This window comes from Mauremys mutica, chromosome 3, assembly GCF_020497125.1.
Source record: "Mauremys mutica isolate MM-2020 ecotype Southern chromosome 3, ASM2049712v1, whole genome shotgun sequence".
Lineage (NCBI taxonomy): Eukaryota > Metazoa > Chordata > Testudines > Geoemydidae > Mauremys > Mauremys mutica.
In genome coordinates, this window is record NC_059074.1 from 171,207,113 (window position 1) to 171,495,470 (window position 288,358).

At 43.0% G+C, this 288,358-nt stretch overlaps 2 long non-coding RNA genes and 2 other non-coding genes across 5 annotated transcripts; 3 read left to right on the forward strand and 1 right to left on the reverse strand.

The window, feature by feature from the left end:
* Positions 1-24,001: 24,001 nt before the first annotated feature.
* Positions 24,002-24,095, forward strand: TRNAI-UAU. The gene is made up of 2 exons: positions 24,002-24,039; positions 24,060-24,095. It is a non-coding gene; the product is annotated as a tRNA-Ile (tRNA).
* A 1,235-nt stretch (positions 24,096-25,330) lies between these two features.
* LOC123367580 lies at positions 25,331-159,966 on the forward strand. Of its 2 annotated transcripts, none has more exons than XR_006578540.1 (5): positions 25,331-25,444; positions 34,956-35,058; positions 111,979-112,083; positions 120,243-120,365; positions 159,926-159,966. It is a non-coding gene; the product is annotated as an uncharacterized LOC123367580 (long non-coding RNA). The 2 variants fall into 2 exon arrangements; XR_006578539.1 differs by lacking the exon at positions 159,926-159,966 and adding an exon at positions 122,335-122,857.
* LOC123367721 lies at positions 42,148-42,259 on the reverse strand. Its single transcript, XR_006578606.1, has one exon. It is a non-coding gene; the product is annotated as a U6 spliceosomal RNA (small nuclear RNA).
* An 85,472-nt stretch (positions 159,967-245,438) lies between the features above and the next one.
* Positions 245,439-256,558, forward strand: LOC123366411. The gene is made up of 3 exons (XR_006578065.1): positions 245,439-245,472; positions 255,121-255,232; positions 256,447-256,558. It is a non-coding gene; the product is annotated as an uncharacterized LOC123366411 (long non-coding RNA).
* The last annotated feature ends 31,800 nt before the right edge of the window (positions 256,559-288,358 follow it).

Here is a 288,358-nt window from a genome sequence, read left to right on the forward strand (position 1 = left end):
CGCATGTACCTCCCCTTGGACTAACCCCCCCCCAGCAAGCCCCTAGCTTTGCCCCTTGCTATTTGCCCCTTACAGCCTTTTGCCCCTCCCCTTTGCCCCAGCTCACCTCGCTAGCTTCAGTTTGTCTGTCCTGCCCATTTCCATCTGCAGCTTTTGTGTGTTTGCCCTGCCCCAGCCTTGAAGCTAGCCCCTGGGTTCTTCTGCCCCACTCCTAGCCTGGTTGTTCCCCTCCCCCTGTGGCCCCCCTTGCCCTGATTAGCCCCTCCCCTCATGTGCCCATGCCCCCTCCTGTGTGCTTGTGCCCCTCCCCTGTTTGAGTTTGTCCCTGTTTCACTGCACCCCCCCATGCTGTTTTATCCCCCATTCTCCTAGTGCAACTAGAGGAGCCGGAATTCCATCCTGAGTTGGTGACTGATCCGCCCCCCCAGCACCTCCTGATAGCCCCCTCCCATTCAGCCCTCCCCATCTGGCGCCCTCCTCCCGTGCCTACAGCCTAGCAGGGAGGAGTGGTTGCCGCCTTTCCCCTCCTCCCTCTGGTGTTTGTCCTCCCCCCGCTCTCATTATGGCAGGGGACAAGGCAGGTGGGACCCCTCAGGCAGACCCCGCTGCCCCTCCTCCGCCTGCCCCCCCCCATCGACCGCTCAGGCTTCCACCTCGACCCCAGCTGCCGAACCACCTGCTACCGCCCCTGCTGGGGTGCTGACAGCAGTGGGCACCGGGTAATCTCCGCTGCTGCCACGTCCCTCGCCCCCTCCAACTCTGGGGGAGCCCCCCCCAGTCGGTGGGAAGGGCCAGGGCAAAAAGAAGGGTAAGGGCCCCGCCTAAAAGACTGGGCCCTCTATGGCAGGGGCTGCCCCCACTGCCGTGGCTCTGCCACCAGCCATGGTGTCCCTCCCTGTTGCTCCCAGGGCCGGCTTTATGACCTGCGGGGCCCGATTTGAATACCTGGCAGCAGTCCAGGGCTTCAGCGGCACTTTGGCAGTGGGGGGGTCTGCTCCAGGCCTTTTGCGGCACCGAAGGACCTCCCGCTACCGAAATGCTGCTGAAGACCCCGGAGCGGGGCCCTCTTAGGCGCGGTGCCCTGTTCCAGGGAATTGGCCTAAAGCCGGCCCTGGTTGCTCCCTCCCCTAGCTCTACGGGTACCCCTCCCCCCGCCTCCAGGGCATACGCCCAGGTGGCGGCAGCCCCCCTGCCTGCTGCTACATCATCTCTTCCAAACACCACCTCTGCTACCATCTATAGCAGGGGTAGGCAACCTATGGCATGGGTGCCAAAGGCGGCACACAAGCTGATTTTCAGTGGCACTCACACTGCCTGGGTCCTGGCCACTGGTCTGAGGGTTCTGCATTTTAATTTAATTTTAAATGAAGCTTCTTAAACTTTTTAAAAACCTTATTTACTTTACATACAACAATAGTTTAGTTATATATTATAGACTTTCTATAAAGAGACCGTCTAAAATGGTTAAAATGTATTACTGGCCCGCAAAACCTTAAATCAGAGTGAATAAATGAAGACTCGGCACAGCACTTCTGAAAGGTTGCTGACCCCTGATCTATATCGTCCGGGGCCCCTTCCCCACCTTGACCAGGAAGCACAGCATCCGTTGCCTCCTGGTGCCCGCCTCGCCCCACATAGAAGCCTACATGCGGGTGTTGGAGAGGGTGGTGGGACCCACGGCCATCGTAGCAGCATCCAAAATGTACGGCAAGGTCATCTTCTTCCTAGCATTGGAGGCCGCCACCCAGGAGGTGATGGAGAAGGGCCTGGTGGTTGCGGGGTGTTCATCCCCCTGGAGCCGCTAGAGGACCTGGGTGTCCGTGTGATCCTAACCTCCTTTCCTCCCCAATGCTGCCCTGCTGCCTGCCCTCTCTACCCTAGGGAAACCCATCTCCATTGTTAGCCCTGTCCTGCTGGGCTGCAAAGACCCCGCCCTCTGTCACATCCTCTCATTTTGTCAGCAGGTGGCGTGTGATGAAGAGGCACTCGAGGGGTCTCTCCTGGTCCCCTACCAGGAGGCCCGCGACTGGGTGCATTATTCAACAGGGGATGCCCGGTGCTACCTCGGCCGGGCGATGGGGCACGTATGGAGGGCCTGTCCCTTGGGCCAGCATGGAGGTGCGTCTGGGACCCCCAAGCCTTGACAGGGCGCTGGCTTTGTCATTGCCGGCGCCCCTGGCTGCCCACCACCCAGAACTGCCCTTCCTCCTTCTCAAACCACCACTGCTCCCGCTCGGGCCCAAGGGATACCTCCCCCAGCGTGCCCAGATGAGTGGGAGAGGCCCTGCCTCCATTGCTTGCAATCTGGCGGGGCCTGTGGAGGTGGGTGCAGCGAGGGTACCACCGGGCATGGGAGAGGGCCCGCCCCAGGGGGACTCTTCCCTCCTTCATGCCACCCCAATGTTACCTCCCTGAGTCATCGCCCCTGCCCCCCGACCTGACCCCTGCTAGCCAGCCCCCAGATGATACCATGGAAGGTTGGGCTTTGTTGCATTGCAGAGGAGCAGGGACAGAGTCTGACAACCCATGTGATCATAAGCAGAGAGTTCTTTATTTATTTTTAGCATGCTTTTATATCCCATTATGGCAAGCAATTAAACAGTTGCTAATTGGTTAATTAAATATACACAGCCGCAGCTGTAACCCCATCCTAATTAACATCCTACACACCTGTTTAACTTATCATCCTATTTACAGTTAGCTGGCCGATAAAAGCGCACCCAAGGTTAGCCCTTTATACACAATTTCCAGCGTTATCGGCTCGTCCCAGAAGCCTAAACAATCTCAGCATTTCACATTCTATTCCCAACAGGGCCCTAGTGCAGGGGAAGCAGGGCAAGCAAAAGGCTCGAGCTCCGCTCCTTCCAGCTGATGCGGCGGCCCCCTGGAAGACCAGGAAGAGGGGCACCGATGCCGAGCCTTCTGCCTTGCCCATGGATGTATTCCATCCACCAGTGCCGGCTGGGAAAGACGTGGCAGCACCAGAGAGAAGCACCGCGCCTCCACTGGAGTCCCTTCCCACGGAGGCCCCCAATGGAGCCCCTCCTGCCCCCTTACCATCTGAAGCCCCTGTGAGCCCCAAGGCGAGCATCGCTTTGGGTGCTAGCGGGGAGAACCTCGGGGTGGGGGAAGGCAATCTCCCTTCCATCTATGAGGAGATCGAGGCCCTGGCTCGACCCCAGTCACCCAGGGGGAGGACGACCCTCTGCCAGCAGGCCTCGATCTGGGCGACCTCATCCTTGCCCCCCTTTCCCGTGCTCCGTCCCCCAAACCACTGCTTCTGTTCCCACCTCCAAGGAGCCCCTGGACTCTTCCACCAACCTGGCTGCAGATGGCACCCTGCCAGCGGCTACCGAGCCTCTTGAGGCAACGGCCAGTGCCATGCAGCTGGGACCCAAGTCACCAGAGGACTCCCTTGTAGCTGTGGGGCAATCAACCTCCTTCCCGAATGGGGGGTCATATCGCTGATACCTCACCTAGGGATGCCATGGCCATACCACCTACCTTAGAGCATGAGCCTGGCATCACGGAGGGCCCCCCTCCCATCCTACAGACTCCTGAGCCCAACTGTGTGGTCCCACCACCCAGTAGCCTGGCCACTGAGGTTCCCAGTTCCACTAGCACCCCTTTCTCTGCCTCTACTCCTGACTCCGGCCTTGCCCCTATTTCTGATTCTGGCCCTGCCCCTGAAGTCAGGCCCGTCCCTGTCCCCTCCAGCTCCTGTGATGTTATTGCCACCCCAGGGGCCATCTCCACCCCCTTCCCCTTTCCGGAGGATGACCCCAAAGGGAGCAGCCTTTATGTTCCCCTGTCCCGACCCACTAGGGTCTGCTATCTTCCCTCCACCGCCCCCCATTGACCCGGAGTCTGAGGCGGGCCATGTGGTGCCAGCCCATTGGGTGCCACGTTGGGGGTCCACCCCCTGCCTGCCCATCTTGATAGGCCACGGGGCTCGGACAGGGGCCCCACTGGAGGCAAGCCAGAGTCCAGTGGACCCCCCCCAGCCATACGCTGTGAGAGGAGCTGCGAGAGTCTCTAGAAGACATCCGTGGCTCCCGCAATAAGGTGCAGCTTACTCTCCAGTGATGGGGGGGATTTCCATCAAATCCTCTGGGCCATGAGGGCCCTTATGGGGGAGGGTAAGAGGACTGGGAAGCAGGCTGCCACAGCCTACCAGCAGGTCTGCAGCTTCTGTGACTCCCTCCTCACCCACGGAATAGGTCACAGTTTGCTGCGCAGCCCAATAGGGGCTGTGAGCATCTCTGCCGGTGAGGTCCCCGCCAGCTCTCCTCATGGCACCCATCCACTTTGCAACATTGAACACCTGGGGCTGTAGGATGGGGCTCTGCAGGTGCTGGAGGGACCAAGCAGTGTCCGGCAGCCACGGACGTCCTCCGGGAGATCACCGACCATCACTACCTGGTGGACGTCTGGCATGACCACCATTCAGACGATGTCTCGATGTTCACCTTTGTCCAGGTGTAGGCCCATCGGTTGGACCGCACATATCTGTCATGCTTCCACCTTTCATGGGTCCACTCCTCCAGCATCTGACAGGCCCTGTTTTCTGATCACCATCTAGCCACTGTGACAGTCTCTCTCTGCGCGGAGAGGCCAGGGCTGGTCTACTGGCATTTCAACAACAGCTTGTTGGAGGATGTGGGCTTTGTGGCATCCTTCCAGGAGTTCTGGCTGACCTGGCGAGGGCAGAGGCACGCCTTTCCCTCGGTGCAGTGATGGTAGGACATGGGGAAGGTAGGCGCCTGGCTCTTCTGCCGTGACTACACCTGGGGAGCTAGCCGACAGAGGGATGCGGTGATAGAGCAGTTGAAATGGGAGGTCTTAGAGCTGGAGAGGCGTCTGGCCACCAGCCCCAAGGATCCATCCCTCTGTGGAATGTGCCAGGAGAAGCGGGAGGAGCTCCGGGCCCTCGAGGACCACCGGGCCTGGGGTGCTTTTGTTCGATCCCGCATCCGCCTCCTTCAGGAGATGGATTGCGGCTCCCACTTCTTCTACGCCCTGGAGAAAAAGAGGGGGCCCAAGAAGCATGTTACCTGCCTCCTGGCGGAGGACGCCACCCCCCTCACGGATCCAGCGGAGCTGTGTGGGAGGTCCCGGGCCTTCTATACAGGCTTTTTCTCCCCGGATCTGACCGATCCTAACACTTGCAAAGTGTTCTGGGACAGACTCCCAACTGTCAGTATGGGTGACCGAGACTGGCTAGAGCTGCCTCTCACTCTGGCCAAGTTCTCAGAAGCCTTCTGCCACATGCCCACCAATAAATCTCCGGGCATGGACGGGCTGACCGTGGAGTTCTACCGTGTGTTCTGGAATGTCCTCAGCCCAGACCTAGTCACTGTATGGGCCGAGTCCTTGCAGATCGGGGTCCTCCCTCTTTCGTGCAGGCGAGCTATGCTCGCCTTATTGCCAAAGAAGGAAGACCTCCACGACTTACGGAATTGGCATCCTGTCTCGCTCCTCAGCATGGACTACAAACTCATAGCAAAGGCCATCTTGCTGCATCTAGGGTCCCTGCTGGCAGACGTGGTCCACGCAGACCTATACTGTCCCGGGCCGCACTATATTTGATAACTTGTATCTGGTCCGGGACCTCCTGGAGCTTGGGTGTAAGGATGGTCTGTCATTTGCCCTCCTGTCCCTGGATCAGGAGAAGGCATTTGACAGGGTGGACCACGGGTATCTTCTGAGCACTCTGCAAGCGTTTGGCTTCGGACCCCAGTTTGTGGGCTTTCTCCAGGTGCTGTACGCTTCTGCAGAGTGTCTGGTCAGGCTCAACTGGATGCTGACCGAACCGGTCAGCTTCGGGCGGGGAGTACGGCAGGGGTGCCCCCTCTTGGACCAGCTGTATGCTCTGGCAATCGAGCCCTTCCTCTGTCTCCTCTGTCAGAGGCTGACGGGGTTGGTGCTGCAAGAGCCGGAGCTGCGGCTAGTCCTGTCAGCGTACACCGACGACATGCTCCTCCTGCTCCAGGACCCGGGTGACTTGGTGCAGGTGGAGGCTTGTCAGGCCGTCTACTCGGCAGCCTCCTCCGCCTGAGTCAACTGGGTCAAGAGCTCTGGCCTGGTGGTCAGGGGCGGGTAGCAGGCGAGTTCCCTCCCACCTGCGCTTCAGGCCATCTGGTGGAGGGTGGGTCTGCTGCTCTATCTTGGCGTTTACCTTTCTGCCACGCATCCGTCTCCTCCGGAGAACTGGTACGGTTTAGAGGGCAGGGTGACTGAGTGGCTCTGGAAATGGACAGGACTACTCCGGTGCCTCTGCCTCCGAGGGAGGACACTGGTGCTCAATCAACTAGTCCTGTCCATGCTCTGTTACTGGCTCAGCACCCTGGTCCCAGCCCCGGGTTTCCTGGCCAACCTCTGGGTGGTGATTCTGGAGTTTTTTTGGCCAGGACTGCACTGGGTCTCTGCAGGGGTCCTCCACCTGCCCCTGGAGGAGGGAGGGCAGGGCCTGAAGTGTCTACACACTCAGGTCCACGTCTTCCACCTCCAGGCCCTGCAGAGGCTCCTTTATGGTGCAGGTAGTCCAGCATGGAGTGTCTTGGCGCACGCCTTCCTGCGCTGATTCTGAGGACTCCGATACGACCGGCAGCTCCTTTATCTCCATCCGAGAGGTCTTCTGCAAGACCTCTCCGGGCTGCCGGTCTTCTACCAAGACCTCCTCTGGACCTGGAAACTGTTCTCAGCGACCAGGTCCGTGCTGGCCACTGTGGGGGCTGATTTCCTCATGGAGCCCCTGCTACACAATCCCCAGCTCTGTGTGCAGGTGGCGGAGTCTCCTGCGGTGTGCCAGAGGTTGGTCCTGGCAGAAGTCACCAGAGTCGGAGGCCTCCTGGACTATGACCGGGGAGATTGGCTGGATCCCCTGATGCTCGCTCAGCACATGGGGCTCTCCAGGCCTCGTACTCCTCAGCACGTACTTCAGGAGGTGAGGGCCACTTTGCCGCCCACTGCTCAGGCCTACCTCGACCAGGTCCTGCTAGAGGGCATGCCCCGCCCACCCTCCACCCCGGGCCCTCCGGACCTTGTCATTGGGCCCCTGCCCGGTGGACCCAGCTAGCCCCCCCCCCCCTTCACCGTGAGCTGGCAGCACAACTTGCAGCTGGTTTGTTTCCAGACCGTGCCAAGGAAACATCTATACACTCTTGTGCTCCACACCCTTCACTTCCTCACCCTCGTGTCTCGCCCCGACACAAAGTGGTGGGACCTCCTGCCACCTCTAGAGGGTGAGACGCCCTGGTGGGCCAGCCTATACTCCACCCTGCCCACCGGGGATATCAGTTGGTGGCTTCTTCATGGGGCAGTGAGCACGGGCATGTACTTGGTGCAGTTCACCCCCGTCCCGGACACCTGCCCCTTTTGTGGCATGAGGGAGACCCTGGCGCATGTTTACTTGGAGTGTGCCAGGTTGTAGCCCCTATTCCCGCTCCTCTTAGATATCCTGTTACATTTTTAGTTGCATTTTTCCTCTCACCTTCTTATCTATCCACTCCCCATCCGCAGCCCCACAAAGTCACAGGACCTCCTGGTCAACCTCCTCCTAGCCCTGGCCAAAATGGCCATCTATAAAACCAGGGAGAGGAGGTTGGCTGACGGGGTCTCCTGTGACTGTGGGGTCTATTTCCAATCCTCCGTCCGCTAACGCATCTGGGCGCAGTTCCTCTGGGAGGCATCTGCTGGCTCCCTTGATGCCTCTGAGGAGCAGTGGGCGTTGTCCGGGGTTCTCTGCTCGGTGTCCTTGTCAGGTTCCCTTCTTTTGACCCTTTGACCTCTCTCCCATCCCTGTTATCTCATTAGTTGTCCCCCAGAATCATTTGGTTTCCAGGCCCTGTGGATACTCCACTTAGGATGGGGGGGAAGTCATTTAGCAGTGGGCGGGCTTCCACCCACCCACTTCCTGGTTCCCAATAGAATCACTATTCTGTAGCCATCTGGCCTGTCTGTCTGTCTGTCTGTCTGTCTCTCTCACACACACACACACGGTTCCCCCCCCCCCCCGAAGCACTTAAGAGTGGAATAATGCACTGATTTGTTCGTGACATTTCGTTCTTATAATTTGTCACAAGTGCAAGTAGAGAATTTAGGTTAGATGTCAACAGGTTAGTATTGTAAGAAAACCACAGCTCCCTGGGAACTACACAGTTGCTACTATGTCAACTCAAAATGTTAGGAACCTCCTGCTACCAAAGCACAGAGCTGAAGGAGAATCCCCATTAACTGTTAACAGTACAGGGCCCTGATACTGTAGATCAGTTCTGAATCCACCCAGCAGAAGGCATTGCTACATATTGCAGTATTGCCTTTGAAACCTAAAACATCAGGAATGGGGATGTACATTTTTGAACTCTCAGATGGTGCATGACTAAGCAAAATGGGGGTAATTTTTTCTTAGAGTCAAATTTTCAGAAGGTGATATCTATTGCTGAATTATCCAAAGTCAGTAATACAGGTATTTGTCTTGGGCACTATCATTAGCTTGTATATTTACTAGAATTTATATATATGAATAGACAGATTCTGATTGGGGTATATCAGTGTAAATCTGGAGTAACTCTATTGAAGTCAATTGAATCCTGCCTACAAATTCCATTTGTGCATATAAACAGAGTTCATACTGAGTACCAGGGGTTTTTGTGTGTATCAGTGTGCTAAACTGTGTGTACGTAGAATTTCATGTGAACAAATGGAGGCAGGGGCGGCTCTACGCACCAGCAAACTTGAGGCAGCCCATTTGCAGGGGCGGCAGGGATCCAGCATGAGAGCTGAGAACCAACAGGGGTCTCTGGGAGCTTTAGTTCCTTGGTTAGCTCCCTGCCTATAGAGCCAGCCCTGGAGCAGGGAAAGAATTACATTTCCCAGCATTCCCTTGGCCACTACCAACTGGAAAGGAAGGAGGGGAACCTCATGGGGCAGCGTGCTGTGAGTGGAGAGCTGCACTGTGGATGGTAGGGAGACCATATTTTAACATTCAAAAAACAGGACACTCCAGGGGGAGGCTAGCACCACCCTGCCACCATCCACTCCCTCTGACTGCCCCCCACAGAAACCCCAACCCATCCAACCCCCGCCCCCGCTCCCTGTCCCCTGATCACCCCCTCCCGGGACCCCTGCCCCTAACTGCCCCCCAGGACCCCACCCCCTATCTAAGCACCACTGGTCCTTGTCCCCTGATTGCCCCCTCCCGGGACCCCTGCCCCTAACTGCCCCTTGGAACCCCATCCCCTATCTAAGCCTCCCTTCTCCTTGCCCCCAACTGCCCCCTCCTGAGACCCCCCAACTTCCCCTCTAGGACCCCACCCCCTACCTGTCCCCTGACAAACCCCTGGGACTCCCATGCCTATCCAACCGCTGCCTGTCCCCTGACTGCCCCCTCTGAACCCCTGACCCATCTAACCCCCCCTTCTCCCTGCCCCTGACTGCCCCCCCAAACCTCCACCCCATCCAACCCCCCCTGCTCCCTGTACCTTGACTGCCCCCCCGGAATCCCCTACTCCTTCTCCAACCCCCCAGCCCCCTTACCGTGCCACTCAGACCGGCGTATCTAGCTCCGCGCAGTGCCAGACACGCTGCTGCATACATGCTGCCGTGCCCCCCCGCGGAGCCCCCAGCTCCCCCTCCCCCCCCACACACACCCAGCACCTGCCTTCCAGATTTGAACACCTCAAAATTCAGGAGTGCTCAAGCTCAGTTTGAGCAGCTGTTACTTCATTTCTCCCAAATCAAATATACTGAGCCACTGTAATTTGCTGTAGAAAAAGTAGGATAAAATTGAGCAAGAAATGCTTCCCAGTGTTTTTTAGGACTGGAATTGCTATTTTCAACAGCCATTGCCTTTTTTTTTTTAATTAGTTTTATTTGTTTAAAAGGAAGACAGTGATATTGCATTGGCAAATTCCCCATAGAAAGAAAGAGTGGAACAAAAGAATAATAAAGGCACCTCAACTTTTCCTCATTTATGGAGGACAGTCTTATAATATGCATCCAGATATCCTCCAAGCACACAAGCTGAAAATTGTTCCACTTTACTGCAGCTCTGTAACCATATGGGAACCAATCCCGTCTGTGTTCTGTGCACATCCAAAATTCCTGCTGAATGACGCGCCCTGGGAGTAGGTTACCAGTGACCCCGGGCTGTGGCGGAAGGAGGGTGCAGGTGGTGGTGGTGGGGGGAAGAGCCCAGGGCTGGGGCAGCAGGAGGTGTGTGTGTGGTGGGGGCACTGGTGGGGGGGGGAAGCCCAGTGCTGGGGCGGCAGGGGATTGTTGGGGGGGGAGCCCAGGGCTGGGGCAGCAGGGGGATGTGGGGGGGAGCCCAGGGCTGGGACGGGGGGCAGCCAAAATTTATTTTGCTTGGGGCAGCAAAAAACCTAGAGCCGGCCCTGAATGGAGGCTGGGCTGAGGCCTTTGAAAATATAACCCTTAAAGGAGAACTGTGAAAAGTGGGAGCAGTCATACTTGCAAAACATCCTCTCTTGAAGCAGGAATGTCCTTCCCTAGATGGGCAGACCTAGTGGACTTCACTATGTTATGTGTACATTAGAGTTCTTTTTACAAAAAATTCCCACAGTTGCTAATGCTGATGCAAGCTCCACCAGTGGCAGCAATACATGGGTCCTTAGCATTTTAGCCTCCATGTGGACTCACTTCTGAATTTATCCCCTTCTGTTTATGATTCTGCGTAAATTTGATGACAGAACGTGGGGCTGTGACTGGACTATCATGAAATTCTTATGGGGGAGTGCAGTCTGTTATCATCAGCTTGTTGGGCAAACAAGAAGTGATAAACTGGTTGTGAATTATTAGGCATTGCTGTGGTCTCATTAGTAAGTACAGATCTATTTGTCATTCTCTGAACACCTGGGGTAGTTTCTGTTCTGTTTTCACTCTCAGTTCCTTGGGGATTTCCCACTGACTTTTTATAAAGAAACAAACATATAGATGTGGTTTTTTTACCAGTTTTAAATTTTTTTTTTTGCATTGATGACAAAAATAACAGTACAAAATTTACAAGGACTTGTTACTTGTCATAGCTTAGTCTTCCTAATATTTTATATAATATGTATATGAATTAAAGGGTGGCAACATGGTATCTGCTTAAAGCTGAATTTTACATCTTCACTGAAACATACATATGTGGCCAGATTGGCTTGAAAACTGATATATTCAAGGGCAAAGTGCAAATCTGAGGTAATTTGATCCAGGTGTTCCTTAGGGCTTGTCTACACAGGAAAGCCATACTGATATAAACTAAGGTGTGACTTTAAACCAATACAGTTACACCAGAATAACTCCCTGTGTGGACACTCTTATTCCAGTATGAGAGTGTATTTTTCCAGTTTAGCTTATGTCTCTTTAAGTGGTTTAGTCTATACCAAAACAAAACAAAAACAAAAAAAAAGGCCACCCAAAATAAGAATGTCTGCACAAGGAGTTATACTGGTACACTATCAGTTTAATTATACTGGTATTACTGGTAAAACTTTCACGTTTTTTAAAAAAAAGTTGACTAATTTTTCACATGAAACGTCTGTTGCTGGAATGCCCCTAGAGAGGTGTCGTGCATGGGACCAAAAAAGAAGGTTGAGCATTTGAAATAGTAAAACTCGGCCTTCTGGCTGAGGGGTGAAAACATTATCTAAAGTTGTATCTGTTCTGTTGCAAACTTCTGGCATGTTGTAGGATGAGAAAGAGACAGATCTTCCATTCAAACTACACTTTAACTCAGGGAAGGCGCACTGGGCTAGGAAATAGGCCAGCATTTTTACAGTAATCTCTTTTGTGACAATGTTTTTGTGTACTTTATACAGTACAGTACAGTGGTCTAGCTATACCATTATATTATTGGCCAAAATCTAATCTCTCTCCTTGAGGGCAGGCAACTATCATTCCTTCCACTTGCAGATACAAAAACTGAGAGGTTGCAAATGGTCACTTCCAACACAGCTGGAATCAGAACTTAGGTCTCTAATGTGACAGAGGCAAATCTCTTTCAATTAGTCACATATCTTTTCAAAATAAATAGGCTAGATCTATGTGTGAGGGTTAGATCACAGAAACCCGCTTGGGAGCTGCCAACTGATGTGCCAAGACTACTTCTACCCCTGCTTTCCTGTCCTGGCAGCTTAGGACTTCATTGCTCTGCCTGGTTTGAGCCAGACTTGCTAGCCTGCTACAAACCCAGACCCAGGTCTGAACCGCCTCCCCTAAGAGCTGTAGGCTTGACTGAAAGTAGCTTACAGAAGTGTTCTTATTTTTAACACTCAGATGCCCAACTCCCAGTGGGGTCTAAACCCAAATAAATCAATTTTATCCTGTATAATGTTTATACAGGGTAAACTCATAAATTGTTGACCCTCTATGACACTGTTAGAGAGAGATGCGCAGCTGTTCCCTCCCGCCTCCCAGGTATTAATACATACTCTGGGTTAATTAATAAGTAAAAAGTGATTTTATTAAATACAGAAAGTAGGATTTAAGTGATTCCAAGTAGTAACAGACAGAACAAAGTGAATTACCAAGTAAAATGAAATAAAACACACCTAAGTCTAATACAGTAATACAACCGAGTACAGATAAAAACCTCACCAGTAAGCTTCCTTTTACAGGCTAGTCTCCTTCTAGTCTGGGTCCAGCAATCACTCACACCCCCTGTGGTTATTATCCTTTGTTCCAGTTTCTTTCAGATGGCCTCTCCACCCCCAAGGATATCTCTTTAGCCAGCTGAAGACAAAATGGAGGGGTCTCCCACGGGTTTAAATAGACTTTCTTTTGTGGGTGGAGACCCTCTCCTCTGTCTCATGCAAAATCCAGCTCCAAGATGGTGGAGTTTTGGAGTCACACGGGCAAGCCACATGTCCACGCATGACTCAGAACCACAGGTAGCAGCCATTGTTCACATGTTAGCTTGAATGTCCTCAAGTAGACTTCTTAAGTGGATTGGAGCATTCCAAGATCCATTGTTCCTTAAATGCTTCTTGACTGGGCACTTAACTTTGCAAATTCCTTTCTAAAGAAGCTGACCAAATGCCTTACAAAGCTTACTTAGAAATCAAGCAAGTATACAGCCAATGTTCATAACTTCAAATACAAAAATTGTGTGTACAAATAGGATGAATGTATTCAGTAGACCATAATCTTTACAGAGATATGTTATATGGCACATGTAGCATAAAAAGTATTCCAGTTATGTCATATTCCCATAAAGCATTATGGGATACATTGTCACACTATGATTTTGGCTATGCTGTCTGTAGCCATTGTTCTAGTCATACTAGTCCACATTTCTTTCACCGAGCCAGGACACCCTAGCTACAAGAGAATATACCCATCTTTTTGTGAGAGCTATCAGAAGCCTCAACAACCTTACTCATTCAAATGTTTATAGAAAACAGAGGAAATTCACTTACAAAAATCTTCATTGACAAGGACTTAAGGCTGCTATTGCACAACAGTGCTTTCTGTCAGCTTCTGGAATGGTGGGATTTTTCAATCCCCAATCAAACATTAGAAAATCAGGAAATGTTCAGTTAAGGTCTCCCCACCTTTTCCGTGAAATGAATGTTAGCATTACAAGAAAAAACAAATCACAAACTTAGGGAAAACCAGGAAACGCACAGTTAAGATGCTGCTTTACACACCTATTAACAGGCTCTAGGCATCAGCAAACCAAGCACATGCTAGGGGTGGCACAATTCCAGGGGTGGCATTCCAGGAGGTTGGTTTTTTTGGTTTTTTTTTTGTCGCTTTGGCATTGCTTGGGGCAGCAAAAAACCTAGAGCAGGCCCTGCCTATTAAGAACTGGGAACATCACAGTACCTAACCCTTCCTAACAAGAAGTGCCATTTTTCCTGTGTCCAACATAACTCCAGGCCAGGACTCCCTGATGGGTATGTCTGGACTAGAGTTTGTGGGCCTGCTTTAGTTTGAGTTAATTGATTGCCAATTAACTTGATAATATGTGTACCATATGTGTAAAGTCTAGTCTAGATGCTCCACAAACATTTGGTCCAGGACACAATGCTATGTCAACATTGTGAATAGTGTAATCACTGATCAGCACAACTGTACTGGCAAAGCCCCTACTGTAGATGCAGTTATACTGGAAAAACTGTACTTTTGCTGGTATCGTGTGTTTCTCTTGGGAGTGGAAGGAGGGAGGAGGGGAGAGAAGGGGGTAAGGGTGAAAGAGTAGCCTGGAGGGGGCTGAAATAAGCTATACCAGCAAAATCAGTTTTGCCAGTATAAGCTGCATCTGCACTAGGCATGCTTTGCTAGTATAGTACAGTGGTATAGCTATACCAGCAAAGCACTCCTATTGTAGACATGGCCTAGGACTCAGCCTAGGGTAAGCCAACAGTCTTAGTATCCCGGAACAAATGTTTGTTATACCCGTGCATACATGTTGATGTCATGGCAACCAACAAACATTTCATTCAGCCTGAAGTAACACACCAACAAATATCTGTGGAGTGTTTGGACTAGCATTTACAATTACTAACTAACTAACTTAGGTTAATTTGGAATCAGTTAACATGGGTTAAAACAGAATCACAAACTCTAGTCTAGACAGCCCCACTGTGGCCTGTTATCGGCCTTCATATAAGGAGAAATTGCAACAGAGATTACACTGAATGCATGGAACTGCCTCTCTGCCTATTTTTCAGCTGCACAATAACAATTAAAGAGGCTAAAAATGCGTTAGGCAATTTCCTGCAGGTCAGGCAAATATTCCCCAATCCCAGAAGAATGATAGAAGAAGGCTCTAGCTTTCCAAAACCACTTTTAGTGGAAATTTGTTAGTCGGCAGTGGCCACTTAGAAAAGCAATGTTTATCTTTAAGAGGATTTAAATTTGTCAGGAAATTTTTCTGCTCAATCTACTGTACTACAAAGAGGAATGGAAAAACCGGCCACTTATCAACAGAAAAGTAGTATAACAGTAGATTACTATCTTTATAGTATAAATATTACTAATTTAATGATGTGGGCTTTTTTCCCCCTAAATTTTGAAATATAACAGCAGTCACTTTACCACTGTCTGTGATATATTCATGTGGGAGGCACTGAAACCATCCAGTCCTATTTGTGCACCTAGAAGTTGGCCACATAGAATAATGATTTTATGGCCGCTCTATAGTAGCGACAAGCACCAAAAGGTCCTGTTTTTATGCTTTGATGCAACTCATCATGTACTCACTTTATCAAGAGTACAAAGTCTTCAGCATAAGGTGTTCAGAGTATTGTACATACAAAAATGGATTAAATTAACTGCTTGCTATAATAGCTTCCGTTTTTGGCTTCTTGTTCTGTAAAACTCAACAGTGGCTGCAAAGGAGCACTGATGTGAAAATGGTTAATAACTTTGTAAATTAGGTCACATATAATAATTAGCCAAACTGGGAGAAATAGAAACAATATCAAGGAACAAAATGGACACCATGTAGAATCAAGCACGTGGGTTTATTATGCACAGCACTGGCGGAGAGGTACTTTGCTTATTAGGCTCAGAGACACTACCAAATAATTAATTACAATGAATTATATGGAATTTTTATGGGCAGAGGGAAATGACGGAGTAGGAGAGCCCAAGCCCCTGGATAGGCCTAGCAGCAAGACAAGCACAGTAGCCAATAGTCTAAAAATTACATGTCTCTGCCCATGGTTTCAGGGCTGGCTCTAGGTTTTTTGCCACACCAGGCAAAAAAAAATTTGGCTGCCCCTACCCCAGCCCTGGGCTTCTTCCCCCCCCCCCCACACCACTGCTGCCCCATCCCTGGGCTCCCCCCCCATCTGCACCCCCTGCTGCCCCAGCTCTGGGCCTCTCCCCACACGCACCCCCCTGCTATCCCAGCCCTGGGCTCTCCCCCCCACACACACCCTGTGCAGCCCCAGCCCTGGGCGCTGCCCCCTCACCCACCTGCACCTTCCTTCCATCCCAGCCCTGGGTCACTGGTAACTTCCTCCCAGGGCGGGTCATTCAGCAGGAATTTTGGATGTGCACAGAACACAGACAGGATTGGTTCCCATATGGTTATAGAACTGCAGTAAAGTGGAACAATGTTCAGCTTGTGTGATTGGAGGATATCTGGCTGCATATTATAAAACTGTCCTCCATAAATGAGGAAAAGTTGAGGTGCCTTTATTATTCTTTTGTTCCTCTCTTTCTTTCTATGGGGAATTTGCCAATGCAATATCACTGTCTTCCTTTTAAACAAATAAGACTAATAATAATAAAAAAAGGCAATGGCTGTTGAAAATAGCAATTCCAGTCCTAAAAAACACTGGGAAGCATTTCTTGCTCAATTTTATCCTACTTTTTCTACAGCAAATTACAGTGTATTTGATTTGGGAGAAATGAAGTAACAGCTGCCCAAATTGAGCTTGAGCACTCCTGAATTTTGAGGTGTTCAGATCTGGAAGGCAGGTGCTAGATTCCCTTTCTGAATATTAGCTACATCTGGAAAGGAAAAGTCAATTTCTGCTTCCATGGCTCAGAAGTGGAAATCCTCCTAAGTGCCTGGTACTGTATCTAAAGCTGCCCAAGTCCAGAGCCTCCCCTCCCCTACTTTTCATTTTAAATTCTAGTGGGATCCACATACCTCCCTTGCTAGGCTTCAGATAAAGAGGGGCACTGTCCATTTAGTCCACCCAATTCCTTCTTTGGGGGCTGCAAGGTGAGGTCACACCAGTATTCCTAATCCAGTCTGGGGATGTCTTCTGAAGGGGATATCTGGGCCAAAGCCTTCAAATGCTTGGGCACACTTGTTCCTCATTCACAGTGACACCCCGCTCTAGCAGTGAGCTCTCCATTCACAGCAAGCTGCAGCATGAGGTTTCAGCTACCATACTCCTTCCCCCTCCCTTTCCTGTTGATAGTGGCCAAGGGAATGCTGGGAAATGTAGTTCTTTCCCTGCTCCAGGGCTGGCTCTATAGGCAGGGAGCTAACCAAGGAACTACAGCTCCCAGGGCCCCCTGTTGGTTCTCATCTCCCAGGCTGGATCCCTGCCAGCTGCCGCCTCTGCAAATGGGCTGCCCCATGCAGGTGCTTGCTTTGCTGGTGCCAGGGGCGGCTCTAGGAATTTCGCCGCCCCAAGCATGGCGGCACGCCGCGGGGGGCGTTCTGGCAGTTGCCGGTCCCGCGGCTCCGGTGGATCTCCTGTAGATGTGCCTGCGGAGGGTCCGCTGGTCCCGCGGCTCTGGTGGAGCATCCGCAGGCACGCCTGCGGGAGGTCCACCGGAGCTGCGGGACCAGCGGACCCTCCACAGGCATGCCTGCAGGACGTCCACCGGAGCCACCTGCCGCCCTCCCGGCGACAGGCAGAGCGCCCCCTGCAGCATACCGCCCCAAGCGCGTGCTTGGCGTGCTGGGGTCTGGAGCTGGCCCTCACTGGTGCCTAGAGCCGCCCCTGCATATTTTTAGTACACCGGTGTTTTCTTTTAAACAACATATAAGTGTATTAGTATAAAATATATATGTTGAATTCTAATTTGGGATGAGGTAGCCCTTCTGATTGTTCAACAGGTACATTCCTGGGGGTTAAAGCAAAAAGATATTTAAAAGTACATGGCAATAGAAACTGTCTTTCAAGTTGTCCATTATGCTTCTAAAGGCAGTCACTGGTATCTGGGAAGGAAAAGGAAGGATGTCATATTTTATACTGACATGCTTGAACCTCTTCCATGAACTCAAGGTTGGTATGTGGCGAGAGCATGGTTATCTTTTTTTGCAGAGGAGTGGACACAGACAGACACAGGGCCCCTTTCAATCCTTTGGTCTGTTTGCAGCTTCAAATAAGAGTGCCAGTTACTGCTCCCCATCTGGCATTTTGCTAACCACGCTTATCTTAGTATAAAGCAAGGTTGTCTCTTGTTTGTTCTGCTTCTCTTAGGTAATATTGTTCACTATTTGCTAAGCTTCTCGGCCTCTTCACCAAACTCTGGACTTTGGGCAAGTAAAAAGTTGCTGACATAGCCTGTATCAGGATTTTACATACACAGGTCATGGATTTTGGCCCTTCAAATATATGCTGACATGTTGCTTTATTTACTTGTTTGGAAACATGGGTATTTAAAAAGAGCAACACTCAACCTTCTGCACACCCATTTCTTGTTACAGAAGATTGCTAACATCATACTGAGGCATGTGGAATTATTCAGAGATCAATTGCTCAGCAGCTATGAAAATGTCAATTTCATTATCTTTATATGACAGACATAGGCTAAGTTTAATTGCATCAGCAGATATTTGCCTGTTAGTGATGCTTCAGTACTGTTATAGGAAGAGACAAATAAGAATAGTTAACTTTTTTCATCAACCATTAAACATTGCCAGCTTACTGCTCTGTTAGAGCTGAGACAGTTCTATTGGCTTTGCCAGTTATATTATTAGAAAGTGCCTTCCTCATTACTGCTGTTGACAGGAGGGAGGGGTGGGGGAGAGAAATGAAGAATTTTGACATGTCACACCAACCACTATTGCTACCACTAAGGAACAACAAGCAGGCAAACTCCATTTGCCTGGGAACCAATGAAGTATTTACACCTTAGCAAGTGGCAGACGTCAATTTAAAATAAAATAAAATAGATCTCCAACCAGTTTGACATACTGACTCAGAGTGACAGTTTGATATGACTTTCTCCAAGCAGTTGCCTCCTCTGCAACTTCTGATTCATTAGAGAGCTGAGGCCTTTTGAGCAGTGGCGTATTATTGCCTAGGCTGACAAGGCCTAGGCCTAGGGAGGCAAATTTGCAGGGGCAGCAAATTTATAATAGCAGCATTTTTGTAATCGCGGCATCAGTGACGCTGCGATTCTACCAATCATAGCATGTATTGAAACCACCAACGATGGTGCGAAGCCATTTACTAAACATACTCAGGAGAATCCTAAATATTAATAATATAACCGGAAGGAAGAAATTAAGCAGTTCTCAGTTTTGGATCCATGCGCAGTCCCGCGCTATAAGCAAAATTGCGCTATACAGACATGCGTTCAAGCGAGGGTCCTCTGTACTTGTAATTTTATTTATAATAAAACTTGTAAATGTTCAATTATTTTAATGATATTTAGAGTCATTTTAGTTGAAATGAATTTGTAAAATAACTAAAACAAATTCATATGGGACTGGGGGCGGCAACTATTTCATTAATCCACCATTGCTTTTGAGACTTGTTTTCATGTAGGCAAGATTTCTTCTCATTTGTGCACAGTACAGCTGTTTTGCTGTCAATAATATGAGCATTACTAAAAATATATTCCAGCTGTGTTCCCTCTCATTTTTTCCATCCATATGCGGAATGAAATTTGTTATGTGCACCAGTATGGAGGTGATGTGTGGCAGGGGTGGGGCCGAAAAGTTCGGAGTGTGGGAGGGGGCTTTGGGCTGGGGCAGAGGATTGGAGTGCAGGGGGGTTGAGGGCTCTGGCTGGGGGTGCAGGCTCTGAGGTGGGGCCAAGGAGGAGGGGTTTGGGGTACAGGCTGCCCTGGGGCTGTGTCGGGGAGAGAGAACTCTCCCCAGCCCTCTCTCACCGCAGCAGCCCAGGGCTGGGTGAGAGGCACCTCTCCCTGGTGGTGGCAGCTCCTGTAGGGCTGGGCTGAGAGAACCTCTCCCCACCTGTGTGGCCCTTGATAGCCTGCTGCGCACCTGTGCAGCTTAGAGGGAATTTAGGTGTACTCTATTGGCAACAGAGAAAATAAGCAATTACTGCAACTGACCTCTCGCTGGTGGTGGGTGGGAATAGGATACAGAGCTTTTTGGCAAAGTTGTGATCAATACATCTTAAGTCAGATCTATGCTACCAATTTACATCAGTATAATTACATTGCTCGGGGGTGTGAAAAGTCCACACCTCTGAGTGACACAATTATACCAATCAAATCCCAAATATAAACAGTGCTATGTTAATGGTCGACATAGGTATCACCTTTCACAAAGGTGGATTAACTGAGCCAACGGGAGAAGCTCTCCTGTCAGTGTAGTAGTGTCTTCACTGCACAGCTGCAGCCTTTTAAGTGTAGCCTAGGGATGTAAATAATGTGTAAAAACAATAACCATATAACTAATTACAATTCTATGGGTTACTCGGTTAAACATTTATGTTTTATGTGGGGCTCCGCTGCTGCCCCCGCACCTGGGGATTCCCACTGCTGCCCCCGCACCTGGGGATCCCTGCTGCTGCCGCCTGCGCCAGCATCCCGGCTGCCGGCCCCATGCCCGGGGCCTTGCTGCTGCCTGGCATCTCGGCGTGCTGGGGTCCCAGCTGCTGGGATGGACCGTGGGTGCAGGGCCGACATCCTGGAGGAACTCTGGGCACGCTGGGATGCCAGGCAGCAGCAGGTGGCAGCCAGGACCCTTGGCATGGGGCCAACAACTGGGATGGACCCTGGCAGCCGGGAAAGACCCCAGCCACAGGACTGGCAACCAGGAGGGACCCTGGCTGTGGAACTGGGGCAGCAGAGCCCCAGCATGGTGTGACAGCAGGGATGCCAGGTGCGCAGGGATGCCAGGAGGCAGCAAAGCCCGAGGCATGGGGGCTGGCAGCTGGGAGGGACTCTGAGCAAGCGGGGTGGCAGCTGGGACTCTGGGTGCAGGGCAGCAGCTGGGACCCTGGGCGGAGTTTAACTGTTAACAGAAACCGATAAACATCAAGCTTATCAGTTAAACTCTTAGGGCTGGTCCACACTAAGAAGCGGGGTCGAACTAGGGTACGCAAATTCAGCTACGTGAATAGCGTAGCTGAATTCGAAGTACCCTAGTTCGAACTACTCACCCGTCCAGACGCCGCGGAATCGAAGTCCGCGGCTCCAAGGTCGACTCCGCCACCGCCTTTTGCAGTGGTGGAGTACCGGAGTCGACCGCGGCGCTTCCGGAGTTCGAACTATCGCGTCCAGATTAGACGCGATAGTTCGAACTCCGAGAAGTCGAACTCACCGCGTCGACCCGGCTGGTAAGTGTAGACTAGCCCTTACATCCTTAGTGCAGACTTGTCCTTAGTCTCAGCCAACAGGAGATGCTCAGAAGGAAATAGTTATTTAGCTTACAATTTTATTCTGCCACCCATCACTGCCACATATTTGAGTGCCTTCCCCATAAAATAATTAGCAGCAGTGAAGTACCTAATGGACTTCACAGTGTTTCTGGTCCTTTTGGGGGTAAAAACTCTGCTTGGGGTATTTTGTTTGTTTTTGTTGGTTGTTCCTTTCCTATGTCACCTGCTTTCTCAAAGACTAAGGGTATTGGAGTAGCACAGGTGTAACAGTGGGTAGAATTTAGCCCTATGGGCTTTAAACTATCAGCATGTATCCTGGAAGCGTAATTTAAGAGCCTATTCTAGCTCTCAATGTAGTCAAGAAGAGCTCTTTGTAGCTCAAAAGATTGGTTCTTTCACCAAGTGGGTGCAATAACAGATATTCACCCATCTTGTCTCTCTCATATCTTGGGGCTAACATGGCTACATCAGTACTGCAAACAACAATGGGAAGTTTGTCATTGACTTGAAGGTGGGCAGGATTAGGCATATTTTCTTATTTTATACAACTCCAGTAACTTCTGAGCGTCTGTCTTGGAAGTTATTTGAAAATGTTTTCTTTTTTTCCAAAAAGGTGAAGTATCTCATTATTTCTGGTCACGCAAAAGTTTATGGGGGACAGAAAAGGAACATGACATGGCAAGGGGTGTAAATGGACATTATGAACTAGTTAATCATATCCTTCTCATTGTCTGCCTTTCCTCACCCCACAAACAAGAGAAGCATAAATTAAAGCTGCCTTTGGGGAGTTGGGAGGTTCACCTGGTAACAGTGACTTCTTCATAAATGACAATTTTTGCAGAGAATCCAAGAATTCAATGAACAAGATGACTGGGTTGCTTTCTCGCCCTCTGAGACTTTGTCTACACACATACATTCTTACACCTAGTGGCAGTGTAGCTTTGGCAATTCTAACAATGGTGGATGTGCTAGTGTAGACAAGTTAGTGTCTCTGAGGAAGTTTAGATGACACAACACAGTGATAAAAATGCCAAAGGCTACTTCATCCCAGTGACAGAGCAATAATGGGAGAATTTCCTCAAATCCTTGGTGTAGATGATGAACCTGTGAGATATGGACAAACTTGCCCTGCTGCTGTACCTGTATATCTCACAAATCTCATTAGCACTGAATTCACTAAAAATGTTAACTTGCTCTAGGAGTGCCTCAGACTACAAGATTCTTCCAATTCTCAGTGTAATTCATGCTTTCAGGACTGTAATAGGCAGCGCGAACCAGGAAGTGATTGTGGAGAGAACCACCATCTTTGGTTTTGAGGTTTGTTTTGTTTTCTAAATAAGGTTGCTCTGGACTGTGTGGTTAATTTAGTCTGTTTCATCATTTGTTTTGGTAAGAAAAACTAAATTCAGGATTAAGGAGAATAATGTCCAGTTACATAGGCCACTTCAATGCTGCCCAAATGTTGGGCCAATAAACCTTAAACCAGCAATGAAATATTTTATTTGCATATGTAGCAAAGAAATTCTTTGTTCAGAGTCCAATTCTCTCTATTCTAGTTAATGGGAGCAGTAACAGGTGCTTAGTCCCTTATGCTGTTAAAAGACTGTGCAAAGAGAAAATAAAGTTAAAAAAACAACCAACAGCCCCTCTAAAATATCCCATCCCATGCAAAAAAAATCCACAACCAACCATCCAAGCAAACAGCAAGGCTATGGAAAGGACATGGTCCAGGAGTGGTCCTCAGAAGTAATGCCTAACTCACAGTGCCTACCTGCACCAGGACACAAGTTTCCAAAGTTGTTTAAGGTGAAGAAGGGGGTGGGGGAACCCCCAAAGTATAAAAAGTGATTCTCTCTGACTGGGCCTGGGATATATTTAGCTCCTGCCCTAACAGGCTGCTGCTGGGAGTAGGGAGACCAGATGTCGCCATTTTATAGGGACACTCCCAATTTGGGATCTTTTTCTTATACAGGCTCCTATTATACCCACCCTGATTTTTCACATTTGCTGTCTGGTCACCCTAGCTGGGATGGAGACGTGGGAAATTTCAGATGATTTCCTCTCAGGAAAAGAAAGTCACCCAAAGCCTGGTGTGCAAGAGCAGCCGTCAGTGGCACTGAAGGGGCTGAGCGCCTGCCTCACCCCTGGGGGCTGCAGGCTGGCGGCAGCGACCATCCGATGGGGAACTAGCTGAGGGGAGCAGGGCGCTGCAGCGCACAGCGAGCTGCCCCGGGCAGGGGGCCACTAGCCGGCTCTAGGTCCCGGCTCGTTCCACAGTGGAGCCGGAACGATGTCACAGCGGGCTCGCGGCTCTGCACCACGCCAGGCCCCGCGCGGCACGGGAGCTTAGCCGGGGCCGCTACGGCGGGGTGCAGAGCTGCCAGGTGCCGGCACCCGCGGCTAAAGGGGGCAGCCGGGCACCGCGCTGCACTAGCCCCCTCGCAGAGCCCCCCCCCCAGTGCACCCGCCCCCGTTGCGATGCAGCGCCCCGCAGCCGGGCACGGCGCTGTACCAGCCCCCCCCCCTGCCTTGAAGCGCCCCGCAGCCGGGCACCCCTTGCAGCGCCCCGCAGCCGGGCACCCCGCTGCAGCGCCCCGCAGCCGGGCACGGCGCTGTACCAGCCCCCCCTTGCAGCGCCCCGCAGCCGGGCACGGCGCTGTACCAGCCCCCCCGTTGCAGCGCCCCGCAGCCGGGCACGGCGCTGCACCAGCCCCCCCGGTGCAGCGCCCCGCAGCCGGGCACGGCGCTGTACCAGCCCCCCCGTTGCAGCGCCCCGCAGCGGAGCACCGGGGGGAACCGACACGGTGCTGCACCGAGCCCATTGCTTGGCTCAGCCGCCAGGCGCTGCCCCCAGCACAGGGCCGGGCCCGCCTCTGCACCGCGCCTCCTCCCCCCAGCAGTGTCCGCGCGGCGGCTCGGGGCTCGGAGCAGGAGGCTGACGCCGCTCCCCGCCCCCGGGTGCACCATTGATAAAGCGTTCGTAAAGACATGGTGTCAGGGCTCCAGTGGCGCAATCGGTTAGCGCGCGGTACTTATACAGCAGTACAGAGCAGAGCGATGCCGAGGTTGTGAGTTCGAGCCTCACCTGGAGCACATGTTCTTTTGGGACACGCACGGCACATTTTTCGTGTTTGGTGTTAAAGCAGCTTTCGACTACAGCTTGCACTAGGAATCATAGCTGAGTCAGGCCACGGCTAAATTGTGCAGCCATTTTCTGTGTGTGTAACACTGCATAATAGCATTAATCTGTATACTGCATTATATAATGAACACGTATAAACACACGGCATGATAAAACTGCTTCTCTCTCTGTAGATATTTATATATATACAATTTTATGTGTGTAGCTATACAGATACACATTTCTATGTATTACATGTATGTGTATACATATACATACATGCAGATGATTTTTGTATGTCTCTGTGTATATTTCATGTATGCTTCTGCCTTTATTGATTCATCCAAACTACCGGTAGTTTTTGGAATGATGTAATTCATACATTTTCTTGGGAACAGATGCATATATGATCTTTGTGGAAAACGACTTTTAAAAAACATTCATATGATTTAATATATATATTAAAGGGGTAGCTGTGTTAGTCTGAAGCTCTCCCACCGACATAGCGCTGCGTGCACAAATGCTTATGTGGAATAATCACATCCCTGTGTGACATATGGTAAATATTGCTGACATAGGCTGCAGTGTAGACAAAGGCTAATTCTGTTTCTGAGATGCTGAAATTATCTTTGTTTTGCATCTGAACAAGGCTACTCAGCAGTGTTGTATCATGTCATTCTTGTGGCAGAGCTGACTTTATGGATGAAATTTAAGGCCCCAATCTTGCAAACACTTATGCAGGTGTCAACATAGTGGTAGGACTACTTATGGTAAGGAAATTAAGCATGTGTATGCAGATTTGCAGGATAGGGAGATTTATAATGGAAATAATGCTAAATCATAGCAATTACTGGTGATGCAATAGGTCATTAATCCACACTGATGTATAAATGTATACTCACAAAATAAAGTCAATGAAATTACTACAGATTTAATTAATAATTTGAATAGATTTGTGACTATATTCTGTTGTGAGCAGGGCTGTTTAGAACCGTGCCTGGCCATTGCTTTTCATGTTGTGCAGTCATTTGCACCTGTGCAGAGTGGGGGTGGGGGTTTACACTCACTTAGCACAGGTGTAAATGACTAGATGAGGCACAAGGTAGTGAAAAAAGCAGTCTATGGTTTAGCTGGGGTTCAAAAATGTAAATAGCAGGGAAGCAGCATAATGGTAGAGTACTGTGAGTTTTGTTTTGTTTTTTCTCCACTGAGTACTTCTTTCATTAGGTAGCAGTGCAGGTCTCTCTACTAATGCCTCTCAATGAGTGTAGGAATTTTGGGCCAGTAAAACACTGCACTACTCCCCAGAAGACTAATTAAGGTAAGGAGTGTTTTGGGGCTTGTGGTGAGGTAGCAAAGGGGATGGGGAGCCTTGTTCAATAGCATGTGATGGAAAAATGTGTGTGTCAGAGTGAAGTATGTGGGAGAAGAGGAACAGTGGGGCTTAACCTGACTCTCACATTTAAGGTATCTCTAATTTATGGGGACTGCAGTGGCCCAGCTCTGGTGCTGTGGTTATGCCAGCATAACTTGATACTATAGATACATTTTACAGTGACAGAAGAGGGCTTTCTGTTGCTATAAGAATGTCACCTACCTTAGTGATGGTAGCTAGCTGTGCCTACACCAAGTGTTAGAGCAGCATAGCTACTGTGCTCCAGAGTGGCTTTTTCACACCCTGGTGTGCTGTAACTGTGCTGATATCAACTTTTAATGGAAACCAGGCTTTGTTTGCACTGTCACTTTATTTGTATAGCACTAGTATAGTTGCACTGGTACAAATCCTTAACCTGCTGCTAAATCACCAGTGCGGAGAGAGTCTTGGAGCTATAGAGCACCCCTCTGTGTACAGATAGGCTATGCTGTAGTTGAAGTTTGTGGGAGGAATATCAGCAGCACACACTACTATGGCAGCTGCACTATTCTGGTTAAGGGCATGGCATACACTTCTTGCTTTGGCTAGCTTCAAGAGACTGAGAACAAAACAAAGTTGTATTCTATTTATATCCATGCTAATTACTATTTCTGTTGACACAGGTGTCAGTCATTTGTGTTGATAAAGTAAAAGCTCAGCTCTGAGGTATATGTGTGTATGACTTGATTTAAACCACACCCCTCCCGCAGAAAACAGATGCTAAGTCTTGCATATGTACTGTCATCTTGGCCTAAGAAGGCTTGAACATGAATTCTTATGTGATTTTAATGTAACATGCAAAACATTAGTAGCAATCTATTAATATTCTCTAAATGGATTAATAGACTCAACTTTTCCTAGCTGATAGGAAGAGGAAATGACAAATAAGTGCATTGTCACCTCCATTTTCTATGAAAGTGTATGATGAAGTCAGTTATTTCTATGAGGAAGATTATTGTTGCTAGAAACTGACATTGGTAGTGATTAAAGTACTCTTAAAAAGGCAGATCAGGGAAGACTTTTGCAAATCACTTAACATGAGTTAGGCTGGGACTAGTAACAGTGACTTGAGTGCACAAGATTTACTAAAAGTCAGAATTTGTGCTCCTTAAGTCACTTGGGCATGCTTGAAAAAATCTTACCCCTAGTTCTTGTCAGTGATTACTTATATTTGCAACTCTTTCTAAAGCAAATAGGAATCTCTTATTTTGTAAACTTTTTGGGAACTTCAGTATCTTTAAGGGTTCCTAGGTGGGAAACTGCTGTCCTGTTACAGGTGTGGGAAATATTTTTAGTGCAATAATCAAAAGAGGAAAACAATGCAGCAGAAATGGGCTTGACAGATTAGCACATGAGGAGTGCAAGCCTGGAATGGATTCTATTCCTGGCTATAGCATTGGACTATTTTTATGACTTTGAGGAAAATGTCCCTGTAGTTCTGTTTTCTCCTCTGTAAAATGAGAGTAAATGGGATAAACTCTTAAATCCAGGCAGCCCAACATCCAATTGAGAGTTTTGGGTATCACTTCAGTAATATTTGTATTACTGTAGGGCCTAGGAACCCTAGTCATGGACTAAGGCCCCATTGCGCAAAGTTCTGTAGAGACACAACAAAGAGCTCCCAGTCTAAACTCACCCTTCCAAAGCACTCTGGGATCATTTCCTGAAAAATACCATATAAGGGGGTGAGGGGTGGGGGAGGAAGAGAGTTTTTAAAAAGCAATTTTAAGCTTGTTTAGCAATAGAGTTGCATGAAGAAACATAACTAATTAAAAACAGGCTGGCCAAAATGTTCACACTTAAGTTCCTGAAATGTTAGGTGTCTAAGGCCAGGTGTCTAAGGCCAGGTTACGAACGTACATGGGTATAACTACATCGCTCAGGGCTGTGAAACCCACACCCCAAGTGACCGTTATACCAACATAACCTTGGTGCAGACAGTGCTATGTTGACAGGAGGAGACGCAGCTCCTGTTGCAATAAACACCCTGACTTTCAGTGAACAGGTATCAAGCACTTAAAGAAATGGTGTAAGGCAGCTAGACATACGTTGCATTAACTCTAACTCTCGAGTAGTGGTCAAAAGTAGCTCTGGATAGGTTGGACTAGTGAAATGTATTTTATCACTCATAAAGGCATGGACCACTATGCAATAACATCTCTTGGATATGGATCTTGCCAAATACCCATACTTATGCTGCTCCAGTCAATTCTTGTACATAAGTGTCATGAGTTTTGGAGAAGGACATTATATTTGCTTTAAATTGAAATACAAGTCAGTAATTGCCATTGCTTTGCTAATTCAATTAGCACAGTTGTACTGAGGCATCTTTCTAGGGCAGGATTATTTGGAGAGTGGGGGGAGGGCTTTACTCTTAGATGCCTTAATCAGAAACCTTTCTCGATGAGTGGCTAAATAATCCAACCTCCCCTCCCCCCAAACAAACCCCAAATTCTACTATGGTGAAGACTGGCACTGTTGTCAAAAGTGACCTGTTGTAAGGCTTTGAGTGCTTAGGAGAGGTGGACTGGGTCAGTTTAAATAACAGCATGGCACGCCCCAAGTACTCCAATCATAGGTCAGGCCCCCAAAATCCAGAAACTAAAATATAAACTCCGATTTATTTGCCTTCTGGGTTTTGAGCCTTTGGGGGCACTCTTTCAAGCTTTGACCTGCAATCATGAAGAAACATGTAATTAAACCTGATCTTCTGTATGTAATTCTAAACTGATACAGCAAATACCACAGCTGTTGAGAGAGGGCCTGGCAAGTTTGTCATCTTCAACATTTAAAAGTGAAGTTTTCTGAAGACATCAGGGGTTGCTGGCTCTTCCAATTGCTTTGAAACTCTTCCTGTTTGGCTGTTTTTAAGGGGATCTCAACCTCTACAATGAGTTTTGTGACATCTTGTCATCTAAAATGGCCTCTCCAGTTACTGCCAATAAGAATGAAACCACAGGGGCTGAAGCCATACTGCCCTCAGGGAAGATAGTGATCCCTTGGGCAGAGGAAGGAATAGATGGAAGTGCTGAAAATTGGACTGTGGGGGGCATGTGAAAGGGAAAGTACAAAGTTAGAAGAATATTCAGGGGGTACGATGCAGACTTAGGGTTGAGGAAGAAGGGGTCAGGGCAATGTTATAGCAGAGAGAACGCAAATGGAGGGAAATGTGGGGAAAGAAGCGAAAATGCGGGGCTGGCCATGCTGGGCACTTGCCAAAGTGCTCAGTCATGAATTGGGTTCTAAAAATTGTATATATAAAAATAATACATAACAGATCCTGTTAATTTGACTTCTGCTTCTTAAGCTGGGCAGGGTTAACCCTGAAGGTGCATCTCCATAACCATGAGGGCTAGAATTTTTTTTGTTTTTAAATCAAAAGCTGAGATTTGGGTGTAGTCACAGGACCTCGGTGTTTAGGACTTTAAGGAAAAACATCAACTCTTGATACTTATGGGGAGTCTTGCAATACTTGGCAACACTTGCTACCTCTCCTGCCTAGCTAGGGAGAACAAATGTGGCTGGACAGAAGACAACTCCCCTGATGTTAGGGAATAGGAGAGGGTAAGTAAGGGGAATCCTCTATTTGTGAATAGATACACAGGGAAATGCATTTTATCTAAGGTTGTGTGTGTGTTTTGTTTTGTTTTTCCCCTGAGAGGATCCCCCCACAAGCTGGAAGAGCTATTCCTCCCTCCCTCCCCCCACTGAAAATATTAAAAGTGAGTGAGAAACAATGTAACTTCTTTAAATCAGTCTATTTTGAGTCTGCAATCAGACTTTTTGAATGTCTGAAATTAAACTAGCAATATGTAATCCAATATGCTTCTGCTTATTTCTGTGCTAAAATTTTGCAAGGCAGTTTAGTGATCAAGTACTCTTTTATATTTTAAAATGAAGTTTGAAAATCTGATACCCTAAACTACCTCTGCTGGTTATCTTACACTCTGGCTTGCACTCATCTTGGGAATGATAACCTTTGTCCAGTCCAGTAAACACTTTTTTGCACATGAGTGAAATTCACCCTGACCAGAGCCCGAACAAGACTTAAGCATCGCTAGAGTCCTGTCCCCGTCCCTGCCCCCACACTTTTTTTTTTTAAAAAAAAGACTCAAATGGGACTAACTGGCTTTAGTTATTTGTGTGTTTAACCCATGAGTGACTTGCCTAAGTAGTCCCACTGAAGTGGAGGGCATGGGATGGAAGAAGAGTAAAGAAACTTCCCTCCCTTTCCTTCTCAAGTGTTGGCAGAACAGGCCCTTAGTAATCTTATTTCTAGTCAATCTCCTGTTTCTCATCCTTTTTGTACAAGCTGGAAATGTTTGGGTTGCGAACACCTTGGGAAGTGCTTAGATTTAAACAGGTTTTTATTGTCTTTAAATTTAATCACGTCTAGCAATATTGGGTATTGTAAAAAATTAACACATCCCCTACAAATTTCAGATTAAACTGCTGTCTGTGACCCTTTGGCTGTCCTGAAGCCATAGTATCCAATATCACGAATCTTACACTTTATGCAGAGGCCTCTGCGTAATGGCTTATGCAATGAAGCACTATTTCCAGTCAGGCCGTGCTTTCTATCGTTTTCCAACAGATGGAGCTATGATCACACACAAACACGAAGTGGAGGGGGAGGAGACAGCGGTTCCAGGCTTCCTAAAAATAATAGTCACTTGCCATTGTGCCAAACACTTATTTTGTGTGTTCCGCATGGCAGAAAACAATAGGCATGCATTCCAGTGGTTAGATGGAAGGCCAAGTTAATAACTGGAGGGATAGATGGGTTTCTGTGTGTGCCATCCCTGCCTGCTCATCTCTCAAGTTACACGTATCATTTGGTGCCACTTAAAGTGGTGAGTGATATGGATAGAATCTAAATGAGATCATTACATGATTTCATAGCAGTTTGTGACTTCCGTGCTGGTGGACGGTGTCAGACTAACAGCCCTACAGACTGCATTCTGTCCACACATCAGATCCAGAGCAGTTGGCATTAGTGGAAACTCCCCCTAAATTGTGCTGCCAAAGGGCCAAGCTGCTCTCCATGCTATTGCTTAGTTCTATAGTATTATTGACTAGGAGAGGGTAATCAACGGGGAAGGAAGAGGAAAAGCCTCTGTGCAGAGGACAGGAACAGCGTGTGGAGATGCAGGCAAACTTCTGGAGTCTCCTTGTTGGTAGTGCCCTAACGCGACTACAGCATTATCCATGGGGGACAAGGGCAGTGGGAGGAGCGTGACTGGGGCAAAAGGACATGAGTGGTGAGGAGGCAGTGTGCATTTCATTGGGGGCTAAAAGCATGTAGTAGAGGGATAGGAGCCTGAGTGAAGGGTGAGATGAGTAAAGGGATGCTGCAGATGGTGTAAGTAAGTGGGAGGAATTAATAAGAAAAGATAGGAATAGCCTGGTGACGGTGGAAGAGAGCACCACACAGGAGACTGAGAAGAAATCCACTGAAAAGATATAGCAAGAAAATGACAGGGGAAAATGGAGTGAAAGAGGAGAAGGAAGTACAAACACAAGAGGAAAGCACAGTAGCTTTAAAAAGACTCATTTATAGAAAAATGGACTCTGGGGTGTGAACACACATATTTTGCCCAAAGCAAAGTAATGATAAGAGCCAACTGTGTTCACCTACAGAAACTTGTGATGGTGACTGCAGAATATAGTCTGGGTCATCAGCCTGTTGACTTCCCCACTAAGGGACAGGAGTAGCAATAGCAACCTAGACTGAGGCCCAAGATTCCCCTTGCTACTCCTACAGTGTGAAGACAGGGGCTTCTCTTTCCCCCTTCCTTCTACCTTGTGTGGTCACCTATATCTGTGCAGCAGTGTGAGAGCATCTCCATTGCTGTAAACGCTAAGGCTGGTGCTGGGAATGGCTGCAGAATTGAGCACACAGTTGTAGGAGGGAAAGGGAAATGTGAAAAATACTGACCAGTCATTGGCTTTCCAGCTTGTTCCTTCATGGTGCTTAGCTCTACTTCTGAGGTGCAAAAAGGCTTTTGGCTTCATCAAGAAGTCTCAGTGCAGCCTAGAAACTGGAAGCCTTGGGACAGCCTCAGAGCAAAGCAAACTAGAGCAGACAACAAAGGTAAATCAGAGGAAAGTACTACAAATTCTTATGGGGATGTTGGGTTGGGTGACAAAGTTGAGTCAGTCCTGCACATTGCAGGTGAGAGGCTCTATTCATGAGCTAACCAACTTATGATCTTACTCAGCACCAATCTTAAGTGTTTAACTGCAAAATTAGATCTACAAAGACTAGTGGAAGACTAAAAATATTCTGTAAACTCTTATCCAGAGGAAGTATTTTATATAACTGGAATTCAGTTGCCTGCCACTCAGTGTAGAACTTTCTGAACATTTTAAGATGGGTCCCTTAGCAAAAATGGAATGTGAAAAAGGTGAAGTAGGCTATGAAGCCTTGTAAATGTACAGCACAGAAGTGAAATCCAATTCTGAAGCCCACTTAAGCATTATCAGTAGAAACAATGGGCCTAGCTATCTTCTGGCTTACATCTGTATAATCTGTCATAATTGACTGCAGCTGAGTTTTACACCAATACAAGTGAGAGGAAGTTCATTGGGTGGAAAAATGGGAGACCTGGGGCCAAATTCTGCTTAGTTATTGTGGAGTAACTCAGTTAGTTAGTTTGGATCTACACCACAGAAATGGAGGGCCTGCCTACATTAAGGAAGTGTTCCTGGGTGAAGCTCTATGTAGTAAGTCAGTGGCAGAACTGGGAACAAAATCCAGGAGCTAGTCTAGTCTCAGACCGTGGCTAAATTTAAATTCCTAGCCGTGTAACATGGATGTAACCACACTGGAGTGAGCTCTGCTTTGTGCCAGTACAGAGCATCTACATTGATGCAGCTGCGCTAGTGCAGCCTCCTAATGTTGCGCTGCTATGAATGTCTTTAATGCAGACAGGGTCTGAGAATAGAACTTGAGAACAAATCAAGGAACCAACTCTGCCACCGATTAGCCCTAAGTGACACAATCAAACTTTCAAAGTGTGCACTGATTCTCAAACAGCTGTTGTCTTTCAGACCTTCTGAGACCTACAACTCCAACTGAAGTTGGTGATGAAAATGGACTTGCTCAATACATCTAAAAAATCAGGACTGAGACCAGGGGCCAGATTTTTTTTCAAATATATTTAGGTGTTTAGTGGGATTTTCAGAAGCACCTAACTCGCTTAGGCATCCAGAAGGCTCTACAGAACTGCCTAGTTGTATCTTTAGGGGCCTAAATACCTCAGGATATCTGGGCCCTGGTTCTTAAAATATTTTGCATTTTATGTAGTGAGCTACACCAATGCAAAAAGCGTTTAAAAAGCTACTCCCAGTAAATGACAGATGAGTTTGATTTAGTAGAACTAGTTTATGCTGCTGCTTAATCTGTAGTCTAATCAATCCTGAAACATATTGGCTCTTGAGCCATGGATGTGGTTGCTGTAACAAGCATGTTTTTATTTTAAATGTTATGAAAGGTAAAGTAACTAGATGTCTGAACTTAAGTCAGTTATGTTTTTGCCATTGATTTCTCTAGGATCAGGATTGGGCTCATTAACATGGCTTGTGGTTAAGGATAAAACTTGCCTCAGAGACTTCAGTGCCTAATCTGATTGGGTGCTTTTCGAAAATTCCTTTGGAAAATCTAGCCCTTTCTAAGAATTGTGAGGTAGACAGAGGTATTTGCTTCATTGCTTAAAAGCAACACCAACTCATCTCATTACACCTAGCTGTGAAGCTGACAGAGAGAAGTCATTGCTAATATACATGGGTGAAAATCCACTGAAGTCAATGATAGAATTTGGCCCCAAAGTGGTGGGAAGCTTCCATCTGACTGCAAGGAAACCAGGAGCTGCATAGGGTAAAAGTATAGCTTTTAAGTATGATCTACTGCAGTATTCAGCAGTAAGTATTTGATCTGTCAGGATTCACCAGAAAATATTGGTTGACAATAGAAGCCCAAATTAGAGGAAATAATATAGGCCAACTTGAGTCGTCCTTTCTTTCTTTCTTTCTTTCTTTCTTTCTTTCTTTCTTTGGAACAATTCCATCTCGTGGTTCTGGTCCTTCTTGCTCTTGGCACTCCCAAAATGCAAACTTTTTTTTTTTTTGCAGCTAAAACTGGAGTGATCATCCTAGGCCAGCATTTAGGACCCGGAGCCATGGTCGGGCACTTCAAATGCATACGTACCTTGGTGACACATCCTACACAGTGCACAGATTACTGCTATCTTTGGCAGGCATCTGTGTGGGGGACTTTGTGCAGTGCCATAGCTGGGTTGGGATACATACAGGCTAGTGTTAATGTTACTCTGGTAGATACCTAATACAATCTTTCTGTTGTTAACTTCTATTTCCTTAAATGTTTCACTGTCTAGGATACATTCAAACAGTTGGCAGTAAGACTGGATGCATCATACCCCCCTTAGCTTATTTAAAAAATAAATAAATAAATATTGAAACATCTACTGTCCTCTTGCATTCCTTCTGCTTTCAATGTGCCACCTAGTAGTTTTGATCTTGGCTGCTAACACCGAAGGCAAGGAGTGGTTGGATAGCTTCCTAACGGTGGAGACCTAGTTACTGATTCAAAATACCTTGAAATGATCAAACTATAGGAAATGTTTTTTTGTTTTGTTTGTTTTTTGGGGGGTGGGTGGGGATCAGAACTAAGGCACCCCAAAACTTGTGCTTGACTGAAAATGGAGCATGCACTAACTGCACCTGGGCACATTCCGCCACCCTTATGCATGCTGAGTAGTATCTTTTTTTAGCAGTTAATAAGACTATTCAAGAAGCAAGGTATAAGCACAAGTGAAGTTGGCAGAATCTGGACTATTACCACACAATGGTAACCTCCAAAGGTGGCCTGGGTCCTTCACTTAGCAGGAATGCACTCATTATTTTTAGATTAATAGCCCAAGTAAAGGTGTTTCAAATGTGTATTTTAAAAAATGTACAGCATACACCAGGACTTCACCTGTGTGAGCATCACAAGGGAAGATGAAGGCATGGCAGATCTATAGGACACAATATTTGTGGAGTTAAGGTACAAAGAGTAACTTTGTTTTCCTAGGAAGTAAATAATAATCTGGGTGTATGATCCCCATCATACCGTGTTGCCTACAGTGTGGGTTCCTTGTATAATGCAACACAGTAGTCCAGGAGGCTAGTTTCCTAGCTTGCTATATTGCATAATGTGTTTTCTTCATTGGTTTGACTATAATGTTTTCTTAGGGTTTCGTGTATACCAAATTCTAGTGTGTATACATAACTCATCATAGTTGGCTGTAATGCAAGGAACCTACAGGCCTGTATGACTAAGCTAGAGCAAGTTAGCATAAGTGTTTGTAATCTTTGGCATAGATAAATGACCTATTGGTAACCCCTTTGTCTTTAGGGAATGGAATGGAGAATCAAACAGAGAACTGAATGTTTACCATGAGTCTGGAACAGCCCACAAGGTCCACAACAGAACATGGAAGTCATGATTTAGGCCAAAGGTAATGGTTTCAGGGATGAGACAACATATGTAATAATGTTAGGCTATAGAATAAGTGATACCTGAAGATTTATCTGGGTGAGGAAATAAGATTTGGGTATGGTAGGTTGGGCACTGATATGAATATCCAGGGCATTGCCAGGACCTTATAAAAGGGCAAACAACCATGTAGAGGGGTCACTCTTTCTATCTTCTGCTACACTGTTAGCTCAGCTTTGATATAGCTGAGCTACTTGAAGTTGATCTCTACCAACTTGGGGAACCTGGGCCATCGAGTTCATTGGGCATGCCAGAGACAAGGCTGGTCCTCTGTCACCCACTACCAGGTCTACAGGGAAGGGTGAGAGTATGCTAGTTTTCTAGTCTAAAAGATTATTTGTGTTACCACCCCGGACCCTGGAGTTGTATTACTACTTTGCGACTCTGTGTTTTATAGCTTTGATTATCCTTTCATTTGTTTTAATAAAGATCTTGAAATTCTGGTATTGTCCTCAGTATAAGTTTCCTTGCCACAGCCCCCCAAGAGTCCATTGGAGTTGGCTTCCAGTGGAATATCTTAAGAACCAGCTTGTTTCCTCTGTGTTAACGTGTGTGGGGGGGGAAAAAAACTTACAAAATACTGGAGTATGTAGATGCTGAATAATACAAGAAAATAAATAGTTCAAAGGTTTACATGGAAAGTAAAGTAGGCCAAGACTTTCCAATAACATTGTGGTTTGGATGAGGCTGAAATAAAACAGCAACATCTGACTTGTACTTGCTTCAGTTTCATAAGCCTTTTTAGTAACAATGTTCATATTCATTAGATGTTTCTTTTCCAAACTTAAAGAAATGTTAGTAGGCTGCAAGATGGGGAGCATGTTGCATATAGTTCTCTATCAAATGTTGTTCAATAAATTCTGTTGTATGCCTAGTAACAGCATTTTAAATGGCATTAACTGATGATGATGTAAATAGGGAAAACACCACTGATGTCAATAGAGTTGCCCCCTCTCAAACAAGCATAAAACTTGGCTTTATGTTTACATGCTGGCAGTGCAGTCTCTAAAAACCTTTCAGTGAGTTAAGAATAACCACATCTAATTACATTGCCTCAAGCATCACAAGCTCAGCTGCAGCTACTGCAAGACATTTGTCTTGCAAGTGACAGGTAAAAGTTGCACCTGTCTCTTGCATAGTCAAATCTAGTCTTTGAATGATCCTAAATTCCAAAAATGGAAAGGCATGAGTTTCTCACACTGGTGTTATGTACCCTAGTGCCTTTTGCACTTGTAGTAAAGAACCTGCTTCTGTGAACTAAACTTCATAACGTGAGTCAAGTTCTAGCTATAGCTTAATAGCACTATTGACCACAGTTCACATGAATGGATTTTGCGGGTGTTGCTTTATTGATAAACTTCAGCTTCCTTCTACACTATCTTAATGAACACGAAGTTGTATTTACATAAAGTTTTCATTATAGTACAAAATGTTAGCTTCACATAGTCACAGATGCAGTTAACTGAATAAATGGCTTTTTAACTAGGGCTGTCAAATGATTTAAAAAAAACTAATTGCAGTTTTAATCACACTGTTATCGAGGAATACCATTTATTATAAATATTTTTGTATGTTCAACATTTCAAATTGATTTCAGTTACAACGCAGAATACAAAGTGTACAGTGATCACTTTATATTTGATTATAAATTTGCACTGTTTAAAAAAAAGAAATAGTATTTTTCAATTCACCTCATACAAGTACTGTAGTGCAATCTCTTTATCATGAAAGTACAATTTACAAATGCAGAATTAGTTTGAGTGCAGTTATGTTAATTTAAAAAAAAAACCCTAAAATTTAGGGCCTGCAAGTCCACTGAGTCCTACTTCTTGCTCAGCCAGTCACTAGGACACACATTTGTTTACATTTATGGGAGATAATGCTTTCTGCTTCTTATTTAGAATGTCATCTGTTGTAGCCAGCGTTGCAAGGTATTTACATGTCATTCCAGATGATATGCTTCCAGGTTTATGATGGGTTCTGTTCAGTAATGATCCAAAGCAGTGCAGACTGAAGCATATTCATTTTCTTCATCTGAGTCGGATGCCACCAGCTGACGGTTGATTTTCTTTTTTGGTGGTTTGTGTTCTGTAATTTCCAAATTGGAGTGTTGTTCTTAAGACTTCTGGCAGCATGTTCCACACCTTATTACTCTCAGATTTTGAAGGCACTTCAGATTCGTAAACCTTGGGTCAAGTGCTGTAGCTAGCTTTAGAAAGCTCGCATTGGTACCTTCTTTTTGTTTTGTCAAATCTGCAAAGAGAGGTGGTGTGTGGGTTTTTTTTTTTAATTGAACAACATAGGATGAGTCATCATCTGAGACTGTCATAACACATAATATATGGTAGAATGTTGGTAAAAGCATGGAGCAGGAGACCTACAACTCTCCCCCAAGGAATTCAGGCTTAAATTTAATGCATTTTTTAAAATGAGTATCATCAGCATGTCCTCTGGAATGCTGGCCAAATCATGAAGGGGCATATGAATGTTTAGCGCATCTTGCATGTAAAGTATCTTGCAACACCTGCTAAAAAAAAGTACCATGTAAATGCCTGTTCTCGGTTTCTGGTGATATTGTAAATAAAAAGCAGGCAGCATTATCTCCCGTATATGTAGACAAACAAGTTTGTCTTAGCAATCGGCTGAACAAGTAGGACTGAGTGAGTCTCAAGTTTTACATTGTTTTGTTTGAGTGCAGTTATGGAAAAAATAATTCTACATTTGTAAGTTGCATTTTCACCATAAAGAGATTACACTACAGTACTTGTCTGAGGTGAATTGAAAAATACTTTTTCTACACTGAAAATATTTGTAAAAATAAAAATAGAGTGAGGATTGTACACCTTGTATTCTGTTGTAATTGAAATCAATATAACTTTAAATTGGTGTTCTGTTAGTGCAATTAAAACTGCAATTACAATATTAATAGTTAATTTGTTTTAAGTTAATGGTGATTAATCAACAGTCCTATTGTAACACTTTAAACTCTGTTTTAGAGGAAAAAATGGAAATTAAGGGCTAATGTGTTTACCAAGACCTTGCTTGGTGGCTTGAAAATACAGATAAGGTGATTTATGCATAATGCCATATGTATAAGCATGCTTTACTCTAGAAATCCACTGATTCTAGTGGAGTTGTTGTTGCACCCGAAATTAGGTACATAGTTCATAAAGCATTATGGAAACCTTCTGATAAATAGGCATAATCAATGTAAATCATGCAACATGAATCCAGAATAACTCATTTGGAGTTACTCTGGATTAACAGTAGCATAATATATATTTAATCTGGCCCCAGGATAGTTAGTAAAATGTTTGCCTTCATATGTCTAGATACAAGCAGCTATTCAGCCCATGTGCCTCTGTGGCATTCCTAATTTGGTGTACAAGTATATGGAAGCGACCAGATTCTCCACTGGCTTGTTTAGGCACTTGCACCTATGTAAAGTAAGTGCAAACTGCTACTCTTCCAGTAACATTTTACACCCACCCTGTGCTTGTTTTGTTTTGTTACACCAGTGTTGCATGCAAAGTGCTGGAAAATAAGGTCCATGATGCCTGGCACTTCATCTGGTAAAGCATCAGAGTGATTTTTGTATAGTAAGTCAAACATGGCAAACTGACTCAGATCCTGACATCCTTGCATTGGTGTAAATCTGGGAGTAACTCCACCGAAGCTAATGGAGGAAAATTAGATCAATGCCTGGTCCCCTTGCTTTCATAGAATCATAGAATAGAATATCAGGGTTGGAAGAGACCTCAGGAGGTCATCTAGTCCAACCCCCTGCTCAAAGCAGGACCAATTCCTTTAAAGCTTTAAAACTTTTCTATTCAAATACACCCTCCCCCAAAAAAGAGAGCTCCACTGCAACGTTGCTGATTCTCCTCATTCTAAAGACCCAGTGCTATGTAGGCTCTCGTTTTATCTTGACCACATGGAGGCTTCCTAACTTTTATGAAGCTGTCGTGTTCTTTGTACTGGTCTGAACTTTTGATATCATGGCTGGCTGCCATTACAGATAAAGAATTGTGCAGCACTGGCACATTGCTTTCTTTATAGTCAAGGAATTGCTTTATATACCACTGACTTAGTTGAAGAGGAGAATTTTATACAGATGAATAATGTATATTAATGCAGCTCATATTCAAAACATCTTGTGGTCTAGTATGAGTGAGAAGAAGGCTGTAATCTCTATTATAACAGGAACACTGATCTCCAGAATTAGATGGGATTCCAAGTCAAAACTTGGAATCTAGATCCAGAATTTGGGGTTGGGAACATAATTTAAGCCCATCTCTGTATTAACAGAATTGCCTAAAAATGACATGTAGCATGTTATGGAGTAGGCAATTTGAGTGGACCGAATACTTGTGTTAATCTGGAAAAGGAGCAAGGACAGGAATAGCTGGGCTACTTAGGTCACTGACTTAACTTTCCTTAAGTGAATCTGTGTGTTTTTTTTTTTTTTTTTTTTTAATATTGGAAAGAGTTGGCTTAATTATTTGAATAATGCTGTATAAAATCTCCAAATGCTCCACCAATGCTATCTTGACACTCGCTCATCTGTATTAGGCTGCATTATCTGTCCTATTAAAACTTAAGGAGGGGCCCAGTGAAAGCATGTGCCAGGGAACATGGGCAGGGGGCAGTGTCCAGAGCTACCTACCCTATTATGATGAAACCTCACAAATCCTGGGATCCTGAGGCCCACTCCTGCAGATATTCCTGGCAGAAGGAATGTTTTGAGCCACGTTTTCCTGAGAATGTTTAATATTTAGACATGCATTGTTCTAAATAAATCTCTAAATGTAAAATCCTAACCAATACTGACTTCACAACAACTTAAACATTCATGTGTCAGAATTACTGCATATGATTGTGGTTTGTCCTTTGCATGAGGCTGTGATTCCAAAAATCATCACTCCTTTAAAATTTAGTTTCTGCAAGATCAAAATTGAAGCCAATAAATACCTCCAATGACAGATCAGTCAAACAGCAAAACTCCAGTAGATGGCAGCATTGTACTCTGTATCTTGTATTTGGTAAATCTGTTGCCGTGGCTAGTTCCTCTTAACTTTTTGTTTGTTACCCTTCCTATGGTGATAGCAGGCTGATGAGAAGTAAACCAGAATACAAGCTTTTAAGACCTGTATATCAAATATTTTAGACGATTATATATTGTTCCAGACTTGTGGCTTTCCTATGGAAAATACCACTCCTCTAAATACGAAAATATTACACTAAAAATTGGGTCTAAAACTAACTTCCAGGATTTGTTTAACTCTGAGCAATTCCTTGGCTGCAGAGAGGAAGGCTGTCTGCTGATAGAAATATTCATCTTAATACTTCAAGAGATTTCTTATAATGCGAGTCTTCAAAATAAAATGGTGTGTGTCGAGCTCTAAGTTACCCCCTGCATGTTGTGTCCTCTGCAACATTCTCTCCAACTTTCCAAGCACTCTTGGAGAATGGGATCATGGGCTGCTTTCTTTAAGATCAAAGGGAGCCATGTGCCCAAATACAATGTATAGTAGGGACACTAACTCCTTGCTCAGGGTTTCAGTTAGGGTAACCAGACAGCAAGTGCAAAAAATCGGGGGACGGGTAGGAGGTAATAGGAGTCTACATAAGAAAAAGACCCAAAAATCAGGGACATCTGGTCACCCTAGTTTCAGTACAATGATTATAGAAAGTACCTCCATGTATTTAGACAAATTATATAATGCATTTTTCAAACTGAGGTGCTACATGTATGCTGAGTAATATCAGAGACCTGTTCAGGGGATTGTTAATGAATTACAGCTCTCTCACTTCCAAATTGCTGGCTTAAATCTAGCCTGTATGAGTTGTATGGTGACAGCTTTCAGTTATGACTGACTTCAGTGGCCTATGAAATGAGTTGCTAGTGTCAGATCAGTTGTTAGTGGCTAGGTGCCTACAAGCCCCACCAGAACTGGCAGAAAACTCTCAGCAGAGACCAAATTTGCTCATAAAGATACTTTCAGACTTAAATGGCTTTTAGTTTACATTAAGAAAATACAAGTAAAATCAGCATATCTCCTTTGTAATAGTCTGTCCTGAACAAGGTAGCTGCTAGGCTTGCAGACAGCATAATCTTTAGACATTTAAAAACATGGTGCATACTGACAAGTCTAGCTACATACCAAGGACTGAGTGGGTGCGCAACAGCCATATTTAGCAGTGACATAAGCAATGTTCTGATTTGATGGTGTTACAGGCCCACAGCACTAACATATGACTACAGCAGGGGGCAGGGCAATAGTGAATCAGGCCAAATGTCTTCCTAAATACTCTCTCAAAAGCAATGTGAAAATAGAGCCTGATTCTCCCTGCTTAGTATTGTAAATCAGAGGTTTACAGAAGTCAATAGAATTACACTGGTTTAAAACGGGCACAACTTGAACATTAATCTTCCCAACAGCGGAATCTTGCAGTGCAAGGCCCTTTTAAAAAGTGTCCTCCTTTCCTTCCCCCCTCACCTCCCAGTTCCTTGATTCTTTTGGGGGAGGATCGGGGAGAGAGGGGAAGTGCAACCCTGTAAATAAAATCAAGCTCTAAGTACCATTTGGGTTACACTTTGGGCCCGATCCTGCTCTTGGTTACCAGCTAGATTAGCTGCATTAAAATCAGCATAATTCTGGCTTTGGCCACAGAGCTATCTTTTAAACATAATGCCAACTCATTCCTCCTTAAATGAGAGGAATCAATTTATGCAGCTATGTTAAGTCAGGTGGTGATCACATCAATGCTCATGAGTTCAGCAGGGATGGGCCTGGTCACCCCTTGAATGGGAGACCTCACACCAAAAAAATCAGGTGGCCTAGAAAAGGGTGGTTGAATTACCAGTTCTCTGAAGGTGTTGGGTCATATGAGATGTGGAACTGAAATCACCTGTGGTCACTTAACAAAATCACCTGGCACTCTTGTTCAGAGTGTTATTTTGGTCTCACGGTAGAACTGTATTGTGGATAATTATATTCTGCCTACCTGAAATTCCTGCAGCTGGAACTGAATAAATACTAGACTGAACTCTTCCTTTCCTAGGTTCACGAATTTGCATGTCATCCTTGCGCAGGGGCCATGCTAATCTTCTCTGCATCATTCCAATTTTAGTATATGTGCTAGTTACTTTCTTGGAGAACTAGACACAGAAATCACTATAGAGCAACTTTCTATATTGCTTGAGGATGATGTAAGTTAATGCAAAGGATTGTTCAAGAAAGTACCAAGTTGTGCTGGTCTCTTATTCTCTTCATGAGCAGGAGAACTGGATGCAATGCCATGTAGAATGACACACACTGCAAACTCCTATAACCTACCTTTTCTTCTCTTAGCCACAACTTAAACCAAATCCTAGTCCCAGCCCACAGTTTGAGCAGCCAGGAGGGAAGGTATCCTTCCCCCTCATGCCACATAGCAATAGCAGAGTAATTTTGCATCCCTTGATGCTACCATCTGGGGGGATACAGTAGACACTATTCCTCTTGCATGCTCTCCTTCCATGGTGGAATATGACCAGTGAGACTCAGTCACCATACTATATGGCCTTCACTCCTTTTCCCAAAGCTCTCATCAGTACTCAGATTTACTGACTTCCTGTAGATCTGTGCTGCTTGGTTTGCAAGGTCCTGGATCTCCTGCATGGATGCATGCCATCCTTCCCCTTTGCAGTGATACCAAAACTTCTCCACTGTGAGCAGAGCTCTTTGCACCAAAGTGAAGGAAAAGACCACTTGTTATAAGAGGCACACTCATCATTCCTGTTTTGTGTAGCAAAACTCGCCGACCAATATCTAAGGTATAGCTTACACCACCTGCATCAGGTTTCTCAAGACTTCACAGGTAGGTGGACTAATTCTGCATTTGGATCTATTTTCGGTAGCTGTTTATCTTGTCCACCTGGGTAACATTTTCCTTGAATATCTCGCTAGTTCCAAGAGAGATGGATTCTATGAAGGTAGCTCATGATTAAGGTTAAGATAATTCATAATTTTTAGTAAGTCGCGGGCAATAAACACAAATTTGCATTACCCTGTGACCTGTCTGAATGGTTGGGAGGAGGTGGGCACTCGGGAGGACAACTGTAGGCCAAGTCTTGGGATGAGAGCCCTAGCCGTGCTGCAGAGGGGAATGGGGGGCAGCAGCCGACAAGGAAAATGTCACGGAGGTCTCTGAAAGTCACAATCTGTGACCACCATGATATAATCTTATCCTTACTCACAATGCTTGTATTTATCACCCCCTCTTTCACCCCCCCAAAATAATTTTTCCAAAAATCCGTTTCGGCATTCAGACTTTCTAGCTCAGCTGCTTTCTTATATGTAGGCTATCCCTTCTCCATGAGCCAATTTTTTGTGGGCAGATGGCTATTTTAAATTCATTTCTATAACTGGTGCTTGTTTCAGATTCCAGTGAAGAATGTCTGCAAAGAAGGAGAATTTTACATCCAAAAAGTCACTGCTTAATACCAGAGCTGCTAGAATGTGGATTTTTAGTGTGAAGCATCAGTTTTAAAATGAGCATTTAATGAAATTGTATTTAATGTTGTGACTACAATGGAATTATACACTCTTTGAATTTGGCCCAGTAACTTCTCATCTATATTCTGTACATAGGCAAGAGAGCCACTGAATTGCTTATTTGGATAAGATCTTCAAAACTAAGGTCCTGTGTGCTCTACATGGACACTGTAGCTATGATCTTTCTCAAAAGATGTGGGATTTGCCCTGGAGTCTCTTGCCTAGTTTCCTTTTAATCTACTCCTCTGCAGTTGTACCATGTAGAGGGGTGCTGTTTGGAAATATGTTTATTGAAAGATGGTATATAAATCTAAAACATCATCTACTTTGTTGCAGAGAGAGTGTTATACATGCAACAGGAATTCCATATGCAGAATGTGCAATAGAGATAGAAACCATGGATTTCTACCAATTTCAGCAGAGTTACTACAGACTTGCACAGCAGAACTTTACCCAATAGACCTAAAATATTGACCAAAGGGGAGAACTTTTGCTGTTAGTTTTTGGTTTTGAATCTACTATTACAGCCAAATAATATAAAAGAAATTCTGGCCTTTCCAACTATCATCTTTAGATCTTAGAGGTTCCTTTGCAGCCTGACAGACTCTGACACTAAAGCATGAACAGATAGAGATCCATTTTTTTCTAAGCTTGAGCCTAGAAATCTGTTAACATGGCCTATTCTAAAGGTCACTGTTAATCTAGTGATCAGAAATAGTTTAGCTCACCACATTGTGAGCTAACGTTCCTGCTCTTGCTGTTCTAAATCCAGAAGAACATCAGTGAACTCAATGGTGTTGGAGTCTGTGACCAGGGTCCTTGTGGGGAGCCAGCTGTGGTCACTCAATTAGGGTGAACTGCAAAGAATGGGGCAGACAATCCCCAAAGCTGGTGGCTGTTGCAATACTTAGATTCACCAAACCAGCACAAAACAGCTTCTTTATTACCTTACTAGTTACTCAGAAGTCCAAACAACACAGTTCCCTTAAAATGATCTAGACTCAGGCCCCCATCCAGGTACCCACATCAAGTATGATAAAAATTTCTGTAAATCTTCTTTTATCATATAAAAGAAAAGGTTCTATCACTCCCAAACGATCAGACACATTACCTCCCAGGTTATTGAATATTCCAGATCTTACCCAAATACACGCTACAGCCAATTCTTATTAACTAAACTAAAATGTATTAAACGAGAGTATGGTTAAAAGATCAATATACATACAGACATGAGTTCAGTTCATTTAGGTGCAGATTCAGAGCAGAGATGGTGATCCTTGTAGTTGCAAAGAGTTCTTTTAGAAATATCATATTCAGGGCATACCAGCATAACTGTGACCTCAATCTTGCAACTCAAACTTCCCCTGATGAAGCCTAAGCAGAGCTGAGATGACAGAATCTGGACCAAAGGATCTTTTATACAATTTCATGTCTTTTGATAAGATGGAGTTCCTCAGGGAACAAAAGGTAATTAGGATGACTTTGAAGGAGGTCCATCACTGGTACTTAATTAATATAGCTAACATAAGGGCATCTGCTTGTTCCTCCACCATTCACAGTACACTTCAAAGAGATGAATACCGAGATATCCCGTGTTCACAATTCATTTAAATGATAGGATGTTCATTTGATCTCTGTATTTCAGAATACAGCACTGACAGGGACTGTTGATTACATTGTCGACCCTACTCATACATATGTAAATACACAAACATTATCTCTCCACATGTCTTTTGAGGGTTATTTATTTTGCAGGATGTTTAACCCTTTCTAGCCGTGTGAGACTGTTGTGGAAGGGCAAAATTAGAGCTTCTGGATACCTCTTAAGGACCTTTCAACATTGATATGAGCTGTGTTTACATTGAATTCTGTGTAATGCCAAATTATTGATGCATGCTTTGGCCCAAGTTAAAAACTTAGTCCATACTTTGTGAAACACTTTAGTGATTCCAGAGTTTGATCTGTGTGTTGACTTAACATAGCTATTAATGTTCTTCAGAGAGCACTTACTCTGGCATTCAGACATAAAGGCTGTGAGGTGTTGTACCTCAGTTTCCTTTTGTGCACGGTAGTTCAAGCTTGTAGTGTTTTTTTTCCACTGTGGAAAGTTTTAGAAATGTGTCAACATTATTAGGCTTTTTAACTGCGTGTTCTTGTTGAACCAAACCACATAATCATAAGGGTTTCTCTTAACATGTTCAAGGGCTTTTCCAAAAGACCATGCACATTAAACAAGCTGACCTAAAGAATGATTAGTCTAAACAAGACTTGGCATGACGAAAATAATTGTAAATGTACACTTGTGATAAAACTGTTATTGCTAATGATTGTAACTTGTTGCTGATACCAAGAACTGTAAAAATGTACAATGTCCCTTTTGAATCTTTGTAGCTTTTTCTTGACCTCAGTGTCTTACTTAACATAAACTTTCAGTTTAACCATTTCCTTGGGGTTTTGGTATTTTAGGGTTAACTCGTGGCTTCCATTAATATAAAACTTTTTTTCCTCTTCCCTGTTCTGTAGGGTCAAAATCTGAGCTCTTTTGCTTAACTGAATCCATTGGCTGTCTGGGTGTGTCCTTGTTGCTAACAGCTACCGGCAAGTCTTTCTTCCCCCAGTCAGTCAGGTAACTTGCATCAACACGGACACAAGCCTGTTTACCAGTTTTCAAATCCCCAACCTTTATCAATTCCAAGACTGGACTCTGTCTTAAAGAGATACCATCTATTTTCACTAGCATATTAGACTCAAGGTTCTTTTTGTCCTTCCATTATCAACGTCTGCTTCCAATGGAATTAGAAGTCAAGTCCACTACGACTACAAGTCATATCCAAAATATCTAGAGATGAGAGTTTCCCTGCTATCCCCTGCATCCTTGTGGGTTCAGTTATAAGGCTGTTCTGTTCTGAAAAACCAGTAACCTGATCTTTCCTCAGCACCTGAGTCAGACTTCTTAGTTAAAGAATTAACATGGAGCCATTCATGTTCCAACAACATTGTCTCCCCAACAAGCTGGTTAAACTTATAGGGCTGTTTAAACTGCCCAACAATTTTTATTTTATCTGAAATCTTTTCAAAGCTATCCATACTGGGTCTTTCTGAAGCAAGGCTAGTGGATTCATACACATTTAAAAGACTTTGGTCATTAGGCAACAACACAGTTGCCTCAGAAGAGAGACTGTTTATGATCAACAGTGGCCTATTAAGAGTCAATAGAAACAATTCCTTTTCACAGACTTTCAAGACTTCACCAAGAAATTCCGTTCCTTCTGCAATATTCTGCACTGCAACAGATTCTACCCTGCACCACAACAGATTCTTTCTGAGCCTTATTTATGTCCAGAACCAACTTTGGCACAGCAGACAAATCATCAAATGTCTTCTCAGTTTCACTTGCATCCAGAATCACCTCTGGTCCATCAGGAAGATTTTTACACAACCCCCTTTCAGGTAAACTGCTTGACTTCATAATCAAAAGATAAGAAGCATTTTCTTCCTTGTTACAAGTTTCTACACTGTCAGCGAGTAACATAGTCAATCACCTTCATGCTTTCCTTGTGCAAGGAGAGCATGAAGACAAGGTTGTCATAGCTTTACCCAGCAACAGGCAAAATAAAAGCACCAGAATCTTCTGGTCTCTGGGACCTAGTTATGACACCACCTGGATGCAACTTAGTTACAATGTCGTCATCCCTAGCAGACACAAATTTAGGACCACTTCCTTCTTGGGCTTTAATTGTATCCAGAATCAATTCTTGATCAACCAATACATTTTCAACCATTGTAGGCTGACAGGCTTTTTTTTTTTTTTTTTTTTTTAAATTGGAGATATACCAATCTCCTAGAACTGGAAGGGACCTTCAAAGGTCATCTAGTCCAGCCCCCTGCCTTCACTAGTAAGACCAATTTTTGCCCCAGATCCCTAAGTGGCCTCCTCAAGGATTGAACTCACAACTCTGGGTTTAGCAGGCCAATGCTCAAACCACTGAGCTGTTCCTCTCCCCTCTTTTTACAGACAGAAAAGAGCTGAAGAAACATTCACCTTTAACAGATATACAGCTTGGGATATCCTTTCCTTTATCCTTAGGTACTCCAAGACAACTGCTTGGAGATTGGGGTAGCCCCCTTCATGGGCAAGTCATTATCCCTAACAGACACAGGAACATTTTTTTCACTGTCACAATTCTCCACACTGGTAACAGGTAAGGTATAGGGATACTCATGTTACACTAACCTTGCTAACACTCCATCACTTACCAAGACTATACCCTTTCTTTCCTCAATTAGGGCTTTAACCTGATCACCAACTTTAATTTGCTCTAGAGAAACATTTCCCTGAGACCCAGCTAATGCCAGATTTACTTCTGAGATACCAGACAGACACTCAGAAATTTCTTCCACATAAGCACTGCTTCTTGGCACAGATAACCAGCCATCTTCCTCAGACAAACATTTGGAAATACCCTCCATAGTCAAATCCTTGCCCCTAGTAGACACAGATTCAGGATTACTTCTTTCCTGTGACTGGTTAACCTGACTGAACAAAGCTTTAACATCCTCCCCAATCAAAAGATCCTTAGGCAATAACTTTCTTACACCAGCTATAACTTCATGTTTAACACCATTCCATTCAAGATGGATTCTGGCTAAAGGCATGCTTCCAGTAAACTGCTAGAGGATTACATATTCACACTCTGATTTGGTAAATCTTCCTCTTTGACAAAATCTGCTTTAACAAGAGTGATGTTAGAAGCTGTAATTTTCCCTAAAGAAGCTCTTACTATTGACTTTTACATTCTCTGCACAAGTTATGGGGTTACCTTTTACATGAGCTTACAGTAAAAGCATTTACATAAAAGGTGGCAGTGTTGGGGTAAATTTGGTTACACACACACACACAACTGCTTAGTCAAACATACCAACATTGTTACAAACTGGATAGATTCTATCCCCATCTTTGCTGTTGAGAGGAGCTGGCTCTTCAGGATGATACAGTTCCTGTTGTTCCTTTATTCTTTTGAGTTGAAGCTTAAGTCTGTCCACTTCTGCCTTAGCTTTTAGTTTCTGCAATTGAAGATATGCCATTCTTTGTTCATGTTCAAATTGCTGCTGGTTTCTTACTGCAAGCATTTTTTTTTGGTGGATCTGCTTCCTTATTATTGGCAATTAGCAGATATTTCAGTTCCTGCTCTGGGACCAAGACCTGAGAGACCTAAAGCAGAAGTCAATAGGGTTCCTTGTGGGCACAAATGTGTTACTTTAGGTTAGGGTAGGGTGTGAATTTAAAGCACTAGTTATATTGGTATAACTCCTGTATGGACACACTTCTTCTCCGCTATATTTTGTACTGGCATAACTTCCTCATATAGACCAGCGAGAAGCCCTTCCTATCTAACAGGCAGCTGAAGTTGTACCAATAATGACTGCATGGGCTCTGTACAAACCTTAGTGACAGTCAGTCCATGTCTGACACTACCAACACTGCCACCCACAATGACAGTCTTGGTAGAGAAGCTAAGGAGTAGGCGTTTAACTCTGCTAGATGGCGAGGTCCCTCCACCTCCATAAAGTGCATAAAAATGTGGAGACGGGAGCACTTGCACGTAAAGCTGTGAAGCCTTTTAAAACATCCAAATCACTTCCTTGATACTGGCAGTGGTGCAACATGGACACATCTGCTCTGAGGCCTGAGCTCCCTGAGCAATGGCCGGGTTAACTCCCCTGATCTCAAGCTAGAGGCGTCATTTTCCCTGTGGCTCACTGCTGTCTCTGTCCTCTCTCTCCCCCAGTTAATGGCCAGAAGGCAATCTGCTCTTCCAAATCCCAACTGACTGGTCTTCCATAATTTACAGCCATCACTGTGGTGGTGCTGGTGTGCAGTATGTTTCTCTACTCTGAGCTTCCATGTTGTGCCTGGGGAAGGACTACAGGGGGTTATGGAGTGGAAGGCGTGGGGAAAAGGAGGCTACACTATAGTTCCCTTTCTTCTTTGTGTGCCTACCCCATCTGCCCCAGGGCTTCAGCCGTTTTTGTTCTGTCCCTTGCAGAAGGGAGCAAATATGCTGTTCGACGTGAATGTTGCAGATATTTTGCAATACTGTGCATGGAGGACATCCTACATCTTTTGACTTAACCAAATGGGTTTGGGAGGAATTAGACTTAATTGCTTTGTCTTTTACATTTTTTCAAATAATTCTGACTAGTTTTAACTACATCATTCTCTCACTTCCACAGTACCCTATTCTACCACCCTTACAAGAACATAATAAATTGCTTTACTATTTATAAAACAGGAGAATGATGGCACACTATCAAGTCTGGCACAGTATGCTTAGGCACAATGTGAGTTTCCCCACATATACTGTTATCTGCCAAGGCATCTTCTCTGACCCATAATGACCTTGCATTCCAGACCTGGGTACCTCTTGAGCAAAGCTTGCCAAGCATGTCAACCAGTTTGGAAAATGCTGTGATATTGTTACATGAAGAGGTTTCTATGGGAGATAAAGTTCTAAACCAACAAATGTAACCTGTGCTTGGTTTGAACTGAGAGTTGTAGTGGTGAAATACTTTGCATTGATTCAGTGAGCTAGTTAAGGTCCAAGGTTCTGGTAACCTCCCACTCTTGTTGAGCTCAATGATGGTTGAAGGTGATTAGCAAGAAGCACCCAGGATTATGCCATAGCAAAACCCGAACAATCGCTCATCTAAATATTTAATCATCTGTTCTGTGAACAGTGACCTTCAATACAACATGACTTAGGCCTGGTCTACACTAGGACTTTAATTTGAATTTAGCAGCGTTAATTCGAATTAACCGCACACCCGTCCACACCAGGAAGCCATTTAATTCGACCTAGAGGGCTCTTTAGTTCGAATTCGGTACTCCACCCCGACGAGGGGAGTAGCGCTAAATTCGACATGGCTATGTCGAATTAGGCTAGGTGTGGATGCAAATCGAACTTAGTAGCTCCGGGAGCTATCCCACACTGCACCACTCTGTTGACGCTCTGGACAGCAGTCCGAGCTTGGATTCTCTGACCAGCCACACAGGAAATGACGCGGGAAAATTTGAATTCCTTTTCCTGTCTGGACAGTTAGAATCTCATTTCGTGGTTGGACATCGGGGCGAGCTCAGCAGCACCGGCAGCAATGCAGAGCTCTCCAGCAGAGGAGTTCATGTAATCTCTGAATAGAAAGAGGGACCCAGCATAGACTGACTGGGAAGTCTTGGTTCTGATCGGTGTGTGGGGCGAGGAGTCTGTGCTTTCGGAGCTGCGCTCCAAAAAACGGAATGGAAAGACCTACGAGAAGGTCTCCAAAGCCATGAGAGACAGAGGATACAGGCGGGATGCAACGCAGCGCCGTGTGAAAATCAAGGACCCCAGACAAGGCTACCAAAAAATCAAAGTGGCAAACGGACGCTACGGAGCCTGCCACCACTGCTCCACCAGTGACCATGGACTCTGACGATGGGACAGTGTCGACGGCCAGTTCCTCAGCGATGTTCGCGGACGGGGAAGATGAGGAAGGGTTTGTGGAGGACGAGGCAGGCGGGAGCGCTTACAACGCTGGTTTCCCCGACAGCCAGGATCTCTTCATCACCGTCACTGAGATCCCCTACCAACCCTCCCCGGCCATTAACCCGGATCCTGAATCAGGGGAAGGAGCAGTCGGTAAGTGCTTTAACCATGTAAACTTTTATTCTTAATATAACAGGAATCTGAAGTATGTGAAAAGGAGGTCTCTCTATATATGGGGATAGAACAGAAATCCTCCTGGGAGATCTCCACGAAGCTCTCCTGGAGGTAATCGAAAAGCATCAGCAGGAGGTTCCTGGGGAGAGCTGCCTTATTGGGTGCTCCGTGGTAGCACACTTTTCCGCGCGAGGCTTTCATGAGGTACTCAGGGAGCATTGCCTCCCCGAGCACGGCTGCATAGGGCCCTGGTTTGTGCTGGCTTTCACGCAGCATGCGCTCTCTATCTCCTTCAGTGACCGTCCTCAGGGTGATCTCGCTCGGAGACTCCTGCATCTAATTAGGGGAATTACTGTAATGTTACGCCTGGTCCAAAGTATTTTTAAAAAATCTCCGGACAGACAGCATAGCAGAGACTCAGCACGCTGCTGCGTGACGAGCGTAACGGAAAGCCAAAGAATCAAATGGACGCTCATGGAGGGAGGGGGGACTGAGGACGCAAGGTATCCCACAGTTCCTGCTGTCTCCGAAAAGCATTTGCATTCTTGGCTGAGCTCCAAATGCTTCTTGGGTCAAACACAGTGTCCGCGGTGGGTCAGGGCATAGCTCGGCAATTTACGCACTCCCCCCCACCCCCAGAAGTGAAAGGGAAAACAATCCTCTGTTGACTTTTACATGTCACCGTATCTTTACTGAATGCTGCAGATAGATGCGATGCTGCAGCACTCAACACCAATATCCTTGCTCCCCCCCCCCGCCATGGGTGGCTGACGGTACAATATGACTGATATCCATCGTCATCATCAGCCTATTGGCACATGGGGCAGTGCAAAAGGACTGGTAACCATGCCGACTAGCATCTGTCAGGTCCCCCAATGTCAGGTGCACCTAATTTTTCATGGTAGATGGTGCAGTATGGTTGATAACCGTCTTCATCATAGCAACAGGGGGCTGAGCTTCATCAGCCCCCACCCTTCATGTGTAAAGAAAAGATTCAATTGCCCCTGGACTAGCAGCAGGATGCTGGGCTCCTCTCCTCCACACTCCTTAATGTCCTATCTGGACTATCATAGCAACTGGAGGCTGCCTTCCACTCATTTCTCAATAACAAGTCACTGTGTCTTATTCCTGCATTCTTTATTACTTCATCACACAAGTGGGGGGACAATGCTATGGTAGCCCAGGAAGGCTGGGGGAAGAATGGAATGAACAGGTGGGGTTGTTGCAGGAGCACCCCCTGTGAATAGCGTACAGCTCATAATCTATGCAGGATCTGACACAGAGCAGCTGTGCTCTCTGGTTCTCTGATACAGTGGTTATCTAGTACACTTGCCCATATTCTAGGCAGGACTGATTCTATTTTTAGATACCAAGAAGGAGGGATTGACTCAGGGAGTCATTCCCAATTTTGGCTTTTGCGCCCCTGGCTAAGAGCAGCCAGGGGCACTTATGACAGCAGCAAATGGTGCAGTGCAAAAGGACTGGTAACCATGCCCATCTTATTACCAATTTATGGTATGGTAGATGGTACAGTATGGCTGGTAACCATCTCTGCTGTCATGCAAAAGCAAAAGCATGCTGCTGTGTAGCGCTGCTGGACCGCCTCTGTCAGCGGCATCTAGTACACATACGGTGACAGGCACAAAAGGCAAAACAGGCTCCATGGTTTCCACGCTATGGCGTCTGCCAGGGCAATCCAGGGAAAACGGGCTTGAAATGATTGTCTGCTGTAGCTTTCCCGGAGGAAGGGATGACTGATGACATTTACCCAGAACCACCCGCGAAAATGGTTTTTGCCCCATCAGGCACTGGGATCTCAACCCAGAATTCACAGAGACAGACTAGACTGTGTTCATTGTTCGCAAAAATGTATCTTTGCAAGGAATTCACTCCCTTTTTCCCATCACACAGCTTCGACTGTCTCCAGACCTGCCACAGCATCCCCCTCACAGAGGCTGGCAAAGATTAGGCTGCGAAAGAAAAAGACACGGGACGAGATGTTCGCTGAACTTATGGGGTGCTCCCGAGACGAGACGGACCAGCAGAGCCAGTGGAGGGAGACCCTGTCTCTGTACCAGCGCTCACACAGCGAACGGGAGGAGAGGTGGCGTGAGGAAGACAAGCAGGCGACTCAAACGCTGCTTGGACTAATGAGGGAGCAAACGGACATGCTCCGGCGCCTTGTGCATGTTCTGCAGGACCTCAGGCAGGAGGACAGAGCCCCCCTGCAGTGTATCTGCAACCGCCCTCCCCCGCCACAAAGTCCCATACCCCCCTCACCCAAAATAACCAGAAGGAGGGGCTCCAGAGGCCGTGAAAACTGTCACTGCACCCCAGCAGAGTGCTCAAGTACCCAAAAGCTCTCATACCCTAAATTTTGAGAAGTCCTTTCCTTCCCGCCTCACCCAAGCCCCCATCCCAGTTTCATCCCCTAACTGTCTAGTTGATAATAAAAAATACTTTTCTGTTAATTACTGTTTCCGTCATGTTCTTTTAGAGGAGACTGTGTTTGAAGGGGGGGAAGGGGGTTGGTAATTGGACAGGACAATCACCTTTACCAGGGTACAGACATGGGGGCAGGATCAGCAGCAGGTCACACACACACTGCAGTCAGTACGCACCCTGGTCAGTATGGGAGGTGGTTTGCAGGTTCTGTGTGGGTGGGGGGGTACGTGACTTTGTAGCGGGGGAAGGGGGTTACAGATCTCATGCAACGGTCCCTGTCCTGGACCACAGAGCCACGCAGCAGAGGAATCTGTATCCGTCCTCCCCCGCCAAAAGGCCACATAGTCCCCGCACACAGAGTCCCAAAAAGGAGGGATGGCAGGCTCTGTTGAAACATCCAGTCCGGCACTGCAGACCGCTCTGGGAGCAGGAGCCTGTCATTCCTCGAGTTTACAGGCGGTCTTTACATCACTGCACACCCTACCCAGCACAGTCCATGTCCCAGTTTCAACCCTGTAACGCAAAGTCATCAATAAAGAAACCTTTGTAAAGTTACAGTGGAACATGTATTTTATTTTTAAACGTGTGTTGGAAGTTGGGGAAGCGGGGTGGGCGGGGTATGTAACTGCAGATGCTAGTCAACAGTAACTTGGTAAAGAAACAGGGGCAGGTTCAGCTTCTCTGTAAAGAAACTGAACAGTCACAGGTCACGCTGCTCACTGCTCGCTGGTACTTGAAGAGTTCCTTGTCGCTGTGCAAGGCGCCTGCACAGAGCTTCACGAGCCAGGGCATTAGCGGGTAGGCTGGGTCCCCGACGATCACTATAGGCATCTGCACATCCCCAAGACTTATTTTGTGTTCCGGGAAGAAACTACCTTCCTGCAGGCGTCTAAACAGACCAGAGTTCCTGAAAACACGCACGTCATGAACTTTGCCTGGCCACCCGACGTTGATGTTGGTAAAACGTCCCCCATGGTCCACCAGTGCTCGCAGCACCATTGAAAAGTAGCCCTATTTCTCAGCAGGTGACTGTGGAAGAGGTGGACGATAAGGTGCGAGGAGTTGACAACGGCCATAACTGCAGCGGGATCCGTGCTCAAAGTGCTGTGGCGCCCGCGCTGTCACTGAGCAGAAAAGTGCACGAACAGATTGCCCGCAGGCACTTTCAGGGAGGGAGGGAGGGAGGGCGTGATTGACGGTTCAATTATGACAGTTACCCAAAACCACCCTCGACACACTTTTCCCCCCAGCATGCATTGGGGGGAAATCCCAGAATTCCAATGGGCAGCGGGGAGTGCGGGAACTGTGGGATAGCTTCCCACAGTGCACCGCTTCCAAAGTCGACACTGGCCCCGTTACTGTGGACTCACACAGTCGAACTAGTGTATTTAGTGTGGATACACAACTTCGACTTCATAAGGTCGATTCCACAAATTCGAATTAAGTTGATTCGAAATAGTCTTGTAGTGTAGACATACCCTTAGTCACGTTGGCAGTGATGAAACCTAATATTAAAAAGTTAACATAGCTTGCAGTAATGAACCTGCCAAATAATTGGAAATTCAGCTGTGGGTTCCCCCCACCCCCAAACTCACTTGGAATCTGATAGCTCTTACACTGTGTGGGTTTTTTTTGTTTGTTTGGTTTTTTTTTGTAGCAAATAGAAATTATTTGAAATGGTTGACTGTTACCCTCCGTGGCATGAGATAGGGAAGATGTTCTAGCAGGGTCAGCATAAGCCAGAGTTGGCAATAACATAGAATGCTTGTGGTAGGTAATATTTACATGACATCACAAATGTCTAAACACCATTGCCAACTTTATTACTTAACCTTTCAGTCATTAACAAACAGCTTTAATTTTCTCAGTGTTCTGGAATATATGGCCTATGCACAATGTGTTTGTTTTTACAAAAATCAATGTCTCCAGATTCTCTGAGAAAATGACTGTCAGGATCAGTCTGTCTTTCAGCTGTGTTTCCTTCCCTAAACCTTCAATTTGCAATACAGAATGTTCTGAGGTGGATTTTTTTTCTCCTGATCACTTCAAGCAAAACTTGCTTTGCCATAGAAGATCATGGATGCAAATGTTAGTACTACATAGTCTGGTCTACAGCTTTTAGCTGTAGCCAGGCTTTCATTTGAGCCTAATTATTTCTAAGGTCTCTATTCGTCAGAAATTTTTTCCATGGAAACCTAAAAGATTACAGCTCTGGTTTCTGTACTACTAGGAAGTCATCTGGGCTATATAACCATATACTTTTGCTAAGAGTAAGCCTCTCTGGTGGGGAACTAACGGGGATGTAGGCCTCATTAATAATCTGTAATGTCTTGGGGAAGAAAGTATCTAATATAGATTCCTTAATTTTGCAAAGTTATTCATACTGCTGTGCGTGACTGCCATGTGATCATTCACAAAAAGATTCTGGGTCCTAATTCTCCATGTTGATCAACAATCTGATCTTCGGGCAAAGTCACATATGACTGGGGTTGCAGTCAGGTTGCCAACCAAAACTACTTCTTTAGAAAGGCAGCCTGAAGAATTGTTTGCCATGGTCTTGTAGCTGTGTTGGTCCCAGGATATGAGACGCAAGGTGGGTAAAGTAATATTTCTCATTGGACCAACTTCTTGGAAGGGACAAGCTTTCAAACTTCACAGAACTCTTCCATGGGGCTTGTCTGCGCTTGTGCAGCTGAGCTGCTGTAGTGCTTTAGTGAAGATGCTACTACACCGATGGGAGAGCTTCTCCCATTAGTGTAGTTAATCGACCTCTGGGGTATACCTCGGTTACTCGGGGTGTGGCTCTTTCACATTCCTGAATGAAGTAGTTATGCCAATGTAAGTTCGTAGTGTAGACCTGGCCTCAATCTCATTACAACATTATACCCTCTCTGCTGCCTAGTAACCCTACTTTGTCTTCTGCAGAAGTATTCGGTGTCCACCTCATTTTAAGGAGGTCTACTAGGCAGTGGGGGTGTAACACATGGTTGTAATGAGCCATAAAACCTGTGTCTAAGTCCATGTTTTTTATTATCCATCAGTTATGAATATAAGTTCCCAGGCTTTTTTTTTTTTTAAGGTGTTCGTATGCTTTGAGGCTGAGGACTGAGAGGTCAGACAGAGAGTTGGTCCTTTTGTAAAAAAAAGTGTCTAACCACAGCTGATAGGCAGTTTCTGTCTCATCATTTTTTTTTCTGTGAGTTCATTCAAAAGCGTACTGATTTGCCTGTTTAGGCCATTTGATGCACCAGATGAGGTATGCCACACAGTGGCATAGCCTTGTGTAGGACGCACACACATCTTGAAAGGTGTGTTGGGAGCGGATTCTCTTGGGCTATTTGGATGGCCTCTTCTGTGATGCAATCCAACTCTCTGGAGTGTTCTTGTTTGGTAGGGGGAGTTTTATTCTAGACTTTCCACAAATGGTACTCTCATTTCTACACCTGACATACATAGACACTTAAGATCTATTTATCTTTAGATTAATATTTTTACCTTGGAGAACCATTTGCTCTCCTTCAGAAGATGTAATGAGGCAGTGAACAAAATCCACTTAATTGTAACTTATGACAAATAATACACAGATACTGTCAAGCTCAAACACTTTTTCCTGAAAGGTACTGGATATCACCAGATCTGTGGACCGCTTGTATATTTAGACGTAAGGAAGTCACCAAATCATTCTCATTTGTTACCTACATAGTCATAACACTTGCATTCAGACTGTGAGGAAATCTGCTTGTATTCATTCTCAGACCTTTCCTAAGGGTGTAATCAAACTCCCGTGGGAAACTTTCCTATTGCAACAATGAGTTGGATCAGTTTTTAGCATCCATGGACAACAGTGTAAACAGACATTCTATCAACTTACTTTAGATCTGATCATTCAGTCTGTTCACATCTTGTGTATGGCAGCCTCCTTCAGAGCATATTAGCTCACCATATTTTACAATAATACAAGTTTTTTCCTTTTTTCCTTGTCGCCATGTTCTTAACACAAACTTTCTTGGACTTTCAGAGCACCTCTTTCCATAGCAGTTGGTAAGCATAGGGAATTGGTGCCTAACACTATTGTATCAAATTACTTAATTTCTTCCCTTATCACTAAAGGAGCAACACGGCTGCCTGCAGAAACATTAGTAATGACTTTGCTCTTAATAATCACATTTTGTTTGGCCCCTGACAAATGAAAAGATCTTTACTGATGTAAATGAGACAGTTTAGTTTTTACCCTATGGGGGTCTGCATAGGGACATGAATATCAAGTGTGTGTGGGGAGGTGGAGGGGGGCTCCAACTCAGTCCACCACCAGTCTGGAGGGCAACTCCAGGGACCAACAGCAAAGCCCCACATAGCACTTGGTATCTGAAATTCTTATTCAAACACACTTCTTTTGGTTGGAGTGATTTTTGTTTAGAGCGGAGAGAATGAATATAGAATCTTAAAGGCAAAGTGCATGTGGTTCTGTAACAGCAGCCACCTTAACGTGGCTCATAGGGAGTGATCCTCCAGACAGGCTAGAGAACACTTTTTATGTATAAAGCTGAAATGTAGAGAAAACAGCCTTACTCTCATGTCTCAGGCAGCATACGTTTCTCTAATGTCACTTTTCAATAGCAAAACTGTCCTCAACAGAGGAAAAACAAAACAAGAGGTTGAGGCCCAGGCCTCATCGGGCAAAGCTTCTACTGACTTTAATAGGAATAGGATCAGCACCAGAGGATGAGCAAGCTGCTGCAGAAAATAAATTGTTCCTGTCCCAGACCAGTGTCCTGGCATGTTTAAATGTCTGTCCACTGAAATCCACTGTTATAAAGTTTTTTTAACCATGCTTCTCAGCTTGATGTACCTAAGACTTGTCTCCTTCCTTCCTTCCCCCGCCCCCCAGATAAATATCTGACTTACTGATTCCTCCTTGTGCATATGGGCACATGCTTGAATAGCTCTTGGACATCCCCACCAATGTGTTTAATTTTGGAGAGCATAGCACAATACAAAGCCATTGAAGGGTTATGTTTTAATTTGCCTCTATTCAATTAAATGGCTGTAAAAACCTAATGACATACAGACGGCATCATGGTGGCTTCTGTTCTCAGCATGTGCCACAGGAAAATACGTAATAAAAGAACTTTGACGCTCCTGACAGGTTAAATTTTAAGCAAATGGGGGGTGGGGAAGAAAGCTTTGTTGTTGTGCTCCGCTTTTCAGGAGAGGCCTTATGGCTGGTGGTTGTATTCATAGCAACAGTTTCTGTAAGCCTAGCTATCTGTATTCTCCAAAACTTATTCTTTAATCAAATTTAACCCAAAAACACGAGGCCAGACCAAACGTAGCCCATGTTGAATAGCGAGCTCATTACCTAGCTAATGGAAGTTTGCTTGAGTGCCTCAGAACTTGACTCTATTCATGTAAATCTTAGACTTTTTGGTTAAATATCCGTTCAAGGGAGTATGTTAAAGACAAGGGACTAAAATCTCACTTGATTTCTTCACTGGATTATCTGAAAGTGGCAGTTTGGATGCCTTGGGTTTCTTTACTAGATTAACCAACTCGCTAACTCCTTAAAAGTACTGTTTTGTTTCCCCCTCCTCTCCCCCCCCATAGCATGGTGACTAAATTTCACAGGGAATACTAGAGAAGCTTCCATTCCCTCACTCCTGAAGGATCTCTACCTCTGTGTACATCTTGGCTTAGTTAGACTAATTAAAATCAAGGGAAAAACAATACTTAACTCTCTTGCAACTAAATGTCCAACCAGGCTGTTTCTAATGTCCTTTTATCCTCCAATACAGTGCCTGAAAGTCACTAAGGGCTCAGTCCTTCAGTGAGCACCATGTGGTTGGAACCTTGTGCTCAGCCAGCACCTAATTGAAGCCTTTGAGCTTGTTGCACCATCAGAGGCTAAAACAGTACCTCAGCTTTCTTTCAGCTCTTTATCTTCATTTGGGATACTCCAGGCACTGTCTAGATACAAAGGATACTCCTTTTTTTATCTTGAGGACTACAGGAACACATCCTTCCAGAATGCAATTGGACCTGGGCTTCACTTTCTTGTTGGGAATTCTGGAACCCAAATTACTTATCACAGTAGAGTCTCCAACCAAGATTGGATTCCCATGATGTAAGACACTCTGCAAATGGAGTAGTACTCCATCCCTGTCCTGAGTTGACAATCTGATCTCTGTTTTCCCCAATATCTAATGATCCCCTGGATTACTATGTTTTATTAATATCTTAAAAATCATATACTATTGTGCCATGACTTACTGTGGATTCAAGCATCTTAGTATGACAAAATACATTACCTACCTACTGTGTTCCTTCTCTAATTTTCTTTCTGTTTGGAAAGACTCCTTTATAATTCATGAACAAGCTAGGATTATAAGACCTTAGAAGAGCCACAGAACACTGCCAGCTGTTAAAGATGCAAAAAGAGGGTTAACTGCAAAAGACAATGGAGCATGTTTCCGCACTACCATATTTCTGCTCTAAACTTAGGGATGTATTTACCCTTCACTGTGTGGAAAAACAATTCATCCAGTGCCTGTTAACAGGGTCCAGTAACACCTTGTCAATCCATGAAATAATAGACCCCTTTAGTCTCCCACTTGGATGTAGGAATTTATCAGTAGGCAGTTTGTATCAGTGCCAAACGTTTTCAACCACACAGGTAGCCTTGAAGATTGCTCTTTGAGGTTCAAAACTCCAAACGTAGTCTGGAAGCAAACAATACAGTCATTAGACTGTTATGCTATCTCGCATCCACTTTTTCCAAATGACAGGGGGAAAGGATTTCATAGAGACAACCACTATCCAACAGTAGCGCACAAAATGTTCCAGCCCCATAGCTTTTCCATTTACAGAGGTTCTGGATGTACATGTACCTGCAACACACTTGAAGTGTGGATTTTCTGGTTTGGCACTGTTCTTTAAGGGAGGTGGCAGTCTGTCTCAGGAGAAAATGCCTTTTGCTGCAGTCTCCAGCTTGAAAATTCCCCTTCTGAAGTTGCCAAAGGAGCCCATCTTGCATTTTACAAAAGTAGCTTTAGGAAAAAGTTGCAAGTGAATCCTAAAACTCAAGAACCCTTGCATGCTTCATGTGAGACTAGGTAACCACCTGTCGCTGATTGTCTAGGTCTACTTAATCATGCCTCAGTGCAGAGGGATGCAGTAAATGGCCACTTATGGTTCCTTCCACTGCTACATTTCTATAATTCTAAGTTTTTGGGTTAGTAAGCACTCACTCTGTCTTACACTTGCCTGCTAGGAGCTGTGAACACTACACTAAGTTCTAGGCTGAGGTGATACAATTTTGAAGACGTTCAGTTTGGGGGAAAAAAAAGGAATTTATTTTTCATGTCTCTGAATGTTGACGGTTGGGGGAGGGGAGAATAACTTTTTGGCAAGTTGACTGAATCTGAGGGATATGGAATTTTTTAATAAATCCTCGGGTACTTGTGAGCAGCAGATAGAACACTTAAGAGGGCACAATTTTCACATGGTTGTGCAATTTATAACAACTGTGTGGGGAGAGGGCATATATACACACCATGCTTTAATAAGAAACTTACTTGACGAAACCATATAATTCTGTGTAATTGAAGCAAACTGTATTGCAGAAAAGCCAATTGATTAAAGAAAAGATCATGGGGTGGCGGGGAGAGGAGGAAGGAAAAAGATATACTCAACCCTCTCTTTATAATGGATTTTAATAGGTGTAGGAAATGAGAAGCACAATAACAATATAAATGGACAAACTTTTAAAACATAACCTCCTTTGCATTTATAAATCCATGAGCTTGCATAAGCACAAGCCTTTAAGGGATTTATAGCTGTAATATTTCATCCCATGAGTGTGGGTGTTGCAGCTAAATGCTATGTGGCTCTAATTACGTTTGGTATGTTAACATATCACAATTTAAGTTGGTTTACGTACATAAATTTTGCAATTTATTCATGATCTGGATAAACTGAATTATCAAGGTATGGAAATCATATGAATGTATTGCTGTCTAAATGAAAACTAGCACAACTTGTGCTTCATAGCTTACAAATAAAGTCCACATGGGCTCTTCCTGTAAACTATAGCCATAGATTCTTTGGTAAATTTTAGCAATACTTTAGGTTGCCTTTGTTCTTGTCCATTTCCAAGTATACTATTTTTTTTAAAGATTATTGCTTTGTTTATACCCTATATGAATAGCCAAAGAAATGGAATTAAATCGACATTTGCATTAGTACCAGTATTCAGTAGAACATCTTGTTATCAGAATTACGGCCCATTCCAGTTCCTACTGAAATCAATGGGAGTTTTACCATCGATTTTGGAAACAGGATCAGGACCTCTCTCTTGTCGTCCCCCACCCCCGCAAATGTTCAAAATATTTTGCAATTTATAAAGACACCGTCTATGGGCACAAACATGCTTTTCTAAAAATCAATGGCAAGGGTCCTATTGATTTCCAATGGAAACAATATTGGCACCTACAACTTTGGGCACTCCTTCAAATTTTAAAACCAGCGCAAATAATTGATGCAGATACAGTGTTACTCCCTTGGTTTGGTGAAGATTACATGTGCTCTTTGAGTCACCATTTTGATAGCCTTTAACATTTTTCTGATTTAAGCTTTGAGTCTTATTACTTAATGGAGAAGGGAAATGAAATGGATTTTTAGGCTAACTTGTCTTTCACATAAATACTTTTATGTCTTTTACAAGCCCCCCCGCCCAATCCCTCAGATGAAGGGTATACTGTGAACATATGCCTAGCCCTAGGCATACTACTCAGCAAACTAATCTGAACGTAACCCATTTAAAGGGGTCTGTAGTTCTGAATGTAAACACATCACTCATTAGATGAACAATTGCAAACCTTGCCATGATTTCTATAACAAATGCTGTGACAATCAGGGTTCAGACACCCCAAGGAGAGAACAAGTGGTCTGAACCCCAGAGAATAAGTAATTGAATCCCCTGGTTGTGTGTAAATATGTCAGTCTTTAATGAAACCTTGTAATATTCTGAATTTGATGCTCTTGAGGAGATATGCATGCAGGTTATAGTTAGCAATGAATGCATGTGCATTTGTGTAGAACATTGTAACTGTGGTGTGACTACAGCATCACATCACAATTAGGGCTGTGAAATGATTAAAAATAATCACTAATTGCATGGTTAATCACACTGTTAAACAATAATAGATTACCATTTATTTAAATATTTTTGGATGTTTTTTCTACATTTTCAAATATATTGATTTCAGTTACAACACAGAATACAAAGTATACAGTGCTCACTTCATATTTATTTTTTATTACAAATATTTGCACCGTAAAAAACAAAAGAAATCGTATTTTTCAATTCACCTAATACAATCTCTTTATCATGAAAATTGAACTTACAAATGTAGAATTATGTCCAAAAAATAACTTCATTCAAAAATAAAACAATGTAAAACTTTAGAGCCTACAAGTCCACTCAATCTTATTTCTTGTTCAACCAATCACTCAGACAAACAAGTTTGTTTACATTTGAAGGAGATAATGCTGCCCGCTTCTTGTTCTCACTTTCAGGTGACATTGTGAACAGGCATTTACATGGCTCTGTTGCAGCTGGGGTCGCAAGATCTTTACATGCCAAATGCTCTAAAGATTCATGTCTGTTTGTGCTTCATCCACCATTCCAGAGGACATGTGTCCAGGCTGATGACAGGTTCTGCTCAATAACAATCCAAAGCAGTGTGAACTGACGCATGTTTATTTTCATCATCTGCGTCAGATGCCACCAGCAGAAGGTTGATTTTTCTTTTTTGGTGGTTCGGGTTCTGTAGTTTTCACATTGCTCTTTTAAGACTTCTGAAAGCATGCTCCACATCTCATACCTCTCAGATTTTGGAAGGCACTTCAGATTCTTAAACCTTGGGTCGAATGCTGTAGCTATCTTTAGAAATCTCACATTGGTACCTTCTTTGCGTTTGTAAAATTTGCAGCAAAAGTGTTCTTTAAATGAACAACATATGCTGAGTCATCCTCTGAGACTGCTATAACATGAAATATATGGCACAATGTGGGTAAAACAGAGCAGGAGACATACAATTCTCCCGCCAGTTCAGTCACAAATTTTAATTAACGCATTTTTTTTTAATGAGCGTCATCAGCATGGAAGCATGTCCTCTGGAATGGCAGCTGAAGCATGAAGGGGCATCTGAATGTTTAGCATATCTGGCACATGAATACCTTGCAATGCGGACTACAGAAGTGCCATGCAAACGCCTGTTCTCACTTTCTGGTGACATTGTAAATAAGAAGTGGGCAACATTATTTCCCGTCAATGTAAACAAACTTGTTTGTCTTAGCGATTGGCTGAACAAGAAGTAGGACTGAGTGGAGTTGTAGGCTCTAAAGTTTTATATTGTTTTGCTTTTGAGTGCAGTTATGTAACAAAAAATCTACATTTGTAAGTTGCATTTTCATCATAAAGAGATTGCACTGGAGTACTTGTATTAAGTAAACTGAAAAATACTATTCCTTTTGTTTATAATTTTTACAGTGCAAATATTTGTAATAAAAATAATATAAAGTGAGCAGTGTATACTTTGTATTCTGTGTTTGTAATTGAAATCAAAATATTTGACAATGTAATAAAACATCCAAAAATATTTAATAAATTTCAATTCGCATTCTATTGTTTAACAGTGCAATTAAAACTGTGATTAATCACGATTAATTTTTTAAAATCACGATTATTTTGAGTTAACGCATGTGATTAAGTGACAGTCACAACAGAGGGTGAAATAATCAAACAGGAAGAGGCACCTCCCAGGCTAGTTTATACAAAACTAACTGCAAGTATCTAACCTTGTATAATTGAGGGATTATTTCTCTGTGTGTGTGTGTGTGTGATTATAAAGAAATAATGGGTCAGATCCATATTATAGGAACTTGCATAAAAATGGTCGGATCCTTCAAAAGTGCTGAGGAACTACAGTTCGGACTGAATTCTACAGTTGAATGCAGCTCCTCAGCAGCTTAACAATTGGACCACTTATTTAGGTGTCTAAATGTATAGTTTGCTGACTAATGCTAAGCAACAAACTCTGAAAACAGAGCTTCTACTTGTAAGACCAGAGTGTCCCATGGACTTCGTGCCTAGGACAATTTGACAACAGTTTGCTATCTCTAATTTAATACTTTCTCATAAAGTGCAAGAAACTCCTTGAACAAAATGTCATAGACTTTAAGGCCAGACGGGGCCATCATGATCATCTAGTCCAGGGGTCGGCAACCTTTCAGAAGTGGTGTGCCGAGTCTTCATTTATTCACTCTGATTTAAGGTTTCACATGCCAGTAATACATTTTAACCATTTTAGAAGGTCTCTTTCTATAAGTCTATAACATATAACTAAACTATTGTTGTATGTAAAGTAACTAAGGTTTTTAAAAAGTTTAAGGAGCTTCATTTAAAATTAAATTAAAATGCAGAACCCTCAGACTAGTGGCCAGGACCCAGGCAGTGTGATGCCACTGAAAATCAGCTTGCGTGCCACCTTTGGCACCCATGCCATAAATTGCCTACCCCTGATCTAGTCTGACCTCTGGCACAATGCAGGCCACAGAACCTCATCCAGCCACTCCTGAAATAGAGCCAGAACCTCTGGCTGAGTTACTGAATTCCTCAAATCATGATTTAAAGACTTCAAGTTACAGAGAATCCACTATCTATGCTAGTTTAAACCTGCAAGTGACCAAGGCCCCATGCTGCAGAGGAAGGCGCAAACCTGCCAGGGTCTCTGCCAATCTGACCCAGGGGAAAATTACTCCCCAATCCCAAATATGATCCGTTAGACTCTGAGCATTTGGGCAAGGCCCGCCACTAACACATCTGGGAAAGAATTTTCTGTAGTAACTTAGAGCCCTCCCCATCTAGTGTCCCATCACCGGCCATTGGAGATATTTGCTGCTAGCAATCGCACATCGGCTACATGCCATTCTAGGCAGTCTCATCATATCATCCCTTCTGTAAACTCATCAAGCTCAGGCTTGAAGCCAGTTAGGCTTTTTGCCCTCACTATTCCTCTTGGGAGGCTGTTCCAGACCTTCATTCCTCTGATGGTTAGAAACCTTCATCTAATTTCAAGCCTAAACTTGTATATAAACTGGCCATCAACATTTGTCTTTGTGTCCATGTTGGCACTTAACTTAAATAACTCCTCTCCCTCTCTAATATTTATCCCTCTGATTGTACTTTATAATTAAAATAGAGGGTGTCGTATCAACAACCTGCTGTGTTGTTGTAGTGTAGGGCTACACTCATAAGCCTTACACTGGTGGTGAGATTACGAAATTATATGAAATCTTGCACAATCATAAATATGCACATAGCAATTAACTGCTGGTTGGTAATTATGACATACAAGCAAAATAAGTGGTATGATAATACATGGCATGAATTCTGATCTACTTATTTAAGCCTGGTTAGGCAAAATTCACTCTGTTATAAATGAGTATGAATTAATTCAAACTGTGGAGCACTTTGACTGTATTTTTTTCCCTCCTGGAAGTGCAGAAGATCCACATGTGTCTTTCTTCCCCCAGCCCTCCACCCCATCCCCAACCAATCTTCGCTTGATTTGGGCCTTGAGGAAGTGAACATTTTTGCAGGGATTCACCACAAGATTGGGAATTATCAAATCTTCCCCCTCATTCCCAAATTTCAGAGCATCAGCATAGCCATTCTTCAGCCAGTAAAAGCAGGGCTGTGGCTCTACTGACCATCTACTACTACCATCCCTACTGCATAGCCCGGTTCCTAATAGCCCTTGTGCAGTGGCACAAAGATACTTCAGCGTGGCAGAGATCCACCATGTGGAAGGATAAAGTCCTCTCACCCCTGTGATTAGGTTATACCCATGCTCTAGAACAGTGATACTCAGACCTCTGTGGTTTGGGAGTCAAATCAGCAATCAACATTACCCAAAAAAGCCACAGTAGTATGAATTATTGTTTCATTTATTATTTTTAATATTTTTCTCACAGCAAAATGACTGACCAAGTATTATTTTATCAATTACAATTGATTAGTAGCATAGTAAAAGCATCCTGAGTGGTTGTTAATCCAGTGTTTTAATATCATGTGCTGCAAAGCGTCACAGGAGCCAAAATAAAGAGCCACTTGCAGCTCACAAATCTCAATCTGAGTATCACTGCTCTAGGAACTCCCTGATTGTTCTCATTACGACCTTCTATATCCCTCCCATAAGAGTTGGCATGTAATTCCTCTACCCTTTGGGTCCAGGGGTTTTAGGACAATCAGCCTGTTAGCCAAGGATACTTGGGTATGGCCACTTTTGGAGCCCATTAATTTTTACTTAATTGCCTAGAGTAGTTGCTTTTTTGCAACACTTGGTATTACTTCCCATGTGGTCTAAGCATCTGCATCTGGGAGAGCCATGAAACAGTCTGCTACCTAGCCTACCAGACCAGTAGACTGGCTATTCAAAATAAAACTATTTAGAGGTGTTTTAATTTAGTGACAGTACTAATAATACCTGATGGGGGAATTCTTGTAAGTGAACTGTTGCAAGTCTTATTGGTCAGAATATATGCACGCTTTTTGCACACTGGCCCAAATTCTGAAATTCATCCAGGAAATTTCTCCCACTGACTTCAATGGGAATTTCTCCTTAGTAAGATGTGATGGATTTGGTCCATCACTTTACCAATAACTGAAGTCTCCTGTAATGACAAACCAGACTTTGTTTGTCAAAGAAAGATTTCTGTCTCTAATATGTGCAATGACACTTCATATAAACTACACAAAACATAAGGTGAATGTCTATTACCACAAAGACAAAGTGAAGGATTACTTATTCTCCAGTCTGAGAGAGTGGTTAGAAAAATGTGGATTTCATTTGAGGATGAAGGATTTAGAGTAAAATCTATATTGCAGCTGTCACGTGAAAATATGAATGTTTTAAAAACAACAAAAAAACCCTTCCATTTTATTTGTTGGCAACAATCTCATTTTTTCCCTCAGAAAAATCTAATCAGAAATGAAATGTCACATTTGATCATTTGTAATTTAGCAGTCAGTCTGTTTTTTCTACTGACTGTGCCTTGGGCAGTACTCATGTTGCGTGACACAGTAGTTTGATTTGCAGAATGTGTTGTATCCCAGACCACTAGTAACCTAGAACTAATGCATTCAGCTCTCAGAATCCATGTCTCTAGCATGCTTGTTCTCTCTGCTGTACATACCTATTACTTCCATTGCAGACTGTGCAGATAGAGAGGAGATTTATTTCCTCTCAAATCAATTATTAATAGTAAAGATATTTACTGACCACCTCCAATCTGGTTGAATGTCTTCAGAGCAGTCACCAAAATTCTCAGTCATATCCCAGCAGCCCTTTGAGTTTTATGTAACCCTTGGATGGTCTCCCCCCCCCATTCTAAAACCTTGGTGAGCAGCGTGGAGAGGGGCTTTCCAGGACATCACAGAAATGCACTAACATTTTTCATAACCTTGTTGCTATTATCTTAAGCCGATACCTGGCCAACTCACTAACATATTATTTTTTTTTCTGATTCTAAATCCCATTTATGAATCTGGAAATAATCATAGCTTCAAATCTTAAGTCACTAATTCAGCCAGGCCAATAATTCATAATGGCTGCAATTTCATAAACACAAATAGACAGTCCCCAGAATATGCAACGATTATCGGGAATCTTTAGTTATCTCAGGCAGGCTTCCTCTCAATGGGTGTTGCCTTAGTGGTGAAATGTATAGCATGGGGTACAGATTATTAGGTTGGGAAGAGGGAGGGGAGAGAAGCATTAAGATATCTAAAAGTGTGTGTGAGAGAAATAGGTAACAGGAAAAGGTTCTTCTCTTCTCTCCTCCAGGCCTGGAGGACTGAGTCCTAGAGAAATTTCTCTATCTCCTATTCATTGCTAATGGTTTTCATGAATCTTCCCCAAACTTTTGTTAGGAAAAATGTTCATTTTCATGCTTCATAATGTTTTAGACAATCATGACCATCTTATCTTCATTTGTATATCGGATAAATTACAAAACCACTCAGCATATATTTCTTCTTTATTGTCTTCTGGCAGCTTAGTTAAATTGCCCCACAATAGCTGTAAACCACAACTGCTCTTTTGTGATATATGGCTTGTCCCAAAGCTGACAATCTTTCTCCTGACTCCACTGAGCTTTGGATCAGGCTTTCACTCAGTTCTTGCTAACACTTTCTTACCTCCTCAAAAGTAATAGCAAAGGACTAACTTTCAGAACTTGCAGTTGCCCCTTGATGAGAGAAAGGGATTGTTCTTTCTCTTTCTTCATGAATTACTTGGATAATGGAGTGGAGAGTATGCTTATAAAATTTGCGGATGACGCCAAGCTGGGTGGGGTTGTTGTAAGCACTTTGGATGGCAGGATTAGAATTCAAAATGACCTTGACAAATTGGAGAACCACTCAGCTACAGTTGGTTTCTCTCTCCCTCAATTGTTTTGCTGAGCTTGGGCCTGACAAAGGCGTAGAATCTATCACTCTAACAGGGAGTTACTGCACAAGCAGTCCCACCATTTTCTGTGAGACTGGGTTTGGCGTAAGGTACTACTCCATTTGAGTAAGTTTGGCAGAACAGGATCCCAAGAGAATGTACTTGTTGAGCTTGGAGAAATTTAATTAATTGGTATTAGCACATGCTTAAATGGCTTGCAGAATTGGGTCCTTGGCACATTTTGTATTGCTGGAAAACTGATAGACCAAAGAAACCCTGACCAAACCATCCATAGGAATTGCCCCACTATATCAGACCCATAGCCTGTCTAGTCCAATATGCTGTCTCTGACTGCACCCAGCACCAGATGTTTCGGAGGAAATTGGAAGAAACCTCATATTAAGCAGATGTGGGATAATCTGCCTGTTACATATTGTGTCCTGTTCTGGGTGCCACGTTTCAGGAAAGATGTGGGAAAATTGGAGAAAGTCTAGAGAAGAGCAACAAAAATTATTAAAGGTCTAGAAAACATGGCCTCTGGGGGAAGATTGAAAATAAAAATAGGTTTGTTTAGTCTGGAAAAGAGAAGTGTGTGTGGGTGTGCGGGGGGAGGGGGGGGGGTGCAACAGCAGTTTTCAAGTACTTACAAGGAGGAGGGAGAAAAAAATGTTCTTAACCTCTGAGGACAGGACAAGAAGCAATGGGCTTAAATTGCAGCAAGGGCGGTTTAGGTTGGCCATTAGGAAAACTTCCAACTTCCTAACTGTTAGGGTGGTTAAGCACTGGAATAATTTGCCTAGGGAGATTGTGGAGTCTCCATAATTGGAGATTTTTAAGAGCAGGTTGGACAAACACTTGTCAGGGATGGTCTAGATAATATTTAGTCCTGCCTTGAGTGCAGGGGACTACACTAAATGAACTCTTGAGGTCCCTTCCAGCCCCATGAGTCTCCTGCTAAACCCAAATACCTAGAGCTTGGTTTAGACCTTGAGGTTTAATATCTCTTCCAAAATCTGTTAGCACTATTTTGTAACTCTGGCTAGACTTATTAAACAACCAGTTAGAGCTGGCCAGGTCAATAACCGCCCCCCCAAAAAAATAGTTTATTCACCAAAAAATGCAGTTTCAGGTGACTATATTCATAAATTCAGGTCAATCTGGCAAATAGCTTCAGCTGGGGGGGAAAGAGGAAAAAACTTTTTGAAAGCCAGTTTTGTTTCAACACTTGAAATAGTTCAACTCTTGATTAAAAATTTAGCTTTTTTTTTTTTTTTTAAAGAGGAGTGAATCCACCCAAAACAAACAACATCCAGCATTAGCTCAAATAATGTTTTTGTTTTGCATCTGAAACAAAACTTGAAGTTTTTTTTCATTTTGGCTCCTGAACAGAAATCAATTATTTCCTCAACTCTACATCCAGGATCTCTTTAGATCTTGCTAGGTATTTTGCCCTCAACATCTGTAGTAACAGCTCCTAAACTTTATTGGTTCACACAACACTTTCTTAAACTGTTGTGAGCTTAATGTTCCACAGTTTGGGAACCTCTGTCTTAGAGTCATGAGTTGCATAGTTTAATTTCACATTGGATGGAAAAAGTATTTCCTTGGCAAATTCAAATCCAAATATCATATATACTCGATCATATGCCGGTTCGTTTATAAGCTGACCCCGCCCCCCCAGATGGATAAATAAAAATGGAAAATTTTTATGACCCATTCATAAGCCAACCCTATAATTCAGAAGTCAGCAAACTTTGGCTTCTGGGCCATCAGGATAAGCTGCTGGTGGGCCGAGATGGTTTGTTTACCTCGAGCATCCCCAGGCCCGGAGGTAAACCTAAGTAAACAAAGTGTCCCGGCGCGCCAGCTGCTTACCCTGATGGGCCGGGACAGCAACTGGTGGGGAAATGTTTTTTGGAGGGAGAAGCTGGGGGTCAGGAGAGTAACCCCCGTGACCACTCCCCACATGACCCCACCCCCAGCCCAGGATCCGCACACTCTCCCCATCCTATCCCTTCCCACCTTATCTGGGGAGGATGTCTCTGACCTGGCTGGAGCTGCTCCAGCAGGCCGGGTGGCACCGTCGCAGCATGTTCCAGCGGGCTGGGCCGGGCAGCACGGATGCAGCGTGCTCTGGGGGGTGGGGCCGAGCGGCACGGATGCAGCGTGCTCTGGGGGGTGGGGCCGGGCGGCACCGTCGCAGCATGGTCCAGCTGGCTGGGCCGGGCGGCACCGTCGCAGCATGTTTCAGCGGGCTGGGCCGGGCGGCACGGATGCAGCGTGCTCTGGGGGGCGGGGCAGAGCGGCATGGCTGCAGCCTGCCAGCCCCGGAACTGCAGCTGCTTTGGAGGCTGTGGGGAGAGCAGCATGGCCAGAAGCGGAGAGACTCTGGCCCTGCCTCTTCCCGTCTGGCTCTCCTGGCTGTGCTGCCTCTCCTTGCTCCCTCTATTGAGGGGAGGGGCTGTGTCCCACCTCTCCCTCTCTATACCCGTTCATAAGCCGACCCCCTTCTCGGGTGCTTCCCTTTTTTACTAAAAAAAATAGGCTTATGAACGAGTATATATGGTACATCTTTTAATCTTAAAATGAGATGACCAGAGCTGTTCATGGTGTATGTCAATGGTGCAGCCTCACATGGAATAAAGGCATAATACTTTCCTTATTCACAATTCCATTCCTTATGCACCTTGACATCTTTAGTCTCTTTACTGCAGCTGAGGTCCTCATTTAGCTGTCCACAATGCTACCCAAGCCCCTTTCCTGATCTCATCATTATGTTAAACCCCAGGAGGTGTCTGAGTAGTCTAAAGTTCTCCCTCTGGTGTTTATTACTTTACACTTGTCAACATTTAATTATATTTGCCCTTGTGTTGCCCATTCCCCTAACTTATTTAGGTCCCTCTGAAGTTCCTCAGTCATCTCTGGACTTGATGAACCTAAATAGTCTTGTCATCTGCAAATTTTGCCACCTCTCTGTTCATGTCCCTTTCTTGCTCACTAATAAACACATACACTGTATTGGGCCTAATACAGATCTTTGAGGCACCCCACTGTCAACACTACTTTATCCTTCAGTCAGTCTTCCTGGCAATTCAGAGCTTTGGGAGCTAGAGAAATCAAATATCTATTTTTAATAACCACTTAGGGCCAAAGCCAAGGGTCTATTTTGGGCATGTTAGGAGGAGATCTCAAAAATAAAGGTCAGTCTTAATTCTTATTTTACAAAATAAACCTGTGTGTGTGGTTTTAAAGTAAGTTACCGCAGAAGTCCCCAAACTAGGGCTATTTTGGACTAAAGGCAAAGAACAAGTTCTAAATTCTTAGAGCTAAGATCAGATGGGCTGATCAGTGTTGGCCAATCTTAAATGAGTATTGCAGGATTATGTGAGTCATAATAAAAATGGCAATATACAAAAACCTATAGGAGAACACTTCAATCTCCCTGGACACACAATAGCAGATCTAAAGGTAGCCATCCTGCAGCAAAAAAAACTTCAGGACCAGACTCCAAAGAGAGACTGCTGAGCTTCAGTTCATTTGCAAATTTGACACCATCAGCTAAGGATTAAACAAAGACTGTGACTGGCTTGCCAACTACAAAAACAGTTTCTCCTCCTTTGGTGTTCACACCTCAACTGCTAGAAAAGGGCCTCATCCTCTCTGATTGAACTAACCTCATTATCTCTAGACTGATTCTTGCCTGCATATTTATACCTGCCTCTGGAAATTTCCACTACATGCATCTGATGAAGTGGGTATTCACCCACGAAAGCTCATGCTTCAAAACGTCTGTTAGTCTATAAGGTGCCATAGGACTCTTTGTCGCTTTTTACAGATCCAGACTAACACGGTTACCCCTCTAATAAATAAAACCCAAAAGTTTCGTATGTTTTGTAAAGCTTATTTCAAAATTGACATTTTTAATCAGTGTTTGAAAGATGCTGTTACTTTGCACTGATATTTGATGTTACTTCACATGCCTTGTGGCGCTACTAGTTATTACAAATCTTCCACCCATGGAAGTCAGCTATATTTTTAAAATTAGGTTTTACCACTTTTTATGTAATAACATATTACTTGCCACTGCTTTGCTCTCAAGAACAGCCAAACACTAGGAAAAGTATTTCAAGTAGTCCCTTAATAAATGTTTAATTTTAGCTTTTATTTTTCTAATAAAGCAAGTCTTCAAAGCTGAAACCAACTTCAAAGCTAACTGTGAGGGCATAGCTGGAACAGAAACTGGTCTCTGGGGGTGTACTGTATACTGCCTTTTAGCAATGTGTAAAAATACAAGAATTCTCAGATTTTTATGCTGAAAGAGTTAATGGCAGCTAGCCCTAATTTTCTACTTCTGTTACACCAGTTGAAATTAATGGGGCTTAGAACAATTTAAAATTGGTGTAACAGAATCGAGAACTGGGCCCAGTCCATTTTGAACATCCAGAGAAGACTAAAGACTGAATTTATATTGGAATCAACTTTTACCCACCCACCTCCCACATTCCATAAAAATTGACAAAATAATAGCATTCTGTGGATAGAATATTAGAAAGGTATCACAGCCCCCTCCTATAACACTTGGGTGCATGTTGCAAAGATGTTGATGTGCAGTACATGTGTCAAATTTTGGGAAAATAGGATACACATTTCTGAACTTGAATCTATTTAATCCTACTTCATACAGATTTTCTATTGTTGTCTCTCTGATAGGGAAGTGAGAAACATCAGCCAAAAGCTGATGGGGATTGTAAACAACCTTCCAGAAAATAGAAGTTATAAGTAACAGGCACAGCAGGTAGAAAAAGGAGAAAAGTAGGCTGGAAAAGGTATGATTTTAAAACAAACAAAACAGAACTCCAGGCCCCTCCAATACAGTGCTGGGTGAATGGAAAACAGAATATTACTGGTTTAAGGAAATCATATCCAACTGCCTCTCTTCCCTGAAGACTCATATGCTTCACCTGGTAGGCTTTCAGGAAGACAGCCTTTTAAAGTATTAATGTGTAGCCAGAGGCCTGGTGAGAAGGGTACTGGTTTCCTTTCCCACCCCTGCTTATTTGTATAAGTTTTTTTGCAGCCTGAAAACAAGTTCCTAAAAGCCTCACAAATTCTATTTCAACAGAAAAAGCTCTCTTTTCCTCCATTCTTCTGAGGGCTGTCAATAAGGTGGGATAATGTACAGTATGGGGATGTGATTTCTATAGTGCCCTAATATGTTGGCCATTAATTGGTTCATGTAGACTGTGCTAGTGTGCGCTAAAGGTTCCCAAACTAGTGTTTGTTAACCTAGTACTGTTTCAAACAGCACTACATTAAAGTGCACCAGCAGTCTTCATGGACCAATTAATGCACAGCACGTTGGTGTGCTTTAGAAATTTCACCTCCATAGAGTGCATCACCCTACTATATACATGTGTCCTGATGAAAAGTATGTTGGGGAAGGACATGGCAAAACAAAGCTTTTGGAAAACTAGATCTTCAGAATTTTCCCAACACTATTGCTAAACTCCAACCTTTGTAGTCAAAATGCTTAGAAAAGAACATCTTAGTAGGTAGGGATAGTGTGTAAAATATCCACATCTCAGCTAGTTGTGTATGCCATCGGGTTTTGTTTGGCCCGTTCCTACTGTAGAATACTCTGTGCTACTGTGTTCCTGGTCCCTGAATTAATCATGAAGTTCAGACTGTATTTAAGTGAAAGGCTTATGTATATTTGAATCTGTAGTTCTTCCTGAAAGGGAACCTTGCTTTCTTTCCCATTACAGACTGGAATGTTCTCTCTTTATGGTTCCTGTCAGCCCACTTGCTTCCTTCAAATCCATCCTTAAATGTTTCCCTTGTAAGAATCCTCACCTTGTTTTCCATATCTTCCTTTGCCTGAACTGTCTTTCCTTTTTCTCTCTTAAATAATATACTGTTAAAGATTGGGAACATATCTTACCATATGTTCATAAAGGCCTCAATTTAAGCACATGCTTAACTTTAAGGATGTGAGTTGTCTTGTAGAATGTCAACAACATTATATGTTTCTAGGTACTGAACTGGGGGCCTATTTTAATTGTCATAAAGAAACCCAAGGCTTTGGATTGTCCTCGCTAAAGGGCCTAGAATCTCAGCACAGCACTAGTTCACCCCAAGTATCAAAGCAGTTCTCATTTTGAATGAAGTGGGAGCTATTATCTGCTCGTTTAAATAAGTACTTAATTTTTCTTCCTGACTCTAAATATTGGTTGGTGTAGGCTGGCATAGCTCTTTTCACTTGAATGCAGTTGTTTCAACTGACACAGAGAATTTGACCCAAGTAGGTTAGCAGTTCCCACGTTAGTATGTCTTGATCGGTATCCAAATTTCTGTCAAGAGTTAAACACGTACCATTTAAAAAAAAATATTGTGATAGTGAACATCTGTCACAAGGACAAGTAGACATTGGCTGCATTAATGATTCATCAGTAATATTTAGGGGAAAACTCTCAAAGTTACTATGTGAATATAATAGTCCTTTGAAATAAGCATATATGCAATTCTACATTGTCAAGTCAGTGTCCTCAGCATGTGGAGAGAATATTAGCAGTGAACTGATGTCACAAATTCCTATTGTAAACTAGCCACAAATGGAATAATATTAAATGATGATACAGGCCCAGGTTTAAATGCTTGTTTGTAATTCAACACCTTGTACCCCATGTAACTACATTGTCTGAGGTTGTTTGACAAGGCAAGTGACTATACAGAACGAAAAATGTAGAATCCAAACTTTATTATTTTAAATGAAGTCTCCACTCAGAAGTATTACATCTGACAGCCTTGGAAACTGAAGTCCTCTGTTTATCTACAAAACAGGTAGAAAAAGCCAAGAACAATCCAGAAAACCCTACCTGCAGTACCCAGGTATCTTTTACAGTAAAACCATTCAGTGATTTAAAAGTATCAAAAGATAGTCACCCATCTGTAATAATTTTACTGACGTTCTTTGTTTTTGATAACAAGCTTTCTGGACCAACTCACATTTTATCAGACTTGTTTAGTTTCCTAATTGAATTGGCTTCAGTCATGTTTAACAACAGATGTTTCACTGCGTCAAGAGGATATTTTTGTTACTGTTTTGCTGATGTTCTATGTGGGGTCCCTGGGGTGGTTTATTTTAGTCTCTCTTCACTATGTTGTTGTTGCCATCTTGGATAAGTTATTCACTATCGTGAGGTCAGCTTTCATTGCTATGCTGATAGCACAGCCTAATACCCATTTGGCTGTGTTGCACCCCTAGTTGCTGAATATAAACATTTAAATGTAACCAAACATATAATATGTGTGCGTGTGTGTGTGTGTATGTGTGCGCACGCACACGAATAACTTTGGGAAGAGTCATTTGTAATTAAATTGTATTTTGGTTCATCGTTTATGTTCCTAAAATGACATGTGTTGGATTCAGCTGGTCACCTGGTGGAGTCAGGAAGGTATTCCCTGTCCTCCCCCCCCCATATTGTGGTGGTCCCCCCACCCCCTTCCAAAGTTTCTGTAGTTCAGAGTTCCAGTTATATCCTCTACTCCGATATAATGTGATCTGATATAACACAAATTCGGATATAACGCAGTAAAGCAGCACTCCCGGGGCTGGGGGACAGGACCGCACACTCTGGCGGATCAAAGCAAGTTCGATATAACGCGGTTTCACCTATAACGCGGTAAGATTCTTTTGGCTTCCGAGGACAGCATTATATTGTGGTAGAGGTGTATGTCTTTTCAGACTGGACTCCTGTCTCAGTCTGAACTCCCCACTCCCACCCCCTTCACTTCAGGTGGCTTTAGTAGTCTTTCTTCTTGGGCAGACAGGCCATGGGGAGGAGGAGTCATGTTTGCCTTCTTCTCCACCCTTAAATAGGATTTACATAAGGCAGGTATCCTTTGATTCCCAAACTTGACCCCCCTTCCCTTCCAGTATAAAGTTACGAGAAGTCCCAGGTAATGTTTAATATCATATGACAAGACCACCTGCTTCTGTAGTATCACAGCATCCATGAGTCAGTGGCAGTATGAAGCGTCTACAGAAAGCCAAGCCTTTTCACAGTTCATTGTCCTTGCTGATGGGTCATCAGTCCTGTCCAGCTTTTCCATTGTTGTACCTGAAGTGTTAGCAGTGGGCATCACCCAAAGTAGCATAGTTGAAATACAGGTACATAGTCAATATTCGTAACTTCAGATACAGAAATGATACAGGCATATAAATGGGATAAACACGTTCAGTAAATTATAACCTTTCCAATGATACCTTACAAGATCTTGCATAAAGTACATCTCAGTTATGCCATATTCATATCATAAGCATATTTTCATAAAGAATATGTAGAAAAACTTCACAATAGTTAGAAAAGTAGCAGAAAATATTCCCTTGTACATTCCTGCTCATTAGTCTGTAAATGTAAGATACTAATAAAAAACAGTGTACTTGGCTTTGAAGAACTGTCGGAGTTTTAGTAATAGACTCCAGTGTTTGGGGAGGGGGTCCTCACCCCACAATCCGAAACCAGAGGGCTTTGCTTTCTTGTACTGTCAACCTGGCATCTTTCACCAACAAAAGAATTTACTTAAACAGTAGCCAATATGACTGTGGAAGAACAAGTCATATTCTCTTCTGCCTTATGTACTATCAAGTTGCCCATGGGTATGTTTACATGCTAAAAGAAACCCCGTGACAGCAAGTCTCCGAGGCCGCATCTACAGACTTCGGCTGGCACCATGGCACTAAAAACAGGTGTGTAGATGTTTGAGCTTGGTCTGGAGCTCTATCCCCTGAAACCACTCCCTGCCCTTTGGCTTCAGAGCCTGAGTTCCAGCCACAGCATAAATGTCTACCCAGTAATTTTTAGTGCAAATCTGGCCTCTCCGGTTCATTGCTGCAGGTTTTTTTTACTGTGTAGATGTATCCTAAGTCAGTGGTTCTTAGCCAGGGGTATGTGTACCCCTGGAGGTATGCAGAGGTCTTCTGGGAGTACATCAACTCATCAAGATATTTGCCTAGTTTTACAACAGGCTACATAAAAAGCAATAGTGAAATCAGTACTAGCTAAAATTTCATACAGAGAAAATGAGAAAGTAAGCAATTCGTGAGAAGTAGTGTGCAGTGATGCTTTTGTATTTTTATGTCTCATTTTGTGAGCAAATAGTTTTTAGGTGAGGTGAAACTTGGGGGAATGAAGACAAATCAGACTCCTGAAAGGGGCACAGTAGTCTGGAATGGTTGAGAACCACTGTCCTAAGTGACACAGTAGCTGGAAGTTACTGTTAACATTAATATTGCCTTTTTTGTATGTTATACCTAGCTTATCTTCAAAAATGAATTACTGTACTAATATGTCCCACTTTTCTTTTGACACCTGGTCCTAGAACCTCTGATCTCTTCAGTTTATTTTTATGATCTACTCATTCTACTGGATTGGAATACATTATAAAATAGAAGCAACATCTTGCTTATTTTGTTGGAGATAAATGGTTCTAGTTTTAATTCATCAGTGGACCAATAGGTACCATGTGGACCAATAAATACCATGCTATAGTGGACCAATAGGTACCATGCTAGGGTCAGAACGAGGAACAGAACCTAGGCTTCCTGTTGCATGACCTTGGTAAGTCACTTTGGCCAAATCCTCTAAGTATTTAAGCACCCAGTCCCCATTGAAATTCGAAGATTTGTACAGGCACAAGCATAACTGAACCCTGAGCTCCATTGGACCTCTAAGTGCTAATGTCATGCAAAAATAATGAACACCTTTGAACTTTGAGACATGAAGCTAAACAAATTCTAATGCACAGCCATAAAGCAACCATTCTATAAAGTTAGCAAAATCCAAACCAGGCGGTCCCCATCTCTAGTTGCTGTACCCTGATCCAGCTGTTTAAAAAAATATTGTTACAACTGTTTGGAAACTATTGTTGGTCTTTGGTATGACAGACAGCTCAAACCTTTTTAAAAAATACAGCTAGCTGAGATTGCTGTAATTACAGACACAAAGGGGTGATCTGGGGTAAACTTTTCAGGCGGGTACATAAATTAAAATCCTTTTTTAAAAGTAAAGTCTCTCTCACACACAAGATCATTATAACAGTTAAAAATTGTGATGTAATTATATATTTTTATTGACTAAATAGGAGCCCATCCCCCATTGACTCTTGGCTCTGAAAATCCCAGCCTTAATTAACAAAATAAAAAAAATTCTCTCCCACCATCCCACTTCATTAACTTTTTTACACTAAGAGCCTTAAAGAAAAAGTCAAAATTCTTTGCACTGATTTAAGGGCCAGATCTAGAGCCTGTTGAAATCAATGGAAAGACTCTGACTACAGTAGACGCCTTAGGGTGATGTGATATACTGAGGCCCGTGCAGTTTTAACAGTTGCCCATAAAGTCTATTTATTTTTAAAATTCATCCATTTCTGACTGGAAAAAGAATTCTATCTAAATATCTGTTGCTCAGCTGAAATAGTTACTTTTGCTTTAATTTGGAAATGGCCAAACACATTTTAAAATGTTGTAGTCAGAAGTTATTGAATATGTGATGCGATTTATTGGGGTTATTTAATGCAGATGTGAGCCGATCAGGTAACTTAGAAGTTCCGTTAAAAAGACAAAAATATATATGGCAGGAGCACTGTAAGTGGCAAGAGTACTTTTGAAGGGATGTTGGAAAAACATGCAACTTTTAAAGTCAAGTGGATTATTGATTCAGATGCCATCCAAAGACATTTAAGCAGATGTGGGAACATATTTTCTTTTAGATTTGACATAATTCTATTAGTAAACATGCTATATTGCTTTGTATAGGGCAGTTCTTTTAAAGTTTCTTTGAGGAAAAAAATCTTAAAGAAAACCATTAGGTTTAAGAAGCCAGAAGGGCTGATAGGAAATCAAACATGGAAAACGTGTGTGTGGGGGCGGTGGGAATTGGTAATAGGGTGAATAAACTAGATGTAAAACGCCTTTGTACGCCTTCAGAAAAATGTTGCAACCTCATACAAAGACGTTTGCTGTCAAATTAGAGTGAGACAGAATCAAGTTGTCAGTCTTGTTCTGGGGTGTCCAGGACTGGAAAAAACACATGAATTCCCAATACTTTTGTTTTAAAATTGCTCTTCTCTGAAATCAGCTCTTCTGGGATCACAGGCTTACTTAACTTACTATAAATATAAAGGCTTCTTACTTCTCAGCAATCCACTGTACCTATTAATAGAATCATGTCACAGCTGGACACTATTTCCCTATCCTTCAGTTTCTCTAAGATGTGATAGGCATGGGGGAGCAGCAGTCATTTCACTCCACTAGTCTTGAGGCTCTCTTTGGTCCCCTTCCTTGGCCCTGTGCCTGACACATTTTGTTAAGCTAGAGGCTGCAAGGTGGGGTGAAATTAGATCTGTGTGCCTTCCAAAGGTTCCCTAGAACCGGGCAGATCTCCTCCAGTAGTTTAAACCAGCACTTTTGGAACGGTGACAGGGAATAGACTCTCTCCTGACTATTAGAAAGTCATCATGTCGGTCTACTACAGTCGCTAGGACCTGAATTAGTTTTGCATCCTTACATTGTCATGACAGCTGTGCATAGGATGGACTCTATCTGTAAGAGACTTCTAACAGCTTTGGGGCTCATATCCCCATTAAGTCTGAACACAGGCAGGGAATGGGGCACAGGCAATTGGTTGTGATCTTCTGATCCTGTTTGCTGGCCCTGATAGTTGGCAAAGCAAATGGGGCCCAGTTCTAAGTTACTTTGGTGAAGGATAACCAGAGGGGAAGTCTGTTCTGTCTCCTCTGCCTCTCAGCACATCCCTCCCCATCTCCCCCCATGCCAGATCAGGGCAGGGAGGGAGGAAAAGGGGAGTGAAGGGGTTGACGTGGTAGGCTCAAACAGTTGTACACCTGCTATGGCCAGAATCACTGAGTGGCACAAAGTAAAGGGAACAAATTGGAGAATTTTGCCCTCTGTTTGTATTGCAAATGCATATGTCTTCAGGAGCCACTGAGACCTGGAATGCGACTGGGGTATCCTTGTTACCTTGAGTGAGGTTGCTCAGGAAAGAAGGATCATTTTCTTGGCACAGAAGACATTTAATTTATCCCAATAACAACCTATATAGAACACAATTAATAGACTTGGACTTGACCTACAGAGTCTAAATTAGCAGACACAAAGTTCATGCTCGTGTAGGGTGAGACTTGTCCTTGGAGCGGAGGGCCAGCACAAAGACCTGCACATCACTTAAACACTATATAGGGGGTCTGCTGGGGATCTGTTGATGGAGTAGCCACAATGGGGGCAAAAGGGGTGTCCTGTATGGTCCAGTGCAGAAATCCACAGTGGACACAGGCTGGGGCTGAGTGTGAGAGGGTCATTGTGTAAGGCCTTTTCCCTGTGAAATATAGTTAGTGAAGCTACTGCAGAAGAGTAGCCCCATTGCCTTCACCTTTCTGCAATGAGACTGCTCTTGTGAGTAAAACTACTTGTGTACCTAAGTGCTTTCAGAACTGGGCTCTAGTTCTGAAACCTAACACATGTCATTCATGACCAGATAGAACACAAGTTGCATAAATCTGGAGACCTGATGTATAGATCCACACCATACGGACTAGCCAGATAGGGGTGAGCAGGGAAAGTCCAAGTCTTACTCTTTTATATTACACAAATGAACACTTGCATTCATTGAATGACTGTACATTTTTCACAAAGCCATTAATGTTGCTATCCTCTTCTAAAATTCTAGAACAGGGGTCGACAACCTTTCAGAAGTGCTGTGCCGAGTCTTCATTTATTCACTCTAATTTAAGGTTTTGCGTGCCAGTAATACATTTTAACGTTTTTAGGTCTCTTTCTATGTATCTATAATATATAACTAAACTATTGTTGTATGTAAAGTAAATACGGTTTTTAAAATGTTTAAGAAGCTTCATTTAAAATTAAATTAAAATGCAGATTCCCCTCAACCGGTGGCCAGGACCTGGGCAGTGTGAGTGGCACTGAAAATCAACTCGTGTGCCGCCTTCGGCACGCATGCCATAGGTTGCCTACCCCTGTTCTAGAATACTCAGTTTCATTCACAGAGCTATTTTTTTTTAAACTGACAATTTCTGTGTTTTTGTGGTATCTTGTCTCAGGCTCCATATCTATTTCTCTAGTGGCCCATTAGAATTTAGTGCAGAATTGTTCTAGATAACGTTGTACAATATTTTGTTTTGCTGAAAAACAAGAGTTTATAGGAAAATCTTAGTAATGACACATCTAATTGTGTTTTTGTTTTGCTAGATTCTACAATGCTGATTTTACAGAGTGAAAACTATATCTGCCTATTATGGCAACAATCTTGAAAGGATCATTAAACTTATGTTTACAACTCAGAATGGCCCAATGTAACCATTTTTTTTTTTGGAAAACTTGTTTCCAGATGTCAGAAACATTGTCCACATGCTAGCTATTGTGCAAAAAATTGAAGAGTGAGAGACTGCTTGCTGCTCAATCAGTGACTTCAACTGTCACAGAAAAAAGTTGATAAAGTACAAGGGCTTTCTTTGAATCTTGCTTCATCCAACCTCTAACATTTTATTTGAAATGGTTTTGCAACTGTAATCAATGGTCATTTAAAAAACCATTCACACTTGTTAATAGTTGATATCAAACCCATATATTCCTGCAACCCAGTCACATATTCTATAGATATGCAATCAAAATAACTTGGCTTTTTCTTCTTGCTTTATAAACAATATTCAATGCAGTAACTCCTCACTTAACATTGTAATTATGTCCCTGAAAAATGCAACTTTAATGGAAACGATGTTAAGCTAATCCAATTTTCCCACAAGAATTAATGTAAATAGCAGGGGCTAGGTTCCAGGGAAATTTTTATATATACATACACACTCAGTATAAATTTTGAACAAACAATTTAATACTGTACACAGCAATGATGATTGTGAAGCTTGGTTGATGTGGTGAAGTTAGAGGGTGGAAGAGGGTGGGATATTTCCCAGGGAATGCCTTGCTGCTAAATGATGAACCCTCAAGGGTTAACCCATTGTTGTTAATGTAGCCTCGCATTCTACAAGGCAGCACAAATGGAGGGAGGGGAGACAGCATGGTAGACAGACAGAGACACACACACTGTGTGCGTGAGAGAGAGATGCGCATTGCCTCTTTAAGTATGCTGACCCCACTTTACGTACATTGCCTTTTAAAGTAGATCAGCAAGTTGAGACAGCAGCTGCTGCCAGCGAGCTCCCTCCATCCTGAGCCCTGTCATGTGTTGTCCCCCCACCCGCTCTATGGAGATGGGATAAGCGGGGTGCAGGAACGGGGGGGGGAGGGAGACACTCTGACATTCTCTTCTCCCCTCCTCCCCCGCACAGCAAGCAGGAGGCTCCCGGGAGCAGCTCCAAGGCAGAGGGTAGGAGCAGCACATGGCAGTCGGGGGAGGGACACCTGAACTGCCCTGCAATTGATAGCCTGCTGGGTGGCTGCCGCACAGGGAACGTAGGGGCAGGGCCGGCTCTAGGCTCCAGCGTTTCAAGCATGTGCTTGGGGTGGCCCTTTTTCAAGGAGCGGCACTCCGCCTTTTATTTTTATTTTTTTCGCTTGGGGAAGCAAAAAACCTGGAGCCGGCCCTGTTTAGGGGAGCGGGGAGCTGATAGGGGGGCTGCCAGTCCACACTGGTTCCAAGCCCCCACCAGCTAGCTCCAACAGGCTGCTTTTCCTGCAAGCAGTGGACAAAGCAGGTGGCTGCCAAACAACGTTATAAGGGGGCATTGCGCAACTTTAAACGAGCATGTTCTTTAATTGATCAGCAATGTAACAACAAAACAACGTGAACTGGGATGACTTTAAGTGCAAAGTTACTATATGTATATTTTGGTGTACATTGTAAGGCCAATATTATCAAAGGGATTAGTGATTTTTGGGTGTATCGCTTGAACCATCTTTAAAGTGGCCAGACATTCAAAAGTGCAGAGCACCCAACCACTGAAAAATTAGGATTCTCAAGTTAGGCACCTAAAACTAGAGTTCCCAAAGTTATTAGTCATACTTGAAAATCTTGCCCAATATGTTTAATCACAAAATAATGTTTATTGCATAGTGCATCTGGTTTCAGGTAATATTACAGATGGCCTGTTTGACTCAGATACCATATTGGATGACAGAATGATACTCACTGCCCATCCAATTATTTCCACTAACTCTCTTTATCACTGGACTATTCTAGGGGCCTTGGATAAACAAAATCCATAAATAGAATGTATACTAGACAGATGGAGTTGTCTGACCTCGCTTGCTGAGTAGATGTGAGGGTATTTGAAACAGACCTTGGGACATACTGAACTCCCCTGTCTCAGTCCAAGACTAGCCAGGGAGCCTTTATCACAGATCTGCCACCATGGGTGTCCATTGGTGCTTCTGAGAAAATGGCAGAACAGCACTGTATCAAATGCTCTGACAGGGTTCTGATACTGGCCCAGCTGAAACCAAAAAATGTGAGTCAAATATGGAGATGCTGTAGGCAACACAAATTTGGATAAAGTATCCAGCCCCTAAAGTGAATATGTTTTAGGACTCACTAGTTAGACAAGTACAAGTCAATGCCCCAGTCCTGTGAAGGAGTCCACAGCTGCAAACTCTTATTGCTGCATGGAGTTGCATTCATTTCCATATTGGGGCCCAGTGTTGCAAGGGTGTTAAGGGGCAAAAGAGAGTGGAGTGCCCTGGACTCAATATTGTCAATCTCAAGTGTTCAAAAATCATGATCAGACCCTAAAACAGCATAAGACCTTGCTTAAAAATCATGGCTTTAAAATCATGGTTCTTATTTGCCTTCTGGTTTCTGAGCCTTTAGGGTACACTCTTTGGGTCCTCAAGCTTTCTCGCCCCCAACCATGAGGCCTAGAGACTTCATTTAATTTAAAATGAGTAAAACTATGATTCTCATGCAATCTCTTCTTTCCAGCAGGTTGTGCTTTAAGAAAACCCTCAAATATTATGAGACACAGGAACACAATCACAAGAACACTGCCAATTTGCTATTTCCTTGTGTGTAGATTAATTTCACTCTCTAGTTTAGTGCACACATCTGTCTATTTGATGTTTAGCGGTATATATCTGTGTATACACTTATTGTAATAAGTGACTCTCTACAGACTCAGAGACAAGAAAATGTCTCCCCACTAGGTTCCAAAGCTAAAAGGAACCATTGTGATCATCTAGTCTGACCACTTGTATAACACAGGCCACAGAACTCCCCCAAAGTAATTCCTAGAGCAGAGCTTTAGGAAAAGATCCAAACTTTCAGTGATGGAGAATCCTCTAGAACCCTTGGTAAATTGTTCCAATGGCTAATTACTCTCACTATTAAACTTATGCCTTATTTACAGTCTGAATTTGTCTAGCTTCATCTTCTAGCCATTGGCTTACATTATAGTTTGATCTGCTAGATTGAAAAGCCTGTTTATTAAATGTTCCCCATGAATAGACTGTGATCATGTCACCCCTTAACCTTCTCTTGTTAGGCTCAAAAAGCTCAGTCTATTTAGCGTATCACTATTAGGGAGGGGTTCTCAAACTTCATTGCCCCGCCACCCACTTCTGGCAACAAAAATTACTACACGACCCCAGGAGGGGAGACTGAAGCTCAAGCCTGTTTGAGCCCCTCTGCCCTAAGCAGGGGGGCCTACGCTGAAGCCTGAGCCCCCCTGCCCTAGGCGGGGTGGGGCCCACACCAAAGCCCGAGCCCACTGCCCCAGCCTGAAGCCCCTCGGCTTTGGCCCCGGGTGGTGCGGCTTGGGCTTTGGCTTTGGCTTCGGCTTCAGCTGCAGGCTGTAGGGCTCGACCTTCAGCTTCAGCCCCTGGCCCCAGCAAGTCTAACACCAGCCCTGGCGATCCCATTAAAACAGGATTGCAACCAACATTGGGGTCCCAACCCACAGTTTGAGAACCACCACTATATAGAATGTTTTCTACGCCTTTAATATCGGGTGGCTCTTCTCTGAACCCTCTTTAATGTATCAACATCCTTCTTGAATTGTGGGCACTAGAACTAGACACAGTATTCCACCAGCAGGCATACCAGTGCCAACTATAGAGGTAACATAACCTCTCTACTCTGCCTTGAGCAAGAACTGCAGCAGAATACCTGTCTGAAGGACTGCTTGCTTGCCAAGGTTCTCTTGCAAAAGCAGGGCCTAGCCTCAAACAAGGTCTGTTGCATGATATAGTGGGAAATCTACTAAGTTCCTCCTGTAAATGTTATCCTGAGTAAGTATAGCTTGCAGCAATATCACTTCTATTCTGAGTTTGCACAGTGAGTGAAATGATTTACAAGAGGCAGATGGCAAGCAATTGTCATAAATCATGCTTGTATGTCAGGTCACTGATATTGCGTCATGGCTTATAAAAATGGCTTTGGGTTACTGATATAATGTTGTACTGGGACGCAATTCCATTTTCAAGATATGCTTTCTCAGTCAAATAGTTAATAGTTAAATTAAATGAAAAATGAAATTTTTACAGATCTATCATTCTTCCCCCTTTAATTTCAACTTAATTTACCTTGTAAATGCAGACTAATTAGATGGCTTCACTATCAAAGAAGGACAAAATCATTCTGGCAAAAAAAAAAAAAGACAAAGACAATGGGTCTGCTTCTCACTAAATGCTGAGTAAGTCTTTCGAGTAAAATTGGTGTAAGAGGAGAATGAGGCTATTGTATTTTTTTTCTTCAAAAGTAAGTGAATCTATTCAATCTGATCCTTGTAGTTCAATGCTGAAAGAAACCATCAGCTGTTTAGTTCTGGGTTATCAATGAGGCATCCACCATTTTGCTTTAAAAGTTCCAAATTGTGATGAAAAATCAAAGTTCTGAAACTTTGTTTTTGAAAAAGTGAAACATTTCATTTTAAGAAGGCTGAAATAATTTTGTTTCAACTTGACGGTTACACTATAATTTATGATATTATGTGTAATGTAAACGTCAAAACACTTTGATCATTTCATTATATTATGACAGACATGTCATGTCATAATAGTCTAAATATTTTGGCTTAAATGATAACTAGTCAAAACAATAATGTTGAAATGAAACACTGATTTTTTTCCCCTTGAAATGTTTAATGAAATAGATACATTCCCTGGGAACATATCTATCTATCATCTATTTCATTATCTGACTTGTCGAGTTCAGTGTTTGGGAAAATGAGGGGTTTTGCTCCGTCCTTTCTATGCTTAAGATATCTACAACTCCTGTCTCTAGGGCTGTTTAATCATAGAATCTCAGGGTTGGAAGGGACCTCAGGAGGTCATCTAGTCCAACCCCCTGCTCAAAGTTTAGACTTAACCAAAGCCAGAACTTGCAAGTAGGGTTTGGCCAACTGCAATTAAAGTGTTTGTTCTCTGATGTTGCAACATTTTCAGCGTCACCCTGGTAAGGAATAAGTGGAGAGCCTGAGCTGTATAATTGCTCCCATCTCCTTGGAATTCCAAGTCTAGAGTAGACATCTTCCTTTCTTTCTATTGATAAAGTCAGCTTTGAGACAGGAAAGACATGAACTTGTTTTTGCTAATTTCTAGTGTCCTTAGTTTTTTTTTTCTTTCTTAAATAGCAGTCATTCCAAGCCTTACACCTTCAACTTTTATGGTCTAGAGGCTGTAGAAAATACCCACAACATTCTATGTGGAGCAAGACCGCAAATCAGTCGCACAAGGTCATTGCTTTGTAGCAGGATGACATGATCAGCAGACAGGGTAGCAGGTCTTGAAGCCAAGCTTCTTGAGTGCATGGGGTGCTTTCTTCTAGGCCCTATCTCAATAAATCATTTAAGCATGTGAGTAGTCCTACTGATGTCTGGGGTAGAATGCACATGCCTAACTCCTTTTGGAGGAACAAGGCCCTAGGTCAGAGGTTCCCAAACTGGTTTGGGGAACACACTGGTGGTGGTGTGAGAGCAGGTAGGTCATGGGGAGTTGGCTTTGATTCTTTTCTTGCTGTTTAAATTGCATAAAAAGACTGCTTAAAAAGTCAGTGTTTTCCTAGTATTGCTGTTCCTGTAAGCAGTAGCTGTGACTGTCACAGGGAAGTAAGACCATGACAAATGGAGGGTGGGTGAAGAAGTGGTTTGAAACAGTCTCTGACCTAAAATGAGTCTGGAAAATGTTTGAGGATGCTAGTCCTAGTGGATGTGTTGCTGAATCATCAGGCATTTGAATAGAGCAAGTTTAACCATGCATTGAAATTTGTGGCAAATAGGAACTGGGCAGAGATATTGTAGAACCTGTTCCCTGTCCAACCACTCTGATATGGTATTTGGGAACATCCACCATGAAAAGGCTGGGCTGAGATGGGTCTGAGTATCCCCCCTGATATTTATGGTAGTTTTGTATGTGGCCTGGACCGCCATCTGCTCATGTAATTTTACACCCAGGTGTATAGAATACTTGCACATGTGCCCACAGCAGGATGTGTGTTTCCCTAAGAGTGAAGCCACAGATGTTTTTTTTTGTTAAACTAAAATAGTTCTTCATCCCTCCAACCAAAGTTTTCTAGCCTAAAGGACTTTTAATTGTCCACCTCTCTCTTCTGAGCAAGTGAGAGAGAGAGAGCATGCAAGCACACATGAGTCATAAGGGCTGCAATCTGTGCAGCTTATTCATTTGTTTGGTTTTTAAAAGGTGTGTTTGTGTATTTGACAACTGAGGGCAGGAATCTTTGCTTGTGCCCTTAGATTCTGATACTGTTATACCTGATGAATGGTCTCTGACTTTATCAGTAGTTCTGTTGGCTTCAGTGAGATGACTTTCAGAGTGAGGCCCTACTCAATGTAAGTAAGGGTATAGGAATCTCTTCCTTTGAATGTATAAACATGAGTTCCAAAGAAGGCATTGGGGCTGATGGTGTGCATCACTTCTTAGGAGGTAGTTTGCCCCTTACAGAGAGGTCCAGGTGCTCTCCACGCCAAATTTATACATTGGGAGTGAGAACAACAGGATAACAACAGATATAGCCAGAGGGGGACGGTTAGGTGTAAGGAAGGGAGGGGGGGGAGGATACTAGATCGACAGGTCATACTGGTAGTACTGTGTCCCTACCAAGTTGGGTGAAAAGGGTGAGAAGAGCCAAACTGCAAAAATTAGGATGTTTGTTCACCAATGCAAGAAGCTTAGGTAACAAAATGGAGGAACTGGAGCTCCTGGTCCGGGAATTGAAACCGGATATCGTAGGAATAACCGAAACATGGTGGAACGGTAGCCATGACTGGAGTACAGGTATGGAAGGCTATATGCTGTTTAGGAAAGACCGATGCAAAGGTAAAGGTGGGGGAGTAGCATTGTATATCAATAATGAGGTGAAATGTAACGAAATAACTAGCAATGCAATAGATAATACGGAGTCTGTTTGGGCAATGGTCACATTGGGGAAGAAAACTACTAGAGCCTCCCCTGGGATAGTGATTGGGGTGTGCTATAGACCGCCGGGATCTAGCCTGGATATGGATAGAGAGCTCTTTAATGTTTTTAAGGAGGTAAATACTAATAGGAACTGTTTGATCATGGGGGATTTTAACTTCCCGGATATAGATTGGGAAACAAATGCTAGTAATAATAATAGGGCTCAGCTTTTCCTAGACGTGATAGCTGATGAATTCCTTGATCAAGTAGTTGCTGAATCGACGAGGGGGGATGCCATTTTAGATCTGATTTTGGTGAGTAACAAGGACCTTGTTGAGGAAATAGTTGTAGGGGACAACCTTGGCTCAAGTGATCATGAGCTAATTCATTTCAAAATAAATGGGAGGATAATCAAAATTGCATCTGAGACTAAGGTATACAATTTCAAAAGGGCTAACTTTACTAAATTAAGGCGACTAGTTAGGGAAGTGGATTGGACTAACATATTTAGGGATCTAAAGGCAGATGATGCCTGGGGTTACTTCAGGTTGAAGTTGCAGGAGTTGTCAGAGGCATGTATCCCGAGAAAGGGAAAACGGCTCGTAGGTAGCAGTTTTAGACCGAGCTGGATGAGCAAGCGTCTTAGGCCTGGTCTACACTAGGACTTTAAATCGAATTTAGCAGCGTTAATTCGAACTAACCGCTCAACCGTCCACACCAGGAAGCCATTTAATTCGAACTAGAGGGCTCTTTAGTTCGAATTCGGTACTCCACCCCGACAGGTGGAGTAACGCTAAATTCGACATGGCTAGCTCGAATTAGGCTAGGTGTGGATGCAAATCGAACTTAGTAGCTCCGGGAGCTATCCCACAGTGCACCACTCTGTTGATGCTCTGGACAGCAGTCCGAGCTTGGATTCTCTGACCAGCCACACAGGAAATGACCCGGGAAAATTTGAATTCCTTTTCCTGTCTGGGCACTTTGAATCTGACGTCCTGGCTGGACATCGGGGCGAGCTCCGCAGCACCTGCAACGATGCAGAGCTCTCCAGCAGAGGAGTCCGGCCAATCCAAGAATAGAAAGAGGTCCCCAGCATGGACAGACCGGGAAGTCCTGGATCTGATCGGTGTGTGGGGTGAGGAGTCTGTGCTGTCGGAGCTGCGCTCCAACAAGCGGAATGCAAAGACCTTCGAGAAGGTCTCCAAAGCAATGATAGAGAAAGGATACAGCCGGGATGCAATGCAGTGCCGCGTGAAAATCAAGGACCTGAGACAAGGCTACCAAAAAGTCAGAGCGGCAAACGGACGCTCCGGAGCCCAGCCCCAGAGATGCCGCTTCTACGAGGCACTGCATGCCATTCTACGTGGGTCTGCCACCACTGCCCCACCAGTGACCGTGGACTCAGTGGATGGCATAGTGAACCTGGACAGTTCCTCTTCGATGTTCGCCGATGGGGAAGATGAGGAAGGGTCTGTGGAGGACGGCGCAGGCGACAGCGAACACAATACCGCTTTCCCTGACAGCCAGGATCTCTTCATCACCCTCACAGAGATCCCCTACCAACCCTCCCCGGCCGTTAACCCGGACTCTGAATCAGGGGAAGGATCAGGCGGTAAGTGCTAGAAACATGTAAACATTTATTTTTTATAAAACAGGTATAAAAAATAGAAATACTATATATAAAATTTTCAATGAAAAACTATATGAAAAGTAGGTCCACACATATAGGGATTGAACAATAATCCTCCAGGGACAATTCAAGAAAGGTCTCATTTAGGTCCTCGAAAAGCCTCCGCAGGAGGTTCCTGGGGAGAGGTGCCTTGTTGGGTGCTCCGTGGAAGCACACTCTTCCGCGCCAGGACATCCTTACGTACATGGGAATCATCGCCTCCACAAGCATGGCCGCATATGGTCCTGGTCTCTGCAGGGCTTCCCTTAGCATCCGCTCTTTGTGACTCCGAGGGACCCGCCTCAGGGTGATCTCGTTCATGAAATGCTGCATCTAATTAGGGCAATTAGTGTATTGTTACTGTTGTGAATGGTTGACTTTTACTTTGCATAACAATGACCCTCGCTTAACAGCCACGTGTTCTAGGCCACATAGGAAAAGCATACATTGATCTTTCCCGTGCACTGGCGGGAGTGGCTGGAAAAGGGTCAGAGTATATGATTTCCAGATTGCCTTTAGCAGGAGGGCACAGCTATCCATTAACTGATAAGCAGAATGTATTGTAAGGCTTACCAGGACTGTCTGCTAGACGGATTCAGCTGTCTCTCCCCACTTGTCCACTCTCCTGTGCAATGCCGCAGCCAATGAGATCGTATTCCAAAATCTCGAACTTGTCCTGAGATCTCGTGAGACTTGTTGCCCTGTATGGTCTTGTTCAGAGAAACTGACTAGACTGTGTTCACTGTTCGCAAACATGTATCTGTTCAAGGAAATCAGTTACTTTTCCCATCACACAGCTTCGGCTCTTTCCCGGACTGCCCCGGCATCCCCCTCGCAGAGGCTGGCGCAGATTAGGTGGCGAAAGAAAAAGACTAGGGACGAGATGTTCGCGGAACTGATGGCCTGCTCCAGAGCCGAGGTGGCAGAGCAGAGACAGTGGAGGGAGACCCTATGTCAACAGCATCGCACACACATTGAACGAGAGGATAGGTGGCGGCAGGAAGACCAGCAGGCGACTCAAACGCTGCTTGGGCTAATGAGGGAGCAAACGGACACGCTCCGGTGCCTTGTTGATGTTCTGCAGGACCGCAGGCAGGAGGACAGAGCCCCTCTGCAGTGTATCTGCAACCGCCCTCCCCCGCCAAGAAGTCCTGCCCCCTCCTCACCCAAAAGTACAAGACGGAGGGGCGGTAGGGGCCGTGAGAACTGTCACTGCACCACTGCATAGCGCTAATGTACCACACACCTCTCACGCTATAAATTTGTAGAAATGCTTCCCTTACAGACTCACCCAGTCCCAAATCCAAGTTTCATCCCTCCACTGTGTATTAGATTATTAAAAGCTGTTTGCTGTTATTCACTGTTTCGGTCACGTCTTTCGTGTCAGAGGATTTTTTTGTGTATGGGGGGGGAGGGGATTTATAATTGCACGGTATAGCCTACATTACCAGGGTACAGACTTGGGGGCATGATCAACTGCAGGGCACACACACACTGCAGTCAGTAGGCACCAGGGTCACTCTGTGTGGTGTATGCTGCCCCGGGTCATTCTGTGATGTGTATGCTTGTCCAGGGTCCTAGCGCCTGCCACCCCCTTAATGTTAAGGCACGCTGCCCTTACCATGCACTTCCACCGTAGCAACGAGCCTCTCCGCTGCCCTGAGCCCCAACAAGAGCCCTCATCCACGGACAGATACTCACCCTTCCCCCACACCCCTCACCCCTTCCTACGCCCAAACCCGCAGCCCACTGCCGTCATCCAAACCCCTATCCAAAGAAGGCACCACTCGCCCCTTCCTGCAAACCCGCCCCTTCCTGCAAACCCTCCCCTTCATGCACAACCACTTGCAACCGTCCCCCACCCCAGAGACCTATGTAGGAGCAGGAGGATGTCATTCCTCTATGGAACAAGCGGTCTGTACATCAGTGCACACTGTGCCCAGCACAGTATGCGTCCATGTTTCAACACCTGAACAGAAATGCAAAGTAAAACAAAGATTTATTAATAATGAGTGTTACAATTAATTTGCTTTAAAATGTGCTTTGGAAGTGGGGGAAACTTGGAGAACGGGGTATGTAACCGCAGATCGAAATCGACACATACAGACACAGGCCCAGGGTCAGTTTCTCTTGAAAGCAAGTGGAGAGTCATAGGTTACCCTGCTCTCCGAGGAAACTTGCTTTCAAAGCCTCCCGGATACACAGCGCTTCCTGCTGGGATATTCTCTCGGCACGGGTGTCTGGCTGAGCGTAAACTGCAGCCAGGCGATTTGCCTCAACCTCCCATCCGGACAAAAAGGTCTCGCCCTTGCTCTCACAGAGATTGTGTAGCACACAGCAAGCAGCAATAACTACGGGGATATTCTTTTCGCTGATGTCCGAGCGAGTCAGTAAGCTCCGCCATCTCCCCTTGAGACGTCCGAAAGCACACTCCACCACCATTCTGCACTTGCTCAGCCGGTAGTTGAAGAGTTCCTTCTCTCTGTCCAAGGCGCCTGTATAGGGCTTCATGAGCCAGGGCATTAGCGGGTAGGCTGGGTCCCCGAGGATCACTGTAGGCATCTGCACATCCCCAACCGTTAGTTTGTGGTCCGGGAAGAAAGTACCTGCCTGGAGGCGTTTAAACAGACCAGAGTTCCTGAACACACGCACGTCATGAACCTTGCCCGCCCACCCAACGAAGATGTTGGTAAAACGTCCCCTATGGTCTACCAGTGCTTGCAGCACCATTGAAAATTAGCCCTTTCAGTTAATGTACTCGCTGGCCTGGTGGGCTGGTGCCAGGATAAGGATGTGAGTCCCATCTATAGCCCCACCGCAGTTTGGGAATCCCATCGCGGCGAAGCCATCTATGACGACCTGGACGTTTCCCAGGGTCACTACCTTTGAGAGCAGTAGGTCAACGATTGCGTGGGCTACTTGCATCACAGCAACCCCCATGGTAGATTTGCCCACGCCAAAGTGGTTCGCTACTGACCAGTAGCTGTCTGGCGTTGCAAGTTTCCAGAGGGCTATGGCCACTCGCTTCTGCACACTCAGGGCTGCTCGCATCCGGGTGTCCTGGAGCTTCAGGGCAGGGGCCAGCAAGTCACACAGTTCAAGGAAAGTGCCCTTACGCATCCTGAAGTTTCGTAGCCACTGTGATTCATCCCAGACCTGCAGCACTATGCGGTCCCACCAGTCCGTGCTTGTTTCCCGGGCCCAGAATCGCCGTTCCACACCATGAACTTGACCCATTGCCACCATGATCTCCACGGCGCGGCGTACCCTGCTTTTGTGAGAGGTCTGCGCCACTCTGTGAATTCCTGTCCTCACCGCGCTGCTGGAGCCTCCTCGCCCGATTTCTCAGCAGCTGACTGTGGAAGAGGTGGACGATAAGGTGCGAGGAGTTGACAACGGCCATAAGTGCAGCGATGATCGCAGCGGGCTCCATGCTCGCAGTGCTGTGGCGTACGCGCTGTAACTGACAAGAGAAGGGCGCGAACAGATTTCCCGCCGGAGCTTTCAGGGAGGGAGGGCGTGATTGACGGTTCAATGACAACAGTTACCCAAAAGCACCCTCGACACATTTTTCCCCCAGGAGGCATTGGGAGCTCTACCCAGCATTCCAATGGGCAGCGGGGACTGCGGGAACTGTGGGATAGCTTCCCACAGTGCACCGCTTCCAAAGTCGACGCCAGCCCCGTTACTGTGGACTCAGAAATTCGAATTAGTGTATTTACTGTGGACACACAAATTCGACTTCATAAGGTCGAATCCACAAATTCGACTTAAGTAGATTCGAAATAGTCTTGTAGTGTAGACAAGGCCTTAGAGGGGTGATTAAGAAAAAACAGAAAGCGTACAAAGAGTGGAAAATGGGAGGGATCAGCAAAGAAACCTACCTTATTGAGGTCAGAGGGTGTAGGGAAGCAGTGAGAAAGGCAAAGAGCCGGGTGGAGATGGACCTAGCAAAGGGGATTAAAACCAATAGCAAAAGGTTTTTTAGCCATATAAATAGGAAGAAAACCAAGAAGGAAGAAGTGGGACCACTTAAAACTTTAAACGGAGTGGAGATTAGGGATTATCTTGGAATGGCACAATATCTGAACGAATATTTTGCCTCGGTCTTTAATGAGGCTAATGAAGGGCTAAGGAATAGTGATAGAGGGACTGATGGGAATGAAGATATGGGGATAGACATTACGGTATCTGAGGTAGAAGCCAAACTTGAACAGCTAAACGGAAGTAAATCGGGGGGCCCGGATAATCTTCATTCTAGAATATTAAGGGAATTGGCGAGTGAAATTGCAAGCCCGTTAGCGATGATTTTTAATAAATCTCTAAACTTGGGGGTTGTACCGTTTGACTGGAGATTAGCTAATATAGTTCCTATATTCAAGAAGGGGAAAAAAGTGACCCGGGTAACTACAGGCCTGTTAGTTTAACATCTGTAGTATGCAAAGTCATGGAAAAATTTTTAAAGGAGAGAGTGGTTACGGAGCATGAGGCCGATGGCAACTGGGACAAATTACAGCATGGATTTACGAATGGTAGATCGTGCCAAACCAACCTGATCTCCTTCTTTGAGAAAGTAACAGATTTTTTAGACAAGGGAAATGCAGTGGATCTAATATATCTTGATTTAAGTAAGGCGTTTGATACGGTACCGCACGAGGAATTACTGGTTAAATTGGAAAAGCTGGGGATCGAAATGAAAATCCAGAGGTGGATAAGGAGCTGGTTAAAGGGGAGACTGCAGAGGGTCGTATTGAAGGGGGAACTGTCGGGTTGGAGGGGGGTTACCAGTGGAGTTCCTCAAGGTTCGGTTTTGGGTCCAATTTTATTCAATCTATTTATCGCTGACCTGGGAACCAAGAGTAGGAGTGGGCTGATAAAGTTTGCAGATGACACCAAGTTGGGAGGTATTGCAAATTCGGAAAAGGATCGGGATATCCTCCAGGGAGATTTGGATGACCTTGTAAACTGGAGTATTAGTAAAAGGATGAAATTCAATAGTGAGAAGTGTAAGGTTATGCATTTAGGGATAGCAAAGAATCCTGTGGCACCTTATAGACTAACAGACGTTTTGTAGCATGAGCTTTCGTGGGTGAATACCCACTTCTTCGGATGCAACATCCGAAGAAGTGGGTATTCACCCATGAAAGCTCATGCTACAAAACGTCTGTTAGTCTATAAGGTGCCACAGGATTCTTTGCTGCTTCTACAGAACCAGACTAACACGGCTACCCCTCTGATACTTGGCATTTAGGGAAGACTAACAAGAACTTTAGTTATAAGCTGGGGATGCACCAGTTGGAAGTAACGGAGGAGGAGAAGGACCTAGGAGTCCTGGTTGATTGTAGGATGACTATGAGTAGGCAATGTGATGTGGCCGTTAAAAAAGCTAATGTGGTCTTGGGATGCATTAGGCGAGGTATTTCTAGTAGGGATAAGGAGGTGCTAGTCCCGTTATATAAGGCGTTGGTAAGACCTCATTTGGAGTATTGTGTGCAGTTTTGGTCTCCCATGTTTAAGAAGGATGAATTCAAACTGGAACGGGTACTAAGAAGGGCCACTAGAATGATCCGAGGAATGGAAAGCCTGTCGTATGAAAGGAGATTTGAGGAGCTCGGTTTGTTTTCCTTAACCAAAAGAAGGATAAGAGGAGATATGATTGCACTCTTTAAATATATCAGAGGGATAAATACCAGGGAAGGAGAGGAATTATTTCAGCTCAGTGCTAATGTGGACACGAGGACAAATGGATATAAATTGTCAGTCAGGTAATTTAGGCTTGAAATTAGACAAAGGTTTCTAACCATCAGAGGAGTGCAATTCTGGAACAGCCTACCAAAGGAAACAGTGGGGGTGAAGGACCTCCATGACTTTAAGATTAAGCTAGATAAGTTTATGGAGGAGATGGTATGACAGGATAACGGGCTTAGTCAATAGGTCAATTAATTGCCATACTGGTAATTAGTACAATGGGTCAATGATAGGATATTGTTAGCCTTTTTCCAGAGGGTATGGCTGGAGAGTCTTGCCCGCATGCTCGGGGTTCAGCTGACCGCCATATTTGGGGCCGGGAAGGAATTTTCCTCCAGGGTAGATTGGCAGTGGCCCTGGAGGTTTTTCGCCTTCCTCCGAAGCATGGGGCAGGGGTCGCTTGCTTAAGGAGTGGGTGGATCGGCTTATGTGGCCTGCATCTTGCAGGAGGTCAGACTAGATGATCATAATGGTCCCTTCTGATCTTGAATTCTATGATTCTATGAATTAAGCCCCATATTTATTCCAAAAAAATACAGGCATGTAGGTGATGGGGATTCAGCTTGCCTGTTTTTTTTTAACCTTCGAAATATCAGTCATAACTTTTGACTTATATTTTTTTCTGAAGGGCCCAATGGAGAACTAAAGCAGGATAGGCTGAAATGTGACAGCCCTTTCTCACAGCCCTCAGCTGAGATCCAAGAGGTGGTTAACTCTTCTCTCTCAAATTGTCTAAACTTTGAAATGAAACATTTGAACAATAACAATTTCAAGCAACCCCATGAAACTTCGTCTCCTTCAGTTAAAGGCTGGGAAGTGGAATTTGATTGCATGCTGGGAAGTCAGTAAGGGCTTGTCAATGCTTCAAAGGCTACAGCAGCATGGCTGCACCACTGTAGTGCTTCAGCGTAGACATTACCTATGCTGACAGGAGGGCTTCTCCCATTGCTGTAGGTAATCTACCTCTCTCAGAGGTGGTAGCTAGGTCGCTGAAAGAATCTTCCGTTGACATAGCACTGTCTATGCAGGGACTTAGGTCAGCTTGACTGTGCTGCTCAGGGGTGTGGATTTTTCATACCTTTGAGCAATATAGTTAGGCACAGAGCTACAAAGGGACTTAAGCATTACAATGCCTAACTTTTAGATGCCTTGAAAATCACTAGAACAACATGATACACAAATCCTTATCCACCTAGGTTCCCCTATACAATGAATGGGGGACAGAGAGGTACCTACAAAACCACAAAAGCCAGTCAGGAAGGCCCCTAAGCTATCTGAGAGGTCTCTATCCTACCCCTGCCCCTCTCTCAGGGGCACCGGACTCTAGGGTGCAGGGAAGCACCTGTCTCTGCTTGCAATCCACAACCAGTATCCCTCTCCTGGAGTCAGGCAGTTTAGGCACCTAAGGCATTTCTTGCAAGAAATTCCAGAGGTGGTGGTGGTAATGGTGCCTCTAGGATATGGGCGACCCAGATTCTGCTGTCTACCTCATCAGACAGAGCAGAGAGAATCTCTGAACAGGAGTCTCTCACCTCTGAGTGCTCAAACTGAGTTATGGCATATTCTAATGTGCGCTCCCTCATTCTCCCCCGTTGAAGCTTTTCCACTGTGAATAAATGAGTCACTGGAGAAGGGAGGCAGGACCCTGGGTCTCCCACCTCCCAGGTGGATGTCCTAACCACCAGACTACAGAGTCATTCTCTTTCTGGCCCAATGACTAAGTATTTGTCCAAAGTGGAACAGCTTCAACAGATGAGATCTAGGAGCCCATGTCAGAATATCCTGTAGACCAGTGGTTAGAGCACCTTCCTGAGGGGCTTTGAACAGATTCTCCAAATCAGGCAGAGGAGGGAATTTAGCCTAGGTCTCCTACTTCCTGGATGAGTGCTCTACCACTGGGCTAAAAGTTGAGGGAGATTTTTCTCTTCCTCCTCTTACCATCGGGTTTTGAATGGGTTCTAATAGGTGTACTTTAAGCATGCTTATAGGATCAGGCCCTGCAGGCACAATAGGTGGAGGAAGGCTTATTTTCTGTCATTTTGTGGATCATGTTGGGGCTTAGAAAGGAGATAGCTGCCTCTGGATGGATGTGTACATGCCTAGAGGCATAGGGAACTTTTATGGAAATTTAGATACTGAGTGAGTTTAGGTGCCAGCAGGGTTAGGCAGCAGTTGAGCAGGGGTTTTGCGGATCACAGTATTGCCTAAAACTGTCATTTAGGTACCCAAGTCCCTGTCTTGACCTAACTCCGTACTTTTTGGTCCTCTACAGAGTCTCTAGTGTGCCCCCCCAACGACCCCCCCCAGTTTATTCTAATGTAAAACAAGCATAAAAACTTTCAAAGGGGGAAAAAGCCTTACTATTACTTGAGATCTTCTTAATGCACCAACCCAATTTTGCTTTTGTTTTGCTACTTATCTTTAAGATCAATTTTCCAGTGAGGGGTTAGCACGAGCTGTAGCTGCCAAAAGGAGAAGATATTGAAGAGCATTCTCTGGAGATTTAAAAATGGCCTCTGTGGCTAGTTATTGAACTGAGCAAAACAGCAAAGTCAGTTTCCATATTTATGTTGAAGTTAGTTACATTTATACTGAACATTGCTTTCTATGGAGTGTATGTATTGGGTTGTTACAGTCGTAGGTAATTTCCAGATGGGTACTTCCCATAGCATTTCCAAAATGCTGGAAGCCCACACCTTAGGACTCTGTGTGAAAGACTGTGGGCAACCAAGGGAAGTAGCATGATGAGGGGGTATAGCCATGAACTTTGCAGATTGTCTGTTCTTTGGCCAGTGTAAGGGAGCACTATTTGTAGAATCTAAAGCCAGAAGAGTCCATTCTGATAATCTCATCTGACCTCCTGCATAGCACAGGTTAAAGAACCTTAATCAATAACTTCTGCATCCATCCCATAATTTATTTTGAGCCATAGCATCTTTTAGGAAGATATCCAGTCTGAATTTAAATATTTCAGGTGAGGTGGGATCCACCATAACTCTAGGTAAGTTAGTCCAATAGTTAATTACCATTCACTGTTAAACATTTGTGTGATGGGTTGGACCTCTTGGGATGCCACCTGATGTGCTGAGATGCCACTGAGTCTACCTGTTCTGCCAGCATGGGCCCCCTTTAACATGTCTTGCTGAGCCAGGCTATTAAAGCCTCCTCCAGCACATACGGAGGCAGGGCCACACCCACCTGCACATCAGCTCTGGGAAGACTCATTTTAAGGGACTTGCTACAGCATTCAGATGTCCACCTCCCTTGGAGTGCAGATATATTATGAAATTTGCCCCCTCCCTCAATGTGGAGAGAGGTGTGCACGCTTCTTGCCCCTCAAGTTAGAAATGACAGGAACTGGGTTTAATAATAAACAAAACAAATTTTATTAACTATAAAAGGCAGATTTTAAGTGGTAAAAGGGATAACAAACAGAACAAAGCAGATTACTAAGCAAATGAAATCAAACACGCAAACTAAGCTAGTTTCACTAAAGAAATTGGTTACAAATAGTATTTCTCACCCTAGATATTGTTGCAGGTAGTTTGCAAATTTCTGTGGTTCAGAGTTCGTTATATTTCCAGTTATATTTCTTTTCAGACTGGACCCCTGTTATATTACAAACAAAAAATAAGTTTATTAACCACAAAGGTGGATTTTAATGCATATAAGAGAGAACAGACAGAACAAAGCAGATTACTGACCAAATAAAGCAAAATACACAAGCTAAGCTCAATATACTTAAGAAACAGGTTACAAAATGTAATTTCTTACCCTAAATGTTATTTCAGACAGGTTGCAAAGTTTCTATGGTTTAGAGTTCCAGTTATATTTCTTTTCAGACTGGACCCCTGTCTCAGTCTGGACTCCCCCCCCTGCCTTCACTTCAGGTGGCTTTAGCCGTCTTTCTTCTTGGGCAGACAGGACATGGAGAGGAGGAGTCATGTTTGCCTTCCTCCCCACCCTTAAATAGGATTTACATAAGGCGGGAATCCTTTATTTCCCAAATTTGACCCTCCCCTTCCCTTCAGTGGAAAGTTGTAAGAAGTCCCAGGTAATGTTTAGTATCAGGTGACAAGACCACCTGACCTAGTAGCGTCACAGTTACGTCCCTGGACACCTGCCAGAAGGGAGAGAGATTAGTATATTAATGGTTTTGTTATTCCTTCCTGATGGCTCATCAAATTTGATGGCCTATTGTCTAGTGGGTGTCTTCCCAATACATACCCAGTTGTAATTGTTACATAGTCCATATTTCTAACTTTAGATACAGAAATGATACAGGCATACAAATTGGATAATCCCACATTCAGTAGATCATAATCTTTCCAATGATACCTTACAAGTCCCATCTTGCATAAAGTATATCTCAGTTATGTCATATTCATAGCATAAGCATATTTTCATAAGGAATATTAAATGTAATGTCACAATTTGCTCCTTTTTTCACATCTAAATTCGTGTAGCTTCAGCTTCCAGCTATTTAATCCACCACAAAGAGGCACAGTGAGACCCAAGACCCACCCGTCTTTCATAACTTTTCCCCATCTAGGTACTTATGATTAAGTCTCCTTTTAGCCTTCTCTTGGATAAACTAAATAGATAAATAGGCCATGGGAATCTACTGCAGCCAAATGGTCTAAAGTAACAACCTTGTCTTCACAAATGTCCCATGCTCTTCTGTCCAGTTGAAGGAGAAGGTTTGCATCCCTACCCCATGTAAAGCCCATGTACCAATGTATAGTTTCTGTTATATGGGAATGAGGACAGAGGAACAAACTGTCTTGTATGGAGTTGGAAGCCAATGGGAGTTTTAGCAGTAACTCACCATCATCACTCCCATAACTGCATTTGTCGTTGGGGCACCATCATTGATGAATAATCAACCAATTGTCTCCACCCTGACAATTGTGTGTCAGTGCTTGAATCTCTGCGAAGTCCATTCCTGTCTGCTCTTTTATATTGTCAATCCATCTCTTCTGTCTACCTCTTCTTCTCTTCCCCTGTACCCTCCCTTGGAGGATGATCTTGGATAGGCCAAATGATCTTGTTATATGGCCGTACCACTTCAGCTTGCGCTTCCTCATGGTCGTCAGGTCTTCAGATGACCCAGCGCATTGTGTGATGTTATGGATCTCTTCATTAGTGATGTGGTCGAAGTAGGAGATGCCCAGGATTTTACAGAAGCATTTCATCTCTACTACCTGCATTTTCCGTTCAAGTTCTGCCTCAAGGGTCCATGTCTCACGTGCATACAGAAAAATAGTTATGACCAATGCATGCAGCAGTTTCAGTTTGGATTCCAGGGGGATGTTCATATTCCTCCAAATTGGCTTTAGCTTTGCCACTGCTGCTGTTGTTCAGCTCTTGCCTGAATTTCTGCCTTGGATCCTTCATCAGTGATGATTGTCCCCAAATACTTGAACAGTTTCATTGTCTCCAGCTCTTGTCCACTGATAGTGATATGTGAGCTGATCCCATCACGTTTGTTTGTCATCAGTTTGGTTTTCTCTGCACTGATTTCCATGCCATATTTTGCGGCAGTTTCATCCAGTCATTTCACAAGGTTGGCAAGTTCATCTTCATTGCCTGCCAGGCCATCAGTGTCATCAGTGAACCAAAGATTTGAGATTGTTCACCCCCCAATGCTGACTGTGTATATGTGATCTTCTAGGGCAGTGGTTCCCAAACTTGTTCCGCTGCTTGTGCAGGGAAAGCCCCTGGTGGGCCATTTGTTTACCTGCTGCGTCCGCAGGTTTGGCCAATTGCGGCTCCCAGTGGCTGCGGTTCACTGCTTCAGGCCAATGGGAGCTGCAGGAAGCAGCATGGGCCGAGGGACGTACCAGCCACCACTTCCAGAAGCTCCCATTGGCCTGGAGCAGCGAACCGCAGCCACTGGGAGCTGCGATTGGCTGAACCTGCGGACGTGGCAGGTAAACAAACCGGCCCGGCCCGCCAGGGGGTTTCCCTGCACAAGTGGCAGAACAAGTTTGGGAACCACTGTTCTAGGGCATCAGTCATTATGTGCTCCAAGTAGATATTGAACAGTGTGGGTGAAAAAGGCAGCATTGCCGGACTCCAACAGTGGTGTGAAACTACTCTCCTATTGTGCCATTGACGAGAACTGCACTGCTGGCCTTGTTTAATGGTAAGAATAAGCTTATGACCAACATTCTACTTTTTCATGGTTGCCCAGGGTGCTTTCTGCCATATTCTGTCAAATGCCTTCTTGAAGTCAACAAAGACGTGGTAGATGTCCTGCTGGTGTTGTAAGTACTTCTCACATAGAACACAAAGGTTGAAAATCTGTTCTGTGGTACTTCTTCCAGCACAAAAACCAGCCTGTTCTTCAGCAATGATATTGTCTGCTTGTGGCTTCAATCTGTTTAATATGACTTTCAACATCACTTTGCTGGGATGACTAATTAAGCTTATGGTCCAGTAATTTTGACACAGTTGCAGGTTGCCTTTCTTTGGCAGAGTCATGGTTAGTGACTGTGTCCACATGGAGGGCCACTCACCGGTCTGCCAGATATTATTGTTGCAGATCTTGGTGAGTACATCTATTACTATTTCTCCTCTGAATTTCATCAGTTCGGCTGGGATGTTGTCAATACCTATAGCCTTTCTGTTCTTGAGTGATTTCATAGCTTCACATAGTATTGGAAAGTCATCCTCCTCTGTTGAATCTGGGCTGTCTAAGACGTTAGGATCTCCATTTGTCTGGTGGTTGTATAGATCAGAGCAGTAGTTTGTCCACCTATTGATGATGCCCCTTTCTTCTGTAAGACTGTTTCCTTCTTTGTCCTGAATTGCATTAGCTTTGGTCCATCTTTCCTTCATCAGATCTTTTACAACCTGGAAGGCTTGTTTGCTATTTTTATTATTGGTACGCTCTTCACTTTTAGAGCGTTGTTTTTCAATCCATATCTCCTTGGCCACATTCATTCCTTTCTTGATCTTTCTGCCAATCGCTCTTTACTTATCAGCTCCCTCAGTGCTGTTCTTGTCTCTCTTAAGTTCTCTTCTAATGTCACACATCTGTAGTATTTCATTTGTGACCCATGGTTTTGTCTTCTTATGATGTTTCCCAAGGATGTCCATTGCTGCCTCATTCATTACAGTGTTGAAATTGTTGGTCATTGTTTCTGTGTCTTTCTCTAGAGCAAGCAGCGGGGCAAATTTTCCACCAATCATTGCTTGGAATGACTCTGCAATGTTTCTGTATCTCAGTCTTTCTGGGTAACTAGGAACTGCAATAATTAGCCTGAAGTTCCCCAGTGCAGAACATGAAACAAAGGTTTACCAGTGGATGCCATTTGTATTGTTAGAGCTTTTTTTTTTTTTTTTTTTTAGCATATGCAATTAAACATCAGACCACTTCATAGCTATTGCACATGGGAAACATTTCATCATGAAAATAACAGAATATAGAAGGGGTTGAAATGCAGCTACTGCTACTTTTGTGCAACAATGGGAAAGAATGAATGGTTCCCTTATAAAACTATACACTAATCTCCATTGTTGCTTATAAAAGCAGCAAACCAACCTGATCTGTTGCAATCTGCACATTGGTGGCTGTGTGGCAAATACAGATGTATTCAAATTGATATTGAATAAATGAAATGTATGAGATTTCTTTAATAGCATTTGTTGCACCTTCTAATGCAGAGCACTGTCCAGTGTTTGAGGCCTCAAGAGTCACCTCCAGCAGCCACATTAGAAGGCACTTTGATTTGTGGAGCACAATGCTTCCTGAGCTCCATGGTACTCATGAGCAATTCTGCTGCTTACCCCTTCAGGATTCTCCTCTGTTTCAGGCCCAGTTTGCTCTGCTGGCCAATGCAGGTGTGAGAATAGCTATTAATCAAGCAGCTGCCCACCCCGCCTCAGAGTGCCCAGTTCTGGGATTTTCACCTACTAGCAATTCCTGTGCTCAAAGAGAGCAGGGATTGCAAGTATATATGATGTATGTGGGGCACAAAAGTGCAGAGAAGAGTAGTCGTCCCTTCCCCTGTCATGTGTACTTGCTAACTTGGTCTCACAAAACCTGAGAGGTAGATACTGCACCTGGCAAGAAGACAGTTGTCTGTCTACTGGACATACATATATCACTATCTTCTATTAGACTGTCAGACCTGTTCTAGTGGTTATTTGGCCACCAGAGATTGGCCTTTGCAGCCTACAGGGCCAGGCTATGAGCCTGAAATTTGGGAGTAGAGCTGATTTACACTAGCTGAGGATCTGACCCCCCAATCCTTAATATAGCTATAACTCCTGTACCAAGTGGTAGGTAGGCCTTGAGTCAGAGCCGGGTAATGACACAATACTGCATTTGTGAGTCTTAGTTGGTGACCAGGGTGCCCATGTTGGGGCTATAAATGTCTTTAAAAGTGGGTTGTCATCTCACAAGAGTGAAAGTATGTTGCCTCATTTCTTGAAAAGAGGCTTGAAAAGATTATTCTTGTAGCTTACGATATTGTAACACTGAAAAGTTTCAGAGTAGCAGCCGTGTTAGTCTGTATCCGCAAAAAGAACAGGAGTACTTGTGGCACCTTAGACTAACAAATTTATTTCAGCATAAGCTTTCATGGGCTACAGCTCACATCTTCGGAAAGCGCTGAAATCAGTGCAGTCACTCAGGTTACACTAGTGAGATTACAATTTGGCCCTATGTACGTAGCCTCATTTTGCTGAGACCACACAGGATACAATTTTCAAAAGGGACTAAGTGACTTAGGCTACATCTACACTTAAACTGCGAGAGCAGAGCAGCTGCAATGCTGTAGCATCTTGGTATAGCCATTCACTACAGGGATGGGAAGGATTCTCACATCACTCTAGTTAATACACCTTTCTGAGGGCGGGTAGCTAGGCCAATAGAAGAATTCTCACATTGACCTAGTGCTCTCTATATGGGGGTTATGTCCATTTGACTACATCACTCAGGAGTGTGGATTTTTCACATCCTTAAATCAAATTAGCTACGTCATTCAACTTTATAGTGGAGACCTGGCCTTAGACTAATTCCCGTTGACTTTTTTCAGTGCTATTTAGGCTTCTATGTTTTAGGCACTTAGCATATCATTGCAGGGACAGCCTCAAGAGCCAAATTGATCCCTACTGAAACTACACCAAATACAATGGAATTACAACATGGATGAATTTGGCCCAAAGTCTGATTTTTGTTGGGTCCCCCTCCTCGCCCCCATATCTCCTTGACTGGCTTCTTTTTTGAAAGGTATATTTCTCTTCCACTGTTGTTACCATTTATTAAGTAAGAGAAAATCCAACCGCTAGTCTAGAGGCTTTATTGATGGTAAATCCAAAACATGAAAGATTTAAAAACACTTTAAAATAGCAAAATTTGCTGACTCCCACACAGAGTGCAGTTAAATAGCAAACCCAGGCTGCTTTATTTTATTTCTTCTCAAAGTCCAACTCAGACTGAAGTCTTAATGTGTGGCAACAAAAGCCATGACTCTGATTTTCTTCCAAGGTTGGAAGGGTTAATATAAAAATGCTAAAATCTTTATTGCAATAAGATCTTTTAACATTCTATCATCAGGTCAACATCCTTATATTCTGTGAATGAGACTGGTTGATTATAGGGTTAGTTTTGCATTACATTGTATTTTGTTTATCTATCTAAAACTAAACTAGCACTGTCTGTCCTTTTTTTTTTCTTTTAAGCAGGGCCCGAACAATTTCTTTTTCAATGTCTATGATGTTAATCATACCTGATTTTTATCTGAGTGTGACTGCCACAATTGAACAGGTGCTGGAGAATAGAAAAATCAGATAGGCTTATCTAGCTATGTCTAATCAGAGAAGAATGGAATTTTCCGTAGCTGTCAAGTTCAGGCAAAGGATAATGTTAACCAATCAAAGGCCTAAGTGTCTACAGCTGTTTACTTTTTACAGCATATTTTTACAATTGTTTGTATCTTTCAGTTTGCACCGCGTTACTGTTTAGCTTTGAAAATTGAACTGTCTTTTCTCTTTGAATGTTTACCATGTGGGTCACAGCAGTTTCTCTAACATGTTTGTGCCTGAAAGGTCAAGGGCGGGTTTCTCTGAACAATGCCTGTTACTGTACTACTAGTTACTGAGCTGGCTGGCTTGATAACATCAATGAGCATGTTTGTTTACCTGTCTTGTTTTGTATGACGTCTATAAAACAGAGGCTGTGATTACTGACTTAGAGTGAGTGGGTTATAAGTTAACCGCCACAATCATGTTTAGTCATCTGGAGAGACCAGATCTGGGGGCATAAAAGTTGTTTAGTCTGGGTGCTTATTTAGGGCTAGATTCCACCACACTCACATTAAGTGTTCCCTTATTCCTTGATTATTAATGGGACTGCTCAGAGTAAGGTACTACTAAATGGGCAAGATCCTGTCACTCCTTATGTAGGGTGACCAGACAGCAAGTGTGAAAAATCGGGATGGTGGTGGGGGGTAATAGGAACCTATATAAGAAAAAGACCCCGAAATCAGGACTGTCCCTATAAAATTGGAACATCTGGTCACCCTACTCCTTATGAGAAAGGATAGCACCTTCCTGAAGGGCATGTGACCACTTGTGGAATAAGCTTTATTCCTGTTGAGTAAGTCCTATCAATCTGGTCTCACATGAGTAACGGAGGCAGAGTTTATTCTTCAGATGAGTAACAAAGCTTCTAGCTGGTGACGAGTGGGGTGGTGGCTGTGGTGGTGAGGACACCTGTCCATTTGGACCCTATTATATAACAACCCATAGAATTTAATAGAGAATTAAACTATTATAAGATGGGTGCACACCTGCTTGAAAGACCATACTTGGAGTAGTTATCAGTGGTTCACTCAAGATGGGAACACAGATCTAGTGGGGTCCCTCATGGGTCTGTCCTAGGGCTGGTACTAGTCAATATTTTTACTAATGACTTGAATAGTGGAGTGGAGACTATATGGTTACAAAATTTCCAGATGACATCAAGCTGGGATGCAGTTCAAGCACTTTGGAGGACAGAATTAGAATTCAAAATGATCTTGCCGAACTGGAGAACTGGTCTGAAATCAACCAGATGAAATTCAGTAAAGACAAGTGAAAAGTTCTGTTCTTAAGAAAGAAAAATCAAGGGCACCAATACAAAATGGGGAATAACTAGCTAGACAGTAGAACTGCAGAAAAGTACCTGAGTGGGTATAGTGGATGACAAATTGAATATGAGCCAATAAAGTGATACAAAAAAAGGCTATCGTTATTCCAGGTTGTATTAACAAAAGTGTCACATGCAAGACACAGGAGATAGAGAAAACAACCATTTAGCACTCAGGGGGGGTCTCAGTTGGAGTACTGTCTAGTTTTGGGCCCCACACTTTAAGGAAAATTGAAAAGTTCAGAGGAGAGCAACATCAGTGAGGTCATGCTTTCTAAAACTTTTATGAGGAAAGGTTTAAAAAAAAACAAAGAAAACTAGCTATGTTTAGGCTTGACAAAAGAAGACTGTGTGTGGCGGGGGGGGAGATGGGGGAAACCACATTAGTCTTCAAATATGTTAAAGACTGTTATAAAGACAACAGTGATGATTTTTTCTCCATGTCCACTGACCGTAGGACAAGAAATAATGGGCTTAATCTGCAGCAAGGAGACTATAGGTTAGATATTAGAAATTTTTTTTCCCTAGCTATCATGCTAGTTAAGCACCAGAACAGGTAACCAAGGAAGGTTGTAGAATCCCCATCACTTGAAGTTTTAAGAATGGGTTAGGCAAACATCTGTCAGGAATGGTCTAGGGATACTTGGTCCTGCCACAGAGCAGGGGCTAGGGATGGAAATGGACTTGATGACCTCCTTGAAGTCCTTTCTAGCCCTACATTTCTATGATTGTGATTATTAAATCTCTATAAAACCTTATTGATTTGATTCTACAGAAATTACGTCTTAAAACGTCCCATCAGTATTCTAGCCAGTAAGTTTAGTGCCAATGCAGTTATACTCCTCCATAAAGGGAACAAAAACAGAGCATGTGACGCATGTGTCCAATCAAAACTGCAATGGAAACATAGAGTACTCTCAGTGAGCTGCCTCCAATGAGCTACAGACCACAAGTTATGATGGGCTGGATCACAGAAACCCCCTTGGGACTGACACCTGATGTGCTGGGACTACCCTTGAGCCTGTTTTCCCTGGCAGCTTGGGACCTCAGTACCTTGCCAGACATGCTTGCCTGCTGCAAACACAGATCCAGGCCTGAACCAGTTCCCTCCCCAAGCTGCAGGCTTAACTGAAAACAGCTTAAGAAGTGCTCCTGTCTCCAGCACCCAGATACCCAGCTCCCCATGGTATCCAAACCCCAAATAAATCCATTTTATTCTGTATAAAGCTTATATAGGGTAAACTCATAAATTATTCACCCTCTATAACACTGATAAAGAGAGATGCATGGCTGTTTGCCCCCCAGTTATTAATACTTACTCTGGATTAATTAATAAGTAAAAAGTGATTTTATTAAATATAAAAAGTAGGATTTAAGTGGTTCCAAGTAAAGACAGAACAAAGTAAATTACCAAGCAAAATAAAACAAAAGCTCGCAAGTCTAAGCCTGCTACAGTAAGAAACTAAATGCAGTTAAATCTCACCCTCAGAGATTTTCCAATAAGCTTCTTTTACAGACTAGCCTCCTTCTAGTCTGGGTCCAGCAGTCACTCACACCCCCGTAATTACTGTCCTTTGTTACAGTTTCTTACAGGCCTCTCTTTGGGGTGGAGAGGCTATCTCTTGAGCCAGCTGAAGACAAAATGGAGGGGTTTCCCAGGGGCTTATGTACTTTCACTTGTGGGTGGAAATCCCTCTCCTCTCTTGTGTAAAATCCCCTCCACAAGATGAAGTTTTTCAGTCACCTGGGCAAGTCACATGTCCAGGCATGATTCAGTTCTCTACAGGCCGACGCCATGTGAGCCCTAACATTCGCAGGAAAGCTCATATGTGGATTGGCATCTATCAAGGTCCATTGTTAGCCAAGTATTCCCGATTACTTCAATAACCCCTTCACACTATGTTGACCAAATCTGCCTTAGGTGTTTTCTATAGCAAACACTTTAAATACAAGCATAGAACCAATGCTCATAACTTCAGATATAAAAATGATACATGCATACGAATAGGATGAATACATTCAGTAGAATGTAACCTTTGCAAAGATATGTTACTTGGCATATGTAGCATAAAACATATTCCAGTTCTGTCATATTTACATTCAGAAGCATATTTCTGTAAAGCATTATGGGGTGCAATGTCACAATTTGCACGAATGACTCAGAATAATTTTGTATAATTAATCAGTTCAAGGAAATCAATTTGTTTGTGGTCAGTTTGAGGAAGCAGATGAATTTAGTTGAATAAACCAATTATTTGTCGAAATCTATTTATCCAAGCTTTCCCAAGTCCACTCTTTGCCACTGTGTGTTCACAATTATGCTGCGTGCCAATCTCTGCTTTACCCCACAGCTAGATGATCAGGATGGTCCCTTCTGATCTTAAAGTCTGAGTCTATGAACTTCACATGCACTGCCGTTCCTTAGGTTAGCTTCCTAGCTGAGCTTCCTCCTAAAAAGTCTCACGTTCATCTGGAATGCTGTCCCCCAAACCAGAGCCTGGCCCTCTTCTCAGTCCCTGCATTCAACTTTTCACACTCTTATCCCAATGTGTTCAGTCAGGGCTGTTTTCTTAAAAGCCATGTGCTTATTCTCTCCAAGCTCCTGCAGTTCGCTCCCATTTCCACCTTCAATGCTTCAAATATCGTCTTCTAGCTGGAGGTGGAGATCAGGGCCTCCAAATGTCCCCAAACCTAAGAGCTGTTCCAGTCTGGGATTTTGCTTTGAGCCCATGGATTGCTTGGGCTTGCAACCGTTTGCCTGAGCATACTGGGCCATGTTATTCCTGACCCTTGCACAAGTACATGGTGTGTGTGTGCGTGTGTGCACACACATGCATGTGCGAAGGGGGCACAAGGAGCCTCCATACCCTTTGCATACTCTACGCAAGGGCCAGGTATAGCTCTTTCTCTGCTCCCATGGAGATCAAACCAGTCAAAGGGGGTAGGGATGGGAAGCATTGTACACACTTCCCACATGTACCAGGCAGCTGGGGAAGAGACTGTGCATGCCAGAGGGGCAAGCCCTCCTTCATCTTCCCCTGGGATATTGGAGCTCAGCACCATCCCTGCTCTCGGTTGTGCCCAAAGGGGCATAGTCTAACTCACTGCACCATACATGCTGACTGGGCACTTTTCCAGTTTTTTATCTCAGGTGCCTTTGCTGATTGCTCAACTGGACTTTGAAAACGTGTGCTGGGACAAGCCTTTTGAAATGGTGATCAACAGCGTATACAAAGTCCTTTCTCTTAGGCACAGACATCTGACTTTATGCCTCTCCAGAAGAGCTAACTGAACAATCTGGTATCAGTCTAGTGAAGTGTTGATGTGGGATGATAAGACAGGCCCTATGTATGCGAGATTTATTTTCATTGTAAACAAATCACTGCCATAAATTCCTGAAAAGGGGAATAAGCAGCAGAAGCCAAGATGGTAGCCTATGAGAGCTGATATCGTAAGGTAAGCGGAGTTGGGCTGAGTCAGCATTGAGAGTGGGGAACACCTAGCAAATGTGTGACTCTGTCAGTGGCATCTTTTCTCTTTAGCTCCTTCCTTCCTAAACTGTGTTCCAGGGGTGCCGGGTACTGTCACAATTGCTATCACTTTGGAGATGGTTCCATTTCAGTAATGGAGGATGAAATTCTTGTATGTAATGTGGTGAATATATTCAGTGTGGAAATCTCTTTAGACCCTTTCAGGAAAAGGGACACTAAATGGAGGCTATTTTTACACACAGGTTTTAGTCTGACGTTGCAGCAGAGATGACCCGCACCATAGTCGGGGGCGGAGGCAGAGTGAGGGCAGCCAGCTTCAGCAGTGTTACTGAGCATGCTCAGTCCATGTGAGTATAGTCTGTACCAGCCAAGCAGGAAATTTGGTGGGACACGTGACCCCGCTGTTATGTCCTAGGGGCAGCCAGTGTAGGAAGCAATCACTTGAGGCCAGAGAGCAAACAGCTAACCAAAACCTCCATTTTATTTACAGAAACAGAGCTCACTCAGCCGGTTGAAACCGGCTGAGCTATCCCTTAATAGTCTAACTCAGTTGCCATAGTAACAAAACCCATGACAACCAAATACACAACATATTCCTCCCCCCCTAATAAGAACATCCCCTAAATAAAACACACACTAAACTAGAGAAGGAGGGTAGACTGCCTCCATTCCCGGCTAAACCCTGGGGATTATTTTGCCCCATAACCGTGGGTTCGCCCTAACTAAAGATCCAGCCGATGAGGAGGCCTTCTGTCTCTAGGTGGATTACGGCGAACTTCTGGTGTTGTTGCACCCGAAAGTACTAGGGGCTCAGGGTCCGCAGCACGAATAAGTGAGGAGGTGGTATCAGCTCGTGCTGGGCAAAGGGGTATCTCAGCTGCCGGCAGTAATGGAGGAGAACAGTCAGGAACAGGTGACTCATGATTCGGTGTCTCACCAGGAGGGGTGAAGTCAGACCCCTCAACTGCAGATGGGTCCTGAAGACTGGCATGACCTGGCAACAGCTGATCTACATGTCGCCGCCAGGTAAGATTCTCTTCAGTCCGGACTGTATAGGAAACAGGTCCTGTTTGAGTGATGACTGTGGCCGGGACCCATTTAGCTCTGGAAGTATAATTCCGAGCCAAAACTGGCTGCCCTGGGCTAAAGGTTCGGTCTTTTGCTCTGGGTGCCCGTCTGATGACTTGATATTGCTGCTGATGTTGCACAGTTTGTCTGGGTTCAGAAGGTTTCAGCAGATCAAAGCAAGTGCGCAGCTGTCGTCCCATCATTAGAAAGGCTGGGGAAGCCTGGGTCGTAGCATGAGGTGTGTTTCTATAGGAAAGTAAGAAGGTATCCAGACGCTTTTGAATGGAGTGTTGTCCCTTTGCTGATTTCAAAGCGTTTTTCATTGTCTGCACAAATCTTTCAGCTAATCCGTTGGTGGACGGATGATATGGTGCTGACGTGATGTGGTGTATCCCATTTGCCTTCATAAAATTTTGAAACTCCTGAGAGACGAACTGCGGTCCGTTGTCGCTCACAAGTTGTTCTGGCAGACCAAAACGACTGAAGAGTCCTCGTAGTTTTTGGATAGTACTCTCTGCAGTAGTGGACTGCATTATAGAGACTTCTGGCCATTTAGAATAGGCATCTACTGCCACCAAGAACATGCTTCCTTCAAGGGGGCCAGCAAAGTCAACGTGAATACGTTGCCACGGGTTTTCAGGCCAGTCCCATGGGTGTAGGGGTGCCCACTGGGGTGCATTTCTTACACTCTGACATGACATACAAGCGTTTGCCTTCTCTTCAATAGCACTGTCCAATCTAGGCCACCAAAAATAGCTTCGTGCAATTTCCTTCATGCGCACTATTCCACAGTGACCGGAATGTAGCTGTTCTAACATCTGTGATCTCAGGGGTGGTGGAATAATGACACGCCTCCCCAACAACAAACAACCAGATTGGACCGATAACTCCGTCCGCCTGGACATGTAGGGAACAAGGTCGGGTGAGACCGGAGAGGTTTGTCGAGATTTTCCATGCATCACCAGGTCCATAACTTGGGATAATACTGGGTCAACGCGGGTTGCCTTCTTTATCTGAGTAGCAGTGATGGGTGTATTCTCTACCTGTTCAAAGTAGAAGATTTCCTTTTGGGCACTATCTTGATGTTTGACCGGTAAAGGCAACCTTGAGAGGCCATCTGCATTGCCGTGCAGAGTGGATTTCCGATATTTGATTTCATATGTGTGTGCAGAAAGTATCAATGCCCAACGTTGCATACGACTAGCAGCTAATGGGGGAATGCCTGTGTAGGGTCCAAAAATTGATGTCAGAGGTCGATGGTCTGTAAGAAGAGTAAACTTTCGCCCAAACAGGTACTGATGAAACTTCCTAATTCCAAAAACAATTCCTAATGCCTCACGTTCGATTTGGGCGTAGTTAGTTTCTGCTTTGCTTAGAGTGCGTGAAGCAAAAGCAATAGGTCTTTCTTCTCCCGAAGGCATAATGTGTGACACGACCGCTCCCACTCCATAAGGGGAAGCATCGCAGGCCAATTGCAGGGGTAAGGATGGATCAAAGTGCGTTAGAACTTCAGAATTTAACAATGCATCCTTAGCTTTGTTAAATGCAACATCACAGGCTTCAGTCCACTTCCAGGCCTTATTCTGCCCAAGGAGCTCATGAAGTGGTTTTAGCAGTGTGGCTAACTGTGAGATGAACTTTCCATAATAGTTCAGTAGTCCTAGAAATGAGCATAGCTGGCTTACATTTCGAGGTGGGGGAGCCTCCACAATAGCTTTAACTTTTGCAGGGGCCTTATGAAGACCTGCAGAATCGATGATGTGTCCCAAATATTCAACAGAGGGCTTGAAGAATTCACACTTGTCTTTGCGAACTCGTAGGCCATACTCTTCCAGTCTTTGTAGGGTAGCCTCTAAATACTTTAAGTGATCCTCTTCATTTCTTCCAGTGACCAGGATATCATCCAGATAGCACTGAACTCCTGACAAGCCACACAAGATCTGGTCCATAGCCCTCTGGAACAGGGCGGGAGCAGATGTGATTCCGAAGGGTAGGCGACAGTATCGATAAAGCCCCTTATGAGTCACAATAGTCAACAGCTCTTGGGACTTTTCATCGACGTGCATCTGTAAATATGCTTGACTCAGATCAATCTTACTGAACTTTTGTCCCCCAGCCAGGCCTGCGAAGAGGTCATCGATGCAGGGAAGCGGGTATTGCTCTGCACACAACACTGGGTTGACAGTGACTTTAAAATCACCGCAAATCCGGAGAGAGCCATCTTTCTTCACTATTGGGACGATAGGAGTGGCCCATGAGCTATGGGTAACTGGTATTAGGACTCCATTGGTGACCAGGCGCTCCAGGTCTGCTTCAACCTTTGGCCTGATGGCATATGGCACAGTTCGGGCTTTCAGATATTTTGGTGGACTGCCAGGTTTAATGTTCAAGGTCACAGTGATTCCCTTCATACTTCCCAAATCATCTCCAAAAACAGCAGCATGTTTCCTTAGTATAGGGGTTAGACTGGTTTCTTCTTTAGTCATCCGGTGCACTTCTGCCCAGTTCAGCTGAATCTTCCCAAGCCAAGACCTACCCATTAAGGCTGGGTAGTTACCTCTCACCTCAAACAGTGGCAATTTAGCCGCCTGTCCATTGAGCTCCACCTTAACATCAATAGTGCCCGACATGGGCACAGCTTCACCTGTATACGTCTTCAGAACAGTTTTTGTTGCCTTAAGCGGAAGATGCTGTAGCTTTTCCTTATACACAGTCTCAGGAACCAGCGAGACAGCTGCACCGGTGTCTAGTTCCATGCGTATAGGTTTGCCCTCCAATAAGGGGGTTACCCAGTATTCATGTGAGCCCGCTGCCAAAGACAAAACATGCAGTGGCACTTCCTCTTGTGAGGAGGTGTCACCTTGATCATCCTGGGTCTGCTCTAGGGTATGCAAGGTTCCTCTTTTTGTCGGCCAGACCACAGGCCTCTTTTTCTTTTGTTTACAGGCATACTCAATGTGTCCCTTTTTGCCACAGTGTCGACACACCAGGTCCTTACACCAGCATTCTGATGCCTGGTGACCCGGCTTACCACAGCGGTAACATTCTTGACTCTGCACCGTTTTGTGGGTCAGTTCTTGTGACACTTTTTGCACCCTAGGGGATGCCCCGATGTATTGTGCCTCCCTTGTAGCCAGTTCCATGGAGACAGCAATATCAACAGCCTTCTGTAATGTAAGCTGAGCCTCTGTCAGTAGGCGCTTCCGTATAGCTTCACTGCAGAGGCCACACACTAACCTGTCACGCAGGGCATCATTTAACATCTCTTTAAATTCACAGTGTTCTGCTAGCTTTTTTTAAATTGCTACAAATTGTACAACTGTTTCATCTTCCTTTTGGTCTCTTTTGTGGAACCTATATCTTTCAGCAATTACCAGTGGTTTGGGGGAGAAATGGGACCCCAGGATTTCCACAATGTCACTGTAAGATTTAGTCTCAGGCTTAACAGGGTGTAGTAAGCTGCGTAGCAGAGAGTAGGTTTTAGCCCCTACAACAGTTAAGAATATTGGCACCTTCTTCGCTCCTGTAATGTCATTTGCAATACCAAAAAGCTCAAAACGCTCAGTATACACATGCCACTGCTCTGTATTCTCATCAAAAGGCTCCAGGGGCCTGGTCAGAGTAGCCATGATTTTTAGTTTCACTTTCACAGTCAGTGCAAACAAGCAGCTTTTTTTCTTTGTTTGGTCTTTACCTTGACTTCTACTTCCTTCTGTTACTGGAGCAGCACCAGGATCCCATCCTCGTCGCCAGTGTTATGTCCTAGGGGCAGCCGGTGTAGGAAGCAATCACTTGAGGCCAGAGAGCAGACAGCTAACCAAAACCTCCATTTTATTTACAGAAACAGAGCTCACTCAGCCGGTTGAAACCGGCTGAGCTATCCCTTAATAGTCTAACTCAGTTGCCATAGTAACAAAACCCATGACAACCAAATACACAACACCCGTGTGCCCTCTCTCCCCATGTCGCCTCTGCATTGCACTATACAGTATTCATGCTAACACACTTGTGGCTACCAGGATAACATGTATGCAAGGAGGGATGATATTTATGGCACACTATTGGACTCCCTCTGCAAGGATCAGTGGAGAATGGGGTTGGTATGAGGGAGTGCAAGACTCAAAGCTCTTTGGGCAAGGGACCATCTGCTTGTGCAGCACCTAGCACAATGGGGCCCTGATCCATGACTGGGATCCCTAGGTGCTGCAGCAATACATGGGCTGATTTTCCCTCCCCCCCCCCCCACAGACCCATGGAGCGGAGCAGATGGACCTGGGAAAGCACGTTGCCCCACTCACAGGGACACTACAGTGTTCACTCTCCTACTGCATGACAGGGAGCTTGGGGAGAGATTGTGCTTCTTAAGGCAAATTCTCTCCCTTGGCTCCCCTTCAGCACCACTCCCTACAAGGCCAGTGGCTAAGAACCAAACTGTGGCTCTAGATAGTTAGAGCAAAAAGGAAAAATGTATGCCATTAGTCTTTAAATACTTATATCTATATTTCATTAATTGCATGAACGCAAATACTGCAATTATGCATGCAATCTTGGTCACGTGCTTGTGTAATCCTGGCATTTTCTGTAGTGAATGCTTTTGTGTATAGATGCACTATGTCTAGTGACTCTTCTGTCTGAGTTGAAAAATTAAGTATCTCTCTTGTGATTATGACATAAACCCGATTTCTCATGCCAGAGTTCTTTTCACTTAGCAGAACTGGAATTGCTGCTGGTGTTATGGATGCTGGGGGATCAGAGCAGGAGGCCGTAGTTCTAATGGACGTTCCTGTAGCACTTTCATAGTCCAGCTGTACCCTGTTTGTGATCAGCAGTGTTGAATTTCCCAAGGAGCTAGAGCAAGCACCCCCATTTTGCAGCCTGGGAACTGAGCTTCAGGAAACAGTCTCTCCCCAGCAATTGAAACCAGGTCTCTGGAGTCAGAGTCCCAGCCCTACAACCTTAGCCATGCAATCTTCCTTCTTACAATAGCAAAATGCTACAAAAGGGCTTACAAAAGTGGGAACTGACGACACTGAGACCAAGTAGAAGGCAACCACAACCTCACGGGCCCTGTTATATTGGGACACTTTATGTTCTTTCTATTGTGTTTTCAATGCAATTGGCAGGCTTCTGTGAGTAAGGATCCTGAACTGATTTCCCTCAGAGGAACAGGGCCATAGATGGAACATGAAGAATGGCAAAGGTGGTTTTATTTATTGTATCTAATCAAATAACCCTTCCCCCCACATTTTGTTATTCCAGGCTCTAGGCACCTCTGTCCAAATATAGTTAAACAACTTGCAGAAAACCAAACTCCCGTGTCCCTCAGCTTTGATTCCCCACAAAAGTCCACTGCTGTAGCAGCCCATACAAATAGATGTGCTCTGCTGTGTGCCTTGAAGATCTGGACTGGGGGTGGGGGTGAGTAGCTTGTTCCAAAGATGGGGGCCCTCATGGAGAACACTTTACCACTAGTTCCCCTCTTTTACTTGGAAGATCTAGTTCCTTCCCCTCCACCAATTGCAACAGTGGCAGTAAGACATGAGAAGAGAGGCAGTCTCTCAAACAGGACATTTCCAAGCCATTTAGGGCTTCATAGATCAAAACACCTTACATTCAACCTGGAAATCCATAGGCAGCCAGCGTAGATCAAGAAGCACTAGTCTTGTGCTGGCACCAAATCTCTGGCACCAAATCTCTGGCACCCAACCACTCCTGGGCTGGGCAATGAACAGGCAATCAACCACTACTGTTTGGTGTCGTCCTCAATAACTCACTACCAGACCAACTGTATCATCTGTCCAATACCAGCAGTAGTGAATTGTGGCACTCGTTAGCAGCGGGCAAGCAAAGGGTCAAAGGTAGAAGCAAAGAAGAGCAGCTGTGGGAGGGCACACTTGGGGGCTGATAAATGTAGCATTAAGGGATATTAAAATGTTTTTAATCCTTTAAATGTGCAGAAGATACAATAGAGATGACTCATGCATGAGCTGCCATCATCTCTGTATCCATCCTTGCAGGCAATGGGCCAATTAGTCTGCTAATAATTACTAACTTGTTGTTTTTCACATTGTTGGTTTATTTCTTTTGGTTCACTTCCATCAATGGTAATGATGAGAAAAACAACCCCTCCTTCACCCCCCAAGCTGACATATTGTGATGTTTAAAGTGCCAGAGGACAATTTGTTTTCTTGATTGACTTAGTTATACAGAGGTAGAACTTCTTGTTATGCTCACAAATCTTTACTGCTACTACTAATAGACTGCCCACCTCTGCCTAATAAAGATTCATGCTGCGGTTGTGGGCCTGAGCATAGAAGTAGGATCAAGGAATTCCTGAGTTCCAGTTGTGATTTGGGAACATAGGGACAGACCTTGAAATGCAGGTCTTCTCTTGCCAGATAAAGGCCATATTTTCAGAGCTCTGCATCCAGTACATTAAGCCTGCTTGATTTGATGCCTAAATTGGAGCTGAGCTCTTTTGTGATTCGGCCCCGATTGCAGATGCTGAACCGCTTTGAAAACTGAACTCTAAAAGCCTGATCCAAATGAAGCCTTTAAGATCAAGCCTGAACACCTTCTGGCTTTGGGGAAAGCATTTCACCCTTCTGCCTTAGTTTCATCTGTAAACTGAAAGTAATATGTATTCACAGAAGTGTCATAAAGACTAATTGGTTAATGTCTAAAAATAACTGGCAAGCGAAAGCACTATATTAACAGCTTATTAAGGCTACAGGAATTATTTTTCACCCCTTTCTAATGCCCACAACAATTTTAAGGATAAAACTTTTCATGCCTATTGTTGGCTGAAAAATGGTCTCTGTCAACTCACTTGAGTTTTGCCATCCTCAGAAGGTGAATCTTTTTAATTACGATTATAGATTTTCACTAGGTTGTGTCATGTAGTTGTGGTGCAAAATTCCACAAGTGCCTGATTACAAGACTTTTAAATGTGATGTGCTCTTATGGGTTAATACTATGGATCTTGGAACTGAACTTCATGTGGTGCCATCTGTGGCAGGTAAGAAGGAATATTTTGAAAATGGGCCTGGGCATATCCCGATGATCTGTGACTATTTGCATTCACCAACCATTCTGCCTGGCTAAGGGTGGATGGAGCAAACCACATGGGCTTCTACAATTCTACAAGAGTGGATCTGCTGAGACATCACAGGCTGGTGGAAGGGGGGAGACTCCATCCCTTGCTGGGATTTGTGCATAAGATCCTTTTCTCAGGTTTCATGTGTGGCATGTGAGGGTAGCATTTTGTTCCCTATTCCTCAGTGATGAGCACTGCCTCTGGTATGTCTGAATAACCAAGGAATCTTTTGAAGACAATGTGTTGAGCACACTCCAGAAATTGTCAGCTTTCAGTGCAAGAATTGCCCTTTCTCTTCATTCTTCATGTTCCATCTTAATACTTATTCATTTCTCCCAACAGGGATCAGTCACATTCTCTCAGTGCAGGGGCATTGTTGGTGTCTTCATTCCAAAATGTGTGGATGGATGATCTAAGAGCACTGAGATGAACACCCTGTTCATTCCCTGGGTGTGACTCTCAGTGGTAAGTTGTTTTTCTGAGTGCAGTGGTTGCTGATTTCTGACTACATCTTCAATTTCTCTCTCCTGCTGCCCACTTGCATGTGTAACATATGCCCTCTGCACTCTCCCAGTTCTCCACCCGCTTACAATCTTTCCCAAAAACAGGAGGAAAGAAGGATTTTATTTGTTCATTAATTCTGTTAGCTGTGAAAGTTTCTAGAGGTTTGCAGTTTCAAACTGCTAAATTTTCACATTAGATTTTGCAGTGCAGCATCCGTGGTAAGAAATTCTTCCATTGCAAACTAATGGCTCTTATGTTATGATGTCAACACAGGGAATGGAGTAAATGTACACTCAACAGTAGTCCAAAACAAAATCTGCTATCCCCCACTTGTTCAGTTTTTAACCTGGCACTGTGTTTTAGTATGTAATTTTTATTTCCATTACTTAGGGCAGTGGTCCCCAACGTGGTGCCCGCGGGCGCCATGGTGCCTGCTGGGGCATTTATGTGTGCCCACCTAGTGCCCAGCAGGGGAGAGAAGCCGCGGCCCCGCGCCTGATGGGGACAGAGAACTCCGGGGCTGCAGGCTGCGAGTGCCAGTGTTCTCGGTCCCAGGCAGGCACAGGACCATGGCTTAAGCCGGAGAGAAGCCGCGGCCCCGCACCTGCTGGGGACAGAGAACTCTGGGGCTGCGGGCACCGGTGTTATCTGTCCTCGTGGCTTTTCTCGGGCTTTTCTCTGGATTCATATATTATATTATGCTATATTTAAATATGTTTTTTGTATTATTTAATGTACAAATACAAAATAAGCCTTGAAAACTTGTTGGCGCCCACCACACTCTTCTGAAAACATGAATGTGCTACTAGCCACAAAAAGGTTGGGGACCACTGACTTAAGGGAAGGATTCAGAGTGAAGAGAGGGGGAAAAAACAGGTATTGCCATACTCAAATACCACCTATGATCCCACTTTGCTGGATGGCTCTGCTAAAATAATCAGGGGTGAAATAGATAATCAGTAGTGAAATATTGCCATACAAAATGTTGTTGTCATTAAGTTTCAGAGTTAATATATCATGGAGATAAACTAGGAGGTTCATATGTTTCTTCTTGCCTTGATGGAGCGGCATAACTAGATGGCCATTTCTTTCATAGCCACGTTGAGTTTCTGGAAGTTTAAGCTTTCATTTAAAAAAAAAAGTTGCTAATGTCTCGCCAAAAGGCAAACCAATGCAAAGAATCCTGTTGCATGCCAGTCTAGCCCAACCCCATATTTCTCCTTTGATCGATTGTAGCGCTGATAATGAGGAGATATACATCACAGCATGCAGACCAGCTCTTCCAGAGCAGTTATAGTGATGTAGAAAACCTTATTTTTCGTAATCAATTTAACTCACAACTGGGGGAAGGTAGAGGGAGATGCCCATAAGGTGGTTGGTTGACCAAAGGGACTTGACACTTAAATGTGGCTTGGCTGGCATCTCAATAACTCTATGCACGTGCTCCTTTTAAGTCCCAGTACTGGATAGGTCAGCCTCCAGTCTTGCCTGCATACTTTTGTGTACATAGCTGACTGTGTGAATTCTTCCTTCATGCATCTTGGACAGTTGGCTGATTAAAAGGTCATGTAAACAACTGCATATCTACTCTTGCAGTTGGAATCGGTTTCACATACAAAAGTATATATGTAAAAATCTGAGACTTAAATTGAATATTTGGCCTTCTAATTCCAGGAGTGCATAGAGAACACGCTGACCTCATAACTGAACTAGCTTTGTGTCCCAGTGACAAAATTTGGGATTCCTGTACAATGCATTGTGATGGTTCTCAGAGCACCCAAGACTGAGAGTCACCTTGTTACCCCGCCTGTTTCCAGTGAGAGGAAGACTTGTTTATACTTAACTGGATGTGAGCTCCCTGACACCACCAGCCTGTTAGCCCAGGGGAGAGTGCTTGGGTGGTTCTGCCATTCCTTATTTTGTCTTGCAGGTTAACAATAGCTGTACCCCAGTTCCTGAATCCTTTTGAAGTGTTCCCTTGTAGCATGCAGCTCCTTCTTCACTGAACACTCACAGAAATACCAGGTCTGCTGTCCTCAAAGGAATAGTGTACACACCAGTTTGTATGATTCAACTCAGGATGAGCTTGTATAAGACCATAGCACTGAGATATGTTTATAGTGAAAACAGCAGTGAGTTTATCATCAAAGATTCAAGAAATAGTTAGTAAGGATAATGGAACTAAGTTACATATGAAACAAAATCATAACACACTTTCTAGAGACTAAATATAACAGGCTAACCTCCTGTCTAAAGAAGACTTGTCTTACTCAGTCTTTTGCAGCATTTTCCACTGACATAGGCAGTTACATTTTCATGAATGTAAACACAATGCCCATTTACTTCCTAGGTGCAAGATAAAGGGGTGTCATCTTTGTCTTCTATTTACATCCCTGCAACAGGGCAGCAACACACAGGAAAATAAGCTAAAGAGGTATCCTGACTCCATTTCTTGTCCCTCCCCCCCCCCGTTGACTTTGCATGTAGATGTGTAGCCACTGTGTTAGCTTACAATGCTTAATTTAGAGGCCAACAGAGACAGGTGAATAAACATCTATTGTCTGAAAGAAAACCTGTTTAGCTGCCTTTTTGAACCAAAGTGTATGTACACAACACATTTGCAGTAAACATACATAACTCTTTACATGGCATCTATGCATACATTGCGCAATTATATTAATGACCAGCGTGACCCTGCCTTTTATTTAAGACTAGGGATGATTTGTTGAAAGAGAATGTACATAACAGGATGTTCTTGTAGCCCCCTTGCCAATGGGCATTGAGGAGTTTTGTGGTCAATATACATTCTCCTGCATTACCATTTAAAAAATAAAATCACTTCAGGGCAGCGGGCAAGCAAGGGGTCAAAGGTGGAAGCAAAGAAGAGCAGCTGTGGGATTGATTTTGAGATCAGTCTCAATCTGGTCTAGCTCTGCGTGTGTGTGTGTGTGTGTGTGTGTGTGCGCGTGCGCTAACTATAGGTGTAATGTTGCTTGGACAACTGAGCCTAGGTTGTGCTCCCAAATAAAATACTTGAATATCCAAGAGATATTCATTGCATTCACGAGTAAATAAGTGCAAAATTGTACCGGCAATTTAAAAAAAGACTAGGGTGAAATCCTGGGTCCATTGAAGTCAATGGGAGATTTGCCACTGACTTCCCATGGAGCTAGGATTTCATGCCTTGCCTTTAACCTTCTAAAATAGCAATAATGGCGTTGATCCCCTACTGAAAAAGAAAAGCAGAACTGCCATAGCAGTCTCCTCTTTTTCTGCAGGAAAAGATCTAGCCTACAAATGTCACTATAAGTGCACTAAGACAGCTCCTCAGAGGAGATTGTGATGCAAGACCTTGATGTTGATGTTATTTTGGGAACTTGAGAGTGACTTTCTGTTTGGAACCTATTGGGCACTCTCGCATTTGCAAGGGGGAAACTGGATGGCTTTCTATTAGTAGTGCCTCTTTTTTTAGTTCCCTAATGTATCGTTCTCTTGTAACTTCTACTTTTTTGCCAAGCTTTTTTGACTGTATATAATATGCACTTGGTGTGGTGAACTGTAACTGTGATAGCAAAAGGACTTGCCAAAATAAGCCACTCATGAACTGTAGGCCATTATTTGTTGTTAACTCATTTGGCGTCCCATGATTACCTAAATGTGTGCAACAGTTTAATTTCAGACATTTGAGAAGTGGACCAGAAATAAGAGGGATTTTTTTTTCTATTTAATAGATGTGAGCCAGCTATGGACTAATGGTGAACTGGAATGCCATGTTGTTTCAAGTATTGGTCTTGCATTTTGTTTCCTGTATCAGCTGCAGATTTCACACTTAACCTTGGACCAGTTTTTCATTTCTGCTCTGGTCCTTTTCACAACTATTTTCTTACAGTACAGCAGGGGTCGGCAGCCTTTCAGAAGTGGTGTGCCGAGTCTTCATTTATTCACTCTAATTTAAGGTTTCGCGTGCCAGTAATACATTTTAACGTTTTTAGAAGGTCTCTTTCTATAAGTCTATAATATATAACTAAACTATTGTTGTATGTAAAGTAAATAAGGTTTTTAAAATGTTTAAGAAGCTTCATTTAAAATTAAATTAAAATGCAGAGCTCCCTGGACCAGTGGCCAGGACCCAGGTGTGTGAGTGCCACTGAAAATCAGCTCGTGTGCCGCCTTCGGCACAAGTGCCATAGGTTGCTTACCCCTACACTACAGGATAGAGTAAAAGAAACTGGCAAAGTTTCAAGCACATGTTGTGGTTTTAGATTGTGTGGGGAGAAGAACATACTCACTGAACATTCTCGAGCTACAGTCAATTATGCGGGATCTATATGGGTGAAGGTAATTTCACTGTAGCTAAAATAGTTTTTTAAAAATTAAATCAGCCTTTTTTGAGGCATACGGGAGAAAGAATCTGTGCATCCTGAGGCATCACATTACATCAGACTGCTAAACTAGTAGCCATGTGAGACAACAAAAATTGCAAAATTTCTTGGAAGCCCCGTAGAATTTAAACACAGTGGATTACCAACTAGTCTATAATCCCAGCTAAGTGATTATTAAGTGAATAGTCTGCACAGTTAACTTCACTGTGAGCAATGAGAAAATGTTGAACCTAACTCTCCTCTCATTTAGTGGGCTTACCTCAATGGAATTATTCTTGATTTACACTTGTGTAAATGAGATTGGAATAAGTGCCATGGATTTAGCTCAATTAGAAGGGTAGTAGGGCATCCTTCTCCATTGCCTTGCATCTTGGGCAGTTACACCTGTGAAAAATACCACCATCCTGATTTGATAGCATTTTGTGCTTACTTTGCACCGGAGTAAATGACTGCATAAGATGCAAGACGGTGAAGAACGAGCCCATCAGTTTGTACTGAATTCTAACTTTGTGTTTGTACATGAACAGCACCCCATCTTTTCTAACGTACATGCTCAGAGAGGTTTTTAAAAATACATCCTAATGTGGTGCATGATAGAGATAGTGACACAAATTACTAAATATTTTTTGCTGTGTGACTTGGCATGCCAATTGAAATCTCCCGACACCCAATGAACCAGATCCTTAGCTGGTGTAAATTGATTTCAGTGGGTTTGCTTCAAAGGAGCATCAATTTACACCAACTGAGAATCTGTCCCATTGTTTATAAGGAACAAACTAAGGAAGAAGTGTTAACTCCAACCCTTGACTCTGAATAGAATGCCATTGTGATACCCTTTAATGATGGTGGGAGTTAATGAGGGTTAACTCTGTAGATGAACTAGTAACATGTTTAGGATGACCAGATAGAAAGTGTGAAAAATCAGGACAGGGGGTATGGGGGTAATAGGTGGCTGTATTAAAAAAAAAAGCCCCAAATATCAGGACTGTCCCTATAAAATCAAGACATCTGGTCACCCCAAACATATATATTTTCCTTCTTTAAATCGGTGCTGACTTGTTTTTGTTCTGGGTAAACAAACATACTTTATTTTGGCTTCAGCATGTTACAGCAGCTTTGTTCACACCATTAGGCTGGAGAGCTTCATAATTATTTCATAATTTCAAACTCAACTCCTATTTCCAAAGTGTCACAATAACTCTGTTGTAAAATCATGTGATGATGGCTAAAGCTTGGTCTGTACAAATGTTCTCAGCATGGAGGATAGTTTAAAAAAAACACCCAACTCTTTGCAAAGGAGTCTGTTTGGGGCTCGAAGCTGTTTTTCTCCAAAAAGCTCAGATGCTTTCCACTCTTTGGTGTGTGGTTTTTTTTGTTTGTTTTTTTGGTTTTTTTTTAAGAGCTCAAAGGTACGGGGCAGTAATCTGAAATAGCCCTTTTCTGCAACATCCCAGAAATTAGTGAGTTTTAAAATAAGATTCCTACGGGGATTTTTAATTTGTTTGGTGCTCTCAAATGAGGATTGCTGACCCATAATGGAAAAACATAGGGATAACTTGGGACCAGTGGAATGAGACACAAACCTACTGCTGCAAGCCCTCTGTCCCCACCCGAGGAATTGACTTCTTACATCCTAAACAAACATTCCTTCCAAATCTCCAGTGTCTCCTCCATCTCTGTGCCCAAACCCTCCCTTCCACCAACATCCAGTGTTGCCTAACTCACAATTCTATCAAAAGTCTCATGATGCATGTTTTTTCAAACCCTGAGGTGCTGGAGTCATGGGACTATGAGAAAATCTCAGCTTTTGGGGGTTCCCCTGAAGTCTATCCAAGACCTCCTACCCCCAAGAATGTGTCCACCCATCCCCCAAACTTGAACCTCTGAACATTCTTCATGGGTGTGGGTGGGTGGGCAGGCAGGCAGGTGGGTAGATGTGATGGGGAGATGGAGGAGGAGAAGGCAGGCAGGGACCTCAGCTGAGCCATTCCAGGGAGCAGCTTCTTGCCTGCCCATGAGGCAAGACAGTCGGCTCTTGTAGCAGAAGGCTGCAACTGCCTTCTCCCTACCCAGTTGATCAGCAGATTGGGAGGGAAGTGGAAATGATAGTGTTGAATGTTCACTTACTGTTTTTTGCTTCTCCCTCTACTACAGAGATTGGAAACCTTTGGCATGTGGCCCGCCAGGGGGCTTACCCTGGTTTGTTTACCTGCTGCATCTGCAGGTTCGGCCGATCGTGGCTCCCACTGGCCATGGTTTGCTGCTCCGGGCCAATGGGGGCTGTGGGAAGTGGCGGCCAGCACATCCCTCGGCCCGCCCCGCTTCCCGCAGCCCCCATTAGCCTGGAGCGGTGAACCGCAGCCAGTGGGAGCGGCTATCGGCCGAACTTGCGGACGTGGCAGCTAAACAAACCAGCCCGGCCCGCCAGGGTGCTTACCCTGGCGGGCCGCGGGCCAAAGGTTGCCGATCCCTGCTCTACTACCTTCCTCTCCAATTTTCAGACCATACCTGAAGAGGAGAGGTGGGGAACTGTCTTGTGTCCCCCACCATGTAGAAAGTTTGGGAGAACGTCCCCTCCCCTCTCCCTTAAAATTACACCCATGGATGGGGAATTGGATTATACACCTATGCAAGGGAAGTAAGAAGGACTAAATAACCACCTTCTCTGCCCCTTCATAACTATCTCAGCCTTGGGTGTGGGTGTGCAGGAGTAAGCCCATTTACACCTTCCCCCTCCAGAGCAGGTATGCAGAGAGAAACCAGGCGTGACTCTGCTCCCAAGACACTGGCGAGCACGTGTAAACTGGGTGAGAGACTTTGTAATTTACTGCTGCTGTAGATCAAGAGCAAATTACTTCCCCTTCCCCTGAGTAAGGGGGAACCAAGAGGAAATTGTTTCTCTAAGGAGTATCTGAGTGACAGCACCTCCTGTAGCATTCCTAGTATGGTGCTATGCCCTGCCCATGCCCCAGGCTGTGCCTAAAGTCACAGTCTAGCTCCAGTCAGGACCAAACTTTCAAAATGGATCTGAAACTGTGTATGCAAAGTCCACATTTAGATATGCAAATCTAGTAGTTAGAGGTATATTTACAATTTGTGAGAGCAAATGTTTTTTTTTTCACATGCAAAGAGACATGGGCACTGGTTTCTGGGTGTAACGTCGAGGACATTTTCACAGCTCCAGCCTTATTTTTCCTGTAATTTTCACACTGAATGTTAAAGGGAGCTTTTTAAGACTATGGGCCTGATTCTGCCCTCACTTATACAAATAACAATGGAGTTGCTCCAGTATCAATTAGTATCAGCCCTGGGTACTGTTCATGTGTGATTCTTATTTTCTTTTTTATGGTAGCATCAAAAATTGTCACAAATTCAGATGCTCCAAAAATTACATGAAGCTGAAGGGGCAGGAGGCAGGAGGTAAGGAGATTAGTATGATATTTTGGGCTCTTCAGACACACACAGGGCTGCGCATGCATCGTAAGGCTCTCATTCAGGTGCAATATGAAGATGGACCTGAGTTGGGATCCGGATCTGGATCTGAACTTCTGTAAGTTTGGGATGTTCAGAACTGGAGTTTTATTTTGGCCTTTTAGGAGTTGCTTGGCAAACTTGGTGCTGAATCCAAACTTCCACAGTATTTTAGGGTGTTCTTGATTTAGGGTTTTTGGTCTCTCATGTAACTTTTTAATCTAATATGACCATCATCAAATATGAAGGCATACAAATACTGTATCTAAAATCTGACCGAACTCTCTGCCACACCATGTACATATGCACAAAGAAATGGAGTGTAGGCAATGTGCATTACAGGGGTGTGGTTTCGAAAGCACACTAATGTGTTACTCACTACTTGGTCCATGTAGACTCTGCTGATGCACACTAAAAGTTCCCTAGTGCACTTTAACATAATACTACATTAAAGTGCGCTAGTGAGCACCAGCAGGGGCTACATAGACAAATTAGTGCACAACATGTAAATGTGCTTTAGAAACTGCACCCTTTTTGTGCACGCATCATGTACACAAACTCTTTAGGTCTTCGCCACATTGTCTTTCCCACATTTGAGTTGCTGGACCAAGTTCTACCTTCCTGCAAGCCCCCCCCCCCACATCAGTAGGGTCTCATGAGGGTAAGAGGATACAATTTGCTCCATTCTTTTTTGTTCATAATTGTCTTGTTCTCTGGCTCTGTAGAACATCTTCCATATGCTTATTTTCTTTATAATCTGTAGCTGCCACTGGGAATCAGTGTTGAACTACAAGATAAGCTCCAATTCATGGGACAAAATATACCTAGAATTCTTTCCTTGAAGTATTCCGGGCACACTTCTGCTAGCAATAAAGAGAAAGACTGAGACTTAGTGTTACCAGTGTTCCTTCCACTGCAAAGACCGTGAAAATAGCAGTCTTATGGTATTTCTGTTGATTCATATTCACCTCCTGATCATACTCTGATTGAACACAAATTGGATTTTTTTTTAAAATCCACATTCAAACCCATAAAGGAAGCCCAGACCTGGTCAGATATTGCATGGGCTGCCACACACAAGCGAAACAGGGTGACTTTCAACCTTCATGCTGAATTTCCTGCTTTTTTGAAGGCTTAACTCAGACATTTCATGTTGCCTTTCCAGAGTTTTTATTGTGCGGTTCAAAATATTTAAATACCAGTCTGATGCATTTAAATTTAGAAAAAGTATCTGTTTCAGCACGCTAAGTTGGTTCAGGCAGGACACGCCTTTGTTTGGTCAGGTGCTCGTATGCCAACTGAATTAAACCCTCCATTCATCACGCCAGCCCTGTGTGACATAGTTCAGGACTTGCATTGCTGGATTTCGTGTTGCCTCTGGTAATTCCAGGGAAAACACATTTTTTTGTATTTTTTTTTCCGCCAAATAAATCACTACTCATTTCATTGTAGTGGGATGTTGGGGCTTCCTTATGAGACCTTGTCTCTGTAAATTGCCATTTCTCTGGCACTTGGTGACAAATGCAGCAGCAGCAGCAGAATTTCCCCATGGCAGTTAATCAAGCAATTTGTGGGCATTTTCAATGCTGGCAGAAGTCTGCTTTGCTTCTGGTTTTCATAAATATTTACAGGCATCACAAGACTGTCTTGTCACTGTCCTTGCCATGCACAGTCTATGTGGAGGTGAATAAACTTGGTTACGCTCTATTTAAACAGTTTGTTGCTAAGTGCCTTTCTAAGGTCTGCTTGTCTGTAGTTCACATGCTCCGAAAAGGAAATGAACTGGTGCACAAGAGATTGTTACAGTTGTGTCATAGTCTTCGCTTCTCTTGAGTTGTTGTTTAAAGCTCTGGTTAGAGTGGCTCTGAAAAGGAGTTGGGAGTGTGAGTTTCCTGACAATGTTTTTGTTCCTGCATGCTATGGGCTGCTCAGTGTACTGGCAGGTGAGAGAATTTTCCCGCTGAGATGAACTCTGTTGGAGTCAATAAATTCTTTTACATGATTTGGCTACTGTTGTTAGTGGTCACTGTGTGTACAGATATATTAAAAATTGCTGCACAGAAGATATGGTTCTACTTCAGCCATAGCTGTTACGAAGGTGATGCAAAGCTTATCTTCAGGTACCCAGATTCTGGGTTGACCACGTGCTGATCTGGTCCTCTGGTATAAATTACAGCAGTTTGATAAACATGTGCCTTGCACTCTAAGAATTTAGCAAGGAATTGTGGCAATTGGGGTTAGCTGATACTCAATTATTTTGAAACACCATATTCCTCCCAAATCCAAAGTACAAATTTTGATTGCATGTTTTATCATCAAGAGGCCTGGTTTTCAGAAAGTGCTGAACTCCCACCATCTGCAAATTTGGCTCCTTTGAAATCTCTGTTTAGCACTCCAGAACAGAGGTACCCACAATTGCAAGTCACTCTTTTCTAAACATTTTGGCTTATAAAATAGCTCTAGTAGTATCTCCTTACCATCCTGGAAGCTTACCAACACTAAGGGAGTGTGATTGCTCCAATAGCACTGATGGGCTTTTGTAAATTAGAAGCTTGTTGGGACTAGAGCCTTTTAAATGCAAAGCAGCTGGATCAGGAGCTGAGGATGTATTCCCTCCTGCCCCCTCCCTTTAAAAAAAAACATGCTAGCAGATTATAGTCCATGGTCACTCCTTAGTAGCCAAACAGAATTGTGGATTCCTCAATATTCTGAGTGATTCTTACTTGAAGAGTATATTTCTGAATTCTGGGGATTGTATATTTGGCTTGTGACCATGGAGATTGTCTTATTCCAAGGGAACATGAAATTAGGCCACTTTTCTAAAGGCTTTCCTCTGCTAATGAAAGCAAAATGCTCCAGTAAACAACCTCCACCCATCTCCTATGTGAGGTGCTAAAAATAAACATAGTTCTAGTTAAGTACAATTAGGTGTTACCTTCCTTACTAGAAAAGTGTTAGCTCATTTGTCAGCATTCTTTACTGTGGATGTAAGAAGCACCCAGCTTTGCTTTTCCTTTCTAATACCTATACTGATCACAGGTTGATGCCCATGCTATAACAGGTAGCCCAGGCAATTCTTGCTCAGTTTTACAAATTGTGATAATACCTTCCATGGAATCCTGTTCGTATCCATTCCCACGCCGAGAATTGGCTTTTTTGGGGGAGGATGGAAGGGGAAGTTTGTCACCAAGCTGGAACTTGTACTGCAATAATCACGTGAACTTTGAGGAAAATCAGGCAGCTTGTACCTGGAATTAATAACATGACAAGAGTTCACTTTGAGGTTTGCTATGAAGTCGTTTATAAAACCTGTCTATTAATTTAGAAGGGCCCAGAGCTAAAACTCTGGAGGAGGCACACTTTTGAAGTTTCTGCTCCAAAAAACTGAAATAAAATAACTGTTCCATTGAAATACATACCAATAATGCCATTTCACTCTTTACCCTAAGGAGCCACTTTAGGGCAAAATGCATTGGAATACAGACTTCAGGGATTCAGAATATATCTGAGACTATCTTCTTTTTCTTCTTCTTATCCCCTCAACTGGGATCAGGTCATTGTGGCAGCATCCACCATTTTCTTCTGCCAGAGGCAGCACCATCTTTGATGCAGTCCATCCACTGCTTCCTCTGCTTTCTTCCAGGTCTCTGTTCTACCACCCTATCCTTCCATGATATCTTTAGCAGGTCCCCTTCATTCATCCTCTGCATGTGTCTGAACTAGTGAAGTTGCACTTCCTGGTTTTTGTCAGCCACATCATGGATTTTGACTTCCATCCTAATACTTTTCACTTCAGAATCGGTCTCTTCATATAACTCCTCTTATGGCATGAAGACATTCCCTTCTCAAACACCTGTAGGCATTGAATTTGCCATCTATCACCCAAGCTTCCACACCATGCAGTATTGTGGGGTGCACCACAGGCTTCCACACCATGCAGCATTGTGGGGTGCACCGCTGTTTGGCTTTTAGACTTAATGGTTTATGTTTGTAATACAATACCTTGGAGATGTTGTTCCACATTCTTTCCGCACTCCCCAACCAGGACTGTATCTCACATTCAAGCTTGCAGACTTTTGTAGGGTTGCCAACTATCTAATCGCACAAACCCAAACACACTTGCCTGACCCCCCTACCACGCCCCTTCCCCAAGGCCCTGCCTCTGCCCTGCCCCTTCTCTGAGGCCCTACCCCCACTCACTCCAGCACCCCTTCCTCCAATGCTCGCTCTCCCCCACCCTCACTTTCATGGGGCTGTGGCAGGAGGTTGGGGTGCAGGAGGGGATTTGGGCTGTGGGCTCTGGGAGGGAGTTTGGGTGCGGGAGGGGGCTCAGGGCTGTGGCAGGGGGTTGGGGAGCAGGAGGGGGTGTGGGCTGTGGGCTGCAGGCTCTGGGAGGGAGTTTGGGTGTGGGAGGGGGCTCAGGGCTGTGGCAGGGGGTTGGGGAGCAGGAGGGGGTGTGGGCTGTGGGCTGCAGGCTCTGGGAGGGAGTTTGGGTGTGGAGGGGGGCTGGGGCAGGGGATTGGTGTGTGGGAGGAGGTTCGGGGTGCACGCTCCGGCCTGGCGGCACTTATCTCAGGTGGCTCCCGGAAGCAGCATCATGTCCGGCAACGGCTCCTAGGCTCAGGGGCAGCCAGGCAGCTGTGTGTGCTGCCCCTGCAGGTCCCATTGGCCGCGTCCCCCAGTCCCAGCCAATGGGAGCTGTGGAGTCAGCGCTCGAGGTGGAAGCTTCCGCCTAGGAGCCACTGTCGGATATGCCAGCTACTTCTGGGAGCGGCACAGAGCCAGGTCAGGTAGGGAGCCTTCCTTAGCCCCACTGGACTTTTAACAGCCTACAATCTCATGGCTTGGCTTCAGTAGCCCCCGGGAGATAAAGCCCGATTCTGGGAGAATCCCGGCCTAACCAGGAGGGTTGGCAACCCAAGCCCAGATTTCAAGGTATGTGAACTGGTCAGTCTGCTTCTAGTCTCACTCCATTAATCTCTGGCAAGCTTTCCTGTGGCACTGGCACTGAGCTGCATGACTTCTGTTTTAGTTATGCTTATTGGCATCCCATGCCAGCTTAGCTGGTCATGCCACTGGTATACTATTTCCTCTAGGTCTTCTTTTGAGGATGCCATTATTGCTATGTTATCTGCATATAGCAACTTCTCATCTTGTCCCTTTGGGAGCTGCCTGCTGACATATGATAAACAGCTGCGGTGCAGTCCGACTTTCACTTCAAAAGGACTTGTCCTTCCAAAACATGTTTGGATCACTGTTTTAGGTGATCTGTATAGGCCATTCAGTAAGTTACTGAATCCTCAGACACTCCATATTTCCTCAGCACTGAATTATATTGTTTGAACCCAACTACTGCTTGTTATGATCACAGAATAAACACAAGCCAGATAAAAACATAAAATATACTTGCTGGAAGGTTGCAACATAACACTACTTTTATTTCTGAGAACTCAGAATGATAACACGCAAGAACCAAAAACAGAGAGACAAAGCAGGCTGCTCTCGAATGCAGAAAGGCACAACTCAACCCATCTGGCTCTAGGCTAGCTCTCTGACTGACAAGCACCAGCTTACACGCTTCCCTGCAAAGCCTCCTAGCCTACATGCAGGACTAGAAGACACTTTGCAACTTAGTGTTAGCTTGTAATGTTAGCTGTTTTCAAGACACTCCACTGCTGTTCTCCTGTAGGACCCTCATGCTAATCAGGGCAGCTCATCAACTTAAGATCAGGCCCTATCTGCCCAGACTGACTCCAGTGGAACTGTTTGAGTAAGTCTGCAGGTTCAACTCCAAATCCACAAATAGCAGCCCAAGAGCTAGTTTGGTATGTGGTGTTCCCATGGATCTCTTCAAAGGAACAAGGAAGTGCTTTTGTTTTAAATAGATTAGGCAAGATTATTATCCATTATGGAGAGATCAAGAATTCTGCACTACAAAAACGTAAATTTCATAATGCCTAGCACAGTAGTGCACACAATTATTAATCTACAGGGTGCAGTAAAAGTAGAATGTGAATCATAGCTGGGTAGGGGAAGGTACAAAAATGGAGCTTGCTGTCTATAATTACCAGTTGGACCTGTCACTTAGGTATTTCACAGCCGTGCTGAAATATGGTGGGTAAAGCTCTCAAAATACAGAATGAATAGATACATTTTCATGTCATTTCTTGTAAGAAAAATATCAGTAAATTCAAAATGTTCCCCATATCACTTCGCATTTTCAATTCTGGATCATAGCTAATTCATCAGTTTCAGGTATTTCTGTCAAATGGGATGGAGGTTATTTGGCTTTTGTTCATTGATTTATTAAACAAAAACTATTATTAAAAAAACTTTATACAAAAAATCCAGGCATGCAAACTATTAGTCACAAATTCCAATTAAAGAATTAGAAACTCAGAGTAACTAATAGTACAATGGAATGATTTCAGGGGTGCTTTCTTCAGCTGCCAAATTGTCTCCCAGCTTTGTGCTTTGGGCTATGGTTTACTTGAAATATCAGTAAACTAAATATTACAACAAATACCTCTTGGTTTCTCTCAGAGATCTTAAATATTGTGGACCAGTTGGTATTCATCATTGTAGCTCCATTGAAGTCAATGCTGGTTTACACTAACTGAGAATCTGGCCCTTCGAGTTTCTCCTTATAGAAGGGGCCCAATTATATATGTATAATATAGTAGTACACATGGCCTGACATTTTCAGACCCTGGTTTCATGCTCAGGTTGCTGCAGGGACAAGGGGCACGCACAGCTGTATGTTCATAAGTGGAAGTTGGATTGCAATCCCAGATAAAATCAGGACATTATCCTCAGCCTTTTTTAACGTGAACTGGGTACAAATGTATATTGCACACTAAACCCTAGTTAGACTGATGATGAATTGCTAAGAAAACCAGAATATAAACAAACTACTAGGCCATTCAGAAGACAACCTTAAGATTAATGAGAACAATAAATAAAATCACTTTGCTTAGAGCAATTGCAAATAGAAAAATTATACAGATATGCTTTTGTTTCTCTTACAAAAAAAAGTTCTACCATTAAGAAGGCTGAAATTAATGTGCCAATATGAATAAGTGGAGAGCAAGATGCTAAGGGACCTTCTTAGAACCTGATCCTGAGAAGTGCTGAGCATCCACAACTCCCATTGACTTAAAAAAGTGCTCTGTACCATAGTGATGGATGTCATATATGAAGACAGATGGAAGGAAGAATGGCCTTGTAATTAAGGCATGGGAGTGGGAATTGGTAGATCTGCATTCAACTGCTGACTGTGCCACAGATTCAGACCTTGGGCAAGTCTCTTAATCTTGTGCTTCAGTTCTCAACAGGGGTGCTGGAACAATTTTATAGTGGGGTGCTGAGAGCCATTGAACCAAACTGTAAACTTTTTATAACAGTGGTGGACAACCTGCAGCTGGCAGGCCACAAGACAGTTTGTTTACATTGACCGTCCTCAGGCACGGCCACCTGCAGCTCCCAGTGGCTGGGAATGGTGAACTGCAGCCACTCGGAGCTGCGGGCAGCCGTGCCTGCAGATGGTCAATGTAAACAAACTGTCTCACGGCCTGGCAGCGGATTACCCGGATGAACTGCAGGTTGTCCACCATTGCTTTATATGATGGAAACCACGTCAAGCCCAGGGGTGGGGCAGCACCCCTAGTTCCAGCACCTATGATTTTCAGTCTGTAAAATGGTGATAATGCTATTCCCTGCCTCACAGAGGTGTTGCAAGGATAACTTTGTTAATGATTATGCAGCGTTCAAATACTACGTTAATGGGGGCCATACTGGTACCTAGACGATATTGGGCAGAGGCCCATAGTTATCTAGCTAAAGAAATGTCTGTGGAATTCTTGCACTTGTTGTTGAAAATATGCTGTTTCCTGGGGATGAAAGATAAAGTATGAACTGAATCCCCATTAGAGCAGGAGACTTATAGGTTTCCCTGTAAGTGATGAAAACTGTTATTACATGGACCAGACCAAGCAAAGCATAGGGAGAGAGGGCTGCAGGTTGCAAAATTAGTCTTGGCAGCCAATAAATATGAGCACGGAGAGAAAAGAGGGCAAGACCAACATTTATGGGAAAATGTTGTGGCGTTAAACGAAGTGTAGAGTTTCCATAGGAGAAAATGTCTAGAGGCAGCTTATGCTGTTGAGAATCGAGTGGTAAATGGTTGTATTGGGACCAATATAAGGGCAGTTTGGCATGGAAATTTATTGGAGCATCGTGATTTTTTTATCTGATTCATCTGTGGTTCTCCCTCAGGAAATTCATGGGAGGTTAGAACAAAACTTTAGTCCTTAGGAGAAAGTTAAATGAAACATCTCTCTTCATGTTCATCAGCAGAAATAAAACATAGTTCATGATTTGAGAAATTCAGTTGTTTGGAACTTCCATTTGTAGAAAAGACTGCCATTTAATAATTTCAGAATTAATCTAGTGTGTCTTGAGTTTTGTGTCTGTACAATTGTTATAACTTGATTTATAATCTATAGCCATGCCTGGAACTGATATGAATCACACATAATCGCCTTAGGTACAAACAAATATCATTTATTTATAGAGTGTGATAGATGGGTATGGAACTTTGCAAATTAATCAGAAGACATGGACCCTGTCTTGAGAATTTTAGAAATAAAATCAGTAATAAGAATCCCTAGTTCTCATACTGCTCTGTTGCTCTGGAGACCTCAAAGCACTTGACAAGGAAGGGCAGTATCATTATCCTCATTTTTCAGATAGGGAAACTGAGTCACACAGGTGCTGTGACTTGCCTGAGCTCATCTAGCAACCAAGTAGCAGAGCTGGAAAGAGAACCTGGGTCTCTGGAGTCCTATGAAGTGCTTTCTTCACTGGGGAGGTTACGGCTCTCGGGCCCAAGTTCTGTAAGATGCTGCACACTGTCAATGCTTGACGGAGGTCAGCAGACATGGGAGGGGTCAGCGTCTTTCATGCTCATGCCCTTGAGGAATGTATTTTTCCCCACAAGGATCCAGACTGTGATGGACCCACTCAAGGGTGTTCAGAGTGGGAAGACATGAGGCCTGTTGTATTCTACAAAAAGGCCAGGCACAATTTGATTCCATGATCTCCAGGGAGTTCAGGATTAGCTCCCACTGTGCAGCTCCTGTAATGCTCAAAGAGAGTGGGACCAGAGCAGTCAGAGCAGGATGAGCATTCTGGGGGGATTGGCTACACCACTAGATCCTCTGTGCCCTGGAAAGCTGTGCCTCCATAAGGCACAGTCTCTCCTGGAGTGGCTCCTTGCGCAGTGCTGCTCTACACCAACCCCAGAGCGCAGCTGGGCTCGTGGCAGGAATATGACTGGCATTTCTTTTTATGTGGTTGGATGTGAGTCAATGAGACTCTTTGGGCTAACTTATGAAGGAGCTGGCACAAGCCAGCTAGTTACAGTAGGGAGCATAGGAAGTGTTTGCCTCTGCAGCACATCCTGCAAAGGAAAGCACAAAGTTGAACTTGTTGGGGGGAGGAGGTGCATTGGGGGTATGGCCAAGATATCGTACCCACCATGGAATTTCCAGAGGCACCTGGGTGCATGTCCCCCAAGGCTGCAAGTCCATTGTACCAGAAAATGTGCTTATAAGTCCCTGCAGCAGGGGAGCAGTAACTACCTGCTTCTCTGAATTAGACCTGAGACAAACAGGTTCACTTGGCAGCAGGTAGCTACCGCGTAGCACTGCATCAGCAGTAGGCTGCCACCTCATGTTGTGGTCAACCTGAGGCTCAGAGAAGATGGGTAAAATGAGGAGTGTGGTCACTGATCTTCTGGATGGCACTGGGCCTGACCATTTCAACATAGATGCAAGAATGGGCTCATATAGTTGTCCTGCCCCCTGCAGTCATTGGTGGCAGCTTCCAGCTGCTCTCTCAACTCTCATGTGTGCAGGGTGTATTCCCAATGGTAAATTGGAATACATGTGTGTGATTTGTAAAGATCTGTCAGTTCAGTCTATCATAAGAAAAAGATGGGAGCAAGCCACAAAATTAGGATCTGGAATTCGAATCCACCCAAAACTTGGTGCGTACAGAGCTGGAGCTTTGGTGTGGCTCATTATAAATAAGTGGACTATTTGCAAAATTTGAATCCATATCAAAACACACATTTCACAACAACTCCAAATTATTTATCTGTTTGGGTCCCTGTGCAATGAATTCAGCTAAAAAGTTGTCTTTTCCTGAAAGAAAGGTTTACATATTATGATGAATCTGATGGAAATCTTTGTTTAGGGTACAGCGATCCTGCCTGTGGGCCTCCAGGGATTGTCAACAAGTTTTTAGCTATCTCACCAGTAAAGTGGATCAAATTAAACTTTTACCAGACACATATCAATTACTGTCTGTGCAAGGAGAGAATGAGTGCTATATTTATCTCATCTCCTGAAGACTCCCAGTGGAAATATCATGGATGTTTATGAAATCCTTACACAGGATCCAGCAGAGGATAAAAGAAGGGGAAAGGGAGGGTGGATAAAGTTTGTTGGCATCAACCATGGCTATTTTGATGGTGAAGTAATTTAATTCCTAGATTGTTCCCGGATATTTTTTTAGGTAAATCATGCTCTTGCCAGCTGTTAATCCTGCAGAGAGTGATTTTTCTTCATCTGATATTAACTTATATCTTTATTTTTCTTTTAGTTTGTACTTGTTGATGATATGCTGCTGAGATTTATTTATTTATTTATTTTGATTAGCAAAGGGCATTCCTAGGATCAGCTCCAGTAATGGTTTTTAAAGTTTGCGATTTTTCGAATGCACACAAACTATACTTCAGTGCCAATCAACAGATCATACAGAATTCATGTTGCTGTCTCAGCTTAGATCTTAGGCTTTTAAAAACACATTCAATCATCACTTCACTGAGGGACTGGGACAAAGAGAAGGGCTCATTTCTGTGATGTGGTTGTGGAATGTATGGTGCAGTTCTGAAGGGGGAGGTGTTAGTTTTAAGTAGTGGTCTCCAACCTTTTTATACACAAGATCACATTTTGAATTTAAGACCAAACCAGGATCTACCCTGCCCCTTCCCTGAGGCCCTTCCCTGTTCACTCCATTCCCTCCTCCCTCCGTTGCTTGCTCTCCCCACCCTTGCTCACTTTCACTGGGCTGGGGCAGAGTATTGGGGTGCAGGAGGGGATGAGGGGTGCAGGCTCTGGAAGGGTGTTTGGGTACAGTGTGCGGGCTCAGGGCTGGGGCAGGGGGTTGGGGTGCAGGAGGGGGTGAGGGCTGCGGGATCTGGGCTGGGGTTGGGGTGTAGGGTGCAGGCTCTGGGAGGGAATTTGTGTACAGGCTCAGGGCTGGGGCAGGGGGTTGGGGTGTGGAAGGGGGTGCACTGTCTGGGAGGGAGTTTGGGTACAAGAGGGGGCTCTGGGCTTGGGCAGAGGTCCAGGAGGGGATGCGAGGTGTAAGCGCCAGGTGGGAGACGTTTACCACAGGTGATTTCCGGTCAGCGGCGCAGCGTGGCTAAGGCAGGCTCCCTGCATGCCCTGGCCCCACACTGCTCCTGGAAGCAGCTGACATGTCTCTGTGGCCCCTGGCGAGTGGGCGGTGGGCCAGGTGGCACTGCACGCTGCTGCTGGCCCCACCCCGCAGTGCCAACTCTGCAGCTTCCATTGGCCAGGAAGTGCGGCCAATAGGAGCTGTGGGGGGCAGCGCTTGCGGGTGTGGGCAGCGCATAGAGACATGCTGACTCCCCCCTCCCGGGCCACAAGCACCATCCCCGCAGCTTCCACTGGCCACAGTTCCTGCCAATGGGAGCTGCGGAGTTGGCGTTGAGGGAGGGGGCAGAGGGTAGTGGCAGCACGTGGAGCTTCCTGTCCCCTTCCCCCGAAGGCCACAGACGGTGCAGAGATATGCCAGCCACTGCCGGGAATGGCATGAGGCCAGGGCAGGCATGTAGCCTGCCTTAGCTCTGCTGTACTGCTGGACTTTTAGAACCTGGAGATCGTGATCAACTGGCAGAGGCTCCAGGATTGACCAGTCGATCATGATCGTCCGGTTGGTGACCACTGGTTTTTAAGTCATCTCTGTCCCCCCAATCCTAGGGCCATCTATTAGAGAGGGTTGTTGGGTTTTTTAATTGGGAGGGATGGGAGGATAGAGGAGGTGATGAATGGGAATGGCGGAGTTGGGACATAATGGAGGAGGAGGTCAGGCTAGATAATTGATTCCTTCTAGCCTTAGAATCCCTGAAAAGAAGACAAAGGACAATCTCAGCTCATCACCTGCCTCGCCATGGTCTGCCTGCTGGGTTTTATTGGCATCAAGGCAGAGGCAGTACTAGCAAAAGCCACTAATAAAACAACAACTCCTCAGTTGTTGGAATGACAGTCAAAGAGCCATTATGTGTGAGTGCAAAGCAGCTAGTGTCCATCAGCCATTGCTCGTTCTTCTGATCCCAAGATCTGCTGACTCCTAGTTCTTGACTAGGAAATGTTTCCTATTTTCTCTGCTATTGCAAAATTAACTTATTTTCACTGGTTTTGTAAAAAAAACCCCAAAAACTAGAATTTTCATTTAGTGAGAAGAAAACAAATGACTTAGCTATGGATAAAAACCAGGAACTCTGACTGAGAGTCAGGTACTTTGCCAGCTTGAAAAAATACAGCTTCATTGCCAAGGAAAAAGCAGATCATTTATGAAAGTGAGAAGAAAGGGATGGGGGTGGAGGGAAGTATTAAATGTGGGTGCCAAGTGTAATTTTGGCCAGCATGTAACTTGCACCTTAGCATTGTTTGCAACCAATTTTAGCATGTTGATAATGTCAGCTGTTACCTTGATCATCACTTACATGTCTTGGATGTCTTCCCCACCCCCGCAAAGGAGAGAAAACTACTTGGTACTTTTTTTCATGAATTACATATAAAACACTTGTTTAGCCAAACACAGCTTGATACTATATCCTGAAGGTGGAAAACTCAGGATTAAAAGGTGCTAATATTACTCATCCATCATTTGAATTACCACATGGCTTGTATTTTTGTTTTAAAATTATGACTAGGAAATGCCTTGTGAATTATTACATTTCTTCAGTCAAATGACATAAGTGGCCTGACTTCAACACCTGGCCTCTGCTTTTGCAAGAGCAAAGCTGATCCTGATGGATTGTGCAGTGAAAGCTCTAACAATTTTATATATGCAGCTATTAGGTCTGATAGCCTGGACCCATGGCAAAGCTACCATTGAGTTCACCCTCAAATTTTCAAAGTGCGTGTCTGTACGTGCCAAGTTTGGGCATATGCATATGTATGCTTTTCATACAGTTTAAGGCCAGAAGGGACCAGTAGAACATCTAGTGCAAACTGCTGTATATCACAGGCCACTGAACTTCACCCAGGTACCTCAGTGCTAAGTCCGAAGACTTGAGCTAGACTAAAAGACTTTGGTCTTCAGGAGTCTAAACTATGTGCAAAAACAGAAAAGAGACTCTGAGGTGTCATCAATTCTTCAGGCCCCTGCAAAGACAGAACATTGATTAGGTAAGAGATTCTCAATAATTCCAGGAGGGTAACTATGCCCCAGGCTGTGAAGGAAGTTCAAAAACCACCCATGGTCCCTGCCTGGGCAGAAATTCCTTCCCAACACTCAATCTGGCGATTAATATGACCCTGAACATGTGAGCAAGACACACCAGCCAGGCATCTAGAAGGAGGATACTCTGTACCATCTTAGAACATTGGTCCACTTCCTCTGCTGTTTTGTCTCTAGCTGTGGACAATCTCTGGTGCTCCAGAGGAAGGCAGCCCTGCCCTCCCACATGTGCATTAGGGGAAAATAATTCCCTCCTGAACAATGAAGGCAACTGGCTGAAGCTTTGGCCCATGAGATTTATTCATAGTCATTATCTTAATACAGAGCTGCAAGTGTTATAAGCATGCTGAGGGAAGGCAGGCAACCCTGTCCTCCCCATGGCCATGAAGGAAAGGGATTAACAGGGGGGATTCAGATTACAAGGCTAGAAGAGCCACCATGACCATCAGAGCCAGATACCCTGCATGCACAAGCAATGGTAGGTATTTTTCTCCCAGAGGCTAGATTAATGCCTCTTTTAAAAATTAATACCTCTTTTAAAAATAAATCTAATCTTGGCTTGAATACTCCAAGAGATGGTGAGTCCATCACCTCCCCTGGTAAGCTGTTCCAATGTTTAATTGCCCTCTGCTAGAAAATTTTATCTTCTGTCAAGGTTGAATTTATCTAACTTCATCTTCCAGCCATTGGATCTTGTTATGCCATTATCAGCAAGGTTGGAAAAAGCCCCCACCCCATCAGATATCTTTCCCTTGTAGAAATACCTATATACAGTGATCTCTCAGCCTTGTCTTCCAAAAGCTGAATACATTGAGCTCCTTACGCTTCACATTATAAGGCTTGTTTTTCAGCCCTTGGATCATTTTTGTGGCCCTCCTTTGACCTCTCTCCAGTATTGCCACATCCCCCTTGAAGTGTGGACACCAGATCTGGACACTGTGTTCTAGTAGTGGTCTTACCAATGCTGAGTACTCAGTCAAAATCACTTTCCTACATCCAAAGATCGCATTAGCCCTTTTTGCTACAGCATTGTACTGAGCCGCATGTTGTGGTAATTATCTACACATCCAGAACTTCTGAGCATTGATCAACAGAAGAATAAAATGCAGTGCAACTTAATACATTTTTTTTAACTTTTCCTAAATTGATGTGTTACATTGTGATGGTATAGTCTAACACACAGTTTCATTAAAGGCCACAATTAGTTACTTAGTGGGCTGTTACCTAAGAGTGGCTGTTTAAAATGCTTAGTCAGACCATAGGCAAGAGTTTGAGAAAATGGAACACAAGGTGCACCTCGTGTTGGGTCTCAATTAAGTAAGTCAGTGAGAAGTGTTGGTAGCAGGTTTGAGATCACAGTGATGCAGCATGAATGGTTGAGGGAGTGCTTTGATTTCTAAGGGTTTAATTTTAAGTTTTTAATTTACCATTTGGGCAGAAACATCTGATGCTTGTTCCCTTTCAAACTGTAATTGCTTTAAGGAAACTTTTTTTTTTAAATTCCATTTAGCCATTTTTGAGAGATCAGAGCATGGGGTCGGTGGGGGGGGGGAGGGAAGAGTGACTTGCTTTAGTTAAAATATTTTGTATTGTTAGCTTCAAGACTTGCAGGAATCTGCTTTAGAGCAAACCCTTGGTTCATGCCAGTGGATGTAATTTGTTTCAAGTCATTCTCCTTTTGCACTTTAGGGAGAGGGCCTGAGGGGAACCTTCCCTTGCTAGCAGTCCCAGCCACATATTATACAGTTGGCAAAGCACCATAGAGCACAAAAGGATTGCCCAACTAGTGCACTGGTCCTGCATGCTAACCTAGAGGGCATGTCTAGGTGGGTTGGAATCAGGATATTGTTAGGGCTTCTGCATGTCTCAGAAGAATGGAGTCAGTACTAATTATAACCAAAGACAAGAAATAATAAAACAATGGCCTCACCCCAAACTTTTAATTGAAACCTTCTTATTATCTAAACAGAGTAAACCACAATCTTACTACTGTAACACTCGTCCTTCCTTGCACTATCACCACCAAGCGGCTTGTCACGTGAAGTGTAACATCGGACCATGGCTCTTGTAGGGGGAAACTACTTCTCTTTGTGTGTCCTGTAAATTGCCTATCATGCTTCTATGCATTGTGAAGATAGAATAATTATTCATAATATTATTTCATAACTAAAGCGGTGTAACTAGTTTTACTGAGAACCCAAAAATATCTGAAAATGTTGCCAGACTTGCTAGACTATTTCTACTTGTGAAAATAAATAGGAAGAGTTAAAAGCAGACCCTCTTTCCACCTGATTAGTGACATAAATCATGTCTATTTCAAAACACTCGGCACCCTTAATAGAAAAATCCTTATATGCTTGTGTCCACTACTTTTCTCTGTGGATGGAAGATACCAAATGCTCTGCAATTGGCTTCTCTAAATGCACTCACTGCTCAACAGGGAATTGGACAAATTAAATGGAGCTGAATTACTCTTGGGTCTGAAGATGCCAACATCAGTTATTTTGTACCCAGGCTTTCTTTTTATAGGTTTTTTTAAAGCTCTCTTAATGATTCTGGAGTCTATAAAAACAAATGACCACAAATTACTTTTACAAATGGCTTTTTAATGCTTAATGACCCTATTAAAAAAATGTCAGATCCTTTTGGAATAAAGCATTTGAACTATCCAGCAAGCACATTGTCTAACTTATGGGTAATTCAAAAAACATAATGAAAGGAATGTTTTTTGCAAAGCAATTATATGAAACATGTTGGTTTTATGCCCACCATTATAATATGTGACTCAACAATGCATTGTCTTAACTCAATTAGTTGATCCATCAGATGTGGAATTCTGCACTTCAGAAGGCAAGACAAACAAGTCAGCAGTACATATGAAACAAACAAGTAGCATGATTGGGGATGTTTTCACAGCCAAGTATCAGAGGGGTAGCCGTGTTAGTCTGGATCTGTAAAAGCAGCAAAGAGTCCTGTGGCACCTTATAGACTAACAGACGTTTTGAAGCATGAGCTTTCGTGGGTGAATACCCACTTCGTCGGATGCATGTAGTGGAAATTTCCAGGGGCAGGTATATATATGCAAGCAAGAAGCAGGCTAGAGATAACGAGGTTAGTTCAATCAGGGAGGATGAGGCCCTCTTCTAGCAGCTGAGGTGTGAAAACCAAGGGAGGAGAAACTGGATTTGTAGTTGGCAAGCCATTCACAGTCTTTGTTTAATCCTGAGCTGATGTTGTCAAATTTGCAGATGAACTGAAGCTCAGCAGTTTCTCTTTGAAGTCTGGTCCTGAAGTTTTTTTGCTGCAAGATGGCCACCTTAAGATCTGCTATTGTGTGTCCAGGGAGGTTGAAGTGTTCTCCTACAGGTTTTTGTATATTGCCATTCCTAATATCTGATTTATGTCCATTTATCCTTTTCTGTAGAGACCGTCCAGTTTGGCCGATGCACATAGCAGAGGGGCATTGCTGGCATATGATGGCGTATATTACATTGGTGGACGTGCAGGTGAATGAACCGGTGATGGTGTGGCTGATCCGGTTAGGTCCTGTGACGGTGTCACTGGGGTAGATATGTGGGCAGAGTTGGCATCGAGGTTTGTTGCATGGATTGGTTTCTGAGTTAGAGTTACTATGGTGCAGTGTGCAGTTACTGGCGAGAATATGCTTCAGGTTGGCAGGTTGTCTGTGGGCGAGGACTGGCCTGCCTCCCAAGGCCTGTGAAAGTGTGGGATCATTGTCCAGGATGGGTTGTAGATCCCTGATGATGCTTTGGAGGGGTTTTAGCTGGGGACTGTATGTGATGGCCAGTGGAGTCCTGTTGGTTTCTTTCTTGGGTTTGTCTTGCAGTAGGAGGCTTCTGGGTACACGTCTGGCTCTGTTGATCTGTTTCCTTATTTCCTCGTGCAGGTATTGTAGTTTTGAGAATGCTTGGTGGAGATTCTCGTCCACTCACGCCCCTTTTCTACCTACACTACATTGATGACATCTTCATCAGCTGGACCCATGGGAAGGAGACTCCGGAAAAATTTTACCACGATTTCAACAGCTTCCACCCCACCATCAACCTCAGCCTGGACCAATCTACATGGGAGGTCCACTTCCTAGACACCACGGTGCAAATAAGTGATGGTCACATTAACACCACCCTATACCGAAAACCTACCGACCGCTATGCCTACCTTCATGCCTCCAGCTTCCATCCTGGGCACACCACACAATCCATTTCTACAGCCAAGCACTGAGGTACAACCGCATCTGCTCTAACCCCTCAGATAGAGACCAACACCTACAAAATCTCCACCAAGCATTCTCAAAACTACAATACCCGCACGAGGAAATAAGGAAACAGATCAACAGAGCCAGACGTGTACCCAGAAGCCTCCTACTGCAAGACAAACCGAAGAAAGAAACCAACAGGACTCCACTGGCCATCACATACAATCCCCAGCTAAAACCCCTCCAACGCATCATCAGGGATCTACAACCCATCCTGGACAATGATCCCACACTTTCACAGGCCTTGGGAGGCAGGCCAGTCCTCGCCCACAGACAACCTGCCAACCTGAAGCATATTCTCGCCAGTAACTGCACACTGCACCATAGTAACTCTAACTCAGAAACCAATCCATGCAACAAACCTCGATGCCAACTCTGCCCACATATCTACCCCAGTGACACCGTCACAGGACCTAACCGGATCAGCCACACCATCACCGGTTCATTCACCTGCACGTCCACCAATGTAATATACGCCATCATATGCCAGCAATGCCCCTCTGCTATGTGCATCGGCCAAACTGGACGGTCTCTACGGAAAAGGATAAATGGACATAAATCAGATATTAGGAATGGCAATATACAAAAACCTGTAGGAGAACACTTCAACCTCCCTAGACACACAATAGCAGATCTTAAGGTGGCCATCCTGCAGCAAAAAAACTTCAGGACCAGACTTCAAAGAGAAACTGCTGAGCTTCAATTCATCTGCAAATTTGACAACATCAGCTCAGGATTAAACAAAGACTGTGACTGGCTTGCCAACTACAGAACCAGTTTCTCCTCCCTTGGTTTTCACACCTCAGCTGCTGGAAGAGGGCCTCATCCTCCCTGATTGAACTAACCTCGTTATCTCTAGCCTGCTTCTTGCTTGCATATATATACCTGCCCCTGGAAATTTCCACTACATGCATCTGATGAAGTGGGTATTCACCCACGAAAGCTCATGCTCCAAAATGTCTGTTAGTCTATAAGGTGCCACAGGACTCTTCACAGCCAAGTGGCTGATATAGAATGCCTGGGACCATACATTCTGGCCCCAGAGCACAGTCTGAGTCAAATGAACTGCTGAGCTGGGGAGGTTGGGGTGGTGTGACTTGAAGAGGAAGAGACGTATGGTTCCAGAGTCACTAATAAACGTCAGACCCATGGCAGTACCAGCTGAGGTTAGGTTTATTCAGAGATCTCCAGCATGGATGCCAGTATCTTGAGGCACAGGCTGCTGCTGTGGAGCTGTGCTTGCTGGTGCACGTTCCCAACATCCTGCTCTACCTTTGCCATTTGAGCCTTATCCGGGGCCCACTGAAGTCAGTGGAAAGGCTCCAGGTAACTTCAATGACTTTGGATGAAGCCCCTGGTGCAGCAAAACCACACCTTCCCTGTAACATTCAGGGTCTTCTGTGACTGAGGAAAGGTGTGGTGCCTGGATTTTCCCCTTTACCACCCCAAAAACTCAAAAGCACTTTTTGTTCTAAATCTATAATCTAATTGGGGCATTTTCCTGTTTTTGTGCTTATGCCCCAGGTAAGTGGGCACCATGCGGGGAGCTATGCAAGGGTTGGGCAGGAGGGATTGATACCACCTCTAAGCTGGAGGCCGCACATGAGGCATCAAGCAGCCTGTCCAAGTGGATCCCACATTGTCTGTCTAAGTGGATCCCACATTCACCCCCTCATCCTCCCTTCACAGGCCTGCTGTGAAGGCTGTTGTGGAAATCTCCACACAGCAGAACTACACTGGGTCTGGCTGCGCTTGACACCTTCCATAGTCTATCTGTGACCTGCAGAATGTGGCCCTATAGGAGCTAATATTTGCATGCTATGGATGATTTACAAAGTGGAAAATATCCTATATTGTACAATATTGAACTTTTATTAGTTTATCCTTCTGTTTTTATGCTGTCTTTCAATCCTGCAAGTCCAATAAAAACCTGGAAAACCCCACCTGCAGAGCAAAGTATCCTGCCCTAACTAAAAGTGAGTGGAGACGATGAATCAGTCTCATATGTTTATAGTCTTTTTGGAAAGCTTAATCACACTGACTTGCTCTTACTTACAAATAGGTCTTTTTCTGCTTTAGTGCCGTAGCTGGCATGCTTCAAAACACAGGGCTAAAAATGATGGGGAGCGGGGGAGAAGAGAGACAGAGAGAGAGTGTTTAGCAAACACACTTATCTTCCTTTGCCTTCCACCTCCAAGTTCCAAAATCCCATTCTCCAGTTCCCGTTTTTGCTTTGGCTCACAGAGCTTTTCATAAAGTCAAAATTCCCCCAATGTAATATGACTGCTATTTTCCATCATACCATTTTTAAACTGTCTGCTTAAGTACAAGACAAGACCATACCACTCAGAAATGATGATATAAGAAACACAAGCCTCTTTTTCTCACTCATGTCCAGATGATGCAGACGGATACTCAGCCAAACTCAAAGGAGCAAGATGAGCCAGATGTTGAGTGTGTAGGGCTTTGTTTGCCAACATCCAAGTCTCTGGTGAACATCTCATTGCAGCTCTGATGGCTGTATCCGCTACCATTCCACTTCACATTGGCTTGTTTAAATTTACAGCTTTTAAAATGAGAAAGGGGAAAAAAGAGCACGTTAATGTAGAAAACTTTTGCATTGTCTTCCAGCTATATCTGCAATAACTATGAATCAATAAACAACCAGCTGATTCAGCATAGTGCCAGCAAGGGAAATATTTCTTGCCAGAACTTTTTATTAGCTGTGCTCCAGTGTTTATAAAGTAGATCACTTGTTACATGTTGTGTGTGTTGGCTTTATGATTGTTCCAGGGAGATTTACATGTACATCTAGGGAGCCATTCTCCTATTCATGTCACTGAGATTTATGTATATGAAAAAAGAGACCCTCAGACTCTAGCTGATTTAAAAAAAGATCCTGAAACTGGTGCTTTGTGCTGCTGCTTTGAAGTAATTAAGTATTTTTACCCTTTATTGCACTGCAAACTCCTCGGATTGGTTTTAACAATTGGAATTTCTCTCAGTTTTTCTTGCTGGGTGAGCCATGTGCAGAGTCACAGAAATGTACTCAAATAGTCAGCAAATCACAGCTTCTGATTCACTTTTCTGCATCCACTGCAAACAACTGGATCAGATGTTCCTTTGTCCCAGCTGACCGCAGGTACTCAACCCCAAAACATGTCATCTTCTATAAATTTAACCATCATGTCAAGCATAGTGTATCATTCCTGCTGCCTAGCTTTGTGCTGTCCTACATTCAAACAGATAGCAATGAAACATGACCTGTGATCTGAGTGCCACAATCAGGGTTGATTCGTTTCATGTGGGACCTCATTCTCACCTTACACTAATATAATTTATTGACTTTAGTAGAGCTACTCCTGGAGTTAGATTCTGTGCCGCCTGAGAGGTGCAGGCCAAGAGGGTTTTAAGTCACCTATTGTCACCTGGATTCTGCTTGTGCTGGGGGCTGATGTGACCTCCAGTATATGTTAGATTGGAATTTTCAGAAGACTTCAGGGCCTACAATTAGGGTCAGATTTTCAAAAGAGCTCAATGATTGGCTACAAGCTGGGTGCTAAGTTTTTTTGAAAATATGCCCCTTAGAGTAACCTTAGAGGTTGCTCTAATGTATGGCATCCTCCTGACAGCTCCTCTTTTGGCTGTTTTGTGGCAGAGAATTGCTGTTGCACTCTGCACTCTGATCACTTCCCCTCCTGCCCCCAGCATGCATCTACACCGGGGTGCTGCAAGCGGGTGGAGTGGCAGCACAGGGCTATAGAAGGCATCTCTGTGCTGCTCCTTACTGTTGTAGGGGACTTCCAAGCTAGGGCAGATACTGTACGCCACCTGGAAGAATGTGAAACTAGGAGCAGGGGTAGCTTCTTTAATTTAGTCACAATGATTAGTCACCCTTACACCAATGTTGTGTCAGCACAACTGACAAAGGATAGGAACTTGCATCTATGCACAACTACTGACCATTTCCTGCCTGCAGCTTCCCTTTCTGCCCCAGAGCTGCTACAGCTGCATTAGCAAGGAATTGCACGGTCACTCAAATTGTCTCACATACAATGATTATTGTTTCTGCTTCTTAATTACTAAGGCATCCAAGAAAAAGAAGAAAAAAAACCCCACTGTCTTCCTGGACTGGCATCCAGTGTTCCAACTGAATGGTCAGTGGCACTGGGGCAGATCACCTCATCATCTTGAATCTCTGCCCCTCCTGGCTGGGGAAAGCCAGTGTGGAATGCCTCTGTCCATTGCTGATAGGGAGCGTGAATGCCTCCCTAAGGGAGGGTAAGTTGCCAGCAATCCTCTGAAAATGCAGTGGTTTGGCTCTTGCAGGAGAAACCATCACCAAGACTGATGTCCTCTTCATCTTAATCACCAAGGCTACCTGTGACCAGCTACATAAGCTGCACTCACCTGAAACGCTTAAGCTAACCGTCCCAGAGACGTGGCTTTAGAGAATTAGGGTCAGTACTTTCTTGGTAGCAGGTCCTGGCTTCTGGAAATCACTCCTGTGAGAAATGTGTCAGCCTGAGACTGGAAACACTCAGAAATAGTGTAAGAGGCACCTCTTTGTGCAAGCTTTTTACTAAATGCCAGGTCCAAAATAAACATTTATCAGCTCTCTTCTGGAAAGCCATAGTGTTATGTGGATTCCTGGGGTTTTGCTTGAAAAAGGTTATTGCTCGTAATCTACACCATATATAAAGCACACCCAGATAACATGGTAATGCCATTAATAACTACATTAATGTACATGCTCCAGGGATCTGACTAAGACAGATTACTCCTTTCCTCTGCGATACAAAAAGGAGGGGTATGGAAGCACTCGGTGTTCAGGTGTACGAACCACTAGCACAATGCAGAAACGGCACCACTCTACAGTTAGCCAGCAAGCAATGCTTTACCCTCTTCTGACGTAACTTTTGCAATGAGAAGCATTAAGGTGATGACTGAAGGGGAAGTAGGATTACATACGTTTTCCTTCAGTCTCTCTACTGTTCATGACTCCCTCTGAATTCAACTAAAGTGTGTCACAGTTAGGAACTGGGGATCCGAGTCAAAAGCGAATATTTGAAAGAACCAGTTTTGTAGCAGCAATTGTACTACCGACAGAACTCATTTTCACCTTCCCTGAAGAAGCACCGCCCACAGTGGAAGAACATTCCCATTATTTCATTTTTTAAACATTAATCTTTGATTACATTTTCAAAAATTGAACATCAATATAGGAAGAGTATAAAACAGAAAAATAAGTATCTGGTCCACCACTGCAGTATTACTTTACTATATGTTAATCATCAAGTTTTGTCACAAAGACAGTGCTTATTTACTATTTCAGGAAAGAGAAGCAAAATTAGTATGTCCCCAAAATGAATGTATTCAAAGTCCTACTAGAAAGCATTTCCATACTCTACTCTCCTTTCCTCTTTGCAGGATCCCAGCAAGGAACACAAGCAGTTTGCAAGGGAATTAAAAAACCCTTAAAACCCCCAAACAAACTCGCAATTTGAATCTCCAATGAAATATATCCCTCTCACATCACTATGCATTCTTCAGTACCCAATAGCACACATCTTTCCTCTGCTGCCCAGACTACTTGCTCTGGAAATGCATTCCCCTCTGTCTAGCATCTCAGCATCAACTTCAGCTAGTACATGACAGGTATTCCTGCCATGGTGCACACCCCTTCTTTTTCCCACACTTCCCTCAAATTCTGCATTCGAAAGCACTTTGCAAAGTAGATGCCACTTTTACTCTGAAGGTTTCCATCGGTGGCTAGAGGAGCAAATTTGTATTCTGAGATCAATAACAGACTACTGTATATTTTGCTGGTATCAAGGAGATATTTTGAGCCAGTTTTGCATTGAGTTATATGGAGTGTGTCCATGACTTATGCTGCTCCTCAAGTGCGTACATGGTAACTACACGAGTGACCGCCTTCTAGATGTCGTGCAATGGCCAGTGTAGTCACAGGTGAAGGGACTAGCGTCCCCTTCACATGTAATCTTACTAGTGTCATAGCTGCAGTTTACTTGTTTGGAAATTCCCCAGCTAAGGTGTGTGAGATGCTATTATGGAAATACATGATCCTGGTTAAACAAAGGCCCTGCAGTTGTTTGTTCCTGTAGACCTGAATGTCACACCACTGAAGCCATTGGGAGCTTTGTCCCTGAATTCAATGAGCACAGGATCAGGCCAATAGTCCCCCAGTCAGGAGCCCTTACCAGAGCTTTCAGTGAGACTACTTTATGTGAGGAAATGCCACAAAATAGAAGAGTCGCAGAATTGTGCCTGTAGCATTTGCAGTATGTGATGTCCAACCTGCCCCAGAGAATCCCTGGACCCAATTCACCACAGGTACTGCTTCATTAAAGTACCTGGAGTCACACTTGCCTCAACCAGTGGTGAAGCTGATCCCTAAGATTGCCACTACCTTGTGCCCAGCTTGGATGGTACAAGGGAAAATGAGCAGGTGGCGTCAGTGGCTTGTATTGTATCCTGGAGTAAAAACTGCTCTATGCACACAGTACCTGAGAAAAAACACCTCTGCAGAAAGAATAAGCAAAAAGCCATTTGCTCAGTTGCAACTGAGACTTGATCAGTACAGTGAGGCCTGTGATCTATTGTCAAGGACCCCATTACGGCCTTCTCTCGAAAACCGATTTCATTTTAGTGATGCTTTGTCTAAATTCAGTTAATTGCCAGTAAATATATAATTATGAGCTATTATGAGATCTGCCTAACACTGAAAAAAATCATCTTGACTAGTTAGTTTGGCAAAGTTATAAGCAATTGAAAATAGGTCCTTAAAATGGGCCATGTTGGGCAACCTTAACTACATGCGGTGCTACCAAGTCTGCCTATAATATCAATATAAGTTACAAAATAATGCAATCTATAGTTTAGATGACCAAAGACATTCTCTATATACCAGCTTTTGAAAAGAACTTGCTTGAGTTTCATTTTGTATCATAAATAGAATGTACCATTTCTTGTTCCTGTTGTGACAATAAATTTATGGAGTGTGTTCCAATCTGATCCTTTCTGTTGAAAAAGGTTTGGATACTGTGCAGGTTTCTTTAAAGAGAATATTGTCCTGGAAATGGAAATATTTTTACAGCATCCTTTCAACACTCAAGACAAAGGACCCAAAAAGCATCCGGATGTAAATGAAGGCATTAAAGGTAGTTGACAGTTACAAAGGAGGACTGATGTTGGTTCATGCTAGAGGAGAAAGAGAATTTATTAAATCTTTAAAAACATGAAGTAAAGGATATCATGAAGTTGACAATAAATTGTGCTATTGTTTTGAGGAGACCCTGGCCACCAGGTCTGTGTGTCAGACTTCTTTCCTAAGGAACACCTTCTGCTTTCCAGTGATCAGTTTCCAAGGTTTCTGAAAGATGGAAAAAAATGCAGTAGATTTTAAAAGTTTCCAAAGAAGGCCAGTTGTGTGCTGTAAATGTTTTGGATGTGCAAGCGGTTGATATAGAAATAGAATAACCACTTCCTTTCACCCCAAGTATATAATTCTTTTCTGTGATTCAGTCCTTTCTCCTTTTGGTTGTCTTATTTCTTCTCTCTTAGTCTCCTACCCTCATAGCATAGTAATGTATATTTCTCACACAATCACAAAGTTATTTTGCTCTTGATTCCCTACACTTTTATTGTTTCCTACAGCCCTCTCTCATGTCCCATCTTGTGGCCATGGGGTTCATGATTTAAAAATATGAGATGTTCTGGCATCACCACAACATTTTCATCACTATGACCTTCTCTTCCTTATATGACAGCAGACCAAGTGCACCCTATTTCAATCCCTGAACTGTTTCATTCCTTGGTTTGCTCTCTTTGGAAGAGAATAAGTTGTGCTATTTTTTCCATATACGAAGAGTAACCATATATTTTTTTGTCCAAATACCATACTTAAGGGAAAATAAAGAACAAAAGTAAAGCCACCATGGGAAAGGACACTGTGTATCACTTCTAACAGGCTGTATCTGAGCTGGGTGCCAAGTGGCAGCTGCCTCCAGAAGACTCCTAGAACTTTAAAGGTGCACCTCACAGAAAACAGTCATTGTAGTTATATAGCTGCATACACCAAAAAGTGGTGGCTCATGTAGAATATCATTCCATTGCACTTCAATTGTCTTTGGTGCTGGACACCTCCCTGCCTCCTTCTCAAGAGCCAGTTGGAATGGACTAAATGTGATGCTACCGTGTGGAAGGGGCAGGATGCAAGGAGTTTACACAGGGCTTCTGCACCTTTTATGCACTGTGGCTGTGCTTGCCAGGCCTCCCTGTGGCACAGTATGTTGGGGAACAAAGGGGAGTTGGAAGGCAGGGAATGACCATGCAGACCCACCATTTGTTCTCCCTGGAGGAGAGCTGCTGAGGAGCCAGAGTCTGCCATGCCGGGGATTTCAGTAAGGATAGTGCTGCTGCTCTATTGCCACTCCTTAGTGCTGCGAGAGAGAGAGAGAAAAGATTCCTTCCCTCCCCAGCCCCTGTAGAATTTCCCCCTGCACAGCCACGTAACTTGGCCGATGCAGTGGCGTCAGGGCTTCAGTTGGAGTGGGGAAAGTAAACAAAAGGAGCATGTCTAATTATGTTCTGTTGGTGTCAATGACATTCTGGGCTCCAACTGCCCTTAATTTTGTGGGCACAAAAATGGATGCTTTTCCTTCATGTGGAAACCAAAATTGAACACTGGGAATAAAGTAATGGATGTGGGGCTGAGAACAGGGAGTAGAAGGGTGGTTCCTGTGGTCCTCCTGGCTTGGGTAAGTACTGCTTCCCCCAGCTCGCCCTCCTCCTCAGCTGGTGCAGTGAGAGGTCTTCCTCCTATTCTTATCCATATAGCTAGTGCCTAGTGCATTTTTCATTCAGTCAAAGCGATAGTAAGAGACTTTGATCAAAAGAAGAGGAAGGCTATGAAATCCAGTCATTTGTAGTAGAAAGGTGGCTCTTGGCTTTTATTGAAAGAGGTGTTCTCAGGATTGACATTATTTAAATGTATGTTTTTCTTTTAAAATGTTTCCTGGGTATTTTGTTTTCCTATTCCTCACTCTCCAAAGGGAGGGCTGCAGTAGTATTCAGACCCCACTGGCATCCAAGCAGCAACATAACCAGAATCCTGCGTGTGTTTTGCCTGCAAAGCCATGCAGTTTGCACATCCATTTGCCCTCTTCTGTTGCTGTCCTATATCTTTATCTTGGAGAATTAACAACATATTGATATTGACTTGATTCCTGCTGTTAAGCTCATGGGGCCTGATCCAAAACCTGTCGATGTCATTGCAATGTTTCTTATTGGCCTCAATGGGCTTTAGGTAAGGCCCTTGAAAAGCAGGTTCTTTGCCCGTTTTAGTCTTTTCTTAGCAGGTAGGAACAAACCTGATTGGGAAAATAATGTAACTTTGGGATTCATTAACAAATGACTGCAGTGAATTTGCCTCCTCGGTTATTTATACCTCTCACATGGCCTAGGAACTGTCATACTGCATCAGTCCCTATTTTGGAAGGTTGGTATCTTAATTATCACAGAAGAATGTATAGACACACTAAAAGCAATTTTAGATAGTATTCTGTGAATTAAGGACCTGATTCTGCTCTTAGATTAACCAATTTCACATTAGCACAAGTCTATTAGCTTCAATGGAGTTACTGAGGGGCATGGATCACCTCGCACTCCCCATCAATACCTGCCCTGGGGAACCAGAGGACCAAATTTGGTGATGAATCCTGGTCACATGCCACCTGGAGCACGTTGTGCATATGCTAAGAAGAATGGAGTTACTTCAGTGGATTTACACTGGTACAAGTGAGAGGCTGTAAAATTTTCTAGAAATAGCATATTTCTTACAGAGGGCGATACAATGAATCAAACACTATCTTGGATAATACAATGCAGAGGCTACACTATACCAGTGATAAATTATGAAAGCTGTACAACAACTTACAATACACAATTTAAAGATGTATTAGAATGTTTTTTTCTTGAATTACCATCTAGCTTTTGCCTATGCTCTACAGTCAACATCAAAATCTTCAGTAAATCATTTATACAATCACAGAACAAAATACAGCTTTAAATGCAGAGGTGAAAATTGGGCCCAGTTAGCCTTGACAGTGTACCTTTGAAATTTCCTACCAAATGAGATTTCATCATGCAGTTTATTTTAGACTTCCCCAGAAACAGGCTGACATGATGACTACAGGCCTCCCAAGCTCTTTCAAAGCTACCATGGCAGAAAAACAGCACAGTTTTACAGTTTACAGAAGTTAAATGACCTTCCATGAACTCTCACCCATTAAAGACCATTGCTATAGGCTGGAGGAATACTACAAATACCTGTACATCTTCCAACCAACAAATTCCCTCTCTCCTGTTGAGACTGCAATGTATCCCTGCACTATGACCTCTGGTTGCTGCAAAACTGAGCTGAAATTTTGCAGAAACTAAACTACTACTGTCAAATGGATTTAATACAAACACCTAATAAATCCAAGCACCATAATGTGCATTAGAATAAAAAGAAAACCATATTTTACAATAAAATTCCTTTTATTGCAGCCCCAAAGTGTCATGTGATCAGCCACTGGATAAGAACAGACGTGGCTAGCCAATCTGCCCTAATAAGAGACTTATCCTGTAAGTTGTTTTTAATGGAGCTTCTAAGGCGTGTTGCTATTTCTCATTTGGCATGTAGAAATTCAAGATAGGAAAGATCTTAATAAGAAATGTGGAAAGGGTCCTTCTGTTTATTTCTTTTTACTTAAGCATATCAGCAAGTCCTCACATGAAAGTAAAATCAAATCTCTTGACTTAACTTCAGGCGCTGTGGTTTCCCAGTCAACTGATACTGTTATTCTAACAATGTGTTTGCAATGCCACAATAAGCTTTGTGCCAGCACTTCCATTATAAACCTTCCCCACCCTCCTGGGATTTATAACTTGGCCTATAATTCTCCTCCTGGTTGAAACTTGCCATAGAAAGTCTCAGCCCAAGGGATAACTTTTACTTCATCTTCTTTTTTCTCTAATGAAAAGATTTTAAATTTATCTTAAAAATTGAAAATATGTGTTAACTAAGAATTGACAAATATTCAGCCTGCGGAATGGGTCTGGCCTGAACGAGATGTTTACATGGCCTGTGGGGCATATTCAGAGTATGTAGAATCTACTGAAGAAAAGGAACTTTCTAGCCATCATGATTGCAGGGTTAAAATCAAACAAACAAAATTTACGTATGTGCCACAAATGTAAAAATACATCTGCCTCAGTCTGCAGACAGGTTGAAACAATGATGGTGAGAAGTATAAACCACCCACCATTTTCAATGTCATTGGGCTGTTGACGCTAAAGCCTAAGGGCATTTTAAATCACTGTAGTAATTAACTGTTTCATTGCTTATTTTAAGGGTAGAATTATGAAGGGATTGGTAGTGGAGCCCATGGATGGAAGTGGAGTGTGGGGTGGGAACTGCAGAAAGGAGAAAGCAGAAGGTCCGCAAGGTCAAGGAAAAGGGAAAGAAACAGAAAGGAGGATAGGGAAGAAATAGTGCTGATGCGAAATGGGAGCGATTAGGTACTGAACAAGCAATTAAAAGTTCAGTTACTACATAAAGGCCAGATTCTGCTGAGCAAACCTGCTATTGACATTTGTGTGAAATCCACTGTGGAGACTATAGAATCCTGATTTTTTACGTTGGTCCCTAGACCCTAATTAAAAATGGGATTTCAGCCCTCCCTGCTGAATGGGTTTGACACCCCAGCTTTAGTCTGTCCTGGGCCTGGGGCATCCTCTGGGATTTTCCTAGTTTGGAATCTGTCGCAGAAGGGAGGAGATCTTGCTAATGACAGTATGACTGAGCACAGTGCTTTTTGGGAAAGGGGGCTTGATGGCCTATGTAACAGGGTAAATCTAATGGCCCCAACCCTGTTCCTATTGAAGTCACTAACCAAATGCCCATTGACTTCAGTATTTCAAAAAATGGGCAATAAATACACTGGGCCAAATCTGGCAGTTATGTTCCAGAGTTCAAACGCAATAAGCACTTCACATGTGAAACTTCAGCTCTGGGGCCTCATCCCTTACTCAGGCAAAATATCACTGACTTCAGTAGGAGTTTTGCTTAAGTAAGGACACAGTAGGATCTGGCTGAAATAAGCTTGGGAGTAAACTTAGTCTTGATTCTCAATGCCTTTTAAATATACAATTATGTGTTCAGACCAGGGCCGGCTCCAGGCACCCGCTTATCAAGCAGGTGCTTGGGGCTGCAACTCCGGGGAGGAACAGCACTTTCACGTATTCAGCGGCAATTCGGCGGAGGCTCCCTAACTCCCGCTGGGAGCGAAGGACCTCCCGCTGAATTGCCACAGATCGCAATCACAGCTTTTTTTTTTTTTTTTTTGGCTGCTTGGGGCGGCCAAACCCCTGGAGCCGGCCCTGGTTCAGACTGTGTGGGTTCAGACCTGATCATTGACTTCTGGGGTGGAGTCCCATTGATTTTGAAGTTAGATCTGAGAAGGGCAAAAGCAAAGTCGTCTCTATCTACTGTGGTTTGTAATGTAGCTTTGGGCTCAGACCTGCAATTTGGATCATGGCCTTATTCAGCTGGTAAAATCAATTGAATAAGTGTTAGTCCAGTTATCGAAGGAGACTGTCATTGTGATCAGGTGAGTGGGCTAGATGCTGACATCGCTTAAAGAAGTGCCTGTCAGACCTTTGGTCAAGAAACCATTTCTTGTAGCTGTTAATCTCACAAATTATTCCTCTGTTTATAATCACTTCATCTTGGAAAAGATTGAGAGGACTGTGGCAAGGGAACTCTCGCAATATTTAGAGTTCTTAGATGTCATGGGGCCCTCTTGTTTGGTTTTATGCCTGGGTGTAACATCAACTTTTCTAGTCTCTTTGATCAACGGTCTCTCTCTGGCTGCTCTGCACTGTGCTGGTCTCGCAGCATGATCCAGAGCAGCCTAAGGTTAGGGGAATGCTGAGTTAATTTAAAGCCTCTTTTGCACCCTCTCACACATTCAGCTGAGTGCTCCGTGGACACACTTAAAGATCTGGCACCAGGTATGCAGCTGTAACCTTATCTGTATGCTGGCCCAAATCCAAAGGCCCCAAATCTGGGGAAGTTTGGACTTGTAAATGGATTGTGAATGTCCAGGTCCACTGTCTTGGCTTCTCCCATTACAGAGAGATTAAGACTGAAATTTGGTCTAGAGTTGATGAAATGTGTAAATATTTTTGTGAAAATTACCAGGAAATGAATTTTCACATTGCTCTAATTAATATCAAAACATCATGATTATTACCACTAGGAGATTTAAAAAGATGCAGAGAGATCTTAACTGCCTTGAAGATGCTCAGATGAGGGTCCTCAAAAATCAACATCAGTATCTGGAACAGATGTAGATGAGTCAGAGGAGGGATTAGCTAAAGCCCCCACCACATCCTATTGACTAAGAGGAGACAGGTGGCATGCTACTATCTTCTGCACATTTCTATTGAACCACTTGGGTTGTAGAAAGGCTATTTGTCTTTTTTTTCCCCTTAAGGAGTAATTATTCAATACAGTAGTTACATTTTCTGAAAGTTACTAATTAGCATAATTGTGCATAAACAATAATTCCCCCTCATTGTTTTTGTTGATCACAGAATGCATTGTTAGAGGGTTTTTTGATTATCAGAAAAGAATAATGGGTAGCTTATTTCATTTGGAGATTGAGTATGCTCACAGAACACAGAGAATAACTTCTGACAAAAGCAAGGGAACATGAAACCTCATTCCAAATATCCATGCTGATTTATATTCATCTTCTCTGCAGAATAAAGAGACAAGGATGACAAAACCAGAGGCTTCTTGTCCCATCTCTACAAAAGGTAGGAAGTGAGATTTGTATTTTATCTTCCAAACAACACCATTTCTTGTTATACAGAAATTGGGTCTCATTTTTCACTTACAGAAGTGCAACTTAGTGGCGTTATTTCTGGTTCACACCAGTGAAAGCAAGTAGAGAATTGGGCCTGTCTATCATTCAGAATGTGGAGTTTGTGACTGATTTTATGGGCTCAGATATTCCCACAGATGCACCTGCACAGCTCCCAGTGACTTCAGTGGAAATTACATTAGTGTGAACAAAATTAGGATCCATAGCTCTGAATACATGTGTAAACTGGGACAGGACTGGAAGAAAAAGATACATACTCAGATACTTTACTTAAAAGCAAGGGTGAGGAATAGAGAAGGTTGTTTTTGTCAGTATTTGTTCAAGCTGGAGGAACTGGATGAACATCTAGTACAGTGACTATATATTTACTTAAAGTGTATTTTCTTCTTTGTACATGACTCCATTCTTTCTGAATGGGTGATGATATGGGTGAGAGTGTGGTGTGAGGATGTGGTTTCCGGAACAGCTATTCTGCATAGCTGAATAATAGAGTAATTGCTTTAGCAAAGTCATGTGTAATGTTTCAGTCCCTTACTTCGGGTTTCTGAGAGCAGCAATATATAGACTGGGGAAGGAGGAAATCTGACTTTTTGTTGGTTAGTTGTGTGGGTGGGTTGTGTGTGTGTGTGTGTGTACACGCACACACTTTTTTTGGCAGATTTTATTTTCCCCTAAAAGGCACATTTACATTAAGAAGGGTAGAGCTCTGCTCTGTGCAGATGAAAGGGTGTAGATGTGGGCCAGTTCCAGCTCCCTGATTCTGAAAGCCAGGCCCATCCCTGATGCCACTTAGTTAGCCTTGCAGCCGGGCAGCGCTAAAATACAACACTACTGTAGTTTCATTAATGTATCAGTGCTCTGCCGGAGTAGGGTCTATAGAGTGTAGCTGAGCTCCACCGCACCTCCCTACATCAAGAAGTAGGGGCAGAGGTGCAGGTTCTGGCACCAGCTCAGCACAGTAATACTCAAGGGACTTCCTCACCACCAGGGGAATTCTCTGCTGGTGATTTGTGATTGGATTGGTGGCCCCTTTGCACCACCTGGATGGGGCTGTAACTGGGCTTGAGAATCTGCTCCCCTTCAAGAAACTGCAAATTCTTATGAAGTGTGGAAAAAGCAAACACTGAAGAAAAATCTTTATACACAGCTTATCTGGCCTGGCGCCTGCCCACACAGGGTAAAACCATCTGCCTCAGCCCCTTTAGGGGTGTGGAAGGCTCTTCACATAGCTCATCTTTTAGAGCCCAAACTGAAATGAATTCATCTAAATGGTGAATGAGATAAAGTTCCGACCAGTCAGTGAATGACATGCATCGCCTGCCAAAGGAACAGGAATTCATCTGGCTAGAAACGATAAACTAGGTTAACTGTCATAACAAATAAATCCCCTGTTAAACTGTCTAATTGATTGCTGGAGTAGATAAATGCGTGTGTTATATTAGAGAGGGACTTTTTCAAACAGGATATTGAATTGTATGGACCCACTTCTTCTCAGATTTATGGGTGCATTTAAAGAGAACTGTCCGAGGGAAATGACACAGACACATGTATTGAGGGATAGCTCACATGCCCCCATGGAAAAAATCTTTGGGGGGGGAGGCTAATCTCTGCAAAGTTCCTCTTGTGGCTACTCACTGATTGTTTTCTCAGTGCAGCTCGAAACCACTGAGATCTGTGGAAGCCCAAAGCCATCTTGCAGAGACCTTATGCTTTTGGTTACTCCCAATCCCCCTTCAACTGGTTTCCTGATGCATGGCTACTTCCTGAGACCTCCAGGAAGGGGCTCTGAGGAAAAGATAACTGTCCTATGCTGTATTACAGTGTTCTGGTACTCTCCATGGAGCAATGTGTATCCCCTTCCAACCAATCTCTTCCCCCAATCCAGCATAGTCCCCATACTTACGTCAAATCATTGGATTCCTCTCATCCAACCGGCCTCCCACAGGATCCAGGACCTGATGTTTTAATGTAGAACATACTTCACCTCTACCTCCAATAATAATACTTACTAATCTCTTACTGTATATAGGGCTTTTGTATCCCTAGATCTAAATCTACAAAGTGGGTGAGTAGCATATTCCTATCTTTTGCAGCTGGGAAACTGAATCACTGAAAAATTATGTGAGTTGCTGAAGGCAACAGAATGAATCTAAGCTAGGAATATAACACACTTTCCCAGTGTCACCTTGCCTATTATGCATTGCTGCATATGGCACGAAAATTTCCCTCCTTACCCTTTCATCTATCAACTCTACACTATAGCATTTGACATCCTTATGCTTATCTTAGAGTGTGTTACTAAAAATATTTGTCATACAGTATAATGTACTGTACTAATATTTTAAAATGGAGCAACACCACGTGGGCTGTCATTAATTGGATCCATAAATAGCTGCTCTGAGAAGACTAGTCAAAGGTTGTAACCACACATGCAAAAAAAAAAAGGGGGGGGATGTCTTTAGGCAGGAATTCTTGATCTTCCTCTACAAAGCAAATATTTGCTTTGTTCCCAGAATCCTTGAAATCTGTTCCAATGTGTTCTCATTCATCGTGTACATTGTACTGTTTTCAAAGGCCATTCATTAGAAGCGAAATGCAAAGTAGAACTTGCACCAGCATGTAAAACTTTGGAGAGCAGTAAACATTAGTACAATACACCTTCAACTGAGAGAACACACTGTACAAAGAGCTAAGCCTGTAGCCACATCAGCAGTTCATTTAAGCAATTGCTTATACAATTGCACAGACTAACATCTGAGGAAACCTATGAAGATTGTTGTTTTGTGAAACCCAGTAAAGCAGGAAAGTAAATACTCCTTCCTCTTCTGATAAATTATTGTCGTATGATAGTGCTTAGAAGCCTGAACCATGACCTGAGCCCCATATGCACTCGGCACTGTACTTCCACATAGTGAGAGCGTTGCTGCTCCAGATAACTTACACTACGTATAAATAAGTCAGACAAAAGCCAGGAGGGGAAACTGAGGCAGGTAAGTGGCAGAGCTTTGAATAGGACCTAAGTCTCCTGGGTTCCAAGTCAGTAGCCCAGCTACTGAACCCCGCTAAATGAGAGGTGGGGGATGAAACTCCATACAAACAAACATTCCAGTTATTCTAACAACCAAAAAAGGGAGAATTTAATACCCAGACTCTGTGCAATAGAGAGCTAAAACCAGCTCTGAGTGTTAATATCCCCTTTTTGCCCTTCCCCCCAGGTACTTCATATGGCCACAGCAATTTTGCAACATTCTGCATATAGGATGTAATTCCAGATGGTCCCATCCACCCAGCACACTCAAACGTGTGAACTTTAAAGGTTAATATAAAAAGATAAAGGCAAGTTCTGGCGGTGGGGCGAGTAAATAATTTACTTCCTTTTGTATTAAATTTTTTCTTTTCTTTTCTGTTCCTGTTTAATGCAAAGCTCAGACATGCGATAGCAGCATGCAGCTCAGCAGAGTCCTGTGTTATTGAACCAGTGCCGGTGCTAATAAATATCAGAGAAGTTTTCATAACTTTTCTCATGAAACTTACAAAGATTGAGAGCCAAGACTCCCTGATCGAGGAGGGTCATGCACTGAATATTTCTATAAATAAAGTAAACTTAAGAACGAAGCCAGTTTTGACTTGGCTTCAAATACAGGCTCCCAGTGCTCCTTTTAACCTGAGCATAAGACAACTTCTTCTGGCCTGTTTATTTGTATGGAGCACATTACCTTTACCTCATCATGCTGCATCAAAATGGTATAAAATAGTCATACATTTATAATGCACTAACATTTCTGGGTTTCTAAACAGAAGCACTGAAATCTTATTACATTTTTGTGTTTTGAAACTAAGATGTTTGTTTTATTTTTATCTTAGGCTATTTATTCAGATTAGCAGAGATTTCCTGAAATGGTGATGGAATGTCATTTTTTTTCCTTTGGAAAAAATAAAAATATTTGTAATAATTTTATTGATGAAAAATATACCCATTTCCACATGTTGAAACATGTGGAATGCTGGACCATAACCATGAAAATTTTTGAATGTAACCCATTTTCTTAGAATAAAAGAGAACACATTTGGAGGAGGAAGAGAGTGGAATGCAGAAAAAGTGGTGGATGTGATGGGAGGTTTAATGTAGTGTAGTAGCTTTGTGTGTGTGGGAAGGAGAGCTGGGTGGATGGTGATTATTATTTTATTTAGAAAATAGTTTATTCATCAAAAAATGCAGTTTAGGGTTGACTGAAACTGTCCATGAAATCAAGTTAAATTAGATGAATAGCTTCAGCTAAATAAAAACGGAGGGAAAGAAATTCCTAAAAAAGTTAAAATGTTTCACTTTGACACTTTCAAAATGAAGCGCTCCGATTATTCTTTTTGAACGTCTAAACGAAACAACAACAAAAGACTAATTACCCAAAACCTAAACAAAATGTTTTGTTTCAAGTTGGAAAAAAACACGTTGTTTGACCCAAAATGAAATTTCATTTCTGCCAGAAAGAAATAAAAAATTGTCATATTGGCAATTTGAAACCATTTTATTTTTTCAGTTTGGCTACCAAACCAAAAACTTATTTACCCTGTTCTCTTGTGGTTGTGCTCTAGTAGCTAGTCAACAGAGAGGGTCAAAGGCTTGTTAACTTTGCCAGTGGTCTACTGTAGCTCAGCAGTATGTTTGGGGAGGTTCTAGTCCCCCCTCCCCATGTAGGTGTGATTGAGAGTTATATGATAACTGTCTCATGTTTGCAGAATAGTGAGATACAGTAATAAATATGGAGCCAACAGGCACCACACTAAAAAAAAATACCTTTGTTGGGACAAAGGAGTCATAATGTGATGACTGAAGGTAGAATTACTAGATGGCTAATGGGTGAAAGCTTGGAATCACCAAATATCTCAAGCATAGTCACTGGCTGGTTTGGGACAGGATGGCCTTGGGACAGGATATCCTTAAAGCAAATGGCCTCTTAGTAGTTATAAAGATGAGACTCAAGTAGTAGCTCTTGAACATAGTCAGAGCCTCTGCCTTTTAGGACTTTGAGACCCAATAGTGTGACTTATAGGCAGCCAGAGTAAAGAAGACATGTCTGACATAAAGATGGTTGCTCTGATCAGCAACAAATATGCTTCTGCATTCTGAACAAGTTGCAGTGAGCAGCTATTGTAAGCTCTTCATGCATAAATTAGCATTTGTAAAGACAATTACTTATTTCTGTGCTCACAAGTCATATGAAAATAGATGCCTACCAAAAATATTGCAGTCACAAGTTAAGGAAGCTTGTTGACAATCTGGTTCACAATATGCAAGGTTGTAGGTTGTTCTAATATTCTACAATGCCTGGGGGAAGCTGTGATGAGCTAAAAGGTTGGACCAGAAATCTTTGAGCACTGTCAGTTCTGATTGATAAGGTTCCTTGGGAGCTGAGTGCACTCATAGAATCATAGAATCTCAGGGTTGGAAGGGACCTCAGGAGGTCATCTAGTCCAACCCCCTGCTCAAAGCAGGACCAAACCCAACTAAATCATCCCAGCCAGGGCTTTGTCAAGCCTGACCTTAAAAACCTCTAAGGAAGGAGATTCCACTACCTCCCTAGGTAACCCATTCCAGTTCTTCACCACCCTACTAGTGAAAAAGTTTTTCCTAATATCCAGCCTAAACCTCCCCCTCTGCAACTTGAGACCATTACTCCTTGTTCTGTCATCTTCTACCACTGAGAACAGTCTAGATCCATCCTCTTTGGAACCCCCTTTCAGGTAGTTGAAAGCAGCTATCAAATCCCCCCTCATTCTTCACCTCTGCAGACTAAACAATCCCAGTTCCCTCAGCCTCTCCTCATAAGTCATGTGCTCCAGCCCCTAATTATTTTTGTTGCCCTCCACTGGACTCTCTCCAATTTATCCACATCCTTCTTGTAGTGTGGGGCCCAAAACTGGACACACTACTCCAAATGAGGCCTCACCAGTGCTGAGTAGAGGGGAATGATCACATCCCTCGATCTGCTGGAAATGCCCCTACTTATACAACCCAAAATGTCATTAGCCTTCTTGGCAACAAGGGCACACTGTTGACTCATATTCAGTTTTTTTCCACCCTAACCCCTAGGTCCTTTTCTGCAGAACTGCTGCCCAGCCATTCGGTCCCTAGTCTGTAGCAGTGCATGGGATTCTTCCGTCCTAAGTGCAGGACTCTGCACTTGTCCTTGTTGAACCTCATCATATTTCTTTTGGCCCAATCCTCTAATCACGCTGTAGAAAGTGCTCAGCACCTTGGACCCTTAATTTTGAATTTCTTAGTTTTTGTTTTATGATAAATCCAAACCATTACTGTAGCTTGCTAATTATAGTCACCGGGGGCAGTTATTAAAACTCAGTGGCAACTAAATATGAGACACAAATAAAAAATTCCAAACTATATTCTGAATATTCACCCTCTTGTAAGACTTTTTGAAGTCACCAGAGATTAAACCTTGAAAAGCAGTTCAACTGGTTACAGTAGATGCCAATTCACTCTTGAGAGCCCAAGTGAAAGTTCACACAGGAAGGCTGTGGCAGATTCAAGGTATTACTCATATCTACTGACCACTGTCCTAGCATCAGCTACAAAACCGTCCTCTCCTCAACTAGATCTTGCAAAGTGATGAATGGGGATTTTTTTTTTGACATGCAAGTGAAAAAGTGTTCTGTAAATGGGATGCTGTGTAGCTTGTAGCTTCAATATAAATGTCCTTGAAAATGATTATATTGGATAAATTGTTAGTTTTATTATGTTTCTGTTGGAATGGGAACCTAAAGGCATGTCCTGGTGGTAATTTTGAATATTGTTACAAATTATTAAGATTTCTTAAAAAGAACAAAAATAATGACCTTGTTAGAGATTTCATCATTTTTAATCTCTGCCCAACGTACCTACTTGGTCCAGTACTGCTATAGTTGGCATCAGTTCTCCAAAGAAAGGCACTCTTTTCTTTCTGGATTAGTAATTAAGGACGGGAGCTGAACTCTTAGACACTACAACTTATAAAGGAGGCCTAATGTATTTCTGGCGCATTGCTTAGCTCTGGGTGGCTAATTTTGGTTGTAGCTTCTCTTCATTAGCAGACCTTCAAAATTAACTATTCAGTTGCTTGGAAGTGGTTCTTAGTTTTGCAGAACACTTTTTATACTGGAATATAAAAATGCTGAGCCCAATGCTAATGTTTTTCTCCTTCCGCTCCTACTTTACAACAATGAAAATCCTCAAAATTGATGTTATTACTTGTATTACAGTAGGGCCTGTGTGAAATGGCTGTGTCGGTGCTATATAAGAACACACAGTCAAACATTCCTTATCCTGAAGACTTTACTGTTTAAACAAACAAGACAGTAGAAGAAGAAAAGTATTAATATTCCCATATTACAGATGGATAACTGAGGCACAAAGGGCCAGGAGTTTTAAAGGTATTTCAACACCTGAAGATGCAGATAGGCCTGCCTAAACACTTTTGAAAATCTCACTAGGCACCTATCTCAATCTTCAGATGTAATACCTTTAAAAATTTGGCCCAAAGAAATTATTTGACTTGCCCACGGTCACTCAGGAAGTCTTTAGCAGAGCTAGGAATGTCACCAAGACCTAATCCAGTGCCTTAACCACAAGACTGTACTTCCTGCCTTCATTATTAACTTCCAGTAAGGAGACCAAAAAAACTCTGTGCCCTAATGTGTATCACTGTTGGGTGGCAAGCATGGCTCTCATGTAACATACCGTATGTCCGTTACCTTCCAATCTCATATATAGCTAAAATTGTCTGTATCTTTAGCCAACTTCATTCTCCTCCTACATTATCTATTGGTTTGCCCCATGAGATCATGACAATATTTCTGAAGGTATTGTATTAAAATGAGTAACGAGAGACTGCCCAGCTATATCTTTGTCATCATTCATGTAAATTTAAATTTGTCTAGCCCTAATATTTGGTGTTTGTCCAACCCACTCATTTTCCCAATGCAACATATATGTGACACCAGCACAGAACCAGAAACCCCTCTGCACCATGCATTTCTGAATGAATATTTCTGAAATAGATATATGCACACATACACATGTTTATGTATTTGTGTCTGGTTTTTAAACAAGTTCACCTTGTGGAATGTTCCGCAAAGTTTTCCCTCGTGTATTTTTTATAGGCGGTTTTGAGTGGGCCCAATTTCATTAGACAAAACACAGGGACATTTAGGCCTTAAGAACTTATATACATCTAGGTCCTTTCCTAGATCATTGACTGTCTGCCTTTTAAGATGTATGGTCTTAGGGTAGGTCTATACTTACCTGCCGGGTCGACGCGTAGCGTTCAACTTCTCGGAGTTCGAACTATCGCGTCTAATCTAGACGCGATAGTTCGAACTCCGAACGTGCTCCCGTCGACTCCGGAACTCCACCACCGCGAACGGCGATGGCGGAGTCGACGGGGGAGTCGCAGACTTCGATCCCGCGGCGTCTGGACGGGTAAGTAACTCGAACTAAGGTAGTTCGACTTCAGCTACGCTATTCGCGTAGCTGAAGTTGCGTACCTTAGTTCGACCCCCCACCCTAGTGTAGACCAGGCCTAAGATGTGCATGGGGATATTAACATGAAAGAGTTTCATAAAACAAAAATATCCCAGTTCTATAATAGATCAGTATTGAAATATGCAGGCTTATACATGAATTACACCTTTTAAAAAAGCTGATGATAATCCCTTTTGCATCATTCTGCTTCAGTCACAAAGTTATCTTTAAGTTTTATTGAGACTGCTTAGTTTTCTGTGTTACCGGTAGCTTCCTTGTGTTGGTACACACATGCACCGCCCCTTGCTTTAGAAATAAATCAAAGTAGTAACATAAACTTCCTTTTTTTTGTACACTGCAGCAATAGGAGGAAATGCCTTAATCACTTCAGACCCCTCAGCAAGTTTCAGAATATAAGCTTTATTCATAGTAGGATTACTTGTGTGGAATTTGGGAACCAGTCAGGGAACTTCAGTAATATAATACAAACACCTCCATGTCACAGTTTTAACAATATCCATTATTTGGTGCCAAAGCAGATTATGCTGCCTTTCAGAGGAGAGAAGTGTTTCAGATGTTGTTTCAAAATCCTTTGTAGGTTCCAGTAAGAATTTGATGTTTAATATAAATCAAGCACTTATAGTTTATATACTAATTTACATATTGCATTGTGGAAGCTGGTCGGAATGTAAAAAGCCTCCAAACTCCTCTTTTTTCTAGTGTTTCCTTTCCAAGAGTGCTAACTGTAAGGAGTAAATGCTATACTATGAAATACCTTCTTTCTGAGTCTTCAAGCTTCACGCCGGCAAGCACTTTCCGACAGCCCTTGCTACTTCTGAGTCTCCTACACACAGTTGGCTTGTACTTGTCCTCCTGAAGACCATTTTTTCTTTAAAATCACCTTTTGATTCCGTGGAATTCAGCCAGTCTCTTTCCATTTACACACTAGATCCCAAACACAAACACGTGTGAGGGATTTTTTCCTACTGCCTGGGCAGTTTGGATTTTTTGGTCTAAGGCCACAAATAGGTCTTACAGTTATACATTTATATGCAAACCATTCCTGTAAAGATGAGAAATGAAATTCTCCAGGTCTGTCATAGAATGAAACGGAACGTTTGCTACCTAGATGGTGCTTGTACCTCTTCTCTATAAAGAAAAAAAGACTGCCAGATGAGAATAATTCACAAATTCCCTTTAATGGCAAAGAGGTTTTTTATTGTTGTTGTTTCCCCTTGCAATCCTCATTCTCCATTTTAAACCCACATTAAGAACAGCAATGTCTATATTAAACTAAAAAGCTTTTCATTTTGAATATGATGTTTAGTGTATGATTTAGTAACTAAAGACAGAATTTCCCTCCTGATTTTAATGCTTTCAACCTGAGTGCTGAAATTTGTTTGACATATAATTTCAGTTCATGCATATTTTTTTTTCAAAAAATCCTCTTTAAATGGATCATTGTTTGTTCTGAAAAATCCCTAAACATTTCAAGCATGTTAGGTGAGGCTTACTTGTTGACCTGTATTTAATCTGGCTCATTGTATTTCTAGTAACATGTTTCCAAAGCAAAAGGCTGTAGGCACATTTGCTGACTTATCAATATGTCAAGCAGCAATTAAATGTCTGCATATATACTTTAGGGAAAACAGATTGCAGAGCTTTCTCAAGGACTGGAATTAACATGACTACAAAGAATTTTGGTAATTGTAGGTAAGAAGTTGCCTGTAGGCAATCCACTGCTCTGTTTATACACCTTGGTTTATACCATATAGATGTGTACAACTCAGTACTTCAGCTTTGATTAATTCTATTTACACTTCTGTATATATTCATATATTCTCTTTCTCACTCTCTCTCTCTCTCTCACACACACACACACGCACACACAATTCTGAGTGTTTATTCGGAACTAACAAACTAGATAAAGAGAAGAATGAAGTTCAGGTCTGGCAGTAGTTACGGTAACGATAGTAGTTATGCCTGCTCCTAGGGTGCCACGTGAAATATATGTGATGTATGGCCAAAACTTTTAAACCTGGCTGCCCAGGGTTGGACTCAAATCTATTTAGGTGCATAAATATAGAAGCGGCCTGATTTTCCAAGCTGCTGAACACCTGGAACTCCCATTGACTTCAGTTAGGCCCCTTCTGTTTACATGCATAAATATGGATTTAGGATTCTAAATTGAGGCACACAGGTTTGAAAAGTTTGGCCTGTGTCTTTAATATTTGAATTTCTCTTCTTGTCTTATTTCAATTCTGTGCTTTATCACTAACATTTACTTATACAGCTCCCACATGTGCTCCACACATGCATAAGACACAATCTCTACCCTAAGAGCTAGTATTCTCTAGGATCCATGTTTCCTACTCTTTAAGTCTCTCCATGGAGGAGCTGCAGAATTTTAGCTCCTTGGAGGAGTAGTGGAGACGGGGTGAGAGGTAAAAGGGGAAGGAACAGTAAAGCCAGCTGGACTCTTCTAGATTCTACTCGCAAACCCTCAGGCAAAACCAGCACAAGTTAGGGAAGTCTGAAACTGCATTTATTTGTGCTCGTTCCTCTTCTATGCTGTAAACTTCCTTATAGTGTGTTCTGAGGTCAGCAGTTCTCAGCTGCAGGAGCCAGTGGAACTGGCTAGAAGACAAGCAAAATTTGCAGAAGCAAACAGCAAGTCTTATCTTTAGTGGTGCAAGTAGGGCGGTCCAGTCCGCCATACCAGTAAGCTATTTATAGCCAGTATGGGGAACCGGAAAGACACAGGAGGAGCAGAACATGGGGCCACCCTCCTCTAGCGCAGCTGTACCATCCCCAGCCCTTCCACGCAGCTGCGTGCCTGCGTCTCCTGTCCGGGGTCTGTACTGCAGCCCCACTGGAGGACGCGGGTCCTGGGGCAGTAGAGTTCTGCCGTAGGAGCTGCCGGTGTGGGGCTGCTCGACGATCTGCTCCTTTCGCCACTGCAGTTCCCAGGAGAGCCCTGCGGTTCAGGACTCTCCCAGGAACTGCAGCGGCAAAAGGAGCAGAATGTGGGGCCACCGGGCAGCCCATGCCAGCAGCTCCTCCTGCACAGCAGGAGGAGGACAGAGCCCCCTCAGGTAACATGGGATGAATCATGGGGAGGAGAGGGGCAGAGTGCAGGGCCTGGTCTGGGAGTGGGGTCACGTGAGGAGTCACGTGGGAATCACATGGGGAGGCCACGTGCCCCCCCCTTTAGCTGGTGAATTAATTCTAAAGAGGTGTGAATGCCTATCTTCCTTCACAGAGGGGTAAACCTCTTTCCTGCCCACATATAGTGGCACTTTTATCGTTTCTTTTTCCCAGCAGGGGTTATTCCCCCATCAAGTGTGCTGGGGATCTAATTTTAGACATAACATGAGGCTAGACGAGTGATGACAAACAAGGGGTAAGAGAAGAGGGAAGGGAGGGGAAAGCTGACAACACCAAGATTATGTGGCTGGTTTTGTTTTGATAAATGTATGTTTTAAATTCACTTTCTAAGTAGTTAACTATAACATTTGTTTGGTGGTAGGTATAGTGGAAGATGAGGAAAGATGTGTATTGGGAAGATAAATGTAGGTGGGACAGAGCAATGGAAATGAATTAGAATCAGTTAATTGGGGGAGTGAAATTAAATGGAGGAGGAACTATATTTAATATAGCACCACATGACACTACCTAGAGATGTAGTATTTCTAATACAGTACAATGCACCTTTGGCTGCATACAGATCTCTGTCCAGAGTATAAGATTCTATTTCCACTTGGAGGAGCAGATCCTCAGCTTGTAAAGTCAATGTTGATTTACACCACCCGAGGATCTGACTTTGAATCTACTTTTGTTTACCTAGGCAGGCTAGTGTGTGTACCAGCTAAAGCTGATCAACGTGTTTGTCACCAGAATCCGTGGGAATATCTGCTCTCATGATTCCATCAGTGCTCTAGGCCTAGGTAACCACCCAACATCATGTGTTTCATTTCATTTAACAACCTGTGTGTTTTGAAAGATATGAGGTTCACCCATGAACAAAAGTTATCACAGAATTCCCATGTCATACTTCTACACTGTATTTACTGCATGCAATGCCCATTCAGTGCAGTTCTACTCTACTGGCTAAGTCTTTGTTTTTTCAGTACAGATTTAAAGGAGGATTCAAATGGCCAAAGTTTTCTCCGTAACTGGTACAGAGCTTGGTGTTCAGTTCATTGTCACACATTTCATGACTCTGAGGATATGTCTACACTTGAAGACCATACTGAAGCAGCTATTCCACCATAGCCCCATAGTCTAGACCAAGGGTTCTCACAACAAAGTTTTTGGTGGCCTCAAAGTGTAGCCACCAACTCTTGCTTGTGGCTGCTCTGATATTTTTCCTAAAATACTTAATTAACTTTAGGAAAAACAAATATGCACTTATAAATGTCCAAATCATTGTATTTTATTTATGTAGGGTTTTTCCCTCCCCCCAAATTCAATAATCAAAATAATGTACAGTTGTCTCTATTCTTTACTGGACCGAAACAGAATAGAAACAAAAATAAGGTGCTTTTCATGTTCTTGTCTTTTGTTATTGTTGTTTCTTTTGGAGGCTTTTGGTTGCTTTTTTTGTTTTAGACTTGCTAACTAGTAAGTCTGCTGCTGTGACAAGTGATATTTGTGTATTTGTTAATATTTTTCACAGAAGCAGACTGGGAGGCAGTGATAAGTGATATTAACAAACATACTAATATCACTTTTCACAACAAATTTACTCAGCCCCAGCAAGCTGGGGGACAAATTAAGCCCTGGATGGGAGGTGGGTAGGGAGGCAGTAGGGGACAGGGTGATGGATGGGGAACTGGAGGAGGCATCAATGGCCAGGGGCGATGGGGTGGGGGAGGGGACGTCTGAGAGGCTGGAAGAGGCAGCAGCGGCCAGTGGTGATGGGGGAGGGGTGACAAGACTGGTGCCAGCGTCTGAAGCTCGGGGTTGAGGCCGAAGCCCTGCGGCCAGGGACCAGAGCTACTGCCCACCACCCCAGAGCTGAAGCCAGAAGCCTGAGCCCCAATGGCCCCAGGGAGATGAGGAACTCACACCAGCTGCCTGCTCCTCCAGCGTTTATGGCTCCAGAGGGGGACAGGGCCCAACCTCTGCTGGCAGCCCCTTGGGAGGGCACGCTGCTTCCCCTCCCTGCCCCCCTCCAGTCACCGCCCAGGAGGCTGTGGCCACAAGAAAAACCCCTGGTGGCCACATGTGGCCCTGGTGGCTGCATTTGAGAAATGCTGGTCTAGACTCAGTCTACGCTGACAGAAGGCTTTGCTGTCTGTGTAGGAACATCACCTCCCCAAATGACGGTAGCTGCATTAACAGACGTATTCTTCCATCAGCATAGCTGTGTCTACACTGGGAGTTGTGCTGGTATAGCTATGTCTGACAGGGTGTAGTTTTTCAGTGATACAGCTATGCCGATATAACTTTCAAGTGTAGACCAAGCCTGAGGTGACAGTGCATGCTCCTAGCATGTACAGACTGCCTAAAACAAGGAGGGGTGTGCAGGGCCGGTTTTAGGCCGATTCCCCCAATTTCCCAGAATCGGGCCCCACGCCCGCGCCTAAGATGGCCCCACGCCTTAGGTGCCTTTTAAATTTTTTTTTACTCATCCGGTGGCGGGGGCGGGTTCCGGGTCTTCGACAGCGTTTTGGCGGCTGGGGGGGGGAGGTCGGGGGTCTGCTCTGGGTCTTCAGCGGCATTTCGGTGGTGGAGGGTCCTTCAGTGCCGCGGAAGACCTGGAGCGGACCTCCCACCACTGAAGTGCTGCCGAAGCCCCAGACCACTGCCAGGTAATCGAATCGGTCCCCACAGTTCATAAAGCCGGCCCTGGTGGGGGGTGTTGGGGGTGAGGGTGGGAAAATAGAACATTAGTGGCAGTAGGTGTAGAACATGGGTTCATACTGTAGCAAGAGAGAGACATTATCTTATGTAGGAGACTATACAGCATATAGACAATTGACCTGCCTCAGCAGAAGAAATGTCTTCTAACTAGATGACCGTATCAGATCAACTTGTCTTGATTGTTTTACTTCACTTTATTGCTGATGATGTTATATAGTAGAGGGCAAATCTAAATAAAACTCTAACACTTAATACAACTACACAAATATAACCAGGTTTGACACTTCTGCTTCATGGTTATAATTTCCAGCAAACCTAAAACTTTGAACCAGATCCTGTTGCAAACAAACAGAGTGCAAGTCAGGGGTGTGTGCGCAAAGGAAGCTTAAAGTGCACCTCTGCATCCCCCTGATCCTGGTGCTGGTGCTGAGTGTGTGGCCGTTATCCTAGTGCTGTGTTAGAGCAGACCTGGGGATACTTTAGTTTATGCTGCCTGGATCAGCCACGGGCCTTGAAAATGCAGCCAAGGCTCAGAATGGTAGAGAGGCATCCCAGCCAGACCCCTTTCCTTCAGCCACATCCCTTTTTCCCTTCTGTGCTGGCAGCAGGGAGGAAAAGTAGATAAGAGCCCCTACAGTAACTCTCTATTACTGGGGCATAATCCTTGTATTGGGGTGATGATTCCAGGACATCTTAAACTCATTTTATGGCCAGATTACATCAGTAGTGTGGTGAAAATCTGCTGCAGCAGTTAAGGATTTGATGAGAGCTAGTTGGAAGATAGCAGGTTTTTCCACAGAAAATTTTGACTTTTTGGTGAAAAATCTAAAACCAAAACATTCTGGGCAAAACCTGAAACTTTTCAGCTGAAAGTTATATATTTAAAATTTAGAAATGTGCTCCTGGGAGACGACTGGATTCTTCTCCATAGGCCAACCTCTCAGGCTGGAATTCATCCGTCATGATACACCAGAGTCACCCCTCTATTTCAGCAGCTGGAGTGTATCATGGGAAATATAATCCCACTGGGGAACCTGGCCCACAGAGGACAGTGAGGGCATGAGGCACCCAAACTACATCTCCCATGAGGCACCATTTTTAATCAAAACTTTTTGGTTTGGGGATGTTTGGCTGTTTAATGAAAAGTGAAAATTTTCCTCCAAAATTATTTTCAACAGGAAATTGAGTTTTCAGCTATAAGACTAAGTGTCTGCATTCCATGGAAAACTTTGAACCAGGCATAGATTTGACCTATTGGGTCTGGTTCTCCACTGGTTCTGTACCAAATGACTGGAGGATAGCTAACGTGATGCCAATTTTTAAAAAGAGATCCAGAGATGATCCTGGCAATTACAGGCCAGGAAGCCTGACTTTGGTACTGGGCAAACTGGTTGAAACTATAATAAAGACAAATTGTCAGACACATAGATGAATATAACTTGTTGGGGAAGGGTCAACATGGTTTTTGTAAAGGGAAATCATGCCTCACCAATCTACTGGAATTCTTTGAGGGGGTCAATAAGCATGTGGACAAGGGGGATCCAGTGGATATAGTGTACTTAGATTTTCAGAAAGCCTTTGACAAGGTCCCACGCCAAAGGCTCTTAAGCAAAGTCAACTGTCTTGGGATAAGAGGGAAGGTCCTCTCATGGATTGGTAACTGGTTAAAAGATAGGAAACAAAGGGTAGGAATAAATGATCAGTTTTCAGAATGGAGAGAGGTAAATAGTGGTGTCCCCCAGGGGTCTGTACTGGGACCAGTCTTGTTCAATATATTCATAAATGATCTGGAAAAAGGAATAAACAGTGAAGTGGCAAAATTTGCAGATGATGCAAAACTACTCAAGATAGTTAAATCCCAGGCAGACTGCAAAGAGCTCAACAGGATCTCTCAAAACTGGGTGACTGGGCAACAAAATAGCAGATGAAATTCATTGTTGATAAATGCAAAGTAATACACATTGGAAAGCATAATCCCAACTATACATATAAAATGATGGCGTCTAAATTAGCTGTTATTGCTCAAGAAAGAGATCTTGGAGTCATTGTAGATAGTTCTTGGAAAACATCCACTCAGTGTGCAGCAGCAGTCAAAAAAGCGAACAGAATGTTGGACATCATTAAGAAAGGGATAGATAATAAAAATATCATATTGCCTCTGTATAAATCCATGGTATGCCCACTTTTTGAATACTGAGTGGAGATGTGGTCTCCCAATCTCAAAAAAGATATATTGGAATTGGAAAAGGTTCAGAAAAGGCAACAACAATTATTAGGGATATAGAACAGCTTCCATATGAGGAGAGATTAATAAGACTAGGACTTTTCAGCTTGGAAAAGAGACAACTAAGTGGAGATATGATGGAGGTCTATAAAATCATTATCGGTGTGGAGAAAGTAAATAAGGAAGTGTTATTTACTCCTTCTCATAACACGTGAACAAATGAAAGTAATAGGCAGCAGGTTTAAAACAAACAAAAGGAAATATTTCTTCACACAACACACAGTTCATCTGTGGAACTCTTTGACAGAGGATCTTATGAAGGCCAAGACTATAACAGGGCTCCAAAAAGAACTAGATAAATTCATGGAGGATAGGTCCATCAGTGGCTGTTAGCCAGGATGGGCGGGGATGGTGTCCCTAGCCTCTGTTTGCCAGAAGCTGGGAATGGGTGACAGGGAATGGATCATTTGATGATTACCTGTTCTGTGAATGAGGGGAAAGCAGTGGATGTGCTATTTCTGGACTTTAGCAAAGCTTTTGATACAGTCTCCCACAGTATTCTTGCCAGCAAGTTAAAGAAATATGGGCTGGATGAATGGACGGTAAGGTGGATAGAAAACTGGCTAGATGGTCGGGCTCAACGGGTAGTGATCAATGGTTCCATGTCTAGTTGGCAGCCAGTATCAAGTGGAGTGCCCCAAGGGTCGGTGCTGGGGCCGGTTTTGTTCAATATCTTCATTAACGATCTGGAGGATGGTGTGGACTGCACCCTTAGCAAGTTTGCAGATGACACTAAACTGGGAGGAGTGGTTGATACACTGGAGGGTAGGGATAGGATACAGAGGGACCTAGACAAATTAGAGGATTGGGCCAAAAGAAATATGATGAGGTTCAACAAGGACAAGTGCAGAGTCCTGCACTTAGGACGGAAGAATCCCATGCACTGCTACAGACTAGGGACCGAATGGCTGGGCAGCAGTTCTGCAGAAAAGGACCTAGGGGTTACGGTGGACAAAAAACTGAATATGAGTCAACAGTGTGCCCTTGTTGCCAAGAAGGCTAATGGCATTTTGGGTTGTTTAAGTAGGGGCATTTCCAGCAGATCGAGGGATGTGATCATTCCCCTCTATTCAGCACTGGTGAGGCCTCATTTGGAGTAGTGTGTCCAGTTTTGGGCCCCACACTACAAGAAGGATGTGGATAAATTGGAGGGAGTCCAGCGGAGGGCAACAAAAATGATTAGGGGGCTGGAGCACATGACTTATGAGGAGAGGCTGAGGGAACTGAGATTGTTTAGCCTGCAGAAGAGAAGAATGAGGGGGCATTTGATACCTGCTTTCAACTACCTGAAAGGGGGTTCCAAAGAGGATGGATCTAGACTGTTCTCAGTGGTAGAAGATGACAGAACAAGGAGTAATGGTCTCAAGTTGCAGAGGGGGAGGTTTAGGTTGGACATTAGGAAAAACTTTTTCACTAGTAGGGTGGTGAAGCACTGGAATGGGTTACCTAGGGAGGTGGTGGAATCTCCTTCCTTAGAGGTTTTTAAGGTCAGGCTTGACAAAGCCCTGGCTGGGATGATTTAGTTGGGTTTGGTCCTGCTTTGAGCAGGGGGTTGGACTAGATGACCTCCTGAGGTCCCTTCCAACCCTAAGATTCTATGATTCTATGTTCATTCCCTCTGGGGCACCTGGCATTTGCCACTGTTGGAAGACAGGATGCTGGGCTAGATGGACCTTTGGTCTGACCCAATATGGCCGTTCTTATGTTCTTATGTAATCCAATTGGTTGAAGCAAACTGCTGTCCTCAGCTTTTCTCCTATTCAGCACTCAATAAAAGAGCATCTATACAGAGAATATAATCAAGTGTAATTGTAATAGATTGTATGGGGTAATTGCCTTACAAGAGTCTCAAAGTCATGTGACTTGGGACACCAGTAGACTTTGAGTATAATGAAAATAGCTGCTGGCCTACATGGGAGCCCTGTTGCTCCCACAGCTAAATTATAAAACTGAGCTAATATCTTCATGTGGACTCAAAAAATGTGATAGAATTCAAACCACTTCTGCACAAGTCTCAGCAAATACAAAGGTCTTTATATTGGAAATCCAATAGCTAAGCATGTTATGACCCAGTGTATACAAAACTGTCTGTATATTTAAGCAAGCCTACAGCTGATAGAAGCAATTCATTTTGCAACAAAAAGCCACTAAAGATGTTAGTCCTAGCTGTTTTGGCTGAGTGACTAGCTTGAAAATCAGGTGAGTTGTGATCATGGAAAAGATTGCCAAAATCTATGTATTTAGGCATGAAATGAATCAAAATTCCACTTAACCCCCACCCAACCCATTAATGGAGGGCTCCCATTTGTAGCTTCCCCGTGCAATTTCTCTGAAGTTGGCAGAGATTATAGGAGAAGTGGGTTTAAAAGAAATACTTGAAAGAGGAATAAGGGGGGATTTTGTCATATGGAAAACAGGAGACTGTTCCAGGTATAGGGGACATCATGAATAAAAATAGGAAGGCACAAATGTGGGAGGATGAGATAAAGAGAGGAGAAAAAAGAGGGGGGAAGGGGTGGGGTGAGAGGGAAAGTAGGAGGAAATGAAAGCAGAGACATGGAGGGCCTTGAAGTTGAGGAAAGTTAATATTGTGTGCTAAAATATGCAAAGAGGAAAAAGACTAGCTGACATTACTGGAGTGGCAGGAGAGGAAGATTACTTTAGTGTTAGACTTTCAAGGAGACTGGAGAGGGAAGAGAAGCAGAGAAGAGAAGTTTGCAATAGTCAAGATGAGAGTTAACAAAAATATGTGAAAGGGCTAGAATGGTTTTGGGTGATATTAAACAGGAAGAAGCAATGTGATTTAACGAGAGACTGAATTAATGCTTCCTATAGAAATTCTGGCAAGATTAATTTTGGCTGAAGTTTCAGATTTTTTCGCAGGGGTTGGACCCAGGGAGTGCCTTCAGTTTTATTTCTATGCAGAATACTTTTATTTTTGTTTGTTAAAGGCATTAAAAAAATAACCTGGGTGGCTTCTCCACCTCACTTGATGTTCATGTCAAAAGAAATGTCCAAGCTGAGGGAAGGAGGAGCAAAAAAAACGGCCAAGTGGCAAGTCTATTCACCACCTAGTCAGGAGTGGAAAGTATTGAATGATCAAATGAAAGTGTCTTAAAATAACATGAACACAGACAGAAAAATCTGCAAGGAAATTCTGAGTTAAAGGAAACTCACAGTTCCCTTCTCCAGCCCTACTAGAAGTCATCAGTATATAGCAGTGAATATATCAGCCCCAGTCACATTGTTATTTCAACATAACTTTTGTATTTTACTGTAACAGGAATCTTTAAAGAAATATTTTTGTCTACTTGCACATTCATCAAGAAATTTTTTTCTATTATATCTATCTCCTGTGCACAGCACAGTTCAGCAAAGTCTCCAGATCCCTTACTCAACAAAGTTTTAAAGAAAAACGTTCTTTCCACCTTTTCTGTATTTAAAAGTAATCTCTGTAAGACACTGCATAGGCTAAGAGGTACTTTGAAAACCTATTGGCTATAGGATTTAAGCTAAAACAGGAAAAAATCCCTTTGAAATAAAGAAACTTCAGATCCAAAATTGAAACTGTCAGTGACACAACTATGAAGCCTTGTCAGCCTGTAAGAACAAAGGAGGCATGGTTAGTTTTATTATGATCCTGCTTGATTTTTTTCCCCTCACAACTTGGAAAAGGACATCTGGTTGAAATATCACCTCTAACCTCATTTTCTATGACTATTTTGTATGTATGAATGGAAAACATAGTTGATTTGTGCTAATAAAGAGTGCCGTGTTTAAAGTATTTTAGGTTTTAGAAAATTCTCCAAACAAATCTGCTGGAGATCTTAATATTTCACTGGCAGAAAATAATTTATTATTTTGCTTCATATGAATACGTTGACCGTATGGCCAGGTTTTTTAAAATGAATGTCTACAGTTGGATTCCTCACTCCCTACTTAGATACCTAAATGATAGGCTTGATTTTCAAAAGTGCTGAATGGCCATGCTCAAAATGGGAGCTGGTAGGTGCTCTGCACACATGTAGCTCTGTAAATATGAACTCAGAATCCTATTTTTGAAAACTTTTTATCTGTGTATCACAACATCTGATCAGGCTTGTTACTTCTGTCACTCATACTTGTGTAAATTGTATGTAGTTTCACTGAAGATAATAGAGCCGTACTAGTGTAAATCTAGTGAAGGTGTAGAGGAGAATAAGGTATAAGATGCAATTTAGGAAAGCATTTAAGCATGTGCGTAAATCCAATTAGCATCAACAAAGTTTATGTCTGTGCTTAAGTGTTTTGCTGTATAGGGTTTAAAAGCACATAACTTAAATTAATTAGTAGGTAGGTAGAGTAGATAGGTGAGTAGACATTTGAGAGAAGTTTAGAGAGAGAGAGAGAGAAAAGAAATAAATAGCTCGAAACTTTGTGTAATATATGGAAGGAGAGTATTTGGATCCCAGGTTTTGGTTTAGACCTTCCCAGAGTTAGAAGCCTACTCTGAAGTTTAAATCTGAACTTTCCAAAATTCAAGAGTGTCCAGGTTGAACATCTGCTTCACCATGGTTTAGTTGTTTACACCTGTTCAAAATGAATGAAAACCACTTCTATTTAGACTAGCAGTTTTAAATGCCTACCCAAGATACAAGGCAGTGAAGAATGAAGCCCACACATTTTGGTTTGGGTCTCAATCTCCAGAAATATGATAGAAATGTAATTGATTCAGTAAACTGGTAAGATGATAAGATATAGAATAAAAAAGATGCTAATTAGTACATATGAGTCATAATTTAGAAAAATATGTATTTTCAATAATCTTTATTGGTCAACTTTCATAATAGAGTACATTTTAAAATAATTTTTAAATGTTTAATAACTAGTGGAGGTGAAAGCATGTTACAGACTGTAGCATGTGAATAAAGATAGTTATCACATGAGTAGGTGGCATTATAGATGTGTGTTAAATGATCTGTTGATCTGGTAAAGAGATGGTGGGAATCAGATTAAGCAATCTGTTGATCTGTTAAAGAGATGGGTGGGTATCAGATTACGCAATCTGTTGATCTGTTAAAGACATGGGTGGGAATCAGATTAAGAAATCTGTTGATCTGTAAAGATATGGGTGGGTATCAGATTAAGCAATCTGTTGATCTGTTAAAGATATGGGTGGGAATCAGATTTTACATCTCACAGGAAATTTCACGATGTTGAACTTTTTTCTATTCTAAAATGGAACAAAAGGAAAAAAAATAGAAATTTCCCACAAAACAAAATTCTAAATTTTTGAGTTGATGAAAACACTGCTTTGATAAAATTGAAACATTTCATTCCCGTTTTGCTTTTTATTTTATATTTTTATCTAATATACAAAAATTTAAAAAACAGGAATGAAAAGTAATTTTGAAATGGAAAATCAAAATATTCTGTTCTGAAAATGTCAAAATAGTTTATTACTTTTTTAAAAGTGAAATTTCATGGAAATTCACACTATCCATGATGCACCTCACTTTTTTGATGACTAAGCATTTTCCAATGGGAAAACATTTCATCAGAAAATTTCTGACCTGCTCTACTCAGTAACAACCTATGACAACTGATTAGCCATTTATTAAAATTATGAACTGTTATATGTATACCTTTAATATAAAGTGTGACCTCACAATTACTAACTGGAAAGTTCGTGTGACCTGGGGATTTTAGGCTATATCTATGATATGAGCTAGGGCTGTGATTCCCAGCTCACGGGCGCATACTCACGCTAGCTCTCATTGAGCTAGCATGAGCATAAATAGTAGTGGAACTGCAGTAGCATGGGCAGCAGTAGTGGAGGCACAGATTAGTCGTGTCGAGCACAAACCTGCCTGAAACTAGTGGGTGTGGCTAAGCCATGCAGCTGCTGACTGTGCTACAGCGGCTATGCTAGTATTTATACTTGTGCTAGTCCTTATTGAGCTATTCTATGTGTACAGGAGCTGGGTATCACAACCCTCGGTCATAGTATGGACATAGCCCAAGTAGATTAAAAGGCACCGGAAGCCATTTCTGAGTAGGAAATACTGGCATAAGGCAGCTTTAAATGCATTGGCTGATGCAGGCCCAAAGCATTCCCACCAAATTTCTGGCAAAGGTGGACTGGGTTTCTGATCACTTCTGTTATGTGCCAAGATTGGGGCCAGGTGTTTGCAGTCATTCCGGGCCTCAAATAACCTACCTAGAAATCAAAAGAGAATGTCTCGTTGGGACATTTGCAACAAAATGTTTTGTTGTTGAAAAATACTGTTTCATTGAAGCTGAACTGTTTTGCGCAGCAGATGTGTGGAGTTCAAAACATCTCTGTGCCTCTCTTTTGCTCCAAAGCCTTTGTCTGTTCTATCTATTTAGATTTGGGCCTGGGGTTGTCTGTAGCTTTGGATAAGTACAGTGCCTAGCGCAATGGGGTCCCACTGTTGGTTGGTGCCTTTAGGGCACTACTGCAGTACACATACATTACAATATTTTTGTTGCAAAATCTTTAATTTTACTCTTTTAATAGACATTTTCATGTAGAATACATTCTTTGAGGTGATGTGCCCAAAGATTTTCTTTTTCTTTTCCCTAGGGTGGAGTAGAGGGGCTTTGCATATAGTGGCCAGACTTTAGACCAGAGAAGAATAATTTAATCCTCAGTTTGCAATTGTAATCTTCCTAACTCCACCATCCGCCCCCCTACAGTAGACCCACAAGACTACTACGGCCTTCTTAGTAGGCGTAATCCACCCGAGGAGATCCAGACCATAGCACGAGAAACACTGGTCTTCACCAGTTCTCCAGAGTAACATGAAGAGTAAACAAGTTTGACGCTAGCCACAAATTTAGAAGCTGTGAAATGTCAGCAGACTTCTGTTTGTATCTTTTCTTGCCAGTTCAGAGAATCAGGAATTCACTACTATAAAGGACTGGAGTTTCTTTGATTTCAGTGAGGCTGATAATAAAAGACTCAGGAAGGTCCCCTTTGAACTACACCACTGTGTACCTAAAGCCCATCTAAACAAAGATTGAAGGTTTTAGGGAAAATCCAGGTAAAGGTAAGTTAAATAGTATAATCTGGCTCTCGTAACCACAATACATGTCCAGCACTACTGGGCCACAAACAATTAAACCTCTTGTGCCTAAACTGGTCTTAAATCAACAAGGTATCTTAATGTCCTGGAAAGTTTAGTTGATAAACGTGCTGAGAAGTTTGAGCCTGTGTTAGGTTTCTTTTATGCAGGCTAAACTGTGTGTGGCTACATTTTGCAAGGGCAGGCTAGTCCCATATGCCAAAAAAGCAGCTGTTGAAAAGAAGAGGGACTAGTTAGGCAATTGTTCTCTCCAAAATGGTCAAAGTGGGTGTTCTGCAACAGAATGTCATGTCTGAATTTGGGCAGAATGTGACCAGCAACCCTTGCTTGGATGTGTACCATAATCCCATCTCAGGAAATCAGGAAATGCTTACAGAATTGGGCAGGGGGGAAGAGGGGTGCAAAAGTGTACAAAGCTAACACTGCCTCAAGTTTAGCGCTCAAGCAAAAGTAATGTAAATGGCTGACTGTTAATACTCCTTAAGATCTTTCTGTTGTAAGAGAGGATGCTGCGAATCATGAGATTGCATAGTTTACATATTGTAATAACAATGGGTGGCCATTTGGAAATGTGATGCATACCGTGGCCACTTGGAATGTCATCATCACCATGGGGAAGATCATTCACTCTGGTAATGCCGAAAGGCCCCAGTCAAGAAAAGAGTCCCATTGTGCAAATGTAGGGCCTAATTCTGCAGAATTTTTTTGTGCATGGACAGACTGCAGTGCTCACATGGCGCATCTGTGGGATTGAAATCAATGGTGACTCTATGTGGGCATCACAGTCCACCCACGCACAACAAATTGCAGACCCTGAGCTATAGCCAGAGACAGTCCCTGTCCCTGTCCCAACGAGCTTTCAGAATTCAGACCCTCTGCCCTTGCCATTTGAGGTAAAGGAGAAATTCCTTTAGATGATGGCATTATAGGGACTACAGCACAGTAAACTGAGTAGTTCTGCTTCTATTCCAGCAGAGGGCAGTGGTTCATGCGTGCGCTCTCTCTCTCTAGCCTGGTCTACACTAGGCGTTTAAATCGGTTTTAGGAGCGTAAAACCGATTTAACGCCACAACCGTCCACACTAGGAGGCACCTTATATCGATTTTAATGGCTCTTTAAACCGGTTTCTGTACTCCTCCCTAACGAGAGGAGTAACGCTAGTATCGGTATTACCATATCGGATTAGGGTTAGTGTGGCCGCTGATCGACGGTATTGGCCTCCGGGCGGTATCCGACAGTGCACCAGTGACCGCTCTGGACAGCATTCTGAACTCGGATGCACTGGCCAGGTAGACAGGAAAAGTCCCGCGAAGTTTTGAAATTCATTTCCTGCTTCCCCAGCGTGGAGATCTCATCAGCACAGGTGACCACGCACAGCTCATCAGCACAGTTAACAATGCAGTCTCCTGAGAATCGTAAAAGAGCCCCAGCATGGACTGCACGGGAGGTACTGGATCTGATCACTATCTGGGGAGAGGATTCAGTGCTAACAGAACTGCGTTCCAAAAGATGAAATGAAAAAGTATTTGAAAGAATTTCTAAGGCTATGACGGATAAAGGCCACAGCAGGGACTCAGTGCAGTGCAGAGTGAAAGTTAAGGAGCTCAGACAAGCCTACCAGAAAACCAAAGAAGCAAACGGAAGGTCCGGGGCAGGTCGAAAAACATGCCGCTTCTATGCTGAGCTGCATGCAATTTTAGGGGGCTGCGCCACAAGTACCCCACCCCTGATCGTGGATTCCGAGGTGGGGGTTGTAATCTCTGCCATGGCTGAGGATTATGCAGACGGGGAAGATGAAGATGAAGAAGAGGAGGAAGACCTAGCAGAGAGCACACAGCACTCCGTGAGCCCCAGCAGCCAGGAGCTTTTTCTCACCCTGACGAAATTACCGTCCTCCCAGCCCTCACAAGCCACTATCCCAGACAATGACGCCATGGAAGGGAGCTCTGGTGAGTGTACCTTTGCAAATAGCAAACATTGTTTTTTAAGCAAGCCTTTTTTAATGATTGATTTGCCCTGAGGACTTGGGATGCATTCGCAGACAGTATAGTTACTTAGAAAAGTTTGTTAACATGTCCGGGGATTGAGAGGAAATCCTCCAGGGACATCTCGATGAAGCGCTCCTGTAGGTACTCCAGAAGCCTTTGCAGAAGGTTTCTGGGCAAGGCAGCCTTGTTCCGCCCACCATGGTACGACACTTTACCACGCCATGGATGTAGCAAGTAATCAGGTATCATTACGTGGCAAAGCATAGCAGCGTATGGTCCCGGTGACTGCTGGCATTCAAGAAGCATCCGCTCTTTATCTTGTTCTGTTATCCTCAGCAAAGTGATATCGTTCAGGATAACCTGGTTAAAAATCAGGAATTTAAGTAAGGGGGGGTGGCCATTTTTCTACTGGGTTCGTGGACTGCAGCAGCTTTAAAAAAAAACTTTCCTGCACGTAGCGAAGCGGGGGGAGGGGAGGAGTGAAATGCCGATGATCTTTTCTGTGTTTGGTCACCGGCGATCTTCCCCAAGCTACCAGACACGCAGTGGGTGGGGGGGTGGGAAGGTTGTTGATTAGCAGGGAGCTAGCGTGGTATTAGCCATGCGTTGGGGGGGAGAGGTAAATCACTACAGAAGCCGAAAGACAGTGGCTTACCATGGCCGCATGCAAGCTGAATTCTGATGCCTGGACCTTTGTCTGTGAGATCTGTAACTCCAGAGCTGCAAGCACTCACTATTAAGATGAAAAATGCGACCTTGTAGGGAAATCACATGTGCTAGGTGAATAGTGCTGTTCACTGTGAAAGAGTATAACCATTGTTCTGTAAAATGTATCTTTCTAAATATTTATCTCCCTCATGCAGCTGCAAATTTTTCAACCATCCCTCCTCCATCCCAAAGGCTAGCACAGATAAGGCGGAGGAAAAAGAAGACGCGAGATGAGATGTTCTCGGATATTATGGAAGTTACACGCAATGAAAGAGCTCATCTGAATGAGTGGAAGGACGTGGTATCAAATTACAGGAAAGAGGCCAGTGAACGTGAGGACAGGAGGGATGAACGTGAGGACAGGAGGGACAACCGAGATGAGAGGTGGCGGCAGGAAGACCGGCAGGAAAATCAGCGGTGGCGGCAGGAAGATCAGCGGTGGCGGGATGCAACTCTGGGGCTGCTGCGTGATCAAACTGACATGCTCCGGCATCTTGTGGAGCTTCAGGAACGGCAGCAGGATCACAGAGTGCCGCTGCAGCCCCTGTATAACCACCCTCAACCCTCACCATGTTCCACATCCTCCTCACCCAGATGTGTAAGAACGCGTAGGGGGAGGCTCCGTGCACCCACCCACTCCACCCCCGTGGACAGCCCAACCAGAAGGATGTCGTTACTGTGAATTTTTTTTAATGGCCTTCTCCATCCCTCCTATCCTCCTCCCAAACCACACCCTTACTTCTCTCCCTCTTTTTATAATGAATCAATAAAGAATTCATGCTTTTTAAATGAGAGTGACTTTATTTGCATAAGTAAGCTGTACTCGAAGGGGGAGGGGGAGTTGCTTACAGGGACTGAGTCAATCAAGGGGGTTGGGTGTTCATCAACAAACACAGCAGTCACACTGTACCCTGGCCATTGATGAAGCTCGTTTTCAAAGCTTCTCTGATGCGCACCGCTTCCTGGTGTGCTCTTCTAATCTCCCTGGTGTCTGGCTGCACGTAATCAGCGGCTAGGTGATTTGCCTCAGCCTCCCACCCCGCCATAAAGGTCTCCCCCTTACTCTCACAGAGATTGTGGAGAATACAGCAAGCAGTAATAACATAGGGGACATTGGTTTGGCTGAGGTCTGAGCGAGTCAGTAATGTCCGCCAGCGCGCCTTTAAACGGCCAAATGCACATTCCACCACCATTCTGCACTTGCTCAGCCTGTAATTGAACAGATCCTGACCACTGTCCAGGCTGCCTGTGTATGGCTTCATGAGCCATGGCATCAAGGGGTAGGCTGGGTCCCCCAGGATAACGACAGGCATTTCAACATCCCCAACTGTTATTTTCTGGTCTGGGAAGTAATTCCCTTGCTGCAGCCGTTTAAACAGAGTAGTGCTTCTGAAGACGCGAGCGTCATGAACCCTCCCTGGCCATCCCACGTGGATGTTTGTGAAATGTCCCTTGTGATCTACCAGTGCTTGCAGCACCATTGAAAAGTACCCCTTCCGGTTTACGTACTGGGTGCCCTGGCGCTGCGGTGCCAAGATAGGGATATGGGTTCCATCTATCGCCCCCCCACTGTTAGGGAATCCCAGTGCAGCAAAGCCATCCACTATGGCCTGCACGTTTCCCAGAGTCACAACCTTTCGTAGCAGCAGCTTAGTGATTGCTTTGGCTACTTGCATCACAGCAGCCCCCACAGTAGATTTTCCAACTCTAAATTGATTCCCGACTGACCGGTAGCTGTCTGGCGTTGCAAGCTTCCACAGGGCTATCGCCACTCGCTTCTCTACTGTGAGGGCTGCTCTCATCTTGGTATTATGGCGTTTCAGGGCAGGGGCAAGCAAGTCACAAAGTTCCATGAAAGTGCCCTTACGCATGCGAAAGTTTCGCAGCCACTGGGAATCGTCCCACACCTGCAACACAATGCGGTCCCACCAGTCAGTGCTTGTTTCCCGGGCCCAAAATCGGCGTTCAATGGATAGAATCTGCCCCATTACCATCAGGATCTCCAAAGTGCAGGGGCCCGCAGTTTGAGAGAATTCTGTGTCTACGTCCTCATCACTGTCATCGCCGCGCTGCCGTATCCGCCTCCTCCTCGCCTCGGATTGAAGGTCCTGGTTCACCATAGACTGCACAAGAGTGCGCGAGGTGTTTAAAACATTCACGATTGCGGTATTGAGCTGAGCAGGGTCCATGCTTGCTGTGCTATGGCGTCTGCACAGTTCACCAAGCAAAAAAGGCGCGAAACTGTTGTCTGCTGCTCAGGGAGGGAGGGGTGAGGCTGTACCCAGAACCACCCGCGACAATGATTTTTGCCCCATCAGGCACTGTGATCTCAACCCGGAAATGCCAAGGGGCGGGGGAGGCTGCGGGAACTATGGGATAGCTACGGGATAGCTACCCACAGTGCAACGCTCCAGAAATCGACGCTAGCCTCGGACCATGGACGCACACCACCGATTTAATGTGTTTAGTGTGGCCGCGCGCACTCGATTTTATAAAATCTGTTTTACAAAACCGGTTTATGCAAATTCGGAATAGTCCCGTAGTGTAGACGTACCCTCTCTCTCACACTCTCACACACACACACACACACACACACACACACACACGTCATATCATGGCAATATGTTAGACTAACTGATGTTCTGCTCACATGTAATGTAGGCGATGATATATTTTAAAAAATGTTATTTAAACTGATGTTAAGTTGTTCGTTTACCCACATTTGCATGGTATTTACCACTAAAAGAGAGAACCAGATAAAAAGAAATATACATTACAAGCGTATATTCCCAGAGTCGATTGTGTAACCCTATTATTTTCATGCAGTGGCAGCTTGCTAGCTGAATCATGCACACAGGTAAAAACCTGGCAGCTAGTCAATTGCAGGTAAATAAGCATTAGGGTGGGCTACAAAATTATTTTCTGAACCACTCAGCACACCACTAATTTGTATTTTTTTTATTGCACAGCTTTACAATCCTTTTATTTTCTGCCAATCCAACATGCCTCATCACAGAAGACCTCAGTGCAAGTTAAAACATTTCAACAGCTTTAGTGGAAAATCAACCATACGCATTTCAGCTACGTGACTTCTGCAAGCCACATCATTTATTCATTTTCAGCTCCTTAATTATTTGAACTTTGAAGATAAGTGAATTATTTTTCTATTTTCCTGCCTTGCCTAGAAGGTGAGGAGTATGTGACTGCACAAGTTTGGCATGCCAATTTCTTAGAGGAAATGAGTCGACTGCAGATGTCTTCTGTCAACATTAACAAACTAGATGAAACATGTCACTACCCCGAAGTAAAACTACTACCTTCTTAGAGAGGAGGGGCAGAAAATCCATTTCAGTTCCATCCCCATTTTCATACATTTCCTCCTTTACTACACAAATGTGCCATAAGCTGACTGAATAGCATATAACCCGTTTAGTAACTCTTTTTAGAGAAAAGAACTAGGCTGGTTGGAAGTTTTCAGTGGACTGATATGCAATTTGACTCAATGCAATTTTTCATTACAAGTGTCCGCTTTTGTGGAAAAATTTTGATCACCTCCCCCCATCAAACTACCAAACAACCAGCCTATGTAGATGTAGTCTGCCCGAGGCGTCTGGCCTATAGGGCAGAATGGGGGCATGAGGCACCCGTACTATAACGAGGCACCACGGGGGCATTATTAAAAAGCCCCTACCAGACATCTTCTAAGAAGGAAAGACTTGACTAAAGCATTGGCCCCTTTTAGCAGTGGCACCAGGGGAAGTGGCCTAGAAGACTTGCTTGCCCTGAAAGCCCCTCAGTGCCAGGAGTTTGGGGACTTATGGGCCAAGCATGGCATCCAGCCTCCTCCAAGCAGCACCTGGGGGCAGCTCTTACAGCCTCAGAAGGCCCAGAGATTTTAGCAGTTCTAGACTCTGATCACTTTTGGAGAAAGGGTGGGGGTACAAGGAAGTGTGAGACAGGGGGGGGGCTGAGCTAGTGGACAACCCCCAAGAAAACCCTCACATCCTTGGCCTCAGGGACATCTGAGTGATTGATCACATAATTGATAACTGGGCCTCATCCCTAATACCTGCTGGGGTGCACCTCTGCCTTCTGAAGAGCTGCCGAGGGAATAGAAGAATCCTCTTGGGTTATGATGGACTCCTAGCCTCAGATGGGGCAGGCAGGCAGCCCAGTGATTTTGGAGGGAGCCTGTTACCCTGGGGAGTTATGAGGATGGAGTGTTAGTTTGGAGAGAGCAGCAAAAAAATGCTAGGGTGTCTGGGAATAGTTTGTACAGAAAGGAGAAAAGATACAAAAATAATAGGCAGCAGGGTCAGTTTTTCTGGGCTGGCCTGGAGTGGACTGATGTGCAAATGTTAAAGGAGCCAAAGAGTTTATAGATTGCTAAGGATTTTTTTAAATGCTCATTGAAATGAATTGGAACCAGGAGGCTGTGTGCATTGTTAGCCTATGCAGCTGCAAGACAATATCCATTACCCTCATCCTCCCCCACATGTTGTTTGTTACATTCACTCATGGCAGCTTATGTTTAAACCTTAAAGGGCAGATGTGGCACACAGGGGAGGTAGGCACATAATTGCCCTTGGAAATTTCTTCCTTGGTTATGAGGCAAGGATAGTCTCTTCCTATGGGCCTGTACTTCACCCAACCCAACTGGATCCTGATGCTGATTAGTGGCTTGAATGCTACAGTAATGCAAAGAGTGAATAATAATTATATCCAGCTTACATGTTGTTATACATGTCGGTTTCTCATTCTGGCTAAATTTTGTAAAAGCATCTAAGCCCTGGTCTACACACAGCCCCTGGTTCGAACTAGGGTACGCGAATTCAGCTATGTGAATAACGTAGCTGAATTCGAACTACCCTAGTTCGAATGACTTACCGTCCAGACGCCGCGGAAGCGAACTCCGCGGGTCCAAGGTCGACTCCGGCAACTCCTCCTGCCGCGGTGGAGTACCGGAGTCGACCGCGGCGCTTCCGGAGTTCGAACTATCGCGTCTAGATCAGACGCGATAGTTCGAACTCCGAGAAGTCGAACTCGCCGCGTCGACCCGGCGGGTAAGTATAGACGTGGCCTAAGAGATGTAGGAGCCAAAGGGTTTTAGGCTCCTAAATCAAACAGGTATTTTTGAAAATGTTACCCTATATCTTCAAGCACATTTCTAATTTCTATGTAGTTAACAGAGATTAATCAAAGCCAAAACACTGAATGCAAAACCCTGGATCTCAGATTGCAGGTCAGATTTATTGCTAAAATGGGTTGGATCTGAACAGGGTGAAATCTAGCAAAGTTTAGTTCTGGCCTGGAGTTTGAATCCCAAGTTTGAGAGCGCTTTGTAGGGCACTTCATGGAAGAGAGGGTGCGCATGCATACAATACCCAATTATTGTAGTATATGTGGGTAAGGAGGGTTGGGATAGGCCTTGGGAGTGTAAGGAGGAAAAGGGAGACAGACAGAGAGTCACTTGGAGGGCAGTAAGACAGAGATATGAGGGAAGAGAAGGGATGAAGAGTTGGGAAAGTGAACTGGAAGGTAAGGAAAGAGGGGTGGTGTGTAGGGTGGCCACTGCCACAGCCCCAGAATACCAGACATGTTGGTACTTTCAGGAATGGCATGGAACTGCCACCACTGGCGTGACCTTGCACACACCATGAACGCAAGGTCATCTTGCACAGAGGATGCTAGTTTGAAGAGTGTGCTGCCCTTTCCCGCCAGTGAGACACTGTGTGCGAGATCACGCTGGCAGGGCGGAGTGGTGTGCTCTTCAAAATGGCATCTCGCATCTGTGACACCAGATAAACCCATGTCCCCTTTTTTCTCAGTACCAGACAGAAGACAAAACCACAGACAAAGTTCAACTCAAAATTGGATGAGTGGCCTGCCATGTGTCTGTGTTTGGGGAGAATTAGGGCGCCCCTGTGAGGGGGATGGAAAAAAGAGTATGTGAGAAAGGAAAGGAAGGATAGACCAAGATGGGCTGACCTTGAGAAGTCATGAGACATAAGCGCAGAGACAGGGATGGGAAACAGAGTGGAAACAGAGAAGAACTTGCATCACTGGGGACATGAATCAAATAGAAAGGAGGAAAAGTCAGAAGCTGGAGAGAAGGAGGGAAAATAATAAAATTGGATAATATAAAAAGTGGTAGACAATACCTGAATGGAAAAGAGGCAAGAAAAAGCAAGAAAAGATAAACAGCACTAAGGAAAGTAAATTGTGTATTACTCATGATTTGAGTGTACAGCCCAACTGGTATCTAAAGGATTGGGCTCTGGGGATCTCAGAGATGAGATTCTTTTTTTAACATGAAAATATCAAAGTCAAGATTCTTTGTATTCCCCTTCACTTAACTCCAGGTGGTGGTACCTAAAACAATGATTCTCCTAGGACACCAATGCACCTGAGGCTGGGCATAGTCGCCCAGCTATGTAAATATTTATGCAATACAGTCTGGGAATCCAATCTTGTTGACAAGTAAAACCCTGCAATAAATTCGGTCTGAGCTTGAAATGGTTTACAAGTTAAAATTAATAATAAAAAAGATTTCACAGAATCTGCAGGGAAATTCCAAGTGCACCTTAGGTTTTCTCATAAACTGAAACACGCTTAGAATTAAATAAAATAAGGTATTTGTACTTACATCTTACTTAGATGCAGGAAACCCTTGACTTAGCAGAGTGACAGTCCTGTTGCTATGTGGACTGAGTTTTCATACATGCTGGTAACATTACACTGCTCAAACTCACCCCAAACTAGTTCGATTAACTTGTCATTACTTTCATCACCCAAATGTTATCCTGAGTAAAGGGTAGAAGTTTTAATAGCATGCTAATCCTTATTAAAAATTACAGGCAATAACACAGGCATTATTTCAAGGCCTGCTTTCAGAGATAGAGTAATAATGGAGACTAGGTTAGAGTGTACCCTACATGGGAAAAACAACATTCAGGCCCAGAAAAAATGAAGCACTGCACAGGATGGAGTATCAGGACAGTTTGAGGTCAAGTTTGAAGTCTATCAGAAGTGCTGTAGAGGGAGGGGCAATTGTCTACGATGCTTGTTCTTGCACTGTCAACGTCCACCTTCTGAGAGCATTAACTGTACTGAAAGTTATTTGAAAAATGCACACCGTGAAATTCATATTTAAATATGAAGAGATAAGGTACAGACACAAACATTTTATTATGTACTCACAGAGCACTTTAAACCATCGAGTTACTGTTGCCATTCATTTCATGAACTTTCCACTAAGCAATAGGAGCATGTACTGGGAGCAGATTTCCAGTTTCAGAAAAGGACTACATTCAGCCAAATTCATCCGTGGTGTAACTCCACTGACATCCATGAGATTCCATCAGGGATGATTTACATCAGGGATGACATTCTCTTGAAAAGCCCTTTCATGCTCCTGCTGAAGTCTGATTGTTTTGCCATAGGGTCCAATCTTCCTGCTGGTGAAGTCTATCTTTGTGAGGTTTTTGTGGTTTGTGACTAAAATGTGATGACCATTTCTAGATTAAAATTTAAAGCCTGGCTCACACAAAGGGATCCACAAGCATGGAGCGTTAACCTTTTACAGCATCCCTCCAAAAACAAGTAGACAGTTATGGTCTGTTTTGAAGTCAGTGGGACTTTGCACAGGACTAAGTGTTCATTTCCAGATCCCGTTGCAGAAAAGAGGCCTAGGAGTTTATCTGGTGCTGAACATCCACAATTCCCATTAAAGTCAAAGAACCATATTCTGACCCAAGATCGCCTAATAGAATTGAGGTCAGAATCTCCACGCTGGGGAATTGTGTGGGCTGAGCACCACTCAGAATCTGCCCCTTACTCTGACGCAATATTTAAAGACTATTCTTTTGTCTTATCCGATGTGCAAAGGAGAGTGCTTTTTAAGAAACCTGCCTATTAGGGAGATTTCAGAGTAGTTCTTGATGTTTTTCTCTCACTTGTTCTATAAAACTATGTTCATGCAAGCTAAAACAAACTTTGATATATAATCAGTAATCTCTTCTTTTGACCCAGAGGCTTAATTGCTTTAATTCATTCCTGAATTGGAAGGCTAGGAAAGCACGCTGGATCACATCCATAAAGAAATGACATATGTACTGCAGGCTCACAATAAGACGTTGTGACTTATATTTGCAGATATCCTGTTTTTCTCCCGATTCACAAAGAAAACTCAGTGCTCGAGGGAACTGCTAACTGGGATGTGCTGGAATGGACTAAGACAAATTTAACTAAAGCCAAGAATGCCCCTGGTTTGGCTCTGAAATGTACACTAAGCAGCCAAGGACATTTGGAAGGCCAACTCCAAGCAGCATGGTTTAGTGTGGTACTTTACAAAATGCACTAATAATTACATAACGTGAATTGTATTCCAGTCTGTTATGTTTTCATGCCTGGATTCAGAAAGAACATCTGCTGTCTAGGTGCAAGAAAAAGATGACAGTACATTAACGTGTGGAACAAAATATGCATTCTTCTTTAATGGAACCAATTTAAATTCCATGTCACTGGCTCCTTGTCTTGTAGTCAGAACTGATTGCATGGCTCTAGTTTGCCCTGGTCAGGATGTGGGCAGATCCGAGTCCAACATACAGATTTACTTAAGAAAATTATGGTGGCATGAAGAAACAACTTTTGAAATCATAAATATATACTGCATTCTGTACAGAAACTAGGATGGAGAGAAAAAAATGTATCTATTTGACAAATGTTACTCCATCTGCTTTTGGAATATTCAGAAGCAGACCAAGTTTTCCACAGATGATCATTAATTTATTTGTTTTCCAGCATTACCCGCAGTGTGCTAGGCACTGTGGCCCACCTCAAGGGTAGCAGTCCCTTTCCCAGCGAGAATTTATTCTTTGTTAGCATGTATTTACCACATATATTCTAAAATTATTTTTACTAAATGGACTGATTACAGATTCAAACTTTGAGCTGAGTTGTCAAGTTGTGACTGGTGACATACATCACATGGGGCTAAAGGATATTTACTTCCACTTTAAGGCCTCTGTAGAGTGGCTTTTGTGTGTATGACTCCCATAAATGAGAAGCCCATAAATGTATGCTTTCTGTCGACTGGATAAGCACACAGGAATTTCTGACATGAATACTTACATATGAAAAATTAACATTTGTTTTATACATGGAAACCCCTCCTCAGACTGATCACCAAGCTAACTTCTTGCTTCACGCAGGTCCTTCCTGAAAGCTGACTTCTGTTGTGTTACCTACGACATCCATGTGATCTTATTATTCTAATCCTCTTCCCTTTCTTCCCTCTTTCCCCCTTTTTATGACCATCACTACTTGTGTCATGTCTGAATTAAATGCCAAGGTTTTATGATAGGGTGCCTGTTTCTATGTCTCTTTTTCTGTGAACTGCCATAGAAACCCTTTCTACTTAAAAGTAATAATAAATCATTATGGATGGTCAAAATTTTTCCATAGAAACTTAGTGAGGGAAAAGTTTTCTTTGAAAATGATCAAGCTTCCCTGTCCAAGATCTGAAACCCTAAACCATTTCATTTTTGGCCACCCCTCTCCACCTCCAGATTTCTCAGTTTTCAGTTTGTTGATTACAAGACAAAATTTCCCATAGTGACAACAATAAGTTCGGTTCAGCTGTAATAGCAGTGCACTAACAGTCACAAATATGCCTTTATGACTCTCATTGCACAAGTAATTTTATCTGTAAAAGCCTGATTGCTCAGATGTTCACAGAACCCCCCCCATAAAAGGCCTAAACCAATTCATAGGAGCATGAGAACATATATTTGCAAAATGTTCTTCACCCAGCAGTAGCAAAAAGTGTACAAAAATCTCGCACACAGTCATGTACGAGGAAGCAAATTCCTAACTATCAAAACAAGGCGTGACTCAAAGGAACGTGAATGCCAGTAGGACAGTCTAGCCAAGAAGTCTTTTCCTCTGTTTGCTAACCCTGCACGGTCCATCCTGGCTTGCATGAAAACAAGGACAAAGATCATAGGATAAAAGGAGGACTAGCTGTCACAGACTTAATGGTGCTGCTTGAAAAATAGATAATGCAGATGAATAACCTTAAGCTTGTGACAAAATTACAAAGGAGAGACAGGAAATTCTACGTAAGGCAAATACTTCTCTACCTTGAACTCACACCGCTGCGCAGGGGAAAAGGACAAAACAACAGGAATAAGGGAACCCTGAGCTTCAATGTACAGGCCCTTCGTGAGCATCATATTCTTAGCATTATCTAAATGAGATGGGTTTTCAAAAGGGCTTGGGATTGACCTAATACTGCTTTACCACTGACTTAGCCCTGAGTGAGAATCCCATCCTTAAGGTGCAGTTTTGTATCTTTGGGTGTTTCCCTTCATTCTGTTATGCACTGTAGCAAACCCCCAGATGCAGAGTTCCCTTCCCCACACACTTTTTGGAAGTTCAGCTCTGGACCTGAACTTTACAGCTAGGTCCCATCTCTAGTTAGAATATGTACATGGTAAACTGAAAGAACTCTGAAGAGCAAGTGCTGACTTGTAAGCAAAACGGGAATAATACATAACTGGGTACAAAATCCTTTTATCAAAATCACTATTTATAGAGCATGAAGCCTATGGGACTTTAAATCTTATTTTCATAAGTGATGTGGGCCCCATTGACTTTCAGTGGGAATTAGGGGCATAACCTGCTAAGGCACTTCTGCAAACCCTCTGAGGTATCTATATGATATTTAGGCCGTTAAGTACATTTGCAAATCTGGCCTGGTCACTTCTGAAAATTGGATTCAGGCTCCTAAATCATGTAGGCACTTTTGAAAATTTTACCCCGTATATGAAAATGTTGACTACGAAAATGTGTAGAATTCTTAGAACTCATCTAAGGTCAGCAGACTGCAATGTAGGTACACAAGGAGATTGCCCCTCATGTGCAAGGGCCAGACACATATCAGTCTCTGTGCTTAAGGAAAGCAGAGCTTACTCTTTCCTAGAGCCCCATCTTGTCCATATCACTCTAACAGGGGGGTTGGTCTTAGGTGAAGAGAAAGCAAGGCCATAGATGCAGTAACAGGCTCTGGACCTAGCTGCGATATCCAAAGAACTCAGCAGTGTCTATGCACCTGCTAATTGTCGGAGACATTGAGTCATCATGAGGTCGCCCCTATGGTGATTACAAGAATCTGGCCCTGTATCTCTGAATTTCAAATCACGATTGAGAATATTATTTTATTTTCCACAAATAAAAGTGTTACTAATTGTACCAGCAGGTAGAAATCTGAGGAAGCCAAGGGGATTCCAATACAGATGGCAAGCTTTTTTACCTTGTGCATTAAAAAAAGCATGTAGTATCTGCAGCTGTTCTAAGTGCTACATCTCCAAGAAAGACATAACAGCCTGACCTCAATAAATGTACTCCTACAATACTGTAGATGGCATTATGCAGAGCACAACAATTTGAAACCATGGAAGATTCTAACATGCATTCAGAATTCTCCATGTACTAGCCCAAGAATTGCCATGTTCTGTGATTTGATTGAATTTAGTAAATTCTACTACAGAAAGGGAAACTTAGTACAACAGCATGTTCATTTTTTCTTAATTTGTTAGGGGTAACAAGTTAACCATTAGGTGGGAAAACAAAGCCCTGGCTGGACTTTTAATCTGGTTACCTCTTTAATTAGTAAATATCAGTAATGCCACAAAGTATGCCACAGCTTTCTTTTGGAACTCAAGCCTTTGGTGACAATAATCACAAATTGACAATGGGTCCCGCACAAGTTAGATGAAGTTTGGCTTCTTTGTAATATGTGATTTTCTGGTAGGAGAAGGGGTGGTGAAATAGACTGGGATAATCAATAACAGAGTAAGCTTTGGCCATAACTGCCGTGACCCCCTGCATGAAGATATATATGTCTAATGCTATGTTAATCCTAAATAAGATGACATTCTGCATAAACTGAGGTTAAACAACTAATAAAACTCTTCTGCATTTTGCAGCTGGAAATAGGCACCTTGAATCTATTGTACTTGCTTAAAATCTAACCCTGGAGGACCAAAATGTGCAACAGTTTACACCCCCATACAACCCCACTGACTTAAATGGGGATGCATGGGATATAAATCACTACAGGATTCAGACCCAAAATGGGTCCAGCTATTAGTGGAACGCTTAGCATGTGTTTGATAAGTGCAGATCTGTCAATGGTCACTACAGACCTCACAAAGTCACATAGTACATTACAGACAAGAAAAAGCTTACAATGATTTTGACTGCCTTTATGTGCAGAATGCAGCTCCTAGAGAGTAGAATTTAATTGTTAGTAATGGCATACAATAAGGCCATACTGTCTCCTCCCCTGTGCATTGTGAAGGGGGATAAATTGGTAAATACCAGCCAAAATAGAAGGGAAGCCACATACACCTCATCCCCATTTGCCTGAGTCAATGCACTTGAACCTCAGTGGGATAGCAGAGCCAAGGAATTTCCTGGCACCACCTTCTGGCAAACCCATAATCTCCACAGGCAATTTCATTAGGAGTGTGAGAGGGTGTATAACCCACCCTGGCAGAGAAAGAGTTAACTGGAGTGAGAGAGTAATTAGTCCACCCAGTTGCACCTGGAAGGTGGCCAGGCCCCATTTAGAATTAGGCCCAGCTGAGAGGTGATATCTGGCTGAATTGAGGTGGAGTCCCGGCTGTGAGAAGCGGGGCTGACTGATAGAGGATGGACTTTGGCGGGCAGGCAGGAGATGAGCAGGTTTTAGGAGCCTCTCTAGAGAAAAGAACTCTGATAAAGGATGTGGAAAGCCACTGGGGCGGAGCGGGCTCCTAGGGTGAGCTGTGACAAAAGGGGCAAGGTGCTTAAGAGGTTGGGTTTCTGAAGGAAAGAGATGTGGACTCAGAGCATTGGGGAGATAGGCAGGTGCTGAGCCTTCAGGGAGAAAGCCTTGCAAGGTGTTGTTCAGTACAAGAGCTAGAAAGAACTCTGCAGAGCCTGGGATGGGTGAAGAATCTGGGATGAGTGGGCCCAGGAAGGGGCTGGGGAAAGAGCCTAATGGCCGGCTGAGATAGGGAGTGGTACAGGGATGCAGCAAGGAGTTTGGGTCAGAAACAGCCTTTAGTTGCTTGGAGTGGAATCCAGGTCAGAGGGAAGGTCTATGCTACCCAACTGGCAAATGAGGAAAGTGATGTAAAAGCCACCTGAGATAAGGGGTGTGTAAGTATCCTTGGGCTGAAGACCTGGCCTAGGGTCACTGGACTACTGTTTAGTGGGACTCTGTCCTCTTCAGTGTGAGCTGGCTGGAGGGACATGTCTTGAGTAGAAACAGACCCCTGCTGGGCCTGAGGAAGAAAGCCTGCTATGTTACATGTGGCTGTGAGGGGGTGCATCAGTTGGTGAGTCACTGTTTTACAAGGAGTTAAATGCTGCCCAGGGCTTCTGGGTGGAGGTAGGATAGGACACAGGCAAGGGGTGCTCTGCTACTTGTAATATGGCTTCTTAGTGAGTCCTTCTACCAGAGACAACAGACCTACACTTTCCATGCAAATATCCTGAGTTTGGCAGTTGGTTATCTGCTGGTAGCATGGTTGCACATGTGCAGTCCCCTCCCTCCCAAGAGGATGAAGAATCAGAAATTTTGCATGGGGTTTGTATACCCTTTTTTAAAAAAACAAACACACACACAAACTTCCCCAATGCTCGGCTCATAAATGTATTCCGTCTGACTTGTTTGGGACATATGCTCTTTGGAGCAGGGACTATATTTTGCATACTGTACTGCACCAGGCAAGCTAGCAGTTCTGCTCAATGAGCGATAAATAAGTTGCATGTTATCAAATAGGTATCTGAATGTCCAAATAATGTGCACAAAGCTTTAGAAAGCAGAAATAACAGGGATGTACTGTGCAATTACAAGGTATTTATTTACCATGTAAGCATTCTGCCAGAACATCTTGATTATCACCATCTAATTATATGCAGCAAGTAAAGAGTTTTGTGCTGCCAGCAACCCACAGAGGTATGGTGAAAAGTCTGAGGAGGAATTTGCTTTCATATCAGATGTGGTCTGTTATATCCACAGGAGCTTGGCCATTTTGAAAACATCACATGCTCCATTCTTTCCTTTCCCCTTATTTTCTATTGACTCTCTCTTCATCATGCTTATAAGCGGTCAGGGGTGTCACTGCATTGAGCAGGTTTATGTCATCATGAAGAAATGGGTCCTAGTCCTGGATGTAGACCCCTGACTCTAGGGGCCAAGTTCTCAAAATACAGCCTGTAGTTCTATGTGCTCCCACTTGTTCATGCAGATGATAGCATTTACATGCACAGAACCCCACTGTATGTTCAGTTTACACATCATGGGTTTTATACATGTAGGCTGAAATTCTCAAAAGACTCAAAAGGAATTAGGGCACAAAATCCTACAAAAAATAATGGGGACTGGGTGCCTAATGTCCTTAGTGTCCTCTGAAAGTCCAGCCATAAATACTCTGACTTTTGTGTTCAAGACAGATATCATGCAAAAACTGCACTCATAAGTAGAAACTTAGGCCCCTTGAAAATGTACCTTGAGATATTGTGTGGAAACCCGGTCTGATCACTCTTCTAGTGAAGAAGACAAAACAGGAAGTAAATAGACAAGAGACTCAGTGTGCCCATGGCCTTTTCTCAGTCCAAAAACACTTGAGGATAGATTCTGGCTTTAAACAAATGGCCACACTGGAGCAGAAGGATGAGGAGGTGCCATGTTGCAGTGGGAAGCTCTGGAGAAATTTTGTGGAATTCAGTCAGAACTTCTTCTCCTTAGAGATCCAGGGTAGTGATTGTGGGGAAGGGAGAGGAGGGCAGGTGGCATGGAGTAGGTAGCCCAGCCTGGAGTGGTAGTTCTGCCACCCCTTGGAGCGTGCAGTATGCACTCCTAGTATGAATCAGCTATGTAGGCTGGTGCCGAGGGAGTGGTATCCTCTGCAAGAACTGGGAAAATTCCTTATGTCTTCTCCTTCCCTTTTTGCATCTTTTCACATGGTCTAATTCCCAGGTGAGGATCTGGCCTTTGTTATGTATATTGCTTGGCCATTTCCACCTCAGTGATTAACAGGCTGACACATGTGGTTGTGGGTTTTTTGGGCTTCATATTTCAGAATACCAGTATTTGACAGTGTCTTAACCTGCAGTTACACCTAGGCCTGGTCTACACTACGTGTTTAAACCGATTTTAGTAGCGTTAAACCAATTTAATGCTGCACCCGTCCACACAACGAGGCCCTTTATATCGATATAAAGGGCTCTTTAAACCGGTTTCTGTACTCCTCCCCGATGAGAGAAGTAGCGCTAAAATCGGTATTACCATATCGGATTAGGGTTAGTGTGGCTGCAAATCGATGGTATTGGCCTCCGGGCGGTATCCCACAGTGCACCATTGTGACTGCTCTGGACAGCAATCTGAACTCGGATGCACTGGCCAGGTAGACAGGAAAAGCCCCGCAAACTTTTGAATTTCATTTCCTGTTTGCCCAGCGTGGAGCTCTGATCAGCACAGGTGGCAATGCAGTCCCAAATCCAAAAAGAGCTCCAGCATGGACCAGATGGGAGATACTGGATCTGATCGCTGTATGGGGAGGCAAATCTGTTCTATCACAGCTCCGTTACAGAAGCCAAAATGACAAAGCATTTGACAAAATCTCCAGAGGCCACAGCAGGGACTCAGCACAGTGCTGCGTGAGAAGCGTAACGGAAAGCCAAAGAATCAAATGGACACTCATGGAGGGAGGGAGGGAGGGGGTACTGAGGACTCCAGCTATCCCACAGTCCTCGCAGTCTCCGAAAAGCATTTGCATTCTTGGCTGGGCTCCAAGTGCCTGAAGGGTCAAAAACATTTTCCCGGGTGTTTCAGGGTGTATGTCATCAATTTACACCCTTCACTGCCCCCCTCCCCCACTGAAAGAAAAGGGAAAAAAATCATTTCTCGCCTTTTTTTCAATGTCACCCTATGTCTACTGCATGCTGCTGGTAGACGGGGTGCTGGAGAGCTAAACAGCAGCATCCTCTCCCCTCTCCTTGGTGGCAGACGGTACAGTACAGAAGGACTGGTATCCGTTCTCGTCATCAGCCCGTGAGTGCTCCTGGCTGGCCTTGGTGAGGTCGGCCGGGGGCGCCTGGGTAAAAATAGGAATGACTCCTGGTCATTCCCAGCAGATGGTACAGAACGGCTGGTAACCGTCCTCATCATAGCAACTGGGGGCTGAGCTCCATTAGCCCCCCCTCTGTCATGTATAAAGAAAAGATTCTGTACTGCCTGGACTATCATAGCAGCGGAAGGCTGGTCTCCTCTCCCCCCCATACCCTTTAATGTCCTGCCTGGACTATCATAGCAGCTGGAGGCTTCCTCCCCCTCATTTTATCTCACTAAAAAGTCTATGTTTCTTATTCCTGCATTCTTTATTACTTCATCACACAAATGGGGGGATAACTGCCACGGTAGCCCAGGAGGGTTGGGAGAGGAGGGAAGCAACGGGTGGGGTTGTTGCAGGGGCACCCCCTAAAATGGCATGCAGCTCATCATTTCTGCGGGATCTCTGGGGCTCTGACACGGAGCGGCTGTGCTCTCTGGTTCTCTAGTACACTTGCCCCATATTCTAGGCAGGACTGACTCTATTTTTAGACAAAACATAGGAAGGGAATGACCCAGGGGGTCATTCCCATTTTTGCCTATGCGCCCCCGGCTGACCTCAGCGAGGCCAGCCAGGAGCACCCATGATAGCAGCAGACGGTACAGAACGACTGATAACCGTCATCTCATCGCCAATATACAATGGCATGGTAGACGGTACAATATGACTGGTAACCATCTCTGCTATCTTGCAAAGGCAAATGAATGCTGCTGTGTAGCACTGCAGTACCGTGTCTATCAGCAGCATCCAGTACACATACGGTGACAGTGACAAAAGGCAAAACGGGCTCCATGATTGCCATGCTATGGTGTCTGCCAGGGCAATCCAGGGAAAAAGGGCGTGAAATGATTGTCTGCAGTTGCTTTCCTGGAGGAAGGATTGAGTGACGACATTTACCCAGAATCACCCGCGACACTGTTTTTGCATTGGGATCTCAACCCAGAATTCCAATGGGCAGGGGAGACTGCGGGAACTATGGGATAGCTACGGGATACCTACCCACAGTGCAACGCTCCGGAAATCGACGCTAGCCTCGGTACATGGACGCACACCGCCGAATTAATGTGCTTAGTGTGGCCACGTGCACTCGACTTTATACAATCTGTTTTACAAAACCGGTTTATGTAAAATCGGAATAATCCCGTAGTGTAGACGTACCCCTAGTTGCACCAAGTCTGAAGTTGGCCATAGATGTTTGTCAGTCTGCTATGGTTCCTGCACTTTTGTGTGAGTGTTTATGCTGCTTCTGAAATTCACCCTTGTGTGGAAGGCCAGCATGGGGCATAGGCAGTATTTAACTCTCACTTATGCCCTATTTTGAGGGTATAAAAGGCCCCCTTCACTGGTGTGCATAAGAGATTCAGGATTTGGTGAATAAGGAAAACAGTGAATATTACCCAATGAAGATAAAATTCCAGTTTTCCTATACATTTAATAAAATTTAGATATACCATCTGTTTGTGCATTCCTCCCCCCACCCTCCCAATGGGGATTGCAGGCATTTAAGAGACATATTCTGCCTTTATTATTTATAACCAGGAGCTCAAAGTTTAAAGTTGACAGTTAGAAAGCAGCTCTTTGTCCTGTTTTTTCCCCACTCTTGAGCCAAACAGTTCTAAGCAGAAGTCTACTAACTAATGCTATGTGCTATGGTTTTGGTTTTTAAAAAAAGATCAACTCCCCAGCACTCTAACACTGTACTCCCAAACTGCCTTTATTTATTGCTGACAGCTGATATGATGAAAATTCACTGCTATCGCATTCTTGCTAACTTCTGCTTACCCTCAGCTGAAATGCACAATGTTCTACGAATTCAACTTGTCAACCTGAGGTTGGAGTCATCACTTACGATGTTGAACTTCTTAACAGGTTGCAGAAGAAGGAAACTAAAATTATATCAATATCTTCTCCAGTACACCTGCCCATTGCAGTAGGATTTTGCAGTTCAGTCTTTGCTGCCATAGGTCCAGAAATGCTGTCTTCATGATTGGGCAAATTTCTATACTACCTCTGTTTCTTTTTCTCTCTCACACACATGGTCACCCTTTCAGGCAAAAATCTTTTAAGCCTTCTGAATAACTAATACATATTTTTTATTCATAGACTTTTAAGGCCAGAAGGGGACTATTATGATCATCTAGTCTGAGTCCTTGCATAAACCTGGAATCTCCCCCAATGATTCCTGCATCAGATCTAATAACATCTGGTTGAACTAGAGCACAACTTTAAGAAAAGCATTCAGTCTTGATTTAAAGATTTCAAATAACTGTGAGAACAGGTTTTTGTAATAATAATGCACCTGATTTTGCCACATTAAGTATTTTATGCAGTACATCCAGATGTAGGGGGAAATATTTAAACTACTTGCCATCTTTAAAAAATAAATATCGGTTCAGAAAAAACAAGATGAAAAATGAGTTGCACGTTCTCTACAATAATATAGGTGCCATTATAAGCTGGACTATAAACTATCAATTTGGACAATACCAGGAAAAAATTAAATACTGTGGTGCAGCAAGATCCACCCATTGTCTGTGCATATGTCAAATGGTGTGAAGGAATATTGGTTCTCTTGGATCTTGATTTGTTTGTCTTCATCTGTATGTATGGCACGCATGTGAGGGAATTCCACCTTTTTTGTGGGGTGGGGAGAGGAGGAAACCTCTTCTCTGGCTTTTGTGGCTGTTGCTGCTGCTTTTTACGTGGCTGTTGTATAAAGACTGTTTTGGCATGTTAGACCGTCACAATGGTGAGCGAGAGACGAGGGCAGGAGTGCAGGTGAGGCAGTTAAACCGCTTTATTATATGGTTTCACAACTCCTTATGGATATCATCGTGTGTGTGTATGTACCAACCATTCCAAAAGGAATATTGGACAGCTGCAGCTACAATTACATACTGTAATACTGCCAATACTGACTTCAAACTTCATTCCAATAATGGGCCAGTGTTTTTGAGCCATGACATTTCCGATGAGCTGTTTATGAAAACTTGTATATATTATGGAAATTTGAGAGGAGACAAACATAAAAAATATTTCCCTCAACCCTACCCCCAAAGTTTCTGGATATTAAGATGTCCTCTATAATGTTCTAGAGATTTGAACCAGTTACTACAGGCCTGTGAAATCCCTGAGGCTGGAACCAAGTTATGAATGAACACCTCATTACTCTTGTAGTGACTCCAGCTTGATTCATTCAAACCCTGTATTTAGCTGCTAACTGCCATGTCTGGAGAACAATAACAGGTTCTGCATTCTCTGTGATAGCTCATCCATCATCAGCAGGATACTTAATGAGGCAGAAGGAAAACAATTTGAACTTGACTGGGTGTATGCTTCTAGCAAAAAGATGGAGAAAATCTTGAACAATCCCCTATTTGGATTTAAGCTAGAAAAATGTTCTGTCTCTTCCTAGCAAACATTTGTTGTTTTTGATTCTGATCTCACACCAATGTAAACTATTGTAAGTAACTCCACTGACTTGAGCGGTATCGTGTTCATACTCATGTTATACACAGAATGACATGAGACTGATTGGGCCTTTCTTAGCCATTGCACTATTCTATCATAGAAATTCCTTGCAACCACTATTAGAGGTAGGAGGACTCCTCTGAGTGTAACTCACCCAAAAGGCATGGTCTCTTCACTTGCATGGTCCTGCTCCCATAGTGTCTCTGGTTTCCCTGCCCTCTAGTTGTCTGTAAAAACTGATATTTGAATTGCTGGACTGCAAAGAAATGTGAGCAGGGAAGCTATTTTGAGACCTTTCACATGGTTCCCTTGTGAAGAAAGCTTCTTCCTGCTTGTGTGTGACCAGAGAGTGACATACCATTTTGGAGTCTACCTCTCAGGCAAGATGCATAATAGCTGAACAAAAGGGGGAAGGGTAAAAAGATGGAAATATATCAACAGAGATAAGGAAAAAAGCTGTAATAAAGAACAGCATTCAAGACTTAACTCAAAAACCAGTTCATTATTGGACCAATAGCTTAATTGCTGCGGTACATGAAGACGCACTGGTGTACAGCACTGACAGTACCCTAATGGCAGAATGATTAAACAGATAGAGGAAAAGGTATTCTGATTTTTTAAAAGACTTTAGAAGACTGACTTTTTTGTCAGCACAAAGCTGTGCTGCTTCATGCTGGAGCATGACTCACAATACAAGTATTTCAATGTGTCCCTGGAAATGTGGGGTCCCGTGGTTTTGAGGACTGCTGCACCTGTGAGTTGGAAACATTGCATGAGCCACCATGAAGGGAGTGTATTGTACCTATCACCACAAAATGAGACACCCTCTGGTACCCAATCAGTGTGTGTTTGCACTTGGGACTTGGGCAGAGTGTCCCATAAAGTATGCATTCAAATACATATTTGCTCAGTCTGGTCACAACCATGTCATTCCTGTGTTGTCATTCAACAGTGCAATGACAAGCAATGTTTCAGAATCGGTTTGGGCGCAGCTGCCATGGGCTCCCAAACAATATAGGAATGCAGTCTAATACAAAGAAACACTCGCCTTACTAATTTCACCTGCTCACTCAGCATGTGGGGAACCCATGCCTTGCAAGTACCTATAACTGCAGCACAAATGTCTTGGGAGTTCTCTCCCCTATTTATCTGGAGTGTGCAATCAGATACTTCCCTGGCCACAGCTGCCCCAACCACAATCCACTTTAAAGTGTGGTAGAGGGGTTCTTCCCAGGCCTGACAGAAATGTGATACCGTCTTTTGTGTGTATGCCTTTCTCTTTAAAACTCACTAGGAATAGCAGGAGTGAGGCTGCTCCTTTTTAAGGGGGTTCAAGAGGTGGCTGTGGTCAGGGGAGTCCCCTCTAGAACAGGTAGAGGGACAGAATGGGCAAGACATCAGTGAATAGGTGCTGTGGCTATGTTCTTACATGTATTCCTCTGACCCTTTCCTATTCCTCTTCCAGACTGACCAGTAGTCCATCCCCTCTGGCCCTGCAGATGCCCTTCTGCTTCTATATGAGAGGAGTGGATTTATGCTTGGCTCTGGGGCATGTAATTTGGCTTAGCTTTTTATAATGGAAAATGAGTTGAGCTGAAACTAGGCCACAAGCTGTTGCTGAAGGGCAAAAGGACTTCTGGGTGATAGTGGGCTGTTTACCACTGTTTGGTGGCTGATATTAATATTAATTTCATGTATATGGGTTGATGCTTTTCTGTGGCTGTATCACCAACATTTTTGGATTTGATTTTTTTTTTGAAGCCTTATCTTTGAAATCACACTTTTTTTTTAAAATCGTATTCTCTTTTAACAACTCATGGATAGAGCTTTTTGTCTTGGTCATTTAGAATGTTAAAGAGTAACCCTTGGCCCACAGCATTTTAAGTTGGTGGCATGTTAATAAAGATCTTCTCCCTTCTTTTTGTTTTCCTTGGGAGACACAGACTGTTCCCTGGATAAATGGAGATTTCTGCTATAGTCTGTTTCTTTGCTTTTCAAGTGGCAAAGTGTGCTTTATTTTTGCTTTTAAAAAAAGAAAGGTTTGAAAGATAAGGCAGTTGCATTGCAGCAGACTGTTCCAAAAATGATAAAATTTGAAAAATAACAGGCTTGTTCCAGGGCCATGCAATCAAAATAGTTCTTGTGCTGGAGATATAAAAAGAGACTATGCACAACATTCCTGAAATAATTTATGCTTAGTTCAAGTTTAAAGTCATTAGATATAATGGTATATTATGTGTTCTCTTGGCATTCTGTTTTTAAATCAAGAACATGAGCTCATCTCTTGCTGTCCACACAGAGCCCTCATTTCCTTAATATTGTACACTCTGATCTATGCCTGCCCCATGCTCTAAGGCAGACTGCCTTTCACATTGGAAGGGCTTTTTTTAGTTCACCTCCCCAATTTTGATGATGATAAATAACAAACCGTAGCACATTAAAGCCTCAGTCCCCAGCTGCTTTCCTGCCATCTTTGTGCTTTGTTGATCCTGAGCCAGCTTTGTTAGGCTGGTTCACTGGTGTAAGGACCCCGAACCTTGTCCCGCAGCCTTCAGTCTGCTCTTACTTGTGGAAGCTACTTAGGATCATTAAAGGTAACCAGGGATGGCTGAGACACAAGCCCCTGCCACATTCTCTTCCTTCCTTATTCTGCCTAGAGGGAGGAAAATTGGCGTGGGAGCTATTACACTGGGCATTCCAAAGGGTGGGGTGATCTACATAAAAGATAAACAAGTTACCTTCAGCCCCAAACTATAAAATAACCAATCCCAGAGATGAAATTCAATCCAGAGGGTACCCTGCCTCATTCTGTCAAACCCAAAAGCCACTGTGATGGGTTTCACAGTGTGCCTGGAAAGGCAATGGGCCCAAAGTACCCATCTGAGTTATGGTGGCCCCCGCAATCTGCCAGGCACTGTCCAAATAAATAAAGACACTGACCCTGAGAGCTCCCAGTCTAAGACAATGAGTTTTGCATGAATTTTGACTGCTAAATTAACAATAATATGCATGCGGGACTAGAGAAAAATTCACCTTCCTATGGTGAATTCACCATCCTTGTCACTTATCCCTGTAGCTCTTCTGTGCAATGGGAAGACAAACCCAGGGGCAGGGGAGCTCTGCTACATTTGCATGCTATAGTGGGTATGGAGGGAGCTTCCAACTAGTTCTGTGTAAGCTGCAGGGAGAGAAACGAGGGTGGTAAGCTCAGGGGCACTGAAGGGGGACAACTGGATCCATGCTTATCTGGATCTAGAGGGCCACTCCATACCCATAGAGGCCAGTGGAGTTGCAATACCACGGTTTGCTTGTAAATTGGGGCAAAGAGGAGTGACTTTTCATCCTCTCAAGCCCCTGCAGAGTTCACTGCACAAAGACTATGCACTCAGGCGTTGTGTTGGGTGTGGCTGAATTTAATGAACTGTTGATCATAGTTTGAAAATAGAGATGGGCAATAAGGTTAAAAATATAAAAGGAATGCTAAAAGGTCAGAGTGAAACTCACGTTTAGGTACACACATGGAGCAAATTCATTTGCAGCTTCTGTTAAAGTCAATATTAAATACATGCTGTATTTAAATACTAAGTACTTAGTACAAAACTATAGCACATGTAGGCCACCATTAACAAGGGGTGTAATCCCAACATAGCCTTTGTCACCTCTGAAGGGAGGTTGTGGCAGTGATCCCAAGATTGCAAGGACAATCAAGACTGCAGCACAAACTAGGAAAAACAAGCAATCTGCTGAGATTCAACTTCAGAAAGGCTTACTGAGAAGGCTTTACCTCTTAGTTGGATGAATCCATCTACAATATTATTCTGACACATGGGCACTAAGGAGAATGTATCCTTGGTGTGGAAGATTGCCCAAAAGTTCATCCCTAGAGGATGTCAGACACTATGTGTACCTGGGCTTTCGGAACAGGCAAGCCAACAATATAAGAAATATTTAGAACTGTTTGACTCGGATTCTTTTGGTGAAGAAACCATTTGGTTCAGGGAAAGGAGCAGTGTGATTACTGGAGGATGCTGATTAGCATAGGTTTGTTGTTTTCATAATAGCCAAACAGCATGAGCCACCATTTGTAAGCTGATCCCAGAAGGACGGCAACCAAATTGCATTGGTCCAATCTCTCCCCACCAAGTCACACACCAGCTCATCCTAATTGGTAAACCAGCCCAACAAGCAAAGCCCAGAATGAAACAAGTCAGGCAGAAACTTTGCTCGCTCCTCAGAGACTGCAAAGTCCATAATGAACAACTCAACATTGAGGAACTGACAATAGCTATGGAAGCACTGAAACGCTGGAAAGCAAGCTGCACACAGTGGTATGGCTAATGAATGATTATTACACTTCAGGATAAGAGTACAGAATTGGCTGCTTAACACTTTGCAGAGTTATGGCCTTTATGTGGTTTGAGTAGTGCAGTCACTTTGCCCTTTCTCCACAGCCTGGGTATAATTATGGTCTCCATGCAACAGCTGAGTCATCACCCAATATCCTTATTCTGCTCAATCTATGTGAGCACATGATAGTGGCTGGAATAGTGCCAATAGTTGAAGGGCATCTGACTGAAAAGCCAGTTTCAGCCCAGGACATTCACGCTGTGGCCAAGTTGCAAACCTAACATCAAAGATGGCGTCTAAACCTGCAAACGTACAAGGGCTGTTTGTTCGTTCTGTTGGCTACTTATGACACTGGGCACTTGTACTGAAATTGCCAAGAATTCTGAGAAATAGCAAGATGGTCCAGGTCGTTTCCTCACTGCTTGAGAATCAACTTTAAAAAAAAAAGTGTGAAACATTGATGGTGTACTCAGTGGAATGGATTGCCCTGATGTCCAGTGCTATCATCCTTGCTGTTTAATATCTATACAAATGATCAGCTGGAATTCCCCCAGGTGCAAAGATTCATTTATGCAGGTGATCTTTGCATTACCACCCACTCGGAAAGATTTGAGGGGCCTGAGTGCATTCTAACTAGCTCACTGAGTGTACTTGGAAAATATTATTGCACATGATTCCGGAAGGCCAATGCCAGCAAGACACAAGTGTGAACTTTTCACCTGAAAAAACACCAAGCCATGCAAAAGGCTAGAAATTGTGGGATGGTCCTTGAGCACTGTGACCATCCGATGTTCCTTGGGGTCCATTAGACGAAATGCTGACATTCAAAGAACACATCAAGAAGCTAAAAACGGTAATGAACTCTGGGAATTATGTACTTCAGAAACTGGCCAACACAAAATGGAGAGCTGACCCTAAAATAGTTTGAGCAATCAGTCTTGCCGTATGTTAAACTGTGGAGTACTATGCCCCAGTACGGTCACTCTCATTCCATTCACACACAATTGATACTAAACTAATCAGGCCTTTAGGATCATCACAGGGACTTTGAAACTGACACTCACACTGTAGCTCTACTGCCTTGCAAAGATTGCACTGCCATTGGTGAGATAGGACACCTTCATTAAAAGGAGAGACAGCAAACAGGTTCATGATCCAAAACATCCTCTGCATGTATATATTCCTCTGAAGAGGCTGAAGTCCAGAAAGTGCTTTACTTCTGAAAATCCCTTACCCCAAAATACTATTGTAGAAAGCTACAGAGTACTGAAATGGCAGGAAATGCCAATGATCTTTGAGAGCAACTCCTGCCAGTCACTGACCTCCAATGAAAATACATATGTATTCTAATTTGAGAGAGAGCGAAGTGGCAAAGACTGGAGACAATTTTTTTCCAAGAAGGAGGTCAGGAACGACCCCCCAGCATGAATGCGGCGAGCAGAGAGACACACTTGAACACTGCTTGATGCAGTGCCCCCTTTCAACATCCTGTATTCCCGAGAAACAATTTGAGATAAGTGACAACACGAGGTCTTGACTGTGGTTTTGGAGTGAGAAGCTATGATGACCATTCATTAGATGGAATCTCTTCATAAAATATACCCAGCCTAAGGAACCAAAAATACAATCAGAATGTTGTTGGAACAAGTGTTTTCAGTTACTTTAGTTTTCTTTTTAACATGGAACTGGGAATAGACATGGTGCAACTCACATAACATACAAAGTGTTTGTTTTTTCCTGGATTGGAATGGGTATGTCACATGCTTACTGTATGGGTTGATTGCTGAAGTGGACGTGGGTGTTTTCTTTCATTAACCAATAGGAAGCACATGATCTTAAAATGCTTCATTCCCTTATATTTATTAGTTCTTTGTCAGCATTTCCTAATGGCACACCACAGAAAAATACATTTACGTGAATTTGGGAGCTCTAACCCCCTGAGACTAACAGATTTTATTTTTAAAAGGTCGCTTGATACTGATACTGGGCATAAAATACATTTTTGTGTGTAGGCCTAACCCAAGAACTCTTGCATGATATGCCAAATCTTTCTCAAAAACAATATATGTCTGCCAAGCTTTAAACAGACACTCACTATTCCAGATGGAATGGGCATTGATGCAAGAATGTTTTTGCCCATCTACCTACATTGGCATTCTAGATTTACCACATGAAGTTTTAATTACTTTCAGATAGGAAAGTATTTTTAAAAAAAGCTTACTGTGAGATATTGAAAAGAGAGAGTTTATAAATATCCAGCTCTGCGATCTTAAATTGATTAAATACTTAGGGGCACAATTATGATTCATCCTTCATGGTGAGTATGGTGGCCCTTTAAGCTTCTTTGTGGGCTACCTGCATCATAGAGGGGATACTAGCCTCTGCAAGCATGCCACCCCACCTTCCCATGCAGATCGGTAGGAGGTGGGTGGGCAGAGAATGGGTGGAGTCTTGACTCTGGCTCCATTGCCAATTGGCCATCCAACGTGGGTGGGATAAATAAATTGCTTGGTACAGAAAATTACTAGATTATTTCCGCCTGGAGCAAGGAAGAAACCAAGGAAGGAACTGTGACTCTCTCAGCATTTTACTTGCCTCTCTGGACTTCTGCTGGGTAGCACTGTCCCTTGTTATTAGCTGAGTGTATAACTTGTTCAGTGGATTTGGCTCCTTTCTGCATATGTATGCTATCATCTGCAAACCATTTAGAATTCTCCATAAGTTAGTTATTGAGTTTATTCACTGAACACTTTCCACTACTACTAACAATTAATTATTTGTGTTGTGGTGGTGACTAGGAGCTCCAGTCATACACCAGGATGTGAGTGTGCAAGGCACAGTACAAACACATGCTTGGCATACCATACTGGATGCTTGGGGACCCACAACAGTGAAAAGTGGGTGTAAAGTGTTCGCCAATAAGAGTGGTTATGTATTATCCCCACTTTGCATGGGTGTAAATGTCTTTGTAAGGTGCAGGGAAAGAGTGAATCATAGAACCATGATATGGTATCCTGAGTTTGGGGATTTCCATGTTGTGGAGGGATTTTCCTTCCTTCCTTTGCTCTATTTCTGGTTGTTTCTGTTTATTTCCTCATCTTATTTCAGGTATTCCACAATTTGTGTATTGGTTTTTCACCCTGCTTGGTCAGGAAAACTACACAGTGGCAGAGCCATAAATAGAGGTTCCTTAAACATGAACTAACAAAATGCATATACCATAAAACAGCTGCCAAAGACTTCAGATAAGGAGTCAAAATGTCAATAATAATTAATAAAAACCCTACAGATCACTTAAGTCAACAAACCTTTCAATAGTGTGAATACAAGCGTGCACACACACATTCAAGGGATTAGAATTGAGGTTTGGATAGTCCTTCAGGTTGGAAAAAATGTTCTACCATGGAATTTAGAGCCTGATCCAAAGCCCATTGAAGTAAATTGGAATCTTCCTATTGCTTTCACTGGGTCTTAGATTGGGTTCCAAATGCACAAAGTTCCAAGCTGAAGGTGATATTGCCAGTGGAAGTTAGATTTTTCAACCCCAGATTAGAAGAAACAAAAAAGCCAGCTCTTTATTTGTGCAAGGTTAGGCTGTCTCAGGCCCCAATTCAGAAAATCATCCCTATGTAGGACAACACTTAAGCATTTGCTTAAGTACTTTTCGAAACTGGCACCTGAGTGAGAAACCAGAGAAGTTACATATATAAACCTCCTTTTACAAAGATTAAAATGTAAAATGGACAATCAACGATACAAAAATATAAGGCAGTTTCCTATCAACCGCATCACAACAGCAAGGGTGCTGGAACAATTTTTATAGTGTGGGGGCTGAGTGCCATTGAAACAAACTGTAAACCCTGTATATGATGGAAACCACTTCAAACCAGGGGTTGTGGCAGCACCCATAGTTCCAGCACCTATGGCAACAAGTGATTTGGGATCTATGACTCTCCTGTGTGTATTCCCAGCTGTTCAGCTGTCGACTCCGAAACAGGGGATGTAAAAAGCAGAGAAGGGCCTGAATCCAAATCCCAGCTCTTAACCTTAGTATGAGGAAGTTCAGAACAATTTTAAAATACAAACTTCATTGCATGAAGTACCAAAGAAAGTATGTGTGGACACTGAAACCTGAACTTGAAAATATGTGCCTAGCAACCCAAAGTGCAGACAGGTTGGAACATTAACAGGGTGACTAAGTGAGTGGTTGTTAGGGTGTTAATACTGAGTTGTGTTGCTCTAGGTGTTCAAGGCTGAGAGGCATCAGTGAAAATAGAATGCACACACTTAAGCTATTGGGTGAAATTCATTTTCCATTTACTTTAATGGAGTTATTTTAATGACTTTAATGAAGCTACACTGGGGAAGAATTTAACACACATGGAAAGTCAAATCATATCTACAATTTGCTGCCAAATCTAAATATTTTTATGCCCTTTGATGTAAGATTTAGTGAGAGCTATTTGTGTGAAAGGAAAAGTATGAAAATTGTATTTTGTATCATGACTTTTCAGAATGTGTGGATGTTTGATTGCTCAGGTAATCACCTACTGTAGATGAATGGAGCAGTCATGTTTCCAACAAGTTTATAACCTACTTATTGATCCTGTCACTTTGAAACGTACATTGAATTAGGTTTGTTCCACCACTTAAAAAATATAACACATTCTACACATGCTGTGGGAAGATTGCTCTGAACCTGACACCCCTTTTTCAGATGGCTTTTCTTTAGAATTTATGCAGACATTCTGTGCATGATAGCAGGAGCTGCAATATGTGATCAGAGGGGGAGCAAGATGTAATGAATAGCAGGAAAGTGTTCTTTATACTAAAATAGCACGTTCCACCTTTTTTTTTTTTTTTTTCATGCACAGACCTAACCTTTGCAAGGAAATGGCTGGATTTTTTTTCATGAAAAGGGACCATTGTAATGAGAACTATGGAGAATATACAACATCCTGGTTACATTATGTACTTCTCAGATGTTCCTCATTAGGTAGAATAGTTCTCTTTAGATCCCAGCTCTCTTCCATCTAATGTTAGGACTCTGTTGTTTTACTACCTTCCCTTAAGATAATTTGCTAAAAACAAAAATTTTAACCTATAAATGCAATAAAAACCATCTATTCTTTTTACTAAATGTTAATACATAATTTACATTTCAAAACATTCACTTTAATTCACAGTTTTCCCCAAACAGCCAAGATTTAGTCTTTTGCAGTTAGAGGATTTGTATTGCGTTATCTGTCAGGCCCTGCAAACCCTATTTGCGTGAATGGGAAAAGATTTTCAGGATCAAGCCCTGAACGAAGCTACAAAAAGGGGAGGACTTTTGAGTCTATGGAAAAACTGTCAAACACCAAATGCATTCTGTATTTTAAATCTGTACCACAATAATATTGAAAGTTCAGAGGAGAATGAATTTCAGCCTCGAGCACTTCTTCTGATCTATTTTTTAAAAAAACAACACTAGCAGAGCGCTACATCTACTAATTGATCCTAGCCTCCCAACTGCTGTTTCCTTTTATTCTTTTGACTCCAGCAGTTTTTTCATACTTGTTTCTCATCAGCGGTAGACAAAAGTGACATGCTCACAGTGATGAAAATTTAAGACCAAATTTGGGTTAGCTGGAAATTTGAGGTCTGGAATTTGCTGCAAATAAAACAGCTGGAGTGAGTATTTTGTCATTTAATAATCCTCTTAACTCAATAACAATGTCCTATTTACAGTAGGTTCTATAATGTAAAATATGAATGTGTGGCTATTCCCTTAGTAAATGTAGGTAATCAATAGATTATTTAAAACAGTTTGGGATGAATTCTGCTCTCACTTACACCTGTATAACCCTATTGTCACCTATTTGCATATGTGCTACTTACTTTGTTTGCTTTGTAGGGAACCTAGCGCAATGGGATCCTGGTCCATAACTGAGCTCCTAGGTGCATCCTCATTATCAATATATAGAATCCACCTGCATTGCACAGAAGAAACATTACAGACTTTCTAGTCTAATATCAGTTTTTACTGAAACTGAAAATGATTTTTAACAGCATCAGTGAGATTGGAATGAGGTTCTGTGTCACTACTGAATTCCAGATCTTCTCCAACTGGATAAGGGCACTTCTTTAAAATTTCCCAGTACTCAGATTTTTAAAAGACCAGTTTTGGCAGGATCTTACATTCACTGCCAGGTCCCTTGCCCTTACAGAGTGAGATCACAATACCATCATTCCAGGCGGTTGGCAGGCTTCCAGTTCCCCACACCAGACGAAAGATGGCCAGAAGTGATTCTGCTACAGGATTAATAGCACATTTTAGCAGCTCTGAGGGGATGCCATCAGCACCGGCTGCGCGTCCTTCTTTCAGTTTAGAGATGGCACACTTCACTTCATCCAATGTTGGGGCATCGGTACAAATGCCTAGATCTCAAATCACAGCGTCTGCCAGATCATCCAGTTCTGAACAAACACCAGCTGGAGGATGGTTCAAGGCACTGTAATAATGTTCCACCCAGCGTAAGAGAATGTCATAATCCGATGTACATGGATGGCCTTGGCTGTTGTTCAGGATGCCATTTGTAGTGACTACCTCTTGACTGCTGAGGTTGCGAATGGTGTGGAATGCTGGCTTCAAGTCGCCCCTGGCTAAGCCAAATTCATCATCATCCGCCACTTGGTTATAATGTGCCTCATGATCACGGAGAGCCAGGCTGTTAAATTTTCACTTCAGCTGATTATGAGTGCACTTAACACCACACTGGCAGGCTGCGACCTTCAATTTAATTATCTGGAAGGCCTCTGGAAGGCCTCTTCCGATAGCCATGGTCGGTGTGCTGGATGCCTGTAGCCAATCGTCTGCTTAGCAGATTGGTTGAGGATAGAAGTGAACAGGGACCAGGCAACCTCCACGTAGTCTGGTAGATTAGCTAGAGCTGAGAATCTGTTGCTGACATCAATACAAAACCTGTTGGCTAAAACTGGCACATGGAGTGCGTCGATGTCAAACTTCATCATCGCAGAGGGCTTACCTGCTCGTTGGAGCATCAACACCATATGGGTGACCACTAGATGGTGATTTGTGTTTGCCGCGCATTCTGCACCGCTATATACCCTACAGGAGATGAAGAGATGCCTAACGTGTGTAATGATGTGGCCCAACTCCTTCTGAGTGATGCCATCATGAGAGATCCATGACATCTGATATATGCATCGCCGCTTGAACCATGACCCAAGAATGGAAAGATTCTGGGAGGCAGAGAATGTAAGCAAGTGGCGAGAGTTATCATTGGGTGTGCCTGAACCATAATGACCAATGACCTGTTCAAATCCAGTTCTCAGGGAGCCAGTAACTGCATTTAGTTCACCAAGGATCACAAGATTATCATGTGGAGGAACAGTGCATACTAGATGTTCCAGTTGATCGTAGAAATGATCGTTAACTGAGTCAACAGATTCCTCTGTCAGCACATAACTACTATGACAGTGAGGTAACTATGCTGATGTTTAAGACGTGCAATAAGTAAACAAGGAGACATGGGTATCCAGGTTGTTGGGGAGGACTTGGCCTCACCTCGTAGTAGTAGTGCTACTGTAGTAGTGCATGTAAATGGTTGGGGCCGCCAGAATACAGAAGTAAAGAATCTTCCACCTCGTGACATCTGTGATCTATCAGCCTTGCTTCTGTTAGTCTTGCAATTGATATACCAAGATGGTCCATTTTGCATGGGACAGCAACCTGATAACCAGGCCTGTACAGAGTTTCAACATCACAAGTTGCAATTTTGTTGGAATGTCGGAGTCCTAGATACAATTGGATGCATGATCACAATGTACTGCAGATGGGCCTGCCGACATCAAAGGACATGCCTCCCCAGGGAGGCTTTGGTATGAACCCGTCATGTTTGCATGGAGGGGAGATGGCACTGACAAGGCATCTGCAGCTGAAAGTGAGGCAGTGGCTTTAACCCTGGTGCTGAGTACTAGGTTATTCATGGTTTTAAAAAAAAAAACAAAAAACAAGAGTGAAGGATTATCCCAGGAAATACCTCGTCGCACTGGGATGAGACGTAGGCACAGTAACGCAAGCCTTTTCCTGGTCTACCAGTACTGGCTTCACGCTAGGTGACCCGAGCTGTTGAGTCTTTCTCAGCGACTTCCTTTGCCTTGGGTAGCTACGTGCAGCTGCTGCCCTGCATCTTCGCTGCTTGTGTTAGCCATCATTTTCAGGGTTTGCGTTGGATCTGTCCACCTCGCATAATACTCAAGGTGATATTTCGGACAAGCCTTCATTACTGATGGCATAGCTCCAACAAGCAATCTCCTACTTCAGATGTTACACCCCCTCTACCACAATGAGGTACAGGTCGGGCTTGGGGGGCTGATCACCTTGCTCTTCATTCCAGGGAAGGTGATTGTGCATGTTTTGCTGGCACGCCTGGAGCTTTTGATACATCAGAAGCATTGTCCCCAACAGTCAGGCTTTACGAGGAATAGGTCCACATTAGATGCCATTTTGGCCCTTCGCTTGTTGTCAGAGATACACTGTGAGTTCAGGAAGCCCCTGCATGTAGCATAGGTTGATCTTAAGGCTGCATATGATTCAGTAGACTGTGTTGTGTTATGGAAGGCCTTAAAGGCCCTACCGCTCTGCTGGACTTGATTAGAGAGCTGCATAATGGAAGCACTGCCCATGTTCGTCTGGGGAACCAAATGTCAGCGCCTTTTAAATCAGTATCTGGTGTTAGGCAGTGTTGTGTATTGGCCCCTGCACACTCTTGTCGGGCCATGGATTTCCTAATGCAGCATTCTGTCAGGTCCATAGCCACTGAGATCAGTGATCTCTCACTCTCAGACTTTGACTACGTTCTTTTAGTACAGAGCCCTGACAGGTTTTGTGAGGCACTCCAGCATATGGAGGAGGAGTCAGCTAAGATTGGTCTCCATGTTTCATGGTCAAAGACAAAACTGCAAACTCTAGGACCAGGTCCACCCATGACTCCAATCTCTTTGAACAATGAAACTGTCAAATCAGTTTCCAGCTTTTGCTATCTTGGTTCTATACTTACCAGCTCCTCCCATTCTCACATGGAGGTTCTCCTTTGGACTGACATTGCAGCATCTGCTGTGCATCTTTTACAAGGGATATGGAATCAACATCATCTTAGTATGGGGACAGTCAAGTTCAGGATCTATTCGAGTTGTATCCTTCCCATACAGTTGCACAGCTGCGAAACATGGACACTATGCTGCTTGGACTGGGCAAAGCTGAAGGCTTTCCACACAAAATGTCAATGTTGTATATAGGGCATAAAGTGCAATGACTTCATCTGTAATGCAGATGTTTATGGTTGCTCGGGTCTACAGACTACTGGGGCCATTGGCCTTACGCTTTTGGACATGTCGCAAGGATGCCACAAGACATGCCAGCGAACACCTTTCTGTGGGTGGCTTGTAACATCCGAGTTAAAATTCCACCAACCAAGGGGTGGAGACATCCCAGAGGCAGACCCCCTATTACCTGGGTTCATTAAGTCTGTTCCGATGTTGGACTCTCAGGCTGTCATGCCTTTGCGGTTGTGCAGGAACAGACCAAATGGCGAATGATTGCTACAGCCGACTGTCTGGCTAAGCATTGAAGAGAGAGAGTTTTGGCAGGATACCTTCCACTGGCCATTACAGTGTGCCATTCAACCTATTAAACCTCATTAACAAAAGGTGGTTGCACATCTGTGTATTCAACCCAAAGCACCTCTGTAAGAATTCAGGATTTTAGGTTGTTTTTTTTTTTTTTTAAATATTAAAAAAATGTTTAATCCACATTAAAGATTAATCTCTTGCCAACTTTTCTTTAGAAGTGTAGAACAGAATCTGTAGTCTTCAGTGCTATTTATTCACTTATTTATTGATTTCCTTTTATGTAAAGCTGGTCAAACAGCTTTAGTTCAAAATGCATAACCTAGAAATATACTTCTGAGCTCAGATCTCAAATGTCAACTTCCAGCCTGAAGCAAACTTTTATAACTAAGGTAAAATGGAGGCTATAATGGAAACACAGACATAGCCTTAACCTTTGTGCTGATGACGCTGTTGCTGTAATATGTGAGAAGCTGAAAGATAGACTTTAAATCCTGGGCCAAAGTTGAATCAATAATATTTTCTATGAAACATACTGGCACATACAGTAGGTATGTGTACTACACCCAGTATGGGTGGTTTCTGTATGTGCCTTGCTGCTATTAAAGATTTGTGCTTGTGTATCATTGCATGTGATTTGGTCCCTTTCCCCTCCCCCCCAATATCCTGATTCTGCTTTAGCATTGCAACTTTAAAAATAGGCCAAATTCTGTCCTTGGGTAAACATATACAATTCTAGTATCAGTTTTGCCGGAGTTTAGCTGAGGTCAAAATTTGTGATTTAAATCACAAATAACCGTGGGTCAAATTTCCCCTGATCCACACCTCCTTTAGTAACTCAACCTAGTGAACTCAATGGTGATGCATGAAACATGAGTCAGAGAAGAATTTGGCCCTGTGACTTCACTGAAAAAGCGAGGGATAAAGGTGTATTCAGAATCTGCTCATGGTATCAGTAAAAACACTCTGTAGCTTATTCAAGGCAGAATAAGCATTGTATACCATGCCTTCTTGGCGGAGTTTCCAGTGCTGAGCAGGAGGAAAACAGAACATATGAGGGAGGGAAGAAATAGCATTGATAGTAACAAAAAACAGCAAAGAAATTCATATCAAAATTGTGAAAGGTGCCGTAGATGGCATGAATACATGTTTTAATCCAGCATCTTCATCTTCTTCAATATTAAAGTCATTCTTTAAAATACATCAAAGGAACACTTCTAATTTCGTTGCCAAGCAAGGGTTAAAGGGGGTGAGGGGGAGAGGGAGAACGAACACAAACAGAAAGGTTGAACCAGTATTTTAAAATGTAGTTATGGGATAAAGGTTCTTAAATACTGGACTACCAAAACTTGTGACTTGGTATGAATAATTAAATGCATGCTTAAAAATGCTTTGCTTCATCTTTAATATCTTTACTGCATGCAATCATATTAATGTAATTTAGGTGCACACAGCAACAATACCAAAGGAGCAGCCAGAGTTTGAGTCTACATACTGACATCTGGATGGGATTTTATAGGTCTTCGTTTCAAAAGATCAATGTTTAGGACATTGTTTTTCCTGGTGCACATTGTGGGTACAAATAAATGCAGTTATAATTTTGTGCATAAAATAATCGCACCTGAATCTTGGTCAGTTGGTTGTATACATTCCTGATTTATGGATACTGTTTTTAAAAATCCGTTCTCTTGTTGCAAAATGTTTTTCTTTCATCTAGTCAGAGAGTAGAACCAATATCATGTGACTTATATGTGACCAATTGCATATCATTAAAAAACAAATGGTGAATAATAAATAGCTGAAGTAAACTGTCTACAAATAACCCATAGATAGGAAATTCTTCATGTGAATTCTTCATTGATTACTTACAAATGACCAACACAGAAATCAGAATCGGTGTGTGAACAACTTGGGAACAGAAAAGAAAAGGGCAAAATTTGGTGGAAAACTTATTTCCAATTAACAGTGAGGTCTCTTTTGAAAGATATCTTTTTCTCTAAAATTGGATATACTTGTATTTACTATAGTGGAATTTTTTCCTGGTGATGCATTACTTCTGCAATACTGTTAAGTCCTTATATGGATTACCTACTATGTAAAAAGTTTGTTATGCATGTTACAGCTGCCCAGAGAATAAAATCCAGCAAGTATCTTATTGTCTGGAATTTATTTATATCTTTCTTTAATGTATCAAGGTGATACGTTGCTGTTTGGTGTTGGATCCATTGTTTCAGAGCCTTTTGGACTCACCATCACCAAAACATAATCTAGAGTACCAGCGTGTGCTGAGCTGAAACAGTTTCCAATGTAACATCCATAGGAAATGTTGTCACTTGCATTATATGTTGTTTATAAATAGGTTGCTGAGGTAATATTTAATTGGCACATATTGCTGAAAGGCAGGGGCAATGCCCAGTGATATTTCAGATCTGAGGGGCACAGTATGCAGGGCTAGATCCATGGGTGAAAAGCATGTGACAGGATTGTGTATCATAACTTCGGAACACTGTAAGTACTGACACTTATCCAATGGGAAGAAAATGGTGAATCCCCCGTATTTGTTTTTAATGCATTTACAGGATGAAAGTAAAAATAAGTAGAAAAACTCGAACATTTCTCTAGTTTGAAATCCAACAGGTTTCATAATATCTGAATTGGGTCAGCATTCAAAAATCATGAGATTTTAAAAATAACGAATGTTGGATTATTTTGATTTGCCTTCCAGTGTCTGAGGCATTTCACCCTTTCAAGCTTTTCTCCCCAACCATGTGGACTAGAGTTTTACATTTTTTTTAAATAAAACATGATTCCAGGAGCTATGGATTTAACCAAAGCACCATCTATTGTGAGAATTGGCAACACCAAGGGCTTGCTAGTGCGCATTTTGAAGCAGAGTATTGAGGGCAGCACTGTGCGGTGTGTAGGTTTTTTAAGATCTAAAACATGCTCTGGTCACCTCAATTCAGTAACTAAACACTGGTTGCAATGATCCAGCAATTTAGACACTTTTGTTATAACAGATATTGTCTTAAACAGAAGACAAAACCAAAGACTCCTTTCTAACCAATCCTCTTCAGGCAAAAGTCTAAGTAAACAGATGGGCCTAAAGATCAACATATTTGAGCTCAGTTGCACAACTAGAGGGAGCAAATTCCAGAATCAAGGACCCTGAACTGGGAAGGGCCTGTTTCAGCCCCATTGAACTGAAATTTAGGGCCTGTCAGCAGAAACATCACAGCTGCTTCTAGTCATTCCAGTGGTGCAATTGTGATGCTGTCTTTAGGGTAATCAGTACTCAAACTATCTAGGCAGGGTTTACAGACTGCAGCAAAAACTTTGAATTTCATGGTCATTCTTCAGGTGTTTTAGAGAGAGCCATTTCAGTCTGTCTTCTGTGTATCTCATATGCTCTACAATTAAAAAAAATCCTACTGGTAATTACTGTGTTGAGAGGGACTAAAAGTGTGTGAGAGCAAATACTGAACAGATACAAATAGTCATAGAGTAAAAGTGAGGGGAAACTATGCTAAGAATCATCCGGTGAGATCTGCCACTTGGAGTAGCAAAACATCACTCAAATTTGGCCTGGCCTCCCCCTCCATCATGCCAGCAGGGAAAGGGGTTTCACACTTATGCCACCCAATTACTGCCTCCCTATTGGCCTCACCCACTGCTAGGGGGAGGAAGGTCCTGGCCAGAACCTGATTTGTTGGGAAATATCAGGTTCTGGCCAGTCTTCCCTCTCCCTACCCCAACAGTGGGTGGGGCAGGACACACCTCTGCCAATAGGAAGGCAATGATTGGAACTGCATGGCATAAGGGTGGAGGCCCTTTCATTGCTGATGTGATGGAGGGGTGGCCAGGCCAAATATGAGTGATGTTTTAACTTCATGTGCCAGGTTGCAACACCACTCAGACTTGGCCCAGATGCCCCTCTGCCATGCCAGCACAAAGGGGCTATGCTGTTATGACACCCAGCTCTGGTCAAGGACCAAGGGGGGGGGACCTGCCCTCCATTGCATCCCAGATGTAGACAAATGACTACTCGTTCATTTTCAAGAATGTTCATGGGAATTAATATCTGGAAGGGGGACTTCACTAGCTTTGCACCCTTTCAGAATGGTTTCAACTTGGGAAGCAAACTAGTACAGTACTTGGATTTCATATAACTTCAGGCCACTTGTATTCTTGTTTGCGTATAGCACCTGAACTGTCTCCTATATCTCTCTCAATATTAAAGCTAGCATCTTGTTACACAGTCTTATTCAGTCTTCTCACAATCTTATGCACTATTTCTTGGGTTATTATCTTAAGTGTGCATTTCAGTCTCTTAGAATGAAAAGAGATGGAAATGTGAGTTAAATGAATGCCTTGAGAGACAAATACAATGCATGGGACTACAACATAAAATCTGCTAATGAGTCTCAAATGAAACTACAACAATTTAAAACAATGTGAGGAATTTCTTGGCCAACCGCATACTTATGGTCTGCTGAGCAATGATGCACACTGGCACCGTGGAAATCAGACTTGTAATGTGACACATGTTTAGCAATGACTATTCAGTCAAGCATTATAAATGTTACAGATATACCATAGCATGTAATCTTCAATTACCAGCTTAGTCAGAATTCTGTTTACTATGTGATTCTTTATCATACATGTAGCTACAAAGTCTTTTACAAATGAGCTGTGCTGGCCCTTGGTTGTGCAAAGAGATGGAAAACTGTCTTCTTTTTTAATATTTGTAACTTAACATGGCAGAAACTGCTGCATGTGAACATATCGTAGTATTTATAAGACAAAAACGGAAGAATTCCAGATGATCTGGAAATAATTTTCCTTTAGGTAAAGAGACCAACACAGATGTGCAAGTTACAGGCCCCCTTCCAGGATGTTGCTTTTGTAAAGTGTGGGGGTTGCTTGTCCATAGCTTGCTTACCTCTTAAATCCAACAGTTTGTTTTATTTTTTTTAAGAGAAAAAGTATTCACTAGCCCCAGTAAGCTAGCAAAATGTACCTCTGCAATCTTTCTCTTTCTCACTTCACAGTGGGGGGGTTTTAGGGCAAATGTTGAAACTGTTCTTTTCTGAAAATCTCTTTTTTAAGTTTTAAAGAGAACACTTACTTTATAAAAGAAACATTCTTTATTTTGTGAGTGTGACTGAGGATTTAATCCTCCAAGGTGCTGAATATCTCCTATAAAGTGAGCATTTCACTTCACAGAAGGCACTCAAAACCTGGCAGGATCAGGCCATGGGTCATTAGAAGAGAACCTGGGAGTTCTGCTTGCCACTCTGGCATTACCTTTGGCAGTTTGCTTAGGCCAAAATTCTCACATGGGTCCACTTATTTTGAATGGCTCATTTTTCATATGACCAGCTTGGGACACTTTAGGCCTGATTTTTTTCAAACAGTGCTGTTCATCCTCAGCTGCAGTTAAAGTAAACGGACTCCTTACCTCCGCATCTCTGGAAATGAAGCCCCAGTTGTGTCAAGCTGGACATCTGACATCTTTGGAAATTTTAGTCCCTGGGCCTGGTTTTCAGAGTTGTTAAGTATCTGCATTTCCAGTTGAATTCATCTCTGAAAATCGGGCTCTAGGTCTTTGAAAACATTGTCTTTAATCTCCCTGTTTCCCTATCTGTAAATTATGGCTAATACCTCACAGGAGTGAGGAAACTTCATTAATGTTTCTAAAATGCTTTTAGATCCTTGCAAAATAGGTGCTGCATAAACGCATAGCTGTAGTATTATATTTTCCCCCATTGACTGCGGTGGCCCTTTCTAGTACAGCCTCTTGTTCACATTCCTTTTGGTTAAGGCTGCTCTTCCATACGGAAATAGTTTTGTGATCCTTGTTTTGCAGCAATGCATGAAACTGCAAACAGCTGGGAAGATTTTTCCATGGTGCAAGCTCTAGTGCACCACTGGGCAAACATCTGAAACTCCTTTTGAGTTTCCCAAAGGTCTCTTCATTCAGGGATTGAGGTTTTATTTTTTTCCTTTAACTTACATTTCTCGTTTGAGTTTGATTCTGAGAACTTGACAAGGGAGTTAGGGATGGGGGGTGTCATAGACTGTGCAAATGGAATTATTTACCACCTGGGACTTTAATAAAGCTGTACAATAGCCAAACACATGCACATACTTTTTCTTGCAATTAACTATAAAAATCCAATTAAAATCAAGTCACTTACCAAATATTCAGCCAGTCTTGGATATTCAACACTTCTAAAAGTAGATTAACATCAGAAACATACTGTTGCAACTACATGGAAAAGCTGGACTAGGAACTACTAGAACTGACCCAGCCTATCTCTTGAGCCAAATGGGTTCAACATAGGTGAGATTCTATGATCTGTGTTCTAAAGTTGGTCAGACTAGATCAAATGGTCCCTTCTGGCCCATTAGACATCTTGTAAAATGCAATGATCTCAATAGACTCGTTTAAGCACATGTTCTTTCCTCCCTTTCCTTTGTTCCCAGGGAAAGAGAAGAGATGGGACAGCCTCAAATAGATCTTCTACTCCCCCATTAGCATCCTTCCCAACACCTTTCCCTTTTCATACCTCTTCCATGGTCCTCTGGTAGACCTTCCTTTCCTGTGACTTCTGTTAACACTTGCTGATTCTGTCCCATGGTCCAGTGTCTCCAGCAGAGCATCTGCCATATGTTGATTACCGATTCTTTACTATGCTGATGATCAGATTTAAAAAAGGAATATTTTACTTACTGAGTCAGCCAAAAAAAAAAGAAAGAAAGAAAGAAAAAAAAGCAGGTGTGAGGATAATGATATGAATTTGGTAAGGCTGTCTGATATTTTATGATGAAACTGTTATGTTGTCTGCCCATACTGCTATGCCTTTGATTCACTGTCTCCATCTCTTGTTCAGACTCTTTCTGTATGAAAGTAGGGTACATCCTGGGATATGTTTGAGCTGTGCATGGTGCAGCTCAAGAGAGGGTGGGGCTATAAGGCATACCTTTATGGTCCCCTTACCAGGATAAAGTAGCCTCTGCCTCTGGCAGACAGGGATTACTAGGGCACAGGGATACCCATGATTCTTTTCCCAACCACTACCCCGTGGCCTAAGCTGGTGTGATATAGGACATGCGGTGGTAACTTTGACACTTAGGGATTCCCTCTCAAAGGGATCCTGCCACTTTGCACTACCGGAGTGTCAGAAAGCAGATGGTGTCTCTAATCTATAAACCTCTCCTTTAGACTAAAGCATCCTACTTGAATAGTCTGGGCATATTTTACACTTCTTAAACTAGAGAATTATGTTAATTTAGAATGATAATTTAGAAGTGTATACAATTATGAATATATCAAACACTTGCTTTATATTTTGTACTAAGATATGATCATGTCTAAAATACTTATGCAGTATTTTCCTTTAGATGACATCAATTAAAGTAGGGTTCTGAATAGTCAACATTTAACTATTAAGTGGGTTTCTTCTGAAGCCCAATAGTTTAGGCTTTTATTAATTGGCAGGGCAGGTAGTGAGGATGGTAATATAAACTATATAATAGTGTCATAGTAGAAACAGTAATGTATGTTTGGATGAAAAAAATGAAAACAAAATTGCAAATGTACATTTTTCTTATTAGGTAAATATCCAAATTGATTAACTTGTGTGGCTCTCGATGTGAATGTGAAATCTTTGAAGAAAGGCCTGTGAGTATAGAGTGTAATTAATTTAGAGGAAAAAGGATCAGGACAAATTTCTTGCCTTAATCCCATGCAACCTCACTGATTTACCTGGAGCCAGAGCCATGTAAGAGAGAGCAAAATAACCAAGTCCGAAACACAATTATAGTTAGCTCTGCTCCCACTGAAGTCAATAAGAGTCTCACCATTGACTTCACTGAAGTCGAATTAGGCCAAAATTCAGTGGTTTTGAAAATCCCGTCTGTAGTGAAGATTGGGCCTAAAGGCTTAATTTTTTTTCAAAAGGGCTGCAAGGATCGATGCCCAACTCACACTGAAAAAATCAATGTGGAATTGGGGTAGAATTTTCAAAATGTCTAGGTGACTTATAAGTCTCATTTTCAGAAGCAATTTAGGCATGTAGGAGAATAAGTCTTATGGAAGGTCAAGGGGAGCTAAAAGACGATGACCTTCTCTCAGGATCATCTGACTTTTATATTGAAGCACTTTGGGCTCACAGTTTGAACGCTCATATCAGAGCTTTTGTTATGCAGAAACGCATGCAAAAACGTATACACCTCTACCCTGATATAACGCTGTCCTCGGGAGCCAAAAAATCTTACCATGTTATAGGTGAAACTGCGTTATATTGAACTTGCTTTGATCCACCGTAGTGCGCAGCCCTGCCCCCCTGGAGCGCTGCTTTACCGCGTTATATCCGAATTCATGTTATATCGGGTTGCGTTATATCGGGGTAGAGGTGTATAAATTCAGAGAACTTCTGGAAATCTGGACCACAGTGCTGATAAATAGCAGATGCAGATTTTATTGGGTCTAAGTGACACTTTTAGCAGAGGTGCAAAGACTTCAATGTGAATTGGCTGCAATGTTGAAGGACAGAGTTTGACCCTCGGGTCTTATAGATAAGAAAATGTTTATCGTTTTGAGACCAGTTCTGTCACCCTTACTGAGGTTGAGTGAGGATGGCTGTAAAGCTAAAGCACTTGATCATGTCTCAGGAAATCTGTCTTCAACTTCCACCTCTGACACAGACTGAAGTCAACAGGACTAGTCACAGGCTTAAAGTCAAGGATCTGCTCAAGTACTTTGGGGACTGAGTGACTTTTCCAAGGGCACACGAGAAGTCTGTGGCAGAGTCAAAGGTGAATCCAGATGTGCTGAGCCTTAATCCAGTTCCTTAACCACAAGGACATCTATCTTTCCTGCACTCTTAGGGTACGTCTAAGCTGCCACCCAAGGTGTGACTGCAGACTGGGTAGATATACCTGTGTTACCATGACTAAACAATAGCAGTGTAGACGTAGTGGTTCTGGTTTCAGTACAGGCTAGCAACGTGAGTAGTTACCCAGCATCCCTGATAAGCTTGTACAGCTATGTTGCTGCACCTACAGGGCTGCTAGCATGGGTAAAGCTAACACAGGTCTACCTGTGCAGCAATTGCATCTTGATGTGCAGCCTAGACATGGCCTTATACTTTCTGCCTCCGTTTGTCCTCTGTAAAAGAGGGATGCTGAAAAACATCCAGGTCTCACCAGGATATTTGTGAGGATAAATGTTAATGTGAGATATAGTAATAGGCATCGTACAGTTATGTAGATGGACAGTACCTCACCCATACATAGCCTCTTTGAAGTCAATGGGGCTAGCTGTATAGTGAGGTATTACTTGTCACGAGTAAAGGTGACAGTGTTGGACTCTCTGCCTGCCGTACACTCTGGCTTGTCACCGCCCCTGCTTGCTAATCCAGTGGATGTGTATATTGGGTTAGGCGTGGTGGAGAAAAGCTTTTGGGTCCCTGAGCTACACCAACTGTAGCACAGTTTAAATGATAAAAGAGCCATTTGGATATTTTGCTGGAAAGCCAGAGTACATTTTTTTTTCAGACATATGTTTATAAACGTCTGCTGGTTCTAAGGACAATGGCTGCATTATAAACCAGAACTTAGAAATAGGCAGCATTCCAAACATAGTGTGTAGTGGAAAAGGAGTAACAGCTGAGTTCTGTTTATCAGACCAGCATGAGCAGGATGTGCTTTCACATATCTAAATATTTATGTAAACAAATGCACATTAAACCACTTAGAAATAAATAAGGCTTTCTGAAAATAGAACTCCACAATGACATCAGGAGCTGTTTATCTTCAAGTACTGTGGGAATGGGCTTGCATAACCAAATATTTCATTGAAAAATGCAATAAAACTAGCCTCAGATGTAATTCTTTCAGTTTGTGACACAGGCCATCTGACTCTGCTGAGCCTACAGATTTAATAGTGGCAGTCTCTAAAACAAGCTAATTTTACCTTCATTTCCAGACTTATACAATGGTCAATCTGCAGTTGTCTCCTATGCAGTGTCTTTGCAATATAAGCCTTTTCTGCCATTCTGCATAATAGGGCCGGTGGAGCCCCTTTCAAGTGCAGACCCCACACCTTTTCCCCTTCACTGCACACTGTGGAAACACACTGGTTGCTGTGTGTTCAGGGTTCCCTTTCATCTTAGCTTGGTCCATAGAACTTTCCCTCCAATCGATTGCCCGTTGGTATTGAATGTTGCTAGAATGGTATCTGAACACACAAGGGTTGGTTTCAGCATAGCTGTACAGGTATGTCTATCTGAAAGAAAGATTCATATCTGCTGGTGGGTTTTTGTTTTTGTTACCACATACCATTCCCTCTGCTTCAGTGCCACCATGTGGGAGGGGGGAACCATATGTCAAGATTTAAAGTTTGAATTTTTCCCCACATTATAGAATCTGAGTCTTTGTATTTGTTTTAAGTGTCAGCTAGGGCCAGCCTGACCATTTTTGGCCACCCATGTCTAACTTTTTGGGGGGGATGGAGGGGCGAGGGGCAGTTGGTGACAAACATATTTTACTCCTCTCCTATTCTTACCCCTCAAACAAAATGCAATCTTGTTCACCATGCTCACACCTCACTGTACATTAATGGACATGGACAACAATCTTTTTTTTTTTTTAAACAAATAATGTGTTCCTGAAAATCTCCTTCCCCACTCACCATAATTCTCAAATCCTGCTGTGCCCACCTTTCTGACCCCACCAAACGCCTACCCTAGAAACCCTCCTGCTCGGGGGTGAAAGTAACTTAAAGGACTTACCGGTATGCAGGGTGGCTGGGCTCCTGGGCAAGGTGTGTGTGTGGGGTGGCTCTGGGCCCCTGGAAGGAGTGGGGCCTCAGGCAGAAGGGTTGGGGCTGGGGCCAAACTCCCCCAGCCAGCCCTTCAGTGCTGCCTGTCCCACACGCCCGGGACTCTGGCGGTGATTTAAAGGTCACAGGGCTCCAGTGACAATTTAAAGGGCTCAGGACTCCGGCTTCTGCTGGGAGCCCTGGACCCTTTTAAATTGCCGGGCCCCAGGGAAGCTGCCCCTTTCCCAGCCTCCCCCCCCCCCCCGGTCAGCAGGCCTCTTGGTATGGTGCTTAAAGCACTGCCACATCAAGCTGAATCAATTTTTTTGTGTGTAAACAGCTATAGATTTTCAAATGCCATCCCCAGTCCACATGTACATTGCTTTTGGAAGGATGCATCTAGTGAAATGGGTGCAGCTTTCTTTTTTGGAAAACGAATTGCATTCTGCTTGTTTTAGTGTAGGTGTGGTCAAAGGCAAAGTTGTTTTTTCTACATGAGGTACCATGTTTTTGAAACACTTTGACCAATAAATTTATTCTTCCTGTTTTGGCTCCAGTGAAGATATTGGCTCCACGATTAAACCAAGCATGTGTGCTCTGTGATTAAAACAACCATTGCAGTCACTTGCTCCCATGCAACATTATCTTGTGACTGTGGCAAACCTGGAAATGGCTGTCTTAGCCCACAAGGCTCATAATCATAGATGTTGACTTGCTGAACATTGTATGCTTAGAGCTTTTTGTCTACAGCTTGGAAAACTTTCTATTTATGAAGCTTTACTAAATGTGAATAAAATGATAAACTGAATGCATCTTCTGTATGCATGCGTTCAGTAGAACTGTTCAAAGTAGTAAGAAAACAAACACACACACCACAACCTGAGTCACAAATATTTTTTTCCATCAGGGTGTATTATTGTTTTTGTTCATGGAGTCATATTATCAACTATTTCTGACAACCAACTAGCCACCAGTATCAGAGGGGTAGCCGTGTTAGTCTGTATCACAAAAACAACAAGGAGTCTGGTGGCACCTTAAAGACTAACAGATTTATTTGAGCATAAGCTTTTGTGAGTAAAAAGCCCACTTCTTCAGATGCATGGACTAAAAATTACAGATGCAGACACATGAAAAGAAGGGAATTACCTTACAAGTGGAGAACCAGTGCTGACAAGGTCAATTTAGTCAGGGTGGATGTGGTCCACTCCCAATAATTGATGAACAGATGACAATACCCAGAGAGGGAAAATTGCTTTTGTAAGTGAGCCAGCCACTCCCAGTCCCTATTCAAGCCCAAATTAATGGTGTTGAGTTTGCAAATGCATTGTAGCACTGCAGTTTCTCTTTGAAGTCTGTTTTTGAAGTTTTTTTGTTGAAGGGTGGCTACTTTTAAAACTGTTATTGAATGTCCAGGGAGACTGAAGTGTTCTCCTACTGGCTTTTGTATGTTACCATTCCTGATGTCTGATTTGTGTCCATTTATTCTTTAACTAGCCACCAGGTCTATTGATTCTTATTTATTTATATTGTGGTGGTGCCAGAGAGCACCAGTCACGGACTAGGACCCCAGTGTAGTGGGCAAACTCCAGAAAACAAGGTGTTCCTTTCCCAAAAGACCTTAAAATCCGAGCATGGTGTATATGTACTAACGTTCACAAATCCTGCCGTTTTCACCAGTCTTAGCTCAAATGATCGATCATCCAAAATTCATAAGAGGAAGAATGGAGTTTGTTCATTCATTCTTTCTCCTGTTAGTCATCCAATCAGGGAGCAGGAATAATTCCTTGTGACCTGAGGTGGGGTCCAATTGCACAAGAACCCTAGTCCTGAAACTTGTTCTGCTTGGACCCCATTGATTTCAGGGCAAGGGCAGAGATGAAAAATGAATATCGAATCACAGAAGTGTGAACAGTTCAAAACCAACCCACGGTCTGGAAATTTATCCAAATGAGTCAGTAAACACTATTAGGAAATAACAAATGCATTGGATGGAAATCAGGTTCTGGCAAATTGTTCACAAACAATCTACAAAAGGGGTTAAATGTAATAATTAATTTTGTTCAGACTGTATAGTTCAACCACATATAGTAAACAATAATTAAAGAAAGAATTTGGCCTTTGGATTTGTCCTGTAAATTTGGAGGATTTAAGCATTTATATAGGATTCTTCTCAGAATAAATAAAGGTGCCAGAAAAAATAGATTATTCTATATATAGGCCAGATGAAATATCAATTGGTGAAATCCCAGCTCCACTGAAGGCAAAACTCCCATTGACATTGACTTCAAAAGAGACTGAATTTCACACAGTGAAGAATCTACACACAGAGCAAGATACTGTCCCAGCTGAAGTCAGCACCAATTTTATATTTGTTTCAGTGGGAGTAATAAATGGCTAGAATAATATTTATTTGGAAAGAGTCCTCATCCTTTTACAAGTGGTACTTCAACTTTCTGATAACTTGTTTAAAAGAACCTGATCCAAATTACATTACATATAAGGTATAAAGGAAATTCCATCATCCTGGTATCTTATAGGTTTTAAATTAGAGCTGTGTACATGTTTTGTTTGAGTTTTTTCCTTTCTGCTGATAGTTCTGGGGGGAAAAAACTTGGTTTGATCTGAACGGAAACCAAAAATTCTGTAAAATTTTGGCAAACCAAAGTCAGCACAATTTGTTTTGAACAAGATGCTTTATTTGGCACAATGTTTTGTTCCATTATGGGCACTTTTGAAAAATAAATAAAAGCAGTGGAGGTGAAGGGCTTGATTCACAAAACAGCAGCAGGAGGAGGTAATGATGCCCACCTTATAACTTCTATCCCAGTGGCGAGGGCACTCACCTGGAATGTGGGAGACCTGGATTCAATGACTGCACCCTAAACTGGGTGGGGGGTATATCACTTTAAGGGTGAGGGGTAAGAGAGAGGTACAGATACTGCAGCAAATGGAGTGTGGGTCAGTGTGGCGACACTGACTTATCCCCCAGGAACCGTAGGAGCTGGGGAATTGGTAAGGGGCAAGCCCGGCAGGAGAAGTTCCTTTTTCCCAGGTCAGGCAGAGCAGCACGCACCCTCCCGTCCTCCTGAAAGTGGCAAAATACCAGGTCTGGTCAGGACCCATGTGGGCATTGCACTACTCACTCCTTTTTTGGGGGGCTGGGAAGGAATTTTTCCCTCACCACCAAGGTGGAATGAGGCTTTTTTTGCCTTCCCCAAAGCAGGTTCCGGAAGGGCTTTGTTATGGTGAGTAGGGAAGGGAGTTAGGCTATGATGTTGCAACTCACTATGTAAGTGTGGGGCGACTGCCCAGTGCAGGTACTCCATAGGGAAGGGATACAGTGACCAGATAAATGGCCTGATAAAGGACTTAAAGGAGGTGTTTGTTAAAGGAGCAGAATGCAAAGGAGGGCACGCGTTTGGAGTGCCTGTGACTGGCACGTCAGGGATCTCCACCCTCACACACGTTTATAGATCACTGTCATTCTTATTTGGGGGTCTGGGAGATGTTAAGGTCCCAGCATTGGCTTGGCTGGGGACCTGGCAAAAGCCCCTGGGTAGATGTTGAAATGATCATGTAGTTACCTGCACAGCATACCTTCATCGGCTGGGCAGTCCCAGACATCTCATAATAAAGTTGTAGCCTGATTAAACCATTCCAGTGTCTCCTGCCCTCCTTTTGGTATAGCCGAACAATACCCTTCTCTGCCTGATGTAGAATAATGATTTAAACCTAGTTCTTCCACCTCCTTGGAACATGCCCTAACCACTAGGTTATTAGCTATTCTGGGCAGGTCTCTCTCAATCTCTTCTGTGGAGGCTGTGTCACGGTGTATAAATAATTAAACAGCCCTCCTCTGAATTTGGGGTGGGTGTGTGTTTCAACAAAACTATTTAACAAATTCATGACCAATTTTGGGTTGACAAATGGCTTTTTTTGGGGGGTGGGAATTATTTGAAATTTAATATGGAGCTGGGAAAAATGTTTTAAATAGTATAATTATAAATCTTGAATATGCTTTCTTTAGTTCCATTTGTTGCAGCTCTAGAAAGAGGAGGGTGCATTGGGTTATTCTGAACAGTTAAGGAGCTCATCTCTGCTATCCGGAGGACTACTTCATACTGACTGACTATACAGAAAAACTAGGGACCTGATTCCCTGTTGCCAAACTCCTTGTGGTCACAGCAGTGCCAAGTGAGTGTTAAATGGGTGTGAAATGCTTTGCATTTTGCCTGTGTTTGCACTGGTGACAATGACCTCAGAAGGAGCAGAGCAATGGAGAATCAGGTCCTAAAATTGTTTTAGATGTAGATTTCTCCCTGCTGATAAAGGAGACAGAATATAGAGCAACCCCAGGTAAACTCTGCCATCACTTACAGCCATACAATCCCAAAGGATATCCATATCAGTAGGAAGGAAGACATTCACCACAGCATGACTTCTGATTCAGTGCCATCAAAATCAATGACACTATTGTTTAAGGCCAGAATTTGGCCCACTGCATTATCCTGTTTTCACAAAAAGTATTACTGTTAGTTGCTATGGGCCACATCATTCCTGTGGGAAGAGGGTCTGGAGCAAGAAGACTGCAGAAATTTCAGAGAGATTTCCCTAAATTATCTCATTGAGAGAAGGGATTCCCCTCCCCACTCCGTTATGATAGTGCTCTGCACACAGGTACAGAGTTAATAGAAAATGTGACAGCAAATGGGACTCAAGAATATGTAGCATTGTTTACGGATTTAGGAGGATTAATACAACTTATTGTAATATGTAAAGGGTCTATTTACCGAAACCTTAAATAATAAACAGCTATGACAAGGTACAGTTGATTTCCCAATAGATATGCAGCCTAACTTGCTTCAGGGTTGAGAGGTATTTCATGCTTTGAGTGGATCTCTTTGTTTTGCTAGGAATTCCTTGCAGATTCTGTACAGACCTATGAAGTCTCTGACCTTATTGCTCAAGGTTGGCCGGGACTTCACGGGCCTTGCATAGACAATATGCATCAATATAGCTCAAATGTATGTGGGTTAGCAGTTCAGGATGCATGTCTTCAGGTAGTATGTCCCTACTGCCTTTATAAAGAAGATCATTTCATAATCTCAGTTTTTCTCAAGATATCCAGTATACACAAATAATTACTCTCATCTCCCTTCCTGTCTGGCCATCCTGACATCATGATGACAGTCCTGAGTGCTAGTTACACAATGTCTGTTTGGAGCTGTCTCTTAATCTGCAGAAGCCACTTATCTGTCAAATAGGAATTCTTCTTGGTTGATATGTTCAAGTTCTTGATGAAACTCCTCCTCTTGGTATATACTTAATACTGATGAGACTCAAGCAATATATTTTCTTTTGTGGCACTGCTGTTCTAGGTGCAAAAAAACACACCCCCCTCCAACCCCCCCCAAACCACCTTCTTTTGTATTATACACAGGGCCGGCTCCAGGGGTTTTGCCGCCCCAAGCAGCCAAAAAAAAAACCCAAAACCCCCAAAAAACAAAAAAAAACCCACACCACCACCACCACCAAAAAACGCGGTGGTGATCTGAGGCAATTCAGCAGGAGGTCCTTCTCTCCGACTGGGACTGAGGGACTCTCCGCCGTATTGCCGCGGAATAGCTGGACCTGCCGCCCCTCTCCGGAGTGGCCGCTCCAAGCACCTGCTTGCTAAGCTGGTGCCTGGAGCTGGCCCTGATTATACATCCAAGTGATATTTTTTACATTAGCACTCCTGGAAGATGTTTTGGAGCTCATGATAAAGGCTTTTGGAAGCTGGATTTCAAATGTTTGTAGTCTATGTCCAGGGGACATTGTTTAAACTTGGTTCATGCAAAAAAATGGCTAAACATTTCTTCTCTGCCTCAGCATAGTTTTTGTTGTACTGGAGATAACCTCCTAGAGGCATATGCTACACACTGACCATTTTGGAGCAGCATTATTACTAATCTGCATTCACTGAGTAGTTAATTCATTTTACATAATATTTTAGGACCATATGACTGGTCACTAACTTTGGTTTGTTTGAATGGATCTTATTGTTTGGATTCTTAGCACTATCCAGCATCTCTCTTTACTGGTAAGTCTCTTAAGGATTTCACTGATCTGGGATAGGTGTGGCAAGAATTTTGACACATAATGAACAAATCACCCAAAGCACTGTGTGTCCAGTGAATGTTAAACAATCAGCATGCTGGGTGAATCTGGAAGCAACCCTTAAGGTCAGGACATATCAAAAAGGTATTGTAATGGTAAAAAGGGCCATTCTTGGTAGATAAAGATGGATCAAGATTTATTGGAGCCCTGGGCTCAAACAACATTTCGGCCTCACCCCCTTTGCCATGGGGCCCTGCCCTCTGCTCCTCCCCTTCCCCCCAAGGCTGCACCCCCTGGCCAGGCTAGAAGCTGAACCTGGGCCATGGTAATAGTTGTTCAGAGAGCCTGGGAGCGAACCAACTATTTAATGTAAAATGAACACTGGCTTAAATCTGAGTCCAACCTTTGATCCAAAGTCTTTTGAGTTTCAAAAAGTTTGGTATACTTTATTAAATGCCTCTGCATTTACTGGTTGAGAAAGGAAATGAAAATACCCTGCCAACCTCTTGCTGTGTTTGTCACTTCAATGGAACCAGAACCAGAACATTTTTGGGGGAAACTTTCAGCTTGATATCTCAGACAAACTTGTGAACCTTTCCCTCATTGCCAGTCTTGGTCATAATAATAAATTGTGTAGGGGGGGGGGAAGAGAGAGAGAGCCTTCGAGTTAAACTTGATTAAAGGAAATGGGAACACAGCTTTAAAATTCTACACTGATTACTAATAATGCCAAACAACCAATAAGAAAAAGTTCCTTTCTGGTCAATTTTGCTGTTTTTCTCTTCTCAGTCATACCGGTAGTGACTTGTCAGGCAATATTTGTGTGCTTTGAAGTCCAGCCGGCTACTTTTGTTTTTTGTTGTTCATGTTCTGTGCTACTTTCCACTGTTAGAAACCTTTTGGCTGTGGAATTTTAGCCTGTTCATGTAAAATGTAAGTATAAGTACCATTTTTAGATACCAGAATATTTAATCAGAAAAGAAATTCCTGGTAAAACATTTTTTTAAATGGGTGGAGATTTATTGCTCTGTTCATTTTTATAGTTTCTTAATCTGGCTCGAGGCACTGGGAATGGGGCCATAGACTCTTTGGTACAGAGCCTTTGCACAGCCTATGTGTTGTGCTGAATCACAACACCTGCACTAGCCTAAACAAACCTTTTTTTTAAGCCCCTTGAGATTTTAGACTTCCCAATAGCATTTTTTCCAGGCTGACTAATATAGTTATAAGTGCATCTAACATTTAGAAACAGAAATATTGAACTACTTAAACTTGGCCTGAGCATAATTAAATTATAGCTGATGTTTATTGTTAATTCTAGGAAGAATTATGAATGTTTTAGTGGTATGAGAGATTTTGGATATTGGTTTGTATGATACACTTTTGTTATTATTACCATATGCACAAACCCTCTGAGTTTTTATTGTGCATTTAACTGCCATAAGTAATTGAGAACAATAGAAAAAAATGTTGCTTAGTTCAATTGAATGTTTTCCATAGTTCCATTAAAATAAATTTTTGCAGGGCATTTTTTTTTGCTTGCTGCCTTAAGACTGTTAACATTTGCTTTGCAGATCTATGATCTTACAATCTAATGATAAAAAAACAAAAAAACAGAGATTAAGGAGGTATGGCCTCTTCCTCCCAAACTGGCAAATATGTCCTGTGTGCATTTGGGCAAGTAACCTAACCCCTCTGTATCTGTTTCCAATTTGTAAAGTAGGAATAATAATACCTACCTCACAAGGGCTTTGTGGGACCTTAGTTCATTAATCTTTGTAAATTACTTAGAGATCCTCAAATGGAAGGGGCTATAGAACCACAACATTTGATAATAATTGACCCATGATAGGATCAGTTAATTCAGTGTGTTTTGTGTTGTCTTCCTTTTTTGTCAAGTGAACATTCAGAGCAAATAAGCACCTGTACTTGATTGTCCGTAACTACAAATGGTATGTATTTATTCTTTAAAAGTGTCTCCTGTTTAGATGGCCATAAAATCTTATTACCATAAGCCATGAGTATTATTCTCATTAGTCATATGTGAACTCAGTTGAAAACCTTTATAACATTGTTATTTATAGGGTGGGGCAGTGACACTGGATTTAGTTACAGCAATAGAAAAGTGATAGCACGCCTTCTACAAAGTTAATGTTGTGAAGCATCTTTGGTCACATGACTTTGATTGTTAGTATGACCTCACAAAGTAGAGCCATATCTTGTTTATCTCATACTAACTATTGCCCTTTCTCTAACATACCCTTTTTTTGAAAAGTGAGTGAGAACGTGAAGTAATTTTAAAGCATTTGTAGTCCTCTGTCTCACTGACTGATTTCAATCCAGTTGCCATCCAGTACAACATAGTAATGGCACTAGCTTTCCTGTCTGATACTTTCTCATGATTGATACAGGTCAGGTGTCCATGTTGAATTTTTAAGACCTTTTAGCAGACTCTGATACTGTTGCCCCAGAGGATTCGTTCACTCCCCGGTGACACCAGGCTAGGATTGAGAAAAGTGCATTTCATCTCCTTTTTTGCAGAGCAATCTCAGAAGGTGTAGTTGGGCAATGGTTTATCTGTAGAGCTGGGCAAAATGCCATTTTGGCCGACCCAAAACTATTTATGATGTGTATGCTGAAAAGTTTCAACAAACCAAAAAACTGAAATATTTCAGTAATGTCTAAATGAACCTTTTATTTTCCATACCACTGAAACAGTTCCATTTTTATTTTTGGACATGAGTCACAAAAGGGCCGGAGGTAGACGTGCCTGTGCCCTCCTTATAACTGGAGCTCTGACTGATGTGGAGAAAGGACTTGTACTTGCGTCTTCCACATTCTAGGTGGGTGCCCTAATCCCCAACCTATAGCGTCATCTCACTCTCTGTCCTTGGTCCAAAGACTATCCATTGTCATTCCTGATGAATAGTCAGTGTTCCAAGCATAAAAATGATTTTATGGCCTAGTTGTTTGTTAGTGCAGTTATGTGGAATATGGGAGACCCAGGAGCAAGACCCTGCCCTAGTGAGGCTCCATGGCAGAGATGTAAAGCCCTGGCCATTCTGCTTATACCACTGGGAATCAAAATGTAGAATTTTTCTGGCCTGACCTCACTATAATGTCAATGAGAATTACAACAGAGCAAGAACTGCAAGCCGAGGCCTTGTGTACCTCAAACAGAATAGAGATCTTGATAGACTGCAGTCGTAATAAAATAGAGAGTCCACTTATAACTAGCTGAGTAATCACTTTAGCTTATACCCCATCCTTCTCCCTGAAAATCCTCACTTGCCAAATCTTAACATAAAGAATTTGGCACACACAACTAGTCATCTCTTCTTCTGTGTAAAGTGCCCCACATGTGAGGCACACATACAGAGAAAGTTTGGGTAATGGTTGGCTTGGCAAAGAGACTTTTTTGGACGGATAAAAATTCCCAAGGTCTCTGTTTATTTATATAGTTCTTGGAATAACCTTGGTTTCAAAAGGCTGCTGGCCAGCTGCTGAGACAGCGTTCCAGCTAATGTATTCCCAATGCAATCACCACACTTTGCTTTTCCCATCATGATATCCCCAAAGCTGCTTTTGGTTAAATCTCATGACTGGGATATAGGAAAGTTCACATTAAGTCAAAGCTCACGATGCCACAATGTTTCTTTTTTTTAACCAAACCTTTTTTTTAATGGAAATCTACCCACTTCCAGTTGCTTTAGCCCAGACTATTTCAATGTATGTATGAGGGAAAATATATTTGCAGTATAAGACATGATTGAAGTATATATAATACTGTATGACCAAAAATAATATGGTGGATCTCAAACATTATATAGGAAGAAGCCGCCTTTTGCAAGTATGCTGAAAATTCTCAGTCAGTGACTATGATAGCAGAACTGGTCCTAAGGTCCCCTGGTCCTAAGGTCCTGTGACTTCTGTAGTTATGTCTTTTTTTTTCCCAGGCATTGCTTTCAGCAACCAAACCTCTGTGGCACGGAGCCATGACAACAAACTACTTTTTCCCTGACTAGACAGAAGATTGAAGGAGTGAGACTCAGAGCAGTTTTATGGGCAGTGAATAGTGAACAGAAGAGACTCAGAGATGTGTTGTGGGTACAGCAGGAGAAATGAGAAAAAAATATTTCCCTCTCTTCACCCCATGGTAATTCTTGCACTTCCTCTAAAAATGTGAAGCCAGAAATAAATAACAAAACAAAATAATGAACAAAATGAAAATGTGAAGAAAGAGGAGGAAATTTCATTGGTTTCAATGAGGGCTGAATATAAACATACAATTTGGTCCAGAATTTTTAAATATATACTTTATACTAATGGAGATTTGAAAATTCCAGCAGCTTTTCCAATATGGCCTGAATGCAGCCAACAGCGAGGTTAGCATGCATCCAGTACACTATTCTTTAAAAATGTAAGGCTCCATTCATCCCAAAAATTTTCAGTCTGTTTAAAAATATTTACAATATTGAGATGTGAGACTCCATAAAAACTTCACTTGCAATGTTTCAAAGAACCAGAATTCATTATTTTGCACAGACTGTACTGGTTTCTTTTTTAAAAAATGCACTCAGAGCCAATAAACCCTTATGCAGTTGGCTGTGTGTAACAGATAATCTGAACTTTAAAGACCCAAAAAGCAGACTTCACTAATTACCCTTTCTTTCCTCTGTGTATCTATAAACATACTGTATTACCTATACCTGACTTAAAAATTTCAGTATGAATAGTGGGGGTTTTGTTGATCAGATATAATATAGATAGATTTGATTATTCATTTAAAAGCTACTGGCTGAGCTACTTAAATAGTTAGGCTTGGTCAGTTCTATCTGGTTTCCACATGTGTTTCCTGTTTTTCTTCTAAATTCTATACTGCTCAGGGACCTAGGGAATGTGAGTCCAGGATTTTCCTGAAAGGAAGGACTGCTTTGTTCATTACTGCCATGGGAACGTGTTAAATTTAAGCATGTGTAATACAGGTCTCAGCTGTGTTTCTCCAATAGGCAGATATCAGTTTAGCTCATTACAAACATAAGTCCAGAAAAAAAAGCTGCGTTTGAACTATTGGGGGGAGGGGGATATTTATGTATTATTTACCCAAGATCTCTTGACACTATCACTTGTAGTCTGCCAAAACCAGTTCAAATAACTTAAAACAATGACTTTGAAATATGTAATTAAGGTAGCTACAGTTTTTAGCCCTTCTATAAACAATTCGGAATACATCAGTAGTCTTTGTCAATCAGCGGGAATGTATCAAAAATGTGTTTGTTTGAAATCCGTGACAAGTGAGAAAGTGGTGTTTTGCTTTTCCCCCAAACAGTATGTTTTAATTATAGGTAATTGTCCCTTATTATTGTAATCTACAGTAACCCCCTAGAAATTTCTTAAGAGCTAACTTTGTAACTGTCCAACTAAGAGTAATAAGAGACTGAAGGCTAGATCCATGAAAGGACTTAGGTGCCTAACTGCCACGTTGGGTGCCATTAAGGGTATGTCTTCACTACCGGCCAGATCGGCGGGCAGCGATTGATCTAGCAGGGATCGATTTATCTAGACACGATAAATTGATCCCCGAGTGCTCTCCTGTTGACTCCTGTACTCCAGCTCGGTGAGAGGCGCAGGCAGTGTCAATGGGGGAGTGGCAGCAGTCGACTCACCATAGTGAAGACACCATGGTAAGTCGATCTAAGTAAGTTGACTTCAGCTACATTATTCACGTAGCTGAAGTTGCATAACTTAGATCGATTTCTCCCCCACTCCCACCCCCAGTGCAGACCAGGCCTTAGATTGTCAAAATCCCTACTCAGGAGCTACCTAACTCTATGGGTACCTAAATTTCTGCCAGTGAGCATGCACATAGCTGCCTCTGTCAAAACTTCTGGACACCTAGCCCCAGAAGGATCTTCAAGTGCAGTGCTCCCTTGCTTATCGTGCCAGTAGGGCCTGATTTGGTAGGCAGTCTCAGAGCATACCTAACTCTCTATAAAATAGCTGGAGGAGGAGGTAACCTCCTTTTAACTCTTTAGCCCCATGGTTAGATCGCCCACCTGGAATGTTGGAGACCTGGGTCCAATCTTCCTCCTCTACCTGATGAGGAAAAGGGATTTGGAGCAAAGCCTGGATCTCCCAACTCCAAGACATCACCACTAACACAGTCTTTTGCAATGTTTCTGGCCAAAAAAAAAAAGGCTTGGTCACCTATCTCTCAGTTGTGAATCCCAAGTGGAGATAGGGGGCTTCCTCCAGCCCAGACTTTGGCACCTAAGGCCCCTTTGAGGGGCAGGCTTTATGCCACACCCTTCTCCTCAGCATATCCTAATGGCTAGCTTAGGCAGCTCCCCACTCAGCATGCTAGCTTTCATGGATCACATTCTGGGCACTTAACTCTCCCTATGCCTTGTATGGGGAGCCTGGGTGCTTAATTCAGGACTGTGGATTCCACTGGATGCCAAGGCACCTAAAAGTTAGGCATTGTCATTGGAACACTTAAGTCCCTTTGTGGATCTAGCTCTAAATCTATCACAGCCAGATCATTAATTATAGTATCCACACATCTACATGTGTGCAAAAACTTATGCCAGGAATATCATAGTTAAAAGCTATTTTTTTTACAATTAAAGTACTGCTTTCTTTTCATCAGTTGAAAGGTAAAATTTACTATTTTGAGACTAGGATTTTTTGTTATTTCCTATGTTAAACATTAACCATATGTCCAGTAGTCTCGTAACGTGACGAATCACATGGTTATGGAGTTTCCTTCATAAAAATTAAAGCTGAATATAGTATATAACAAGCCCTCAGTGTGTAAAAGGTATTTCAAAACTATCTGTTAAGGATATGATGTTCATAATGTACCTATTTAATCATATAAAGCATTTTGGTATAACGCAGTGTGGAAATTATTCAGACAAATGCTGTTTGTATACAAATTTGACAGTACTTTATACTAAATCTATTGCTTTCTAGTTAATGTGTTCCTGCTACTGCATAGATACTATGTAGATGAACAAAGTTATCGTTTTATGGATTCCAAAATTGATAGTTATCGTCCAATTGATTCATATTGATTACTAGGTTCTCAAGGCTGGAATATATTGTAATTTCTGAGCACATTATCAGGAGATATTTTTTTCTCATTGTCTTTTGTCTTGGGTATTTCTAGGAAGTACTAGAATACTTGTAACTGTATGGAGACAAACAAGTTTGAAGGTGTAAATGAATTCTAAAATTACATTAAGTAGTGTTATCAGAACTTGAAAGTATAAGGGACCTGTGGAATATGAAGAATTCATCACCTGCCTTTTTAGGCAGAATTCTACACAGACAATATTGCACAGCTGGGTCAGAAGAATAGTGGTAAAAGGATCGAGCAGAACACTCCTATGATGATTTTCTTTCTAGTATGTTTGTTTTGGCCTATGTAAGAAATGAAATCCATATTGGGTTTGCTATGTGACTGTGATCTTCACAGTATCCTGTGTTAAACAGCAGAATCCTAAAACCAAGCTCAGATTGTCCAGGGCACATGAGAAGAAAGACAAGATGCACGAGATGTGGTTTAATTAGGCTGCAACTTTATTAACTTATCTGGGAACTTTCTGGTAATAACTCAGACAATGCAGGCCATGATTCCTTCCTTAACTGTGTCCACCTGGGAGAGGGCTTCAGTTCCCCCAACCCCATCCTCCACAGCTGGTGCCATTATATTGCTGACACCCCATCATTCTCCCCTCAAATGTGGGTTAAGGAGCTGGAGAAAGGGGTTGTCTCCTTGCTGTACCAGATATTAGGAGCCCCACCCAACTCCCTAGCTTCTTTAGAGGATCCCTTCTCCTAAATCCTCTTCCAGTTCTGGTTTATCAGGGAACAAGAACCCCTATGGGATGATTACCTGCACTAGACACTTTCCAAAAGGAGGTGCAGAATTAGATTGGCTGCTTTCCCTGCCCTCTGATCACTAACCCGTGTTTCCAAAGAGTTAATAATTCCTTCCCTAAGCCCCAAATATATCCTCTCCCCTGTCAGAGTGGTGTATCTATATTTTCTGAATAACTCAGGTGACAAATCTGATCGGTCAAATCCAGCCACCTCCTAATTCACACATTTTCCAGCCTCGTCACCCCACAGAGACCTGACAATTCCCTGCCATATCCCTCCAGCAGCATTTCAGACCATTTTTACAGTAACCCCTTGTGACGAACTGGGAATGTTCTTGATGTTTTCTCTGAATGCTGTGTTGGTGCCTCAGGTTCCCCTATGCAGTTCTTGAGTGTCCAGGTGGTGGGATAAGGGTGTATGGTTGCTGCAGAGCAAAGGGCCAGTGTACATAAATGCCTGACACTCTGTCTCCTAGCAACTGATGGCCTGGGCCTCTCCCCTGCAAAGGTGCCAACTGAAGGTGTTGGAGACAAAGAGATCAGGTGACCTCCTGGCCCAGGAAAGGGAAAAAGCCCAGAGAGGAGGGGGTAGGGGGGGGGGTTGGGTTCAGTTTGAAGCTGGCTGGAAAATAGAGAGGGAAGCCCCGATGGGACTTGGGCTTCCCAATGGGGCTGTGGCCACCCTGGGGGCCCCAGATGGACCTAACTAAAGGGGGTCCTGTTGTCTGTGCCTGCAAGATCTGTCTTGGACTGTGTTCCTGTCGTCCAAATAAACCTTCTGCTTTACTGGCTGGCTGAGAGTCATGGTGAATCGCAGGAAGCTGGGGTTGCAGGGCCTTATGTCCCCCTACACTCTGTGACACCTCTAGGGGAAAATGTCCTGGATCTGCCCTAAATCTCTTTGCCCTGATTGATTCAACCCCCACATAAAATCCCAAATTGTTTTCACCAGGATGTCGGGTGGGTGCTTCCTGGCTGTCAAACAGTAAAGGGCATTGTTTGGTCTCAGAGCATGCCCCGAATTGCTTCCCCTCCAAGGCCCAACGACAAAGCTCCAGGAGAACTAGCCATTCACCTGTGGGGCCAAGGCTCAGTACTGTACCTGTAGATCCAGATATTGCCCCTTATGACCCTATTCCCTTGCTTCTTAGAGCATGCTCTTCCATCCATGCCAACTCAGAGCTGTCTCCTCCCTGAGGCCCTGCAACTGAACTTCCATCTAGGCCTCAGAAGAGGGCTCTGGCCAGAGGGATCGGGATTATTAACCTTTCCCATGTGCAGAGGGGCCAATGGCTTACCTGAGGCCACTAGCCAGCCTACCAGTTCAGGTGATGCTTCTCCAACACACCCAGCCCCACCTTCTCCCAACTTCAAAGAAGAGGCAGATCCTTAAAGGAGTCCCTATCTCTTTTTTCCTGCCTATCTAGACAAAGACTTCACACCTTTGAGTTTGCAGGAGATGCATTCCCTGTCCGGGATATGGCCCTCTGGGTTACTCAGGTGGCTTGGAGAGGGAAGCCAGAAGTTTAAAAAAACCTAACAAAACACCTGGGGTGATGAGATCATGGGTGCAAGGTCCAGAGATAATCCCACTTTTAAAAAAATATTGTTTTATAAATATTAATCAGACAGCAAAGTATTTTTCTTCATCTGATTGTAGAAAATAATACCTATGATGGTGGTTCATAGAATCATAGAATATCAGGGTTGGAAGGGACCTCAGGAGGTCATCTAATCCAACCCCCTGCTCAAAGCAGGACCAAACCCAACTAAATCATCCCAGCCAGGGCTTTGTCAAGCCTGACCTTAAAAACCTCTAAGGAAGGAGATTCCACCACCTCCCTAGGTAACCCATTCCAGTTCTTCACCACCCTACTAGTGAAAAAGTTTTTCCTAATGTCCAACCTAAACCTCCCCCTCTGCAACTTGAGACCATTACTCCTTGTTCTGTCATTTTCTACCACTGAGAACAGTCTAGATTCATCCTCTTTGGAACCCCCTTTCAGGTAGTTGAAAGCAGCTATCAAATCCCCCCTCATTCTTCTCTTCTGCAGGCTAAACAATCTCAGTTCCCTCAGCCTCTCCTCCTAAGTTATGTGCTCCAGCCTCCTAATCATTTTTGTTGCCCTCCGCTGGACTCTCTCCAATTTATCCACATCCTTCTTATAGTGTGGGGCCCAAAACTGGACACACTACTCCAAATGAGGCCTCACCAGTGCTGAATAGAGGGGAATGATCACATCCCTCGATCTGCTGGAAATGCCCCTACTTATACAACCCAAAATGCCATTAGCCTTCTTGGCAACCAGGGCACACTGTTGACTCATATTCAGCTTTTCGTCCACCGTAACCCCTAGGTCCTTTTCTGCAGAACTGCTGCCCAGCCATTCGGTCCCTAGTCTGTAGCAGTGCATGGGATTCTTCCGTCCTAAGTGCAGGACTCTGCACTTGTCCTTGTTGAACCTCATCATATTTCTTTTGGCCCAATCCTCTAATTTGTCTAGGTCCCTCTGTATCCTATCCCTACCCTCCAGCATATCAACCACTCCTCCCTCAGCGTATCAACCACTCATCAAGCCTTGTAGAGTCACATGAAAGATTCCTGCAAATTAGGGAGAAATGATAGTTTTCATACCTGGTTTGGAATTTCTAATATTTTTTTAAAAAACAATACTTCAAATATTTGACTTTTCTATAATAACAGACACATAAAACATTCTCTGTTCATGTGAAGCTAAATCACCACCTGCCACAGAAAATCCCAAGTCGGGAGAAATTTACACAGGGAACCTGTGCATAGCTCACTACAAATTGCATAGAAAGTTTTACTGAATAATGAGGTGTTTCCAAAATATACTTGCCTTAGGCAGAGAGTGAGAAACAAAATTGATCCTAATAAATGGGCAAAAAGGTGGGGATAGGGGCTGAGGAAATAACAGATTTGGGAAACTAGCATTTTGCTCCTGTCGCTATGACGAAATTATAGAGTATGGAGCCACCTAAGAAAAGGATTGTATTTCCTGGTACAATTAGGGAGGAGCTAAATATTTTATAGATAAAAATGGAAGTTATTAGACACTCTCTTGAGGTAGGAAAAGTTCTGAATCCAGATAACATAGATCTTTGGTATTTAAAGGGAATGAGGCTAGAAATCAGTGCTGTTCTCCAATGACTTGTCAGACTGCTGAGGACTGCAAAAAGGAAAACTTAGCACTATTATTCACAAAGGAGCCCTACCATAAGCAATTATAAAATAGTTATTTTAATGTCCACAATGGGGAAAATATTAGGAGTAATAATTTGACTAGTTTTAGAACCTTGCTGAATTCATAGTAAGAACAAGTGCACAAAATATTGATGCTAAAACAAGCCAGACAGAGCAAGGGAAGGGGAGCCAGGGATTCTCAAAAAAGAAGAGGGTCTTATACTAGATCATTTTTATTGCAATGTAAAATCCTACCTTTTAAGATCACCTTTTTGTCTTGATCCTGCTCCCACTGAAGTCGACAAGAGTTTTCCCATTGACTTCAATCAGAGCAGGATTATGCCCTTTATGGGCTTTGATAGACTTTGATAGCTTTACTGACACTGAACAATAAATTATTCCCCAAGTGGTCCCACTGACTTCAGTAAAGGTGCTTCTAAGGTATCAAAATCAGGCCCTATGTTAGGATAATCGTCTTAGGCCAATGAGGCAGTCATCATCATGTTGCTATTATGCCTCTGGTGGTTAGGGCAGTGACAAAGCTCCTCCACTCCTGTTTGTAGTGAGGCCACAAAATGTAAATATCAGCACCTGCATTTCTAACTGTGTAGGAAGAGAATTGTACTTACACACAAAAAAGTACATATTGATTTTAGGGTTGCTCTTACTGTATGAAGGACCTCTTTAATCCAGAGTAGAAAGGTAGGTAACCAAATCTGTCTCCACACCTCATATTTAGTAAATATGAAAATGTAAGAACATTAAATAAGTAGTCCTTGCTGCACAAGTAATAATATTATGAAGGTGTAGCAATGATGAAGAATGCAACCAGATTTAGAAATTTCAGCTGTAAAGTTCTATAAAACAGTACTGTTTAGGCATTATTACTATTAAAATAATTAAGCGGTTTTTGAACCCCATGGTAACTTAAGTCCTATCAATTTCCACTAAGAGGAAGAAAGTAATAAGGCTATCTTCAGGTCTGGCTACATCTAAAGGGCTGCGTTTATACTATAGTTTGGATAGGAGACATCCACACAGTTCTAATTGTATTATTTTATTTCGGTTGGATTCCTTTGACAAAATCCTGATAGCTATTTAAATTCCTTAACAGGTAACATTAACCCAGGGATCTCAAACGCGAATCAGCACGAGGGCCACATGAGGTCTAGTACATTGGCCCTAGGGTCACATCACTGACACCTTTTCATATAAAGATATAAAAGCCCCACTCCCAGCCTTCCCCCCACCTCCACCTCTTCCCTGAGGCCCTGCCTCTTCCCACCCGTTCCCCACCCCCATTCCAACCCCTTCCCCAAAGTCTCCACCCTAACTCCCCTCCTCCCTGCCCCATTCCAACCCCTTCCCCAAATGCCTGCCCCTGTCCCGCGTCTTCTCCATCTCCTCCCCCTCCCTCTTGGAAAGCACTAAGTACCGCCAAACAGCTGTTTGGTGGCAGGAAGCGCCGGGAGGTAGGCAGAGGACTAGAGATGCGGAGCTTGTGGGGAGGGGAGACAGCGGGTGAGGGGAGCTTGGCGGCCACAGGAGATAACTCCAGGGTGGCGGGGAGCTTGGCGGAGCTCAGCAAATAACTCCACAGGCCGCGTGTTTGAGACCCCTGCATTAACCCAACCACAAAAGTTTTATTGTGAGTTTTTTGTTTAGCAAAAAATAATTTGCATCCTCTTGAGCAATCTTGATAAATACTTCAAGAATCCTTGTACACTGAATGTTAAAACTAGATGGCAGTAATTAAAAAGTCCTTGATAGTATATGATCTCATGCTGACTTTGTTTAGCACAACACCCACAGAGCGTAAGTCTTTTTTACCATTCTGGAGGTGCCTTAAGCCTTTTCCCCAGGGCCTGTTTATGCTTTCTAAATGGTTTCAAAACTGGTTTTGTAAAATCAAGTTTAAAACAAGGGAAAGCCATACTGTAGATCTGGTTTTAGGTAGGCTAAGGCCTCCTGACCCATTTCATGGAACCTGTTTCAGGACCACCTCAAGATCAGGCCGTCATACACCACTGAAATCTGAGTTTACCATTTGACTCTAAATAACTTAAAAACCAGGACACAGATTTGAAGGGCCAAATCTTCTGCCCACTTGGCAGAGCCAGCTGTGGGAGGGAGAATGCCCCTCTCCCAATGGAATGCAGTGTAGTTGTAGCCATGTTGGTCCCAGGATATTAGAGTGACAAGGTGAGTGACATAATATCTTTTATTGGACCAACTTTATGAGCTTGTCTCTCGTGAACAGAAGTTGGTCTAATAAAAGATATTATCTCACCCATCTTGCCTCTCCCAATGAACAGTTTGCAGAAAATTCTGAGTTAAACCTGTTCCCAGTGAAATTTGTCCCAGTGCATAACCATGTCTGTGGAAGGGGACAAAATGGCTCTAAATCAAGTTACTAGCCATGGTTTGACGATAATCCCTAGCCATTGTAGGCCTCGTGGAGCTGCCTATTAAAATGCCTGACCATTATTGAGAACCAAATTTACATGATTAATGCTGAGGTTTTTCATTCTTTTTAATATGAGCAGTGCATACACACCTCATCTTTACTTTTCTTAGTTTCTCATCTTTCCTTTCCTTTAGGGGTTCAGTTCCTCAAGAATAGCTACAGTATTCATCCATTATAAATATCCAGCTGCCACAGTTGTGCAGAAATTTTAAGGAAAAATCCCAGTTTGGACTGTCTTCTGGATTATCCTAATATTAGTGCTTTACCAAATGTCTCAGACCATGTCACAACCTTATACATGGTGCACTTCTTTTTTTTTTAAATGTTAACGTCTCTCCCATTTCTGCAATATGTTTTTAGCGCATAGTTTATAAATATATTCAGCTGACTAATTGATTTCTTTTGATTGTTGAAATGGCAGAGCTCCAGTTACTTTTTGTAGACTTTTGAAATTTCTCATCTCTGTATAGCTTATATTTGTCACCTGGGATTTTGTGACAGTTTATGTATTTTTTCCAGCAATAGAAAATCAGGCCACTTTTTGCCTTTGGAATTATTTCTCTCATTTTTAGGAATGATGTCCAACTATGAAGAGTTCAAAGACCATCTGTGATGGAGCAGATTAGTCACTGGCTTCTAAACTTCATCTTGATTGAGAAAAATAATGAGTCTGGACAGAGTCTAGGACATAAAATTGTTTTAAAATATGGGTTGCATAGTTGAAATTAGTTATCATTGGAGGCAAACTTGTTCTCTGTTTTCTGATTTAAACTAGAAAAGAGAAAAAAAGGAGGCAGATCCAGCGAATTGAGGCTGCAACCAGTTGATTACCTTTTATAAATCAGTGACTTTGCACTTACTTTTATTAGCATTTTGATTATATTTTTAAAATATTTTTTTAAAAGGTATTAAGTTTTGCATTGGAAGGAGAGTTGAAAAGTGGGACACAAAATATAGAGACTTATGTGATGAAAATGAGAGGATAAAGGAATTGTGAACAGATCGAATCAGTGCTAAAGTGTGACACAGCTAATGTGGTAAAAGAGTGGGTGGATCACTGCAAGAACAAGTGGAAACCACATACTTTTTTCAGCAAAATGGGAGGCATACAGATTATAATTCTCTGACCACCAATGATGATATTACTGTCTGTGTCTCTATTGTGTGTGTGAGTGTATACATGTATATATGTGTGGAGATAGACATACAGATATATACATATATCAATGCACACACAGGACAGAGAACAAAAACAAAAAGGACCATGAATTAACTGAGGAGAAAAGGCTAATAAAAATAGGTTTCAGAGTAGCAGCCATGTTAGTCTGTATCCGCAAAAAGAACAGGAGTACTTGTGGCACCTTAGAGACTAACTTAGGCTTGGTCTACCCCGGGGGGGGGGGTGTCGAACTAAGGTATGCAAGTTCAGCTACGCGAATAGCGTAGCTGAACTCGAACTACCTTAGTTCGAACTACTCACCCGTCCAGACGCCGTGGGATCGAAGTCTGCGGCTCCCCCGTCGACTCCGCCTCCGCCGTTCGCGGTGGTGGAGTTCCGGAGTCGACGGGAGCGCGTTCGGAGTTCGAACTATCGCGTCTAGATTAGACGCGATAGTTCGAACTCCGAGAAGTCGAACTCTACGCGTCGACCCAGCAGGTAAGTATAGACCTACCCTAAGATTCCTACTATATTTTCCACTGCATGCATCCGATGAAGTGGGCTGTAGCCCATGAAAGCTTATGCTCAAAAAAATTGTCTCTAAGGTGCCACAAGTACTCCTGTTCTAATAAAAATAGTTTTCCTTTTTTGCCTATGATATATATTTATTCCGGATTTTTTTAAAAATAAAAAAATATCTTGTTGGTCTGAATTCCCTCTCATGTTTTATTTTGTATATTGTCTATTTTAGGTTTTTGATAGCACTTCCATTACATTTTATGTGGTAGTGTGTGATGTTAGTTATGGAAGTGCTCTCAAGTGAAAAATTGCACTGGCATTCAAAATGAATAAATTTATAATTTGCTTGTGCAATTTGCATTCCTATGACTGCATCACTTGCCCATTAATCCAGCTTCCTTGGACATAGTCTAATATTCCAAATCCAGAGCGGTTTAAACAACCACCATTTGAAAATAAAAATCTGCCAGGGAAGTGTTTTCTCCTCCTCCTCCTCCCCCAAAATTACACCTGCTTGTGGGCTGGAAGGAGCATGATTCAGACATGGGCCAATTAAAGGTATTTTCTACATAAAAATATCATGGCTTAGAGTCCCTTTACTTCAATGAGGGCATCCAAAATTGGTGCCCATTAACAAAACAAATCTGGGTTTGCAAGAGAACTTCATTGCAATTCTAGATACTTGGAAAGAAATGTGTATCTTCATACTGTTTGACTTTATTTTGCTTTATTCAAACTGTCTCATACATTCTGCTGGGTTGAACCATGTTCCATTTTTATCAGACAGCTTTTTGCAGATCATCAGTTGTTAACTTGTCTGCGTGTGACAATTCTGTGGGAGATATCTGGGTAGCTACAGGTCAGGTTGCTTTGCAAAAACTCTATGGCAAATGATTTCCAGGGCATTCCTTCTAGTCAGCAGTTTGCCCTCTAAACAATTTTTCAGAACTTGCTTAACACATTCTATTTCCCATTGGCCTGAGGATAATGAATGGAAGACTGTCTGTGTTTACTATTTCTGTGCTTCAGAAATTCTTCGTATCCTACAGATGTGGTCTATGGCCCTTTGTGAGAAACTTGTACTATAGTTATGACTGAGAATGATTACCAAGAACTTGATAGTACAGTTATGAAGCAAGCTGGGTAGTAAATTTATTTCTAGCCACTTGCTGGTGTAATTGATTACAGTATGATTGTAATTAGTTTGTACTGTTTCAAAAGGTCTTCCTGCCAGTATATCAATAGCACTCATTCCTCATACATAATCAGGTAACAGAATTGGGTATAGCAGTCCTAATGCATGTTACATCTATGTTATGTATATGGCAAAGACAGGGTTTTTTTATAGCACTCTCAACTGGGCAATAAGCAAAAGTTCAGACACCTCTGAGTTTTATGTGCAGGTTGAGCATGTCAAGGATTGGATCTCATCCGTGACAAGTATCCTGATCTTTACATAGCACTTATTTTGTCAGTACTTGCTAGACATAAGAGCTATCTTCACTTGCCACAATCCTCACTATTGGTCTGGAGGGTATAATGGTGAATGATAAACTACTTGGACATGGTTTGTAGTACTCTGAGAAAATATTTTATTTTTGGCTGTAGCTGGCTCTAGTTGGCTGGCAGTAAGTATAATTTTCTGTTAAGTTTGTTCTGGTCGCTCACACACACAGTACTACTGTCTGGCTGTTTTTCTCTCAATGTTCTGAGTTCAAATCATACTGTTGGACATATCCTTATGAGCATATTCAACTACTTTGCAAGAACGTGTTATCTGCCTTCTATGCACATCAGTGAAAGTTCTTCCTATTTAATCAACACATACTCTGTAGAAATTAATAAAGAAAAAGTTATTTAAAACTGGAACTGAAGCAATGTACTGGTTAGTTCTCAGACATGCCCAAATCGTTTACAAAAGGTAGAACATACTCGCCAGACCAAGAGGAAATTAAGGTGGTATAAGTGAAAGGGTAGCCATCAGCCTGGCCAACTACTTTTCACTCTCACTAGCAGACCAACAACGTAGCCTAGTTTAATATCCATGTGTTTGCTCAGTAGCTTCTAACAATCCAGCTGGATGTACTCTAAACAGTTAATCCAGCCAGAGTTCCTTGAACCTTCTTTGAAGTCTTTCTGAACAATTGATACGGGAGCCTTAAAGTATAAAGGGAGAGGACTTGGTTGATTCCAGGAGCCTTCCTGAACTATACTGATATACAACAGAATGGTGGTGTTATTGTGGGATCATAATCTTCAATTTAAAAAAAAAGTATAACAAAGATCTGAACCTGATATCTCTTTTTTTTTAATTGATCCAGAAAGACACTGACTATATACGATGGTTTTATGAAGGAAGTCCAACCACTGTTGACAGTTTTATAAAATATAATTTACTTGGTTCCCTTTTGAATTGGGCTGTGGTACATCTTATTCAAAAGTACACACAACAGCATGGCAGTCAGTACTACTCTTGTTTTTCATATTTTATTTGTAAATCGGTGTTTTGTAGAGACCATTTTTGTACTGTTAAGTCCATTTCATTTTAAATCAGTCCTGAAATTCATTCTTTTTGCTAAGAAGCAGATAAAGTTGTTTTTAGGTGGTACAGAAGTTTGACCTCAGATTCAGGAGTTGGTACTTTCTTCCCACTGGGACAACTGGATGAAAAGTTCTATTTCTTTCACTGGACTGAAAAAATAAAGAAAGATGTTATCGTTGACAAAAGCACTGTAATAGTTGAAATATTGGCAGTACTTATTTTCCCTGCAGTAAAATTACTTTTTAAGTTTATAAATTTCAATTACATTGCCTAATTTCGTTCTTTTGGAATGATTACAGGGTCTTACTCTTGGTTACTTCCATCTTCTATTCCATGATGCATATACCTGGTAACAGCTTTAGACCCACTAAGTGTCATTACCAAGTAACCACAGGAACATGCAGCATAATTGTGAGTTACTTAGCATTTCCATTTATCATGAAAACTCTATGCAATTTCCACGTCAGTAAAGATTACAGGCTAGGAGTCAGCTCCTCAGCTAGTGTAAATTTGCATGGTTCTGTTCACTGCTCAGCTGAGGATTTGACCCATGATATGTGATTTGTATAATTCTTCCATGCCAGAATTTTGAGCCCTGTAACTTAAATTAAAACACTTCTGCTTAATCAATTGCACAATCTAATTACAGATAGGACATTTTTGATTTCTCTTTCAGTCCATTCATGGTTAAAGTATTTTAACATCATTTACATTAATTATGTTATCTATTATTAGTCTAACTACTGATTGGCCCTTTTCCTGTTGTCTTTCTAAAGGTGTGGAGGTGGTTAATTGGGACTGGATCATCTATGGTTTTGTTGTTGTTGTTGTTGTTGTTTAAGCGGAATATATTTTTTAAACTCAATTTTGTCAGAAAGGATAGAAGTATTTCTGTGAAGTCTTACAACTCATTTCAGTCTAATTGTTTTTGACAATTCACCTGTCACTTTAATAGGCTTCTGTAGGGTGAAGAAAAACAGATTTTTTTCCCCTTTAGACTACCCTGTCACTGTGATAGAAGTCAGAAACAGAGCACTTAATGTTTTATGATGAAAGTTTTAAAAGTTTTGGTTGTAACAGAAAGGCAAGAAACATCTGTAGTTGCAAAGCTAAGGATAAAAACCTGAAAGCAAGTTCTGTAAAAGCATTGTGATGATCTATCTTCTTTTGGTCTATTGCAGGGACTAGAAAGCAGAAATAACACCAGTATTTAAATGTCACTACTCAAAAAAAAAATCTTGGCAGCAAGTTTTCTCAGGCAGCTTGCCAATATCCTGATTCAGTGTTTATGGGAACATCTTGAAATGGCTCCCAAATTAATGACTATATCTTCCATCACTCCAGTCTGATGTCTGAACATGAGGAGAAATAAACAATAGTTAATGGTCTGGGAGCTGCTGGCAGATACAGTATTAGCTCTGGTTCTTATTTTCACTTACTAATAGCAAACAGTTCTGATCAGACGTTTATCTTTGAAAAACATATGCAATGGAAAATTGCACCTAAGATTGCTATCCATTTCACAGTCTCTTTCACAGGGACAGTTTCACACAAAACTAAATGATTTCATTTGACTGCTTGTTCAGATTAAACGGTTTATTCTAGAATATCTCTGTTCTCTCCAGTGAGAAGCCCGAGGCACCTGAACGTACTGTACTGTGGGTTTCCCTTTTGAACTCAGCAGGGATACATGTGTGTGCCAAAAAACTCTTTCCTGCCTAACACCAAAGACCAAGGTCAGCCACACAATTCTTTTCCGTGAAGCAATCAGATAGTATGTTGTCTTATGTGCCTTGATTTTATGAAATTTCAGTGTGTATTCATCTATATATATGACTTCAAGGGCTTCTATGACATCACAAATCATGAAAGCAAACCTCAAAGTTTTTTCGATAGAATCCAGGAATAGATTTTTATAGCCCTCTGGTGTTATATGTGGAGGTGATGTCCATGTGATAAGTTTGTCATGTGAATGAAACTTATGACATGCCCACATCTGCATCACCTTCCCACTAATCCCTCTGCAGCCTTGAACAATTATATGTATTTCTGGAGGGGAGGCTTTGATTTTTAAATCAATCTACAGAGAAATGTTTCCTCCCCAAATGTGGAATTTTCACCTCCCAACACTTACCTTAGCTGAGATCAAGGATAGTCATTATTCAGTCCTGGTCCAATAATAGCTGTTCCATATATAAAAATGCTGCAGTCCTAAAATCTGATATCCCCATAGTCCTATAGGACCAGACAGACAGGGGAACTTTTATACTATTATGAAGTGGGGAGATCCTCAACTTCCCAGTGGAATCCCTCACATGCTTCCAGCCCTGTGATCAGGACCCAAGACAATCCACATTAACACTAACATTTTAGATCTGGCAAAGCTATTTTAGATCATTTCTGTAGGCATTACACATTTATTAGTGTTTAAACGTTTCACTCCCACTGAGCTTTGCACCACTTTGGATGCATGTAATTAACATACCTGACCCTACAAGCATAGGGGTTACAAGATACACTCCCAATAATATTTTAAAAACTCTTTAAGATATTTCTGATAGTTTTACGATAACACGTGTGGCACCAACATATATATAGGGTGTGGTACAAAAATCCTAGAAGCAGTCATTTGGGAGGACCTGCGTATCTGTGGCTTTGTCACTTGTAAAGTGAACATTCCAATCTCACGTTGATAAAAATCTTTATACTACATTATGACATATTCCCCACTCATATAAGACATACATGTGAATCCTGAGGCCATCCTTTGCACTGGTTCCTTTATCTTCCTGCCATTTACTCTGCTCCTTTCTTCCAATGACCTTCTTTCTCCAGTCAGATATTCATGGCTCTTGCTTCTTTCACCCTTGCCCTTCCTAATGGCCTCCCTTGCTGTTTTCTCACTCAGAAACTACAGCTCTTTCTGTAGCTACTTCAGTGGTTTTTCTTACATCTCTAGTGACTTTCCTTTGAACACTGCTAGACTGGCTGGCTGTAAAGGCCTTTGTATGACTAAGGTGAGCATGAAGTAGCAGCAGTGACAGCCCTACAGATTTGAATGGGTAACTCCTGTAGTTTATGGGAGGGAGATTGCAATTATGAAATTTCAGAGAACTGAGGTTCTCCATAATATGGCATCTAGAAAAAAGAAAACGTCCATCTTTGTTATAAACCTTGCTTTCCTTGGAGGTTTGAGAAACACATGTTAAAACCAACCAATTGAAACTATTTATATATTCCAAAATAAGGGCTTAAAAACTTAGTTTTTGCCTGTTTAAATACTTTGACCTGCATTTTCAGACGTGACTAGTAAATTTGGGCACCTCAGTTTTGGGGATCTGATTTTCAAGAAGTGGTGAGCATCCACAGTGTTACAATCAGACCCCATTAAAGTCTTTCAAGTTGAGAACCAAATATTGAGGGAACCAATACCACTAGTCATTTCTGAAAATGTAGTCCTTATTCTGAACCTCCAAAGTAATTCATGGGTTTTTTGGGCTGCTGTTGTTGTGTGGATAAATGGTAACTACTAAGATTTGCACTCAAAATGTAGCTGCAGATGCAAAAATGGGCTGTGGTTTTTTAGTGTGCATAAATTTCACATGCAATAAAGGAAACTTAGACTCAGCCTGGCTAAAAATTTGCTGCATATTGTGGATTGTGTGAATAGTCTTCTTCCATCAGTTGAATGAGCATCTGCACTCATGTCAAAGGTATGAACTTGAACCTCCACATGCATAGGAGGAAAAATGCTCCTTAAACAGCTATAAAATATATGCACTCAGAACTACCATAACTAAAAGTGAAATTAGGTCCCAAAGACTCAGCATCAATATAGCTTATTTTAAGAGTATTCATGAACTAAGTATAAGAGGGGTAGCCATGTTAGTCTGGGTCTGTAAAAAGCAACAAAGAGTCCTGCACCTTATAGACTAATAGCCTATAAGGTGCCACAGGACTCTTTGTCACTTTTCATGAAGTAAGTGGTCTACAAGGCAGATTACAAAGACTTGTGCCTGCACTAGTATTCTGTTCTGTGTTAGAAAAGGAAGAAAAAAAAAGAGAAGAAGCACAAGAAAGTCAACGTTGACTTGAAGGTTTAGCCAACACAAGAAACCTTTCTGAGGTTTGGCAAAGCTTAAATAACTTTATCCCTTTGGACATTTTGTGGACATCTCTACATTTCCTGGTATTCTCATGTTTTTTAAGCTAATAGAGTAATTATCCAATAGGTAGTAAATGCAGCAGAAATACTATCATTTACAACTGCTGTGCTGTAAATTTGTTCTTTCCTCTCTCTATTGTTTTCATTGGACTTCTCAATTTATTCTTATTTTGGACTAAAAATGTTGATAATTTCAAAGGCAGGAGGAAATGGAAGTTAATTCCTTGTGCTGCACATACTAGCTAAACATCTCATATGAGGCCAGTTTATCAGCAATCTCATGATACTGTTTAATTAAAGGCTTATAGTAAAGGTTTCTCCTAGTTGGGTGTTTTAAATATGGATTCATATGTCTAAATGTAGGCAACCAAGTTTTAAAAGTTTGGCCAAACTATGAGTTTAGTATTCCCAGAAACAAAAGCGATAACTTAAGAGTAAAATGCCATGGTTGCAGATGTATAGATTTTTATTATTTGAATTGAAATGTTACTTAAAATACAAGAGAAAGAAGACCTAAGAAGACGGATTGGGTCACAGAAACCCCCTTAGGGCTGCCAACTGATGTGCCAAGAATACTTCTGCCCCTGCTTTCCCTGCCAGCTTGGGACTCCAGCACCCTGTCTTGTTGAGCCAGACACACCAGTCTGCTCCAACACCAACCCAGAGTCTGAACCACATGCCCCAAAACTGCAGACTTAACTGAAAGCAACTTAAGAAGTATTCCTGTCTTTGACACTCAGATGCCCAGCTCCCAATGGGGTCCAAACCCAAAATAAATCTGTTTTACCCTGTATAAAGCTTATACTGGGTAAACTCATAAATTGGTCGCTCTCTATAATACTGATAGAGATGTATATACAGCTGTTTGCCCCCCCCCCAGGTATTAATACATACTCTGGGTTAATTAATAAGTAAAAAGCGATTTTATTAAATACAGAAAGTAGGATTTAAGTGGTTCCAAGTAGTGACAGACAGAACAAAGTGAATTACCAAGCAAAATAAAATAGAACACGCAAGTCTATGTCTAAGAAAACTGAATACAGATAAAAACCTCACCCAGTAAGCTTCCTTTTACAGACTAGTCTCCTTCTAGTCTGGGTCCAGAAATCACCACACACCCCTATAGTTACTGTCCTTTGTTCCAGTTTCTTTGAGGTATCCTTGGGGCTGGAGAGGCTATCTCTTGAGCCAGCTGAAGACAAAATGGAGGGGTCTCCCAGGGGTTAAAGTAGACTTTCTCTTGTGGGTGGAGACCCCCTCCTCTCTCCTATGCAAAGTCCATCTCCAAGATGGAGTTTTGGAGTCCCATGGGCAAGTCATATGTCCACGCATGACTGAGTTTCTTACCAACCAAGCCACATTCCTGGGAAAGCGCCAATGTGGATTGGTGTCTTCAAGTTCATTGTTGGCTTAAGAGGTGCTTGATTGGGCACTTAATTTGCACATTCCTTTCTCAAGAAGCTGACCAAATCCTTTACTAAGGCTACTTAGAAATCAAGCAAGTATACAGCCAATATTCCTAACTTCAAGTACAAAAATGATGAATGCATACAAATAGGAGGAATGTATTCAGTAGATCATAACCTTTACAGAGATATGTTATATGGCATATGTAGCATAAAACATATTCCAGTTATGTCAGATATACATTCATAAGCATATTTCATAAAGCCTTATGGGGTGCACTGTCACATTTATAATGTTTAATTGCCAGGATATTTCAAAAATGCAATTTCAGCAGCTATTATTATAAATGAGTTATGAATTTATGGAAAGAAAAATGTTATTTTTAGTTTCTTTGAGAAACTTTATTTCTGTAATCACATGGATGAGACCAAAAGTTTAGATTAAATCAACTATATAGAAAATTAAATACAAACAACTTTATTGAAGTAACATGTTCCTTGTTCCATGTTCCTTGTAACCAGCAAAACCAAGGAAATATCACATGCAGGTTCCCAGGTCCAGTAACTTTTCTTACAATGTGTACACTTGTAGTTCATACTAAATTTGTTATACTTCACTCACCTCATCCATGCCTCTGTTGCATTTTATTATCAGATGAAAGTTGCAAGGCTGAACTTTGTAATTTAAATTTGATATGTTTATATTAACTTCATCAAATCACATGTTAGGCCTGCATGGTGGTACAGTGCACATTAATTATATAACCCATTAAAATGGATGGTGTCAGAGCACCTTTAGGTCCTAAACCACCAAAGGAAATACCTTAAATACAAAGGGTGCAATAGTCCTCTACAAGGGCTACTCCCATTTAACAGATAGGAAACTCTGAACTTCCATGTGCAGAGACTTTTCTATGAATGCATCCATTGTGGAGCTTAGATACTATGCTGGTAGGCAGTTTAGGAATTAGACCAAGTTGGTCAGATAGAAATAGAGTGATCAAGACAGGGTTTTCCATCTCATGAGTGTGTCTTCTTGCTTGGTTCCTAAACCCAGTGAACCCCCATCTAGCCCATGTGATTTGGGAAGCAATGATTCCATAAAGAACAGCTGCCTAAGTAGTCCACCCCTTTCCACACTATAAAACCCAGAAGCTGTGGAGGCCCCATAAAAGCATTTCTGCAGTTAATTAAAAAGGTAAAAGAACGCTGAGCGAGGCTGAGACAGCAGCAGCCATGAGCCAAGCTGTGGAGGATACACCGAGGATGAGAGCATGCAGCAGCTGCGGTATGTACATGGTTCTAGCGGGGGACCCGGAACAGTACTATGTATGCATGAAGTGCCGCCTAATAGAGCTGCTGGAGGAAAAGATCCAAGGCCTAGAGCTGCAGGTAGAAACCCTGGTAGAGCATAGAAGGGGGTTCGAGCAGCTGATGGAGCAATGGCAAGCAGTGACCAAAGAGGAATGCCCAGGGGTACAGGGGGAAGCAGGGGCTAAGGCCAGTGAGGGGGGACCGCCGGATGAGGAAGATGGGCGGTGGAAGCATGTGACCGTGAGAAGCAGGCCGAGAAAAAGGAGAGCCAGTGAGGGAGAAATAGAGCTAAGGAACAGGTTCGAAGGTCTGGAGAATGAGGAAGGGGTATAGCAGGTGGTAGCTGACGGTGGGAGGCCAAGGAAAAAGAGAAGAGCGGCTAGTCTGATAAAAAGAGGGGAGGAGTCCATGGAGGCAGCACCAAGTGTGGGCCAAGGGAGGATACAGGATGGCTTAACGCGAACCACAAGGAATGATAGGAATGGAAGGAGCTTGCAACCAGGGGGGACGGAGGATAGGTTAGAGGACCGCACTGTCCCCAGGCAAAGGCAGGTCTACGTGATTGGGGATTCCATACTGAGAAGGTTGGACAGGCCTGTGACCAGGGCCGATCCGGAGAACAGAAGGGTGTGCTGTCTACCGGGCGCTAAAATACGGGATGTGGACCTGAGGTTGAAAAGGATCCTAAGAGGAGCAGGTAAGAACCCTTTGATCATCCTTCATGTAGGAACGAATGACACGGCTAGATTCTCGCTAGAGAGGATCAAGGGAGACTATGCCAGGTTGGGTAAGACGCTCAAGGAAATTGAGGCTCAGGTGATCTTCAGTGGGATCCTACCTGTCCCTAGGGAAGGGCGCCAAAGGGGTGACAGGATCGTGACGATTAATAGTTGGTTGAGGGAGTGGTGTTACAAGGAGGGCTTTGGGATGTATGGGCACTGGGAGGCTTTTGGGGACAGACAACTGTTCTCACGGGATGGGCTCCACCTAAGTAGGGAAGGAAGTAGACTTCTAGGAGGGAGGCTGGCTCATCTGATTAAAAGAGCTTTAAACTAGACACTGGGGGGAGACGGTTGGGAGAGGTCCAGGTGCTCTCCACGCCAAATTTATACATTGGGAGTGAGAACAACAGGATAACAACAGATATAGCCAGAGGGGGACGGTTAGGTGTAAGGAAGAGGGGGGGGACGGATACTAGATCGACAGGTCATACTGGTAGTACTGTGTCCCTACCAAGTTGGGTGAAAAGGGTGAGAGGAGCCAAACAGCAAAAATTAGGATGTTTGTTCACCAATGCGAGAAGCTTAGGTAACAAAATGGAGGAACTGGAGCTCCTGGTCCGGGAATTGAAACCGGATATCGTAGGAATAACCGAAACATGGTGGAACGGTAGCCATGACTGGAGTACAGGTATGGAAGGGTATGTGCTGTTTAGGAAAGACCGATGCAAAGGTAAAGGTGGGGGAGTAGCATTGTATATCAATAATGAGGTGAAATGTAACGAAATAACTAGCAATGCAATGGATAATACGGAGTCTGTTTGGGCAATGGTCACATTGGGGAAGAAAACTACTAGATCCTCCCCTGGGATTGTGATTGGGGTGTGCTATAGACCGCCGGGATCTAGCCTGGATATGGATAGAGAGCTCTTTAATGTTTTTAAGGAGGTAAATACTAATAGGAACTGTTTGATCATGGGGGATTTTAACTTCCCGGATATAGATTGGGAAACAAATGCTAGTAATAATAATAGGGCTCAGCTTTTCCTAGACGTGATAGCTGATGAATTCCTTCATCAAGTAGTTGCTGAACCGACGAGGGGGGATGCCATTTTAGATCTGATTTTGGTGAGTAACGAGGACCTTGTTGAGGAAATAGTTGTAGGGGACAACGTTGGCTCGAGTGATCATGAGCTAATTCGTTTCAAAATAAATGGGAGGATAATCAAAATTGCATCTGAGACTAAGGTATACAATTTCAAAAGGGCTAACTTTACTAAATTAAGGCGACTAGTTAGGGAAGTGGATTGGACTAACATATTTAGAGATCTAAAGGCAGATGACGCCTGGGGTTACTTCAGGTTGAAGTTGCAGGAGTTGTCAGAGGCATGTATCCCGAGAAAGGGAAAACGGCTCGTAGGTAGCAGTTTTAGACCGAGCTGGATGAGCAAGCGTCTTAGAGGGGTGATTAAGAAAAAACAGAAAGCGTACAAGGAGTGGAAAATGGGAGGGATCAGCAAAGAAACCTACCTTATTGAGGTCAGAGGGTGTAGGGAAGCAGTGAGAAAGGCAAAGAGCCGGGTGGAGATGGACCTAGCGAAGGGGATTAAAACCAATAGCAAAAGGTTTTTTAGCCATATAAATAGGAAGAAAACCAAGAAGGAAGAAGTGGGACTGCTTAAAACTTTAAACGGAGTGGAGATTAGGGATTATCTTGGAATGGCACAATATCTGAACGAATATTTTGCCTCGGTCTTTAATGAGGCTAATGAAGGGCTAAGGAATAGTCATAGAGGGACTGATGGGAATGAAGATATGGGGGTAGACATTATGGTATCTGAGGTAGAAGCCAAACTTGAACAGCTAAACGGAAGTAAATCGGGGGGCCCGGATAATCTTCATCCTAGAATATTAAGGGAATTGGCGAGTGAAATTGCAGGCCCGTTGGCGATGATTTTTAATAAATCTCTAAACTCGGGGGTTGTACCGTTTGACTGGAGATTAGCTAATATAGTTCCTATATTCAAGAAGGGGAAAAAAAGTGACCCGGGTAACTACAGGCCTGTTAGTTTAACATCTGTAGTATGCAAAGTCATGGACAAAATTTTAAAGGAGAGAGTGGTTACGGAGCATGAGGCTGATGGCAACTGGGACAAAATACAGCATGGATTTACGAAAGGTAGATCGTGCCAAACCAACCTGATCTCCTTCTTTGAGAAAGTAACAGATTTTTTAGACAAGGGAAATGCGGTGGATCTAATATATCTTGATTTCAGTAAGGCGTTTGATACGGTACCGCATGAGGAATTACTGGTTAAATTGGAAAAGATGGGGATCGAAATGAAAATCCAGAAGTAGATAAGGAGCTGGTTAAAGGGGAGACTGCAGAGGGTCGTATTGAAGGGGGAACTGTCGGGTTGGAGGGGGGTTACCAGTGGAGTTCCTCAAGGTTCGGTTTTGGGTCCAATTTTATTCAATCTATTTATCGCTGACCTGGGAACCAAGAGTAGGAGTGGGCTGATAAAGTTTGCGGATGACACCAAGTTGGGAGGTATTGCAAATTCGGAAAAGGATCGGGATATCCTCCAGGGAGATTTGGATGACCTTGTAAACTGGAGTATTAGTAACAGGATAAAATTCAATAGTGAGAAGTGTAAGGTTATGCATTTAGGGATGACTAACAAGAACTTTAGTTATAAGCTGGGGACGCACCAGTTGGAAGTAACGGAGGAGGAGAAGGACCTAGGAGTCCTGGTTGATCGTAGGATGACTATGAGTAGGCAATGTGATGTGGCCGTTAAAAAAGCTAATGCGGTCTTGGGATGCATTAGGCGAGGTATTTCTAGTAGGGATAAGGAGGTGCTAGTCCCGTTATATAAGGCGTTGGTAAGACCTCATTTGGAGTATTGTGTGCAGTTTTGGTCTCCCATGTTTAAGAAGGATGAATTCAAACTGGAACGGGTACAAAGAAGGGCCACTAGAATGATCCGAGGAATGGAAAGCCTGTCGTATGAAAGGAGACTTGAGGAGCTCGGTTTGTTTTCCTTAACCAAAAGAAGGATAAGAGGAGATATGATTGCACTCTTTAAATATATCAGAGGGATAAATACCAGGGAAGGAGAGGAATTATTTCAGCTCAGTGCTAATGTGGACACGAGGACAAACGGATATAAATTGTCAGTCAGGAAATTTAGGCTTGAAATTAGACGAAGGTTTCTAACCATCAGAGGAGTGCAATTCTGGAACAGCCTACCGAAGGAAACAGTGGGGGCGAAGGACCTCCATGACTTTAAGATTAAGCTGGATAAGTTTATGGAGGAGATGGTATGATAGGATAACGGGCTTAGTCAATAGGTCAATTAAGTGCCACACTGGTAATTAGTACAATGGGTCAATGATAGGATATTGTTAGCCTTTTTCCAGAGGGTATGGCTGGAGAGTCTTGCCCGCATGCTCGGGGTTCAGCTGACCACCATATTTGGGGTCGGGAAGGAATTTTCCTCCAGGGTAGATTGGCAGTGGCCCTGGAGGTTTTTCGCCTTCCTCCGAAGCATGGGGCAGGTGTCGCTTGCTTAAGGAGTGGGTGGATCGGCTTATGTGGCCTGCATCTTGCAGGAGGTCAGACTAGATGATCATAATGGTCCCTTCTGATCTTGAATTCTATGATTCTATGATTCTATGACTTTGAGGGCAGCATTCTTTCATTCTCTTGTTCCATTGGATTCTCATCCCATCTTCCCACTGAGGAAGAGGGATTGATCCATCTGATTCTGTTTCTCACAATAACAGGTTCCATTGTACATTGTAAGAACCCCCTAGGTTCTAGGTACATTGTAAGAACCCCCTAGGTTCTTAGAATGGTATTTATTGCTATAGAAAAACCAAGACAAACGTGAAAGTGGAAGCCAAGTGTACGCCTTTAATATCCCAGCTATTTCACATCTTTTTTTTTTTAAATACCAAAACCAATTAGAGCGTATCAAGGGCTACATTTCCCTTTTAAAGCTTTCAGACATTCTATTCAGCTTTCCCACGAATGTAGAAACTGGGGGTGAGGAGAAGCATTCTGGAAGCTTTTCTACAAAAACAAGCAAGCTCAGGTTTGCTCTGCAGTTAAGACCGTCCCCGGTAGTCTGGTTTCAATCCTTAGGTTTGTTGAAGATTAGACAGGGTGTTCACAGTCAAGGGCCCTTGGGCCTACTGGAGTTCTTTACCATGCAGGACATGTTGCAAGACCTATCTCTTTGGGGCCTGTCCTTGGTCACTCAGAGCCTGCCAGTTGTCTCTTGCATTGTGGATCATCTGCCTCCTTTCTTCCCATCTACTTGTATCAGTTGGGAACTGGGGCAGATTAATTGAGAGTCACTGGGTTTCCCTGTGTCAGAGGGAACCTTGGCACCATGGTTTCCAGTTGCCCATGTACATTATCTGATTGTGACTCTGAATGTTTTTTGTGCTTTTGAATTTAATGCATGACAGATTTGTTGCTCTGTGACAAACATAGGACAGGAGCGAATCAGCATAAAGATTCAGCTAAGCATCTGATTCAGATGGATTGCATAAGTAAATGATAGTAGGTAAAATATACATACATATATACATACACTCACACTGAAATTTAGTGTTGTGTGTTGTATTGGGCAAAAGATTAAACACTCCCAAAATACATTTAATATTTGTATTAAAAACTATCTCCATCATAATACTGCTACCATCCAACAGCAGTAAGCTTACTTTTTTTTAATATGGGAGACAAAAGCTGGCATGGGGTACAACAAAAATTATTAAAATATGCTATTCTTGCATGAACCCACAAATGAAAAGAAACTAAAAATAATTTATAACTGGAAAAAACATTTTACAATAAATATTTTAGCTATTCCAATAAATAGCATAAATTCCATAAGTAATATGTGCACAGATGTTAACACACAAAAATGCACAGAAACAATAGTAACTAATGATAGCATAGCTCCAAAAATGGATTTTAAATCCAGAAGGGACCGTTATGATCATGCAGACTGACGTCCTGCATACCACAAGCCAAAGAACCTCACCCAGTAATTTCTTCATCAAGTCCATAACTTCTGTTTTGGTTATAGCGTATTTTTTTAGAAAGAGATCCAGTCTTGATTTAAAGACTAAAAGTGATGGAGAATCTACCACATCCCTAGGTAAGGTGTTCCATTGATAAATTACGATCATTGTCAAAATTTTTTGCATTTTTTTTCTAGCCAGAATTTTGTCTAGCTTCAACTTCCAATCATTATATCTCATTATGCCTTTTTCTGATAAATTAAAGATACATCAACCAGCAGAAATATCTTCCCCAAAGATGTTTGTCTTATTATTGCTTTTTCACCTTGGATTCAGAATGATCAGGAGTTATTCATCAGTGATGGGAGGTTATAAGAAAAAAAACAAATGCTTTTAAAAATCAGGGTCTTGACCTTTTCAGAACATCTGCTTAAATTTAGTTATAAAAAGATAACCCCAAACTAGAAAAATCACAAGGAATTGTGTGTAGATATTAAAGAGTATTTTTGCATCAAACAATTTCCCAGTATATAATCATCCAATTATTTCAGTGATAAAGTTTTAAGTCAGCACATGTCTATAACTTCCTTAGACTCTTTCTATTAAAATAAAATTCCCTAAAACACTTAACTCTGCTTTATATCCACCTCATTTCCCAGAATAATTAAGGCTTAGTCATTCTTAATAATATTACACAAGTAGGAGCATAGCCTTGGTTTATAGTTACAAAGGTGGAGCTGAATAACACTGCCAGACTGAGTTTATAAGACAAGTTAACTTTCCAAAAAAAATTCTATCCTTGCATTAGGTAACAAAAGACGTTTGAAATGAAATGTTAGAGCACTAGCGGGTCTGAGGCCAGATTCTTGGTGCAAATCACCATTGCTCTGTTGACTGCAACAGGGAACACCAGCTGAAGACTAGGCTCTAAATGTCTGTGGCATAGTTTTAATGGTGAGAGTAGAACTGTACCATTACTGTAATATATTAAAGAATATAAAACCAGCTCAACAAGGTTAGTTTTATCATTTACACATTTTGGTCAACTCAAACTCTTTTGGACTATATATCAGCATCTACAAAGAGGCACCATTTTTTTCTGATGGGGATTCTGCACTGGTGTATGGGCCTGCCTATACAGATCCCTCTGTAGGACCAGGGCCATAGTGTGTGACAATCTCAAAGGCAATCTTCCATTCAGATTTTCAGATGAAGGTTTCTGATGGTCTTCCAGTTTCTTTCATGGTTCCCATTCACTTTAGATAAGCTTCAGGATAGTGGCTCAGTGCTGATATATGCCATTTTTTCAAATGTTTCCACACTGATCTAGTCTTTCATCTGTGGACTAATAATTTGTAATCAGTGTGCCATTCATAATTAAGTAACCTCTGCTCTTCATTGTTCTGCTAATTAATTATTGTTGATTGGTTTGACTTGCTGCACACGGTTACCAAGCATGATCAAAGAACATTCAAGATTAATCTGCTAAACTAGATGTCAGACTAGTAAATTCTTCTGTGCTATTATGAAGATTTTTCTCCCTCAATAAAGGCCTGTCAGAGAATAATGGCTTGGATATACCTCTGACAGGTCAGTCCAAAGGTCACTCCCTGGAAACATGCATACATTTATGCAACAAAGCATGATGCCTCATTTATAGCCATTTTATAACTCCAAGTGAACTCTTCATGAATTTTAATAACATTAATTTAATAAAAAAGATTATTCACGTTGATTGCCTTTGGAGACAGCTGCAGAAGGAATTTAGACACTATAATGTTGTTACATTTGGATTCTTCACAGATCTACAGGAATATGCAGTAACTCAATGAGCACAATGTTATGAGTTTCTCATTATATGCTAGGGTAATTACTGTACGTCACTCTTTTCATTCTCTTGAATCAGTTCTCACTTCCATTATTTTTATAACCTTTGTTTCCAGGACTGACTATTTTTATTGTTCCTTTAACTTGCTGTGGGCAATTTTACAGGCTTTGTAGTGTCTCAGTGCCATAAACATGAGCTACTTCTAATTAATTACATCCATATTCATTTTATAGTCAGAATTATAAACTCTCTTGCATAATTTTAATGGATTGCTTTGATTGTTATTATTATTATTATTTTTTGCTTTTCACCACATCTCTACAATGACCATGCAGTAAACACTGATATTCAAATATTTTTATGCAGAATGTTACCACACAGATGTCCTTACATGTGAAGATTACAGTCAATGATCATCATCTTTTTTTTGGAAATCAAACTTGCAGAAGATCAATGGTTTAGAGTAAATCTTAATTTTCCAGTTACATATCATATCCGTGCATTATTAACAATGTAATATTTTGTAGCTCCTGTCTATTTAGTACATTAATAAATAGATAAGTAAAGTTCTGTTAGGATGGAACGCTTAACTGATTGACAATTTATTACTAGATTAAACTGTTCATATAAAAAAAGTAACTTATGAATTTAGGCCCTTTCCATGTTTCTAAAGCATTTATGAAACTATTTCATTTAAAAAATATTTATTATTCAAAATCATTCAACAAATATTTTATGCAAATGAATTGCTCGTAAATAAATTGTTGAGATGTATGCTTCAGATGTTTGCTATATGCAATTTGTCACCCAAGTTGCATAGCTTTATTCTTGCCTTTCTGACCTTTCAGGATGACCATCTGAACATATAGAGTACAAATAGTAATGCAAACACCGTTAGCACAAGTATTGATTACTCTTTCTAATCCTTGTGAACAAAAACTCACTTATACGAATGCTTGTGGAGAGTGAGTAAAAGAGGTTGCAAATATTGTCTAGTTGAAGTGTTTATTCAAATGAAAACATGCTATTCTCTTTGTAGTATTTGCCCAATCTGACTCATTACCTTCAAAGATTTAATTTGTAATTTGGACTTCATGTATTCATTACAACCTGTCCCTGGAAAGAAAAACTTAGGCTCAATATATTGTTTTAAAAATTCGGTTTCTAAACTGAATAGTCCAGATGTCAGGGTTACTAGTTCATCAGGGATGGTCCATAGATATGTAAAATACTACTATTTTCTGTAATCTGTCATCTACTACATTTTGGGGTGGTGTGGGGTCTGGTGCTGGTGAAGTCAGTCTGTTATATCTGGATCTGTCAAGGTGGGTAGTCACTCGATTGTGTCTTCAACTTCAGTGTCATTTTTCTACACCTTTCTAAAGGAACTCCTGCATATAGATATTTTATGATTCTAAAAATATCCCATTTCCCCCCTAATAATTTCTATATAAAGGCATATGTATGTTCTGTATCAATAAAATGTATTTTTGAAACCTCAGCATATGCAGTAGGTAAGTTAATTGGTAAAATTGTTTGAATTTTCTCTTTTTAATGTAAGGGGCGGGGAGGTCTGTTGACTTAAAGGTTTGTTAATGGTCTTTTAACACCATATTCCTTAAGAGGCTAAGGTCACTGTTTCAAATCAAGTTATGTTGATATTGACTGAACATAAAAACCATCTAATGGCATTTATGTGGCCTTCATGAAAAGAGATGGCTGTTTCTTTAAGGTTGCTGGTTTATGGCAGTGAGCTATTTAGTTAGACATTCCAGACCACGCATGAAGTAGATTTAATTCTGCTTTAAAACTGGAGTGTGCTTTGTCTTGCTCTTTTGACCTGATTGAGATGCACAAATGCTAACCCAGTCTCTTCTCAGAATAATACGTGATGCTACTAAAAGAATCAGCACATTCTAAAATTAGCAAAAGAGCAAGATGATGGCTTGATTTATATTTCCACAGGCCATAGAATTATATGTTCCAAGGGTAGTAGATGGTTTCCTGTAAATGTGCAAGCTGAACTGAAATCATTTTGCACCTGAACTTTTTCATATATGTCAGCAGATTGCTACAGCTTCCTTTAAGACAAAAGAAAAAGCAGAGCAGCTGAAAATAATTAATATTGAACTTGACACATCAAAAATGTAATTTGTCACTTGTGATTAAAGCCTGTATCATTAGTTCTATTTTTACATCCTTCATGACTCTCCCTTAGCTATCGTTAGGCTCCACATGGTTAGAGTTTAGCTTGACCTTTGACCCATCACCAGATACAAAGCAATCTGTTGCTCCGAAATTGGAGACCAAAGTAGCGAACAACTGTAGATCAACAATTTTTACCTTCATTAATATAATAATGACCCTCTTGGATATGTGAGGTGTCATCTTTGATCTTTGAAGTTCACTTAAAAGGGCAATATTTTAAATGTAAAGATCCTGAAAAAATAATGCTCAAATAATAGAACTTCAGCATTCAGTAGTTTTAAATTAAGATCAGCATAGCTCTTTTCTCTTTATCAGCTCCATTTGTTTGTTTTTATGTGATGAAACTCGCTAGATTCTGTATACAGGGAAGAGCTTTGGCCATTTAAATCATAGTAAAATGGTCTGATCTTAAAAGCAAAGACAATGGAAATGGTATTTTAATGTGTCCAAGGAGTTTCTGCTCTGTGATTCTGCTCAAACTGAGGAATGGAAAACCCTGGTTTTGCAAACTGTCTGTTTTTCATTCTTTTCTGAAGCTGTCTAAAAAATTTCTGACTCCACCACAGCTGTGGTAACTGCTCATTTTCAGAGAGCAATGAATTAAGAGCCTCTGTCAGGCTATCATTGTTCCCTCCCATTCTGAAACCAGTTTGAAATACTGTATATAATCTGAAACAATACATAAAGTAAAATACAATCAATGAGTGTTGTTCATATGTCAGTGGGACCTTTTTTCAGCACAGACTTGTGTAACTGAAAATGGCTCACTTCTTTCTGGGTAACTGTAAGTGGTATATTTTTGGAAGCAAAACATCCTGCAGTGTTTTCCCACTGAGCACAACTATGAGAAAAGTTCAGACTACAGTATAGATTAAGCCACATAAATGGTGCTTAGACAACTTTTAAGTGTCTGAGTTAAATCCACAGAAGTAAAGAAATGAGACTAAAATTTTATACTTAGCTCATCTTTGCCCTTTGTATGAGAGGTAAAACTCTAGCTCCTGACCAATTGTGGTTGTTAAAGAATCCCTCCCACTTTTCACATGAATAAAATGTGCCTGAGCCAAATCCCAGCTGGGGTTTTGCTACATACAATTCTCCTGTAATTTCAAGTAAAGAAGTTACTCTACACTTTCCCTTTAATTAAACCCATGTTGTGCAGTGTGTATATAGTTACAGATGTCCCACTGCTGAGCAGGGTCTAGTGCGTGAAGTGATTCCTATTATAAATACAGTCTGACTCCAAAGCACTTGTGTGCATAGGACTATATTATTTTAACGGGGACACCACCAGCTTCCTCTTAGCACAATTAAGTGTTGGTGAAAATCATAGCACTTAGGCATTTAGATACTTGATTAGCAGCACCTATAATTTCTGGTGCAAACTTGAACTCTCAAAATAGGAAGCAGTTGCTGAAAGTCAGAACCACAGTCTGTAAATTGACACTTACTATGTTCTCTTCTACTGAGTTCACAGAAGTTACTCCTACGTTAGGCCTGATTAGGATGTGAGGTGTAATGTTCAATTTATAGAATTAAGTCCAGAAGGAAACATTAGATCATCTACTGTGACCTCTTACAAGCTATTTATTTTCACCCCTATAATGAGCCCAATAACTTATCTTTGACTAAAGTATAACTTGTGTTGGCTAAAGCATATTTTCAAGAAAGGCAACACACCGGCAGTTACCTTTAATCAACCAAACTTGTAATCTCATCAAAGAATGAAATTGGGTTTGTTTGCCAAGATTTATTTCCACAAACCCATATTGAGAGCCATTAATTACATTCTTGTCCTTTTAATTCGTTACCAGTTGAATCTTGTATCAGCTTTACTACTGTTCTGCATGACATGATGCTGGGCTAATCAGCCTAGAGTTACCCAGATTACTTGCTTGCCCTTGTTTGAATATAGGCACAACATTAGCACTCTTCTCGTCTTCTGAAATTTCCCCAATATTCCATGATGTATTAAAAATTAATATAATTGGGCCAGAAATCTCCGTAGCCATTTTTTTTGGGTTACTCTTGAGTGCAAGTTAACTGGAGCGTTCTGTTTTGAAAATATTTATCTCTAATAGATTGGCTGCCTAACATCCTTCTTAGTTACTAATGGACTGGAAAGTACTTCATCATGTTCATGTGATAAAAGAACAACAGTCTGATTCATTCCAACTAGAGAAGAGCAATATTATTTCAACTTCTCTGTATCATTATTAACAGTATTACCATATCCATCTAGCAGTGGGGATATACCATTGCTAGGATTGTTTTTGTTCTGAATATACTTTAAAAAAATCAAAAAACCCTCTCATTGTCCTTAGCCCTACAAGCCCTGGGTTTTTCCTGGATGTCTTTATGTTTCCCTTATCAATTTTCTACTCTTCATAACTTCTAATTTATATTGATTGCTATCTCGTACCTCTTTTCCCACTTATTTATTGTCCCCCCCCCCCCATTTGCTGCCTTTACTTTGTCACTGAATTAAGACAGAGTTTTTTGAAGAATCGTGTGTGTAAGTAAGTAAATATTACTGGGTGGGACTGCTCATATTGAATGTAATGAGGGCATGATCACTAGTCCCTAGGCAACCACCAGCTTCCAGTTTAATGAATAATACACATGTATCCGTCATAATGAGTTCAAAATATTTCTAATGTTGAGTGCAATACCTTTTCATTTTAGAAGATTATCACCTGTAACTTTTAGAAACGAATGATATTTCACTACTGGCTGCATGAAACCTCCAGCATATGTCTCCCATGTTATAGACAAGGGTTCTCTGGTATGATTCGGGGAGCTGTAATAGCACCCCATCAGTAACCCCTCCTGGGCTTTATTAGCTAGCATGTTGATCTATATGCATTCAGGATCCTGCATTTCTGAGATATCAATAAATGAGAACAACTTTAATATAGAGTCCCCACCACTGCTGTTTTTACCTGCTCTGTCCTTCCTGAACAAAAATTTTAACATTCTAATCATACAAATATAAGGTAATATGAATTAAATCAAATGTCTTCTCATCAATGAAAACTTCCAATTGTTAGTTTAATCCCTTTGTGGCTGCTGCAGCTAGAATATTAGTTCCCCTACCTGAGAGATGCAGGCCTTCCAATTCACACAGATCTTTCTTCCACTAGAATGTGGTCCAATGTTCCACAAAATCAAAACCTTCAGCTTCTCACTAGTTGATTGGCCGGTATTTCATCTCCAGTGTTATCTACCAAATGCTAACAAATATATTTTAAAAATCTAGCCTATCACAAGTGCTAAATTAGTCAAGTTTAAAGAGAATCAAGTTTAGTCTGAAGTGTATTTGAATGAAATTGTAAAGGATAATTATATAATAATCATATCTCATTGCCCCTCTATTTGCACTGACATTTTGGACATAGATTAAATTGCTCAAGCAAATCAAAATTTGCATGACCAGCAAACTCTCAGATCTGTAACACCAAATAAAAACCTAGTCAAGCTGGTGAGAAATTTTCAGTCAATGTTTGTCAGCAGAAAATATGGTTTCTACAAACAAAAAAATTTCTGCAGGAAAATCAGTTTTGCATAATTTTGCATTTTTTTAAACTTATATCATAGAAAAATTGAAATGAAATATTTAGCTTTGGGTTATGTTGACATTAAACTGTCAGCCTGAGTTCCTATGGGACCTCATCAGTGCCTCCAACCCCCATTTTTCCCTATGAACTGGCTGCCAGGCAACAGTACATTTCCCATAATTCATTGCAGTTTTCCCTCTGGCTGATCTGTTGTGGTGTACCTTGGAAATCCCATGACCACAGTTCTGCATGGGAGTTGTAGTCTATAATCAGTATACAAGGCAGAGAGAGGAGAGATACATATATCAAATCCTTTTTACTATCACTGTGAATTAACGAAGGGCAAGTATGGGAGTATAACTTAGAAGAGCAGAAATGCATCCAAAACATAGTCTATTGTAATATATACAAGTCCCCTACCATCACTACTTGCTGGTATTCACCAACTATCCGCCTCCCATTGTTTTTTACCAGGTTCTCCCCTACCCCAATAGAATCATAGACCTGGAAGGGACCTCGAGAGGTCATCTAGTTCAGTCCCTTGCACTCAAGGCAGGACTAAGTAATATCTAGACCATCCCTGCTCTTAAAAATCCCCAATGATGCAGATTCCACAACCTCCCTAGGCAATTTATTCCAGTGCTTAACCACTCTGACAGGAAGTTTTTCCTAATGTCCAACCTAAACCTTCCTTGCTGCAATTTAAGCCCATTGCTTCTTGTCCTATCCTCAGAGGTTAAGAAGAATTTTTTTTCTCCCTCCTCCTTGTAACAACCTTTAAGTACTTGACAACTCTTATCATGTCCCCTCTCAGTCTTCTCTTCTCCAGACTAAACAAACCCAATTTTTTCAATCTTCCCTCATAGGTCATGTTTTCTAGACCTTTAATCATTTTTGTTGCTCTTCTCTGGACTTTCTCCAATTTGTCCACATATTTCCTGAAATGTGGCACCCAGAACTGGACACAATACTCCAGTTGAGGCCTTATCAGCGCAGAGTAGAGCAGAAGAATTACTTCTTTGTGTCTTGCTTACAATACTCCTGCTAATACATCCCATAATGATGTTTGCTTTCTTTGCAACAGTGTTACACTGTTGACTCATATTTAGCTTGTGATCCACTATAACCCCGGAACCCTTTCCGCAGTGCTCCTTCCTAGGCAGTTATTTCCCATTTTGTATGTGTGCAACTGATTGTTCCTTCCTAAGTGGAGTACTTTGCATTTGTCTTTATTGAATTTCATCCTATTGACTTCAGACATTTCTCCAGTTTGTCCAGATCATTTTGAATTTTAATCCTATCCTCCAAAGCACTTGCAACCCTTCCCACCTTGGTATCACCCGCAAACACTTTCTCTCTCTCTCTCTCTCTCTCTATCTCCCCACTCTGCCAGATTAAAGCCCATATGGCCAGATTTAGCTCCACTCCCATTTACTGACTTAAGTGGTCAAGTTTACAAGAAAGTTCAACACACTTAGTGGCGAGTTCTTTTGAAAATATTGTCATAAGTGTCACTAAGGGGCAGTGGTGGGCAACCTGCATGCAGCCCATCAGGGTAATCTGACTGCAGGCCACGAGACATTTTGCTGACATTGACGGTTGGCAAGCACAGCCCCCTGAAGATAGTCAAGTGCTCACACTCATGACTGGGACCAGATTTTCAAAAAAGCCACTTCCATAAGGACCAGATTTTCAGATGTGCTCAGCACACAACAGCCCCTATAGCAGTGGATGGGCAACCTCCAGTCCATCAGAGTAATCTGATTGTGGGGCATGAGACATTATGCTGATGCTGACCGCCCGCAGGCACAGCTCTCCCCCTCCCCCCCGAAGCTCCCAGTGGCCGTGGTTCACTGTTCCCGGCCAATGGGAACTGTGGGAAGTGGTGGGCCGCAGGGATGTGCTGGCCGCCACTTCCCACAGTTCCCATTGTCCAGGAATGGTGAACCGTGACCACTGGGAGCTGCGGGGGGGAGGGGGAGAGCTGTGCCTGCGGGCAGTCAACATCAGCATAATGTCTCATGCCCCACAATCAGATTACTCTGATGGACTGGAGGTTGCCCATCCACTGCTATAGGGGCTGTTGTGTGCTGAGCACATCTGAAAATCTGGTCCTTATGGAAGTGGCTTTTTTGAAAATCTGGTCCCAGTCATGAGTGTGAGCACTTGACTATCTGGTTCACAATGGGGATGGTGGTTGCTGTTCAGATGATAAATCCTGTCCTGTGTTGTTAATGGAAGTCTTGCTAGTGACTTCAGTGGGTCCAACATAAGGCCCTTGGTGAGTGGCATGAAAACATATTGATCCTGGCTGCTCATGGTACAGCTCACCTTTCATATCCTGTTCCCACTAGCCTCATAAACACACAATATTCGGTAAGTAATCCTCCCACACATTCCCACTTGCAGTAGTGTTATTGAAATGTTTTCAGCATTGCTGAGTGATACCATTCTACAACCGCTTTTTTTTTTATAAATTCAGCGTGGAATTCTTCTAATATGACAAAAGCTCATCCTGGAACCAAAATTCTGTCACAATAAGGGAAGTTCAATTGAGGCCCTTCTCTAAATGACACCCATCCGGATATTTTCCTGGGTTGCTGCTGCTTTTTCTTCACATCTTGCCAGTGTTAATTGCTGATGAGCAAAACTTGATTCCCCTCCCCCCCCAAGATATTTATGTACTTTTATCAGCTGTCAAACTTCCCTCCACCACATTGTTCTCCTGGACATGTTACCATGACTCAAGTGCAACCTGATGGACTGAGTAGCTGAATATTTGCCCCCTCTAGGTCCAAGAGCCTAATTTTCATGCCCTCACTCATGTCACTTAGTACCTTACTCCTCTGGATTGAAATCTGGTTCCATGAAAGTTAATGGGCAGGCCTCAGGTGAGCAGCATTAAAACATGTTGATACTGATTACTCCTTCCTGGCATGCTTGCTCAGTCTAGGTATGGGGAACATCAGTTGATGTCCCCATGGTGGTGCTAACATCAGTGGAACTACTGAAGGGGTAAGGTGCTACTTAAGTGGGATGATCTGTTTTTTATTCTTCATTCGGAACGTAACTCATTGTAAACAAATAAGACAAGTTCCTTATCCTCAGGATTTAACTATTTTATTTGGCCATAAACAATACAAACTATTAACTGAGAAAAAACAAAGTCAAATAATAAGGGTAAGGCCAGTGACAAGGATTGTTTTACCCTTTTCAGTTGCACCACGTAACCTTTTAAAGAGACAGAGTTTTCCAAGTTTTCACCCTCAACTTGCAGTTGAAAATAATGCACATGGAGAAGAATATGATTAACATTAAAACCATATAGGAAATTTGTTTTATAATTTTCACCTCATTCTTTTTGTTCAGGTAGAGGCAGAAGTCAAAAGGAACTTGTGTTTCCATTTTAAAAATGCCTTTTATGTAGTACTGCTCTTTTCTTAGAGTAATAACCTTTTTCTTGGAAAATGTTTATGAAGTCGTATTTTCTAAACAATAAAATACGAAGCTTTCTCCCACAACGAGCACAATTTGTTTGAACTCACGTATGATTGCACTTCAGTTGTGCAAATGTGCTTAACACTTATTAAACTTGGGGAATATGGTTCCAGCTTCTAACCAATAAAACTGATGATTGCCCACTGGTGATTTTTAAAATGAAACATCACACTTCATTTTATTCTGCTCTGATTCTAATGTGGATTTCCCCATTTTGTTCTCTTTCTTGTTGGAAGGGTGGAGGTTAACATGCTCTTTTGTCAGTCTTTATTTAACTAAATACGATCTATGTTTTCACAATGGAGTTGCCAATGAAATAAAAAACAGGCGTGTACGACAGCCAGGAAGTGGTTAAATAATTCATACGCTGGAGTATTCATCAGCAGGAAGCCAGTGGGTGTTCATTTTATTACGATCTTCCATGGGAGTGGGATTGAGACCTTAATTTTAATATATGGGACTAGCTTTGGGGGTGGAGACCAGCTTTCACACAGTGTTTTGGAGAGGGAGGAAACAAGTAGCTCTAAGACACTTTTGTATCTCTTTTGCCTTGGCACTTTTGGGCCACAGTCTGGTACAACTTAGGGCAGATTCAAGCCAGCTCTAACTTGCACTGGCTGTCAGATGCCCCACAGAGCAGTTCCAGTAGCCTTGGATTAGGGTTGTCCCAGCCATGGCTCCTTCCCCTGAAAACACCCGTTGTGCTTTAGCTCAGGAGCCATGCCCCTGCCCCTTGTACTTTAGATAAGAACCAGGATGGGATGGATCCTCTACAGGTGATAGTGGCAAAGGATAGGTTGAGCCCTAATGCCAGCTCTGCATCACCTATGGGGAGTTGCCTAACACAAGGGAAATCCTGTAGAAGATTTAGGGAAGCTCTGAATCACTAGAGAAACATAAAGTAGCCCTCATAAGCCTGTGAATCTGGCCCATGATTTTTTTTAAAATGGTCTAGTTCAAATGTGCTGTTTGAACAAATGAGATGCAGTGTCAGTACTTGTTATTTTGGCATGAAATTCCTCAAAGCGTCTGAATGTTTTTCACTTGGACCTTTTCAGCCCGGGTCGTTAAACAATGTTAATGTTATCTGAGTTAAAAACCAAACTCAGATTGATACCATAGGATTTTTATTTCTCCTAATTCAGAGTCACTAAGGGCCAATTCCTGCATTGTCCTTGTTCAGGCAAACCTCCCACTGGCATCAATGGGCTTTTTGCCCAAGAAAAGGCTGCGTGCGGCTCACAGGATTTGGCCTCAGTGCTTCTGAATGTCGTTAATAATTACAAGGAGAAAAGACAGGAGAATTTAAAAATGAATGGAAAGATTTCATGCTCTAGACTTTTGTACTGTCATTGCTTTCATAATTACTCATTGCTGTGCTATTTCTGGAAAAGGTAACTTTCTGCTAAGGTAACAATCTCATTTTAGCATTTTTTCTTTAAACCCAAAACGTTCTGTGTTTTTCTATTCCCCCTTTGATTTTCTTTTTCCCGTTCTTTGGATTACAAACAGTTTTATTTGTTTTGTTTGTAAAATTACAGGACATAATGTTAATTATGCAGTTTGTACAGAAAGCAACTAGCAGACTAAATGTTTTGCTCTTCGTAGTTGAATAGTTATGTCTTGTCTGGAGAGACATCACTTATTGTGCGTATTTGTGTAGGAGGTTAAATTTGAGGTCAATGGTTTGTAACTGCCAGTTACAATACATTCTTACAGCAGGTACAATAGGACAAACAGAAAAAAGATCTTGCTTTAAAATGTCCCTGCTAGTTGGGAAGCTTTTTAAGCTCTCCATATGCAAAATATTAGAGAATATCATTTTGAATTAAGTTGACCTAAAACGGCCCGGAAAAACATCACCACCAACAAACATCACCACCAAAATCTCTGGCGTGTTTATAATAAAGATATTCAAAATGTTTCATTTAAAAAGGATAGTCAGACATACACTATCTTGAGTCAGGAAACCACAAAGTAAAGTCGTTCTCATTCAGCAGGCCAAATATAATGAAAGGATAAGACAAGGTGATAGCTAAAGGCTTTCTTTAGCCCTTGAAAATGCATTGTGGTGGTCTTAACAGTTTCAGTGCCAACTATCTGACTCAGATCTTATTTCCTAAAAGTCAGACTCCCCTGGCACTGACTAGGGTGACTAGACATCCCATTTTTAAAGGGACAGTCCCATATTTAAGCCCTCCTGCAAGTGTCCCAACTTTTTCTTAAAAACGGGCAAACTGTCCCGTATTTTCTGTCTCTCCCACCCCATTAGTACTGGTGATTCCTGCTGTTGGCCAGATCCATGCTCGCTAGATGCCCACCCAACAGCAGAGAGTGTGAGGGGGTCCAGTGGCCGATGATGGGAGTGGGTGTGCACAGCTGGTGGTGGGGCGAAGATGCAGCATGTGGGGGTGGCTGCTCCCCCTGCTGGTCCATCAGTGCAGCCCCTGCTGCATGTTGTCTCTCGCCACTGACCTATTTATCCCAGTGTATACTGGGAATTAAGTAAAAAGGTTTGGACTGGAAATAATTTCATTAATATTGTAAATGGCATGGAAGAACTTTGCACTTTTGAGTGCTATTCAGCTGGAAATAAAACATAAAAAAGCTAGAAGGCACTTTCATTAGAGCTAGTTCTAGCCTGCTTTACCTGCTTTGATATTAAAATGCTTAACAGGACCCACTACTCTTCCAGATGGAAAATTTTAATTCTGTGCCCTTATATTGTAAAGGATCTATGAAATAGAAATGTAAAGACAGTCGCACAGATTGATCTTTCTAAAAGAATTCCATTGTCATACTTAAATATTTGATGTAATTTCAAGCTTCAGTGTCCAAAAGGCATCAAGCACTTGCTTAAGTTACAATTGTTACCAAGCTTAGGGCCTGATCCTTCAAATAGTTAGACATCTGTTTAACTTTATACTCTGGGAGAAGACCCATCAAACTCCAAAAGGATTACTTATAATGTGTAAAGTTCAGCATATACCTAAGCCTTTCTGAGATCAGAGCCTTATTTTCCTCAGCTGGCAACTGCTTCTGAAGCTTTCTGATTTAGCTCAGTTTTAGTAACTACTGTAAAATTTCATTCATTTTATTTGTGCAAAAGACCCAATATTTCAAGGTGCAAAGTGCCTCCTATGAACCACTGAGCACCCACAATTGGTTGTGGGGAGTACAGCATTCAGGCCCAGATCCACAAAGTGACATAGGGGTTGCAATACTCAGCAATGAAAAGTCTCACTTTTAGGTGCTTCACCAACCAGTGGAGTTGCATTATCCTTCCCCATGCATTATCCTTCCCCATGCATTATATAGGGAACCTATGTGCCTAACTCCGGAGTTAGGCACATAGGTTCCCTATATAATGCATGGGGAAGGATAGGTGCCTTGCAACTGGATCCACAAAAGCCAGTCTGTTAGGTGGGGAGTCACCAAGCCAGGCAATAGCTGATGTGATGAGAGGGGTGTGTCCTAAATCCTGTTCCTCTCTCCAAAATCAATATGTAGGTCCAGGTTGGGGTGAGGTGCTTATCTCTGTGTGGGATGCACAGCCGGGATCCCTCTCCTGTAGTCAGACACCTTAGTTGTTCCCTTGAAGCACAATGGCAGTACATGACTAACTCCACACACAACAGCCAGAGAGTGCCAAGAGAAGAGCAGGCAGCAGCCGCGGGGGTGGCCTCCCTTATAACCTTTAGGCCAGTGGTTAGGAAACTCACCTGGGAGATGTGAGCAATCCTGTCTCAATTGTGCCTGATGAGGAGAAGAGAGCTATCTGATCACTGGACTATCAAATTCTTCCCACGCTTTCTCTGGCCCAATGCATATTTAATTATTTACTTAGTTATGCAAAGTGGAACAGTTTCTACAAGAGAGATTGGGAGGGACCCACTCGGAATATCCCATATTGAGTGGTTATGGCACTTACCTGAGAGAGGGAAACTTATACTCAGATCTCTTCTCCACATCAGGCAGAGGAGTGAGATTGAACTGGGTTCTCCCACATCACAGCTGAGTATCCTACTGGACTAAATATTATAAGGTCATTTTCCTCTGCCTCCACTCCCCATGACTCCTACCATTTTGTGCAGAATTAGATGTGCTTAGCACAGAAATTGGCAAATTTGCCACACGGCCCGTCAGGGTAAGCACCCTGGTGGGCCGGGCCGGTTTGTTTACCTGCTGTGTCTGCAGGTTTGGCCAATCGCGGCTCCCACTGGCTGCAGTTCACCGCTCCAGGCCAATGGGGGCGGCGGGAAGCGGTGTGGGCTGAGGGATGTGCTGGCCACCGCTTCCCACAGCCCCAATTGGCCTGGAGAGGTGAACCGCGGCCAGTGGGAGCCGCGATTGGCTTAACCGGCGAACGTGGCAGGTAAACAAACCTGCCCGGCCCGCCAGGGTACTTACCCTGACGGGCCGCGTTTTAAAGGTTGCTGATCCCTGGCTTAGTGCATGCCTACTGAATTTGGCCCCACAGATGAGATAGGTGATATCTTCACCAGGTTTAAGGATTGCCCTGGGGTTTAGATGTGAGATAGGTATTCAGGCACATGCATGAGGCAGCAATGAATGTGTCCAGAGGTAGAAACTTAGGCACCTAGGGGACATTTACCCTGAAAATATAGATACAGACTTAGTTCAGGTGCCTACAGGGTTAGGTGGCATCTGAGTGGGGGTTCTGTGGATCCCAGTGGTGCCTAAATTGGGCTTTAGGCATTTTACATGCCTTTGTGGATCTGAGCTTAGCACCTTGCAGCAGCAGGCCCTAAAGGCACAAATCAATTATAAATAATTTTGATATGGGGTATGCACCCAACACTAGCAAACAGTGTGTTAATAGGAGCACGAGTGCCCAATTATCACACTAAGGATAGGTCCATACTTACCGGCCGGGTCGACGTGGAGAGTTCGACTTCTCGGAGTTCGAACTATCACGTCTAATCTAGATGCGATAGTTCGAACTCCGGACGCGCTCCCGTCGACTCCAGAACTCCACCACCGTGAATGGCGGTGGCGGAGTCGACGGGGGAGCCGCGGACTTCGACCCCGTGGCGTCTGGACGGGTAAGTCAGTCGAACTAAGGTAGTTCAACTTCAGCTACGCTAGTCACGTAACTGAAGTCGCGTACCTTAGTTCGACACACCCCCCCCCAGTGTAGACCAGGCCTTAGTGGTGCCTGGAAGAAGGGCCAGGCCCAATTTTATATTAGGCCCAACTGGGTGTTTGTCAGATGCAAGACACAGTTATAAGGAAAGAAAGAAAGAAAGCTCAGGGAGGGACAAGAGAACTCACCTGCAGTAGAGCAAGATAACGGTAGTAAGTGCTAGGAAGCTCTTTGCTGTAGGCCTAAGAGAGGAGGCCCTGAGAGAGACTCAGACACATAGTGAGCTCAGGAAGAAGATAGGCCTGGGTAGGTAGTGGTCCAGGGAGGCAGCAAGGGTTCTGAGTAGACATGCCTTGGCTGCTTGCTATGGGTCTCCTGTACTGGAACCCAGAATAGGGGAAGGCCCTGGGTTCTCCTGTGGGCCCACTGGGAAGGCCGTAATACAAGCAGTAGGAGTAATTGTCTGGCCTCAGACTGAAGACCCAGTGTGCGGTCAATAGACTATTGTTTTGCTGGACTTTGTGATTACCATGGAAAGAGTTGGACTTAATGCGACCTGTCTGGAGGGCTGAGACCACAAGACAAAGTGGACTACCAACAGACCTGCAAGGCTATGCAGAGGGGGCAATGGAAAAGCAGGCTCTACAACGCTGTGCCTAGTCACAAGGCTGGCTGGTGAGTCACTTTGTTACAATAATTAACAAATTAATAACGTAATATGGCCATTTTGTTCACGGGAAATATTTGGTTATGGGTACAGACACCTGTGATATTGTATAATGAATCTGGTCCTGAAAGTTCTTCAGTATGAAGGGTCAGCAGTGGAAAGGGTGACAGGCATGTTGAAATAGAGTGGTGCTGTGGGCGCCAATGGTACACTTCAGCTCTTCTGAAGAAAAGAACCCTATGAAAATGGAAGGTTATGTCTACACTGAGTCAAGTATGTACTTACCAGTTTCAGGATTTTAGTAAACATGGCTGAGCTGTGCCACTGCAGCTACATGGTTATTTGTATCAGAGTGGTAACCATGTTAGTCTGTATCCACAAAAACAGCGAGGAGTCCGGTGGCACCTTAAAGACTAACAGATTTATTTGGGCATAAGCTTTTGTGAGTAAAAAACCCACTTCTTCAGCTCTACCATGCATCTGAAGAAGTGGGTTTTTTACCCATGAAAGCTCACGCCCAAATAAATCTGTTAGTCTCTAAGGTGCCACTGGACTCCTCATTGTTTTTATGGTTATTTGTGCTTGTGCTACCTCTCGTTAAGCTGCCATGAGTATGTGTCCGTGAGCTGGGGAAAACACTCCAAGCTTGTCGTGTAAATGTAGCCTCTGAGTCATGGCAGAATATAGGCTATTCATTCAATAACTAATCCTGGGGAATTATAAACAATTGAACTACATTTTCAAGTGTTAACTTGAACATACAGTAAAAATATGAAAATAACTTTACTGTTTACATTAGAGTGAACGAGATGAGCAAAACCGGGAATGGCTTTAATGTTGCAAAACCAAACTAAAAGCTCTTGAGGAAAGGCTAACACAGAAGAGAACTTTTGGCTAGCTCTAGGGGTGACATTTTATTGTTTGACATGTTTGATATGATTTAAAACTGCTTAAAAATTATGGAATTTTTTATCAATTTTATATAAATTGATCCAAAAAGGCAACCCCCCCCCGCATGATCATTTAGCTCTACTATGCATTCACGTTTAAACCTGATATGCAAATTACATCGTTTTTTTGTATTCAGTTCTGTGCTGTAGCTCAATAAATGAGCCAAACCAGAACCCCAAATCTAAAGACTCTGATACTTTTTCTGTGTGTGTGGGGGGGCGGGGGGAGGTCACAAGCCAGACTGAAGCCTGAATATCATGGATCAGATGTCTCTAATTAAAATATAGTGGGTCAAATTCACCTCTGCATTACTCCAGTTGCATGCTAGTATAATTCCCCGGTAACTGTTCAGTGGTTAATCAGGCCTAGTATCTCCTGACAATAAAAATATTGTTTCTTCTTCCTTATTGATTGAAAAAGGAGCAATCTGTGGGCCTATGTGAGGAAATCTAAAAATAAAAGGTATGGTTCCAGGCCTCCTTTTGTCTTTGTTCGTGCTCACACAACCCCTGTTGACTTCAGAGCATAGAGACAAAATTTAGCCTAATGGCTTGTTAATTAAGAAGTGTTTCTCGACATGAGAGATGCCATGGTCAATAATAAAGTAATAGCAAGGAAGCAATCTAAGGGTCAGAGTCATTCATAATGGTTTCACACCAGTGTTTACTTCCCCTTCCCCCCTTGTCTTCACTTGTTACTCCTGCTTTATATCAGTGTAACTGAGGGAAGAAACAGAGAAGAATCAAGGTCCTGATTTTTTATTATTATTATTATTATTCACTCCAACATCTAAGAAGCCCTGAAAGCTGACTACATTCCTTCAATTTCCAGGCATGCACAGTGGATTCTTCCACAGAGGAAGAAATACTGATCAGATGTTTTAAAAATGAAGACAGATGCTTTCAAAACTTCTGATGCTTAATCTCTGCACTTTAATCTCCTAGTTCTGAGAGCTGCAGAATGGGTTAATGTTGTGTAGATCTCATGCAGTCCAAATGGAAAGGGGCACTTTCCTGTTTACTGCTGAATACTAGTTTTTTTCCCCCTTTAAATTCTAGGCACTGAAGCCTGGACACTTACTATTTTTCTATCCCTGTTGTAACTACAGGTCCCAGTCAAACCCCAGGACCCCATTATATAATATAATGGGTCAGATTCTGCTCTTTCATAATCAAACAAGCAGAATCTAGCCAGTGAGCAGGAATATGGAATAATTTTGGTCAATATTGCTGACTAGGAAATGAAAAGAGAAAGCTAGAGCCAGACAGAATATGGTTAGGGCATTGAAAGCGCTTCCTTTCCTAGTGAATCTGACTTCCAATTACTCACGCCTGGGCATCTCTCTCATCCAGACTATTCATTATGCTGAATGGCTCTGCGATGTGTGGTGGTTTTATAATATTTTATAATATGAACATTCAACATCCATTAGGGATTAGGCTGAGCTCCCCGAAAATCATTTGTGACCTTAGCTAGATCTGAGCACTGGTCTCCAGGAACAGAGGCAAAAGGCCAGTGCATAAAGCCACCAACAAGTGAAAAATGGTATAAATTAGGTCTAGATTATTGTTGCTGCCAATGAGAAAATCTTATTTGTGAAGTTTTTCCCCGGCTCAAGTGCATTCCAAATCATAATGTTTTTCATTTAAAAGTTAATCTAATTTAAAACATATAAATCAAAATAAGTGCTTGTCTTCCTAGAAGGTTTACTTCCTTCAAAGTAATAAGAGAAGGGCACTTTTCATTTCTGTGACCTTGGCAATATTAGTGAGACTAGGCATGTTTTCCTGTATGTCTTCAACTCAACTGCTCTGTCAAGCAGCATTTGTCTCAACAAGTCTGCCAGGCCGGCGTCTTTTGAGTCATAATGAATGAATGTACCTAAAACATAAATAATAAAAGGAACAGTTATCACTCACCACAAGAAAATAAACATACAGATGTAATGGGTGCTAGATTATCATGGCAATTTTATTGGAGATTGCAGAATGCATAGGGTAAAATAAAAAGGAGAGAGAAAATAAGGGGAAGAAAAGCCCCTAAACCAAATAATTCAGTCAAGGATAAACATATATTGTGCATTTGAAGATAGAAATGCATGCATCCAATCTGAGCAATGTTTAACGTCTATCATAAAAAAGAGCAGTGGTCACTGTGATGCATTTAACTATGATTCTGTTTTTTATATACTTACACCTTTAAATGTATAAAGCCTGTTAGGGAGCAAAACTAAGAGAGAATTGAAGGTGGAGGATCTTGGGGTGAGAGAGTCCCTACTTTCTTCCTCATGAAGATTTTATAGTCATTTCTTTTCCCCCACTGGAAAGTTACATGAACGGAAAGTATATGTTTTGCTCTTTGTATGTGGGGGAACAAAATAATAGCAACTTTAATGCTAATCAGGGAGTGGAAAGATTAAGGAAGAACCAGTTGCAGGTTCTGAGGTCCTGAAAGGGGCAAGACTGGAAGATGAAAAGTGAAATGCTGGCCCCATTGAAGTCAAAATTGAAGTCAATGGCAAAATCCCCCCTGACTTCATTCCACCCAAAAGGGCAAGATAGGAAACAGTTATCATGGGCAGGAAGGAGACGAGAAAGCAAGAGATCATATAAGTATAGAGAAAATGAAAGATCATATGAATCTAGTATGTGTGTGAGAGAGAGAGAGAGAGAGAGAGATGTCCTTTACATGGCCACAGTTTCATTTGAATCCACACCTGGAACTCCAGACTTTCAAAATTCGGACAATGAACCACAGAGTCCTCTCAAGTCAGATGAATTTATATATAAAATCCCTATAAAACTAGGGTGGATGCTGAACACAAAAAGCATTAGATGGGCTGGCAAAGGCAAAGTGAAAAGGTTGTAGTCTGCCCTCCAATCATCCTAGAACCATGACTACAACGGTTTGTATATTCTCCTTTCCTGTAGAAGTTAGCAGATTTTTTCCAGAGTAGTTATTTCTTTAAATTTTATGTGTTGTCCGATTTCTGATGACTTTCCAAGACAAAGTAATCATGTTTAGCTCCATATGGACCATGTGAACAACCAGGCATTTGCCTGAAGGAGCTTGCTTCTTGT